Source organism: Ornithodoros turicata, chromosome 6 (genome assembly GCF_037126465.1).
Source record: "Ornithodoros turicata isolate Travis chromosome 6, ASM3712646v1, whole genome shotgun sequence".
Lineage (NCBI taxonomy): Eukaryota > Metazoa > Arthropoda > Arachnida > Ixodida > Argasidae > Ornithodoros > Ornithodoros turicata.
The window spans coordinates 25,189,420-25,477,777 of record NC_088206.1 but is presented as its reverse complement, the minus strand read 5'-3'; the positions used below and the strand labels follow the sequence as shown (position 1 = coordinate 25,477,777).

General features: G+C 46.2%; 5 protein-coding genes across 13 annotated transcripts; 1 reads left to right on the top strand and 4 right to left on the bottom strand.

The window, feature by feature from the left end:
• Window positions 1-147,146: 147,146 nt before the first annotated feature.
• Window positions 147,147-148,283, bottom strand: LOC135398377 (uncharacterized). The gene has a single exon (XM_064629789.1). The coding sequence runs from the start codon at window positions 148,281-148,283 to the stop codon at window positions 147,147-147,149; it is 1,137 nt and encodes a 378-aa protein (XP_064485859.1).
• Window positions 148,284-166,985: 18,702 nt separating this feature from the next.
• On the bottom strand, window positions 166,986-168,331 carry LOC135396460 (beta-1,4-N-acetylgalactosaminyltransferase bre-4-like). Its single transcript, XM_064627445.1, has one exon. The coding sequence runs from the start codon at window positions 168,176-168,178 to the stop codon at window positions 167,135-167,137; it is 1,044 nt and encodes a 347-aa protein (XP_064483515.1). The 5' UTR covers window positions 168,179-168,331; the 3' UTR covers window positions 166,986-167,134.
• A 197-nt stretch (window positions 168,332-168,528) lies between these two features.
• On the top strand, window positions 168,529-174,654 carry LOC135396461 (peroxisomal membrane protein PEX13-like). Its single transcript, XM_064627446.1, has 6 exons — window positions 168,529-168,697; window positions 169,235-169,438; window positions 170,596-170,873; window positions 170,934-171,083; window positions 174,303-174,422; window positions 174,475-174,654. The coding sequence occupies exons 1-6, from the start codon at window positions 168,591-168,593 to the stop codon at window positions 174,594-174,596; spliced, it is 981 nt and encodes a 326-aa protein (XP_064483516.1). The 5' UTR covers window positions 168,529-168,590; the 3' UTR covers window positions 174,597-174,654.
• Window positions 174,651-273,959, bottom strand: LOC135396459 (A disintegrin and metalloproteinase with thrombospondin motifs 9-like). 7 transcript variants are annotated; one of them, XM_064627440.1, is made up of 35 exons: window positions 273,899-273,959; window positions 257,387-257,697; window positions 250,060-250,189; window positions 249,801-249,934; window positions 249,662-249,745; window positions 247,671-247,795; window positions 247,561-247,601; window positions 246,974-247,079; window positions 244,517-244,666; window positions 242,216-242,474; window positions 242,009-242,160; window positions 239,682-239,745; window positions 239,358-239,475; window positions 236,793-236,929; window positions 234,212-234,329; window positions 233,416-233,502; window positions 228,556-228,722; window positions 227,837-228,081; window positions 220,626-220,836; window positions 215,134-215,298; window positions 214,876-215,022; window positions 211,673-211,825; window positions 209,436-209,627; window positions 208,007-208,189; window positions 200,603-200,764; window positions 198,383-198,553; window positions 195,321-195,488; window positions 194,364-194,531; window positions 184,137-184,307; window positions 182,821-183,015; window positions 182,616-182,757; window positions 182,362-182,548; window positions 180,137-180,267; window positions 179,884-180,080; window positions 174,651-175,321 (listed from the first exon to the last, which is right to left on the bottom strand). In XM_064627440.1, the coding sequence occupies exons 1-35, from the start codon at window positions 273,939-273,941 to the stop codon at window positions 175,226-175,228; spliced, it is 5,310 nt and encodes a 1,769-aa protein (XP_064483510.1). In that variant the 5' UTR covers window positions 273,942-273,959; the 3' UTR covers window positions 174,651-175,225. The 7 variants fall into 7 exon arrangements, 6 of the variants coding, with proteins under 6 accessions (XP_064483510.1, XP_064483509.1, XP_064483511.1 ...); XM_064627439.1 differs by having other exon boundaries at window positions 273,748-273,951; XM_064627441.1 differs by lacking the exon at window positions 214,876-215,022 and having other exon boundaries at window positions 273,748-273,951.
• Window positions 273,960-274,289: 330 nt separating this feature from the next.
• Window positions 274,290-282,917, bottom strand: LOC135396458 (ELAV-like protein 1). Of its 3 annotated transcripts, none has more exons than XM_064627435.1 (2): window positions 282,813-282,917; window positions 274,290-275,488 (listed from the first exon to the last, which is right to left on the bottom strand). In XM_064627435.1, exon 2 carries the CDS (start codon window positions 275,389-275,391, stop codon window positions 274,483-274,485), a length of 909 nt encoding a protein of 302 aa, XP_064483505.1. In that variant the 5' UTR covers window positions 275,392-275,488; window positions 282,813-282,917; the 3' UTR covers window positions 274,290-274,482. The 3 variants fall into 3 exon arrangements, with proteins under 3 accessions (XP_064483505.1, XP_064483508.1, XP_064483506.1); XM_064627438.1 differs by having other exon boundaries at window positions 274,290-275,397; window positions 282,813-282,898; XM_064627436.1 differs by having other exon boundaries at window positions 274,290-275,484; window positions 282,813-282,884.
• Between the last annotated feature and the right edge of the window lie 5,441 nt (window positions 282,918-288,358).

Genomic DNA, 288,358 nt, shown 5'->3' with positions numbered 1-288,358 from the left:
ACTTATCGTAAGTCCCCACGTCCTCAGTGTAAGTCTCCATGTCCTTACTGTAATCTTCTAGTCCTTACTATGCCAGTCTGCCAGTAACATCTCTCTAACTAATTTGCCCCAGGTTTCCCACTGTTGAGAGGAGCAGGAGCCCAGAGATTCCCTCTGCAGTGACAACAGTGGACTAATTGCCCTAAATTTTGCCACTGTTGAGAGGAGCAGGAACCCAGAGATTCCCTCTGCAGTGACAACAGTGGACTGATTGCCCTAAATTTCCCACTGTTTAGAGGAGCAGGAACCCAGAGATTCCCTCCGCAGTGACAACAGTGGACTAATTTGCCCTAAATTTCGCACTGTTGAGAGGAGCAGGAACCCAGAGATTCCCTCCGCACTGACAACAGTGGACTAATTTGCCCTAGATTTCCCACTGTTGAGAGGAGCAGGAACCCAGAGATTCCCTCCGCAGTGACAACAGTGAACTAATTGCCCTAAATTTCCCACTGTTGAGAGGAGCAGGAACCCAGAGATTCCCTCCGCAGTGACAACAGTAGACTAATTTGCCCTAGATTTCCCACTGTTGAGAGGAGCAGGAACCCAGAGGTTCCCTCCGCAGTGACAACAGTGGACTAATTTGCCCTAAATTTCCCACTGTTGAGAGGAGCAGGAACCCAGAGATTCCCTCCGCAGGGACAACAGTGGACTAATTTGCCCTAGATTTCCCACTGTTGAGAGGAGCAGGAACCCAGAGATTCCCTCCGCAGTGACAACAGTGGACTAATTTGCCCTAGATTTCCCACTGTTGAGAGGAGCAGGAACCAGAGATTCCCTCCACAGTCGCAAGAGCGCAGTAGCATAGCGGTATGGCACGCAGCTGGTAAGGCATATAGAGTAAGGCACGTAGCTGTGAGACGTGTGGCAGTAAGGCATGCCGCTGTGAGGCATGTAGCTGTAAGACCTTTCTTAAGGCAGTAAGTCTCCATGTCCTCATTGTAAGTCGGCATGTCCTTATCGTAAGTCCCCACGTCCTCAGTGTAAGTCTCCATGTCCTTACTGTAATCTTCTACGTCCTTACTATGCCAGTCTGCCAGTAACATCTCTCTAACTAATTTGCCCCAGGTTTCCCACTGTTGAGAGCAGCAGGAACCCAGAGATTCCCTCCGCAGTGACAACAGTGGACTAATTGCCCTAAATGTCCCACTGTTGAGAGGAGCAGGAACCTAGAGATTCCCTCCGCAGTGACAACAGTGGACTAATTTGCCCTAGATTTCCCACTGTTGAGAGGAGCAGGAACCCAGAGATTCCCTCCACAGTCCCAAGAGCGCAGTAGCATAGCGGTATGGCACGCAGCTGGTAAGGTATATAGAGTAAGGCATGTAGCTGTGAGACGTGTGGCAGTAAGGCATGCCACTGTGAGGCATGTAGCTGTAAGACCTTTCTTAAGGCAGTAAGTCTCCATGTCCTCATTGTAAGTCGCCATGTCCTTATCGTAAGTCCCCACGTCCTCAGTGTAAGTCTCCATGTCCTTACTGTAATCTTCTACGTCCTTACTATGCCAGTCTGCCAGTAACATCTCTCTAACTAATTTGCCCCAGGTTTCCCACTGTTGAGAGGAGCAGGAGCCCAGAGATTCCCTCCGCAGTGACAACACATGAAGATCCAAAACACAGCGCGAGAAGACACGACGGAAGAAGAGAGGACAGGCATGTTACCAAATGTAAGTGTACTCCGCTATTTAGTCAGATTGTCGTGCTATATAGGAGCAGAGATAAGGGTGCGCGGGAGTTATCTGAAGCGTTTTTTATCGGGGATAGAGGCGGTAGGTGTGTGAGCCAAACTTCTGTGTCTTTGTTATCGGGGGAGAGGAGGATGTTGTCGAGGCGGTAGTGATTGTGTCTGTCTGAGCGTCTGCGCTTTTGGACCAAGGTGGGGTGACTGGGTTGGCGGCTGTGCGCCTGTGTACTGGTTTTTGTGTTATTAAACTGTTCGTTGGAGTCAGCGCCTGTCCTGTCCTCTCTTCTTCCGTCGTGTCTTCTCGCGCTGTGTTTTGGATCTTCATGTATAGTCACCAACGTGCCCAACAGCGAGTCCTCTTGCAGTGACAACAGTGGACTAATTGCCCTAAATTTCCCACTGTTGAGAGGAGCAGGAACCCAGAGATTCCCTCCGCAGTGACAACAGTGGACTAATTTGCTCTAGATTTCCCACTGTTGAGAGGAGCAGGAACCCAGAGATTCCCTCCGCAGTGACAACAGTGGACTAATTGCCCTAAATTTCCCATTGTTGAGAGGAGCAGGAACCCAGAGATTCCCTCCGCAGTCGCAAGAGCGCTGTAGCATAGCGGTATGGCACGCAGCTGGTAAGGCATATACAGTAAGGCATGTAGCTGTGAGACGTGTGGCAGTAAGGCATGCCGCTGTGAGCCATGTAGCTGTAAGACCTTTCTTAAGGCAGTAAGTCTCCATGCCCTCACTGTAAGTCGGTATGTTCTTATCGTAAGTCCCCACGTCCTCAGTGTAAGTCTCCATGTCCTTACTGTAATCTTCTACGTCCTTACATGCCAGTCTGCCACTAACATCTCCCTAACTAATTTGCCCTAGATTTCCCACTGTTGAGAGGAGCAGGAACCCAGAGATTCCCTCCGCAGTGACAACAGTGGACTAATTGCCCTAAATTTCCCACTGTTGAGAGGAGCAGGAACCCAGAGATTTCGTCCGCAGTGACAACAGTGGACTAATTGCCCTAAATTTTCCACTGTTGAGAGGAGCAGGAACCCAGAGATTCCCTCTGCACTGACAACAGTGGACTGATTGCCTTAAATTTCCCACTGTTGAGAGGAGCAGGAACCCAGAGATTCCCTCCGCAGTGACAACAGTGGACTAATTTGCCCTAGATTTCCCACTGTTGAGAGCAGCAGGAACCCAGAGATTCCCTCCGCAGTGACAACAGTGGACTAATTTGCCCTAGATTTCCCACTGTTGAGAGGAGCAGGAACCCAGAGATTCACTCCGCAGTGACAACAGTCGACTAATTTGCCCTAGATTTCCCACTGTTGAGAGGAGCAGGAACCCAGAGATTCCCTCCGCAGTGACAACAGTGGACTAATTGCCCTAAATTTTCCATTGTTGAGAGGAGCAGGAACCCAGAGATTCCCTCCGCAGTCGCAAGAGCGCAGTAGCATAGCGGTATGGCACGCAGCTGGTAAGGCATATACAGTAAGGCATGTAGCTGTGAGACATGTGGCAGTAAGGCATGCCGCTGTGAGGCATGTAGCTGTAAGACCTTTCTTAAGGCAGTAAGTCTCCATGTCCTCATTGTAAGTCGGCATGTTTTATCGTAAGTACCCACGTCCTCAGTGTAAGTCTCCATGTCCTTACTGTAATCTTCTACGTGCTTACTATGCCAGTCTGCCACTAACATCTCCCTAACTAATTTGCCCTAGGTTTCCCACTGTTGAGAGGAGCAGGAACCCAGAGATTCCCTCCGCAGTGACAACAGTGGACTAATTGCCCTAAATTTCCCACTGTTGAGAGGAGCAGGAACCCAGAGATTCCCTCCGCAGTGACAACAGTGGACTAATTTGCCCTAGATTTCGCACTGTTGAGAGGAGCAGGAACCCAGAGATTCCCTCCGCAGTGACAACAGTGGACTAATTTGCCCTAGATTTCCCACTGTTGAGAGGAGCAGGAACCCAGAGATTCCCTCCGCAGTGACAACAGTGGACTAATTGCCCTAAATTTCCCATTGTTGAGACGAGCAGGAACCCAGAGATTCCCCCCGCAGTTGCAAGAGCGCAGTAGCATAGCGGTATGGCACGCAGCCCGAAAGGCATATACAGTAAGGCATGTAACTGTGAGACGTGGCAGTAAGGCATGCCGCTGTGAGGCATGTAGCTGTAAGACCTTTCTTAAGGCAGTAAGTCTCCATGCCCTCATTGTAAGTCGGTATGTTCTAATCGTAAGTCCCCACGTCCTCAGTGTAAGTCTCCATGTCCTTACTGCAATCTTCTACGTCCTTACATGCCAGTCTGCCACTAACATCTCCCTAACTAATTTGCCCTAGATTTCCCACTGTTGAGAGGAGCAGGAACCCAGAGATTCCCTCCGCAGTGACAACAGTGGACTAATTGCCCTAAATTTCCCACTGTTGAGAGGAGCAGGAACCCAGAGATTCCCGCCGCAGTGACAACAGTGGACTAATTGCCCTAATTTCCCACTGTTGAGAGGAGCAGGAACCCAGAGATTTCCTCCGCAGTGACAACAGTGGACTAATTGCCCTAAATTTCCCACTGTTGAGAGGAGCAGGAACCCAGAGATTCCCTCTGCAGTGACAACAGTGGACTAATTGCCCTAAATTTCCCACTGTTGAGAGGAGCAGGAACCCAGAGATTCCCTCCGCAGTGACAACAGTGGACTAATTTGCCCTAGATTTCCCACTGTTGAGAGGAGCAGGAACCCAGAGATTCCCTCCGCAGTGACAACAGTGGACTAATTTGCCCTAGATTTCCCACTGTTGAGAGGAGCAGGAACCCAGAGATTCCCTCCGCAGTGACAACCGTGGACTAATTTGCCCTAAATTTCCCACTGTTGAGAGGAGCAGGAACCCAGAGATTCCCTCCGCAGTGACAACAGTGGACTAATTGCCCTAATTTCCCACTGTTGAGAGGAGCAGGAACCCAGAGATTTCCTCCGCAGTGACAACAGTGGACTAATTGCCCTAAATTTCCCACTGTTGAGAGGAGCAGGAACCCAGAGATTCCCTCTGCAGTGACAACAGTGGACTAATTGCCCTAAATTTCCCACTGTTGAGAGGAGCAGGAACCCAGAGATTCCCTCCGCAGTGACAACAGTGGACTAATTTGCCCTAGATTTCCCACTGTTGAGAGGAGCAGGAACCCAGAGATTCCCTCCGCAGTGACAACAGTGGACTAATTGCCCTAAATTTCCCATTGTTGAGAGGAGCAGGAACCAGAGATTCCCTCCACAGTCGCAAGAGCGCAGTAGCATAGCGGTATGGCACGCAGCTGGTAAGGCATATAGAGTAAGGCATGTAGCTGTGAGACGTGTGGCAGTAAGGCATGCCGCTGTGAGGCATGTAGCTGTAAGACCTTTCTTAAGGCAGTAAGTCTCCATGTCCTCATTGCAAGTCGCCATGTACTTATCGTAAGTCCCCACGTCCTCAGTGTAAGTCTCCATGTCCTTACTGTAATCTGCTAGTCCTTACTATGCCAGTCTGCCAGTAACATCTCTCTAACTAATTTGCCCCAGGTTTCCCACTGTTGAGAGGAGCAGGAGCCCAGAGATTCCCTCTGCAGTGACAACAGTGGACTAATTGCCCTAAATTTTGCCACTGTTGAGAGGAGCAGGAACCCAGAGATTCCCTCCGCAGTGACAACAGTGGACTGATTGCCCTAAATTTCCCACTGTTTAGAGGAGCAGGAACCCAGAGATTCCCTCCGCAGTGACAACAGTGGACTAATTTGCCCTAAATTTCGCACTGTTGAGAGGAGCAGGAACCCAGAGATTCCCTCCGCACTGACAACAGTGGACTAATTTGCCCTAGATTTCCCACTGTTGAGAGGAGCAGGAACCCAGAGATTCCCTCCGCAGTGACAACAGTGAACTAATTGCCCTAAATTTCCCACTGTTGAGAGGAGCAGGAACCCAGAGATTCCCTCCGCAGTGACAACAGTGGACTAATTTGCCCTAGATTTCCCACTGTTGAGAGGAGCAGGAACCCAGAGGTTCCCTCCGCAGTGACAACAGTGGACTAATTTGCCCTAGATTTCCCACTGTTGAGAGCAGCAGGAACCCAGAGATTCCCTCCGCAGTGACAACAGTGGACTAATTGCCCTAATTTCCCACTGTTGAGAGGAGCAGGAACCCAGAGATTTCCTCCGCAGTGACAACAGTGGACTAATTGCCCTAAATTTCCCACTGTTGAGAGGAGCAGGAACCCAGAGATTCCCTCTGCAGTGACAACAGTGGACTAATTGCCCTAAATTTCCCACTGTTGAGAGGAGCAGGAACCCAGAGATTCCCTCCGCAGTGACAACAGTGGACTAATTTGCCCTAGATTTCCCACTGTTGAGAGGAGCAGGAACCAGAGATTCCCTCCACAGTCGCAAGAGCGCAGTAGCATAGCGGTATGGCACGCAGCTGGTAAGGCATATAGAGTAAGGCACGTAGCTGTGAGACGTGTGGCAGTAAGGCATGCCGCTGTGAGGCATGTAGCTGTAAGACCTTTCTTAAGGCAGTAAGTCTCCATGTCCTCATTGTAAGTCGGCATGTCCTTATCGTAAGTCCCCACGTCCTCAGTGTAAGTCTCCATGTCCTTACTGTAATCTTCTACGTCCTTACTATGCCAGTCTGCCAGTAACATCTCTCTAACTAATTTGCCCCAGGTTTCCCACTGTTGAGAGCAGCAGGAACCCAGAGATTCCCTCCGCAGTGACAACAGTGGACTAATTGCCCTAAATGTCCCACTGTTGAGAGGAGCAGGAACCTAGAGATTCCCTCCGCAGTGACAACAGTGGACTAATTTGCCCTAGATTTCCCACTGTTGAGAGGAGCAGGAACCCAGAGATTCCCTCCGCAGTGACAACAGTGGACTAATTTGCCCTAGATTTCCCACTGTTGAGAGGAGCAGGAACCCAGAGATTCCCTCCGCAGTGACAACCGTGGACTAATTTGCACTAAATTTCCCACTGTTGAGAGGAGCAGGAACCCAGAGATTCCCTCTGCAGTGACAACAGTGGACTGATTGCCTTAAATTTCCCACTGTTGAGAGGAGCAGGAACCCAGAGATTCCCTCCGCAGTGACAACAGTGGACTAATTTGCCCTAGATTTCCCACTGTTGAGAGCAGCAGGAACCCAGAGATTCCCTCCGCAGTGACAACAGTGGACTAATTGCCCTAATTTCCCACTGTTGAGAGGAGCAGGAACCCAGAGATTTCCTCCGCAGTGACAACAGTGGACTAATTGCCCTAAATTTCCCACTGTTGAGAGGAGCAGGAACCCAGAGATTCCCTCTGCAGTGACAACAGTGGACTAATTGCCCTAAATTTCCCACTGTTGAGAGGAGCAGGAACCCAGAGATTCCCTCCGCAGTGACAACAGTGGACTAATTTGCCCTAGATTTCCCACTGTTGAGAGGAGCAGGAACACAGAGATTCCCTCCGCAGTGACAACAGTGGACTAATTTGCCCTAGATTTCCCACTGTTGAGAGGAGCAGGAACCCAGAGATTCCCTCCGCAGTGACAACCGTGGACTAATTTGCCCTAGATTTCCCACTGTTGAGAGGAGCAGGAACCCAGAGATTCCCTCTGCAGTGACAACAGTGGACTGATTGCCTTAAATTTCCCACTGTTGAGAGGAGCAGGAACCCAGAGATTCCCTCCGCAGTGACAACAGTGGACTAATTTGCCCTAGATTTCCCACTGTTGAGAGGAGCAGGAACCCAGAGGTTCCCTCCGCAGTGACAACAGTGGACTAATTTGCCCTAAATTTCCCACTGTTGAGAGGAGCAGGAACCTAGAGATTCCCTCCGCAGTGACAACAGTGGACTAATTTGCCCTAGATTTCCCACTGTTGAGAGGAGCAGGAACCCAGAGATTCCCTCCGCAGTGACAACAGTGGACTAATTGCCCTAAATTTCCCATTGTTGAGAGGAGCAGGAACCAGAGATTCCCTCCACAGTCGCAAGAGCGCAGTAGCATAGCGGTATGGCACGCAGCTGGTAAGGCATATAGAGTAAGGCATGTAGCTGTGAGACGTGTGGCAGTAAGGCATGCCGCTGTGAGGCATGTAGCTGTAAGACCTTTCTTAAGGCAGTAAGTCTCCATGTCCTCATTGCAAGTCGCCATGTACTTATCGTAAGTCCCCACGTCCTCAGTGTAAGTCTCCATGTCCTTACTGTAATCTTCTAGTCCTTACTATGCCAGTCTGCCAGTAACATCTCTCTAACTAATTTGCCCCAGGTTTCCCACTGTTGAGAGGAGCAGGAGCCCAGAGATTCCCTCTGCAGTGACAACAGTGGACTAATTGCCCTAAATTTTGCCACTGTTGAGAGGAGCAGGAACCCAGAGATTCCCTCCGCAGTGACAACAGTGGACTGATTGCCCTAAATTTCCCACTGTTTAGAGGAGCAGGAACCCAGAGATTCCCTCCGCAGTGACAACAGTGGACTAATTTGCCCTAAATTTCGCACTGTTGAGAGGAGCAGGAACCCAGAGATTCCCTCCGCACTGACAACAGTGGACTAATTTGCCCTAGATTTCCCACTGTTGAGAGGAGCAGGAACCCAGAGATTCCCTCCGCAGTGACAACAGTGAACTAATTGCCCTAAATTTCCCACTGTTGAGAGGAGCAGGAACCCAGAGATTCCCTCCGCAGTGACAACAGTGGACTAATTTGCCCTAGATTTCCCACTGTTGAGAGGAGCAGGAACCCAGAGGTTCCCTCCGCAGTGACAACAGTGGACTAATTTGCCCTAAATTTCCCACTGTTGAGAGGAGCAGGAACCCAGAGATTCCCTCCGCAGGGACAACAGTGGACTAATTTGCCCTAGATTTCCCACTGTTGAGAGGAGCAGGAACCCAGAGATTCCCTCCGCAGTGACAACAGTGGACTAATTTGCCCTAGATTTCCCACTGTTGAGAGGAGCAGGAACCAGAGATTCCCTCCACAGTCGCAAGAGCGCAGTAGCATAGCGGTATGGCACGCAGCTGGTAAGGCATATAGAGTAAGGCACGTAGCTGTGAGACGTGTGGCAGTAAGGCATGCCGCTGTGAGGCATGTAGCTGTAAGACCTTTCTTAAGGCAGTAAGTCTCCATGTCCTCATTGTAAGTCGGCATGTCCTTATCGTAAGTCCCCACGTCCTCAGTGTAAGTCTCCATGTCCTTACTGTAATCTTCTACGTCCTTACTATGCCAGTCTGCCAGTAACATCTCTCTAACTAATTTGCCCCAGGTTTCCCACTGTTGAGAGCAGCAGGAACCCAGAGATTCCCTCCGCAGTGACAACAGTGGACTAATTGCCCTAAATGTCCCACTGTTGAGAGGAGCAGGAACCTAGAGATTCCCTCCGCAGTGACAACAGTGGACTAATTTGCCCTAGATTTCCCACTGTTGAGAGGAGCAGGAACCCAGAGATTCCCTCCACAGTCCCAAGAGCGCAGTAGCATAGCGGTATGGCACGCAGCTGGTAAGGTATATAGAGTAAGGCATGTAGCTGTGAGACGTGTGGCAGTAAGGCATGCCACTGTGAGGCATGTAGCTGTAAGACCTTTCTTAAGGCAGTAAGTCTCCATGTCCTCATTGTAAGTCGCCATGTCCTTATCGTAAGTCCCCACGTCCTCAGTGTAAGTCTCCATGTCCTTACTGTAATCTTCTACGTCCTTACTATGCCAGTCTGCCAGTAACATCTCTCTAACTAATTTGCCCCAGGTTTCCCACTGTTGAGAGGAGCAGGAGCCCAGAGATTCCCTCCGCAGTGACAACACATGAAGATCCAAAACACAGCGCGAGAAGACACGACGGAAGAAGAGAGGACAGGCATGTTACCAAATGTAAGTGTACTCCGCTATTTAGTCAGATTGTCGTGCTATATAGGAGCAGAGATAAGGGTGCGCGGGAGTTATCTGAAGCGTTTTTTATCGGGGATAGAGGCGGTAGGTGTGTGAGCCAAACTTCTGTGTCTTTGTTATCGGGGGAGAGGAGGATGTTGTCGAGGCGGTAGTGATTGTGTCTGTCTGAGCGTCTGCGCTTTTGGACCAAGGTGGGGTGACTGGGTTGGCGGCTGTGCGCCTGTGTACTGGTTTTTGTGTTATTAAACTGTTCGTTGGAGTCAGCGCCTGTCCTGCCCTCTCTTCTTCCGTCGTGTCTTCTCGCGCTGTGTTTTGGATCTTCATGTATAGTCACCAACGTGCCCAACAGCGAGTCCTCTTGCAGTGACAACAGTGGACTAATTGCCCTAAATTTCCCACTGTTGAGAGGAGCAGGAACCCAGAGATTCCCTCCGCAGTGACAACAGTGGACTAATTTGCTCTAGATTTCCCACTGTTGAGAGGAGCAGGAACCCAGAGATTCCCTCCGCAGTGACAACAGTGGACTAATTGCCCTAAATTTCCCATTGTTGAGAGGAGCAGGAACCCAGAGATTCCCTCCGCAGTCGCAAGAGCGCTGTAGCATAGCGGTATGGCACGCAGCTGGTAAGGCATATACAGTAAGGCATGTAGCTGTGAGACGTGTGGCAGTAAGGCATGCCGCTGTGAGCCATGTAGCTGTAAGACCTTTCTTAAGGCAGTAAGTCTCCATGCCCTCACTGTAAGTCGGTATGTTCTTATCGTAAGTCCCCACGTCCTCAGTGTAAGTCTCCATGTCCTTACTGTAATCTTCTACGTCCTTACATGCCAGTCTGCCACTAACATCTCCCTAACTAATTTGCCCTAGATTTCCCACTGTTGAGAGGAGCAGGAACCCAGAGATTCCCTCCGCAGTGACAACAGTGGACTAATTGCCCTAAATTTCCCACTGTTGAGAGGAGCAGGAACCCAGAGATTTCGTCCGCAGTGACAACAGTGGACTAATTGCCCTAAATTTTCCACTGTTGAGAGGAGCAGGAACCCAGAGATTCCCTCTGCAGTGACAACAGTGGACTGATTGCCTTAAATTTCCCACTGTTGAGAGGAGCAGGAACCCAGAGATTCCCTCCGCAGTGACAACAGTGGACTAATTTGCCCTAGATTTCCCACTGTTGAGAGCAGCAGGAACCCAGAGATTCCCTCCGCAGTGACAACAGTGGACTAATTTGCCCTAGATTTCCCACTGTTGAGAGGAGCAGGAACCCAGAGATTCCCTCCGCAGTGACAACAGTCGACTAATTTGCCCTAGATTTCCCACTGTTGAGAGGAGCAGGAACCCAGAGATTCCCTCCGCAGTGACAACAGTGGACTAATTGCCCTAAATTTTCCATTGTTGAGAGGAGCAGGAACCCAGAGATTCCCTCCGCAGTCGCAAGAGCGCAGTAGCATAGCGGTATGGCACGCAGCTGGTAAGGCATATACAGTAAGGCATGTAGCTGTGAGACATGTGGCAGTAAGGCATGCCGCTGTGAGGCATGTAGCTGTAAGACCTTTCTTAAGGCAGTAAGTCTCCATGTCCTCATTGTAAGTCGGCATGTTTTATCGTAAGTACCCACGTCCTCAGTGTAAGTCTCCATGTCCTTACTGTAATCTTCTACGTGCTTACTATGCCAGTCTGCCACTAACATCTCCCTAACTAATTTGCCCTAGGTTTCCCACTGTTGAGAGGAGCAGGAACCCAGAGATTCCCTCCGCAGTGACAACAGTGGACTAATTGCCCTAAATTTCCCACTGTTGAGAGGAGCAGGAACCCAGAGATTCCCTCCGCAGTGACAACAGTGGACTAATTTGCCCTAGATTTCGCACTGTTGAGAGGAGCAGGAACCCAGAGATTCCCTCCGCAGTGACAACAGTGGACTAATTTGCCCTAGATTTCCCACTGTTGAGAGGAGCAGGAACCCAGAGATTCCCTCCGCAGTGACAACAGTGGACTAATTGCCCTAAATTTCCCATTGTTGAGACGAGCAGGAACCCAGAGATTCCCCCCGCAGTTGCAAGAGCGCAGTAGCATAGCGGTATGGCACGCAGCCCGAAAGGCATATACAGTAAGGCATGTAGCTGTGAGACGTGGCAGTAAGGCATGCCGCTGTGAGGCATGTAGCTGTAAGACCTTTCTTAAGGCAGTAAGTCTCCATGCCCTCATTGTAAGTCGGTATGTTCTAATCGTAAGTCCCCACGTCCTCAGTGTAAGTCTCCATGTCCTTACTGCAATCTTCTACGTCCTTACATGCCAGTCTGCCACTAACATCTCCCTAACTAATTTGCCCTAGATTTCCCACTGTTGAGAGGAGCAGGAACCCAGAGATTCCCTCCGCAGTGACAACAGTGGACTAATTGCCCTAAATTTCCCACTGTTGAGAGGAGCAGGAACCCAGAGATTCCCGCCGCAGTGACAACAGTGGACTAATTGCCCTAATTTCCCACTGTTGAGAGGAGCAGGAACCCAGAGATTTCCTCCGCAGTGACAACAGTGGACTAATTGCCCTAAATTTCCCACTGTTGAGAGGAGCAGGAACCCAGAGATTCCCTCTGCAGTGACAACAGTGGACTAATTGCCCTAAATTTCCCACTGTTGAGAGGAGCAGGAACCCAGAGATTCCCTCCGCAGTGACAACAGTGGACTAATTTGCCCTAGATTTCCCACTGTTGAGAGGAGCAGGAACCCAGTGATTCCCTGCGCAGTGACAACAGTGGACTAATTTGCCCTAGATTTCCCACTGTTGAGAGGAGCAGGAACCCAGAGATTCCCTCCGCAGTGACAACCGTGGACTAATTTGCCCTAAATTTCCCACTGTTGAGAGGAGCAGGAACCCAGAGATTCCCTCCGCAGTGACAACAGTGGACTAATTGCCCTAATTTCCCACTGTTGAGAGGAGCAGGAACCCAGAGATTTCCTCCGCAGTGACAACAGTGGACTAATTGCCCTAAATTTCCCACTGTTGAGAGGAGCAGGAACCCAGAGATTCCCTCTGCAGTGACAACAGTGGACTAATTGCCCTAAATTTCCCACTGTTGAGAGGAGCAGGAACCCAGAGATTCCCTCCGCAGTGACAACAGTGGACTAATTTGCCCTAGATTTCCCACTGTTGAGAGGAGCAGGAACCCAGAGATTCCCTCCGCAGTGACAACAGTGGACTAATTGCCCTAAATATCCCATTGTTGAGAGGAGCAGGAACCAGAGATTCCCTCCACAGTCGCAAGAGCGCAGTAGCATAGCGGTATGGCACGCAGCTGGTAAGGCATATAGAGTAAGGCATGTAGCTGTGAGACGTGTGGCAGTAAGGCGTGCCGCTGTGAGGCATGTAGCTGTAAGACCTTTCTTAAGGCAGTAAGTCTCCATGTCCTCATTGCAAGTCGCCATGTACTTATCGTAAGTCCCCACGTCCTCAGTGTAAGTCTCCATGTCCTTACTGTAATCTGCTAGTCCTTACTATGCCAGTCTGCCAGTAACATCTCTCTAACTAATTTGCCCCAGGTTTCCCACTGTTGAGAGGAGCAGGAGCCCAGAGATTCCCTCTGCAGTGACAACAGTGGACTAATTGCCCTAAATTTTGCCACTGTTGAGAGGAGCAGGAACCCAGAGATTCCCTCCGCAGTGACAACAGTGGACTGATTGCCCTAAATTTCCCACTGTTTAGAGGAGCAGGAACCCAGAGATTCCCTCCGCAGTGACAACAGTGGACTAATTTGCCCTAAATTTCGCACTGTTGAGAGGAGCAGGAACCCAGAGATTCCCTCCGCACTGACAACAGTGGACTAATTTGCCCTAGATTTCCCACTGTTGAGAGGAGCAGGAACCCAGAGATTCCCTCCGCAGTGACAACAGTGAACTAATTGCCCTAAATTTCCCACTGTTGAGAGGAGCAGGAACCCAGAGATTCCCTCCGCAGTGACAACAGTGGATTAATTTGCCCTAGATTTCCCACTGTTGAGAGGAGCAGGAACCCAGAGGTTCCCTCCGCAGTGACAACAGTGGACTAATTTGCCCTAAATTTCCCACTGTTGAGAGGAGCAGGAACCCAGAGATTCCCTCCGCAGGGACAACAGTGGACTAATTTGCCCTAGATTTCCCACTGTTGAGAGGAGCAGGAACCCAGAGATTCCCTCCGCAGTGACAACAGTGGACTAATTTGCCCTAGATTTCCCACTGTTGAGAGGAGCAGGAACCAGAGATTCCCTCCACAGTCGCAAGAGCGCAGTAGCATAGCGGTATGGCACGCAGCTGGTAAGGCATATAGAGTAAGGCACGTAGCTGTGAGACGTGTGGCAGTAAGGCATGCCGCTGTGAGGCATGTAGCTGTAAGACCTTTCTTAAGGCAGTAAGTCTCCATGTCCTCATTGTAAGTCGGCATGTCCTTATCGTAAGTCCCCACGTCCTCAGTGTAAGTCTCCATGTCCTTACTGTAATCTTCTACGTCCTTACTATGCCAGTCTGCCAGTAACATCTCTCTAACTAATTTGCCCCAGGTTTCCCACTGTTGAGAGCAGCAGGAACCCAGAGAATCCCTCCGCAGTGACAACAGTGGACTAATTGCCCTAAATGTCCCACTGTTGAGAGGAGCAGGAACCTAGAGATTCCCTCCGCAGTGACAACAGTGGACTAATTTGCCCTAGATTTCCCACTGTTGAGAGGAGCAGGAACCCAGAGATTCCCTCCACAGTCCCAAGAGCGCAGTAGCATAGCGGTATGGCACGCAGCTGGTAAGGTATATAGAGTAAGGCATGTAGCTGTGAGACGTGTGGCAGTAAGGCATGCCGCTGTGAGGCATGTAGCTGTAAGACCTTTCTTAAGGCAGTAAGTCTCCATGTCCTCATTGTAAGTCGGCATGTCCTTATCGTAAGTCCCCACGTCCTCAGTGTAAGTCTCCATGTCCTTACTGTAATCTTCTACGTCCTTACTATGCCAGTCTGCCAGTAACATCTCTCTAACTAATTTGCCCCAGGTTTCCCACTGTTGAGAGCAGCAGGAACCCAGAGATTCCCTCCGCAGTGACAACAGTGGACTAATTGCCCTAAATGTCCCACTGTTGAGAGGAGCAGGAACCTAGAGATTCCCTCCGCAGTGACAACAGTGGACTAATTTGCCCTAGATTTCCCACTGTTGAGAGGAGCAGGAACCCAGAGATTCCCTCCGCAGTGACAACAGTGGACTAATTTGCCCTAGATTTCCCACTGTTGAGAGGAGCAGGAACCCAGAGATTCCCTCCGCAGTGACAACCGTGGACTAATTTGCACTAAATTTCCCACTGTTGAGAGGAGCAGGAACCCAGAGATTCCCTCTGCAGTGACAACAGTGGACTGATTGCCTTAAATTTCCCACTGTTGAGAGGAGCAGGAACCCAGAGATTCCCTCCGCAGTGACAACAGTGGACTAATTTGCCCTAGATTTCCCACTGTTGAGAGCAGCAGGAACCCAGAGATTCCCTCCGCAGTGACAACAGTGGACTAATTGCCCTAATTTCCCACTGTTGAGAGGAGCAGGAACCCAGAGATTTCCTCCGCAGTGACAACAGTGGACTAATTGCCCTAAATTTCCCACTGCTGAGAGGAGCAGGAACCCAGAGATTCCCTCTGCAGTGACAACAGTGGACTAATTGCCCTAAATTTCCCACTGTTGAGAGGAGCAGGAACCCAGAGATTCCCTCCGCAGTGACAACAGTGGACTAATTTGCCCTAGATTTCCCACTGTTGAGAGGAGCAGGAACACAGAGATTCCCTCCGCAGTGACAACAGTGGACTAATTTGCCCTAGATTTCCCACTGTTGAGAGGAGCAGGAACCCAGAGATTCCCTCCGCAGTGACAACCGTGGACTAATTTGCCCTAGATTTCCCACTGTTGAGAGGAGCAGGAACCAAGAGATTCCCTCTGCAGTGACAACAGTGGACTGATTGCCTTAAATTTCCCACTGTTGAGAGGAGCAGGAACCCAGAGATTCCCTCCGCAGTGACAACAGTGGACTAATTTGCCCTAGATTTCCCACTGTTGAGAGGAGCAGGAACCCAGAGGTTCCCTCCGCAGTGACAACAGTGGACTAATTTGCCCTAAATTTCCCACTGTTGAGAGGAGCAGGAACCTAGAGATTCCCTCCGCAGTGACAACAGTGGACTAATTTGCCCTAGATTTCCCACTGTTGAGAGGAGCAGGAACCCAGAGATTCCCTCCGCAGTGACAACAGTGGACTAATTGCCCTAAATTTCCCATTGTTGAGAGGAGCAGGAACCAGAGATTCCCTCCACAGTCGCAAGAGCGCAGTAGCATAGCGGTATGGCACGCAGCTGGTAAGGCATATAGAGTAAGGCATGTAGCTGTGAGACGTGTGGCAGTAAGGCATGCCGCTGTGAGGCATGTAGCTGTAAGACCTTTCTTAAGGCAGTAAGTCTCCATGTCCTCATTGCAAGTCGCCATGTACTTATCGTAAGTCCCCACGTCCTCAGTGTAAGTCTCCATGTCCTTACTGTAATCTTCTAGTCCTTACTATGCCAGTCTGCCAGTAACATCTCTCTAACTAATTTGCCCCAGGTTTCCCACTGTTGAGAGGAGCAGGAGCCCAGAGATTCCCTCTGCAGTGACAACAGTGGACTAATTGCCCTAAATTTTGCCACTGTTGAGAGGAGCAGGAACCCAGAGATTCCCTCCGCAGTGACAACAGTGGACTGATTGCCCTAAATTTCCCACTGTTTAGAGGAGCAGGAACCCAGAGATTCCCTCCGCAGTGACAACAGTGGACTAATTTGCCCTAAATTTCGCACTGTTGAGAGGAGCAGGAACCCAGAGATTCCCTCCGCACTGACAACAGTGGACTAATTTGCCCTAGATTTCCCACTGTTGAGAGGAGCAGGAACCCAGAGATTCCCTCCGCAGTGACAACAGTGAACTAATTGCCCTAAATTTCCCACTGTTGAGAGGAGCAGGAACCCAGAGATTCCCTCCGCAGTGACAACAGTGGACTAATTTGCCCTAGATTTCCCACTGTTGAGAGGAGCAGGAACCCAGAGGTTCCCTCCGCAGTGACAACAGTGGACTAATTTGCCCTAAATTTCCCACTGTTGAGAGGAGCAGGAACCCAGAGATTCCCTCCGCAGGGACAACAGTGGACTAATTTGCCCTAGATTTCCCACTGTTGAGAGGAGCAGGAACCCAGAGATTCCCTCCGCAGTGACAACAGTGGACTAATTTGCCCTAGATTTCCCACTGTTGAGAGGAGCAGGAACCAGAGATTCCCTCCACAGTCGCAAGAGCGCAGTAGCATAGCGGTATGGCACGCAGCTGGTAAGGCATATAGAGTAAGGCACGTAGCTGTGAGACGTGTGGCAGTAAGGCATGCCGCTGTGAGGCATGTAGCTGTAAGACCTTTCTTAAGGCAGTAAGTCTCCATGTCCTCATTGTAAGTCGGCATGTCCTTATCGTAAGTCCCCACGTCCTCAGTGTAAGTCTCCATGTCCTTACTGTAATCTTCTACGTCCTTACTATGCCAGTCTGCCAGTAACATCTCTCTAACTAATTTGCCCCAGGTTTCCCACTGTTGAGAGCAGCAGGAACCCAGAGATTCCCTCCGCAGTGACAACAGTGGACTAATTGCCCTAAATGTCCCACTGTTGAGAGGAGCAGGAACCTAGAGATTCCCTCCGCAGTGACAACAGTGGACTAATTTGCCCTAGATTTCCCACTGTTGAGAGGAGCAGGAACCCAGAGATTCCCTCCACAGTCCCAAGAGCGCAGTAGCATAGCGGTATGGCACGCAGCTGGTAAGGTATATAGAGTAAGGCATGTAGCTGTGAGACGTGTGGCAGTAAGGCATGCCACTGTGAGGCATGTAGCTGTAAGACCTTTCTTAAGGCAGTAAGTCTCCATGTCCTCATTGTAAGTCGCCATGTCCTTATCGTAAGTCCCCACGTCCTCAGTGTAAGTCTCCATGTCCTTACTGTAATCTTCTACGTCCTTACTATGCCAGTCTGCCAGTAACATCTCTCTAACTAATTTGCCCCAGGTTTCCCACTGTTGAGAGGAGCAGGAGCCCAGAGATTCCCTCCGCAGTGACAACACATGAAGATCCAAAACACAGCGCGAGAAGACACGACGGAAGAAGAGAGGACAGGCATGTTACCAAATGTAAGTGTACTCCGCTATTTAGTCAGATTGTCGTGCTATATAGGAGCAGAGATAAGGGTGCGCGGGAGTTATCTGAAGCGTTTTTTATCGGGGATAGAGGCGGTAGGTGTGTGAGCCAAACTTCTGTGTCTTTGTTATCGGGGGAGAGGAGGATGTTGTCGAGGCGGTAGTGATTGTGTCTGTCTGAGCGTCTGCGCTTTTGGACCAAGGTGGGGTGACTGGGTTGGCGGCTGTGCGCCTGTGTACTGGTTTTTGTGTTATTAAACTGTTCGTTGGAGTCAGCGCCTGTCCTGCCCTCTCTTCTTCCGTCGTGTCTTCTCGCGCTGTGTTTTGGATCTTCATGTATAGTCACCAACGTGCCCAACAGCGAGTCCTCTTGCAGTGACAACAGTGGACTAATTGCCCTAAATTTCCCACTGTTGAGAGGAGCAGGAACCCAGAGATTCCCTCCGCAGTGACAACAGTGGACTAATTTGCTCTAGATTTCCCACTGTTGAGAGGAGCAGGAACCCAGAGATTCCCTCCGCAGTGACAACAGTGGACTAATTGCCCTAAATTTCCCATTGTTGAGAGGAGCAGGAACCCAGAGATTCCCTCCGCAGTCGCAAGAGCGCTGTAGCATAGCGGTATGGCACGCAGCTGGTAAGGCATATACAGTAAGGCATGTAGCTGTGAGACGTGTGGCAGTAAGGCATGCCGCTGTGAGCCATGTAGCTGTAAGACCTTTCTTAAGGCAGTAAGTCTCCATGCCCTCACTGTAAGTCGGTATGTTCTTATCGTAAGTCCCCACGTCCTCAGTGTAAGTCTCCATGTCCTTACTGTAATCTTCTACGTCCTTACATGCCAGTCTGCCACTAACATCTCCCTAACTAATTTGCCCTAGATTTCCCACTGTTGAGAGGAGCAGGAACCCAGAGATTCCCTCCGCAGTGACAACAGTGGACTAATTGCCCTAAATTTCCCACTGTTGAGAGGAGCAGGAACCCAGAGATTTCGTCCGCAGTGACAACAGTGGACTAATTGCCCTAAATTTTCCACTGTTGAGAGGAGCAGGAACCCAGAGATTCCCTCTGCAGTGACAACAGTGGACTGATTGCCTTAAATTTCCCACTGTTGAGAGGAGCAGGAACCCAGAGATTCCCTCCGCAGTGACAACAGTGGACTAATTTGCCCTAGATTTCCCACTGTTGAGAGCAGCAGGAACCCAGAGATTCCCTCCGCAGTGACAACAGTGGACTAATTTGCCCTAGATTTCCCACTGTTGAGAGGAGCAGGAACCCAGAGATTCCCTCCGCAGTGACAACAGTCGACTAATTTGCCCTAGATTTCCCACTGTTGAGAGGAGCAGGAACCCAGAGATTCCCTCCGCAGTGACAACAGTGGACTAATTGCCCTAAATTTTCCATTGTTGAGAGGAGCAGGAACCCAGAGATTCCCTCCGCAGTCGCAAGAGCGCAGTAGCATAGCGGTATGGCACGCAGCTGGTAAGGCATATACAGTAAGGCATGTAGCTGTGAGACATGTGGCAGTAAGGCATGCCGCTGTGAGGCATGTAGCTGTAAGACCTTTCTTAAGGCAGTAAGTCTCCATGTCCTCATTGTAAGTCGGCATGTTTTATCGTAAGTACCCACGTCCTCAGTGTAAGTCTCCATGTCCTTACTGTAATCTTCTACGTGCTTACTATGCCAGTCTGCCACTAACATCTCCCTAACTAATTTGCCCTAGGTTTCCCACTGTTGAGAGGAGCAGGAACCCAGAGATTCCCTCCGCAGTGACAACAGTGGACTAATTGCCCTAAATTTCCCACTGTTGAGAGGAGCAGGAACCCAGAGATTCCCTCCGCAGTGACAACAGTGGACTAATTTGCCCTAGATTTCGCACTGTTGAGAGGAGCAGGAACCCAGAGATTCCCTCCGCAGTGACAACAGTGGACTAATTTGCCCTAGATTTCCCACTGTTGAGAGGAGCAGGAACCCAGAGATTCCCTCCGCAGTGACAACAGTGGACTAATTGCCCTAAATTTCCCATTGTTGAGACGAGCAGGAACCCAGAGATTCCCCCCGCAGTTGCAAGAGCGCAGTAGCATAGCGGTATGGCACGCAGCCCGAAAGGCATATACAGTAAGGCATGTAGCTGTGAGACGTGGCAGTAAGGCATGCCGCTGTGAGGCATGTAGCTGTAAGACCTTTCTTAAGGCAGTAAGTCTCCATGCCCTCATTGTAAGTCGGTATGTTCTAATCGTAAGTCCCCACGTCCTCAGTGTAAGTCTCCATGTCCTTACTGCAATCTTCTACGTCCTTACATGCCAGTCTGCCACTAACATCTCCCTAACTAATTTGCCCTAGATTTCCCACTGTTGAGAGGAGCAGGAACCCAGAGATTCCCTCCGCAGTGACAACAGTGGACTAATTGCCCTAAATTTCCCACTGTTGAGAGGAGCAGGAACCCAGAGATTCCCGCCGCAGTGACAACAGTGGACTAATTGCCCTAATTTCCCACTGTTGAGAGGAGCAGGAACCCAGAGATTTCCTCCGCAGTGACAACAGTGGACTAATTGCCCTAAATTTCCCACTGTTGAGAGGAGCAGGAACCCAGAGATTCCCTCTGCAGTGACAACAGTGGACTAATTGCCCTAAATTTCCCACTGTTGAGAGGAGCAGGAACCCAGAGATTCCCTCCGCAGTGACAACAGTGGACTAATTTGCCCTAGATTTCCCACTGTTGAGAGGAGCAGGAACCCAGAGATTCCCTCCGCAGTGACAACAGTGGACTAATTTGCCCTAGATTTCCCACTGTTGAGAGGAGCAGGAACCCAGAGATTCCCTCCGCAGTGACAACCGTGGACTAATTTGCCCTAAATTTCCCACTGTTGAGAGGAGCAGGAACCCAGAGATTCCCTCCGCAGTGACAACAGTGGACTAATTGCCCTAATCTCCCACTGTTGAGAGGAGCAGGAACCCAGAGATTTCCTCCGCAGTGACAACAGTGGACTAATTGCCCTAAATTTCCCACTGTTGAGAGGAGCAGGAACCCAGAGATTCCCTCTGCAGTGACAACAGTGGACTAATTGCCCTAAATTTCCCACTGTTGAGAGGAGCAGGAACCCAGAGATTCCCTCCGCAGTGACAACAGTGGACTAATTTGCCCTAGATTTCCCACTGTTGAGAGGAGCAGGAACCCAGAGATTCCCTCCGCAGTGACAACAGTGGACTAATTGCCCTAAATTTCCCATTGTTGAGAGGAGCAGGAACCAGAGATTCCCTCCACAGTCGCAAGAGCGCAGTAGCATAGCGGTATGGCACGCAGCTGGTAAGGCATATAGAGTAAGGCATGTAGCTGTGAGACGTGTGGCAGTAAGGCATGCCACTGTGAGGCATGTAGCTGTAAGACCTTTCTTAAGGCAGTAAGTCTCCATGTCCTCATTGCAAGTCGCCATGTACTTATCGTAAGTCCCCACGTCCTCAGTGTAAGTCTCCATGTCCTTACTGTAATCTGCTAGTCCTTACTATGCCAGTCTGCCAGTAACATCTCTCTAACTAATTTGCCCCAGGTTTCCCACTGTTGAGAGGAGCAGGAGCCCAGAGATTCCCTCTGCAGTGACAACAGTGGACTAATTGCCCTAAATTTTGCCACTGTTGAGAGGAGCAGGAACCCAGAGATTCCCTCCGCAGTGACAACAGTGGACTGATTGCCCTAAATTTCCCACTGTTTAGAGGAGCAGGAACCCAGAGATTCCCTCCGCAGTGACAACAGTGGACTAATTTGCCCTAAATTTCGCACTGTTGAGAGGAGCAGGAACCCAGAGATTCCCTCCGCACTGACAACAGTGGACTAATTTGCCCTAGATTTCCCACTGTTGAGAGGAGCAGGAACCCAGAGATTCCCTCCGCAGTGACAACAGTGAACTAATTGCCCTAAATTTCCCACTGTTGAGAGGAGCAGGAACCCAGAGATTCCCTCCGCAGTGACAACAGTGGACTAATTTGCCCTAGATTTCCCACTGTTGAGAGGAGCAGGAACCCAGAGGTTCCCTCCGCAGTGACAACAGTGGACTAATTTGCCCTAGATTTCCCACTGTTGAGAGCAGCAGGAACCCAGAGATTCCCTCCGCAGTGACAACAGTGGACTAATTGCCCTAATTTCCCACTGTTGAGAGGAGCAGGAACCCAGAGATTTCCTCCGCAGTGACAACAGTGGACTAATTGCCCTAAATTTCCCACTGTTGAGAGGAGCAGGAACCCAGAGATTCCCTCTGCAGTGACAACAGTGGACTAATTGCCCTAAATTTCCCACTGTTGAGAGGAGCAGGAACCCAGAGATTCCCTCCGCAGTGACAACAGTGGACTAATTTGCCCTAGATTTCCCACTGTTGAGAGGAGCAGGAACCAGAGATTCCCTCCACAGTCGCAAGAGCGCAGTAGCATAGCGGTATGGCACGCAGCTGGTAAGGCATATAGAGTAAGGCACGTAGCTGTGAGACGTGTGGCAGTAAGGCATGCCGCTGTGAGGCATGTAGCTGTAAGACCTTTCTTAAGGCAGTAAGTCTCCATGTCCTCATTGTAAGTCGGCATGTCCTTATCGTAAGTCCCCACGTCCTCAGTGTAAGTCTCCATGTCCTTACTGTAATCTTCTACGTCCTTACTATGCCAGTCTGCCAGTAACATCTCTCTAACTAATTTGCCCCAGGTTTCCCACTGTTGAGAGCAGCAGGAACCCAGAGATTCCCTCCGCAGTGACAACAGTGGACTAATTGCCCTAAATGTCCCACTGTTGAGAGGAGCAGGAACCTAGAGATTCCCTCCGCAGTGACAACAGTGGACTAATTTGCCCTAGATTTCCCACTGTTGAGAGGAGCAGGAACCCAGAGATTCCCTCCGCAGTGACAACAGTGGACTAATTTGCCCTAGATTTCCCACTGTTGAGAGGAGCAGGAACCCAGAGATTCCCTCCGCAGTGACAACCGTGGACTAATTTGCACTAAATTTCCCACTGTTGAGAGGAGCAGGAACCCAGAGATTCCCTCTGCAGTGACAACAGTGGACTGATTGCCTTAAATTTCCCACTGTTGAGAGGAGCAGGAACCCAGAGATTCCCTCCGCAGTGACAACAGTGGACTAATTTGCCCTAGATTTCCCACTGTTGAGAGCAGCAGGAACCCAGAGATTCCCTCCGCAGTGACAACAGTGGACTAATTGCCCTAATTTCCCACTGTTGAGAGGAGCAGGAACCCAGAGATTTCCTCCGCAGTGACAACAGTGGACTAATTGCCCTAAATTTCCCACTGTTGAGAGGAGCAGGAACCCAGAGATTCCCTCTGCAGTGACAACAGTGGACTAATTGCCCTAAATTTCCCACTGTTGAGAGGAGCAGGAACCCAGAGATTCCCTCCGCAGTGACAACAGTGGACTAATTTGCCCTAGATTTCCCACTGTTGAGAGGAGCAGGAACACAGAGATTCCCTCCGCAGTGACAACAGTGGACTAATTTGCCCTAGATTTCCCACTGTTGAGAGGAGCAGGAACCCAGAGATTCCCTCCGCAGTGACAACCGTGGACTAATTTGCCCTAGATTTCCCACTGTTGAGAGGAGCAGGAACCCAGAGATTCCCTCTGCAGTGACAACAGTGGACTGATTGCCTTAAATTTCCCACTGTTGAGAGGAGCAGGAACCCAGAGATTCCCTCCGCAGTGACAACAGTGGACTAATTTGCCCTAGATTTCCCACTGTTGAGAGGAGCAGGAACCCAGAGGTTCCCTCCGCAGTGACAACAGTGGACTAATTTGCCCTAAATTTCCCACTGTTGAGAGGAGCAGGAACCTAGAGATTCCCTCCGCAGTGACAACAGTGGACTAATTTGCCCTAGATTTCCCACTGTTGAGAGGAGCAGGAACCCAGAGATTCCCTCCGCAGTGACAACAGTGGACTAATTGCCCTAAATTTCCCATTGTTGAGAGGAGCAGGAACCAGAGATTCCCTCCACAGTCGCAAGAGCGCAGTAGCATAGCGGTATGGCACGCAGCTGGTAAGGCATATAGAGTAAGGCATGTAGCTGTGAGACGTGTGGCAGTAAGGCATGCCGCTGTGAGGCATGTAGCTGTAAGACCTTTCTTAAGGCAGTAAGTCTCCATGTCCTCATTGCAAGTCGCCATGTACTTATCGTAAGTCCCCACGTCCTCAGTGTAAGTCTCCATGTCCTTACTGTAATCTTCTAGTCCTTACTATGCCAGTCTGCCAGTAACATCTCTCTAACTAATTTGCCCCAGGTTTCCCACTGTTGAGAGGAGCAGGAGCCCAGAGATTCCCTCTGCAGTGACAACAGTGGACTAATTGCCCTAAATTTTGCCACTGTTGAGAGGAGCAGGAACCCAGAGATTCCCTCCGCAGTGACAACAGTGGACTGATTGCCCTAAATTTCCCACTGTTTAGAGGAGCAGGAACCCAGAGATTCCCTCCGCAGTGACAACAGTGGACTAATTTGCCCTAAATTTCGCACTGTTGAGAGGAGCAGGAACCCAGAGATTCCCTCCGCACTGACAACAGTGGACTAATTTGCCCTAGATTTCCCACTGTTGAGAGGAGCAGGAACCCAGAGATTCCCTCCGCAGTGACAACAGTGAACTAATTGCCCTAAATTTCCCACTGTTGAGAGGAGCAGGAACCCAGAGATTCCCTCCGCAGTGACAACAGTGGACTAATTTGCCCTAGATTTCCCACTGTTGAGAGGAGCAGGAACCCAGAGGTTCCCTCCGCAGTGACAACAGTGGACTAATTTGCCCTAAATTTCCCACTGTTGAGAGGAGCAGGAACCCAGAGATTCCCTCCGCAGGGACAACAGTGGACTAATTTGCCCTAGATTTCCCACTGTTGAGAGGAGCAGGAACCCAGAGATTCCCTCCGCAGTGACAACAGTGGACTAATTTGCCCTAGATTTCCCACTGTTGAGAGGAGCAGGAACCAGAGATTCCCTCCACAGTCGCAAGAGCGCAGTAGCATAGCGGTATGGCACGCAGCTGGTAAGGCATATAGAGTAAGGCACGTAGCTGTGAGACGTGTGGCAGTAAGGCATGCCGCTGTGAGGCATGTAGCTGTAAGACCTTTCTTAAGGCAGTAAGTCTCCATGTCCTCATTGTAAGTCGGCATGTCCTTATCGTAAGTCCCCACGTCCTCAGTGTAAGTCTCCATGTCCTTACTGTAATCTTCTACGTCCTTACTATGCCAGTCTGCCAGTAACATCTCTCTAACTAATTTGCCCCAGGTTTCCCACTGTTGAGAGCAGCAGGAACCCAGAGATTCCCTCCGCAGTGACAACAGTGGACTAATTGCCCTAAATGTCCCACTGTTGAGAGGAGCAGGAACCTAGAGATTCCCTCCGCAGTGACAACAGTGGACTAATTTGCCCTAGATTTCCCACTGTTGAGAGGAGCAGGAACCCAGAGATTCCCTCCACAGTCCCAAGAGCGCAGTAGCATAGCGGTATGGCACGCAGCTGGTAAGGTATATAGAGTAAGGCATGTAGCTGTGAGACGTGTGGCAGTAAGGCATGCCACTGTGAGGCATGTAGCTGTAAGACCTTTCTTAAGGCAGTAAGTCTCCATGTCCTCATTGTAAGTCGCCATGTCCTTATCGTAAGTCCCCACGTCCTCAGTGTAAGTCTCCATGTCCTTACTGTAATCTTCTACGTCCTTACTATGCCAGTCTGCCAGTAACATCTCTCTAACTAATTTGCCCCAGGTTTCCCACTGTTGAGAGGAGCAGGAGCCCAGAGATTCCCTCCGCAGTGACAACACATGAAGATCCAAAACACAGCGCGAGAAGACACGACGGAAGAAGAGAGGACAGGCATGTTACCAAATGTAAGTGTACTCCGCTATTTAGTCAGATTGTCGTGCTATATAGGAGCAGAGATAAGGGTGCGCGGGAGTTATCTGAAGCGTTTTTTATCGGGGATAGAGGCGGTAGGTGTGTGAGCCAAACTTCTGTGTCTTTGTTATCGGGGGAGAGGAGGATGTTGTCGAGGCGGTAGTGATTGTGTCTGTCTGAGCGTCTGCGCTTTTGGACCAAGGTGGGGTGACTGGGTTGGTGGCTGTGCGCCTGTGTACTGGTTTTTGTGTTATTAAACTGTTCGTTGGAGTCAGCGCCTGTCCTGCCCTCTCTTCTTCCGTCGTGTCTTCTCGCGCTGTGTTTTGGATCTTCATGTATAGTCACCAACGTGCCCAACAGCGAGTCCTCTTGCAGTGACAACAGTGGACTAATTGCCCTAAATTTCCCACTGTTGAGAGGAGCAGGAACCCAGAGATTCCCTCCGCAGTGACAACAGTGGACTAATTTCTCTAGATTTCCCACTGTTGAGTGGAGCAGGAACCCAGAGATTCCCTCCGCAGTGACAACAGTGGACTAATTGCCCTAAATTTCCCATTGTTGAGAGGAGCAGGAACCCAGAGATTCCCTCCGCAGTCGCAAGAGCGCTGTAGCATAGCGGTATGGCACGCAGCTGGTAAGGCATATACAGTAAGGCATGTAGCTGTGAGACGTGTGGCAGTAAGGCATGCCGCTGTGAGCCATGTAGCTGTAAGACCTTTCTTAAGGCAGTAAGTCTCCATGCCCTCACTGTAAGTCGGTATGTTCTTATCGTAAGTCCCCACGTCCTCAGTGTAAGTCTCCATGTCCTTACTGTAATCTTCTACGTCCTTACATGCCAGTCTGCCACTAACATCTCCCTAACTAATTTGCCCTAGATTTCCCACTGTTGAGAGGAGCAGGAACCCAGAGATTCCCTCCGCAGTGACAACAGTGGACTAATTGCCCTAAATTTCCCACTGTTGAGAGGAGCAGGAACCCAGAGATTTCGTCCGCAGTGACAACAGTGGACTAATTGCCCTAAATTTTCCACTGTTGAGAGGAGCAGGAACCCAGAGATTCCCTCTGCAGTGACAACAGTGGACTGATTGCCTTAAATTTCCCACTGTTGAGAGGAGCAGGAACCCAGAGATTCCCTCCGCAGTGACAACAGTGGACTAATTTGCCCTAGATTTCCCACTGTTGAGAGCAGCAGGAACCCAGAGATTCCCTCCGCAGTGACAACAGTGGACTAATTTGCCCTAGATTTCCCACTGTTGAGAGGAGCAGGAACCCAGAGATTCCCTCCGCAGTGACAACAGTCGACTAATTTGCCCTAGATTTCCCACTGTTGAGAGGAGCAGGAACCCAGAGATTCCCTCCGCAGTGACAACAGTGGACTAATTGCCCTAAATTTTCCATTGTTGAGAGGAGCAGGAACCCAGAGATTCCCTCCGCAGTCGCAAGAGCGCAGTAGCATAGCGGTATGGCACGCAGCTGGTAAGGCATATACAGTAAGGCATGTAGCTGTGAGACATGTGGCAGTAAGGCATGCCGCTGTGAGGCATGTAGCTGTAAGACCTTTCTTAAGGCAGTAAGTCTCCATGTCCTCATTGTAAGTCGGCATGTTTTATCGTAAGTACCCACGTCCTCAGTGTAAGTCTCCATGTCCTTACTGTAATCTTCTACGTGCTTACTATGCCAGTCTGCCACTAACATCTCCCTAACTAATTTGCCCTAGGTTTCCCACTGTTGAGAGGAGCAGGAACCCAGAGATTCCCTCCGCAGTGACAACAGTGGACTAATTGCCCTAAATTTCCCACTGTTGAGAGGAGCAGGAACCCAGAGATTCCCTCCGCAGTGACAACAGTGGACTAATTTGCCCTAGATTTCGCACTGTTGAGAGGAGCAGGAACCCAGAGATTCCCTCCGCAGTGACAACAGTGGACTAATTTGCCCTAGATTTCCCACTGTTGAGAGGAGCAGGAACCCAGAGATTCCCTCCGCAGTGACAACAGTGGACTAATTGCCCTAAATTTCCCATTGTTGAGACGAGCAGGAACCCAGAGATTCCCCCCGCAGTTGCAAGAGCGCAGTAGCATAGCGGTATGGCACGCAGCCCGAAAGGCATATACAGTAAGGCATGTAGCTGTGAGACGTGGCAGTAAGGCATGCCGCTGTGAGGCATGTAGCTGTAAGACCTTTCTTAAGGCAGTAAGTCTCCATGCCCTCATTGTAAGTCGGTATGTTCTAATCGTAAGTCCCCACGTCCTCAGTGTAAGTCTCCATGTCCTTACTGCAATCTTCTACGTCCTTACATGCCAGTCTGCCACTAACATCTCCCTAACTAATTTGCCCTAGATTTCCCACTGTTGAGAGGAGCAGGAACCCAGAGATTCCCTCCGCAGTGACAACAGTGGACTAATTGCCCTAAATTTCCCACTGTTGAGAGGAGCAGGAACCCAGAGATTCCCGCCGCAGTGACAACAGTGGACTAATTGCCCTAATTTCCCACTGTTGAGAGGAGCAGGAACCCAGAGATTTCCTCCGCAGTGACAACAGTGGACTAATTGCCCTAAATTTCCCACTGTTGAGAGGAGCAGGAACCCAGAGATTCCCTCTGCAGTGACAACAGTGGACTAATTGCCCTAAATTTCCCACTGTTGAGAGGAGCAGGAACCCAGAGATTCCCTCCGCAGTGACAACAGTGGACTAATTTGCCCTAGATTTCCCACTGTTGAGAGGAGCAGGAACCCAGAGATTCCCTCCGCAGTGACAACAGTGGACTAATTTGCCCTAGATTTCCCACTGTTGAGAGGAGCAGGAACCCAGAGATTCCCTCCGCAGTGACAACAGTGGACTAATTGCCCTAAATTTCCCACTGTTGAGAGGAGCAGGAACCCAGAGATTCCCTCTGCAGTGACAACAGTGGACTAATTGCCCTAAATTTCCCACTGTTGAGAGGAGCAGGAACCCAGAGATTCCCTCCGCAGTGACAACAGTGGACTAATTTGCCCTAGATTTCCCACTGTTGAGAGGAGCAGGAACACAGAGATTCCCTCCGCAGTGACAACAGTGGACTAATTTGCCCTAGATTTCCCACTGTTGAGAGGAGCAGGAACCCAGAGATTCCCTCCGCAGTGACAACCGTGGACTAATTTGCCCTAGATTTCCCACTGTTGAGAGGAGCAGGAACCCAGAGATTCCCTCCGCAGTGACAACAGTCGACTAATTTGCCCTAGATTTCCCACTGTTGAGAGGAGCAGGAACCCAGAGATTCCCTCCGCAGTGACAACAGTGGACTAATTGCCCTAAATTTTCCATTGTTGAGAGGAGCAGGAACCCAGAGATTCCCTCCGCAGTCGCAAGAGCGCAGTAGCATAGCGGTATGGCACGCAGCTGGTAAGGCATATACAGTAAGGCATGTAGCTGTGAGACATGTGGCAGTAAGGCATGCCGCTGTGAGGCATGTAGCTGTAAGACCTTTCTTAAGGCAGTAAGTCTCCATGTCCTCATTGTAAGTCGGCATGTTTTATCGTAAGTACCCACGTCCTCAGTGTAAGTCTCCATGTCCTTACTGTAATCTTCTACGTGCTTACTATGCCAGTCTGCCACTAACATCTCCCTAACTAATTTGCCCTAGGTTTCCCACTGTTGAGAGGAGCAGGAACCCAGAGATTCCCTCCGCAGTGACAACAGTGGACTAATTGCCCTAAATTTCCCACTGTTGAGAGGAGCAGGAACCCAGAGATTCCCTCCGCAGTGACAACAGTGGACTAATTTGCCCTAGATTTCGCACTGTTGAGAGGAGCAGGAACCCAGAGATTCCCTCCGCAGTGACAACAGTGGACTAATTTGCCCTAGATTTCCCACTGTTGAGAGGAGCAGGAACCCAGAGATTCCCTCCGCAGTGACAACAGTGGACTAATTGCCCTAAATTTCCCATTGTTGAGACGAGCAGGAACCCAGAGATTCCCCCCGCAGTTGCAAGAGCGCAGTAGCATAGCGGTATGGCACGCAGCCCGAAAGGCATATACAGTAAGGCATGTAGCTGTGAGACGTGGCAGTAAGGCATGCCGCTGTGAGGCATGTAGCTGTAAGACCTTTCTTAAGGCAGTAAGTCTCCATGCCCTCATTGTAAGTCGGTATGTTCTAATCGTAAGTCCCCACGTCCTCAGTGTAAGTCTCCATGTCCTTACTGCAATCTTCTACGTCCTTACATGCCAGTCTGCCACTAACATCTCCCTAACTAATTTGCCCTAGATTTCCCACTGTTGAGAGGAGCAGGAACCCAGAGATTCCCTCCGCAGTGACAACAGTGGACTAATTGCCCTAAATTTCCCACTGTTGAGAGGAGCAGGAACCCAGAGATTCCCGCCGCAGTGACAACAGTGGACTAATTGCCCTAATTTCCCACTGTTGAGAGGAGCAGGAACCCAGAGATTTCCTCCGCAGTGACAACAGTGGACTAATTGCCCTAAATTTCCCACTGTTGAGAGGAGCAGGAACCCAGAGATTCCCTCTGCAGTGACAACAGTGGACTAATTGCCCTAAATTTCCCACTGTTGAGAGGAGCAGGAACCCAGAGATTCCCTCCGCAGTGACAACAGTGGACTAATTTGCCCTAGATTTCCCACTGTTGAGAGGAGCAGGAACCCAGAGATTCCCTCCGCAGTGACAACAGTGGACTAATTTGCCCTAGATTTCCCACTGTTGAGAGGAGCAGGAACCCAGAGATTCCCTCCGCAGTGACAACAGTGGACTAATTGCCCTAAATTTCCCACTGTTGAGAGGAGCAGGAACCCAGAGATTCCCTCTGCAGTGACAACAGTGGACTAATTGCCCTAAATTTCCCACTGTTGAGAGGAGCAGGAACCCAGAGATTCCCTCCGCAGTGACAACAGTGGACTAATTTGCCCTAGATTTCCCACTGTTGAGAGGAGCAGGAACACAGAGATTCCCTCCGCAGTGACAACAGTGGACTAATTTGCCCTAGATTTCCCACTGTTGAGAGGAGCAGGAACCCAGAGATTCCCTCCGCAGTGACAACCGTGGACTAATTTGCCCTAGATTTCCCACTGTTGAGAGGAGCAGGAACCCAGAGATTCCCTCCGCAGTGACAACAGTCGACTAATTTGCCCTAGATTTCCCACTGTTGAGAGGAGCAGGAACCCAGAGATTCCCTCCGCAGTGACAACAGTGGACTAATTGCCCTAAATTTTCCATTGTTGAGAGGAGCAGGAACCCAGAGATTCCCTCCGCAGTCGCAAGAGCGCAGTAGCATAGCGGTATGGCACGCAGCTGGTAAGGCATATACAGTAAGGCATGTAGCTGTGAGACATGTGGCAGTAAGGCATGCCGCTGTGAGGCATGTAGCTGTAAGACCTTTCTTAAGGCAGTAAGTCTCCATGTCCTCATTGTAAGTCGGCATGTTTTATCGTAAGTACCCACGTCCTCAGTGTAAGTCTCCATGTCCTTACTGTAATCTTCTACGTGCTTACTATGCCAGTCTGCCACTAACATCTCCCTAACTAATTTGCCCTAGGTTTCCCACTGTTGAGAGGAGCAGGAACCCAGAGATTCCCTCCGCAGTGACAACAGTGGACTAATTGCCCTAAATTTCCCACTGTTGAGAGGAGCAGGAACCCAGAGATTCCCTCCGCAGTGACAACAGTGGACTAATTTGCCCTAGATTTCGCACTGTTGAGAGGAGCAGGAACCCAGAGATTCCCTCCGCAGTGACAACAGTGGACTAATTTGCCCTAGATTTCCCACTGTTGAGAGGAGCAGGAACCCAGAGATTCCCTCCGCAGTGACAACAGTGGACTAATTGCCCTAAATTTCCCATTGTTGAGACGAGCAGGAACCCAGAGATTCCCCCGCAGTTGCAAGAGCGCAGTAGCATAGCGGTATGGCACGCAGCCCGAAAGGCATATACAGTAAGGCATGTAGCTGTGAGACGTGGCAGTAAGGCATGCCGCTGTGAGGCATGTAGCTGTAAGACCTTTCTTAAGGCAGTAAGTCTCCATGCCCTCATTGTAAGTCGGTATGTTCTAATCGTAAGTCCCCACGTCCTCAGTGTAAGTCTCCATGTCCTTACTGCAATCTTCTACGTCCTTACATGCCAGTCTGCCACTAACATCTCCCTAACTAATTTGCCCTAGATTTCCCACTGTTGAGAGGAGCAGGAACCCAGAGATTCCCTCCGCAGTGACAACAGTGGACTAATTGCCCTAAATTTCCCACTGTTGAGAGGAGCAGGAACCCAGAGATTCCCGCCGCAGTGACAACAGTGGACTAATTGCCCTAATTTCCCACTGTTGAGAGGAGCAGGAACCCAGAGATTTCCTCCGCAGTGACAACAGTGGACTAATTGCCCTAAATTTCCCACTGTTGAGAGGAGCAGGAACCCAGAGATTCCCTCTGCAGTGACAACAGTGGACTAATTGCCCTAAATTTCCCACTGTTGAGAGGAGCAGGAACCCAGAGATTCCCTCCGCAGTGACAACAGTGGACTAATTTGCCCTAGATTTCCCACTGTTGAGAGGAGCAGGAACCCAGAGATTCCCTCCGCAGTGACAACAGTGGACTAATTTGCCCTAGATTTCCCACTGTTGAGAGGAGCAGGAACCCAGAGATTCCCTCCGCAGTGACAACCGTGGACTAATTTGCCCTAAATTTCCCACTGTTGAGAGGAGCAGGAACCCAGAGATTCCCTCCGCAGTGACAACAGTGGACTAATTGCCCTAATTTCCCACTGTTGAGAGGAGCAGGAACCCAGAGATTTCCTCCGCAGTGACAACAGTGGACTAATTGCCCTAAATTTCCCACTGTTGAGAGGAGCAGGAACCCAGAGATTCCCTCTGCAGTGACAACAGTGGACTAATTGCCCTAAATTTCCCACTGTTGAGAGGAGCAGGAACCCAGAGATTCCCTCCGCAGTGACAACAGTGGACTAATTTGCCCTAGATTTCCCACTGTTGAGAGGAGCAGGAACCCAGAGATTCCCTCCGCAGTGACAACAGTGGACTAATTGCCCTAAATATCCCATTGTTGAGAGGAGCAGGAACCAGAGATTCCCTCCACAGTCGCAAGAGCGCAGTAGCATAGCGGTATGGCACGCAGCTAGTAAGGCATATAGAGTAAGGCATGTAGCTGTGAGACGTGTGGCAGTAAGGCATGCCGCTGTGAGGCATGTAGCTGTAAGACCTTTCTTAAGGCAGTAAGTCTCCATGTCCTCATTGCAAGTCGCCATGTACTTATCGTAAGTCCCCACGTCCTCAGTGTAAGTCTCCATGTCCTTACTGTAATCTGCTAGTCCTTACTATGCCAGTCTGCCAGTAACATCTCTCTAACTAATTTGCCCCAGGTTTCCCACTGTTGAGAGGAGCAGGAGCCCAGAGATTCCCTCTGCAGTGACAACAGTGGACTAATTGCCCTAAATTTTGCCACTGTTGAGAGGAGCAGGAACCCAGAGATTCCCTCCGCAGTGACAACAGTGGACTGATTGCCCTAAATTTCCCACTGTTTAGAGGAGCAGGAACCCAGAGATTCCCTCCGCAGTGACAACAGTGGACTAATTTGCCCTAAATTTCGCACTGTTGAGAGGAGCAGGAACCCAGAGATTCCCTCCGCACTGACAACAGTGGACTAATTTGCCCTAGATTTCCCACTGTTGAGAGGAGCAGGAACCCAGAGATTCCCTCCGCAGTGACAACAGTGAACTAATTGCCCTAAATTTCCCACTGTTGAGAGGAGCAGGAACCCAGAGATTCCCTCCGCAGTGACAACAGTGGACTAATTTGCCCTAGATTTCCCACTGTTGAGAGGAGCAGGAACCCAGAGGTTCCCTCCGCAGTGACAACAGTGGACTAATTTGCCCTAAATTTCCCACTGTTGAGAGGAGCAGGAACCCAGAGATTCCCTCCGCAGGGACAACAGTGGACTAATTTGCCCTAGATTTCCCACTGTTGAGAGGAGCAGGAACCCAGAGATTCCCTCCGCAGTGACAACAGTGGACTAATTTGCCCTAGATTTCCCACTGTTGAGAGGAGCAGGAACCAGAGATTCCCTCCACAGTCGCAAGAGCGCAGTAGCATAGCGGTATGGCACGCAGCTGGTAAGGCATATAGAGTAAGGCACGTAGCTGTGAGACGTGTGGCAGTAAGGCATGCCGCTGTGAGGCATGTAGCTGTAAGACCTTTCTTAAGGCAGTAAGTCTCCATGTCCTCATTGTAAGTCGGCATGTCCTTATCGTAAGTCCCCACGTCCTCAGTGTAAGTCTCCATGTCCTTACTGTAATCTTCTACGTCCTTACTATGCCAGTCTGCCAGTAACATCTCTCTAACTAATTTGCCCCAGGTTTCCCACTGTTGAGAGCAGCAGGAACCCAGGGATTCCCTCCGCAGTGACAACAGTGGACTAATTGCCCTAAATGTCCCACTGTTGAGAGGAGCAGGAACCTAGAGATTCCCTCCGCAGTGACAACAGTGGACTAATTTGCCCTAGATTTCCCACTGTTGAGAGGAGCAGGAACCCAGAGATTCCCTCCACAGTCCCAAGAGCGCAGTAGCATAGCGGTATGGCACGCAGCTGGTAAGGTATATAGAGTAAGGCATGTAGCTGTGAGACGTGTGGCAGTAAGGCATGCCACTGTGAGGCATGTAGCTGTAAGACCTTTCTTAAGGCAGTAAGTCTCCATGTCCTCATTGTAAGTCGCCATGTCCTTATCGTAAGTCCCCACGTCCTCAGTGTAAGTCTCCATGTCCTTACTGTAATCTTCTACGTCCTTACTATGCCAGTCTGCCAGTAACATCTCTCTAACTAATTTGCCCCAGGTTTCCCACTGTTGAGAGGAGCAGGAGCCCAGAGATTCCCTCCGCAGTGACAACACATGAAGATCCAAAACACAGCGCGAGAAGACACGACGGAAGAAGAGAGGACAGGCATGTTACCAAATGTAAGTGTACTCCGCTATTTAGTCAGATTGTCGTGCTATATAGGAGCAGAGATAAGGGTGCGCGGGAGTTATCTGAAGCGTTTTTTATCGGGGATAGAGGCGGTAGGTGTGTGAGCCAAACTTCTGTGTCTTTGTTATCGGGGGAGAGGAGGATGTTGTCGAGGCGGTAGTGATTGTGTCTGTCTGAGCGTCTGCGCTTTTGGACCAAGGTGGGGTGACTGGGTTGGCGGCTGTGCGCCTGTGTACTGGTTTTTGTGTTATTAAACTGTTCGTTGGAGTCAGCGCCTGTCCTGTCCTCTCTTCTTCCGTCGTGTCTTCTCGCGCTGTGTTTTGGATCTTCATGTATAGTCACCAACGTGCCCAACAGCGAGTCCTCTTGCAGTGACAACAGTGGACTAATTGCCCTAAATTTCCCACTGTTGAGAGGAGCAGGAACCCAGAGATTCCCTCCGCAGTGACAACAGTGGACTAATTTGCTCTAGATTTCCCACTGTTGAGAGGAGCAGGAACCCAGAGATTCCCTCCGCAGTGACAACAGTGGACTAATTGCCCTAAATTTCCCATTGTTGAGAGGAGCAGGAACCCAGAGATTCCCTCCGCAGTCGCAAGAGCGCTGTAGCATAGCGGTATGGCACGCAGCTGGTAAGGCATATACAGTAAGGCATGTAGCTGTGAGACGTGTGGCAGTAAGGCATGCCGCTGTGAGCCATGTAGCTGTAAGACCTTTCTTAAGGCAGTAAGTCTCCATGCCCTCACTGTAAGTCGGTATGTTCTTATCGTAAGTCCCCACGTCCTCAGTGTAAGTCTCCATGTCCTTACTGTAATCTTCTACGTCCTTACATGCCAGTCTGCCACTAACATCTCCCTAACTAATTTGCCCTAGATTTCCCACTGTTGAGAGGAGCAGGAACCCAGAGATTCCCTCCGCAGTGACAACAGTGGACTAATTGCCCTAAATTTCCCACTGTTGAGAGGAGCAGGAACCCAGAGATTTCGTCCGCAGTGACAACAGTGGACTAATTGCCCTAAATTTTCCACTGTTGAGAGGAGCAGGAACCCAGAGATTCCCTCTGCAGTGACAACAGTGGACTGATTGCCTTAAATTTCCCACTGTTGAGAGGAGCAGGAACCCAGAGATTCCCTCCGCAGTGACAACAGTGGACTAATTTGCCCTAGATTTCCCACTGTTGAGAGCAGCAGGAACCCAGAGATTCCCTCCGCAGTGACAACAGTGGACTAATTTGCCCTAGATTTCCCACTGTTGAGAGGAGCAGGAACCCAGAGATTCCCTCCGCAGTGACAACAGTCGACTAATTTGCCCTAGATTTCCCACTGTTGAGAGGAGCAGGAACCCAGAGATTCCCTCCGCAGTGACAACAGTGGACTAATTGCCCTAAATTTTCCATTGTTGAGAGGAGCAGGAACCCAGAGATTCCCTCCGCAGTCGCAAGAGCGCAGTAGCATAGCGGTATGGCACGCAGCTGGTAAGGCATATACAGTAAGGCATGTAGCTGTGAGACATGTGGCAGTAAGGCATGCCGCTGTGAGGCATGTAGCTGTAAGACCTTTCTTAAGGCAGTAAGTCTCCATGTCCTCATTGTAAGTCGGCATGTTTTATCGTAAGTACCCACGTCCTCAGTGTAAGTCTCCATGTCCTTACTGTAATCTTCTACGTGCTTACTATGCCAGTCTGCCACTAACATCTCCCTAACTAATTTGCCCTAGGTTTCCCACTGTTGAGAGGAGCAGGAACCCAGAGATTCCCTCCGCAGTGACAACAGTGGACTAATTGCCCTAAATTTCCCACTGTTGAGAGGAGCAGGAACCCAGAGATTCCCTCCGCAGTGACAACAGTGGACTAATTTGCCCTAGATTTCGCACTGTTGAGAGGAGCAGGAACCCAGAGATTCCCTCCGCAGTGACAACAGTGGACTAATTTGCCCTAGATTTCCCACTGTTGAGAGGAGCAGGAACCCAGAGATTCCCTCCGCAGTGACAACAGTGGACTAATTGCCCTAAATTTCCCATTGTTGAGACGAGCAGGAACCCAGAGATTCCCCCCGCAGTTGCAAGAGCGCAGTAGCATAGCGGTATGGCACGCAGCCCGAAAGGCATATACAGTAAGGCATGTAGCTGTGAGACGTGGCAGTAAGGCATGCCGCTGTGAGGCATGTAGCTGTAAGACCTTTCTTAAGGCAGTAAGTCTCCATGCCCTCATTGTAAGTCGGTATGTTCTAATCGTAAGTCCCCACGTCCTCAGTGTAAGTCTCCATGTCCTTACTGCAATCTTCTACGTCCTTACATGCCAGTCTGCCACTAACATCTCCCTAACTAATTTGCCCTAGATTTCCCACTGTTGAGAGGAGCAGGAACCCAGAGATTCCCTCCGCAGTGACAACAGTGGACTAATTGCCCTAAATTTCCCACTGTTGAGAGGAGCAGGAACCCAGAGATTCCCGCCGCAGTGACAACAGTGGACTAATTGCCCTAATTTCCCACTGTTGAGAGGAGCAGGAACCCAGAGATTTCCTCCGCAGTGACAACAGTGGACTAATTGCCCTAAATTTCCCACTGTTGAGAGGAGCAAGAACCCAGAGATTCCCTCTGCAGTGACAACAGTGGACTAATTGCCCTAAATTTCCCACTGTTGAGAGGAGCAGGAACCCAGAGATTCCCTCCGCAGTGACAACAGTGGACTAATTTGCCCTAGATTTCCCACTGTTGACAGGAGCAGGAACCCAGAGATTCCCTCCGCAGTGACAACAGTGGACTAATTTGCCCTAGATTTCCCACTGTTGAGAGGAGCAGGAACCCAGAGATTCCCTCCGCAGTGACAACCGTGGACTAATTTGCCCTAAATTTCCCACTGTTGAGAGGAGCAGGAACCCAGAGATTCCCTCCGCAGTGACAACAGTGGACTAATTGCCCTAATTTCCCACTGTTGAGAGGAGCAGGAACCCAGAGATTTCCTCCGCAGTGACAACAGTGGACTAATTGCCCTAAATTTCCCACTGTTGAGAGGAGCAGGAACCCAGAGATTCCCTCTGCAGTGACAACAGTGGACTAATTGCCCTAAATTTCCCACTGTTGAGAGGAGCAGGAACCCAGAGATTCCCTCCGCAGTGACAACAGTGGACTAATTTGCCCTAGATTTCCCACTGTTGAGAGGAGCAGGAACCCAGAGATTCCCTCCGCAGTGACAACAGTGGACTAATTGCCCTAAATATCCCATTGTTGAGAGGAGCAGGAACCAGAGATTCCCTCCACAGTCGCAAGAGCGCAGTAGCATAGCGGTATGGCACGCAGCTGGTAAGGCATATAGAGTAAGGCATGTAGCTGTGAGACGTGTGGCAGTAAGGCATGCCGCTGTGAGGCATGTAGCTGTAAGACCTTTCTTAAGGCAGTAAGTCTCCATGTCCTCATTGCAAGTCGCCATGTACTTATCGTAAGTCCCCACGTCCTCAGTGTAAGTCTCCATGTCCTTACTGTAATCTGCTAGTCCTTACTATGCCAGTCTGCCAGTAACATCTCTCTAACTAATTTGCCCCAGGTTTCCCACTGTTGAGAGGAGCAGGAGCCCAGAGATTCCCTCTGCAGTGACAACAGTGGACTAATTGCCCTAAATTTTGCCACTGTTGAGAGGAGCAGGAACCCAGAGATTCCCTCCGCAGTGACAACAGTGGACTGATTGCCCTAAATTTCCCACTGTTTAGAGGAGCAGGAACCCAGAGATTCCCTCCGCAGTGACAACAGTGGACTAATTTGCCCTAAATTTCGCACTGTTGAGAGGAGCAGGAACCCAGAGATTCCCTCCGCACTGACAACAGTGGACTAATTTGCCCTAGATTTCCCACTGTTGAGAGGAGCAGGAACCCAGAGATTCCCTCCGCAGTGACAACAGTGAACTAATTGCCCTAAATTTCCCACTGTTGAGAGGAGCAGGAACCCAGAGATTCCCTCCGCAGTGACAACAGTGGACTAATTTGCCCTAGATTTCCCACTGTTGAGAGGAGCAGGAACCCAGAGGTTCCCTCCGCAGTGACAACAGTGGACTAATTTGCCCTAAATTTCCCACTGTTGAGAGGAGCAGGAACCCAGAGATTCCCTCCGCAGGGACAACAGTGGACTAATTTGCCCTAGATTTCCCACTGTTGAGAGGAGCAGGAACCCAGAGATTCCCTCCGCAGTGACAACAGTGGACTAATTTGCCCTAGATTTCCCACTGTTGAGAGGAGCAGGAACCAGAGATTCCCTCCACAGTCGCAAGAGCGCAGTAGCATAGCGGTATGGCACGCAGCTGGTAAGGCATATAGAGTAAGGCACGTAGCTGTGAGACGTGTGGCAGTAAGGCATGCCGCTGTGAGGCATGTAGCTGTAAGACCTTTCTTAAGGCAGTAAGTCTCCATGTCCTCATTGTAAGTCGGCATGTCCTTATCGTAAGTCCCCACGTCCTCAGTGTAAGTCTCCATGTCCTTACTGTAATCTTCTACGTCCTTACTATGCCAGTCTGCCAGTAACATCTCTCTAACTAATTTGCCCCAGGTTTCCCACTGTTGAGAGCAGCAGGAACCCAGAGATTCCCTCCGCAGTGACAACAGTGGACTAATTGCCCTAAATGTCCCACTGTTGAGAGGAGCAGGAACCTAGAGATTCCCTCCGCAGTGACAACAGTGGACTAATTTGCCCTAGATTTCCCACTGTTGAGAGGAGCAGGAACCCAGAGATTCCCTCCACAGTCCCAAGAGCGCAGTAGCATAGCGGTATGGCACGCAGCTGGTAAGGTATATAGAGTAAGGCATGTAGCTGTGAGACGTGTGGCAGTAAGGCATGCCACTGTGAGGCATGTAGCTGTAAGACCTTTCTTAAGGCAGTAAGTCTCCATGTCCTCATTGTAAGTCGCCATGTCCTTATCGTAAGTCCCCACGTCCTCAGTGTAAGTCTCCATGTCCTTACTGTAATCTTCTACGTCCTTACTATGCCAGTCTGCCAGTAACATCTCTCTAACTAATTTGCCCCAGGTTTCCCACTGTTGAGAGGAGCAGGAGCCCAGAGATTCCCTCCGCAGTGACAACACATGAAGATCCAAAACACAGCGCGAGAAGACACGACGGAAGAAGAGAGGACAGGCATGTTACCAAATGTAAGTGTACTCCGCTATTTAGTCAGATTGTCGTGCTATATAGGAGCAGAGATAAGGGTGCGCGGGAGTTATCTGAAGCGTTTTTTATCGGGGATAGAGGCGGTAGGTGTGTGAGCCAAACTTCTGTGTCTTTGTTATCGGGGGAGAGGAGGATGTTGTCGAGGCGGTAGTGATTGTGTCTGTCTGAGCGTCTGCGCTTTTGGACCAAGGTGGGGTGACTGGGTTGGCGGCTGTGCGCCTGTGTACTGGTTTTTGTGTTATTAAACTGTTCGTTGGAGTCAGCGCCTGTCCTGTCCTCTCTTCTTCCGTCGTGTCTTCTCGCGCTGTGTTTTGGATCTTCATGTATAGTCACCAACGTGCCCAACAGCGAGTCCTCTTGCAGTGACAACAGTGGACTAATTGCCCTAAATTTCCCACTGTTGAGAGGAGCAGGAACCCAGAGATTCCCTCCGCAGTGACAACAGTGGACTAATTTGCTCTAGATTTCCCACTGTTGAGAGGAGCAGGAACCCAGAGATTCCCTCCGCAGTGACAACAGTGGACTAATTGCCCTAAATTTCCCATTGTTGAGAGGAGCAGGAACCCAGAGATTCCCTCCGCAGTCGCAAGAGCGCTGTAGCATAGCGGTATGGCACGCAGCTGGTGAGGCATATACAGTAAGGCATGTAGCTGTGAGACGTGTGGCTGTAAGGCATGCCGCTGTGAGCCATGTAGCTGTAAGACCTTTCTTAAGGCAGTAAGTCTCCATGCCCTCACTGTAAGTCGGTATGTTCTTATCGTAAGTCCCCACGTCCTCAGTGTAAGTCTCCATGTCCTTACTGTAATCTTCTACGTCCTTACATGCCAGTCTGCCACTAACATCTCCCTAACTAATTTGCCCTAGATTTCCCACTGTTGAGAGGAGCAGGAACCCAGAGATTCCCTCCGCAGTGACAACAGTGGACTAATTGCCCTAAATTTCCCACTGTTGAGAGGAGCAGGAACCCAGAGATTTCGTCCGCAGTGACAACAGTGGACTAATTGCCCTAAATTTTCCACTGTTGAGAGGAGCAGGAACCCAGAGATTCCCTCTGCAGTGACAACAGTGGACTGATTGCCTTAAATTTCCCACTGTTGAGAGGAGCAGGAACCCAGAGATTCCCTCCGCAGTGACAACAGTGGACTAATTTGCCCTAGATTTCCCACTGTTGAGAGCAGCAGGAACCCAGAGATTCCCTCCGCAGTGACAACAGTGGACTAATTTGCCCTAGATTTCCCACTGTTGAGAGGAGCAGGAACCCAGAGATTCCCTCCGCAGTGACAACAGTCGACTAATTTGCCCTAGATTTCCCACTGTTGAGAGGAGCAGGAACCCAGAGATTCCCTCCGCAGTGACAACAGTGGACTAATTGCCCTAAATTTTCCATTGTTGAGAGGAGCAGGAACCCAGAGATTCCCTCCGCAGTCGCAAGAGCGCAGTAGCATAGCGGTATGGCACGCAGCTGGTAAGGCATATACAGTAAGGCATGTAGCTGTGAGACATGTGGCAGTAAGGCATGCCGCTGTGAGGCATGTAGCTGTAAGACCTTTCTTAAGGCAGTAAGTCTCCATGTCCTCATTGTAAGTCGGCATGTTTTATCGTAAGTACCCACGTCCTCAGTGTAAGTCTCCATGTCCTTACTGTAATCTTCTACGTGCTTACTATGCCAGTCTGCCACTAACATCTCCCTAACTAATTTGCCCTAGGTTTCCCACTGTTGAGAGGAGCAGGAACCCAGAGATTCCCTCCGCAGTGACAACAGTGGACTAATTGCCCTAAATTTCCCACTGTTGAGAGGAGCAGGAACCCAGAGATTCCCTCCGCAGTGACAACAGTGGACTAATTTGCCCTAGATTTCGCACTGTTGAGAGGAGCAGGAACCCAGAGATTCCCTCCGCAGTGACAACAGTGGACTAATTTGCCCTAGATTTCCCACTGTTGAGAGGAGCAGGAACCCAGAGATTCCCTCCGCAGTGACAACAGTGGACTAATTGCCCTAAATTTCCCATTGTTGAGACGAGCAGGAACCCAGAGATTCCCCCCGCAGTTGCAAGAGCGCAGTAGCATAGCGGTATGGCACGCAGCCCGAAAGGCATATACAGTAAGGCATGTAGCTGTGAGACGTGGCAGTAAGGCATGCCGCTGTGAGGCATGTAGCTGTAAGACCTTTCTTAAGGCAGTAAGTCTCCATGCCCTCATTGTAAGTCGGTATGTTCTAATCGTAAGTCCCCACGTCCTCAGTGTAAGTCTCCATGTCCTTACTGCAATCTTCTACGTCCTTACATGCCAGTCTGCCACTAACATCTCCCTAACTAATTTGCCCTAGATTTCCCACTGTTGAGAGGAGCAGGAACCCAGAGATTCCCTCCGCAGTGACAACAGTGGACTAATTGCCCTAAATTTCCCACTGTTGAGAGGAGCAGGAACCCAGAGATTCCCGCCGCAGTGACAACAGTGGACTAATTGCCCTAATTTCCCACTGTTGAGAGGAGCAGGAACCCAGAGATTTCCTCCGCAGTGACAACAGTGGACTAATTGCCCTAAATTTCCCACTGTTGAGAGGAGCAGGAACCCAGAGATTCCCTCTGCAGTGACAACAGTGGACTAATTGCCCTAAATTTCCCACTGTTGAGAGGAGCAGGAACCCAGAGATTCCCTCCGCAGTGACAACAGTGGACTAATTTGCCCTAGATTTCCCACTGTTGAGAGGAGCAGGAACCCAGAGATTCCCTCCGCAGTGACAACAGTGGACTAATTTGCCCTAGATTTCCCACTGTTGAGAGGAGCAGGAACCCAGAGATTCCCTCCGCAGTGACAACCGTGGACTAATTTGCCCTAAATTTCCCACTGTTGAGAGGAGCAGGAACCCAGAGATTCCCTCCGCAGTGACAACAGTGGACTAATTGCCCTAATTTCCCACTGTTGAGAGGAGCAGGAACCCAGAGATTTCCTCCGCAGTGACAACAGTGGACTAATTGCCCTAAATTTCCCACTGTTGAGAGGAGCAGGAACCCAGAGATTCCCTCTGCAGTGACAACAGTGGACTAATTGCCCTAAATTTCCCACTGTTGAGAGGAGCAGGAACCCAGAGATTCCCTCCGCAGTGACAACAGTGGACTAATTTGCCCTAGATTTCCCACTGTTGAGAGGAGCAGGAACCCAGAGATTCCCTCCGCAGTGACAACAGTGGACTAATTGCCCTAAATTTCCCATTGTTGAGAGGAGCAGGAACCAGAGATTCCCTCCACAGTCGCAAGAGCGCAGTAGCATAGCGGTATGGCACGCAGCTGGTAAGGCATATAGAGTAAGGCATGTAGCTGTGAGACGTGTGGCAGTAAGGCATGCCGCTGTGAGGCATGTAGCTGTAAGACCTTTCTTAAGGCAGTAAGTCTCCATGTCCTCATTGCAAGTCGCCATGTACTTATCGTAAGTCCCCACGTCCTCAGTGTAAGTCTCCATGTCCTTACTGTAATCTGCTAGTCCTTACTATGCCAGTCTGCCAGTAACATCTCTCTAACTAATTTGCCCCAGGTTTCCCACTGTTGAGAGGAGCAGGAGCCCAGAGATTCCCTCTGCAGTGACAACAGTGGACTAATTGCCCTAAATTTTGCCACTGTTGAGAGGAGCAGGAACCCAGAGATTCCCTCCGCAGTGACAACAGTGGACTGATTGCCCTAAATTTCCCACTGTTTAGAGGAGCAGGAACCCAGAGATTCCCTCCGCAGTGACAACAGTGGACTAATTTGCCCTAAATTTCGCACTGTTGAGAGGAGCAGGAACCCAGAGATTCCCTCCGCACTGACAACAGTGGACTAATTTGCCCTAGATTTCCCACTGTTGAGAGGAGCAGGAACCCAGAGATTCCCTCCGCAGTGACAACAGTGAACTAATTGCCCTAAATTTCCCACTGTTGAGAGGAGCAGGAACCCAGAGATTCCCTCCGCAGTGACAACAGTGGACTAATTTGCCCTAGATTTCCCACTGTTGAGAGGAGCAGGAACCCAGAGGTTCCCTCCGCAGTGACAACAGTGGACTAATTTGCCCTAGATTTCCCACTGTTGAGAGCAGCAGGAACCCAGAGATTCCCTCCGCAGTGACAACAGTGGACTAATTGCCCTAATTTCCCACTGTTGAGAGGAGCAGGAACCCAGAGATTTCCTCCGCAGTGACAACAGTGGACTAATTGCCCTAAATTTCCCACTGTTGAGAGGAGCAGGAACCCAGAGATTCCCTCTGCAGTGACAACAGTGGACTAATTGCCCTAAATTTCCCACTGTTGAGAGGAGCAGGAACCCAGAGATTCCCTCCGCAGTGACAACAGTGGACTAATTTGCCCTAGATTTCCCACTGTTGAGAGGAGCAGGAACACAGAGATTCCCTCCGCAGTGACAACAGTGGACTAATTTGCCCTAGATTTCCCACTGTTGAGAGGAGCAGGAACCCAGAGATTCCCTCCGCAGTGACAACCGTGGACTAATTTGCCCTAGATTTCCCACTGTTGAGAGGAGCAGGAACCCAGAGATTCCCTCTGCAGTGACAACAGTGGACTGATTGCCTTAAATTTCCCACTGTTGAGAGGAGCAGGAACCCAGAGATTCCCTCCGCAGTGACAACAGTGGACTAATTTGCCCTAGATTTCCCACTGTTGAGAGGAGCAGGAGCCCAGAGATTCCCTCTGCAGTGACAACAGTGGACTAATTGCCCTAAATTTTGCCACTGTTGAGAGGAGCAGGAACCCAGAGATTCCCTCCGCAGTGACAACAGTGGACTGATTGCCCTAAATTTCCCACTGTTTAGAGGAGCAGGAACCCAGAGATTCCCTCCGCAGTGACAACAGTGGACTAATTTGCCCTAAATTTCGCACTGTTGAGAGGAGCAGGAACCCAGAGATTCCCTCCGCACTGACAACAGTGGACTAATTTGCCCTAGATTTCCCACTGTTGAGAGGAGCAGGAACCCAGAGATTCCCTCCGCAGTGACAACAGTGAACTAATTGCCCTAAATTTCCCACTGTTGAGAGGAGCAGGAACCCAGAGATTCCCTCCGCAGTGACAACAGTGGACTAATTTGCCCTAGATTTCCCACTGTTGAGAGGAGCAGGAACCCAGAGGTTCCCTCCGCAGTGACAACAGTGGACTAATTTGCCCTAGATTTCCCACTGTTGAGAGCAGCAGGAACCCAGAGATTCCCTCCGCAGTGACAACAGTGGACTAATTGCCCTAATTTCCCACTGTTGAGAGGAGCAGGAACCCAGAGATTTCCTCCGCAGTGACAACAGTGGACTAATTGCCCTAAATTTCCCACTGTTGAGAGGAGCAGGAACCCAGAGATTCCCTCTGCAGTGACAACAGTGGACTAATTGCCCTAAATTTCCCACTGTTGAGAGGAGCAGGAACCCAGAGATTCCCTCCGCAGTGACAACAGTGGACTAATTTGCCCTAGATTTCCCACTGTTGAGAGGAGCAGGAACACAGAGATTCCCTCCGCAGTGACAACAGTGGACTAATTTGCCCTAGATTTCCCACTGTTGAGAGGAGCAGGAACCCAGAGATTCCCTCCGCAGTGACAACCGTGGACTAATTTGCCCTAGATTTCCCACTGTTGAGAGGAGCAGGAACCCAGAGATTCCCTCTGCAGTGACAACAGTGGACTGATTGCCTTAAATTTCCCACTGTTGAGAGGAGCAGGAACCCAGAGATTCCCTCCGCAGTGACAACAGTGGACTAATTTGCCCTAGATTTCCCACTGTTGAGAGGAGCAGGAACCCAGAGGTTCCCTCCGCAGTGACAACAGTGGACTAATTTGCCCTAAATTTCCCACTGTTGAGAGGAGCAGGAACCTAGAGATTCCCTCCGCAGTGACAACAGTGGACTAATTTGCCCTAGATTTCCCACTGTTGAGAGGAGCAGGAACCCAGAGATTCCCTCCGCAGTGACAACAGTGGACTAATTGCCCTAAATTTCCCATTGTTGAGAGGAGCAGGAACCAGAGATTCCCTCCACAGTCGCAAGAGCGCAGTAGCATAGCGGTATGGCACGCAGCTGGTAAGGCATATAGAGTAAGGCATGTAGCTGTGAGACGTGTGGCAGTAAGGCATGCCGCTGTGAGGCATGTAGCTGTAAGACCTTTCTTAAGGCAGTAAGTCTCCATGTCCTCATTGCAAGTCGCCATGTACTTATCGTAAGTCCCCACGTCCTCAGTGTAAGTCTCCATGTCCTTACTGTAATCTTCTAGTCCTTACTATGCCAGTCTGCCAGTAACATCTCTCTAACTAATTTGCCCCAGGTTTCCCACTGTTGAGAGGAGCAGGAGCCCAGAGATTCCCTCTGCAGTGACAACAGTGGACTAATTGCCCTAAATTTTGCCACTGTTGAGAGGAGCAGGAACCCAGAGATTCCCTCCGCAGTGACAACAGTGGACTGATTGCCCTAAATTTCCCACTGTTTAGAGGAGCAGGAACCCAGAGATTCCCTCCGCAGTGACAACAGTGGACTAATTTGCCCTAAATTTCGCACTGTTGAGAGGAGCAGGAACCCAGAGATTCCCTCCGCACTGACAACAGTGGACTAATTTGCCCTAGATTTCCCACTGTTGAGAGGAGCAGGAACCCAGAGATTCCCTCCGCAGTGACAACAGTGAACTAATTGCCCTAAATTTCCCACTGTTGAGAGGAGCAGGAACCCAGAGATTCCCTCCGCAGTGACAACAGTGAACTAATTGCCCTAAATTTCCCACTGTTGAGAGGAGCAGGAACCCAGAGATTCCCTCCGCAGTGACAACAGTGGACTAATTTGCCCTAGATTTCCCACTGTTGAGAGGAGCAGGAACCCAGAGGTTCCCTCCGCAGTGACAACAGTGGACTAATTTGCCCTAAATTTCCCACTGTTGAGAGGAGCAGGAACCCAGAGATTCCCTCCGCAGGGACAACAGTGGACTAATTTGCCCTAGATTTCCCACTGTTGAGAGGAGCAGGAACCCAGAGATTCCCTCCGCAGTGACAACAGTGGACTAATTTGCCCTAGATTTCCCACTGTTGAGAGGAGCAGGAACCAGAGATTCCCTCCACAGTCGCAAGAGCGCAGTAGCATAGCGGTATGGCACGCAGCTGGTAAGGCATATAGAGTAAGGCACGTAGCTGTGAGACGTGTGGCAGTAAGGCATGCCGCTGTGAGGCATGTAGCTGTAAGACCTTTCTTAAGGCAGTAAGTCTCCATGTCCTCATTGTAAGTCGGCATGTCCTTATCGTAAGTCCCCACGTCCTCAGTGTAAGTCTCCATGTCCTTACTGTAATCTTCTACGTCCTTACTATGCCAGTCTGCCAGTAACATCTCTCTAACTAATTTGCCCCAGGTTTCCCACTGTTGAGAGCAGCAGGAACCCAGAGATTCCCTCCGCAGTGACAACAGTGGACTAATTGCCCTAAATGTCCCACTGTTGAGAGGAGCAGGAACCTAGAGATTCCCTCCGCAGTGACAACAGTGGACTAATTTGCCCTAGATTTCCCACTGTTGAGAGGAGCAGGAACCCAGAGATTCCCTCCACAGTCCCAAGAGCGCAGTAGCATAGCGGTATGGCACGCAGCTGGTAAGGTATATAGAGTAAGGCATGTAGCTGTGAGACGTGTGGCAGTAAGGCATGCCACTGTGAGGCATGTAGCTGTAAGACCTTTCTTAAGGCAGTAAGTCTCCATGTCCTCATTGTAAGTCGCCATGTCCTTATCGTAAGTCCCCACGTCCTCAGTGTAAGTCTCCATGTCCTTACTGTAATCTTCTACGTCCTTACTATGCCAGTCTGCCAGTAACATCTCTCTAACTAATTTGCCCCAGGTTTCCCACTGTTGAGAGGAGCAGGAGCCCAGAGATTCCCTCCGCAGTGACAACACATGAAGATCCAAAACACAGCGCGAGAAGACACGACGGAAGAAGAGAGGACAGGCATGTTACCAAATGTAAGTGTACTCCGCTATTTAGTCAGATTGTCGTGCTATATAGGAGCAGAGATAAGGGTGCGCGGGAGTTATCTGAAGCGTTTTTTATCGGGGATAGAGGCGGTAGGTGTGTGAGCCAAACTTCTGTGTCTTTGTTATCGGGGGAGAGGAGGATGTTGTCGAGGCGGTAGTGATTGTGTCTGTCTGAGCGTCTGCGCTTTTGGACCAAGGTGGGGTGACTGGGTTGGCGGCTGTGCGCCTGTGTACTGGTTTTTGTGTTATTAAACTGTTCGTTGGAGTCAGCGCCTGTCCTGTCCTCTCTTCTTCCGTCGTGTCTTCTCGCGCTGTGTTTTGGATCTTCATGTATAGTCACCAACGTGCCCAACAGCGAGTCCTCTTGCAGTGACAACAGTGGACTAATTGCCCTAAATTTCCCACTGTTGAGAGGAGCAGGAACCCAGAGATTCCCTCCGCAGTGACAACAGTGGACTAATTTGCTCTAGATTTCCCACTGTTGAGAGGAGCAGGAACCCAGAGATTCCCTCCGCAGTGACAACAGTGGACTAATTGCCCTAAATTTCCCATTGTTGAGAGGAGCAGGAACCCAGAGATTCCCTCCGCAGTCGCAAGAGCGCTGTAGCATAGCGGTATGGCACGCAGCTGGTAAGGCATATACAGTAAGGCATGTAGCTGTGAGACGTGTGGCAGTAAGGCATGCCGCTGTGAGCCATGTAGCTGTAAGACCTTTCTTAAGGCAGTAAGTCTCCATGCCCTCACTGTAAGTCGGTATGTTCTTATCGTAAGTCCCCACGTCCTCAGTGTAAGTCTCCATGTCCTTACTGTAATCTTCTACGTCCTTACATGCCAGTCTGCCACTAACATCTCCCTAACTAATTTGCCCTAGATTTCCCACTGTTGAGAGGAGCAGGAACCCAGAGATTCCCTCCGCAGTGACAACAGTGGACTAATTGCCCTAAATTTCCCACTGTTGAGAGGAGCAGGAACCCAGAGATTTCGTCCGCAGTGACAACAGTGGACTAATTGCCCTAAATTTTCCACTGTTGAGAGGAGCAGGAACCCAGAGATTCCCTCTGCAGTGACAACAGTGGACTAATTGCCCTAAATTTCCCACTGTTGAGAGGAGCAGGAACCCAGAGATTCCCTCCGCAGTGACAACAGTGGACTAATTGCCCTAAATTTCCCATTGTTGAGAGGAGCAGGAACCAGAGATTCCCTCCACAGTCGCAAGAGCGCAGTAGCATAGCGGTATGGCACGCAGCTGGTAAGGCATATAGAGTAAGGCATGTAGCTGTGAGACGTGTGGCAGTAAGGCATGCCGCTGTGAGGCATGTAGCTGTAAGACCTTTCTTAAGGCAGTAAGTCTCCATGTCCTCATTGCAAGTCGCCATGTACTTATCGTAAGTCCCCACGTCCTCAGTGTAAGTCTCCATGTCCTTACTGTAATCTTCTAGTCCTTACTATGCCAGTCTGCCAGTAACATCTCTCTAACTAATTTGCCCCAGGTTTCCCACTGTTGAGAGGAGCAGGAGCCCAGAGATTCCCTCTGCAGTGACAACAGTGGACTAATTGCCCTAAATTTCCCACTGTTGAGAGGAGCAGGAACCCAGAGATTCCCTCTGCAGTGACAACAGTGGACTAATTGCCCTAAATTTCCCACTGTTGAGAGGAGCAGGAACCCAGAGATTCCCTCCGCAGTGACAACAGTGGACTAATTTGCCCTAGATTTCCCACTGTTGAGAGGAGCAGGAACCCAGAGATTCCCTCCGCAGTGACAACAGTGGACTAATTTGCCCTAGATTTCCCACTGTTGAGAGGAGCAGGAACCCAGAGATTCCCTCCGCAGTGACAACCGTGGACTAATTTGCACTAAATTTCCCACTGTTGAGAGGAGCAGGAACCCAGAGATTCCCTCTGCAGTGACAACAGTGGACTGATTGCCTTAAATTTCCCACTGTTGAGAGGAGCAGGAACCCAGAGATTCCCTCCGCAGTGACAACAGTGGACTAATTTGCCCTAGATTTCCCACTGTTGAGAGCAGCAGGAACCCAGAGATTCCCTCCGCAGTGACAACAGTGGACTAATTGCCCTAATTTCCCACTGTTGAGAGGAGCAGGAACCCAGAGATTTCCTCCGCAGTGACAACAGTGGACTAATTGCCCTAAATTTCCCACTGTTGAGAGGAGCAGGAACCCAGAGATTCCCTCTGCAGTGACAACAGTGGACTAATTGCCCTAAATTTCCCACTGTTGAGAGGAGCAGGAACCCAGAGATTCCCTCCGCAGTGACAACAGTGGACTAATTTGCCCTAGATTTCCCACTGTTGAGAGGAGCAGGAACACAGAGATTCCCTCCGCAGTGACAACAGTGGACTAATTTGCCCTAGATTTCCCACTGTTGAGAGGAGCAGGAACCCAGAGATTCCCTCCGCAGTGACAACCGTGGACTAATTTGCCCTAGATTTCCCACTGTTGAGAGGAGCAGGAACCCAGAGATTCCCTCTGCAGTGACAACAGTGGACTGATTGCCTTAAATTTCCCACTGTTGAGAGGAGCAGGAACCCAGAGATTCCCTCCGCAGTGACAACAGTGGACTAATTTGCCCTAGATTTCCCACTGTTGAGAGGAGCAGGAACCCAGAGGTTCCCTCCGCAGTGACAACAGTGGACTAATTTGCCCTAAATTTCCCACTGTTGAGAGGAGCAGGAACCTAGAGATTCCCTCCGCAGTGACAACAGTGGACTAATTTGCCCTAGATTTCCCACTGTTGAGAGGAGCAGGAACCCAGAGATTCCCTCCGCAGTGACAACAGTGGACTAATTGCCCTAAATTTCCCATTGTTGAGAGGAGCAGGAACCAGAGATTCCCTCCACAGTCGCAAGAGCGCAGTAGCATAGCGGTATGGCACGCAGCTGGTAAGGCATATAGAGTAAGGCATGTAGCTGTGAGACGTGTGGCAGTAAGGCATGCCGCTGTGAGGCATGTAGCTGTAAGACCTTTCTTAAGGCAGTAAGTCTCCATGTCCTCATTGCAAGTCGCCATGTACTTATCGTAAGTCCCCACGTCCTCAGTGTAAGTCTCCATGTCCTTACTGTAATCTTCTAGTCCTTACTATGCCAGTCTGCCAGTAACATCTCTCTAACTAATTTGCCCCAGGTTTCCCACTGTTGAGAGGAGCAGGAGCCCAGAGATTCCCTCTGCAGTGACAACAGTGGACTAATTGCCCTAAATTTTGCCACTGTTGAGAGGAGCAGGAACCCAGAGATTCCCTCCGCAGTGACAACAGTGGACTGATTGCCCTAAATTTCCCACTGTTTAGAGGAGCAGGAACCCAGAGATTCCCTCCGCAGTGACAACAGTGGACTAATTTGCCCTAAATTTCGCACTGTTGAGAGGAGCAGGAACCCAGAGATTCCCTCCGCACTGACAACAGTGGACTAATTTGCCCTAGATTTCCCACTGTTGAGAGGAGCAGGAACCCAGAGATTCCCTCCGCAGTGACAACAGTGAACTAATTGCCCTAAATTTCCCACTGTTGAGAGGAGCAGGAACCCAGAGATTCCCTCCGCAGTGACAACAGTGGACTAATTTGCCCTAGATTTCCCACTGTTGAGAGGAGCAGGAACCCAGAGGTTCCCTCCGCAGTGACAACAGTGGACTAATTTGCCCTAAATTTCCCACTGTTGAGAGGAGCAGGAACCCAGAGATTCCCTCCGCAGGGACAACAGTGGACTAATTTGCCCTAGATTTCCCACTGTTGAGAGGAGCAGGAACCCAGAGATTCCCTCCGCAGTGACAACAGTGGACTAATTTGCCCTAGATTTCCCACTGTTGAGAGGAGCAGGAACCAGAGATTCCCTCCACAGTCGCAAGAGCGCAGTAGCATAGCGGTATGGCACGCAGCTGGTAAGGCATATAGAGTAAGGCACGTAGCTGTGAGACGTGTGGCAGTAAGGCATGCCGCTGTGAGGCATGTAGCTGTAAGACCTTTCTTAAGGCAGTAAGTCTCCATGTCCTCATTGTAAGTCGGCATGTCCTTATCGTAAGTCCCCACGTCCTCAGTGTAAGTCTCCATGTCCTTACTGTAATCTTCTACGTCCTTACTATGCCAGTCTGCCAGTAACATCTCTCTAACTAATTTGCCCCAGGTTTCCCACTGTTGAGAGCAGCAGGAACCCAGAGATTCCCTCCGCAGTGACAACAGTGGACTAATTGCCCTAAATGTCCCACTGTTGAGAGGAGCAGGAACCTAGAGATTCCCTCCGCAGTGACAACAGTGGACTAATTTGCCCTAGATTTCCCACTGTTGAGAGGAGCAGGAACCCAGAGATTCCCTCCACAGTCCCAAGAGCGCAGTAGCATAGCGGTATGGCACGCAGCTGGTAAGGTATATAGAGTAAGGCATGTAGCTGTGAGACGTGTGGCAGTAAGGCATGCCACTGTGAGGCATGTAGCTGTAAGACCTTTCTTAAGGCAGTAAGTCTCCATGTCCTCATTGTAAGTCGCCATGTCCTTATCGTAAGTCCCCACGTCCTCAGTGTAAGTCTCCATGTCCTTACTGTAATCTTCTACGTCCTTACTATGCCAGTCTGCCAGTAACATCTCTCTAACTAATTTGCCCCAGGTTTCCCACTGTTGAGAGGAGCAGGAGCCCAGAGATTCCCTCCGCAGTGACAACACATGAAGATCCAAAACACAGCGCGAGAAGACACGACGGAAGAAGAGAGGACAGGCATGTTACCAAATGTAAGTGTACTCCGCTATTTAGTCAGATTGTCGTGCTATATAGGAGCAGAGATAAGGGTGCGCGGGAGTTATCTGAAGCGTTTTTTATCGGGGATAGAGGCGGTAGGTGTGTGAGCCAAACTTCTGTGTCTTTGTTATCGGGGGAGAGGAGGATGTTGTCGAGGCGGTAGTGATTGTGTCTGTCTGAGCGTCTGCGCTTTTGGACCAAGGTGGGGTGACTGGGTTGGCGGCTGTGCGCCTGTGTACTGGTTTTTGTGTTATTAAACTGTTCGTTGGAGTCAGCGCCTGTCCTGTCCTCTCTTCTTCCGTCGTGTCTTCTCGCGCTGTGTTTTGGATCTTCATGTATAGTCACCAACGTGCCCAACAGCGAGTCCTCTTGCAGTGACAACAGTGGACTAATTGCCCTAAATTTCCCACTGTTGAGAGGAGCAGGAACCCAGAGATTCCCTCCGCAGTGACAACAGTGGACTAATTTGCTCTAGATTTCCCACTGTTGAGAGGAGCAGGAACCCAGAGATTCCCTCCGCAGTGACAACAGTGGACTAATTGCCCTAAATTTCCCATTGTTGAGAGGAGCAGGAACCCAGAGATTCCCTCCGCAGTCGCAAGAGCGCTGTAGCATAGCGGTATGGCACGCAGCTGGTAAGGCATATACAGTAAGGCATGTAGCTGTGAGACGTGTGGCAGTAAGGCATGCCGCTGTGAGCCATGTAGCTGTAAGACCTTACTTAAGGCAGTAAGTCTCCATGCCCTCACTGTAAGTCGGTATGTTCTTATCGTAAGTCCCCACGTCCTCAGTGTAAGTCTCCATGTCCTTACTGTAATCTTCTACGTCCTTACATGCCAGTCTGCCACTAACATCTCCCTAACTAATTTGCCCTAGATTTCCCACTGTTGAGAGGAGCAGGAACCCAGAGATTCCCTCCGCAGTGACAACAGTGGACTAATTGCCCTAAATTTCCCACTGTTGAGAGGAGCAGGAACCCAGAGATTTCGTCCGCAGTGACAACAGTGGACTAATTGCCCTAAATTTTCCACTGTTGAGAGGAGCAGGAACCCAGAGATTCCCTCTGCAGTGACAACAGTGGACTGATTGCCTTAAATTTCCCACTGTTGAGAGGAGCAGGAACCCAGAGATTCCCTCCGCAGTGACAACAGTGGACTAATTTGCCCTAGATTTCCCACTGTTGAGAGCAGCAGGAACCCAGAGATTCCCTCCGCAGTGACAACAGTGGACTAATTTGCCCTAGATTTCCCACTGTTGAGAGGAGCAGGAACCCAGAGATTCCCTCCGCAGTGACAACAGTCGACTAATTTGCCCTAGATTTCCCACTGTTGAGAGGAGCAGGAACCCAGAGATTCCCTCCGCAGTGACAACAGTGGACTAATTGCCCTAAATTTTCCATTGTTGAGAGGAGCAGGAACCCAGAGATTCCCTCCGCAGTCGCAAGAGCGCAGTAGCATAGCGGTATGGCACGCAGCTGGTAAGGCATATACAGTAAGGCATGTAGCTGTGAGACATGTGGCAGTAAGGCATGCCGCTGTGAGGCATGTAGCTGTAAGACCTTTCTTAAGGCAGTAAGTCTCCATGTCCTCATTGTAAGTCGGCATGTTTTATCGTAAGTACCCACGTCCTCAGTGTAAGTCTCCATGTCCTTACTGTAATCTTCTACGTGCTTACTATGCCAGTCTGCCACTAACATCTCCCTAACTAATTTGCCCTAGGTTTCCCACTGTTGAGAGGAGCAGGAACCCAGAGATTCCCTCCGCAGTGACAACAGTGGACTAATTGCCCTAAATTTCCCACTGTTGAGAGGAGCAGGAACCCAGAGATTCCCTCCGCAGTGACAACAGTGGACTAATTTGCCCTAGATTTCGCACTGTTGAGAGGAGCAGGAACCCAGAGATTCCCTCCGCAGTGACAACAGTGGACTAATTTGCCCTAGATTTCCCACTGTTGAGAGGAGCAGGAACCCAGAGATTCCCTCCGCAGTGACAACAGTGGACTAATTGCCCTAAATTTCCCATTGTTGAGACGAGCAGGAACCCAGAGATTCCCCCCGCAGTTGCAAGAGCGCAGTAGCATAGCGGTATGGCACGCAGCCCGAAAGGCATATACAGTAAGGCATGTAGCTGTGAGACGTGGCAGTAAGGCATGCCGCTGTGAGGCATGTAGCTGTAAGACCTTTCTTAAGGCAGTAAGTCTCCATGCCCTCATTGTAAGTCGGTATGTTCTAATCGTAAGTCCCCACGTCCTCAGTGTAAGTCTCCATGTCCTTACTGCAATCTTCTACGTCCTTACATGCCAGTCTGCCACTAACATCTCCCTAACTAATTTGCCCTAGATTTCCCACTGTTGAGAGGAGCAGGAACCCAGAGATTCCCTCCGCAGTGACAACAGTGGACTAATTGCCCTAAATTTCCCACTGTTGAGAGGAGCAGGAACCCAGAGATTCCCGCCGCAGTGACAACAGTGGACTAATTGCCCTAATTTCCCACTGTTGAGAGGAGCAGGAACCCAGAGATTTCCTCCGCAGTGACAACAGTGGACTAATTGCCCTAAATTTCCCACTGTTGAGAGGAGCAGGAACCCAGAGATTCCCTCTGCAGTGACAACAGTGGACTAATTGCCCTAGATTTCCCACTGTTGAGAGCAGCAGGAACCCAGAGATTCCCTCCGCAGTGACAACAGTGGACTAATTTGCCCTAGATTTCCCACTGTTGAGAGGAGCAGGAACCCAGAGATTCCCTCTGCAGTGACAACAGTGGACTGATTGCCTTAAATTTCCCACTGTTGAGAGGAGCAGGAACCCAGAGATTCCCTCCGCAGTGACAACAGTGGACTAATTTGCCCTAGATTTCCCACTGTTGAGAGCAGCAGGAACCCAGAGATTCCCTCCGCAGTGACAACAGTGGACTAATTTGCCCTAGATTTCCCACTGTTGAGAGGAGCAGGAACCCAGAGATTCCCTCCGCAGTGACAACAGTCGACTAATTTGCCCTAGATTTCCCACTGTTGAGAGGAGCAGGAACCCAGAGATTCCCTCCGCAGTGACAACAGTGGACTAATTGCCCTAAATTTTCCATTGTTGAGAGGAGCAGGAACCCAGAGATTCCCTCCGCAGTCGCAAGAGCGCAGTAGCATAGCGGTATGGCACGCAGCTGGTAAGGCATATACAGTAAGGCATGTAGCTGTGAGACATGTGGCAGTAAGGCATGCCGCTGTGAGGCATGTAGCTGTAAGACCTTTCTTAAGGCAGTAAGTCTCCATGTCCTCATTGTAAGTCGGCATGTTTTATCGTAAGTACCCACGTCCTCAGTGTAAGTCTCCATGTCCTTACTGTAATCTTCTACGTGCTTACTATGCCAGTCTGCCACTAACATCTCCCTAACTAATTTGCCCTAGGTTTCCCACTGTTGAGAGGAGCAGGAACCCAGAGATTCCCTCCGCAGTGACAACAGTGGACTAATTGCCCTAAATTTCCCACTGTTGAGAGGAGCAGGAACCCAGAGATTCCCTCCGCAGTGACAACAGTGGACTAATTTGCCCTAGATTTCGCACTGTTGAGAGGAGCAGGAACCCAGAGATTCCCTCCGCAGTGACAACAGTGGACTAATTTGCCCTAGATTTCCCACTGTTGAGAGGAGCAGGAACCCAGAGATTCCCTCCGCAGTGACAACAGTGGACTAATTGCCCTAAATTTCCCATTGTTGAGACGAGCAGGAACCCAGAGATTCCCCCCGCAGTTGCAAGAGCGCAGTAGCATAGCGGTATGGCACGCAGCCCGAAAGGCATATACAGTAAGGCATGTAGCTGTGAGACGTGGCAGTAAGGCATGCCGCTGTGAGGCATGTAGCTGTAAGACCTTTCTTAAGGCAGTAAGTCTCCATGCCCTCATTGTAAGTCGGTATGTTCTAATCGTAAGTCCCCACGTCCTCAGTGTAAGTCTCCATGTCCTTACTGCAATCTTCTACGTCCTTACATGCCAGTCTGCCACTAACATCTCCCTAACTAATTTGCCCTAGATTTCCCACTGTTGAGAGGAGCAGGAACCCAGAGATTCCCTCCGCAGTGACAACAGTGGACTAATTGCCCTAAATTTCCCACTGTTGAGAGGAGCAGGAACCCAGAGATTCCCGCCGCAGTGACAACAGTGGACTAATTGCCCTAATTTCCCACTGTTGAGAGGAGCAGGAACCCAGAGATTTCCTCCGCAGTGACAACAGTGGACTAATTGCCCTAAATTTCCCACTGTTGAGAGGAGCAGGAACCCAGAGATTCCCTCTGCAGTGACAACAGTGGACTAATTGCCCTAGATTTCCCACTGTTGAGAGCAGCAGGAACCCAGAGATTCCCTCCGCAGTGACAACAGTGGACTAATTTGCCCTAGATTTCCCACTGTTGAGAGGAGCAGGAACCCAGAGATTCCCTCCGCAGTGACAACAGTCGACTAATTTGCCCTAGATTTCCCACTGTTGAGAGGAGCAGGAACCCAGAGATTCCCTCCGCAGTGACAACAGTGGACTAATTGCCCTAAATTTTCCATTGTTGAGAGGAGCAGGAACCCAGAGATTCCCTCCGCAGTCGCAAGAGCGCAGTAGCATAGCGGTATGGCACGCAGCTGGTAAGGCATATACAGTAAGGCATGTAGCTGTGAGACATGTGGCAGTAAGGCATGCCGCTGTGAGGCATGTAGCTGTAAGACCTTTCTTAAGGCAGTAAGTCTCCATGTCCTCATTGTAAGTCGGCATGTTTTATCGTAAGTACCCACGTCCTCAGTGTAAGTCTCCATGTCCTTACTGTAATCTTCTACGTGCTTACTATGCCAGTCTGCCACTAACATCTCCCTAACTAATTTGCCCTAGGTTTCCCACTGTTGAGAGGAGCAGGAACCCAGAGATTCCCTCCGCAGTGACAACAGTGGACTAATTGCCCTAAATTTCCCACTGTTGAGAGGAGCAGGAACCCAGAGATTCCCTCCGCAGTGACAACAGTGGACTAATTTGCCCTAGATTTCGCACTGTTGAGAGGAGCAGGAACCCAGAGATTCCCTCCGCAGTGACAACAGTGGACTAATTTGCCCTAGATTTCCCACTGTTGAGAGGAGCAGGAACCCAGAGATTCCCTCCGCAGTGACAACAGTGGACTAATTGCCCTAAATTTCCCATTGTTGAGACGAGCAGGAACCCAGAGATTCCCCCCGCAGTTGCAAGAGCGCAGTAGCATAGCGGTATGGCACGCAGCCCGAAAGGCATATACAGTAAGGCATGTAGCTGTGAGACGTGGCAGTAAGGCATGCCGCTGTGAGGCATGTAGCTGTAAGACCTTTCTTAAGGCAGTAAGTCTCCATGCCCTCATTGTAAGTCGGTATGTTCTAATCGTAAGTCCCCACGTCCTCAGTGTAAGTCTCCATGTCCTTACTGCAATCTTCTACGTCCTTACATGCCAGTCTGCCACTAACATCTCCCTAACTAATTTGCCCTAGATTTCCCACTGTTGAGAGGAGCAGGAACCCAGAGATTCCCTCCGCAGTGACAACAGTGGACTAATTGCCCTAAATTTCCCACTGTTGAGAGGAGCAGGAACCCAGAGATTCCCGCCGCAGTGACAACAGTGGACTAATTGCCCTAATTTCCCACTGTTGAGAGGAGCAGGAACCCAGAGATTTCCTCCGCAGTGACAACAGTGGACTAATTGCCCTAAATTTCCCACTGTTGAGAGGAGCAGGAACCCAGAGATTCCCTCTGCAGTGACAACAGTGGACTAATTGCCCTAAATTTCCCACTGTTGAGAGGAGCAGGAACCCAGAGATTCCCTCCGCAGTGACAACAGTGGACTAATTTGCCCTAGATTTCCCACTGTTGAGAGGAGCAGGAACCCAGAGATTCCCTCCGCAGTGACAACAGTGGACTAATTTGCCCTAGATTTCCCACTGTTGAGAGGAGCAGGAACCCAGAGATTCCCTCCGCAGTGACAACCGTGGACTAATTTGCCCTAAATTTCCCACTGTTGAGAGGAGCAGGAACCCAGAGATTCCCTCCGCAGTGACAACAGTGGACTAATTGCCCTAATTTCCCACTGTTGAGAGGAGCAGGAACCCAGAGATTTCCTCCGCAGTGACAACAGTGGACTAATTGCCCTAAATTTCCCACTGTTGAGAGGAGCAGGAACCCAGAGATTCCCTCTGCAGTGACAACAGTGGACTAATTGCCCTAAATTTCCCACTGTTGAGAGGAGCAGGAACCCAGAGATTCCCTCCGCAGTGACAACAGTGGACTAATTTGCCCTAGATTTCCCACTGTTGAGAGGAGCAGGAACCCAGAGATTCCCTCCGCAGTGACAACAGTGGACTAATTGCCCTAAATTTCCCATTGTTGAGAGGAGCAGCAACCAGAGATTCCCTCCACAGTCGCAAGAGCGCAGTAGCATAGCGGTATGGCACGCAGCTGGTAAGGCATATAGAGTAAGGCATGTAGCTGTGAGACGTGTGGCAGTAAGGCATGCCGCTGTGAGGCATGTAGCTGTAAGACCTTTCTTAAGGCAGTAAGTCTCCATGTCCTCATTGCAAGTCGCCATGTACTTATCGTAAGTCCCCACGTCCTCAGTGTAAGTCTCCATGTCCTTACTGTAATCTGCTAGTCCTTACTATGCCAGTCTGCCAGTAACATCTCTCTAACTAATTTGCCCCAGGTTTCCCACTGTTGAGAGGAGCAGGAGCCCAGAGATTCCCTCTGCAGTGACAACAGTGGACTAATTGCCCTAAATTTTGCCACTGTTGAGAGGAGCAGGAACCCAGAGATTCCCTCCGCAGTGACAACAGTGGACTGATTGCCCTAAATTTCCCACTGTTTAGAGGAGCAGGAACCCAGAGATTCCCTCCGCAGTGACAACAGTGGACTAATTTGCCCTAGATTTCCCACTGTTGAGAGGAGCAGGAACCCAGAGATTCCCTCCGCAGTGACAACCGTGGACTAATTTGCCCTAAATTTCCCACTGTTGAGAGGAGCAGGAACCCAGAGATTCCCTCCGCAGTGACAACAGTGGACTAATTGCCCTAATTTCCCACTGTTGAGAGGAGCAGGAACCCAGAGATTTCCTCCGCAGTGACAACAGTGGACTAATTGCCCTAAATTTCCCACTGTTGAGAGGAGCAGGAACCCAGAGATTCCCTCTGCAGTGACAACAGTGGACTAATTGCCCTAAATTTCCCACTGTTGAGAGGAGCAGGAACCCAGAGATTCCCTCCGCAGTGACAACAGTGGACTAATTTGCCCTAGATTTCCCACTGTTGAGAGGAGCAGGAACCCAGAGATTCCCTCCGCAGTGACAACAGTGGACTAATTGCCCTAAATTTCCCATTGTTGAGAGGAGCAGCAACCAGAGATTCCCTCCACAGTCGCAAGAGCGCAGTAGCATAGCGGTATGGCACGCAGCTGGTAAGGCATATAGAGTAAGGCATGTAGCTGTGAGACGTGTGGCAGTAAGGCATGCCGCTGTGAGGCATGTAGCTGTAAGACCTTTCTTAAGGCAGTAAGTCTCCATGTCCTCATTGCAAGTCGCCATGTACTTATCGTAAGTCCCCACGTCCTCAGTGTAAGTCTCCATGTCCTTACTGTAATCTGCTAGTCCTTACTATGCCAGTCTGCCAGTAACATCTCTCTAACTAATTTGCCCCAGGTTTCCCACTGTTGAGAGGAGCAGGAGCCCAGAGATTCCCTCTGCAGTGACAACAGTGGACTAATTGCCCTAAATTTTGCCACTGTTGAGAGGAGCAGGAACCCAGAGATTCCCTCCGCAGTGACAACAGTGGACTGATTGCCCTAAATTTCCCACTGTTTAGAGGAGCAGGAACCCAGAGATTCCTTCCGCAGTGACAACAGTGGACTAATTTGCCCTAAATTTCGCACTGTTGAGAGGAGCAGGAACCCAGAGATTCCCTCCGCACTGACAACAGTGGACTAATTTGCCCTAGATTTCCCACTGTTGAGAGGAGCAGGAACCCAGAGATTCCCTCCGCAGTGACAACAGTGAACTAATTGCCCTAAATTTCCCACTGTTGAGAGGAGCAGGAACCCAGAGATTCCCTCCGCAGTGACAACAGTGGACTAATTTGCCCTAGATTTCCCACTGTTGAGAGGAGCAGGAACCCAGAGGTTCCCTCCGCAGTGACAACAGTGGACTAATTTGCCCTAAATTTCCCACTGTTGAGAGGAGCAGGAACCCAGAGATTCCCTCCGCAGGGACAACAGTGGACTAATTTGCCCTAGATTTCCCACTGTTGAGAGGAGCAGGAACCCAGAGATTCCCTCCGCAGTGACAACAGTGGACTAATTTGCCCTAGATTTCCCACTGTTGAGAGGAGCAGGAACCAGAGATTCCCTCCACAGTCGCAAGAGCGCAGTAGCATAGCGGTATGGCACGCAGCTGGTAAGGCATATAGAGTAAGGCACGTAGCTGTGAGACGTGTGGCAGTAAGGCATGCCGCTGTGAGGCATGTAGCTGTAAGACCTTTCTTAAGGCAGTAAGTCTCCATGTCCTCATTGTAAGTCGGCATGTCCTTATCGTAAGTCCCCACGTCCTCAGTGTAAGTCTCCATGTCCTTACTGTAATCTTCTACGTCCTTACTATGCCAGTCTGCCAGTAACATCTCTCTAACTAATTTGCCCCAGGTTTCCCACTGTTGAGAGCAGCAGGAACCCAGAGATTCCCTCCGCAGTGACAACAGTGGACTAATTGCCCTAAATGTCCCACTGTTGAGAGGAGCAGGAACCTAGAGATTCCCTCCGCAGTGACAACAGTGGACTAATTTGCCCTAGATTTCCCACTGTTGAGAGGAGCAGGAACCCAGAGATTCCCTCCACAGTCCCAAGAGCGCAGTAGCATAGCGGTATGGCACGCAGCTGGTAAGGTATATAGAGTAAGGCATGTAGCTGTGAGACGTGTGGCAGTAAGGCATGCCGCTGTGAGGCATGTAGCTGTAAGACCTTTCTTAAGGCAGTAAGTCTCCATGTCCTCATTGTAAGTCGCCATGTCCTTATCGTAAGTCCCCACGTCCTCAGTGTAAGTCTCCATGTCCTTACTGTAATCTTCTACGTCCTTACTATGCCAGTCTGCCAGTAACATCTCTCTAACTAATTTGCCCCAGGTTTCCCACTGTTGAGAGGAGCAGGAGCCCAGAGATTCCCTCCGCAGTGACAACACATGAAGATCCAAAACACAGCGCGAGAAGACACGACGGAAGAAGAGAGGACAGGCATGTTACCAAATGTAAGTGTACTCCGCTATTTAGTCAGATTGTCGTGCTATCTAGGAGCAGAGATAAGGGTGCGCGGGAGTTATCTGAAGCGTTTTTTATCGGGGATAGAGGCGGTAGGTGTGTGAGCCAAACTTCTGTGTCTTTGTTATCGGGGGAGAGGAGGATGTTGTCGAGGCGGTAGTGATTGTGTCTGTCTGAGCGTCTGCGCTTTTGGACCAAGGTGGGGTGACTGGGTTGGCGGCTGTGCGCCTGTGTACTGGTTTTTGTGTTATTAAACTGTTCGTTGGAGTCAGCGCCTGTCCTGTCCTCTCTTCTTCCGTCGTGTCTTCTCGCGCTGTGTTTTGGATCTTCATGTATAGTCACCAACGTGCCCAACAGCGAGTCCTCTTGCAGTGACAACAGTGGACTAATTTGCTCTAGATTTCCCACTGTTGAGAGGAGCAGGAACCCAGAGATTCCCTCCGCAGTGACAACAGTGGACTAATTGCCCTAAATTTCCCATTGTTGAGAGGAGCAGGAACCCAGAGATTCCCTCCGCAGTCGCAAGAGCGCTGTAGCATAGCGGTATGGCACGCAGCTGGTAAGGCATATACAGTAAGGCATGTAGCTGTGAAACGTGTGGCAGTAAGGCATGCCGCTGTGAGCCATGTAGCTGTAAGACCTTTCTTAAGGCAGTAAGTCTCCATGCCCTCACTGTAAGTCGGTATGTTCTTATCGTAAGTCCCCACGTCCTCAGTGTAAGTCTCCATGTCCTTACTGTAATCTTCTACGTCTTTACATGCCAGTCTGCCACTAACATCTCCCTAACTAATTTGCCCTAGATTTCCCACTGTTGAGAGGAGCAGGAACCCAGAGATTCCCTCCGCAGTGACAACAGTGGACTAATTGCCCTAAATTTCCCACTGTTGAGAGGAGCAGGAACCCAGAGATTTCGTCCGCAGTGACAACAGTGGACTAATTGCCCTAAATTTTCCACTGTTGAGAGGAGCAGGAACCCAGAGATTCCCTCTGCAGTGACAACAGTGGACTAATTGCCTTAAATTTCCCACTGTTGAGAGGAGCAGGAACCCAGAGATTCCCTCCGCAGTGACAACAGTGGACTAATTTGCCCTAGATTTCCCACTGTTGAGAGCAGCAGGAACCCAGAGATTCCCTCCGCAGTGACAACAGTGGACTAATTTGCCCTAGATTTCCCACTGTTGAGAGGAGCAGGAACCCAGAGATTCCCTCCGCAGTGACAACAGTCGACTAATTTGCCGTAGATTTCCCACTGTTGAGAGGAGCAGGAACCCAGAGATTCCCTCCGCAGTGACAACAGTGGACTAATTGCCCTAAATTTTCCATTGTTGAGAGGAGCAGGAACCCAGAGATTCCCTCCGCAGTCGCAAGAGCGCAGTAGCATAGCGGTATGGCACGCAGCTGGTAAGGCATATACAGTAAGGCATGTAGCTGTGAGACATGTGGCAGTAAGGCATGCCGCTGTGAGGCATGTAGCTGTAAGACCTTTCTTAAGGCAGTAAGTCTCCATGTCCTCATTGTAAGTCGGCATGTCCTTATCGTAAGTCCCCACGTCCTCAGTGTAAGTCTCCATGTCCTTACTGTAATATTCTACGTCCTTACTATGCCAGTCTGCCACTAACATCTCCCTAACTAATTTGCCCTAGACTTCCCACTGTTTAGAGGAGCAGGAACCCAGTGATTCCCTCCGCATTGACAACAGTGGACTAATTTGCCCTAGATTTCCCACTGTTGAGAGGAGCAGGAACCCAGAGATTCCCTCCGCCGTGACAACAAACGACACATACTTTGGGCCACCGGCTTTATTTTATTTCACGAAAGTCCGCAACAAGTGATCTGATGCGTTGCTGCAGCTACAATGGTATTACAATTCTTTATTTTGGTTCTACAAACTGTGCGTCTACTGCGTCTACAACATGTGCGATGGCAGAAGCATACGACTTCCCACAATCCGTCGTTGGTCGAAACATGGAGTGACGCACGACTTCCTGGGATCAATTCCGGAAGTCTCTTTCTATCAATGAGAGCCCTCCGAAAACTGCTACTGCTCGTAGCCACGATCCACTGTAGAACACTTGACTTAGCGCACTCGTCGAAGTGTTCCTTCAAGCCACTTAACTGCAACCCTAAACCTATTGTTCGTGCAAGCGGGCCCAGGCGTACTGGCTAATGGCGTACTGGCTAATTTTCGCCTCAGAGTTATGACGTCATTTCAGCTAATCTGGCTATTTTTCGCCGGCTGAGAGTAACTCGGAGTTGCCAGAGTTGAATAAGAAAACGCAACCTTCGTCTTCTGTGGCATGCTGCTACAGCCCCCTCCCCGCTAGGGACAGTTGAGAGCTGTACGACCAGGTGACGTGCTTTCCGGTGCTAGGTCGTTGGGGCTTGGTTTTGGGGGGGGGAGTGACAATGGATGGTGAGCCCACGTTATGAAGCTCCGTGTCGATATAGCGTTCAATGAAGGGGTTTTCGATGAAAGCTGGTTTAAGACGATCAGCGCTTACTGTGTCCTGTTTATCCTTGATCACGACGCGGAAGGTCTTGTCGGACAGCTGCAGCACCGGGTGCGGACCGGAGTAAGGTGGACAGAGGGCCTTTTTGACGCTGTCTGTTCGCAGGAATACATGAGTTGCCGTGCTGAGATCCGGCTTGCGGAAAGTGGCGGGGGTGGGGACCGGTCGAAGGCTCTCGAAGGAACGGTGCAGACGGTTCAGTAGCTACGAAGGGCGGGGAGTGTGGGCAAGAGGAACTCAGCTGGGAGACGAAGAGCACAGCCGTAAACTAGATCGGCTGCGCTGCGCCCCAAGTCAGGTTTGAGGGCTGCGCGGATACCGAGGAGGACAACAGGGAGACGATCTGTCCAGTGGTTGCGGTTCTGGGGCGCAGTTAGGGCGGCTTTGAGATGACGATGCAGTCGCTTAATGAGGCCATTAGACGCAGGACGGTACGACGTCATTCTTAACCGAGAAGCTCCAAGGATGGGTGCAACCGCGTAGATAAGGCGGCTCTCGAACTGCGCGTCCCGGTCTGTGGAGATCTGCGACGGCACGCCGAAGTGAACGACCCAGAGCGCAAGGGACGTGGCAGCGACCGTATCTGGGGTAGAATCCATCCCGGGGGCAGCCTCAGGCCAGCGGGTGTACCTATCAACAGCCGTTAGGACATAGCAGTAGCGGGACGAGGGAGGAAGAGGTCCGACAATGTCCAGATGGACGACATCGAAATGAGCATCGGGTGTGTTGCACTTGCCGAGCGGGGTTATAGTGTGACGATGAATTTTTGAACGCTCGCAGCTATGCAGTTCTTCGCCCATTTGCGGGCATCGGTGTTCAGTGAAGACCAAACATAACGGTCCGCAACCAGCTTCTGTGTAGCCCAAATGCCAGGATGGGGCCAGGTTATGCAGGGCAGAGAAAACGTTGCGTCGGCACACCAACGAGACGAAGCGTCTGGGGTGCCCGGTAGACATGTCGCAACAGATCGTGAGAGGGGTCTTTAGACAGGAACTGGGAGATACTCCAAGCTGAGTCAGGATGGCGGGCGCTCACGAAAGCGCTTGAGGTCGTCGTCACAGGCTTGAGCAGGGACGAGCAGGGTGTCGAACCGAAACGTTTTTCGTTCCGGTTTTCGTTCCGGTTACATCATAAAGGATCCGGTACCGGTTCTGCTCCGGAGCAAAAAAATAACGGTTCATACCGGTTTTTAACCGGTTCCGCTTTTGCTGGGAATATTCATCCCCACAACAAAAATCAATGTTACAAAATGTAAACCCGCTTATTCCAGATACATGGTATTTAATATTAATAAACAGCTGTGAAATTGGTAGCTCCTGGTTCCTGTAGGTTACTGTCTGTTCAAATGGGCTTTCTCCTTTCTTGAAGCACATGCTACAAGAGAGAGAGAGATTATGGGTTTAATGGCACAAAGGCAACAAAGGCCATAGAGCGCCAAAACTGCGGTGAGTGCTACAAACGGACTTGTTTGTCGTGATGTCATACGTAAAGTACAAATCGAGGAACACCTTCACTCACAAACGCGCTCGACGACTCCGTTTTATTTTCTTCGTGTCCCGTCCACAAAAGAGTTGCCACTTCGCACGGGCTTGCCCTCGCGTATACGTAAATGTATTCAACTTAGCTGCTCTCAAACAAGGGACGCGTTGCGCGACATTACCGATAAAGCCGTTCTGCAGCCCCCTTGGGTCGCTGTTTAGTTGAGGAGAGTTTGCGGGGATCAAATTAAAACGAACACTACGGCTCATTGCTAGAGAGTCACATGTACCTCTAAGTCTGTGTGCGTGCGCGAACGATAAACCATTACAAAGGGAGCCTAAGGGTCATAGTATACCGACATACATTCCACAGTAACCTGCGCTGGGCCAGGTGGCGCTGCAAACCTTGTGTGTCAGCGCCGCTAGTGGCGACATTTTCAACACACGGCCGCTTCCTAGTAGACGACTCTACGCTGGCTAACTTGGTGTGGCGTTATCATTTATAATCTGTTTTAGGGATAGAAAAAAGTAAAAAAGATCGACAAAGTTCTTTCAAAAAAGTTGCTGAAACACGTGTACGATGTGCGGCACGATGTACATATGCAGAATGTGTGTATGTCGCGAATGACGCTGTTTGTTAGGGTGTTTAGTGTGCTTCTCTGGTTCACTGGTGGTGCCACAGTATAAATTTCATTCTGAGAAAAATCAGGCTTAACGAGAACGAGGCAAAGATTAATTCGCAGGGTGCTTATCGAATTCAATGGGGACTTAACGAAACGTTCGTCGTTAGAATTGATGACAGTTGAGCAATAATAACCGGACATCTAAAAGAAACGCAAACTGTTTTATGGTTCAACACACAAATAGTTGCTCTTTCCTGGAACCTTTGGTTGTGTTCTCCGCGTGCCGAATGTTCACGGGGCTACCATGAACACAGAATAAACAGCCATTGGGCAACGCAGTACCGATGATTTCGAAGCATTTTAGGGAACAGCCATGCAGCGTGAGCGAACTTCTCGACTACTTATATTTGGAATCAGCTTGTCCACCTCGTTCAAACAGACGTCTATAACTTTTTCTTAAATATACGTACGGAACCAAAGGTTGTGCACGTATACATGCACGAGGCTTTATTGTATATATATATGGAGTTTCTGGTGACGATGACCCAGTGAAAGAATTGCCAAAAACAAGTGAGCTGGTGAGTGTAATTCATGACAGTAAGACCCGAGACGAGGGACGACGAAAACAGACACATACAGATGTCTTCAAACTCTGTCTGTGTGTGTCTGTTTTCGTCGTCCCTACACAGTAAATTCAAAAACACCCTTTCTGGGTTAAATAAGGTGTTTTTAAGCAAATACACCTTTTTTAATTCCACAAAGATAAGCAAAGGCCGCAAAAATGGTGCTAAAAAAGGTGTATGAGAAAATACACTCTTTATTACACCAAGGGCTCTATCAAAAAGGGTGTTTTTATGCGTTTACACCTGTCTTTACACCCTTCAAGTAACACTGGTGTCGAAAAAGGTGTTTACGTTATATACACCCTTTCTACACTGGTGTTGAAAACGGTGTTTTCATTGGTGAGAGAAAAATTACATTGGCTTGACAGCTCCGCTCATTAGGTAATCACATTATAGACGATAGCTTGAGTTGAAAACACAATATTTGACAGGGAGGGATGTCAGGAAGCTCGCTGATATCTTGACTCGTTACAGGCGTACGTGTTAATTGCAAAGGCACATGTTCGTCACCGTTACAGACGAGTTTTACCGCACTAAGCTTAGCGAATATACTCCAACGAACTGCATTTCAGTATATGATCAATCTGGTACGCCAATTTAGGCTACCGAGAGTGCTCGGGCTGATTACAGGCATCGCCTGAAGATGGCAGCATCGTAACGCCGCTCATTTCACGAGCACGGACGGCGTTACGATGTTGCGTTTTTCACCTCTTCCCTTACATATGTCCAACTGTTTTGTTTTCATTTTATTTGAATTGTTCTTTTTTTTTGCTCACTCACAGTGTTGCTAGGACGATGAGGGTTGCCAGTGACGCACTGCGCTCCAGTTTATGTTTTGCTGTGGAACCACGGCTGGAACTGTGCCGTCGCTAGGGTGGTTGTTACCATACAAGCAAAAACGTCGGACTGCATGGCTCAGCATGCTGCCGCGGGAGCTTACACCCTTTCGAAAGGGTATAAGAGTGTTAAACACCCTCCTAAAAGGGTGTTTAAACAGGTGTTTTTTGCACAATACACCTGTTTGAAAGGGTGTTACAGTTGATGTGGTGTAAAAAAGGGTGCCAGCCATAGGACAAAAAGGTTTAAGCGGTTTATACCCAAAAGGGTGTTTTTGAATTTACTGTGTAGACTCGGGATGTTACTGTCACACAGCGACAATTATCCGAGGCATCGGCTGCACAGTCGACTTTTAGTATAAAAAGCGGGAAAATGCAAAGCAAATACAAGAAAGCGAAAAGTATATCTGGTAAAAGTTTTTGTGTTCTATTTCATTAGAACGGATGCCGATATTTGTCTACTGCAATAATTATAATTGGATATTACATAGCCGCAATGCAAGTCTATGACTGAAAACTGTAAACTGCGGCCGTAGTCAGGAATAATTATTTCAGGGCTTCATATTTCAGGAATTTGCTAGCTCTGGAGTACAACAAAAATACCGCCGCCTACATATCGCCGGCAACCGGAATAACGCTGCCAGTCGGGGACATTTCTTTCGGGGACACCTTTTCCGGGTGCTTTTCTTGGGCGGGCAAGTCATTGCCGTAGCCATCTTCTTGCTGCTATGCGTACGCAACACTAGCTTGCGATTTTTAGTAGAGTTCTGTTCCATTCGAGCAGAGTTCGATTTCGAAAAAAAAAAAAACTGCGAACTCTGACGCGTCCTACCCGTTGCTATCACTAACGCATACGAGGCGGGAGCGGCCGCGTGTCGTAGCATTCCGACGGTAGGGGTCAGAGTGGCGCTCCAGTCGCTCTTCTCAAACTTTAGCGCAACAGCCCTATAGTATCCATGACATGACTTCAGAGCACACGACGTCTGTTTCATTCGCCTATCCGTATTCCAAACTGGCGAAGTTTTTTCTTGGACCGAAAACCGTTAAATATATTTTTCGATTTCCCTCCTGAGCGAAAAAAACGTATACGGTTTCGATTCCGTTCCGGTTCGCACCAAAATAGCGTTTTTTTTTCGGTTTTCGGTTCCGGTTTTCGGTTCGTTCCGACACCCTGGGGACGAGCATCACATGGGAAACGGAGGGGATAAGGGCAGACAATGCCGTGACGCGAATTAAGGCGTCAGCAGGACCGCTTTCAGTTCCGTTGACGTGCTGAACGTCCGTGGAAAACCCGGCCAGGTAGGACAGCTGTCGTATTTCCCGGTGTGAATAGCAGACCTGCTGGCGGAACGGAAGGCGTAAGTGAGCGGCTTGTGGTCCGTGAGGATAGTTAAGGCCCGACCTTTTTGAAAATGGCGAAAGAGCCGAACCGCAAGATAGGCTACCAATAGTTCGCGGCCGAAAGTTCTATACTTTGTTTCGGCGGGCTTGAGGGCTGTGGAGAAAAATGCAATGGGATGCCACGTCCGGTCGAACTGCTGTTGCAGGACTGCTCCGACGGCCGCGTTTGAGGCATCGACCATAAGAATGGTAGGAACTCCGTGTTTCAGATGGTAGAGGAGCATTTGAGCTGCGAGGTCCGCTTTGATCTTGGCAGACGAGGACCGCCTCGGCATTCCATCACAAGCTCTTTGAACGTGGTGTATCCCTCCCAAGTAAAGCTTCCAGAGGTCGAAGCGTGGAGGCGCAGCGAGTGATAAAACGTTGGTAGCACTTGATTAGTCCGAGGAAACGCCGGAGCTGCTGGAGAGATTGAGGCTGTGGGCAATTAGTGACAGCCTCAACTTTGCTGGCGAGGGGGGCAATGCCGAAGCTGTTGAGTTGGTGGCCCAAGAATTCTGTTGAATCCACGCCGAATTCGCATTTTTACATATTGACAACGATGCCATGTTGAGCCAGTCGTGTGAAGAAGAGACGGAGGTGTTGAACGTGCTCTTCGGGACTAGAGCGGGCCACGAGCAAGTTGTCAATGTAGGCGAACACGAAAGGAAGACCTCGCATGACACAATCAATAAACCGCTGGAATGTGAGCCGCGTTCCGGAGTCCAAAAGGCATTCGCTGGAACTCAAACAATCCAAACAGCGTCGTTATAGCTGTGCTCTTGACGTCTTCTCGAGCGAAGGGGGGGTTGGGTGATATGCTTCCATGAGGTTTATCTTGCGGAGAGGGTGGTGCCGTGTAAGTTAACAGTGAAATCTTGTAGCCGAGGCAGCGGGTATTGATCAGGGACAGTTACCAGGTTACGTGCGCAGCAGTCACCGCAAGGATGTCAGTCTCCGGTTGTTGTTTTTTTTTTGGGGGGGGGGGTACCATATGCAGAGCTGAGTACCTTATGCTAGAAAAAGTTTGACTTACAAACATATGCTATACGTGCAGCCAAATAGCTCCTGCTAATTTTTTCCCCCTTATACACTTAACTGGCTTTGCACTGGGCTTTCAGAGGTGTCTTATGACCAGAGGTGGGCGTTTGTCCTCACTAGCCTCGCCCTCACCTCAATTTTCTGGGAGAAAATTTTTCCTCACCTCAATTTTGTATTGAAAACTTTTCCTCACCTCACCTCACCTCAAAAATGTTTTTCGAAATTTTCCTCACCTCACCTCACCTCAAAAAGTTTTTGATAAATTTTCTTCACCTCACTTCACCTCAAATTTTTTTGAAAAATTTTCCTCACCACACCTCACCTCAAAATTTTTTGAAAATGTTTCCTGACGTCACCTCTCCTCAATTTTTTATTGAAAAATTTTCCTCACCTCACCTCACCTGAAAGGAATTTTTTACTTTTCCTCACCTCACTTCCCCTCAAAAAATTTTTGTCGAAATTTTCCTCACCTCACCTCAAATTTTTTTCGAAATTTTCCTCACATCACCTCAACTTTTTAAAGCTATTTGTGCATTCGATGTGAAGAATGTGTATTCGATGCGCGTTGGCTTTGAGTGACTGCCAACGTAAATGCATATACCTCAAGCGTGAATACAACAGGGTGTGCCACGAAACGTGTCACTTGACCATTATAAGAAAACGCCTTAACGAAAAAATATGGGGTAAACAACTTCCTTCTGGGCATTTAGTTTGTCACCAAATACAAACAGTTTCATCAATTTGCCATTGAAATACATTTTCGAAATTGAACTCATGAAATTGCTTAGTCAATGTAACGTTAATCTTTTTTTTTCTTGCTGGAGGATTTGGCCTAGTCAATCACAGAAAACGCTTCGTGGAACGATCGTTATACCCTAAAAGTTGCGCAGAAATTGAGGTTCACTTGCGGGTATGCGAATGACGCGCAAAGTCGGGCGTCAGGTCAGCGGCCAGAGGGGAGGCCAGTCCCCGCCCAGATGACACAGAGACAGAAGCTGCGGAAAGAAAGATATCCCGAGTAGGCACGGGAAAAGTTTTCATAAAGTGCGCGTTCATGAATGTTTCCTAGCCTCACCTCAAAAATTTTCCAATAGTTTTCCTCACCTCACCTCAAAAATTGTTTTTGAGATTTTCCTCACCTCACCTCCAAAATTTTTTTGCAAAATTTCCTCACCTCACCTCACCTCAGACATCACCAGAAAAATTGGCCCTCATGCACCTCACCTCAAATATCGTGAGGTGAGGGTGAGGAAACCCTCACCATCGCACGCCCTCGTGAGGGTGCCCACTTCTGGCCACCACAGACACCTCAGACTTTGGTCATCCGCGGGGCCGCTCGCGGTGCTACAATGATAGTATTCCCACGACTTACTGTGTATGACAATCGCATATGGGCAGGGCCGGAGAGAGAAACTACGGGCCCCGAGGCTGAATCATACTCGGAACCACTTCTCACGTCTCGCTGAAACAGTCCAAGTAATCTTGTCTGTATGATTACGATAGGGCTTTGGTCCCGCGGGGCCCTGAAGTGTCTCGGTCCCCGAGGCGCCATCCCTGCCTGCCCCACCCGCATTTTGCAAGCAACGACACTCACTCTTTCCCGCCAGTCACAAAGCTGCATCCGCGGGTAACCGCGGGTGTTCTTCAACCCGCGCTTACCTCAAATCAAAACATCGACAGGCACCAACAAGCACGTGAACTATGTAAAAGTGTTTATTTCTTGGCACCCCGTCCATAAAACAGTAACAATTGTGAATTGTATGTTTCTTTTTTGCTTCGTTCAGTATTGATCGTCCGACCAAGTATCCATGTCACTCGATGCAGCACCACGGCGTTCCCTATCCACCGGAACAGCTGTCTTCTCCCCTTCCTCTTTAGCATCGACATTTGGAAGCAACAAATTCTTCCTCCTAGGAATCCCCCCAAGCACTCTAGTGTAGGGAAGTGCTTCCAGAACAACTAGTAGGTGACACGTCGAAGAGCAGTACTAACTGTTTCATCACAGCCGGAGGCTCCGAAAGGGGCGCAATGTAATTCGACCGAAGGATAACGCGTGCAATGCGCGCTAGGCCGCTTTCTATGCGTTTTATCTCACTATGCTGATCCGGATAGCTGGGTTTCTCAATATATTTGCTTCCATCACTGATGCTTAAATACGGAAAGAGCGCTTGAAAAGCCGCGTGATAAGTGTCCTTTTTCTTTGCGTCGTAGACTACTCTGCGTACCTTTTCTGGCGAATAATAGAAGCTGGCATATATGTCACTAAAATGTCTGCCATAGCGCGATAACATCAACACCTCCTAGTAGATCCACCAATGGTGCCGAGGCGGAGGCGTATCTGCGCCAATTTTGAGGTTGTGCAGGCACGAATGGGGAAGAAGCATTCTGATGGCCTCACTCTCACCGTATTGGAGCGCTAGTTCCAGTGGCGTACGTCCAGTTTTATCTATAATATTCGTCCGTGATCTGAGAAGTAGCAGCCTTACTAGATCGATTTTCGGTTGTCTGCATATACTCAAGAACAGGGGTGTCCTCCCCACATCGTCATAGACGTCCACTGGCAGGTGAAGAAAAGGAAGCTCGACTGCCTCGAAGGCAGACGTCCCCCTCTCGCACGTTATTGTACTTTCTGCAAAAAGTGAGTCTGAAAGTACGTGATGCAGTGCTGTTTTGCCGAACACATCAAAAACTCTAGGGTCGCAATAAGAGAGGAGAAGCTGCAGGGTGCCAGACGAGTTTGCATGGAATAGGAGGGTCCCGCCAGAGTTATCTCTGATAGTATCCAGGTCTACGAGACCTGTTCTGTCACCACGTTCACCGCGATTCCTGCAAAAGTTCCAGAGGAGCACACCCATCAGGGAGCAAAGTTTACCCTGCAGCGCAGACTTACGAAGGACTGTTTCTCCCGTAAGATTTTTTACTGCAGGGGGAATTTCTGCAGCCCATACGACCATGTCATCTGAGTCCCGACAGCAGAATACATCCAGTCTGTCCCACGCTTGGAGCTTATCCGCACACATCAAGGGTGTCATACCAAAAATGTCTTTGGCTCTCACCGCAGAATTCACTGGTAGGGCCTTCAGTACATCTGGCTCTACGTGTAGCGCAGCCAAGTGCAGTGGTGTTCGACTAAATTCATCCAAGTGGTGCATGTCCTGTTCTGTGAAGTGGGTGGGGGTTTGAGGATATACAGGGTTCGCCAAGATAAACTTCGGGGTTTGTAACGAAGATAAAACAAATTAGAACAGTGTCGGAAAGCCAAAGTAGATGTTAGAAGACGTATTATGCCCCAAAATTTTATGTCGACAATGCCGCTTTGTCCGTTCCTCTGTGGATAAGTCGTGAAAATTAAAAACCCGCCACTGCCTAAACGGCTATACCCGTGTTTCAGCTTCTTCCGTCAGATGGCAAAACGGTCGAACGCGGCGTTGTAGGGTACGATTCTGCATTCAGTTCCACTTGTTCAGATTTCGATGTCGTCTGCAACGCCGCGTTCGACCGTTTCGCCATCTGACGGAAAGGAGCTGAAACACAGGTATAGCCGACTAGGCAGCGGCGGTTTTCTAATTTTCACGATTTATCCGCAGAGGAACGGACCAAATGCCAGTATCGACATAAAATTTTGGGGCATAATACATCCTCTAACACCTACTTGAGCTTTCCGACACTGTTCTTATTTGTTTTATCTCCGTTGGAAACCCCGAAGTTTATCTTGGCGAACCCTGTACTTGCACCGATAAGGGAAGCATGGGAGGGTGAGGAGGATGCTGCGAAACTGTCGAGGAAAGTAGTAATCATTCAACCCAAGTTTTACACAGAAAATCCACGACAAGTATTGCACTTTTTACTTTGAATTATTTTAAAAAACTTTAAATTTAAATTTTAAAAATTTTTAAATTGGAAAACCTGACTCAGTGCAATACTTGTCGTGGATTTTCAATGTGAAACCCGGGTTGTAGGAAATAAAAAATAGATAGAAAGGAAGCAGACAGTGGGAAATAATTTATTTGAAAATCAACAACGCCATCTTGAAGAAATCATGCCGGTGCGGGCGACTGGAGCACGACGGTTGCATAGGCAGGTGGCACGCTAGTTCCAAGGCATCACACGAGATGGCGCCAGCATCGTAGCTCTATACGAGAAAGACAGAGAACAAGAAAGTACTAGCGACACGTAAAAATGGCAACACTGCTCGACAAGTCTAAGCATGCCAGAGCGCGGGGAAAAGGCCTAAACGCTACTGCTAAACAGCATGGAGAAAACACTACACATCGGGGGAAAAGGCTTAAGGCAATCGACTAGGCCTAACCACAGCGTCACAACACTACGCGGCTAACACAAGGCGGGAACCACTAGCCACACGATGGTAAACGTGCGTCAACAGGCTTGGACACCGCTAAACAAGTCTAAACATTCGCGTACGGCGAGAAAAGGCTTAACACGAGCACGGTAAAACAACGTGCAAACATCGGTAAATCACTCACCTTTCTCCCCGCTGTGATGGAGCGTCCACTCTCGTCGACAACCAGGGATCAAGTGACGACGGAGCGACCGACTGCACGCCTTCTCCCTACGAGAGCCAGAGCTGGACTGACGTAAGCGCCACTTTTTAGGGGTGCTACGCATGCGCGTGCGCTCCTAGCGCCCTCTGCGCGCTCGTACCGCCACCTGCGGCGACCACCTGCGAGAGGCTAAGAGAGAAGAGCATTCCTGCGCCCTCTTCTTGCGTTGCTCATTGGTCGTGACGTCATCCCATTGTCCCAAGGCTACCCTACTTTTTTTTCACACAGTCAACACAACTGGACAAGGTCAATCTGCAATGAAGCCATGGCATGACGTCATCATGCACCTGCGTGGCTCAAGGACGCGTACACTCTAGACAGGGGACTTATTATTTATTGAATCACTATCCCAAGATTATTTCCTTTATTCTTCTATAACGATTGAAGAGGAAACTATTGCAGAAGAGCACCATGCATGAAAGCTGATCGTAGGAATTCCAAAGTCTTACTAAATGAGACTTGCAAAAGAACAAAATATCCTAACACGTAACTCCATCAATAGCTAATGGGAGAACTAGGCACTCAACAAATCAACACAGAGTACGGGTAACAAGGAGCGCAGAACGATGCGTCTACTCTATCCGACAGCCAGGCATGGAACTGAGTCGTAATGCTTTTTCTCCTCTATAAAGTCATGCATCTGTCCCTCTTGCGGGTGATTTCTGAACTAATTTAATCGCGAAATTATTAAGAATAGCACTATTCCCATTCAGGGCAGCACTCTCGACATCGTCAAGACAAGAATGTTCCTTGTCAAAAAAGCAAAAATACAAATACGCATGCACGCACAGAGGACAACGCATTAAACACACGGAGCGCTCAGGAATAATCGTAGCGTTACCGCACATCGCTACGAAGCTCAACGTCTAACACAAGACGACAGCCAACAAGATATTAGCGAAAGGAAAAATTGCAACACTACTGAACAAGTCCAGACATGCGACATCGCATACAAAAGACTGCTCATCGGGAAAAAGGCTTAAGCCTGCGGCGGATCATCATAGGGTTAGGCCCCATATCCTCCAAATGCCCATTACTACCGACGTCCCAAATCAATCAAAAGCTCATTTCATCCGAAGAAATATTTGGAGGTTCCCGGCTTTTGGTTGATCTGGGCACGGGGGTGGCAGTGACCCATATCCCCCAAATGCTCTTTTTATCCGAGCGCCCAGAACCACCGAAAGCGGGATACTTGAAAGAACACGCTTCCCACAGTTTGTCAGAGAGAGGAGGAAGGGTGAGCGGTTCTTGGGTGTGCGGGAATCCAATGTACTTCCTGCAACTGACTCAGTTGTGAAGTTTGCCAAGGAAAGATATTATTGATGTCGATCGCGTTCAAGAAGTGATCCGATCCGAATAGAGAGATATTTTCCATATGAGTGACTGGAGTCCAGGCACTGTGTAGGTCATAATAGTGCACGAGGAATAGTAACAAAGCGCCCACAGCACAAGTCCCGAAGGTTACAAAAAGGACCTCCTCCTTCAGAAAACACTCTATTAACGGGTTGAAACAACCCCTAGAAAAAGCTTGCAAGCAGTATGAACAAGGTATATTTAAACAGGTAGCGCAACTCCCATAGGCCCCTGTGTCTTCAGAATGACGCCATGATAGAGACGGTCAGCGCCATCCATCCGTTGCGCGGACTACTACGATTGTAAATAAATGACGTCAGAGACGACGTCACTAGTATGAATAATAAGTAGTGCATAATTAGCCATGCACGTGTATACTGGCCCACTTCGCTTGCCTTGTATTCCCTTTTCCGCGCCCAGTCAACAATACCAGACGAGAACACAGAAAAATAAAGCATATCATATTTAATGAATCATATCAATTCCAAATACATAGTTATCACAGATTTTGACAACTCCAAACAGAAAGGCGTCGTGATGACCACAAAGAAATTAGAAAGGCTCACATAAGGCCCATTTCTCACCTAGAGCTATACGTACATCTAGTGATTAGACGTTTGCATTTATTCAATGAGTGGCCGTTATAGGTCCATTGCAACAAAACACAACATCGTTGGTACACAGTTGGTTCCTGCTAACACTCACACCATCATGGCCGCTCGTCCCATGACGAAATCTTTTTTTCGCGGGCCCAGCAACAGGAGATGCATTGTTGCATTCATCTGTTCACACCTGTTAATCTTGGTCTACAGCACGGAGATGTGAAGGTCGCTTCCTGTTTAACCCAAAGAGTGTACGAACTCCGTATTACAACGCACGGACACACGGTACGAATACAGAGACGCACGGATAAACAGACCCAACTGTGACACATGCGCAAAGGAGCAGGATACGGAAATGTACTGGAGTGGTAGATGATCTCGTATATGTGCACGAGCGGGGCAACAGAAAGCTTTTTCTACATTTAAATTAAGAATAACCTATTAGTACACACACAAGCCAGGCCCATGTTGTAAAGTTTTTCTGTTTACAACCGTACTTCTACTGTCAACACCCAGGATCGCTCGCGCCTCATGCTGGTGGCCTTGCCGATGGGTCTGATTTGGTATTTTCGCTAGTTTTCGCTACCAGTTTAGATATACCTTGGTATGAATGCATGAAACCGACATATCGTCTGAACTCTCAATCTCCTCAGAAGGCGCTTAAGGTTTGTGTGTTTTCTGCCGTCCCGCTAAATGTTCCAGCCACAGGACATACCGTTCCCATCATGTTCTTTTTCCGTACATCATGACGCGGACCTCCATAAGCTTCCGAAGATAGGATTCTCCCGTGAGCAACGTGCATAGATGGCCAGTAGTTAGCTACATGTAGTTAAACGACTAGTTAAACTACCTGATCGTAGTTAAAAAGTAGTTATCAACTACTTGCGAAATGTAGTGGCAACTACTAGTTAAACTACTATTTTGAGTAGTTAACTACAGTAGTTAGGTTACTGGCAGGCGCCAACTACTTCCGATTTCGCCGCAAGCTTTACTTGTCTAGGGAAACCTCATTTGCTGCGAAATAATTCTGCAACTTCGTTTATCGAGCAGGCACAGAAAAAAATTCAATCCACTGTTTGTCTTTATTTCGCGTAAGAGCCGCTAGGGTCGCTCTCTCCCCGACATTAGCTCCGCTAGACGAAGTGGCGTTCCAGTTAACCCTGCTTCGAGCTGTACATTGGATACCCGCACACTTAGAATCCGCTCACCCTTCCTCCTTTAGCTGTTAAACGGGGGAAGCGTGTCCTTTCAAGTATCCCGCTTTCGGTGGTTCTGGGCGATGGGATGAAAAGAGCATTTGGGGGATATGGGTCACTGCCACCCGCGTGCCCAGATCAACCGAAAGCCCAGAAGCTCCGAATATTTTTTCGGAGGAAATGAGCTTTTGGTTGATTTGGGACGTCGGAGGAAATGGGCGTTTGGAGGATAGGAGCTGCTACCCATCATAGAGCATACACAACTTCATTTTTCTATTTCGCGTAAACTAAACGCGGTCTGCTTGGAAAACGACGTACAAATTTTCGGTTAGGCCTCATATCCTCCAAATGCCCATTTCCACCGACGTCCCAAATCAACCAAAAGCTCATTTCATCCGAAAAAATGTTCGGAGGTTCTGGGCTCTCGGTTGATCTGCGCACGCGGGTGGCAGTGACCCATATCCCCCAAATGCTCTTTTCATCCGAGCGCCCAGAACCACCGAAAGCGGGATACTTGAAAGGACACGCTTCCCCTGTTTGTCAGGGAGAGGAGGAAGGCTGAGCGGTTTTTGGGTGTGCGGGAATCCAATCCTGCAACTGAGTCAGAAGTGAAGTTTGCAAAGGAAAGACTATTGATATCGATCGCGTTCAAGAAATGATCCGATCCGAACGGAGAGATACTTTCCATGTGAGTGACCGGGCTCCAGGCACTATGTAGGTCATCATTGTGGAAAGCAAATAGTAACAAAGCGCCCACTTCACAGGTCTCGAAGAAGGTTACAAAAAGGACCTCCTTTACTTTTCTTTTACGCGTTCTGTTAATACAGTTCAGACGTTCAGAAAACATGCTATTAACCGGCTGAAATAACCCCTAGAAAAAGCTTGCAAACAGTATGAATGCATGAAACCAACATATCGTCTGAACTGTCGATCTCCTCTGAAGGCGCTTGAGGTTTGTGTGTTTTCCGCCGTCCCGCTAAATGTTCCAGCCACAGAACATACCACTCCCACCATACCCTTTTTCCGTGAATCATGACGCGGACTTCCATGACCTTCCGAAGATAGTGCTTCTCCCGTCAGCAACGTGCATACCAATAAAATTCATTTTCGGGATACCTCCCCGTTCAGATCACTTCTTGAACGCGATCTCATTTGTACACACCGAGTGTCGTGTCATTTCTATCCAACTACGCTCAAACTTCTTTAATATAGATCTCGTGCATCAGCTCTCATATTTATATAAGTCATATATGTTACATCTCTAAGGAGAATTATTAGTAAGCAAGGGAACCAAGGAAGCCGTACAAATTAACGGACCGCATACCTTACAACACCGCCTGGCGCTCGGAAATTGCTAGGTCGGCTCCAGAGCTGGATCATGTGACAGTTGCCACCCGAACATGAGTGCCAGGGATCTGACGGTTAGGATCAGGATCAGGCTCGCCTCATCCCTTTTGAATCAGGGCAGAGTTCATACACTTGGATCACGCTAGGGCCATCCTGGTCGCCTGTCTTCGGGTTCCGTCGTCTGCTAAATCACATGAACTTCGACGTGCGGTCCAATGAGAGCACTCACCACCGTTGCAGTGCGGATTTGACAACACCGGATATAGTTGGGCAACAAGCTGCTTGATCATTTCGAGACCGGACGAAAAAAGTAATACATGGGAAATTCCGGGCGCACGGAAAGTGCCACGCGAACATGCAAGATTGCTTGACTGCTCGGGATCTGTAAAAAAAAAAAAAAAAGAAAAGAAAAGTTGCCACCAAATGACCACCACTCGCCATGATGCTGCGAGGGTGTCCGCCTTGGCATGAGTTGTTGCATAATGTAAAAAAAAAACCCGAGACTAGGGAAGACGAAGGGACAGACACAACACGAAGCCATTTTTTCATGAGTTGTTGACTCGGCATTACTCTCAACGGTGGTTATCATCGCGATGTTTGTTTGGGTTTGAGACGATTATGTAAAGGTGCCCAAGCAGCACAATGTACTGAAAGTCGCGTGCAGTAGGGCTGGACCGGCAGGTAGAAGGCCTTGAACAGACTCGTGAAACTAAAGAACATTGATAAGACACATACCGCCCACCCCTATTGCACTCGACTTTCAGTACATTGTGCTGCTTGGGTGTATGCTGGCCGATATCACGCGGATACGATGCTGTTATCTCATTGATACGCGCAAAGGTGGACAGCAACTCCAATAATTTTTCCACTAGACCCCATGCATCTTCATTTGTTTTATCACAAATCTGAAAATGCCCCACTGAGCGAACGCGACCACTTTCGCGTGTATCAATGAGATAAAGGCATTGTATCCGTGCGATATCAGCCGGCATACACCTTCACATAGTCGCCGCAAACACAAACAAACATCGCGACGATAACCACAGCTAAGGGCAATGCCGAGTCAATAGCTCACAGCAAGGCTTACAGCAACAGTGGGACAGTCGGAACACTATTTGCCTTTATTTCTCGTAAGAGCCGCTAGGGTTGCTCTCTCCCCGAGTTTAGCTCCGCCAGTCGAAGTGGCGTTCCAGCTAACTCTGCCTCGAGCTGTACATTGCATTCCCGCATAATTGGGAACCGCTCACCCTTCCTCCTCTCCCTGTTAAACGGTGGACGCGTGTCCTTCGAAGTATCCCGCTTTCGGTGGTTCTGGGCGCTCGGATGAAAAGATCATTTGGGGGATATAGGTCACTGCCATTCGCATGCCCAGATCAACCGAAAGCCCAGAACATCCGAATATTTTTTTGGAGGAAATGAGCTTTTGGTTGAATTGGGACGTCGGTGGAAATGGGCGTTTGGAGGATATGATCTGCTACCAAATTTTCTTAGGGAGCAGAGAAATATAGAAATTTCTACTCCGTGCTCAGATACCAGTATTTCTGCTCAAAAACCTGCAAAATTAAGCACTGCTTACTTCGTCAAGATATCGAACACCCATCAAAATCAAACAAACAACCCCACTTCCACTGATAGAACACTATTCAGCTTTTACGCAGGAGGCTTTCTTCTACATAAAAGTAGAGAAAATAAGAAAAGAGCAGCGAAAAATTACACGCACTTTTGCTCGCATAGCTATAAGAGAGAAAAAAAATAAAAAAATAACGACGCACACGTTAATAACTGTGACAAAGACACCCATTTCTGCTATCAGATAATTATTGCATAATGCTAAATATTAATTTGCATTGTCCCTGCGTAAAGAAAGCACAGGACAGGGATACACAATTTATCTTAAGCGAGCAGGGAAAGTCACTTCTACTCGAACAGCTTAATACCATAAAGTCTGAATTTTTGCAAAGAAAATAAAGCTTGAACAGCGCTACGGACGTGACAGACACAAACAAACAAACAAACAAACAAACAAACAAACAAACAAACAAACAAACAAACACTTCTATTCATTTCTATTGATAAAGGCGTAAACCACACTACAAGAACAAAGCACACTGCTTCAGGAAAGCGTATCAAATGCAACGCAACAGGACCGGCTCTCATAAAATAGCCTGCCCAAAACAAAGACTTCACCAGGTTCGCGAGGCAATTCCACTAAAAACGCTCTCGGTCTATCCTACAGATAGCAATGCAAGCGCTGCTACCCTTATTTTTTAAACCACTATTCCACGCAATAGTACATAAATGTATCACGCGTGTCACATGAAAAGGCACACACAAAGAACTTACTTGTCAAGTGAGATCCCTGGTTCAGAAAAGCGCGCGCACCCGCGCGCACACACAGACACACACTCACATTTTCACACTCACAAACACAAAGTCTATTCTCACAACCACATAAATCCATATTATTCCTCAGGTCAATAATTATCTTACCATCGTCAAAAGATGGCTCACTCTTGTATGCGATCGCAAAGCGATAGGTCCTCCTTCCGGATGTAATAGGATATCGCCACTCGACCGACGCGAACCAAAAAAGAAAGAAAGGAATGCACGTTCGCTATACCTCCACGAACAAAACGGTGCCGTGCTTCTACGCAGCGATCATCATACAGGAGTGAATTGGTTTCTTCGTTTTCCTTTTATTTTCTTGCACCCACATATTTTGCAAGAATACTATAGAGACCCAACAGAGCAGTGCGCTCCCATCAACACGCCTTGGGCTGACCTTACACACCCGAAGCCTTTTCTGAATACATTCTGCTGGCGCTGGAATAAAAAGATTTATCGCCAGGGTACAACAATGTCAGCTCTGCTTCCGTTTAAGTGATAAAACAGTGCGCCTGCTCGGGGAAACGGTAACGGATCGCGCGCGTCGCGCGTCCAAACCGCGAGAACGGGCCCGCGTGCGGCTCGCGTGGGGCGCGGTTCGGGCGCTTTCGCGGTTCGCGCTTTTCTGAACCAGGGATCCCACTTGACAAGTAAGTTCTTTGTGTGTGCCTTTTCATGTGACACGAGTGATACATTTATGTACTATTGCGTGGAGTAGTGGTTTAAAAAATAAGGGTAGCAGCGCTTGCATTGCTATCTGTAGGACCGATAGACCGAGAGCGTTTTTAATGGAATTGCCTCGCGAACCTGGTGAAGTCTTTGTTTTGGGCCGGTCCCGTTGCGTTGCAGTCCCGGTCCTGAAGCAGTGTGCTTTGTTCTTGTAGTGTGGTTTACGCCTTTATCAATAGAAATGAATAGAAGTGTTTGTTTGTTTGTTTGTTTGTTTGTTTGTTTGTTTGTTAGTATGTGTCTGTCACGTCCGTAGCGCTGTTCAAGCTTTATTTCCTTTGCAAAAATTCAGACTTTATGGTATTAAGCTGTTCGAGTAGAAGTGACTTTACCTGCTCGCTTAAGATAAATTGTGCATCCCTGTCCTGTGCTTTCTTTACGCAGGGGCAATGCAAATGAGTATTTAGCATTATGCAATAATTATCTGATAGCAGAAATGGGTGTCTTTGTCACAGTTTATTAGCGTGTGCGTATTTATTTTATTTTATTTTTCTCTCTTATAGCTATGCGAGCAAAAGTGCTTGTAATTTTTTGCTGCTCTCTTCTTATTTTCTCTACTTTTATGTAGAAAAAAGCCTCCTGCGTAAAAGCTGAATAGTGTTCTATCAGTGGAAGTGGGGTTGTTTGTTTGATTTTGATGGGTGTTCGATACCTTGACGAAGTAAGCAGTGCTTAATTTTGCAGGTTTTTGAGCAGAAATGCTTGTATCTGAGCACGGAGTAGAAATTTCTATATTTCTCTGCTCCCTAAGAAAATTTGTACGTCGTTTTCTAAGCAGACCGCGTTTAGTTTAGACCGTTTTAGTTTCTAAGCAGACCGCGAAATAGAAAAATGAAGTTGTGTATGCTCTATGATGATCCGCCGCAGGCTTAGGCCTTTTCCCCGATGAGCAATGTTTTGTATGCGATGTCGCATGTCTGGACTTGTTCAGTAGTGTTGCAATTTTTACCCTTCGCTAATATCTTGGTGCTGTCGTGTGTCGTCTTGTGTTAGACGTTGAGCTTCGTAGCGATGTGAGGTAACGCTATTATTATTGCTACTATTATACCTGAGCGCTCCGTGTGTTTAATGCGTTGTCCTCTGTGCGCGCATGCGTGTGCTTTTTTGCTGATTTGTGACCTCATCATGGCATGTCTGGACTTGTTTAGCAGTGTTGCAGTTCTTCCCGCTGCTAGTATCTTGTTAGTGCCATGTTGCGCTAGCCGCGTGGCGATGTGTGGTGACCTGAGGTCTCAAGCCTTTTCCCTGCTCACCTAAAGAAATTTGTGTATCCCTGTCTTGTGCTTTCTTTACGCAAGGGCAACGCGTCTGTGTATGTGGCACTATCAGATACCAGACATGAGTGTCTTTTTCTTAGTTTATTACCATATGCTTCAGGTTTTTTAAGCCAAGCACAAGTGCGCGCAATTTTTCGCTGCTCTCTTCCTCAAATCACCGATTTTACGCAGAAGAAAGTCGCATGATACAGCTGAGAAGAGGGTTTCTCTGATTGTTTGTTAGATGTTGTTAGGAGCTCGGTATGTTGAGGAAGTCAGCTGTTAAAAGTATCCGTGAAGAAATGCTTGCGTCTGAGCGCAGGATAGGAATTCCTGAAGCACGGCACCCTCACTGTAAATTAATTATTTTGGATGTGAGTCAGCTTCACTGCATGACAAGGCTGAAATGGGAAGAGAGAAAAAATTGGAGCGCTTCATTAATAGCGATCCAAGTAACAGGGCAATTATAGTTTCCATAGAAAGTAGAATTTTAATGGGCTCCTAAAATTATAGTTTTGTAGTAGTTTTTCTAAACTGCAATGCAATAATCATTAATATGGTGGGAATGCCATCATGTTCCCGTAAAGGCGTTCTGTCTAGTGCTCCGTCGAGCGCGAACGGAACTTTGCCCCTTTCGCTTTCGCGCCTTGTTGCTCGCAGGTGTAGCCTCAGACAATGAGTATACGAGCATAGAAAGGGTCGTTTTAATACATAAGCCTGGTGATGATGTTGAGTGGACTCACTTATCATTTTAAAAGAGCAGTGGTAGTTTACTGCTGTGCTTTTTTGTTGAATTTTAATGTAAGAATGAATATCACTAAGAGTAGGACAAAGGAAATAATCTTGCGATTCAATAAATAATAGGAGTCTGTCTTTGCCGCTGTCTTCTTCAGGCAGGATGTGATGACGTCACGCAGTCTGTAGCAATGCATTGACCATTACTGGAAAAAAGTGTAGCAATAGAAAAATGGTATGTATCGTCCTGGACGGATTTATGATGAGCACTGTTTTTGAATAAGAGGAGTGCGTGTGCTTAGAAATAGTTTGGTGTTGGTTTTTTGCTTTGTTAAAGTGTTTCTCTTTGCTTTTTCCCCTTGTTGTTTGACAAACATGCGCTGACATGCCCTGGCCTGTTCTGTCATGTTTTCCTTCTACATGTAGTTTTTTTTTTCTTTTTGACAATGAACATTCTTGACGATAGTGCTGCCTTGAATGGGAGTAGTGCTATTCTTAATAATTTTGTGATTCATTTAGTTCAGAGAGTAGCCGCAAGGGGGACAGGTGCATGGCTCTATCCAGTCGAGGAACAAAGTGACATTATTCAGTTAGCTGCCAGGCTCTCGGAAGGAATGGACATGTCTCGATTAGTTCGTTGTATGTAGGCATTGAAGGTGTTAGGATATTTTGTTCTTTTGAAAGTCTAATTTAGTAAGACTTTGGGAATGAAATGCTTAATTCCGACAATCTCCTCTCATGTATGGTGCTCTTCTGCAATAGTTCCCTATGCAATCATTATAGTAGAATAAAGGAAATAATCTTGGGATAGTGATTCAATAAGTAACAGGTCCCCTGTCTAGAGCGTAAGCGTCCTTGAGCCACGCACCTGCATGATGACGTCATACCGCGATACTATTGTTTCAGGTTGACCTTGTCTAGAGGAGCATTAGTGGAAAAAAACAGTGCAGCCCTGAGACAATAGGATGACGTCACGACCAATGAGAATGGCCTGCAGGGGGCGCAAGGACTCACTTCTCTCTTGGACAATGGCGGGTGTAGACACGTTAATTCTGATCCTAGCAATTGCGTTGATCGTCAGTGGAAGAGCGTAGCTTAGGTGGGGTTCTGTCTGCCTCTGATGGGGTGCGGATGTGTGGTTCGTCACTGGTGAATGGTGTTCGATGATGCAGGTGGATTATGTGACGAGAGGATTTACAGTGAGGGAATGTAGTGTAGGTGTCCGATGATAGTGAGTGTCTTTTCACTCTGTTCAAGTGTTTGTTTTCCTCTGTTGCCCAACAGTCGTGCGATTTGTCCTGACGTGTTCTGACATGCCCCAATATGCATGCTTTTCTTTGTTGACGCTTTGTATTTTTTCTTTTTTGACAAGGAACATTCTTGTCTTGACGATGTCGACAGTGCTGCCCTGAATGGGAATAGTGCTATTCTTAATAATTTCGCGATTAAATTAGTTCAGAAATCAACCGCAAGAGGGACAGATGCATGACTTTATAAAGGAGAAAAAGCATTACGCGGTCGGATAGAGTAGACGCATCGTTCTGCGTTCCTTGTTACCCGTACTCTGTGTTGATTTGTTGAGTGCCTAGTCCTCTTATTAGCCATAGATGGAGTTACGTGTTAGGATATTTTGTTCTTTTGCAAGTCTCATTTAGTAAGACTTTGGAATTCCTACAATCAGCTTTCATGCATGGTGCTCTTCTGCAATAGTTTCCTTTTCAATCGTTATAGAAGAATAAAGGAAATAATCTTGGGATAGTGATTCAATAAATAATAAGTCCCCTGTCTAGAGTGTACGCGTCCTTGAGCCACGCAGGTGCATGATGACGTCATGCCATGACTTCATTGCAGATTGACCTTGTCCAGTTGTGTCGACTGTGTGAAAAAAAAGGCAGGGTAGCCTTGGGACAATGGGATGACGTCACGACCAATGAGCAACGCAAGGAGAGGGCGCAGGAATGCTCTTCTCTCTTAGCCTCTTGCAGGTGGCGGTAGGAGCGCACGCGCATGCGTAGCACCCGTAAAGTGGCGCTTACGTCAGTCCAGCTCTGGCTCTCGTAGGGAGAAGACGTGCGGTCGGTCGCTCCGTCGTCACTTGATCCCTGGCTGTCGACGAGATCGGTCGCTCCATCGCAGCGGGGAAAAAGGTAAGTGATTTACCGATGTTTGTGCGTTGTTTTACCGTGCTCGTGTTAAGCCTTATCTCGCCGTACGCGAATGTTTAGACTTGTTTAGCGGTGTCCAAGCCTGTTGACGCACGTTTACCATCGTGTGGCTAGTGGTTCCCGCCTTGTGTTAGCCGCGTAGTGTTGTGACGCTGTGGTTAGGCCTAGTCGATTGCCTTAAGCCTTTTCCCCCGATGTGTAGTGTTTTCTCTATGCTGTTTAGCAGTAGCGTTTAGGCCTTTTCCCCGCGCTCTGGCATGCTTAGACTTGTCGAGCAGTGTTGTCATTTTTACGTGTCGCTAGTGCTTTCTTGCTCTCTGTCTTTCTCGTATAGAGCTACGATGCTGGCGCCATCTGGTGTGATGCCTTGGCACTAGCGTGCCCCCTGCCTCTGCAACCGTCGTGCTCCAGTCGCCCGCACCGGCGTGATTTCTTCAAGATGGCGTCGTTGATTTTCAAATAAATTATTTCTCACTGTCTGCTTCCTTTCTATCTAGTTTTTTTTATTTATTTATTTTATTTCCGTTTCCATCAAGAGATGGCGGTGGTCCCAGACAAAAAGCTGCCATGATGCAGCTTGAAAACGCCTGGGGACCGCGACGTCAATAGCAGTGCTAACACATACCAAACAAAGGAAAATAACTGGCATTCACATACGCGACACTTCAGCAACAACCAAATAAGCACATCTGGTATGATTACGTGCATCAATAAATTAATTGGTAAACACTCTTACAAAAAGCACCACAATAACACAGACAGTAACAGCTTTGCTGTAATTACACACACTCATGTCTCTCCCATCATCAATAATGGTTTGAACTCGCAACAAAAAACACAGCTACTTGATGATCGATCAGAAAAAACGGAAGAACGCAGAAAATGCCCTCGTAATAATCCAAAAGCGAAAAGGAGTAATAAAAAAATTCTAATGTGATTGAAGGATATTTAGGTAGTGTGCACGGAGAGCTTTTTTCGAGACCTTTTTGAAGTCAGGATGTTCGAACAGGTAACAGTATTTGTTTAATAACGTTGGTAACTCATAGCGTATCATTTGTGTTCCGTATGTGGTTCGGCATCGCGGAGTCAGCCAAACTTCCCTAGCCCGTGTACGAGCAACAGTGTCATTCTTTGTTAAGTGTGACAAAGTGTGCATTTCGTGAATAACGGCACGACCAAATTTTAACATTGCTAAGACTCTGTATTCATATAAATATGTGACTGAAATTATGCCCAACTTAAGGAAAATTGGCTTGGTATGTGCAATGAAGTGTTCATTACAAATAGCACGAGCTGCTCGTTTTTGGATTAATGTCAGTTTATTGAAGTTCGCCTTTGTGGTCGTTCCCCAAATCAAGTGTCCGTAACAAAGGAGAGAAGAGAAGAGCGCGTTATAAAGGCGTAGCTTAACTTGCGTAGGTAGTATTGCCTTGCACTTCCACAAAGTACCAGACACCTGCGACAGTTTACTAGATAATTTATCGACGTGTAAGTCCCAGCTCAAGTCATAGGAAAAAAAGACACAGAGTATCTTGACATTATTCACTAGCTCTATTTCATCACCAGATATAGTCAAAGGAATATTTGTTATGACACGTTTGTTCTTTGGTCTGAACAAAACGCCCTTTGTCTTTGTTGTATTAATCTGTAGGCAGTTATTGCGTGACCACTCATCTAGTGTCTTGAGTGTCATATTTGCAGTGCGGGATATTTCATCTGCATCAATGCCAGAAAAGAAAAGACTGGGGTCATCTGCGTAAATTACAAAATGTGCACGAGGGCAAATGTTTACAATATCGTTAATGTAAATATTAAATAACAATGGCCCCAATATACTCCCCTGAGGCACGCCGGAAGTGATCTCAAGAACGGAAGATAAGTGGCCATTAATTTCAACCGACTGTCTTCGGCTGCCAAGATACGACTCTATTAGAGTGAGTGGGATACCACGTACACCATAAGAGTGCAATTTTTTTAACAATACACTGTGATTTAAAGAATCGAAAGCTTTTTTGAAATCTACATATACGCCTAATGTTAACCGCTTATTTTCAAAGTCAGTTAAAATAATTTCTTTTTGCCTTAGTAAGGCGAGCTCTGTATCGACCTTTGCGAAAGCCATACTGTGAATCAACTATAACCGAATGTTTTATGAAGAAGGAATCCAACTGAATAAATATCAGCTTTTCCACTAGTTTGGAGAAAACTGGTAAAAGCGATATAGGCCGATAATTTGCTAATAGCTGCCTTTCTCCACCCTTGTGAATGGCTATCACCTTCGCTATTTGCATCCTTTGTGGAAAGACAGCACTCGAGAAGCATTTATTAACGATATCCGCCAGCACAGGCGCGACTATATCGCCAACGTATTTAACTGGTCTTATCTGAATGCCAAAAATGTCACAATTCTTACTATTGCGTAATTGAGACAGTGCAGATAAGACATTGGTTGCATTTACTGGGCAGAGAAAAAAAGAATCTTTCACTCGTTCAACTGTCCGTGAGCAGAGAGGCTGTCTCGCCGTTCTACTAGATACAGCGTTCACGAAATAATCATTGAAATGATCTGCTAGGGCTGAACCAGACACATTCTTCCCGTTAATACAAAGGTCTGTTATCTGTGGTGTGTTCTTTTTACGGTGCAGCACCATGTCTATCCTCTTCCACAGGGTATGACTGTTGCTAAGGCAAGAAGTGTCAAACATGTTGCTATAGTAAGTTTGCCTGGCCCGCCGCAGCTCGAGATTTAACATGTTACGGTATCTCTTGAAGTCACGCAGCTTCTCGGGATCACGCGTTTTCAAGAATTTTTTGTACATGCGACCTTTCTTTCGTATCATCTGAAGGTGTGAACTAGTGACCCATGGTTTCCGTATGTGTCTAGATGCTTTGAGCACCTTGTAAACGAAATGCCGCTTATAAATAGAAATAAACGTGTCTAGAAACATATTATATGCATCTTCAGGATCATCTTCAGCATAAACAAAGTTCCAAATGACTTTAGAAATTTCTTTGCGGAAACTGTTCAGCGCGTGATCACTAACACATTGGTACGTCAATATCTCATTAGTGAAAACAATGGGGTGGTCATTTTCCGCAAGTAGAAATACAGGCAAGTGATCGCTGTAGTCAGCTACTAGAGTATCAGCACGATAAATGGACTGAGGTTCATTCGTAATAAACAAATCTATTAGCGCTACAGAATCAGTGGTAATACGAGTCGGATTCTGAATAACATTTTGAAACCCTAAAGAATTAATCAAATTCTGAAACATTAAACTAACTCCACTACTTTCTAGCAAATTGCAAATTGCAAATCGCCTCCCAAATATAATCTATAACCATTTTCGGTACAAAATTGAAAGAGTCGTTCAAGATAGCTCACGAAGTGATTAATATTTCCACTGGGTGGCCGGTAAATCACAGCGTAAACACACAAGTTTGACTGTACACATAACACTTCATAATCATTCAGACATACAGTGAGCGAAGCAACTTTTTCGCACTTCATAGACGTTTTTGTGAGTATCGCAACTCCACCGCCTCTTCTATCGCGTCGACACAGACAAAAATTACTATAATTTGGCAGTACAAACATGTCATCATCACGCTGTAGCCATGTTTCGGAAAACATGATTACATCAAAAGATATTCTGGTACAAGTAAGTAGGGTAAAGATATCATCTTCCTTGTTTCGAACAGATCTTACATTGTGGTGAAGGATCGATAACAAGTTATTTGTTTGCGCATCGTGTACAATCTTCAAAAGTTCGCTAGGGGCAACAGGCATTTTTATCTACATAAAAATACTATCTACACACAGGAAATCTTAGCTTATCACAGAAAGGTCGTCATAACCAGCGATCTGATGGACCGGTGTACCCTCTGATTTACGCGCGAACAGCCTTCCATTTTTTGCCCATACATACTTCCAACCAAATTCGCGTTTACGTGCAATGGCAGCGCCAAGTATTTGTTTAAGTGCAGGGCAAAGGTGTTCGTTGATAAAAACTGGAGCCGTAGGAGTAATACACAGATCAGCAGTAGTCATACGCTTTTTCTTAGCTTTATCTAGAATTGCATCTCTTTTGGAGCGATGCACAAATTGCACTATTATATTTGCCATGTCTCTGCCACCAGCAGCAGGAACTCTGTGACATATTTCGATATCATTAGTGCTCAAGCTCTCCCCCACTATTTCGCTGACCTTCGTGACAATATCGGCCACATTTTCATTTGTTTGAATAGGTACCCCCTTGATTTCGAGGTTGCGATTCCTACTGTACTGCTCAAGCTGCACTATCCTTAATTCATTTTATTTCCCACAACCCGAGTTTTACATTGAAAATCCACGACAAGTATTGCACTGAGTCAGGTTTTCCACAATTTAAAAAATTATTAATTTAATTTTTTTTTATTTTAAAGTAATTTTAAAATAATTTAAAGTAAAAAGTGCAATACTTGTCGTGAATTTTCTGCGTAAAACTTGGGTTGAATGATTTCTACTGAGGAAAACATAACTCCTCGAAGCTCGGTCGCTATATACATCTCTAAAACTGTGGCTCTTAGGGCGAGACTCTTAGCTCGCTTTACCTTGTTGAACAGAAACTGTGCTGCAAAAAATTCGGCGAAGGTCGTGTTTGTGAAAACAGGAACAACGTTTCGAACTCCATCTAACAGACCGTCCCCGAGGAGGCTCTCAGCCATAGGTCGGCATTTTCCTAAGAATTCATTCAACATCACACCATGGTCAGTTTTCTGCAAAGCCCATCACATCACCGTCATAAACCATCACTTCACGAGCCCGTAACTCAACTTCAGAATTAATCACTTCATAACCCATCATTCAACTTGAGAATTCATCACATCATAACCCATCATTCAACTTCAGAACCCATCACATCATTCAACTTCAGAATCCATCACATCATAACCCATCATTCAACTTCAGAACCCATCATCGACTTCAACTTCAGAAACCATCACCGACTTCAGAGCCCATCATCTGAATTCAACTTCAGATCCCATCGCGGTTTTGAAGTTGAATTCCTATGATGGGTTCTGAAATTGGTGATGGATTTTGAAGTTGAAGTTTGTGATGGGGCTTTGAAGTTGAATTCCTATGATGGGTGCTGAAGTCGGTGATGGATTTTGAAGTTGAAATTTGTGATGTGGTTTTGAAGTTGAATGCCTATGATGGGTACTGAAGTCGGTGATAGATTTTGAAGTTGAAGTTTGTGATGTGGTTTTGAAGTTGAATTCCTATGATGGGTGCTGAAGTCGGTGATGGATTTTGAAGTTGAAGTTTGTGATGTGGTTTTGAAGTTGAATTCCTATGATGGGTGCTGAAGTCGGTGATGAATTTTGAAGTTGAATTCCTATGATGGGTACTGAAGTCGGTGATGGATTTTGAAGTTGAAGGGTATTAGCTTCGGCGTCTGAATACATCGTGGCCTGTCACTCAGTATTACATGAGTTCTTGTAACATGATGCTAACTGACACTGGAAATAGCCGTCATGAACGAATTCAGCAACCTGTGATCACCTTCGCTGGACATGTGTTTTTACTGTAATTCTTTCATTCAATACACCACTGCAGTGGTTTATCCTGAATCGCAAGCAGGGGGCGTGGTCATTATTACAGCTACATGATAACAGCTTTACACGTATAATTACCGACATGTCATTACAGCTGAAACAGCAAGCCCCCTTTTTGGCAGGGGGTGTCGCCAAACTTTTTTCTTTGGGGTGGGGGGTGTCACAGGGATGTAGGAGGGTCTGGATAAATCACTGACGCCAAAAACTGAGAATATGTCATCGGAAAAGTGTAACCCTTTGTATTCTTTTTCCTCCGAGGAGGGTATATACGGACGAACACTAAGTGAATTCTTAACGACCGAGGTATTTGGACACATGTAACACATACAGGATGTAAGGCGCAAATTGAAGTGAAGACTGCAAGGAGCCCGGAAGACCACCAATTTACAGTCCGTGAAACAGTTTCTTTTCCTCTCTCACAATCTGTGAACAAATACGTGTCGACACAGTTTATAACAATTCCCACTCTTACCTGTTTTTATTTGATGTTTGAAACAACCTCTCATCATAATCACTTGACTGTAATGTTAGTCACTTTTAGAGGTAACTTCGCAAAAGTATCATTAGCAAAGTTAGAAATTTCTATTTCGCTTCACTTCCAAGCAAGCAGAACGCACAACGCGGGCTCCTTTCTTTTTATTTTGCTGCTGAAAAATCCGACGACAGTGACCCCGCCTCTTGCACGTGCGCGGCGCCGCGCCAACAGGCTGTCTGCTCCGCCTTGTTGCTACCACAATTCCGACGTGCTTCTGGGTTAGGTTGCAGCAGAGCGTTCGTTTGGAATTCGTGGAGTGCATTTTTTAACGGGGAAGGTGATAAGGCCACTGGGAAGGTTCTATGAAATGCGCGCGGAAAATGGGAACTCGCAGAACTTGGAATTCTCACTTTGTGCCCAACTGACAAGGTATATTCGGAACTCCGCTCCCAACTTAATTTCGGCATGGTAGCAAGAACTTCCATTTCTCACTTAATTTCATTTTGAGAACTTGAAGGTTGTAACTTCATTACATATTTAGCTTAATGACGTAACTCGTAACTAGCAACTTTTGGGTGGTAATTAACTTCCCCACCTCTGCTGAAATGTACTTTATTGGCGATGAATATCTAAGATATAGCAGCTGCGTGCTCTGATGGAACACTTGTGCCCGATGGATGCTACATGCATGCGAAACACATAATTCCCCGAAACATGACCTATGCACCTGAGATAAATAAGAGACCTATAGTGACCTCTGTGTACACATGCCACCGGAAACAATGCCAGCCGGATCTTGTCCTATTTGGATCCCAATCACACAAAGGAAAAATAAGCAATCTAAGAAGACACAAAATAAGCCTAATAAAACACACTTCGTCAGCACGACAGTAATCTACTGTCGTCCAGTAAAACGCGCGTACGCGACCGAAGACGGAGGCTCAAATCCAAACCCATGCAATATACATATATACGCACATTATAGCTGTAGCCGAGCAAATGAGTCAAACAGAACAACCGCAACGTGCAGACCGCGCGACCGCAGAACGCCAAATCGCCTCTCGATCTAATCTACCGCTTACATTCGCACATACAGTTGCCTCCGGCTACATGACATTGCCCTCCGCGCCCCACTACGCGAGAGAGTAACAAGTTCCAAACACTTTCCCTCCCTGCGACCGCCGATACACAACGATGGGGGGGGGGGGGGGGGGGGAGTCCGCCAGGCATCTGCAGTGTCAGGCCCATACGCCCACACCAGACACGAAACGCGAAGCGTTTATGTTCGTTCGGTGCACTCCAATACACATTTGCCTTTGACAGAATGGCGTAAATGCAGGCTAGCTGGTGGAAAAAATTTTTAGCCTTCGTGTTTGTGTTTGTTTACGTGTCTTGCCCATCGCTCAGGCTTGCCTATCATGACATTTGCCCTTCACTCTGCACGCGTTCGCACAAGTAACAGTCATGACACGTGAACGTCAGACATCGACTAAACATTGTCGGCTTCAAAACCTATTATGAGGACTTCGGAACCTATCCGTCATCTTCAAAATCCATCGCGCAGACTTCAACTTCAAAACCCACACACGCTGACTTCAACTTCAAAACCCATCACACTGACTTCAACTTCAAAACCCATCACGCGGACTTCAACTTCAAGTCCCATCACGCGGTCTTCAACTTCAAATCCCATCACACAGACTTCAACTTCAAAACCCATCACGCAGACTTCAACTTCAAAACCCATCACGCGGACTTCAACTTCAAATCCCATCATAGACCTTCATTCAACTTCAACTTCACATCACATCATAGCCCTTCATCCAACTTCAACTTCACTTCACATCATGCCGTTCATTCAACTTCAACTTCACATCACATCATGTCCTTCATTCAACATCACATCATTCTCTATGAGGTGATGGTGAATGAATTCGCCGACCTATGCTCTCAGCCGCTTCTTTCATGAGCTCCCCATCTGGCTCCATGTCCTCTTGCTCATCCGGTGTTACAATCTTATCTTGCCACTTAGTTCTAAAAATGACACCTGCCGCTAGGAGGCTCAACTTCCGCTGGGATTCTTTCTTTGCCTGCTTTAGTCTATGTACTAAATCTCGCGTACTGGCTCCAGGGTCCAAGTTCATTTTCTCCTTAGCCTGTATATCTTGCTTGTAGTCCACGAACTTCTTGTAAATATCGAATTTGGTTCTGTTTTCTTCAGAACTCTGCATGCCTCCTTTCGGCTCCCGACCGAGGAGGTGATCTGTCTCTAATTCACCGACTATCCGAATTAGAAGTGGATTGTCTAAAGGCTTCATACTCTTCCCCATCATCGCCCCATATTTATTGAGCGTCTGCGTAGCGATCGTGTCTAATCTTTCGTCGCCGATATTATTTGCGCCGTTTTCCTTCCAGAATTTTTTTAAAAACTCCGGAAGCTCATTGGGTGGAAATGGAAGCAGCCCTAACGACACTGTCCGAACGGAGTCTTCAATCGATGTCCTAAACACATTGCGGCTCAGAAGAAATATTTGTGCGATTCCCATAGAACGTAGGTGCTGTACAAGCTGGAGTGTGTACTGGCGATCGTCTTCGTCGATCTCGTCGAAACCGTCGAAAATGACGACTACCTCAAAGGGTCTTCCATGGTGCAGACTGTGCTGAAAAAAGCGAACTCCAGTCGTTCAACTCTTACGCCGAACAGGAGGGCCAACTGCTAGACATCTTCTACATTGCTTTTTGATTCAACGCATAGGATGTTCTGAGCAAGGTCGATTTAGAACACCCAGCTGTTCTTTTTCTCTTTCTCTATGGCTCTCAGAATGTGGCAGGCCAATGCACTCTTTCCGATTCCGGGTTCACCACAAATGACGACTACCTTCTCTTGTGACTCCAACAGGTAATCCTCACGGTAGCTCTCTGCTCCCACCCACGGAAGGTGACTTAAAGAGCCATTTGAACAGATCCACAAGAAAGAATTTCGAAGCCTATCATATTTTAACAGGTGAACAGTTTTCCAACGAAAATGCATTCTGTTTCTGAGGATTTCGTAAGCGTCCCTGTTTTCAAGAACCACGAACTTTTCAAAGCCATTCAAATCCTTCACGTCGTACACTTTTACACCCCTTGCAACAAAAGTGGAAACCGTAGCTCGAGAACATTCATAAAAGGCGAAGGCCTCGTCTTCAGAGTCTAAACTAATCCTGGCGACGTCGACTTCAACCTTCCTCTCCAGTCTTCGGTCCATATAGCAAGCACTAACGTACCGTTCCAGTTTAGAAACCGACGACCCAATTTCGATCAGCTTCGATTCGCATAGTTTCAGGAATGTTGCTGTGCTCAGCAAATCTGCAAAGGTACCTAAATCTATAATGGCTTCCAAGGGTACTCTATGATCTCGGCCTTGAAACTGTATGCAGATTCCTTTTCGTACTTGGTCAATGCATACTCGTGAGATGTTGCTGAAACTAACTTCGGGGACATCGGCAACGTGATGTTTCTTCTCAAAGAAGGCGTCCCGTTGTGCTTCTGTGACGTAGAAGTATCTGTCTACGTCAGAGACAATGAGGAGGACTCTTGTGCCGTCACGTCACAAACCTGGCTGAGAAGACTGAGTGCCTTGGAAGTTTTTCTTCTATCGTCGCAAGTTAGAATCACAAAGCTGCATTTGTTTTCTATCAACACGTCTTGAAGCTTGAAGTCCCACTGAGAGGCTTCAAAGAATAAATATGGCTGTCCCGTAGACTTGACGGCATCGTTTGCGAGTATCGATGCAGCGACAGTTCTGGACCCGCGAGAATGAGAAGTGGGGCATCCTTGAAGTCCCGGTGTCTCTTTGGTTTATCGAAGTTTACTCCGAGCTCCTCTACCTTATCCGCTTTTTGGAGTTTCGTATTTTGGATGTTAATGTTTTCTGCGTCTTTAGCCGACCCGGGTCAGGCGTTCTTGATGTATTTGTTCATATCTGGTAGGACAAGTCCTCTGTAGAATTCGAGGAGCTCCGGTGCCTGACCTTCCAGGATGGCGTGTCCTTCTCCTGGACTGCCATGCTGAGCAAGGATGTGCGGCACCCGTACGATGAGCTCCTGCTCAGTGGCGTAATCGAACGCGAGCCCAATTATTTCGTCTAAGTTTCCTTTTCTCTCAATGCGATCAAGGACATTTTCGTAGCGCTGTTCCCGTCGAGGTCAGGGGAACAGTAGGGCTTTCCCGTGTTCCTGTACACCAGGTGAAGTGCAAAGAGACAAAGCTCGTGCGCTAGTGTTCCCAGCGCTTCGGAGCTTTCTTCGGGAGTCGCGTCGGTTGATTCTTTCATCTTGGCTGCGACGAAAATTTCTTCTTTGTCATAGTCTGTTATTCCAAGAACGCTCGTTCCACTATATCCCACCATGGGCTGGACGTCGCCCCTGTCGAAGTCGAAGCGGATCCTTACATTATGCGCTGTCGCGGCTACTTGCAGAATAGGTCGGATCAACTCAATGTTGTCGAGTGCGTCATACATGAGGTCCACACTTGTTTCGAAGTCGACACGCTTCGTTTGACAATCTGTTCCGTTTTTCAGGTATTCTACGTAAGAGCCCTCGTATTTCGTAACGAAGAACCGTTGTCGTTGAAGCTCTGATCGCTGAAGCGGATTCAAATCATCTAAGCATCGCTTCTCTCGTTTACTTCTGAACATTCACGCGTGCGAAAGAAGCAAAACATAAATGTAGAAAGCGTTATTCTTATTCTCCACTGCTCTGTGCATGGCCGATTCGTTGCTATCGGGATGCAGCCATTTCTTCAGGTGTGGTGCCGTCTCAAGGCAGCGACGCACTTGAAGGTCGTTTCTTTCATCTATTGCCTGGTGCATTTATCTTCGTGTGAGCTCCCATCGTGGTGACTTCTCTTCCTGCATACTAGTTTGAATCGACGCATCCATGCTTGCGACGAAGTGCCTCCTGCAACGAAGTGAGAGTCAAATGAAGCAGGCACGGTGTAAAGGCGGGGCCCCATAGCCTCGATTTGAGCAGCAGCAGCAGAGCTGCAGCGGCACGAGCGGTCCCATAGCACTGGCCGAGAGCAGCAGCGCTACCGAGCTGCAGAAATTCCCTGCTGCTCTCGTATCCGAATTTTTGGTTGCTGTGGCTGTGCTGCCCTGTTTTGCAGATTTGAGTTAAATAACTTCGTTGCCGTTGTCGTTCGTAAGTAGAGGAGGACGATGTGGGCTCTCGGGGACCTTAAATAGCGTGTGAGCCAATGATTGGGTAATATTTTTTGTTTGTTATGTTGCTGTTGTTGAATGGAGCGAAGCGCTCCGACCAGTTCCATAAAGAAGTTTGAAGTGTTGGAAAAGTCGTGGGTCCATTCTTGAATACCCTGTTGCTCTGCAGCCTGAGCAGCCGGTCTCGAAAGCCAATCAGGAGGCTGGTTGGTATTGTTTTCGTTCGACGGTGTTTAGGGTTAGCAGGGCGGGGAGCGACGGCCGGTTTGTGTGTGGTTGTTCTGTGATTTGTTTCTGAAGACGCTTGTGATTCCCAGTAGTTTGGAGCGAGTGTTCAATCATCTGGACTGCGTGAAGTGCGCTTTCAGGACATAATTCAGTTCATAAAGTTCAATAAAGTGTTCGACCGAACCTACGTGTTGTAGCTACATGTTCGCTTGTTTTCTCGAAAGTACTTCAAAACCCGTGACCTGATAACGTACAAGCAAATTACTTTCACGTCCATGCCATGTGAAAACCATACCGACCTCATTCCTTGTGGCCGGTCTTCCAAGACCTTGCTAGGGGTTGTAAATGAAACACCCTTGAAAAGGGTTAGATGGAGATAGACAACGTTCACACAACAAAAAAGTGTTCGATAGAGATAGATAATGAACCCATTCCTTGTGAAAACAGGCAGAACGCAGTGAATACTAGCAGAAGGGGCCTTTGTTTTCGTTAGACAATTTTATTTCACTTAGAGCAACGGACGCATTTGACAGTCACCGTAAATCAAAATATCGAATACTATAGTAACGAGGCAATATTTATACGACAAAATCCCGTAGAAGAACCTCCACACAACACAGCAAGGACTGTTCTGCACAGCAGTAGAACGAACCTACGTTGAATATCACGAAACTGACTACACATCAACGAAGAGCCGATCAGGTAATACGAGGCTCAGACCACCACCACACTCATCTCAAAGTTCATTTATGAGCTCCAAATCCACAATATATCTCTCACACAAACGCCTTTCACCTAGGATTGCGTTCCTATAGGCGTGTGTGCTAAAAGGCTTAGCCGCTGCGTACGCCTTCGGAATGTGCGAAATGTAAACAATGCCACAGTTCCCAACACGTTTTGTGTTTCCTAAGCCGCTGCTGCCGCTAATTCAAAACGAAGCTATGGGACGCCTCCAGCAGCAGAGCAGCGGCAGCAGAAAGCTGCTCTGCTGCCATGTTGCCGTGTTGCTGCTTTGCTGCTGCTGCTCGCATAAAGCTATGGGACCCGGCCTAACGTTGCGCGGGAGATCCCAAAATGCAACCATGCCCATGATTCCGCGACACACCTTCTGAAAAACTGCATAGGCTGACAGAGGAAGACGACGCAAGGAACACAACTTTACAGAGTGATTCGTAACCCACGTGACGAGCGAAAAAATTTGAGCTGAGAGAGGAGGACATATACCTGAAGGCGAAGACCGCGAAGAGACTCCCTTCTCGCGGTGTGCCGTGATAGCAACACTGCGTAGTAACGGGCACGAGAAGTTGGACAAAAGTGAATGAGCACACTCACACACACTTACATTCAATGATGATGAGGTGGGCGTTTCAAAGAAGAAGAAAACATATCTAACCGCGAAACTGAGCAACAGCTACAAAGCTTCTCCAGGGTATATATAGACAGGTAGCGAAACTCCCATAGGTCCCCGCGCCTTCAGATGACGCCGTGATAGAGACCGTCAGCGCCATCCATCCTCTGCGCGGACTACCACTTTTGTAAATAAATGATGCCAGATATTGACGTCAGCAGCATGAATAATAAGCAGTGCATAATTAGACATGGTGCGTCATCACCCAGAGCAGCACTACCAGACAAGAACAGACAAAAATAAATCATATCAGGTTTATTGAAAGATATCAGTTTGAAAGACATAGAGTTATCACATGTGAAAACTTCGTCAAAACCTGCAGGTTTTGACGAAGGGTGCGTGTTAACCACAAATAAACAGAAAGTTTCACTTAATCCTAAGCTAGACTTGAACGTACACGTAGTGATTAGTTGCTTGTGTTTCTTCAATGAGTGGCCATAATGGGTCCGTTGTAGAAAACATGGTATAGTTGCTTAAAACATTCACGCAATCATAACCGGTCTTGCCATGACGAAATCTTTTTCTTTTTTTCCTTTTTTCTCGGGGGCAGCAACGCGGGATGAATAGTACTCATCTGTTCACACGTGTTAATCTTGGTCTACAGCTTCGAGATGTGAACGTGCTTCCTGTTTATTCCAAAAAGTGCACGAACTCTTACACACACACAGCACTTACGTAGTCACTCATTGAAAAATGTGCACATGCGGTTCTAACAAAACCAGGTGGATGCATTGCTTCAATGGAGGACAGCGACTACGCAGGTAAACCCGACTTAAAGAGAGGGTAAACAACGGGAAGTATGAGACGGGCTACAATAGAGAGTGAGTAGCAACGTACTAGCACTGTTTGAGATGTTAATGACAGTGTATCTTGTAAGAGGTGTTGCCAACGTTTTATTTGGCAACAAGACGAACAAGAAAGACAAACAATGGACAAACGAGACGAACAAGACTCACTCCCTGGTTGAAACCAGACCTGTACGTAACGCGTTACAAGTAATTGCGTTAATTGTAATCAGTTAATTCTTGAGTAATTTTTTCGAGTAATCAATAACATTTTTGAATAAGTAATTGTTGAGGTAATTCGATTACAATTTTGAGTAATCAATTACTTTTGAAGTAGAGTCTGACTCAAAATAACAATGATCTGTGACAAATTTCCTGTGTCTTTGTCGGGCTATTGTACTGTAGTAAGCGGAGAAAATATTCCACTTCTCACGTGCGAGTGTTTCGCGCTATTTCAGCTGTCCCAATCACTTGGGAGTTTTTTTGTTTCTTTTTGCCTTCGAAGCACACAGGGGCGGTTATTTTTGCATGAATTGAAAGTAACGGCACGAGTAACGCGTTAATTTAACGATTTAACGATTTCAGATATTGCCCTTGTGCTCCGCACGGGGGCCCTCAGTCGCCCAAGTCAGCGCCACTGATCTCTATGTATAAAGGCTGGATCGCGCATGGGAGAGGGGCTCGTGGGGGAGAGGCGTGCCTTCGGGCCGCCATGTTGGTGGGCCCTAAAGTGCTGTGTGTGCCCATAGAAAACAATGGGAGGCAACAGAGATTGTGAGTATTTATTGCGCTGCTAGCATTGATCGTTGTTTGTCATCACACAATTTTGTAAGGTGCCAGTATACTGATGTATCCTAACAGTGTTTCACAGGTGTCCTGCCGTTCGATTCTTAATTACGTTATGTTTTGCATTCCGAAACTAGACCGTCACTGCAGTGCAGCGCTGGGGATTGTACTACAGCACGTTTCCCAGCCAATATTTCAATAAGAAACGACTTGAGGTTAACAACAACAATGTATATAATATCCCGTACTGCGTTCTGGACAAAAATTGTTCCATAAAGAACGGTCCAGGAAAAGATATACTTGCATGGCAGAAAGAGATCGTTCTGTAGAATCACAGCCGTTGTTTTAGCCGCGTATGCGTTTAGTATGATTTATGTCAAGCATCGCCTTAGAAAGAGTCTTTTAGTAAACGACAGCAGTGCTTTGCCTCGCAAATATGGACACACCGAAGCAGCCAAAATAATTACTTCACGCAGTTAGATCACACTCGTTAGGACAGTTATAATCAGGTAGTGATGTAAGCTTAATCAATTTAGTTACTTAGAAAGTGGTAACACCTCCTCGAGACACAGGACTTATCTCTTTTCGAAGTACAGCCCCTCTATGTTTGTTTGCTTCTTCCTTTATTTGTTCTGATTATTTGCAGGCGCGGTTGTGCCAAACTGAATGTCCTTCTCCAGCACTCACATGCTTTTGTTGAATACAACTACAGCGTGAGAAAAGCTGCTTGGGGACGGGGTCCTGCTATCCAGTGCTGACTTTGTCATGCTTGTTATGTGGAGCATGTTCCAAAAATGCAGCTCCACGTATGGTCTTCAAATCGCAACAGGACTATTTGGAGCTTGAAACAGTTGTGATTTTGTCATTTTGGCCCTCATGTACCCAGTCTGTGAAACGCAAACAAAAAGTCTAACACGATATGCTTTTGTAATGAAGATCACTGATTATGAGTAAAGAGAATATACGAGTTCTAGTTTATTCAATATTTTATATCATTCATTATATTCCGCACCAACAAGCTAACTATTAATAATAATAAAAACTGAATTCATTCTCTTCCATAGCCCTCAGAGGAAACTACCGCTGATGCCAACTTTAACGCTAAATGGTAGCTCTCTTTTACCTACTGGCAAGGTAACGTTCCTGGGAGTAACGTTAGATACCCATTTAAAGTTCACAGCACACATCTCAAACATATGTCGGCGTGCGGCTTACGGCCTTCATGCGTTATCCAAGGTCAAATATGTTTTTCCACTCCATACACTTGTGTCATTATATTACGCTCTCATACATTCCCACCTCTCTTACTGCATCAGATCATGGGGATCCACATATATCTCTCGTCCCTAAACAGCTTACAAAGAAGAGCAATTCGCATCATTACATTCACTCCCACAGTATGCAGCAGTTGCCACCTCTTCATATCACTGCGTATTTTGCCACTCATGCAGCTGTTGCATTTGTCAACAGCTTTGTCAGCTCATGCATTTGTCAGGTGTCTTCAACAATCAGTGTCTTGCAGTAGTCGTTCCATCTAGATCACCTCGCTCCGGTAATTTTCTCCTGCCACGCACAACAACCAACTATGGGAAGCAAACATTCACCTTCGTTGCTGCCAAACTATGGAACGCCTTGCCCGATAACCTAAAGTCAGTACATTCTTTCCATCGTTTTCGGATCATTTTAAGGAACCATTTCATGAAATAGTTACGCATATTCATACACATTCTTTTCATGCACGCTTTTTCAACTATCTGTCTTCTTTCACCCACGGGCTTTTTCGCCTACGCTGTTCACCTTCATACACGTCACATTTTTGCTCAATCTCAGTTATTTTTATTTCTTATATTTATTTAATTTGTTTGTTCTTTTACTTTTGTGCGTATTGTGCTTTGTCCCATACTGTGACAGTACATCGTTATATTGGATACCTTGTTCTGATGTTTTCGCCACATATATGATATTCAGATTGTTTCCGGGAGGCCCCACCTCTAGCTTCTGCTACGGGGCCCCCACTGTGTACTATGTATTGCAAATACTACTAATAAAATTGAAATTGAATTGAAATTATTCAATATTTTATGTCAACTTTATACAACATCAAGTTTATTCAAGTTCAAGATTTATTTCTTGCACTTACGCGTTTCAGGATACAACGAACGTGCAGGGAGGTCGCAAAACATTTATAGTTTTGTGACCTTGCTACAATGGCAATATATATTTTAGGACTGACAATGGTCAGGTACGCTCTCTAAATTTGTAGCACTCAATTTTAGGTTGGAATGAGCAATGAATAGCAACTTCCCTCCTGATATTTTCTCATATATGCTAAATTTTAAATTTAATGTGATCGAATATGTGATAATATAATAATAATATATAAGAATATAATATGTGATAAATGAATGTGATCAACAGTAGATGTAAACAACATGAGTAGCCAGAGAAGTGCATTTTCAATAAATAATTTTCTTCTTATAGCATATATGTGCATGCCTATTAACTGAAACAATTATCACAGTTCCCTGACAAGTTTTAATTTCTGAGAGTGTACTGTAGAGGCGCTACAACAGTTCATACAAGGTATTATATACTGTGAATGCCTTTAAAAATCCCATGTGACACATATGCCTTTACTTTCTGGGGGTGCTGTGGTAGTCAACGTTTGTGGGCATTATGCAGGTTCTGCACCCATTTCTTGAGTATGTCGAGGCAGCCGTGAAGTAACCTGCATTGATGATGATTATTCCAATTTTTATGGTGCATCAACAACAAAGGAAATAATACATCAGAACATTGGTTTGGGTGCAACAGTTAAAAATGAATATGTTGTTTAATAAATGCATTGGACAAATGTTAAAACATCAGTTTAAAACATGGTTTACAATCCCTGTATCTTCTAAAAATTAAAAAGATTAAAAACTATTCTAAAAAGAATATGGGGAACTCTTCTAAAAAGAATTATAATCTCTAATTATTATATTGCTGGGTGAAGGAGCCTAAAGTGTAAGGTCTGTTTCTGATGTGAACATGTAAGAAAATATGCAAAACTGAGAGAGGCTAACCACAGTGCGTGCACTGAGGTTGTTCCTTCCTGTAAAGTAGAGACCAGTGGATGAGGAACGTGATACTTACCTGTACACCCAGCCGTATCACACTGCACAGATTATTCACTGGGTAGCCCTCATGACGAAACCTGTATTGAGAGACCACTTTTGCCTTAAAAACTGCTACAAATAGCGCGACACGCTACAAATTATTACTATCGTAACAAGCTGACGATACAGCTCAGACACAAAGGCGTTATTCAAGTCGTGCTACACGCCGTTACGTAGGATTCTTTGTCACAAATCAAACCAAGGCACAAAACAATACCAATACATGAAAAAGGGTGACAATCTTGGTCTCATTATGACGTAATACCGAACTTGTGCGCGAAGGTAATTCAAAGAAATGAATGTGCACTTGCTTCCGTAGAGAGCACCGTGTACCATGCTAGCAATGCATGCAGAAAAGCTCTCGAGTGTTCGCACATATATTGATGACAGCACTACCAGTGTAGTGTAACATGTTCTCTCTAGCATATTATGCACTCAAACTGTATTTGCCGCCGGGTAAAATGCAAGTGTGTTCGATTGAACCTCGGAAGAGCGATCAAACAACTTGCACCCAGTGCTGGTTTTGGGCAAAGAAACACTTCATAATTGTCAAATAAATGTACAGAATGGACGCCTATGTATTCCTTGATAAAGAATGACTCACCTGTAGAAATTTCGGCTCTGTATCCTTGCCGGTACGGCTGGTACGACCGTAATTGCAAGAAGTTGCCATGATCGCTGCGGCGACTGTTGTGGGTACAGTAAGATGGCGGCCGGTTTCTTCACGCTCGCGCTCCCTATCCGCGATCCAGCCTTTTACAATCGAGATCAGTGGTCAGCGCATCGCGCAATGCGTCGTGGGAAATGGTTTACATTCGTGCTCGTCTGCCTGTTGCTCGAATGTGTGGGAGGTGAAGGAGAGAGAAAACCGAAGCCGTTTGCGCTCTTCTTTTCTCTGACTCATGAAAATTAACAGTTTTAACGAACGGTACTTACCTGAAGTTAAAGCAGGAATTATACGAAGTATATGGAAGCACTTACTATCATGGTTAACAATAGCATTTCCTCGTAGTATTCCGCCAAAATCAGCCAACTTCAAAGTCGCTCCTAGAGCTTTAGTTTCTAAAAATGGGACCAGGTGGCGCTCTCAACTCACCTTCCGAGATGGCGACGCGCAGAAAGTATGGCACAGACAGGGTTGCATAGGGTGTTTCCCATTTCTATGCAACTATCCTGCTGTGCTAATTAATCATACTCGGTCCACGTGTCCTCGCGAGTGGAGCGAAACTTGCCCACCGGACAAGGGAGAATAGGGAAAAACACCAACACATAGAGACGATTCCACAATTTATTGTGAACTGTTTTTCTTTTTTTTTTCAAGTGTTATTCAGACTGCCTATGTCTGGTCTGAGTTATTGTGAAAAGCCTCCTCGACCCGGGAACCGGTTGATACCTGTAACGAGTAAAAGCTCGAAGGTTGAATGGGGAGCGTCTGGGCGGGAGTTACATGATAGTGTTTCCATATACTTCGTATAATTCCTGCTTTAACTTCAGGTAAGTACCGTTCGTTAAAACTGTTAATTATACTTCAGTAATTCCAGCACTTACTATCATGGTTAACAATAGCATGTTCAAAGCTCAGCTTAGGACCTGCATGGCAAAGGCGAGTGCAGTTGCAGGACGGTAATAGAAACGGTTAAAGGTAGATTCGGACGACCAGTCACCCACCTTGAGAATGTCAGACAACGATACCCCTCTTGTTGCTGCAGCTGTCGTAGCTGCCGCCCTCGTGGAGTGTGCTGTAAATTTAGTTACATCTATCCCGGCTGAGGCCAGGGTACGTTTTATCCAGTGACTGATCGTATCCCGTGAGGCACCCGTGAAGGGTCTGCGTGTGGTAAGGAAAAGCTGGTCTGTGTTGCCACGGAGTGGGGCAGTACGTACAAGGTACTCTTCCAAGCACCGAAGCGGGCAAAGGTCGTCCCCATGGGGGAAGCGGGGAACCAGCAGCGAGCTGGGGCAGTGCCCCGGACGGGACGTTTTCCTATGTCCTAGCAATAGTAAGTTCCAACCATCTGGGGTCTTGGAGACTGCCTGGGTTGAAAGTAGGGAAAGGTCTGCCGTACGTCCTGCTGTAACCAGAGCCAGAAGTATGCAGAGTTTGTAGGTCAAGGAGGTCAGCGACAAGGAAGCATTGGGTCCCAGGGTGCCTAGGTACGCGGTCACTTGCCTCACGTCCCACAGTGGGGTTGATCGCGATTTTGGAGGTGAAGAATTGAAAATCCCTTTAAGGAGGCGAGAAGTAAGTGGATGTTCCCCCAAGTTTGTGTTCTGAAAAGGTGGAACCGACTGAGAGATGGCCGATCGATAGCATCCAATAGTACGATAGGAAAGCCCTTGTAGGTGAAGCCACCCTAAGAAGTTAAGAAAGTCTGTCAAAGCGGGGTGAAGTGGATTAATTTGCTGTTCAAGACACCAGCGAGACCATTTGCGCCAGCACGAACTATAAACTGCTCTTGTTCCTTGACGCCATGCTGCCTTGATGAGATTGGCAGAGTGAGATGAAAGTGACTGCGAAGATTCTGGTCGCTGGACACCTTCCAGGCTGCTAGACGGAGTCCACCGCTCAAAATTAAGGGGTGACCAAGTTGGGCATTGTTCAGTAGCAGATGTGGAGGGATCAGCCTGGGCAAGTCTACGAGTGCATGCAATAGAACTGGGTACCAGGTTTGGGCTGGCCATACTAGTGCTATCAAAACTAGGGTCGAGATGGTTTGTTGGAGTTTCTGGGGGCATTTCCCTACCAGACAAAAGGGAGGAAATGCATAGTTGATGCCTATACTCCAGTCCTTGGTGAAAGCGTCCACCCCGTGGGAAAGTGGATCTGGTCTCCAACTGAAGAAATGTGGAATCTGGAAATTCGTAAAGCCTGCAAAAAGGTCTGTCAGGAAGGGACCCCAAAGACAAACTAACTTGTTGAACTGATTGGGGTCTAGTTTCCAACTGCTGCTGTCGAGATCTACTCTTGATGCCCAGTCTGCCTGCACAGTCAATTTCCTTGGGATGTGTTCTGCCTTCACTGTCAGCCCCCTTTGGAAGCACCAGGTCCACAGCTGGCGAGCTACAGTTGAAAGAGTGATCGAGCGAGCGCTGCCTAATTTGTTGATTGCTGCTACAGCTGCCATGTTGTTCAGCTGAAGCAGTACACACCCCTCCCGCAACTCTTTTGCAAAAGTTTGAAGGGCTAGGAAAGCTGCTTTCAGTTCCAATTCGTTGATGTGTAGTTTGCAATCCTGCTGGGACCAAAGGTTTCCTATGTGACGTCCCGTACATACAGCTCCCCAACGAAGTCGTGAGCTGTCGGACTGGATCACTAACAAGATCTTGTCGTCGTGGACTGGTCGACCGTTCCAAAGGATTAAGTTTTGTTCCCACCACAGAAGCTCTTGAGTGGCTGCTGGAGTCCAAGAGACTATTGCCTCGTATGTACCAGCTCGCAATGCTACTCTGTGCAGTTGCTGCAGAGCTCTGTAATGTAGTGGAGCTGGAAAAATTGCCAAAACAGTGGAGTTGAGCTTGCCGAGAATTTGAGATAATTCCCGTAACTGTATCCGTGGCCTGCTGAGAAGGGATCGGATCTGGCGTAGAATTTGTACTTTTTTCTCTAGGGGGAGCTGAATATGCATTGTCTGTGTGTTGATTATGAAGCCCAGAAACTTCAGAGATTGGCAGGGAACAGTCTGAGACTTTTGTGTATTTATGTGGAAACCCAGGGCCTCCAACATTTGAGTTACTTGCTGAGTTTGCAGCGATAGCATTTGCGCATCCTGATGCATTAGAAGTATATCGTCTAAGCATATCACCAAACGGAAGCCTTGGGAACGAAAAGAGGCCACTACGGGCTTGAGGAGTTTGGTGAAGACCCGTGGTGCTGATGCAAGACCGAAGGGGAGGACTTCCCATCGAAATCGCTGGTCTAGCCAGTCGAAGCAGAGGAAATCCTTGTGCTCTGGATGAATGGGAACCGAGAGATACGCATCCTGTAGGTCTATGCGTGTCAGAAAGTCCCTGTCGAGAATCAACGATCGCACTGTGTGCCACCCTTCCATTTTGAAGTGTTCGTAACGGAGGAACACATTCAAGGGTCGAAGATTGAGGACAGGTCGGAAGCCTCCGTCCTTTTTGGGAACTAGGAACAGGGAGGAGGTGAACTGGGCCTGGGACGGTTTGATACGAGTGATGGCTCCCTTGGCGAGCAAGGAACTGATTTCTAGACTGACCAGTGCTCTCTGAGCTGCTGAAAGTGTAGGAGGACGGGGCTGACTGGATTGAAAAAGAGTCGTCAGAAGATCGAGGATATAACCCTGTACGGACTGAATGATCCAGGGGTCGTCTGTCAGCGTCCTCCAAATGTCTACACAGTGTGTTAATTGACCCGCCTGCTGAAGTGGTTTGACACAGAGGAATGGACTTACCTCTGCCCCTGTATGTTGTGCCCCTCCCCCGGGAACCACTGGCCAGAGGTAGGGCTGGCCGAAAGGGCCGCGGTTGAGGCTCGCCTCTGTCCCCCGCTGTGCTGCGAGGCCTCTTGGTGGGCGCTTGCGAGCTGGCCCCTTGTGCCGGGCGTTTGGAGGCCTCCATGGCGGTGTCTAGGGACCTCCAAACCTGCATTTTTGCTTGGAGCCTGGAGGTGAAGGCACCCCCGAAGAGCTTCCCAGCATCTTCCCCCGACGGGTCTGGCAGGTTTTCCACCAGGGCTTTTAAAGACGGTGGGAAGCTGTGCAAGGCTGCCTCCCGCCGGTCAGTCAGGGCTTGCGCATTTGCCTGGGCCAGCAAGGAAATTGCCGCCCCCACGTGCCTGGCTACAGCCGCCTTCGAAGGCGGTGCCTGGATGGATTCTGCCAGCAGTGCGGCCAGAGGTCGCACTACTGACAGTATCCCCGCCTGTAGAAATCGGAAGTTCCGGTCCCTTGCCATGTTGATTGGTAGGGACCGGCGCACACCGAAGTCTTTTATCTCCGGGTCAAAAGTGGGAGCCTGAAGGGAGGCGATCCCTAGCTCAGGGAACGTGTCCTTGGCCGCCTTGGATCGTTCGAGGCGACCATCCTCCCTCCAGAGCTCCTCCACAAAACTAATCACCGCTGGCGGGTAGCGCTGCACTGGAGGTCGCGTGGGGGCCTGTAGAAAGGCGATCTCTGGGTCCTCTGTGGACCCGTCAGTAATGCTTGTGGTCTCCTCGCCCCAGGGTGCATTACTCTGCTGTTTAGGGCACTCCTCCTCCTCTAGCACCTCCTCGATCACGTCGCCTGGGCCCGTCTTTGAGGGCCCAGACACCGGGGGGGCTAGATCATTCTGCAGGGGCGCCTGCAGCTGGGACCTGGTCTTCTCCGCCAGGAGCTCCTGGAGAAACGCTGAAATATTGCTGATGTCCACCTGCATGGACTTGACCGTCCCACCCATGGTTTGCACTGTCCCTTCAAGGGCGGTCAGCCGGGAAGGGCTACGTTCTGCCATGCTGCAAGGGAAAGCGGACTTCGTTATCAGGTGTGTCGACCAGAAAGATCAGGGTTCGAGAACCACATCTCTGCTCAATCCTCGCCGCAAATCGCCGGAAGCAGAGGGTTGGAAGTTGCTGTTAATCAACAAAGTCAACCTTCTTGTGGACAGATTAGTTCCTCTTTTGGGTTGCAGGTAAGCCCCAAACTGCAAACTTGAAGGTGAAAAGCTTCCCCTCGTAGCTGGGTCTCAGGCATTGCCGTTTTCCATTGACCTAGTTACTGTGTGGGTTTGCCCTCAGCATGTCCACAGAAGGGGCAGGGGGGAAGGCAGAAGTCTCTTGAAAATGCCCTATGTCTATCTCCTTGGAGTGACCCTATGAGGGTTCCAGAGTGCTTTCCTTAAGAAGGCATCTACCCCACAACCGTAAGGAATCTCTATGAGGGTGCGTTACTCTGTCCTGCACACTTCTGCCTCTTGCGTGCCTGTTGTTTGTGTGGTATAACGCTAGTGAGATCTGAAACGGGTTGTCAACTGTGCTGAACACATTACCGTCTCTTGTGTGTTCGTTTAAAGGAACCACTTGTTCCACAGACTGCAAGGCACGTGTAACGTCAGTGTGAATGTAAGCAATCGCTTCTGTAATCTGCACTGGACCGCTACTTGCGTGTCCGCTTACGGGAAACACCTGCTCCCACGAACCGCAAGGAAGGTGTAAAGTTAGTGTAAATGTAAGCAAATCGCTTCTGTGCTCTGCACGCGACCGCTACTTGCGTGTCCGCTTACGGGAAACACCTGCTCCCATGGACCGCAAGCAAGGTGTAAAGTTAGTGTAAATGTAAGCGAATCGCTTCTGTGCTCTGCACACGACCGCTACTTGCGTGTCCGCTTAAGGGAAACACCTGCTCCCACGAACCGCAAGGAAAGTGTGAAGTTAGTGTAAATGTAAGCGAATCGCTTCTGTGTTCTGCACGCGACCGCTTCTTGCGTGTCCGCTTAAGGGAAACACCTGCTCCCACGAACCGCAAGGAAAGTGTGAAGTTAGTGTAAATGTAAGCGAATCGCTTCTGTGCTCTGCACGCGACCGCTACTTGCGTGTCCGCTTAGGGGAAACACCTGCTCCCACGAACCGGAAGGAAGGTGTAAAGTTAGTGTAAATGTAAGCGAATCGCTTCTGTGCTCTGCACGCGACCGCTACTTGCGTGTCCGCTTACGGGAAACACCTGCTCCCACGGACCGCAAGCAAGGTGTAAAGTTAGTGTAAATGTAAGCAAATCGCTTCTGTGCTCTGCACGCGACCGCTACTTGCGTGTCCGCTTACGGGAAACACCTGCTCCCATGGACCGCAAGCAAGGTGTAAAGTTAGTGTAAATGTAAGCGAATCGCTTCTGTGCTCTGCACACGACCGCTACTTGCGTGTCCGCTTAAGGGAAACACCTGCTCCCACGAACCGCAAGGAAAGTGTGAAGTTAGTGTAAATGTAAGCGAATCGCTTCTGTGTTCTGCACGCGACCGCTTCTTGCGTGTCCGCTTAAGGGAAACACCTGCTCCCACGAACCGCAAGGAAAGTGTGAAGTTAGTGTAAATGTAAGCGAATCGCTTCTGTGCTCTGCACGCGACCGCTACTTGCGTGTCCGCTTAGGGGAAACACCTGCTCCCACGAACCGGAAGGAAGGTGTAAAGTTAGTGTAAATGTAAGCGAATCGCTTCTGTGCTCTGCACGCGACCGCTACTTGCGTGTCCGCTTACGGGAAACACCTGCTCCCACGGACCGCAAGCAAGGTGTAAAGTTAGTGTAAATGTAAGCGAATCGCTTCTGTGCTCTGCACACGACCGCTACTTGCGTGTCCGCTTAAGGGAAACACCTCCTCCCACGAACCGCAAGGAAAGTGTGAAGTTAGTGTAAATGTAAGCGAATCGCTTCTGTGCTCTGCACGCGACCGCTACTTGCGTGTCCGCTTAGGGGAAACACCTGCTCCCACGAACCGGAAGGAAGGTGTAAAGTTAGTGTAAATGTAAGCGAATCGCTTCTGTGCTCTGCACGCGACCGCTACTTGCGTGTCCGCTTAAGGGAGACACCTGCTCCCACGAACCGCAAGGAAAGTGTGAAGTTAGTGTAAATGTAAGCGAATCGCTTCTGTGCTCTGCACGCGACCGCTACTTGCGTGTCCGCTTAGGGGAAACACCTGCTCCCACGAACCGGAAGGAAGGTGTAAAGTTAGTGTAAATGTAAGCGAATCGCTTCTGTGCTCTGCACGCGACCGCTACTTGCGTGTCCGCTTAAGGGAGACACCTGCTCCCACGAACCGCAAGGAAAGTGTGAAGTTAGTGTAAATGTAAGCGAATCGCTTCTGTGCTCTGCACGCGACCGCTACTTGCGTGTCCGCTTAGGGGAAACACCTGCTCCCACGAACCGGAAGGAAGGTGTAAAGTTAGTGTAAATGTAAGCGAATCGCTTCTGTGCTCTGCACGCGACCGCTACTTGCGTGTCCGCTTAAGGGAGACACCTGCTCCCACGAACCGCAAGGAAAGTGTGAAGTTAGTGTAAATGTAAGCGAATCGCTTCTGTGCTCTGCACGCGACCGCTACTTGCGTGTCCGCTTAGGGGAAACACCTGCTCCCACGAACCGGAAGGAAGGTGTAAAGTTAGTGTAAATGTAAGCGAATCGCTTCTGTGCTCTGCACGCGACCGCTACTTGCGTGTCCGCTTACGGGAAACACCTGCTCCCACGGACCGCAAGCAAGGTGTAAAGTTAGTGTAAATGTAAGCGAATCGCTTCTGTGCTCTGCACACGACCGCTACTTGCGTGTCCGCTTAAGGGAAACACCTCCTCCCACGAACCGCAAGGAAAGTGTGAAGTTAGTGTAAATGTAAGCGAATCGCTTCTGTGTTCTGCACGCGACCGCTACTTGCGTGTCCGCTTAAGGGAAACACCTGCTCCCACGAACCGCAAGGAAAGTGTGAAGTTAGTGTAAATGTAAGCGAATCGCTTCTGTGCTCTGCACGCGACCGCTACTTGCGTGTCCGCTTAGGGGAAACACCTGCTCCCACGAACCGGAAGGAAGGTGTAAAGTTAGTGTAAATGTAAGCGAATCGCTTCTGTGCTCTGCACGCGACCGCTACTTGCGTGTCCGCTTAAGGGAGACACCTGCTCCCACGAACCGCAAGGAAAGTGTGAAGTTAGTGTAAATGTAAGCGAATCGCTTCTGTGCTCTGCACGCGACCGCTACTTGCGTGTCCGCTTAGGGGAAACACCTGCTCCCACGAACCGGAAGGAAGGTGTAAAGTTAGTGTAAATGTAAGCGAATCGCTTCTGTGCTCTGCACGCGACCGCTACTTGCGTGTCCGCTTAAGGGAGACACCTGCTCCCACGAACCGCAAGGAAAGTGTGAAGTTAGTGTAAATGTAAGCGAATCGCTTCTGTGTTCTGCACGCGACCGCTACTTGCGTGTCCGCTTAAGGGAGACACCTGCTCCCACGAACCGCAAGGAAAGTGTGAAGTTAGTGTAAATGTAAGCGAATCGCTTCTGTGCTCTGCACGCGACCGCTACTTGCGTGTCCGCTTAAGGGAGACACCTGCTCCCACGAACCGCAAGGAAAGTGTGAAGTTAGTGTAAATGTAAGCGAATCGCTTCTGTGTTCTGCACGCGACCGCTACTTGCGTGTCCGCTTAAGGGAGACACCTGCTCCCACGAACCGCAAGGAAAGTGTGAAGTTAGTGTAAATGTAAGCGAATCGCTTCTGTGCTCTGCACGCGACCGCTACTTGCGTGTCCGCTTAGGGGAAACACGTGCTCCCACGAACCGGAAGGAAGGTGTAAAGTTAGTGTAAATGTAAGCGAATCGCTTCTGTGCTCTGCACGCGACCGCTACTTGCGTGTCCGCTTAAGGGAGACACCTGCTCCCACGAACCGCAAGGAAAGTGTGAAGTTAGTGTAAATGTAAGCGAATCGCTTCTGTGCTCTGCACGCGACCGCTACTTGCGTGTCCGCTTAGGGGAAACACCTGCTCCCACGAACCGGAAGGAAGGTGTAAAGTTAGTGTAAATGTAAGCGAATCGCTTCTGTGCTCTGCACGCGACCGCTACTTGCGTGTCCGCTTAAGGGAGACACCTGCTCCCACGAACCGCAAGGAAAGTGTGAAGTTAGTGTAAATGTAAGCGAATCGCTTCTGTGCTCTGCACGCGACCGCTACTTGCGTGTCCGCTTAGGGGAAACACCTGCTCCCACGAACCGGAAGGAAGGTGTAAAGTTAGTGTAAATGTAAGCGAATCGCTTCTGTGCTCTGCACGCGACCGCTACTTGCGTGTCCGCTTAAGGGAGACACCTGCTCCCACGAACCGCAAGGAAAGTGTGAAGTTAGTGTAAATGTAAGCGAATCGCTTCTGTGTTCTGCACGCGACCGCTACTTGCGTGTCCGCTTAAGGGAGACACCTGCTCCCACGAACCGCAAGGAAAGTGTGAAGTTAGTGTAAATGTAAGCGAATCGCTTCTGTGCTCTGCACGCGACCGCTACTTGCGTGTCCGCTTAAGGGAGACACCTGCTCCCACGAACCGCAAGGAAAGTGTGAAGTTAGTGTAAATGTAAGCGAATCGCTTCTGTGTTCTGCACGCGACCGCTACTTGCGTGTCCGCTTAAGGGAGACACCTGCTCCCACGAACCGCAAGGAAAGTGTGAAGTTAGTGTAAATGTAAGCGAATCGCTTCTGTGCTCTGCACGCGACCGCTACTTGCGTGTCCGCTTAGGGGAAACACCTGCTCCCACGAACCGGAAGGAAGGTGTAAAGTTAGTGTAAATGTAAGCGAATCGCTTCTGTGCTCTGCACGCGACCGCTACTTGCGTGTCCGCTTAAGGGAGACACCTGCTCCCACGAACCGCAAGGAAAGTGTGAAGTTAGTGTAAATGTAAGCGAATCGCTTCTGTGCTCTGCACGCGACCGCTACTTGCGTGTCCGCTTAGGGGAAACACCTGCTCCCACGAACCGGAAGGAAGGTGTAAAGTTAGTGTAAATGTAAGCGAATCGCTTCTGTGCTCTGCACGCGACCGCTACTTGCGTGTCCGCTTAAGGGAGACACCTGCTCCCACGAACCGCAAGGAAAGTGTGAAGTTAGTGTAAATGTAAGCGAATCGCTTCTGTGCTCTGCACGCGACCGCTACTTGCGTGTCCGCTTAGGGGAAACACCTGCTCCCACGAACCGGAAGGAAGGTGTAAAGTTAGTGTAAATGTAAGCGAATCGCTTCTGTGCTCTGCACGCGACCGCTACTTGCGTGTCCGCTTAGGGGAAACACCTGCTCCCACGAACCGGAAGGAAGGTGTAAAGTTAGTGTAAATGTAAGCGAATCGCTTCTGTGCTCTGCACGCGACCGCTACTTGCGTGTCCGCTTAAGGGAGACACCTGCTCCCACGAACCGCAAGGAAAGTGTGAAGTTAGTGTAAATGTAAGCGAATCGCTTCTGTGCTCTGCACGCGACCGCTACTTGCGTGTCCGCTTAGGGGAAACACCTGCTCCCACGAACCGGAAGGAAGGTGTAAAGTTAGTGTAAATGTAAGCGAATCGCTTCTGTGCTCTGCACGCGACCGCTACTTGCGTGTCCGCTTAGGGGAAACACCTGCTCCCACGAACCGGAAGGAAGGTGTAAAGTTAGTGTAAATGTAAGCGAATCGCTTCTGTGCTCTGCACGCGACCGCTACTTGCGTGTCCGCTTAGGGGAAACACCTGCTCCCACGAACCGGAAGGAAGGTGTAAAGTTAGTGTAAATGTAAGCGAATCGCTTCTGTGCTCTGCACGCGACCGCTACTTGCGTGTCCGCTTAAGGGAGACACCTGCTCCCACGAACCGCAAGGAAAGTGTGAAGTTAGTGTAAATGTATGCGAATCGCTTCTGTGCTCTGCACGCGACCGCTACTTGCGTGTCCGCTTAGGGGAAACACCTGCTCCCACGAACCGGAAGGAAGGTGTAAAGTTAGTGTAAATGTAAGCGAATCGCTTCTGTGCTCTGCACGCGACCGCTACTTGCGTGTCCGCTTAAGGGAGACACCTGCTCCCACGAACCGCAAGGAAAGTGTGAAGTTAGTGTAAATGTAAGCGAATCGCTTCTGTGCTCTGCACACGACCGCTACTTGCGTGTCCGCTTAAGGGAAACACCTGCTCCCACGAACCGCAAGGAAGGTGTAAAGTTAGTGTAAATGTAAGCGAATCGCTTCTGTGCTCTGCACGCGACCGCTACTTGCGTGTCCGCTTAAGGGAGACACCTGCTCCCACGAACCGCAAGGAAAGTGTGAAGTTAGTGTAAATGTAAGCGAATCGCTTCTGTGCTCTGCACACGACCGCTACTTGCGTGTCCGCTTAAGGGAAACACCTGCTCCCACGAACCGCAAGGAAAGGGTGAAGTTAGTGTAAATGTAAGCGAATCCTTCTGTGCTCTGCACGCGACCGCTACTTGCGTATTCGCTTCAGGGAAACACTTATTCCCGGTAATCACAAGGTATTTGAATGTGTGTGAAAACAGTGCGTGTAAGTAACAATGTGTTCGTGGACACAAGTGTAAGTGTGCAAGGTCTAACCGGCCGTAACTACGTGAGCTATGTGTGCTCGTTGCGCGCCGGAAACCGAGAGTAGCTAGGCCTAGCGGGTTAGGAGACAGGTCTGTTCACCGAAAGGTTAAAAAAAAACTGTCCCCTTATTTGCCTAACCAGAATCCGGATGAACTGCTTACCTGTCTGATGTGAAAATAGATGAAAAACAAAGAAATAAACAACTCAAATCGAAAAACAGTGAGGAGTGCTTTTCCCCGTGCGCTAGTCTTGGCGGAGCCAATGAGGAAAGGCATGAGGAAAGGTGAGTTGAGAGCGCCACCTGGTCCCATTTTTAGAAACTAAAGCTCTAGGAGCGACTTTGAAGTTGGCTGATTTTGGCGGAATACTACGAGGAAATGCTATTGTTAACCATGATAGTAAGTGCTGGAATTACTGAAGTATAACTTAATCCCAAGGTGCAGAGGGGCTTTCGCAACACGGCGCTCTCTGGTGGGCCATCTATGCAATTTCTGAAATCGTCTAATAGAATGTTCGTCTAATGAATCGAGTAATTCGTAACGGTAATCAATTACTTTTGCTACAAGAGTAACGACAACAGTAATCAATTATTAATTACTTTTTTGCAGTAACGTGCACAAGTCTGGTTGAAACATCCCAAATCGTACCTTCAGTAGTGTATTTGGGAGAAGAGAGCGAAACCTCGCCAAAACCACTCCCAAAAATACCTTTTGGCTACGCCACTAAGCGCAGCCGTACTCCTCAGATAGCCCCCTACTATTGCAATTTGAGGGTAGTAATGTAATGGCAACGTATGCTAGCGCATGCGCAAGAAAGCCGAGCAAAGTTTGTTTTGAATGGCAGGTCCGTTCTTCGAGGCGTTCGACTCCAAAAAGAAAATATTTTCGCGCATACACTGGCGGAATGTTTCGTTCGATCATAGAAACGTGGTGCGCATTTTGAAAACACTCTGTTTTCACGAATCTTTAGTGATGCTTACCTTTAAAATTGGACGTTTGTGTTGGCTTACTGGGCGAAATCTCTAGAGACAGCACTGATTCGTGCCTTCAAACATTCAGATGACGATGTGTCGACAAAAATACAGCGATGATGTTGCTCGATGGAGATGGTTCGCGAAGAGGCTCGAGCCTAAATACGGGTACATACAGAGAAAAGAAAACTTGAAGATGTATTCCTAATGCTTGAATAAAAACTTGAGTGCAAAAAAAAGCCAGGAAGAAAACACAAAGAGCACTTTTAAGTGTCTTACAACAAGCAAAGGACTTGGCAAAGGACTGCAAAGGACTTGGAGAACACAAGAAGACAACCCAGCTCCAGCAATGCCCCTGGCAATGAAACTCCGCAATCAGCACCATCAAATAGAATTGTTCTTCTGGTTTAGTCGAGCAAGATTGGCGATTTCACCTTGTGGATGTTTACAACCACAAGTATCAGCCGCTGATATTCGCCTAGCACTGAGTGCTTGAGGTCGGCTTTATTTGAAAAAAAAAAAAAAAACATTGGGCGCGTTAAGTAGCGGCCCCAGAACGTAGTGAGCGCGATCCGTTTTACTGAACTGTGTCACTCCTTTTCCGCAGCGCGCCGCTCTTGACAAATTCTCCCGCTCCAGATTGCAGGTCGAAGAGTCTAAAAGCTGGTTTAAGTTAGGGAGCCTCCATGGGTTGCTGCGGGTTCTCCGCATGGAGGCTCCCTAGTTTAAGTCTGGTTTAGAGTCCGACGGAGCGGGGCGTAACGACGCGCAGTGGACCGCCGCGCATCGCAAGCCGCCGCAGGTGAGTTCATAGTCCGACGACACTTGTCGAAGCGCGGCTTGGCGGCAACGCGCGCGATACTTCAGCCGCCGTCGGGGGAATATAGCAATGCTCTACATGTGGCGGTGGCCAGCGAGCTGCGCACGGCGTGGGCTCCGATGGACTCGAATTTCCCAACTGGGCGTCGCTTTTGATCGAAGCTGCTAAGGAACATGCGTGCATATATAATCCACGACGGATGAACTATAATGAAAAAAAAAAAAGATGGAGAACAGCTGGGAAGACCCCCTGTGACTTTCTTCTTCACTCTACCTCTTTCCTGTTTGTTTTTCTCTTTTTTCTTGCTCTACTTTTCCAACCGCAAACGCGTTTTGGAGTAGCCAGTCCTAACTGGGTTGGGACTAACATTTCCATATTTTTCATTCATTTCCAATTCCAATTCTTCTTCAATTCCGTGTTCATGTTTAGGGGTACCAACCGTGTTACAGTATAGTACAACCATACGCTGGGAACACGGATTGTCTTCAGTCGGATTCCAGCACGCGGGTACAGTTCCCTCTCTGCTTTCCCACTATGAAATGCGAAAATCTCCGGAAGATATCTCTGGTCGCGCTGTGCCGAATCCCGTCCGACTATGATCCCGGTAGGATGAGGAAGCGTGGCGTGGCGTGGTGAAGAGGCTGGCCGTCGGCGCGGGCGGCGATGGGCGAAGACTACGTCGGACGATTGTTATTATAAAGCCGGGGCGATTGTTATAATAATAATAATAATAATAATTTTACTCAAGAAAGCAAACTACAAATATAATAAAACAGGGCCGTCTAAGCCGAAAGGCTTGTGGCACTGGGCCTGAAGCAGTCAGCGGTATACAGTTTGACAGTACATGAACATATAAAGGTACTACATCCTATGATAAGGTTGCCGCAGCGATTTTTTGTTTGTACTTCGATTCCAAAGAAAAACTGTCGAAGGGGACCTCATTAAAGATACAAGGTACATAGCATTGCCTGCGACAAAGTCCATATTTTTATTTTGTGTGTGAGAAATGCACAACAGGGCAGCATTCGCTAACCGGGGTCCTATATGAGGGGTCCCAAAAATGTTTTTACAACATGCAAGTTACCTTGATAATAACTCTATTATTCATGCAAAAATGACGTTTTGATATGTATATTTCTGGCAGAGATGGGCATAAATACACTTCGGGTATTTAAATATAAATACAAAATACTACATGTTTTCATGTATTTAAATACTGCCTATAAATACTTTATGATGAAAGTAATTAAATACAAAATATAAATACATTAAGACAGTATTTAAATACTGTAACTACTTCCGTAAATACTTTGAGCCATCCAGGCACATTTTAAATTAGTGTATAAATGGATCCACCTGTGGATGCATGTCTGCTGCACACAATGCCCACATATTTCTTTATTTTTCCGTGATGCAGCGTGATGATTTCAGCATCTTGCGTGGACCGACTTTCCATTGAACGGAAACGTCTCCTTGAGTCTTGGGAGCAGCGAGAGGGGTACTAGACAGGACGGACACGGGACAAGAACCGACGATGACTCAAAACCAACTAACGAACACATTATCGCTTCTTCCATTTACTCTATGTTGAATAAAGTGCTCATTTGTTCATTTGCTGGTTTCGATTCTTGTCCCCTGTCTGTCCTGTCCAGCCCCCCCCCCCCGCTGCTCCTCGGACTCAAGGAGATGTTTCCGTTCAATCGTATACACCAGCTTGCTTGCCTCCTCTACTTATGTTCGTTGACTTTCCATCTTCAGCGACGACAGTGAAAAACTCCGCGTTAAAAACTGTCTGGTGCGCTGCAGTCATTGTCCCGAGTTCCCAATGAATGACTGAGTAGAATTGCCGCTAAAGGGGCACGGTATGACTACATCCAACGAGTCATCACATCCACGGACACAGAATACTCGGTCAATGTTCTCGTCGCTGTTCTGTGCTTGTTACGCAGTGCCTTCCATCGACCATCTCAAAAGCGGTTCATTCCAACATCGCTGTTCTGTACTTTTTTGTCGCACCTACGTCAGTGGCCAGTAAGTCTTGAGGTCGTTAATTCCTTAGTTGTTTTTGGAACTTAGGAAACTTAGTTGTTTTGAAACTGAGTGGTCCCCGTGCGAATGTCGCGGTTCTGCGCTTTATTGCAAATGATCTCCTTCACCTATGGGATAGCGTCCTGGGTGTGAATCACGTGGTGTGAATACCAGATAGGGTTGGGAAGGTGCACACACCTGGTCACCTGAATCCGGGAAAAACCACGGGTTGACCCACAAACGGGTTATTTTTGCTGCCTGAACGATTCCACGAAGAAGAATTCCTCCGATACAGAGACTCCACCCCGGACAGCGAAATGATCGTCTTGTGCGGAGATAGTGACTTGGAAGCGCTTTTGTCGGCCGAGTAAAATTCATGAATCCCGTTGCACACCCTTCATGTGTCGATACGAGGAGAGTGTCACCCTGTGGTGTTTGCTCTCACCAGGCGACGTGACACAGCCGCCCATGAATAAACCCATGGTGTAATTAGTGACACACTCCTACACCGTTTCAGCCACTTGGGAACACTACAAAGCTCAGGTTACTGGATGTTTCACTTCGAAGTTGCAGCTATGAATGCAGCAGTGACAGTGTTCAGCGCTGTACGTGTGAATCAGCCGATAAAAATAGGTGCCTGCGCCTTTCATTATGCGATGGCGATAAATGAAAAGCGGGACTAGCTTTGCTTGAGAGCCGTCTGCAGAACAATGAAGAAGTACGAGAGTGGTTCAGGGCGGTAAGGCACCTGCCCTTCCTCCCAGAACATTTCCGTCTCCCGTTCAGCGAGGATTTTATTTCCTGAATCCGGGAAAAACCACGGGTTGACCCAGAAACGGGGGGGGGGGGGTATATATAAGTTTAATAAACAGGAGGTGGCGTCCACGCAAGGAGAGGTCAGCCAGACCTATGTCGGCTTGCTACGACCTGGTGGAGCAAAAAAAAAAAAAAAAACAACCGGCCGGTTTCTTTGCAGTGGGGGCGAGTGCCCAGGGCCGCGGTTCTCAGTTCACAACGTAACACTCAGTTGGGTGTCCTGTAGGTATTGCAGGAGAGCCCTTGTAACGGCTCCCTGCTGTTGGCGTGCGACGGGGCCGAGAAGCACGGCCAGTGAGGGCGAGCCGTGTCCCAGGCGTTGGAGGCGATTGGCGAGGACAGCGCGGGCTGCAGAGTACTCCGAGCAGGTTAGTAGGAGGTGCTCAACGTCTGGAAGCGCTTTTGTCGGCCGAGTAAGTGTTTTGGGACGGAAACTTTAAGCATAACCCACCAGAATTCATGAATCCCGTTGCACACCCTTCATGTGTCGATACGAGGGGATGACGCCGAAATAAATCATGTAAAAATAAAACAACAACAACAACAAATAAGTTAATGATAATGAATGGGGAAATTCGCCACTTAAGGTGCGGCCCACTACCCCAAGGCACAATGGGGCAGGATGTGATGTGTCCTGATGATGAGGTGATGAACGATGCTAAATAGGGATAGTCAGTGGAGTCAGTATGACATCAGACCGGTAGGCAAAACCACAGCACACAAAAATACACACACAGCACACAGGTCCGCAGGCAGATTATAGGGTAGAGAGGAGACCAGTGTCCCGGAGAAAAATTTTGAAATACTCAAGAACTTGACGATGGTCAGTCTGGTTAGACCCAGGGCCGAGAATGGTTGCCAATGTGAGTGGTGCGGCCGTGATCGACTGCAGGCGACACTGTAGAGCTGCTCTTTGGGAGGTGTATAGATGGCAGTCGAGGAGCACATGCTTGGTGTCCGCCAAAACAGCACAGCGAGAGCAGAGCATCGAGTCAGAGCGGCCGATCAGATGCTTGAAATGGGGGGTGAATGCAACCCCAAGACGAAGCCTGTGTATCAGCGACGCAAAATGGCGAGGCACACGAGCAGCCATGGTGAAGCCAAAGTCAGGGTCCACTTCACGCATCAGAACTCTTGATGGAACGTCTCGAGACCATTGCGCATGTGCGAGAGGCCTCACCACATCATTTAGGAAGGTTCGCCTGTCGCCTTTGGGGAGGGTAATCCGCACGCTTGATCGGGAATGATACGCAGCTGCTGCAGCCTCGTCAGCCTCTTCATTGCCGCGGATGCCGCAGTGGGCAGGAACCCACTGGAAGTAGATAGAGTGCCCGCTGATCTCAAGACGGCTTAGTTCCTCCAGTATGTCCACCACCACAGGCGCAAGTGATCCACGAATACCCATGTTCGCTATACACTGGAGAGCTGCCTTGGAGTCGCAGTATATCACCCAGCTGCTGATAGCGGCTGATGCAATGTGCTTGAGGAAGAACAAAATGGCATGCAATTCTGCAGACGTAGATGAGGTGCGGTGCGAGAGACGGTATGCGTGGCACGACGACATAGTCGGGATTGTAAAGACAGCAGTGGAGCCGTGTAAGTTGGTCGACCCATCTGTGAATACTGCAGTGTGCGAAGGGTAACGGCACTGCATCATGCAAGTTGTTTCAACACGGGTGCTGCAACGTGATCCCTCTTGCTCTTGAGGCCAGGAATGGTAGTGGAGATCGAAGGTATCGAAAAGACCCACGGAGGGGACCTGGGGATGACTGAGCTTCCAACAAAAGCCGGTAGCAAGGGCTTTACAGCAGCGATGCAGTGAGAAATGTTGCTCTGCCTCCGCCTGTTGAGCTTCGAAACCAAGGGGTGACGACGGTGTTCCGCGACGAGACGTAGATAATGGCGCACAGTTTCTCTGAGACGTAAGACCTCTACTGGCAGCTCGCGGGCCTCTGCCACCACCATGCGCGTTTCAGCGGCGCGGGGTACACCGAGGCAGATCGTCAAGCTTCTGGCCAACATACACCGAAGTCTCTGTTCAGATGTTCTTGAGATGCCATGTAAGACCGGGAGGCTGTAGAGAATGGTTCCCCGAACCAATGCCCCATGAATCGATAGGAGCTCTTCCTGATCAATCCCCCATGCAGCGCCAGCGAAGTGAGAAATGACATTGGTCCAGCGTTGAACTTTCGCTTCCAGGTACCTGATATGGGCGCTCCACGAGAGATTGGCATCCAAGATAACACCCAGGAATTTGTGGCACTTCACTTGGCTGAGTGTATTATTGCCTAGCGAAAGAGGGAAGGCGCGCATGCGTTTCCGCGTGAACGGGAGCACAGCAGCCTTGGTGAAGTAATGCTGAACAGCATCCAACGAGTGTTGAAGGCGGCGTTAAATCGCTGGCCTTGATTTACCTGTGGTCCAAACGCACACATCGTCTGCGTATAGACCTGTTGCGCTGGGCCAGGTGGCGCTGCAAACCTTGTGTGTCAGCGCCGCTCGTGGTGACCTTTTCAACACACGGCCGCTCCCTAGCAGACGACACTCAGTCTAAGCTGGCTAAGTTGGTGTGGCATTATCGTTTATCATCTGCTTTACGGATAGAATAAGCCAAAAAATTGACAAATCCTTTAAGTTGCTGAAACACGTGTACAATGTGCAGCCCGATGTACATATGCAGAACGCGTGTATGTCGCGAATGACGCTGTTTGTTAGAGTGTTTAGTGTGCTTCTCTGGTGCACTGGGGGTGCCAAAGTATAAATTTCATTCTTCGAAAAATCAGGCTTAACAAGAACAAGGCAAATATTAATTCGCAGGGTGCTTATCGAATTCAATGGGGACTTAACAAAATGTTCGCCGTTATTAATTGAAGATAGTTGAACAATAATAACAAATGAAACGCAAACTGTTGTATGGTTCAACACCCAAATAGTTGCTCTTTCCTGGGACCTCTGGTTATGTTCTCCGCGTGCGGAATGTTCACGACTCTACCATGAACACAAAATAAACAGCCATTGGGCAACGCAGTACCGATGATTTCGAAGCGTTTTCGGGCACAGCCATGCAGCTTGAGCAAACTTCTTGACTATTTAAATTTGGAATCAGCTATTATATATATACATATACAATACAGCCTCATGTATATGGGCACAAGCTTTGGTTCCGTACGCATATTTAACAAAAAGTCATATATATGGGGTTTCTGGTGACGGTGACCCAATGAAATAATTGCTTAAAACAAGTGAGCTGGTGAATGTAATTCATGACTGTAAGACCCGGAGACTAGGGACGACGAAAACAGACACATACAGATGTGTCCAAACTCTGTCTGTGTGTGTCTGTTGTCGTCGTCCCTAGACTCGGGATGTTACTGTCACACAGCGACAATTATCCGAGGCATCGGCTGCACAGTCAACTTTTAGTATAAAAAGCAGAAAAATGCAAAGCAAATACAAGAACACGAAATGTATATATGGTCAAAGTTTTTGTGTTCTATTTCATTAGAACGGATGCCGATATTTGTCTACTGCAATAATTATACTTGGATATTACACAGCCGCAATGCAAGCCTATGACTGAAAATGGTAAACGACGGCAGTAGTGAGGAATAATTATTTCAGGGCTTCATATTTCAGGAATTAGCTTGCCCTTGAGTACAACAAAAATACTGCCGCCTGCATATCGCCAGCAGCCGGAATAGCGCTGCCAGTCGGGGACATCTTTTCCGGGGGCATTTCTTGGGCGGGCAAGAGCCACCTTCTTGCTGCTATGGCATTGTACGACACAACAGTAGTTAGCATAGTTAGCAATTTTTAATAGAGTTCGATTCAAGTAGAGTAGAGTTCGATTTCGGGAAAAAAAGAAACAGACAAAAACAAAAACGGCGAACTCTTTGACGCGTCTTACCCGTTGCTATCAGTTATGCATACAAGGCGTGGGCGGCCGCGTGTTGTAGCATTCCGACGGTAGGGGGTCAGAGTGGCGCTCCAGTCACCCTCCTCAAACTTTAGCGCAACAGCTCTATACAGAGAGCTGAACTTTGCGATGAACGCAACGCTTGATATCCGCCATAACCAAATTGAAGAGGATGGGGCTTAATACACTTCCTTGAGGAACGCCTTGGGTCAAAACTGTTTTTTGCGTGTCCCCATCCCGAGTGCGGACGAAAATGGTTCTGTTGGACAAGAAGTCAGCCACCCAGACAAAAAGCCTGTGAGACACTCTAGCCCGGAGGAGGGTGTGCAATACATAAGTGTGACTGACCGTATCATAGGCACGTTTGACATCAAGAAAAACAGCCTCGACAATCCTCTTGCAGCTCTTGGCGACTTCAACAGCAGTCACAAGGTCCATAAGGGAGTCAACTGAGCTACGGTGCCGACGGAAGCCCGCCATCTCATCAGGGAAAACGTGATTCCTTTCCAACCACCATTCCAGCCTGTGTATCAAATTTGCAAAATAAACTCTTCAATATAAATCATGAGAAAATCCACGCTGTCGAAATAAACTCCGAAAAATAAACTTTGAAGAATAAACGCTTCGAAATAAATCTTTTAACATCCATCGTCCCTGATTGGTGGACAGCTGACGGCTCTACGTCCGCCGCGGAAAATAGTACCCTCCTCGCGCTTGGGGCTAGCCAGGGCTATAACTGTGAACGAGGATTTCGGTACACCGGAAGTAGGTTGTCTGTCTGTATGTGATCCGTGACAAGTTTTGCCAACTTAATAGGGGGGCGGGGGGCTGATATCATTCGGAATGACGGATGCCCGGCAGCGTATTATTCAGTGAAGTTCTGTTTTAGCAGTGCAAGTAACGCGCGACAACGGTGTAATATAGTCTAATATAGAGCCGACTATCAGGAGAGTTTGGCCATTCTTTGGTATGTTTTCTGATTTTGCATTTCTCTTTTTCGTGTGCGTGCGCGCTTTCTTGGCCTTTCTTTTACCAGTGCGAATGACCGTCGCCGCGCAATCCGTCCACAGCGCTCAGCTGGCTCAAGGATCAAGAGCATACCTGGGTAAATTACTTCTAAAATGTAATTAAATTACATTACTCCAGTTAGAGTTTAATTAAATTACATTACTCATTACTGCAATTGAAACATAATAAAATTACATTACAATTACTACGAAAAAGTAATGACATTACAAAGTCATTACTTTACCATTATTGGCATACATGTTCTCGACTTTGTGGAAGGAACAAGGGACACACAAGTTGACGAAACTTGCCTTCCCCGAAATTCTAGGAAAAAAATGTATGCTTACAATGTATCAACAGTTAGCTTGACTCTTCTATTTGTCTCTTCTACATGTCATGCTAGTGTGCCACGTATGACGTATCGTTCCACAATGTAGAGACGAAGGAGACACAATGTACCACGACAACAGGAAGATTATCAGGAGGATGGGGCCAGCAAACAATGATTCTCCAGGGCTACAAACCGTTGACCTAACAACGTTTGTTTGTGAGTGCCCTGCCTAAGGCAACTGGCTCGTAGAAGGGAATCGACGTTCCACGTGCCGATTGAGTGCGTCACCGTTCATAGTGCCGTTGGAATTCTTTTAACTTTCCAGTCCCCAAACTCTCTTTCTGCCAAGTGCCAACACAGAACACACACTCGATTCTTTTGTAAAAAGTAATGAGTAATGTCATTAAAATTACAGCCCAAGTAATTAAATTACATTACAAATTACCTAATGTCAAAAGTAATGGGTTACATTACAAATTCCTAGAAAAAGTAATTCATTACTGTAATTTCATTACAGTAATGCTATTACTCCTCAGGTATGATCAAGTGTGCGTGTCCTGTATTCATACGCGCGTCGTCGTCATCACTTTTAAGCTGGATATTTCGAAATCCTAAGTTGTTATGTAATTGATAGCAATACAAACATGAGTAAGAAACATCATAATAGCATTTTTCGCCGGAAAGAACATCGTGTCGCCCATACAGCTATCACTACTATGATACGGAGCATTACCTTCCTAAGCCTAACCATGATTTATTTTAACAGCGTTTATTTTGAGGACGTGTATTTTTAAACGGTTTATTTCAGAAAATGGATTTCGAAGGGCGGAATTTTAAGCGTGGATTTTTTATGTTTTATTTTAAAAGATTTATTTTGGCGTACAGCCGATACGAGGAGAGTGTCACCCTGTAGTGTTTGCTCTCACCAGGCGACGTGACACAGCCGCCCATGAATGAACCGATGGTGTAATTCGTGACACACTCCTACACCGTTTTTAGCAAAAAGGAAGAAAGGAAACACACACACAACAACCACCTGCGGGTTGTAGTCGTCTTGAACACAGGCAGGTTACCTGTTCACTCCTGTCATTCCTAATCCGGGCTTCTCCTCCCGTCGACCTTCTTACGTCCCATCGCCCCCATGGTGACCCAGATTTTTTGGCCGTTACGTCCATCGTGCCATTACATCCATCATGCTGTTACGTCCAACACGTCGTTACATTCATACCGTGCTATTACATCCAACGAGCTGTTACATCCATCGTGCCATCACGCCCATCGATGGATGTAACGACACGATGGATGTAACAGCTCATTGGATGTAATGGCCCCGTACCCCCTGTCACTGGGGTTGTCGACTGACATCATTTTTCTGAGCGGGTGTAAGGTGAAAGAAAAAGAAGGGAGGACATGGGGGAAAGGAGCCTTTCAAATATGTTACTGAAGTTTTCGGGTAACAATAAGAAGTCTGTTCTACGACGGAAATTTTGAAAAGTCTTTTGCACGAACGCCTTGTAAATGAATTCAGATATTTGATAATGCTTACTTACCAGAAATCAGGGATGGGCAGTATTTAAATACATTGTATTTAAAATACTATTTAAAATATAAATACGTGTATTTAAAATACGTATTTAAATACAGGCAAGAAAAATGTATTTATATTTAAATACCGTCTTAGGCGTACTTATATTTAAAATACACTGAAATACACATATCTCATCCTCCCGTATTTGCCGGCTTCTCTCGAGTTCTACATTGTTCGCCTCCAGTAATGAAGGGTATCTTCGTTAGTTGGCCCGCTGTACGTATTTGGGACGCCCTCAGGAGTGAGGACGCCATGGCGAGTGAGGGCATGGCCCAGTACGTAATGTACGTGGGGGAGGCTATAGGTCACTCATCCCGTGTGTTCGGGGATTTCTGTCCTTCTAGAAAACAGCACAATGTGCGAATGAGGGCATCACCACCCCCGTTACTTCAGTCTTGGAAGCCAAGAGAGAAATGAGAACACAAATTTGAAAAAAAAAGTGATTTGTGACCCTCTTGCGTCACTTGACAAAGCCTGGTGTCTAAAGGGAACCCTTAAAATGCACCTTTAGCGGCCAACGAGCCGTTGCATCCAATGCGCCGTTACGTCCACCGATGGATGTAACGGCGCGTTGGATGTAACGTCTCGTTGGACGTAGCGTCCCCAGACCGGTTAGAGCCGCGTCCTAGGTTAGTTTCCAGGGTAGGTTAGTTTAGGCTTGTTTTTGACAGTTCACCGTCCACAGTCCATCGCATCTTCCTCATCACAGTATAATTGGATATTCTGAAATCCTAAGCTGTTTGGAGAAGGATCGAAGACCGCTTGGTCGAAAGCCGTTCGATCGAAAGCCGGTTGATCGACGCCGTTTATTCGAAAGACGTTTTTTCGAAGAGGGAGTTCCGGTCTGGGGACGCTACGTCCAACGAGACGTTACATCCATCGGTGGACGTAACGGCGCATTGGATGCAACGGCTCATTGGCTATAACGGCACCGTATGGATGTACCGACACGTTGGATGTAACCGCACGGTGGACTTGGTGATCTTTTGGATGTAAATGCTCGATGGATAAGCGGCTTCAGGATATGTCGGTCGTGAACTAATATGGCATTGATGTAGTTTTAGAATCAGCCACTCCATAACACATATTTCGTGGCATATCCTCGGAATGTTTTTGTTTGTTTATTTTCATGATGTGATGTGATGTGATAAACAAAAAAAATGGGGATGCGAGTTTCGATGACGTCGAACTGGCTACTCCAGTACTCTTACACAAACACATGACGAGATGATGAAAAATAGAGATGATGATTTTTGTTTTCGTGAGAGCCTGTCAAATTACGATGTTTTATGATTTAATATGTTCACAAGTTACAGACAGAGTTGCTGTCGTGAGTGAATAAATTAGGCCAGGTTCTAAATTACGAGGTTGATCCACAAGTTGAAATCCCCAAATCTCAAAACATCCACGAAATAATATAGTATTAGGTAAAAAAGGTAAAAGCGCATTAGGTAAAAAAGCTGCTGGTCGTGTGTGTCATATTCTGCTTGCCGTACGTAGTTGGCCTCGCTGAGGGCGGGCCGCTCGTCACGACCAACGCAACAGCCCGCGTCCTAGGCCGACTTCCAAAGAAACCGTACCGGCCGAACCGAACTGTCCGGAATAGCAAGTCGACGTCCCGTTTGGCTGACCTTTAGCCTGTTTTTTTTTGTCTAATAAATATATCCCCCCTCCCCCATCGCTGTCGTTGGTTGTCGTTGGTTTTCCTTGCTTCGCGAACGTGAATTTGGGTTCCGGAAAATACTGTTGCTCATTGCGTGGGCGGAAATAATTGTGCAGCGGCCGCTTGATCGATTTTTCTTATTGGTTCAAGTGGTGCGTTCATTAAAAACAAAATAAAGAAAATAATAAAGATAAAAATAAAAATAAATCGATCAATAAAAGAAAGAAAGAGAAACAACAAATAAAGCTGCAGTTCTAAGTACCGTTATCCTAAGAAACATTTATCTGTGTGTAATCCGCTTGCTGGCTGTTTCAACAGTACAGACATTACAGGGCAGCCTTGTTGAACGTTACTGGAATGTTTGTGAAGTCGGCCTTGCACTAACGTAAATACGAGACATTCTCGTTAGCCTTATGAGACAGTTGACTGAGTAAGCACAAACCCTAAACGGCAAAATCGAGGAAATTGACGTTTCATGTCAAGCTAATAAACTCATCTCACTTCTCTATAAGCGCACCGAAAAAGAGGAGGTTTATTGGTCTCGGTGGCGGGCCGCGACAATGCTGGCTCGTCTACCCAACGCCCCCCCCCCCCCCCGACAATGCTGACTGACGATAATCCCTTTACGAGCAGCTAAGTAAGCTTTTGTTCTGGTCTCCAAGGCCATGCCCTAAGTCCGCTGTCCATGAAAGAAAAGAGGAGAGAGGGAACACCACAGTGCGCGTGCGCGCCGCATGGTCAGCGGATGAATACGGTCAAAATGTTCCGCCCGGTTTTTCCTGTGCTACGGCTAGAGGGCGACACAGAATGACGCGGTTTACGGGGCTTTGAGACGGTATTTATCCGTACTCACGTTTCATGCTTTTTTCTAAAAACGGAAAGTGGTAGACATATAAATTTGATGTCTATCGATTCCTGAAATATTTCCAGAGAAAGTAAATGGAAAGTTTTTTTCGAAATGTCTATAGAAGTCTAATAAAACCTGTTCAAAGAGGGAGGAGAAAAATTGTGTATTTTTTTTCGCATTCGTGACTTCACCGTAAAATACATACGACATGTATGAGAAATCCTGTAGCGTAAATATCTTCATCTCGTTTTCCTCTTTATGATGAAATCACCCGCGTCAAAATCTGCGCGGTAGTTACCGAGAAAAAGCATAAAGACTGTTCCATAGGAAATACATTGGGACGGAAGCTGGTATGCCCTCTTAAGTATTACACTAAGTTTGTTTCGTGCAAGCGGGCCCAGACCTCCCAGAGTACACTGTAGTGGACAGCGTTTCTTTGTTCTCTGGCTTTCAAGGGGTGAGTTCACTCTTCCTTAAAAGTATGTGCCTGTTTCTGTGTGCCAAATCGCATGTAGTAGAGATGCGTGGCAGAATATCGGAATATCGTTTGCTTTATCTATTTCGGCTTCGTATCACCAATTGAAGCACATTGGAAGTGTGGGTTGACCTGACTGCACTTGCATTCAAAGTAGTGATTAACGTTGTATGTTCGGCAGTACAATGTTTCAGTAAGTGCCTTGGTTCGTCTTGGTGCTAAAACAAATACGGTACCACTAATTAACCATCGAGATTCACGAGTTTTCGATGACTGTTGAAGTCTTGAGTAAACGAAAGTCGACAGTTACGGTTTGCAGGGCGGACACGCCGGAACATAAATGCTGGTTAGTTCATCGTCATGTCAGCCCCAGAGAGTCGAACCGAACCCGAAACCGAACCGAAAGCCGTTATTAACCGTTATTTTTTGGCCGAACCGGAACTGAACCGAACCGAAAGAGTCGACACCATCTTGGAGCTGAACCGGAACTAAACCGGTAAAAAAATACCGGTTTTCGGTTCAAATAACGGTTCACACGAATTAAGTGCGAAACTTTGGATGTTGTGCATGAACACAAAGACTATTTTTCGTATTTTTTCTTCATTTATTAGCTTCGTAGACATCCTCTTGCTTGCCGAAAAAGTCGTGCACTGCAACAATGATTTGGATCTTCTCGAGTCACAAAATAGCAACAGACAGTAGTACGGATTAGGGATCGTGTAATATATAGGAATTAGGGATCAACAGGACATTAGTGACATATGTTATAATAATATACTAATCAGAGTCAGCTATACACAGGGTGTCCACCCTAGCAGCAGAAATGATCACTGGTACATAGCACCGTCAATGGGAAACTGACACTCCCCTATGACGTTTGTGTCAGAAACAGTCGCTGCATTTCAAGAACAGTCCGTTTGTAACACAAATGTGTCAGTTTTTCTTTGACAGCGCTATGTATTCGAGATCATATCTACCGTTATCGCAGGCATCCTGAATATAAATGCGAATACGCATACCAACCGACGTATATGTCGTCGGCTGTGCAACCTTCGGTCTTTCAAATATTCTCTCCTTGGTATTTCTTCTTCTGTTCTCTTCTTCTCTCTCTCTCACTGCAAACTTAATGAAACGGAAAGCCGGTAAGTTCACCTCCTCACCAACCATCATCTTGCGTCGCGTCGTTCTCTCCTGGATTGTTGAAAACAGGGGCGTGCTGAAAAAACGGTGTCATTCGGGACGATGTTTGGTCAGGAGTTGGTGTTACTGTTATTCCGTTTAAAGCATTAAGTTTGCCGCATGCCTAGGGTACTAGAAAGTAAAGCACCGGCCACACTCATGCTGGTCATAATGAAAAGAACATGCCAAGTTGGCGATCTTTGTGGTTTTACAATAAATGAAGCAAAAACGACTATACTGACACAGTATCTAAAAATCGCCAGTGGGTCTAAAATGAGTCAAAATCTCTGTTTGCACTTGCTCTGTCTTTGTTCCACAGACACTTCACTCTAACACTGAGCACGGTGGCAGTCAGTGCTGACACAATAACGTGCCCTTTATACATACAGTCCTCGAGCTCACGATCGCCCCAATCCAACTACATACCATGAAGCGTCGTTGTCTGATTAACGTGTATTCGCGATTCTGACTGGTAACGTATAATTTCAATTACTTCAATGACCTAGGCCGCAGTCTTGGTTGACTGTTATTCCTGGTGACATTCTGCAAACAACCCGGTGGGTGAGTTAACCCACGTGACCTGAGCTACATGCGGGGAAAGTCAACCCAAACCAGTAATTAATGGCTATGCTCCTCATGTAGCCGCTACTAATCTTGTCTTTCATGTCGCACAATCTCTTAAAATCCTGCACGACCACTGACGCCTTCCTGCATACTTCAAGCACTGTAACACACACATGGAAGCTTGTTTTAACCTGCCTGTTGTGCTTCATGCGCACCCGTCGCCCCTGAACCGGTTCGGGAACTGAACCGTTTGGAAAGAACCGGTTTGAACCATTATAATTGCCTTCTGGAGCTGAACCAGAACCGAACCCTTATTCCCGAAACATTTCGCTAAACATTTCGGTTCGACTCTCTGCAATGAAGTGTTCGTCGGCGAGTATATGTCATGCCCTTTGCGCAATCTTGGGGCGAAAGGCGCACGCGGGATTGGCGGGAAAACGGGGCGTGCGGCAGGAAAATCTGCCGGAATGGGGGGTAGAGGTATGTCTCGGGGGGGGCACGCCCCCCTGCTACTGATTACCAGTACAAAGGGTTGTCAAATGTAGACCTCAAACGTCCGCGTAACCTCGAAACCGATTACCTCCCCCCAATGAACATGACAGTCGCCCGCAGGTGGGTCCATAGTGATGTTTTCCACTCAAAGATGGCGGACGCAAGGGCTGGGCATGCGCATACGCGTTGTCCGAAATGGTCCATAGACCATTTCCATATTCGCGTCGCCCCTGGCGGCGGAATGTGGAACGTTGTGTCTTTCCCCCCAATAAACATGGTGACGCTTTTCGGACTGGCACGTTGCGTGGGAAAGTAGCAAGAGAAGATTGGAAGAAGAATGCGGAAAGAGTGAAAGCGCATTGTACTCATTACCAGTACGAAGGGTTGCAAGTGTAGATTTCAAACGTCCGGGTAACCTTGAAACCGATTATCTGCCCCCAATGAACATGACAGACGCCCGCAGGCGGGTCCATAGTGATGTTTTCCACTCAACGATGGCGGACGCAAGGGCTGGGCATGAGCATACGCGTTGTCGGAAATGGTCCATGGACCATTTCCATATTCGCGTCACCCCTGGCGGTGGAATGTGGAACGTTGTGTCGTTCCCCTAATAAACATGGTGACGCTTTTCGGACTGGCACGTTGCGTGGGAAAGTAGCAAGAGAAGATTGGAAGAAGAATGCGGAAAGAGTGAAAGCGCATTGTACTCATTACCAGTACAAAGGGTTGTCAAATATAGACCTCAAACGTCCCCGTAACCTTGAAACCGATTATCTCCCCCCAATGAACATGACAGACGTCCGCAGGTGGGTCCATAGTGATGTTTTCCACTCAAAGACTCAATGTCAATTTGTCTCACTGGGATTCAGTTGACGCTCTATATGCCCACTATGGCGTTGTGCCGATTTTTAACCTCTACGACTACCGACTTTTAGTAATATATCGTAACGCCATAAGAGGAAATCATGACGCTACCCAGCGAACCAGATACATCCAACAAATGTCCGTAAGATATCTCACCCGGGATGTTTGGATATGTCTTTGGAGTTTGCCACAGATCCGTTTTACATCCATGCGATATCCCAGCGACTAGCATTTCTGCCATGTTTGTAGATCCACTGAAAGTCCCTGCGACGTCTGTCACGGATATTTGGATATATACGGGAGGTTACGAATATCGTACATATTTTGCTGTCAACAATTTTGTGCATCAGATATTTAGTGTTTACCAGCGGCATGGCCGAGTGGGCTAAGACGTCCGCTCATTGGTGGTAACCAAGGTCGTGTTGTAGACTGGGAGGTGATGGGTTCGAATCCTACCGCCGGCTGTGCTCTCTGAGGTTTTCCCTGGGATTTCCGAAGACTTTCCAGACGAATGTCGGCACAGTTCCCCCTGAAGTCGGCCCAGGACGCACACTAATCCCCCTGTCCCACACTCCTTCCTGCTGTCATCTCTCCGTCTGTCCACATCTGTACGCCGCTCATAGCCACAGCTGCTTCGCGGCGCTAACACGCAATAAAAAAAAAATTAGTGTTTGTAGACTGCTTAGAGACCACTGCAACTGTGTACCAGCAAATAATATTTATTGTGTGTTTTAACCCATTTGATGCTATTGTTCCCATTTATGGAACAAAACATTGCCTTAGCCTAGCAGGGTTCATCACAGTACAGCAACACTGTGGGACCTGCCAGCATAAATGCCGAACCCTGCCCGCCTTACTTGGATCACTTGAGAAAACCCGCAGTAACCTCTATTTGCGAGCGGGATGGAACATATACTGGAATACATATCGTTACACACACGTTCGTTAGGGGTAGCATGGCGCAAACCATTTGTAACGGTGATGAGGATGTATCTTCGCAGTTCCTGTGTTTCTGCATCAACTCACAGTAAGGCGGCAACCGCATGGAGCACTTTTGCCAACTGAATGGCAGCAGAACTTGAAAGGAACAGTGACCTACTAAGCGAACAATAGACGACGGACCGATGAGCCGGTTTCTGCCAAGGATAGATATTTAGTCTGAGGAGAGGAAGTGACACCACCCGACGGAACCGTGTTCGCCAATGAAAACACGCTTCACAGGAAATGCGACAAGCACGTGACAAAGTCACCTGTAATCATGCCTGTGACCGCTTTTTTTTTTTTTCGGGCTTTGCCGTCTTCGCCCTGCCTCCTAGAAAGACACGCGCGGACTTCGACGTGGATATCGCAGGTTTCAAAGAGGCCACCCCTTTGGAACGTTAAACTTGTTCAGTATAAGGACATCAACTTAAAATATATCCTTTGGCAGCAGGTGGCAAGGTGTGTGCAAGGCGAAGGTGACTAAATGAAACATCAAAATGTTATTTGCGGCACATGCCAAATCGGAAATATGTGAGGAGATAACGGTAACAAAAATGCAGTCTGATATTTATTTAGTGAACATTGCTAGAAACACTCATAAGCCAACATTCTCTTCGTATCCCAAAATTTCTTGTGAACACCTGATTTCTAGATGTTATTAGCACCGTACTTTTTCAAGAACCGCTATAATATCATTTATGTTACTAAACAATGCGTACAGCAGTTTACTACAATAAGCATTGCTACATCGCGTGCAACAAGCGGTGGTAAACGCTAGGCCGACGCATCACCATGACAACCTCAACGTGGACATTCTGCTCCATGCGGTTGCAAGCTTCCATACCGTTCCGTTCACGCTGAGTTGGCGCTCCGTTGGCCCGATTCAGTTGGCAAAAGTTGCTCCATGCGGTTGCCGCCTATACCCAACAACATTTCCGACATCCCTTCCTATCAACTACTGTGTTTTTAATTCAGGTTACCGTCTCTATAAAAACAAACAAATCTTTCCTGGATATCCCACAGATATCCCTAGGATCTGCAGGCTGCCTGTCATGGGACATTCAAACATCCAAAGCGCGATATCCTTCCAACGTACCAGGGACATCTGTTGTTTCCTGAAGTAAGCCCAACACGCATTGAAGTTCTGCGATATCCCATAGATATCCTACGGATGTCGAGATATTCAGGATGTTCGCGACCTTGTAGGGATGTTCCAGGGATATTAATGGTTTGCTGGGAGTCAGCGTTATTTACAACCCAGTAAACCATAAATGTCCTTTAGACGTCCAGAGTATGCATAGGCCTGGATATTTGGTATGTCTAGTAGATAGCCAGATATATCGAAACTGCGTTGAAAGGACGTATTATAGATCATCGAATGCTTGACCAAATCATGTTGCTGGTATGTTGTATAGATGTCCAGGCTGGATTTTGTACCATCTAAAGGGTGTACCTCTGAGCCAAAGGAATCTCCATCGGATGTCCGATGTACCTTTTCGTGTGTCATGCACTTCTGGTGATTTTTTGCTTATAAGCAGCACCAAACAGTGGGAATGAGATCAAAACAGCATGCATTTTATTTAATGCACCGCGGAACAGAGAACAGCGACATAACACATAAATGTGAAAATCCAAGAAGAGAGAACACGGGTGGGTTGCTCATCGGCATATGTTATGGTGTAGGTGGAAAAACTGGCAGACGAACGATGAAAGAGCTAATGAGCAGCTTATTAGTCAGTCTTTGCCTGATGCTTCAAGGAGGAACTGAAAGATAGCTGAAACAAATTTTGTTGGCTTCATTCGGTTCTAATTAAGATTATATCGAGGTGGATTTGCACAAAAGCTGGGCGAAACCAAGTATCTTTGCACATCATTGAAATGCGTAGTATATGACATTGTACCTTTTATTAATGAATGCACCTGGCTAAGTATATTTAATGCATAGATAGTATATTTATTGTTGCAGATGTAGAAATGTTGGCAATTTAGCATGCCCTTAGAAGGCATTACCAGTCTATATAAAGATGACAACAATGTGAGAACACTCTGTCATAAACTTCCCGTTGTACAATTCGAATATGGTTTGGACTGCATAGAAATTGAACATGTTAGTAAGTACATATCTGGTACCATTCGTTCTATCAGACACTTGCAGATGTGTAGTACATGACTTTTTACTTGCTTAATATATTAAGTGCATTAAAATATTTGGCACGGAACACTGTCACGCAGGTACACCTTCCTATTGCAGTCTACTTCTTCGTTTGAGCACTGAATTTCCCGCGTGGTGGGTGCAAGCGTGTATGCTTAGTGACTTGACTACGCTTATGCAAAGCCAATGAATACATAAAGATATTCAATATGCCCAGCTTTAGGTTTGTGGATTTACCATATGGTTTGAAGCATCCGCGTTTTTATTCCCGTGCGGCTCTAAATACTTCAGCCGACGGTTATCTGCCGTGGAAGGAGACAAAATTGCAAGAGTACGAAACCGAAACCACTGGGAAGTAATGTGGAGGATATCGTACAGATACAACACGCAAAAGAAATCGAGATAGATATGTAAAGGGCCAGAAGAATCTATGAAACTACGAATCCGTTTACATACATACATCCATTTACATACATACATCCGTTTACATACATACATCGGTTTACATAAGTGCCCGTGGCCAAGAATTACAGTTATGGCTTCAGTTTGAAGACTCCAAATTTTGTCACATATATTAGACGTTGATAGCACTTAATAATGGATGTACATTTGATATCTACAACTTTAGTATACTGCACGTTCTATGGACCTCCACCTGTTCTAACGTACTCAGTGTACGTATGATGGATATCGACTGGACATTACTTTTGGACTTAGATATTTGGATTTTTCTGGTACGTCGAAAAGATGTTTGTGGTTTACTGGGAAGGTGCCCCGCTTTTTCATTTCTGTCCCAAGCGGGGCACCCAGTGATGCAATTCTTAACATTTTCCTATCTTTATAGGTAACCACAACAGCTCTTTCACGGCGGCATGTCCCGCAGGATCCCAACCAATTTTTTTTGCATGAGCAGATCAACAATGCCAAGGTAGGTAAATTTGTGATAGGATTCCAAATGTGCCCCTGCTTGCAGGGGCTCCATTTCGCATGCCACTGAAGTGTAGTACCACGTGAGGCTTCCGAACTGGGCATGTTTACCTCCTGCGCTGTTTCAGAGCAATCAGTATAAGCTAAATAATGCAATCTATTTATTTTCTGTGTGTATATGCATACTATGTGGACACTGTAAGTACGTACATGTTTTCGCCCCAAGCTGTACCTAAGCGGTATATAAGTAGCACTTTTTTCTTCTTCTTTGTTTTTTAACTGTATTCTCAATAACAAAACATTTTGTATATCGCCTTAAAAAAGTATATGAAGTATATGATCTAAGTATTTAATGACGTCTCGGTTTTGTTTGTTGTCAGGTTACCTCACGAAGATTCCGGTGCCTCAAGCGTCGCTAGCTTAATGAAAGGGAAATGAGAGAGACAACTATGTCGTGGCTGCACCATGCATAGCAAACTCAGGAACGTCACAAACGAGGAGCAGCAGATGGTAGCAACAAAGAGGACATTTAAACTGTGTGTACTCAGATACATAGCTTTTATTTCGGTTACTTAGTTGTTAGTTCAAAACTGCACCTCTCGCCAGGGTCACTTATGAGACAAGCATATGTTGCCTGCGCGTTAGAAAAATTTATTAAAATTGTCTTTGTAGTAACCTGTGTATTTTTATAGGAATAAGCTATATCAGACATCAGCTCTGGATTTATGGTGTAAAAATCTGATACTAACACGGCAAATTTCTTTGAAAATGTAATTTCTCAGCATGAGAAAATTATTAAATTGCTTGTAATTTGTGGCAAAAGTTATAGCGAAATGTGCTGTAGAGGTGGGAGCTATTGTTCCTATCTTTTTTTAGTGTGGAAGCTGACAGGACTTGTGCGTGCAAAAATTATCTACGGATCTTTGTGGCGATCTCAGAAACGGCATTTTATTAATTTGCTTGTATCTGTATGTCGATATATGCATAGTTTGCTACAAGTACTCTTATTTGGACATACCAGTGCCACGCCTTATCTTTTGTCTTCAACTTTTGAATTCAATTCGGCTTGCCTTTTAATATAACCTGTGTCCCGTCTCTGTCTAGTCATTCACTGTGCCGTAATGAGGCTGACTGGGGAACAAATCACTCTCCGTGATGAGCCAAATTGTTCTCTTTACGCAGATGTCATATCATGCTTACGGTGATGCACATGCCATCTTTGTCTGTGCAATGTTCCAAGTAACTGTGATTTGTAGGATTTTGGATTGCGATAGGAACTGTGCAGTGTGATATTTTGTTCCTTTGAAGCTCAGATATATTTGAAACCCATAAACTGAAAGTTTTTGCCAGTATAAAAGCGAATGTGGTTTCCTTATAGCGTACACACTAACAGTATGGAGGACGCAAATACGCGCACCGGATACCGATGACCGCCGACCCTACAGAACAATCACCAGATGAGGCTAGCATCTCTGCAGAGCAAATACGCTATGCTGTGAAGCCTCCTACCAGCGTGGGCGTGAGGTACCGGTGAAGTCCCTAAGAAATATTTTAGAGATCCGGAGGGACGTCTATGGGACCGTCACTGTTACGTACTTCGGAGTTTCATTCAGATCTCCCAGGGACATGTATGGAACCAACCGCGGTCATCTCTGGGATGTCTACAACATCCGCATGGAGGCATACCAGGGACGTCCCTGGTACGCATCTGTGTTGTCTGGGACTGATGGGGATAGTAGTTCATCCGGTCGGCCACCGGAGATGAAATGCTGTGAAGAGCACATCTCCGCATTCATGGCAACAGCTCTGATGTCATACGAGTTCAAGCAGGTTAGAAGACGTCAGGAACACATAGAATGAGTGCAGGCATTGACGGTGCTGCACAGGACCCAAGATTGCTGCAAGGCTGAGCGGTTTGTTATTGATACGGGTCAGTTGGGACCGGAGCATTGCTCTCTCCGAACTGTACAGAGGGCAGTCGATGAGGACGTGTTGAATGCTTGCCACTATGCTGCAGTTGGAACACGAGCTGGTTGAAGCATAACCTAGTCTGTGTCTGAACTGCGAGTTGAAGGCCACATTGAGGCGAAGTCGATGCAGAAGGGAGGTGAGATAGCGGGGCAAACGGCCTTGGAGTGAAAACGACAAAGTTGGATCGACGGCGTGCAACAAGGACCTGTCTGTATAATGTCCCGGCGATATTGTTGGGACGCCATTGGTATAGGATCATCGCCGACAAGAATGCCCTCCTGTCATCACGGGTCAACATATTCGGTATCGTCGCCTGGCATAGTCTGGCAATAGCAGCCACCCTGTCAGCCTCTTCATTTCCGCTTAGTCCACAGTGACCTGGGATCCACTGGAAAGTGATGAAGTGACCTACGTCGCAAAGACGCTGAGCATCGCTAAGGATGTCCGTGACAATTGGAGTCAATGTACCTCGTGCAGCTATGCTCTCTATGCACTGCAGGGCTGCCCTGGAGTCAGTGTATACAACCCACATTCGCGGAGCTTCGTGCAGAGCATACCGCAGGAACGACAAGATGCCGTAAAGCTCTGCAGACGTAGAGGAAGTGCAATGTGCCAGGCGATACCCGTGAGACACCCGGACTGATGGAATAACGAAGGCGGCCGATGAACTTACAGGTGTAGAGGACCCGTCGGTGTAGACGGCAGTGTGCTCAGCGTAGATGCTTAACATCATGTCCAATGACATCTGGCGAAGGAGTGACGGTGGCATTTTATTTTGTTTAACGTTGAGTCCCGGAATGCCGGGGGAGATAGAGGGCAGTGGCAGAGACCACGAGGGAGACGAAGACACTGTTGCTTCCGCAATGATGCTGACACTGAGGCTTTGCTTCCGCAATGATTTTTTAGAGGTTGCTCTGCTTGCGCCAATAAAGTTTTGCTACCAATGGGTGACGGCGGTGATGAGCGATAAGGTGTAAATAGTGACGTACAGTCTCCCTCGTCCTTAAGACTTCAATTGGTAGGTCATGAGCTTCGGCGATGACCATCCGCGTTTCTGCAGCTCTGGGGACGCCAAGACAGATCCTCAGGCTGCGTGCAATGAAGCACCGAAGCCGCCGAACTTGGGTCTCAGAAATGCCGTGAAGAACAGGAAGGCTATACTCGTTCTCAAGAACAAACTACGGTGGCCAGCGTTTATCGTATCGTAATTCAGTTCTACTACATAAATTTCCGGTACTTTGCAGCACCACTATTAAACAAATCCGCCAGCATATATTTTCTAGGTTCATTCTAGGTAATTTTTGTAGCAATATATTTGTATCGTATTTATTATTATAGTTTACCATCTCGTTCCGCATGTTGTACTTGTACTTGGTTCATGTATTCGGTATCAAATAATCCAATCTTTTTCTTTGTACATTTAGTATGTGAACTTTTTTTTTAACATTCGTGTTAGTATGTGAACTGTGCTAGTATTTTCTTTTTTTACTGCCATTGAGGGGCCTGTTGCCTCTTCAAGCTGCATCCAGCAGCTTTTTGCTCCGGTACCCCACACAGGGGTCGAAACCGGAACTGTACCGTAACCGAAAACCGCAAAAAAAACGTTATTTTTTGCCGAACCGAACCCGAACTGATCGTATAACATTTTTTCTCTCCCCTTCAACGAACCGGAACTGAACCGAAAAAATATGATGCGGTAACCGGTTTGCAAGACGGTAGAAACACCTATACCTTCCCACTTGACTGTCGCGCACCAGCTCCCTACATAGCTCGGAATCTTGCCGAATTCATAGGGCGGACAAATTGATAAACCAAGAAGTGGTGAGTCCATGCACCTCCAAAAGGTTCACGACATCCCTGTACATAGGATGAAAGAAGGAAGTCACTGAAAAGGTTAGCCAGCTGTAGGACTCGAACCCACGTCTTCTGGATTACCGGTTCAGGGTTCTTACCAATACTAATCCAGGAGGTGTGGGTTCGAGTCTTACAGCTGGCTAACCTTTTCAGTGACTTCCTTCTTTCATCCTTTATTTCTTAGGCACTTGAGGCTTTGTATGTAGTTGTCCTTTCTATGTGTTCCAGCCTCAGAACATCAATTGCCGTCATCCCTGTACATTTTTGTGACTCGAGGTGTAAAAAAAAAGATGTGCTACACGACACCTACACTTTGCATTGTTGCCTCGGCTGTTTCCTTTCATTCAGCGTCGCAGTTTGAAGGCAACGTAAATTTTAATAGTTCACAGTAACATCCACAATCAACGCAGACCGCTAGCGAACACGAGAAAGAGGTTGGCGTGTGGTCCAGAGCATGGAGGAAGGTAACACAGGAGCGGCCTCTCGACCCCTTTTCAACAGGGAGCAGCGTGCAGGCCTGCGCATGCGACTCTGAGATACCCCTATCTGGCACGTGACCGCTTGCTTCCTTTTTTCTTTAGAAATTGGCTATAGCCTTTTGGAATGGAGTTCAATGGTATGCTGTAAGCCATTTCCCGGCACTTTTCGGTACCGTAAAGAATGGTCTGCTATGGACTGCATGGTTCTTTGTGAGTTTTCTATCGACGGCAGTGGCCCCTCGAGGGGAAACGCGGCGTAATGCCCTGGTACCAGCCAGCAGCGTCTAGCAGTGCTGTGCTAGTTTCGCCGTTCGAAAAGAGCGATTTGAAGCTGCCTGCATAGAAAGTCAAAGGAGAAGACAAAATGGAAACTAATTCTATGTGGTAATCTGCCGCGACAACCAAGTTACTGTGAAAGAGAGGCAACTTGCCGTAAAGTTTTCGTCCTTCTCGCTGTATCGTCCCGCCGATCACGTATTTGAGAGAGCGCTTTCAGGGCAATCCACCCAACGTGCCGCTCAAATCCGTTGTATCAAACTTAGAACTCATTCCTTGCATTTTGTATATTTGTCAATGACCAGTTGAGCGTTACGATGCGGACTTATAGCTCAGTAACTGACGTGAAAAAGTTGCGAAATACACCAATGAATGACCAATGAACATCGTGGAGCTTGGCTAAAATTTGTGTCAGCCATATGTCGTACAGTATTTATCTCTTTTACTCGGACCCTAATTTTGCGGCGTGTCGGCGAAGACTGGATTTTGACGTCGTCTTCCTTCAGTGTAAAGATTGCATGCGAACACGGGGAATTATTTGTCCTCCCCAAGCGGCGTTTCGCAAGCCGTCATCATTTTATGTAGGTGCATTCTGTCCCTATGATCTGCATTCCCATCGTTGCCAAATCTTGTGATCTCGGTTTACAAGTGGTTCTTTGCTCCTTCCTATTCGTCCGCGCGCACACACACACACACAAACACACACAAAAGTAATCATGCGTTTGTCGAACAGCAGCCTCACTGTTTCTTCTTAATTATTGTCACCTTTTTTATTTTTTAGCATAGTTTATGTTTTGTGTTTCTTTTGCGTGATATTTCTGGCTGCTTCTATGTTGCAATTTGCGACAATGTGTCTGATGCGCTATGTTCACCTATACTAAGACCGCTGTGGTCGTTGTTTAGCACTAATAAGACATTATTATCATTACATATCCAGTTTCAAACAAAAACACGCCTTATTTATAACCTGAAACAATTTTGATTGACTGATTGATTTTTATTACTATGACTGTCCATCAAATGCAGGCACTAAGGGCTAAAAGGGAATCCCCCTACTTGAGCGATGCAAGATTGGGAATAATTTGACTAAGGAACTTATCCTCACAGTGCATCATCACGTTAACGGATTATGCATAAGAAAGAAACGAGAACGTTTTTTTCCCCGCTATCTTCGTAATGTATATTCCAATATATTGTGAATTCTTCAATGCGAGATTTCCGTCCTCATAGCGCAGGTACTGGACGTAGCTAGTCTCTGATGTGTAGTCTATAACTGGTAGTCCCTTGCGGATAAATATGCACTTAACTTCACGTAAATACGGGCCACGAATACTACACGCTTGTCTGCGGTACACGCTGTGTCACACATTGTGCATAGACACATAAAAATCCACGTGCAAAAGGCTTCCCCATCGCATACATTTTACGTGACAAACCACTTCCACACAAGTAGTCTCACGGGTTAATGAGTCCAAAGCCCCAAAACCGATATATAAAATTCGGGAAAACACCCGTACGCACCAAAGCAACATACGCGAAGGCGCCGATACGGCGTCAGTACCAGACCGTTACGCGCGAAATCGCCACGGGTGGCGCGGTCGATCAAGCGACTGCAGCGTCCTCTCGCTAGTGCACTTCCCTACGCCGGGCTGACGAGTCCCAAGTAGGACGAAACAGCTGTACTCGGCTGGGAGTGCACGGTCAAACTGTAAACATATGCTCAACGTGCAGCTAAAGAGCCTCGGCTATTTTCCCTTTGTGTATATATATATATATATATATATATAAAAGTGAAATAATAAGACTTGGACTACAGATTACAGGAACGTTAACAAAAACTAATTTATTTAATGGGCATTTTAACACATAGATTAAAAAAAGAATGGTCGACGTTTCGACAGTGGCACTGTCTTCGTCAGGACAAAAGAGGTCCAAGGGTTGCATATTGCTTAAATAGGTTTCCTGGGTGACGTCACAATCGGTGCAAGTATGCCACGTGGCAGTTGTGCATACTTGCACCGATTGTGACGTCACCCAGGAAACCTATTTAAGCAATATGCAACCCTTGGACCTCTTTTGTCCTGACGAAGACAGTGCCACTGTCGAAACGTCGACCATTCTTTTTTTAATCTATGTGTTAAAATGCCCATTAAATAAATTAGTTTTTGTTAGCGTTCCTGTAATCTGTAGTCCAAGTCTTATTATTTCACTTTTATTCAACTTCGTAGCCGTCTGATATATTAACCTATTTGTTCTATATATATATATATATATATATATATATAGAGAGAGAGAGAGAGAGAGAGAGAGATAGATAGATAGATAGATAGATAGATAGATAGATAGATAGATAGATAGATAGATAGATAGGGGAAAAAAGACACCAGAGACTGAAGTAGGGAGTGGGGGAAGTTATTTATTAAGCTGGCATTTAAACGAAGAGTCTGGGGAAGTCTACGTTTCGGCGGAAGCTCCGCCTTCTTCGGGACTAAGACGAAAATCTATGTACAAGGTCTTTTAAAAGGTTACAAAAGTGTCGTCACAGCCGGTACAATTCCACTGCGAGGCAGTCGTCAGTGAGTCATGTTCTGGAATGTTCCGAAAGGTTCCTGGGTCATCGGCCGGGGAGATTACGTGTCAAAGCCTTGGAGTTCCAGAAAGGTCTGGGGTCGCGCTGGTTGAAAACCTCTTGTCCGGGGTGTTCTTAGCGTCATTGTGTCCAGTTGTAAAGAAAAGAAGAAAAGAGGCAGCGGCCACTCCGAGGACACACAGAAAAAAAGTTATCCGGATATGCTTCCTACAGTTGATAGCACTCCTTTATCCTCATTTATTAGAGATTGGAATTTGTAGATCAAGTACGATTCGCGTTGCTCTCTGCAGCGATCGGATGTGAAATTTGACTCTAGAATAAAAAGTGCGACGTTACTAATGGAATGACCGGGTGGACTAAAATGGCGGGAAACCGGGAGGCTACCTTTTTTCGAAACATCCGACCGGTGGTTATTGAATCGAATCCTAAATGAATTTTTACTTTGACCTACATATTGCGCGGAGCATGTTGTACATTGAACGGTGGCGTAGCCAGACCTCCAAGGTACGGGGGGCTCGATATGAAAACTCGCACCCCCCCCCCCCCCCGCTGATCCTGGGTGCGACAACACACACATACTCGTCGCGTCGTAAAAAAAAGCAGAGCGAAAATAAGTGATTTGGACACAATAGGATTACATGTATAGGCTGTCATGTCCAATGAGGTGGTGTCACGAGATTGGAAGGATTTTGAAAAGCTCATACTTCGAAAACAATTCAAGAGTGCTGCTTAGACGCCATGAACTGTAAGAACTTTCGCGATCGTGACACTGTCAAACCCCCCCCCCCCCCGCCCCCATATATTCTCCTACGATTTGCACGATTTCCGTGGGGCGGTCCGCGGCTGGTAGGGGGCCTCGAGCCCCCTAGCCCCCTCGTGGCTCCGCCACTGACATTGAATGATGTAAATAATGTTACTGGAGTTACAGTCAAAGTCGCCATTGATTTTAAGGGAGAAGTCGGAGTTTGTACTCTTGACCGTTGCCGTGCTTTGCATTGATTTGCATATTTGGCATCTTTTACCATTGCATGGATGGCATCCCGCCGTGGGTGCTAATGGTTTGGGAACTTTGGAGTTGACTAGTCTATCTTGAAGGTTGCGGGAACGTCTGTGGGTAACTCGTGGCTCCTCGGCAAATATTTGTCGTGTCCGTTCAGATTGCAGAAGGATGCTATGGTGGCGGTGGAGGATACTGTTAATATTACCCGCGCCTGCACCAAAGGTAAGAACAAGGTATACGCGGTCGCCCATGGGTTCGTCGTTGCGTTTACCGAATACTGTAGAAGTGGTTTTTTTCACGCGGAATTATTTTTCGCGTTTTTCGCGCACACCTCCAAAATCGCGAATTTAAGTTCCCGCGAATAACACTGGCCATATGAGGGCGAAAATCGTTCGGCGTTCGACGCTATACCGCGACTACCTCACCCTTTCTACTCCATGCAGCATAGGCAGTTTAAGCAAGCGCAGAAGATTGTTTTATCCCATCAGGCAAGATGAAAAGAAATGAAAATTCATCATGCTTTTGTTACTCCTATAAACGCTTTGCACTATACATGCAATATACCACTATACCACGAAGCCAGAACATGCATTTACCCGCATTCTCAAAACCAGCTTGAATGATAGTACCACATCTCAACCGAACTGGTCAGTGCCCCGAGTGATAATTAATAAGAACTGCTAAAATAAACTGGCTAACTTGCACACGGCCAGTACTATGGCCTCCTACAGGGTCCCTAAAGGCCATTTGACAGGACCTTTCCTCCTATCTCTGTGAGGAGAAGAAAGGAATAGACCTAGAATGCCGCAATCCACGTGAACAACGGATGTCTTAGTACGTGCCGAAATATGCCCGAGTATTGACGGCGGCACGATGTGCAAGAGCAAAGCACTCCCGGAAACCTGTGTCGCGAATTTAAGTTCTCGCGAATCAATCCTCAAAGCAGCTCTGCTCGAAAACGCGAAAATATTTTCCACGCGGAAAAAACCTCTTCTACAGTAAGTTCCCCCGGTCTGTTTGTCGTGCTTTGGACAGGGCGTCTTTTACTAGACTGGGTGGAAAATTACGATTAGCGAAGGTCTGCTCTAATTCCGCGAGGTTTTTGTTTAGAACATCGTCGTCCGAGCAGATCCTCCTGTATCGGAGTGCCTGGCTATAAGGAATGGACAGTTTAGTATGGCGTGGGTGGCAGCTGTTAAAGGAAAGGTACTGCTGAGCATCAGTTGGCTTTCGGTACTGGTCAGTGGTTCTTCTCGGTTAAGGTTACTTTTACATCTAGGAAATTAACAGTCGTTGCCGAGAAGGAGTGGGTGAACTTGATGGCGGGGTGTACCAGGCCGAAATCGCTAATGAATCCTCTGAGATCTTCTTCGGAATGTGGCCAAACCATGAATATGTCGTCCAGGAAGCGTTTGTATAGACTAGGTTTTTTGTCGCGCACGGCTCGAAATTTGTCCTGTAGTGCACCCATGAAAATATTTGCGTACGTTGGTGCCATCTTAGCTCCCATAGCTGTGCCATTTATTTGTAGATACTGGCGGCCGTCAAATTCGAAGTTATTATTTTTGAGGATCAAGTTGAGTAGCGCTGGTAATACAGATGGGTCAACCGCGCGATCGGAGTACTTCAGATACGCTGCCTCCGCTGCTAGCACGCCATCCTCATGTGGGATGTTAGTGTAAAGGGAGGTCACGTCTTGCGTTACAAGCAAGCTTGCATTGGGTGGTTCACATTTGCTAAGTATTTCGAGGAAATGGTTGGTGTCTTTAATATATGAGGGTAATCGGGGAGGTATATCTTTAAGGAGGTGGTCAACGAAGCTAGAAATTTTCTCCGTTGCGGTGCCGATTGAGGAAACTATAAGTCGCCTTGGGTTTCCTGGTTTATGGATTTTCGGTAGCATGTAGAACCTGCCTGGTTTAGGATTGTGGGGAGCTAGAAATTCATATAGGCAGGAGTCGATTATTTCACGCGCTTTTAGGGATTTTAGGGTTTTTGTGATTTCGGCAGCTATCTTATTTGTTGGATCACTGTCAAGCGGCTCATAGAACGTGTTACAGCCCAGCGGTCGGAAGCCCTCGTTAAGGTAGTCCTCTTTGTTCATCACTACGATTGCACCTCCCTTGTTTGCCCTTTTGATAATGATATCGCCACAGTTCTGTAAGTCGGAGAGGCTGCGCTGCTCAGCTGCTGTTAAATTTGGTTTAGTTTTGCGGTTAGATGAATTGTTGTATGCGTCAAGTACATCCCTTTGAACAGCCTTGATGTACATGTCCAGGGCTTTGTCGCGGTTGGCATCGGGTGTGAAATCAGAAGTTGGTTTAAAGGGATTCGGATTGGAGTTAGGTTTGTCGAAAAAATATTCTTTTAGGCGCATGCGTCTTGCGAAATTGTCTAAGTCAAGATGGAGTTGATATTCATTTAGTTTAGCGTTGTTGGGGCAGAATGACAGACCCCGATTCAGAAGTGAGAATTCTGAGTCGGTGAGGGTGCGGGATGACAAGTTTACAACGTTTTGTGATACAGTTACACGTTGTTGGACGGAAGAGGTCGCACCACCCAATTCACCATCACGGTCACGTGGAAGTTGGGGCAGTAATAATGGAGTAGAGGTGACCGGTTGTTTATTTACCGAGATACTTTCTGGGGGCGTTTCATTATTATCAGCTAAAATAGGTGAGCATACTCCGTCCCTGGCAAGCTTTTTGCGTTTAGTTCCCGATACGAGCTGTTCCCGGGACCTGCAGAATTTTGACAGTTCTTCTTGATGGGCGTCGGATAATGTGGTCGTATCGTTGATGATTTTCGCTTCCCGAGAAAGTTCGTTAATAGAGTCATCTCAATGAGTGATTAGTACATCTATGAGCGCAGCAGAGGCATTTTGAACGATGTTATTCCACTGACGGGAAAGTCTATCATCGAGGGGGAATGTCGGGTTCACTTTAATGGCCAATCCTCTAGGAGTTTTTTCTTGCTCTTTGTAAAGTTTGAGCGCGGCGCGGTGAGAATTGCAGAGTATTTTCTTATCGCATACCTGACGGAGCATAAAGAACGCTTCAGTCTCGGGAGATATGTCGCTGTTTCGTTGGGAAAATGTACGCTCACCGGCGGTTAGTCAGTCGTGCTTCGATGTGGTGCTGCGGCCTCCTTGCCGCTGCCGTTGTTGAAGGAGGGAGTCTGCTTCCTGTGGTGTAGGCCAGTCCAGGGTTGTCCTGTCGTCGTCGTGGTAGTCGTCGGAGGAGCCGTGGGACGAGGTCCTGAAGATGAGCGCTGATCTGTCGGAGGCCGTCGACGTTGGGGTGGAGGCCGTCCGCGGCCAGCACGTGGGGTGGGCGTTGGTGTTGGAAGCCGTGGTCGAGGTAACACAGGTGCGGGGAGCTCCTGCACAACCTTACCAGTCGCCGATTAAATTCGAACGCCCGGGGGTTGCACTGGAACTCCCTGCGCCTGTCAATAAAAGGTCGCCGTCGGTTATAGGATCGAGGTAGGATGATTGTACATACCGCCATTTCAATCCCGCATCGGGCGTAGACTTCCCCAGACCCTTAGTTTAAATGCCAGCTTAATAAATAACTTTCCCCCACTCCCTACTTCAGTCTCTGGTGTCTCTTTTCCCCCTATCTATATACAACATCCTGGTCGGTCGAACCTCCATTTTGTAGCGTATATAGATATATATGTATATATACTCCTGGGAACAGTGAAGCCCACTAGGAAATCCCAGCATGCCGCCGTGTATTGCGGGAAGCCAGCTTGAGGAGCACTGTTCAACAAAAATCTTCGAAACCTCCAAAATTTTACAACAAATTTATCAAAATTTGACGATTATGTGAGAAAACTGGTATTCCACAGGCAACCAGGACTTCCGCAAAATTTCGTGGAGTTTCAGAAAGCTAGGGTCCTAGGCATGGCACTGGCAATTTCATGCTGGCAAAGCATGTCTGAGACACGCCAAAGAGAGAGCCATCACCAAGACTACTGCTGCAACCGCAGACTGTTGACTTCGTTGTTCCCTTGCTGCTCCGTCACACCTTTTTTTTTCCTGTGTTTGATGTGTACAGATCGTACACTGAAGTTGCTGACTGAGAACTGACTCATCTTTTTAATGCCCGTATTTTTTGCATAGCCCCTTTTACCAGTGTCTGTGATATTTTTATATTACGTGATTTATAGCCATGTAAGCAAGAGAGAGCCCAGTGAAAGCATTTGGTCGCACATCCCAGGCTGTACTGCCTGGCCTTTCGCTCAGTAGTTTTGTTTGGAATAATATATACGCAGTGTTCTTTACGTGTTACCTGTAGTGCGATATTTCTTTACATTGCAGAGCTGAATTTTGGAGAAGTATTGTTATTACACATTCCAAGTGTTTGGATTTTTTATTAATGAGAGTTCGTACCTGTTATTCTAAAGCGTTAGCACAATTGCCGTCCTGAGCTATACTGGCTGGGCTCTCCCCTGTTCTGTTTGAATAATATTAGTGTGTTCTTTATCCCCATCACTTGCAGAGTTGAATCTTGAAGAAATGTTGCTCCTAGTCAGTACAGGTGTGTGGGATTTTTATTCATTAATATCTGTGATAGCCTAAACCACAAGTGCAATGGCAGTCTTCCAGCCTGTGGCATGCGAGTGTTATTCTGTATGCTATGTCAAACGAGAATAAACAGTGCCAGCTATTTAGGCACATGTCAGTCATTTTGAGAATGGAGGTAACACACCACACCAGCGGGGGGAGGGGGAAGGGGGCTACAATATGGTCCGGATGGGCACACTTAAAAATGTCCCACAAACGTTCGGGGAAAGCCGTTCCCGTCCTGTTTGGGCATCCGCCGACCATCGTAGGGTGTTGCAAATGCAGTCCCGCGGACTGCCAACTGACCGTCTTTTGAACATTCGCGGATGTCCATACGACATACGAATATCCGGGTCGTGACGTCATATAGACGTCCTCGGGACGCCTCTGTGTTGTCTGGATCAGGTGTGTACTCTGCTCGCGGCCGCTCGACGATGTTTATCAAATGGACACTAGGGCCACTCCGTCGTGTCGTGGCGTTTTACGTTTAGACTGCCGAGCCTGGACTTCAAGAGCGGCGGGAAGTACGTGCGTCTGTCGTGAAGTAGAGCGCGTTCAGGAGGTCAGCTTTGCACACTTTTCACAGGACCATGTGGGTGAGCCCTGCCGATTTCTTATTTTATTTGTGTGAATTAGAGCACTGCACGGGCCCGGGCCCCCGACCCGGCCCGCGGGCCGGGCTGGGCTTGTTATTGGCTGTGTGCTCCGGGCCGGGCCGATCCCGGGCCAACAAAATACGCCAGCACCGCGGGCCGAGCCGGGCCCGGGCCGTTAAAATACGCCACCACCGCGGGCCGGGCCGGGCCCGGGCCGACAAATATGTTCCCGAGAGTCAGGCCCGGCCGGGCCACGCAGCTAATTCCACACATTGGAGATGCATTAGTTCATATCATCATGCGCTTGCGTCATTCCTGTGCATATTTTGCAAAGACAAGCAAAGGGTACTGCATTATGCATGATTCGACCCTCTAGAACATTCTCCAAGCCACTTTACATTGCTCCTCACTCCTCACGTATTTCACAATCACTTTGGCAAAGCTTGGTGAGAGGGATAGGGACTGGGAGAAGCAGTTTGTCGACAGCATGCTCTATCTCCGCAAAATCTTGACAGTGTAACGATAACGCCCCGTGCGTTCTGGATTTAATTTGGTCTCGTGCGGTTACGGTGTTAAACCGCCATCACTTGTATGTTTGTCTTCTCTCCTTATAAATTTACTTATAAATTTGTTTGATAATCGCCAGAAACGCGTACGTCGCGGCTGGAAATACTAGGCCGGGATCACCGGGCCGGGCCGGGCCGGGCTCTATTTGCTTAGACGCCGGGCCCGGCTCTAGTCACTGGGTCACCGGGCCGGGCCGGGCCGCATAAAAATATGAAGGTCCGGGCCCGGATCGGGCCGGGCCATTTTTCGATGCGAGCGGGCCGGGTCGGGCCCGGAAAAGTCGGCCTGTGCAGTGCTCTTGTGTGAATGCCCATCGTTGTTATACAGAGCACAGGTGATGGTTGTACAAGCGCCAGTGGAGAGATGGCACAAACAACATCAACGTATTTTGTCGGTCAGCTACGAGGATGCTGTCAAAACTGCGACTGTTAGGGATACCTGCGGGCTGTAGACGCGTTTGGCTATGCTAAATGCCCCCCTGGCTTGTGTTTGATGTGTTGCCACCCGCCAGCAGACCACGGTCTTGTAGGTGAGTTACCCACATATTGGCGTACACTGTGATTCGTTCTGTTGTCGCGTGTCGCGGTGCAATCTACTCGCTCTCATTCCTTACAGCACTGAGTCAGATGTCTCATTACCAATCAGCCCAATCCTCAACCCTTTTTACTGAGTGTTGTGCACCTCAGTCGGAGGATGAACGACGCCTGCCGTCTTTTTTTTTTTTTTTTTTTTTTGCATGTCCAGCACCTTTGCCCAGCTTTATCGTAAGCCATTGCACAGATGTCCATACTTTTGTCCAGTTCAACTCCAATATGACGGCATCTAAGGTTCCAATCAAACTCTTACGGTAATCAGAGACCATAAATGCATGTCTAGACACCATTTTTAAGAGCTAAAATTGTCGCAGGTGCTCCTTAGGATGCCTTTTGCGTTGCTCCCATAGAGCTCCATGTATTTGCATTTGCAGGCACAAAAAATCGTATAAATTCACCCATACATCAATGCTCAAATAAAAAAGGTGTCATGATGCGCAGTATTCGTCCTACTATCATGAGCTCAGCGTATTGCATCATGACTGGGTAGTTTCATTTTAAATCGAACAACGTATGAAAGTCGAATTTTTTAATTCGCCCAGAAAAAAAATATATGTTAGAGGACAGTTCAAACGACGCAAATCGCGCCATGTGCGATGCTCGTGCGTGTAGTAGTTTCCGCGTAGGAGAGGGGGAAAGCCGGAGGCTACTTGGGCGCGCTTTCTTCTGGACCTACTTTGACGGGATCCAGCACCGCTGACTTTATGCCTAAGAACTGGAGGATTTTTGTGATTATAGGCTGCACCATAGACACTGTCGACAGCCACCCACAGAACTCTGAGAGCCACAGATTTTCTGTTAAAAAATGCCAAACTTGGCGTAAACGTTCAAAAAGGCCAAACTTTGTTACCAATTTTCTTCATGACGGAACGTCTGAGAACATCGAGCTTAGTGCAATTCGATAGGACGTTGAAAGAGCTTTCGTGCTGTACAAAATTCATTTTTCTCATCCCAGTTGTTTCTGCGTAATTAGCTTGAGAATCACACATGGTAGGCGAAAATTGCCAATGCTGCATCTCAATTTTCTCAAAAATGCCATCTTCGATTTCCTTGATTATTTTTCAAAAGGTGGCGTCATGTCTCTACTTTAGACGCCAAGTTAGACAATCTTTTATTTTTGCCTGAGAGACGCGCAACGATTTTTTTTGTCAGGCAGGGTGCACGAGTCTGCGGCCTTGCGCGCCCCACCCACGAGGACGCGACCTTCAACCTCTTCTTTGCTACATGTGTCCCGCTGACGGAGAAATCAATGACCACACTCCGTGAGCTTGTTGTAGTGTCTCCGGAGCATCACTTTACGTTTACCCAATTGTCTCTCAGTTCCGTCAGGCTCATTCAAACCGTGGGAGAGTACATGAGTTGCCTGTGCGCCCTTGACGAGAAGCCCCAGTTCGACAAACATACCGACAAAGCAGTGAGAAGAAACGAAGCGCCTCGTAGAGAGCTTTATCCACTGGTAACATCTTAGCTTTTGTTTCAGGTTGCCGCCAGTCCCTCAGGCAGTGTGAAAGGCACATCCTTTTCATTGGTAAAAGAACGAAAACCGAAAGTTTCGAAAAACGTAAAATGTGCCCATTGCGAGACCCCTGCAGGTAGTGGCTGCCACCATTGGATTAGTATCATCCGATAGCTTTAGACATGACCTTTCACATGATATAAAGTGACTGGGTTCAAGCGCATTCTTTGTCCGCTTAGTATCGCAAAACCACGAGTGGTACGCGAAAATTTAGCATGTTCGATCCTAATTATTTCTAAAAAGCCGGAATATTTTTTCACGGTTTATTCCACAGGGGCAGAATTATGCCGGTACTTTGCGCTGCTGGTAGAGTACCTTTTCTCTTTTTGAGTGAGACGTAGGTCTACCTTTCCGCGGAGCGGTTTTTCCACAGAAAGGCGCTCTTCGTATGTTTACGAGCGCGTTTTGCTTCGTAGTCTTTGCTTTGTAATTTAGTGTCCAGATGTTGCATTATGTACTTATTTTGCACTTATGGTACGTATGTTTATTTTTTCCTTTGGAGACGCAGGGCAATACTTTCGTGGGCGACTTGAACTTGCTATTACGCACTTTCATGGGAGTCGCACGCACGACTTGTGCGTATACGCACGTGCGCATATTCACTATTCTCCCGCACATGTGCTTGAGGCAATGCACGCTATGAGGCTGTCGTGCGAGGTAATATTAAGAAGGCAGAACTACGGCCACAGGGGACAGAAAGTTACAACATCTGAGAATACAAACTTGTGGTCGCGTGGTTGCAGTCGCCTCTTAGCTTGGGCGCAATAAGTGATAGTTCCGAAGGTGTGCATGCTCTCTTTAATTAGTTTTATGCTCCGTAGCGTTATTTCGGAACCACGACGGGTTCCGGGACATTTGATCGAACGCCGTTTGGTCGAAAGCCGTTTGGTCGAACGCAGGACATTTGGTCGAAAGCCACTTGATCGAACGCCGTTTGATCGAAACGGCAGCGGTCGTTTGATCGATTTTTTTAATTGGTTCACTTGGAGCGAAAATGACAAAAAAAGACAAGGAAAAAAAGCTGCAGTTCAAAGTGCAGTTATCCTAAGGAACATTTAACTTTGTGTAATCTGCTTCCCCGTAAACACATTCCTCATGCTAACCCACTTTTTAGTGTCCAAAAAGCAGTACAAGGGTCAGGGTTGTTCACCGTTAACCCGTTGGACAACCGAATAGGTTTTATCCGCTCTGACACATAGTGACTAAACATGCTGTACTTGTTAATCCCCCAACCCTTTGTGAAATAATAATAGATGTCAAGTATTAAACATTTTGGCAAATGAATTAAAAAATAAGTAAATGACACTTTTGATGATTTATTCCCGTCGAATGTGAACAAAGTTTAACAGTGGATTATTGCTTGTAGTCAACTGACCACTGTATAGGAGAAAGAGCAGTTTCAGTTTATTTACTTTTCGCCTACGTGCAAGTGAACCTAAATTTAGTTCTTGCAACAGACATGTAACCGAAGAAGTCCTTCGAAACTTAGACAAGATTATAGGGCAGCAGATCTCTGTACTTTCTCTATTTCTTCGGATATCGTGCATGTGTAGTGATTCGAGGCTGCAGATGCATACTCTAAGGGCGAACTAAGGTTTTACATGCTGTTAATTTAATATCTCTCGTTGTACCATGGCGAAATTTCGTTCTTAGCACCCACAGACGTCGAGTGGCTTTGCACATATGACTATCCCGTTTCAGACCGTTCCCTTTAAATATGTCGCCAGCAATAAGGAGGGCGCCCAGAACAAGGATAGACTATCGGCTCCCCTCAACCTGGGGCAGCTTTCTTCAATATGTGCCCTACTGATTCGTAAATGACAAATGCCTGCAACTAACCAGTGGTCTCCCCTCTTCGGCTGCAAAAAGCAAAAATAAATAAATAAATAAAAAAAGCAGAGGACACTGATTGCCTGCTCCGTATGCTCGAGTCAAAAGTTACAGAAAAAGTGGTGCGGACAACACAGTGCATGCAGCTTTGAATTCCCTTCGAACAAACGTCTTTCGAACAAACGTCATCGATCAACCGGCTTTCGATCAAACGGCTTTCGACCAAGCGGCGTTCGATCAAACGCCTTCGATCAAACGGCGTTCGACCAAATGGGCGGACACCACCACGACGAGTGGTACAAAACCCATAAGACCGCTGTGATGACAGTTGCTGCTCTCAAGTATAACACGTTCGCCCTCACCGAGACGTGTCAATGTCACCGTGGGAATCAAACTTTCCGACAGAACAACGCAGAACTAAAATTCCTCCTTTCCGGTAGCCGTAGGTACCTTAAACCCTCGGTGTGGTCTTCAGTAGTCCTTCTGGCATCCATGCGCTTGAACCCATTCACTTTATATCATGTGAAAGGACATGTGTAAAGCTATCGGATGATGCTAATCCAATGGTGGCAGCTACCACCTGGAGGGGTCTCGCAATGGGCACATTTTACGTTTTTCGAAACTTCCGTTTTTCGATCTTTTACCAATGAAAATGATGTGACTTTCACACTTCCTGGGGGACTGGCGCCAACCTGAAACAAAAGCTAAGATGTTACCAGTGGATAAAGATCTCTACGAAGCGCTTCGTTTCTTCTCACTGCTTTGTCGGAATGTTCGTCGAACTGGGGCTTCTCGTCAAGGGCACACAGGCAACTCATGTACTGTCCCACGGTTTGAATGAGCCTGACGGAACTGGGAGGCCATTGGGTAAACGTAAAGTGATGCTCTGGGGACACTACAACAAGCTCACGCAGTGTGGTCATTGATTTCTCCGTCAGAGGGACACTTGTAGCAAAGAAGAGGTTGAAGGTCGCGTGCTCGTGGGTGGCTGCGCGCAATGCCGCAGCCTTGCCTGACAAAAAAAAAAATCGCTGCGCGTCTCTCAGGCAAAAATAAAAGATTGTCTCACTTGGCGTCTAAAGTAGAGACATGACGCCACCTCTTGAAAAATAATCAAGGAAATCGAAGATGGCATTTTTGAGAAAACTGAGATGCAACACTGGCAATTTTCGCCTACCATGTGTGATTCTCAAGCTAATAACACAGAAACAACTGGCTGAGAAAAATGAGCTCTATACAGCACGAAAGCTCTTTCAATGTCCTATCGAATGGCACTAAGCTCGATGTTCTCAGAGGTTCCGTCATGAAGCAAATTGGTAACAAAGTTTGGCCTTTTTGAACGTTTACGCCAAGTTTGGCATTTTTTAACAGAAAATCTGTGTCTCTCAGAGTTCTGTGGGTAACTGTCGACAGTGTCTATGGTGCAGCCTATAATCACAAAAAACCTCCAGTGCGTAGACGTAAAATTAGCGGTGCTAGATCCCATCAAAGTCGGTCCAGAAGAAAGCGTGCTCAAGCAGCATCAGACTTTCCCCCTCTCCTACGCGGAAACTACTACACGCACGAGCGTCGCACGTGGCGCGATTTGCGTCGTTTGAGCTGTCCTCTAACATATATTTTTTCTGGGCGAATAAAAAAATACGACTTTCACACGTTGTTCGATTTAAAATGAAACTACCCGACTGCAGCGGTTTCAGAGATGAACTGAACAAAGCGTGGCCCATAGAGAATACATCGGGATGACTCCGCCTTAAGGCTTTCCAGCATTTCGGTGGTGTCAGGGGCCCATCAGAGGCCCTTGTAGGTTCCTATGCCACTGTCTTCAATTTCACTAATGATGCTTTTCATTATCAAAGATATAGGTGCAGCTGTTGCATCGGTTCGTCTAATTGCCTTGATGCAATTGCCGATTTCAGAACCAAGATGAAACGCATGAAGCGGCAACAAACGTTCCTTCTTCGGGGGTCGTCCTTCTTTGTTGGCGCTGCAGCCGATGCGAGGTGGGCATTTTCCTGCGGCCTCACTCATCCTCACCTCACGAAGCACGGACTTTATCAGCTTCACTCACCCTCACCAAATTTTCCTCACCAGTAACTTAACCTCAGTCGCCCTCACCCTCACATTACATTTCAAATTTTTCCCTCACGAACCTCACTTCAGGGCATCGGGATCCCGAAAGGCCTCACCATCCTCATCCTCACATGCCTTCACCTCATGAGGCCATTCACGACCCTCATGGCCTCACGTATCTTCACCTCATGAGGGTCCTCATCCTCACTTGTCCTCACCTCAAGAGGGCTCTCATGGCCTCAGGAGTCTTCATCCTCACGTGCCCTCCCATCATGAGGGCCCTCATGTCCTCACGCCGCCTCACGTACATTCGCCTAATGAGGACCCACATGGCCTCACGTGTCCTCGTCCTAACGTGCCCTCAGCTCATGAGGGCCCTCATGGCCTCACGTACCTTCACCTCATGAGAACCCACATGGCCTCATGTGTCTTCAAATCACTAGGAGACACGTACGTGAGCCTCAAAAGAACTTTCCATCATGTTCACATGAGTCGTCGGCGTTTATCTACTGTGTCGGTAGTTGGTACTAATGATACTCCGTGGCATTAAACTGTTTACAGGGTTTCGTGCTGTGCTTGGATAAATGTGCCGACAGTTGTTACTGTCACAGTGAGGCTTAACGTTAGTGTTTGGTACCAGTAAAGTGGAGCCCGAAATACTACAGTGCAGATGTACCGTTACGGAAATGATCGGGTGGTGACGGGGAATAGTGCTTGAAGAGATCCTGTACTCGATTCTCAGAACCGTATGACGCTGCTGCCAGAATCGGAGGATACGCTCACAGCTGAAGTGTTTGGGCACAACGATGGTACTTAATCGCACCTGCAATCAGGTCGTGCCTTTTTATTGTTGTTTTTTCTTCTCCTTCTTTTACATTTCAAAGGCGCCCTACAGTCACGGGGATTCCAGTTTTCCTGGCTTCGTTTTGAGGGGACAAAGAAAGATTTTGAAAATTCTTACAACTCCATGATGAAAAACCCGAGACTGGGGACAAGACGAAAAACAGACGACGCACACAAACTCTCAATTTCAACGTCTGTTTTTCGTCTCTTCCCCAGTCTCAGGTTTTTCATCATAGATCTTTTTTATTGTTATTTGTTTGTTCTGCTTTGTTAGTTCCTTCCTTAGTACTTCCTTCATTATTCCTGTCGCACAGACTTTGGGGAGCCCGGTAAAGGCTGCTTTATATTCAGCTTTATGCTGTTAAGAACAAGAGATGTCAAAATAAAAAGAAAGCCTCGTTACATTCCCAGCAGCGGTAACATTTGTTTAAAAAGAAAATACAAAAACACTGCACATGGCACCTTTGGCACGACACAGCACGCGTGTGTCCAGTTGCAATCATTCGAAATTAGCGGGGGAAAGCAGCTGCACGCGCTTTCGAAAACGCGGTACAGGGCCTCTCCAAACGAGGCTGCTATTCCAGTAAACAGGCAGAAAAACGAATCCACAAGAGGTAGTGTGGCGCTCAAAACACGACTTCGAAATCGTGTTCCCTATTCTCGGGGTTTTATCTTATGCAACAACATAACGTGACCGCCTAAGAGAGTCATGTCATGTAAGGTCACTAATGAAAAAGTCGCATGCCCAAATTCTTCATGGTAGCCTTCATACAGGGTGGTCCACCAACCCTGATAGAAATTCATAGTAAAAAACGTAGGCCCTGGAGAGACATGCGGTGAAGGGATTTTTTTCTGCCAGTAACTTTTGTCACATATTTGTAATATTTTTATTTCATTTTAATTGACGGAAAGTTAATTTCTTGAATTGAACTCCGAAATTTCCCAAGGCAATCAAACGTATTCTTTGCGGAAATGGGTTCCCCGTCGTCGTTTTACTCAGTACAGCGCATAACCCCACTCGTAATGCAATGGCAATTGCCGAAATAAATTCGCCGAAAATCGTGGAAATGAGAGCCCTTGGCACCGCCTCTTTTTTGACGGCTCTAAGTTTGAGCGCAAAGCTGCGAAGAAAGGAGGTTACATTGACACGCCACACGAGGGGGAAAGGGTTACAAACCCAACCCACAGAAGAGTTCCGCTGCCAGGTATCAGCTTTGCCCACGTCAGTTTCAGGGTCGCGCTCTTTTTCCTTTATTCGTGTTTTGCTCAGTGTGTTTGTTTGCTTTTGGGTGCGTACGCGGCAGTTTTCACTATGACTGCTGATAGCGGTCTCATAGTTTTTCTGCACCGCCTTATTGTCATGAACCTGTGTATGTGTGTGTGAGAGAGAGAGTTGTATGCACGAGCGCCTGTCAGCTCTCTTCTTTTTTCAATTCGTTTGTTGCAACATGCTACGGATTTCTTCACATTCAACACACTTCCTGTGTACTTTGATTAGGTTATCATTAGCGTAAAAACGTTCGAATTGTTCGCCATCTGCTGCAATGCACAGGTGGGCTCTCCGAATTGTACCTTCCACGGTCCTTTTTATTTCGGATCTGGAAAGCGACGAGCAGAAAGCAGTGATTTTCCCCTGCTGGTCAGCCGGCGATCGTGGTTCGCTTTTGTATACTTCGTCTTTGATGCGATCCCAGTGGTAAAAGTCCATCGGCGTTAAGTCATGAGACCTGGCGGGCCATGACACTGGACCAAATCGGCCAGCCCACTTCTCCCGGAACATGTGACGGAGCAGCTGTGCTGCGCGCTGTGAGGTGGAGCCCCATCGTGCTGAAACCATACGCGGGTCTGTTCAGCAAGAGGCAGGTCATCAATAAAGCTGAACACGGCATCTAAAATTTCGCTACAGTAGCGGTTGGCATTTAGGGGTCCCGTGAAAAAGATTCGCCCAATAATGGCTCCGTTATAAATCCCGGCCCATATATTCAATCCCCACTCGTACTGATGCTTGCAGTCCCGTAGCCAGTGTGTGGGTTTGTTTGGCTCCAATAATGCGCGTTGTGTCGATTCACTTGAGCGCTATGGCAGAAGTGGGCCTCATCAGCCCAAATGACCCTGTTCACGAAGTTTCTGCTTTCCTGGGTCCGACATCGGATCCAGTTACAGAAATCCAGCCGTTTCTGGGTGTCGCCCGGCTGGAAATGTTGATGAAGGCTCACGTGGTATGGGTGGAGTTTGTGCTTGTGTAGTATCCTTAGCATACTTGACTTTGATGTCTGTACTCACTTTGCCAGGGTGCGCAGACTTTACGTGGAATCATCTCCTACTTCTTTCAGGGCCTGGTCTGTTTGTGTCGACTCACTGGCAGAGATTGGGTGTGACCGGCTCTGGGTACCGGAACGGAAACTTCCTGTTGTGGACAGTCTCGCAAATGCACGCCTTGTGGTACAAGAGCTCACCACCCTAGTTCCTGGAAGCATTTCACTGTATTTGAGGACTGCTCTGTCATAGTCCATACCTGCAGCCCCCAGAGCAATGATCATCCTTGTTTTTTCTTGGTTGGAATACACGGTGCTTGCCATCGCTGCCGTTTACTTGTTCACTGCATTCACTGAGACCGCAGTGCAAAACGGTCCAAAAATGTATTTCCTTCCCTACCTGTCAACACGTCGGGTGACCTCATTTTTGATAAGATAGCTCTGATTCCCCCACTCACCGCAGGTGTTTGTTCCGTGGGTAAGGCTTGTAACCCTTTCCCCCCTCGTGTGGCTTGTCAATGTAACCTTCTTTCTTCGCAGCTTTCCGTTCAAACTTAGAGTCGTCAAAAAAGAGGCGGAGCCAAGGGCTCATCTCCACGAATTTTCGACGAATTTATTTCGGCAATTGCCATTGCATTACGAGTGGGATTATATGCTATACTGAGAAAAATGACCACGGGGAACCCATTTCCGCAAAGAAAACGTCAGATTGCCTTGGAAAATTTCGGAATTCAATTCAAGAAATTAACTTTCCGTCAATTAAAATGAAATAAAAATGTTACCAATATGTGGCAAAAGTCATTGGCAGAAAAAAAATCCCTTGACCGCATGTCCCTCCGGGGCCAACGTCTTTTACTATGAATTTCTATCATGGTTGGTGGACCACCCTGTATATGGAGGAATGAAACCTAAGAACGGAACATGGCGATCCTCGAAGATCTTCGAATTTCCATTGGCCCTTCGCGCAGAGTGATGTCATCTGACGCACACCTTCTCCAAGCGAGGGGATACAGTGGCTTCCCTTCATCCGTGAGGCTCTTCACGAATGGACCCATGACCTCATCCGTGAGGTTCCTCACGAAAGGCCTCACGGCCTCAACCTTGAGGTTCCTCACAAAGGGCCTCACGGCCTCAACCGTGAGGTTCCTCACAAAGGGCCTCACGGCCTCATCGGTGAGGTTCCTCACAAAAGGCCTCACGGCCTCATCGGTGAGGCTCCTCACAAAGGGCCTCACGGCCTCATTTGTGAGGCTCCTCACGGAATACGTTGTACCCTCACGTATTGATGGCCTCCCCTAGTAGCACAAAACGTCGCGGAAACGTCTTTATTTGGTCAAATTAGGGTAGAAGACGATCAGGACGTCAACGCGACGTCTAGAAGCCGTAATTTATAGTATGTTATAAGACGCGCCGATTTAACGTTTATAATACGTCTTCGGCATCTTTGTTGAAGAGATATCCTAAAGGAAGACCTCCCGTAAACGTCTTCCGTTCACGTTTGCAAGAAGTACCGAGTTTCCGTTTATAATACGTCTTCGCCAACTGTGTTCAAGACGTATCTTAGACGAGGACGATTTGTGTGCACTGAATAAGTTTACTTTCGGTGGACCTACTGACTGTCTGAAACCAAAAGCAGTAGGAAACACAGGCGTTGAGTTGACGGTGAGTTAATACTCCCAGAAATTTCCCACTTCAGAGTTGTTTGTGTGCGTAATTGAAATAAACTTAGACACCTCACCCTCCATTTTGACTCAGAGTCGAGCACGGCTATCGAGTTTACGGGAGTTTCTAAGACGAGCAATGTATAGTATCTGTTTTCCCTTTGCAAGGGAATAGACCACCTCTACGCTCTGGTTCCCCTACGTACGTAGGGGAACAGCAGGCTCCCTCCACGGCGTTACACGTGTAAAGCCGTCGAGGGAGCCTGCTGTTCTTGCGGTGGGAGGACCTCTGCTAACGCGGTCCACCTTGGTGAACCGCGCGTCTTCGATTTTGGCCAAAATGCCACGTGGCAGTGCTGCTTGCAGTTCTGCTTGGAGAAACAGAAAATGGAACGTGTGGTGACGGTGACTGAGGTTGAAAAATGAAAAAAGAAGCAGATCTCCGGAAAACTGTACCCGGTGGATATCCACAGGGCTGAAGTTTCTCACATTCAAATTAGTGTTCTAAACATTTTTTGAACGTCTTCAAGACGGCCACAAACACGTCTTCAAGACTCGGGAAAGCGTCAACTTATCCGGGGATAGAAGACGTTATGTAAATCAGATTGAAGACGTCTCCTAGATGAAAATGTGGTTGTGGCTAGACCTTTCCTCGACGTTTACAAAACGTTTTGTGCTACTAGGGTCACGACGACTGGCCTCATAAGGGCCCTCACGGTGGGCCTCATGAGGGACAATGCCTCACGACTGTCCTCATGAGGAACTTTCAGCGTGGTCTAGCCTCACTCACCCTCACCTCATCGTCGTGAGGTGAGGGTGAGGCGTCCTCCTCATGAGGGTCATCATGAGTGAGGCCGCCCAGCTATGATGCGAGCGCAAGAGGAGCACGATGTTGCCATTGGGGGACGAAGGGAGGGCACCTTGCACCGTTGACGGCTACAGAGCTTTTTCGTTTACTCATGCTATGCGGTATACGTGCTGCAATAGGCGGTAATATAAGAGCAAACATTTGACGGATGGCGTAACCGTTAGCCGTTGCCACTTAAAATAAGAGTATGCAAACGAACGGTTCTTGACCCTTACCATCCGTCATCGCCCCAAGCGTAAGGTGATGACACGTAAAATAGCGGTCAAGAATCGAACGTTTTCTTACTTTTACTATCCGTTGCTTTTCCGAGAGTGCAGAGCACACGTACACCGGTTCGAACCGATTAATATCGGTTCAAACCGTTATTTTGGTTGTGCTGAACCCGAACCGAACCGATAACCTTGAACCAGAACTTGAACCAAACCACAAAGAATAACGGTTCCGAGCCCTGATCCCACATTGTACTGCAATGTAAAGAATAAATGAAATGAAATGATATGAAATATCATCATTGTATTAAAAGTTGTTTTTAAAAAAGCGGTGGCTTTGCGTTGGGTTAATGAGTCATGTCCGTTGCGTTCGTTGGTGGTAGCCAAGGTTGTGCTCAAGCCTGGGAGGTGGTGGGTTCGAATCTTACCACCGGCTGTGTTGTCTGAGGTTTCCCTGGGGTTGCGGACATTCGTTAGGAAAGTCTTTTCCTAACGAATGTCCGCACAGTTCCCCCTGAGGTCGCTCGGATCACATACACACTTCTCTCCACATCTGTACGCCGCTCATAGTCAGCGTTGCCTCGCGGCGCTAACACGAAATAAAAAAAATATCTGTAAGTGTGACGCAATCAGGTCACGAGGATGCTGCCCCCTACAGTTGGGGTAATTATTATTTGATGACTAAGTATATCTTTATTCTGAAGTCAGTCGAACAAGTAAACAAGTAAAAAATATTTAACACAGAGAACGCATAAACCAAGAAATTTAATTCAGCTTGTTTTTATTTTCACACTGCAACCAGCACAGTGGGAGCTCATTCTACATCAATGGTAGAAACATCGCCCCCCCCGCCACATACACATGAGATTCCTAGGGAAAGGTACCACATCAAGGGGTGTAGTTTTACAATACAAGACATGAATATTTGTGAGCATCAGATCAAATACATATTTGACGCATGGACAGTCCATCCGTGTTCCTTTCTGTGTATTTCATCGTCCATCACCGGAAATTATACAGGGTGTTTCACCTAAGGTGATAAGAAATTCTAACTGGGGACCCACCGGAGGATTGCAGGACTTTACCTTCTGGAATCTCTTGCAGCCAATTTTTAATTGCGGGAAATTTATTTTTCAATAGAACTTTGAAAATTGCCAAGCGAGCCTCACCTTTTTTTTTTACTGAAGTATAAAGTCCTCCATGGTTAACCGCAGACCCAACAAAAACTATGCACAGTATCGCAACGGAAATAGTCGGAAAAAAATAGTGAAAATTCCGCTTTAGCCCCGCTAGCTGGATATTCGCAAAGGAGCGCACGGGAAATGTGCGTGAAAGAGAGTGTCCCTGCCTTCATTTGTTTTGCCTTCTTTATGATAATACGGTTGTCACCACCATCAAGGTCGAAAAGCGGGGGGAACACTTCCTCCTCTCCCCGCACCTTCCTTGCGCTCTTCTTTCCGACAATCAAGCAGACGGGGCTAAAGCGGAATTTTTACAAATTTTTTCGGCTATATCTGTTGTGATACTGTGCATAGTCTTTGTTGGGACTGTGGTTATCCGTGGAGGACTTCATATCCTTGAACTTGAACCCCCTTATTTGAGAAAAGAACCAATGAGGATGCTCCACAGGCAATAGGAGGAGAAGGAAATTGGGGAGTTGCATAGACAGCATGCATGGCGTGCTCTCAGAGACAACTCAAGTGCTGCAGCCACTAGCAGAGGATGTAGTCCGCACATTTAGAGCGAGGCATATGCGAAGGTGGTAAAATGCCAGGTAGACGGTGAAGCCGATTCACATGTTTTGCTAGCACGAATATATTACGTGTTTGCTGTAAAAGCATGCAAATGTGCGTCGTCTCCCATGGGTGTTTTTGCAACACGATCAGTGTAGAAGCAACAGCTTGAAGCATGCAGGCGCAGTATGTTCAGACGCACACTTTGCAGATATTTCTGCAGCTTCTGTAGTGTTTCTGTAGTAACAGTGCCGTAGTAAAGGGCATGAGGGGTCTTATTACTTCGTACAGCAGCTAGGACAAGACTAACTGTTGACCCACGTGTATTTCTATTGGCAATACCATTTGAAAACCACAAGCCGCTTTGTCGCCCAGATGGGTTGACGTCCCACTAGAAGTGTGGACAACTCTTCCCGATCTGCAAACCACAATGCAATTGGAGACAATGGAAACTGAACTCAAACGCGAGCTTATAGAAATGGATGTAGCCGATGGTCTTCAAGCGGCACTGTCCATAAAAATAAATAATACTTGTCACAGTTCTATGAGCATTCAGGACCCCCCCAGATAGTATTAACTACTGAATTTAAAGTGGAAAACTTTTTCCAAAGGTTGACCACCACGAAGTGTGCCGAGACTGGAAGTAGTAAATAAACAACTATAATGGTGACTGAAATAGTCTGCGTACGCCACCAGTTTTTGGGAAGCACCTCGCGTGATTTCACGCAGCAACAGGCACGAAAATGGTACAACGGCACAAGATACATAATAACATCAAATATTACAAAAATAAATTTGTAGAGATTATTTAATAGTGCACTGTCAATTGCTATTAGGTTTTGGCAGTCTGCATTGTGCGACTCAACCAATGCCTTTCAGGAATATTTTGTTCTGAACAGTGTACTTCAGGAACAGTAATTTTGACCACACATTTAGATTCATTTCACTCCTCACTTAAAACATCTTATACCCCTGTCACACGGCAAATTAAATGCCATTCCCAGCGAATGACATTCGTTCCACATCACACGGTGAAACCAAATGGCATTACATGTGAATGATATTTGCCCAGCAAATGAGTTCAAGGAGCTCATTCGCGTTTTTCTCTTGCACCGACTGCGTCCCCTAATCAGTAAGGAGGTAGCAGAAACAACGATAAACCATTAGGAGAAATTTAACACAAATGAAGAGTTGTACTCCAATATTTTATCGCAAATTTAATAACTTTTGACCTGAAGGAAGGAAGGCTGGAGGGATAGTTCGCTCTCCAAGCATCAATTTGTTGATTTCTGTTGCAGACTGAAGTGTATTTCTAACTTTATCAGGTTCATGGATTAGTTTCCGGCAGCACGAGCAGTATGATTTATTGTACACATCTGAAAGCAACGAGATCCATGCAAGTAGGCTTTCTTACAGAGAGGTACGTGCACACGACGTCAGTCTGAGAACCGTGTGATGGCAAGAATGCGACCCTGTATCCTTGGCAGCAAGATGCGGCTTCCTATCAACAACCCTGTAATGTCACGCAAGCCGATCACAGCCTCCTGTAATATGCTCCTCCCCAGGTGCCCGCCCATGCAGTTTGGCCCTGGTGTAATCATCGACAGTGACATCATTTGCAAATGACGTTCTTTTACTTCGTGTAGCTCGATGCAATACTTGCATTAATTGCAACGAATGACATTTGGTGCAAATGTTGTTTGCTGCGAATGCCATTCAATTTGCCATGTGACAGGTGTATAAGTGTACAATATGAATTTGCAATTGCCAGGCCTGAATGAGACTCTTTATAGTGCTTGCCTGTACATACGGATATGTGCACAAAACCCATAAGCATGGGTGTCCAAGCATTTTGTTGCAGTAATAAATAAAATAAATAGCAAAACTAGCACTTAAAATAACAACACACTAGAGTGGTCACAAATGCATCCTCGTTTCTGTGTTACCTACGTCAACTAGAAGATTGGTATAGAGGGGCCTACGTTCATGTTTCAGAAGGCGATATGAAAGTGATGACAGCCCATCATCAAGATCACGTTCCTGCAACAGGTTGTAACGTGCTGGGTTAGGAGCAGCAGGAACATGACTCAAGGCAGAGTACATGGTCAGCTTAGGTTCCCAGCGGACGATATTAAGACCCACTCGCTTTACGCGTGCAGCCAAATCATCATCCTCGCCTCCCCAACCGAAGAAGCGGTTGGAAAATCCACCGAGGGCCTCAAAGTGTTGGCGATGCATGGCAACTACTCCACCGAACAATTCTGGGTAGGGCAGAACATAGCGAAAAGTATCCAGGGCTGCACACATGTGCCGTGGCTGATGGCCGCAGGCGTACAAGTTGTCACCATTTTCTGGAAGAAGGTCCACGTCATGAAAGACAAAGCAGCAGGCGTCGCCACGGTCTTTCAAAGCTTCCACAAAGCCAATGTTGAAAAGCTTAGCACGGTTAAAGTCATGCTCCGCGCTCTGTTCGACGATATAGATGGAATAGTCGAGTAACTGGGACTGTAGGAAAGGGTGCATGTGCTGTAAGAAGAGGGCAAGATGCATAGCGCGATCGCGGTATGGCACTAAAACCACAAGGCTCTGCTGGGCACGGCAATGCTTGGGACGCCAACGGCCTCCTGGCTCCACTTCACTCGCAATGTGCTCGAGGAGAGTTTGGTTCACTCTTCTTTTCACACCAACGTATCTTGGTAAGCCATTCGGTACAAGCGGGCAAAGCGGCAACGTACTTGGTTCAGACACCGGACAGGCCCACACTTCTTCTTCCATATCTGAGACAGGAACGTAAACGGAGGGCCGCCATGTAGGACAGCGAAGTGCGGATATTGTTAGGAGCAACACCATAAAAGTCATGAGCCATTCCATGGAGAAACGGCCCTCAACACATTTCATACAGCGTGCAAGAGGCTGGCAATGTAAGCACACCATACGGAGTGGCCTTGTAGAAAGTGTCATGATACTTTGCTGTGTGAATTCAGTAACATCCTTAACTCCGACGATCACTCAAAAGCGAAATCACCGTGGGAGGGAGAAACGAACCGAGCGCCAGCAAGCTCAAGACGCCTCAAGACGGCGATTCGCGATTCCAGCGACCCCACAGGTCACAGGGCACCGTTGTCAGCGTGCAGCGTTTCCCATAGTTCACAGTATTAGTGAAATAAATCTGGAAATTCTCAATACACTTACAAACTACAATTATCTTCGACAGGCAAGTGTTAATATTTCCTCTTTTCTTGTTAGCTCACTTTTTCTCTTCAATGTGACCACAAAAAAAAAAAAAAAAAAAGCAACCGGTCGAAGCTACTGAAGCTGTGGCTGGGAAAGCGAAACCAGCGAAACGTCATCAACGTGTATCAGACAGCAGTCTATGGCGTCGCCTCAAAAGCCTTGGGAACAACAAAACTGGGATAAGTCATTTTTTGCCGCCATGCGGCCGTGCGGGGACACTGGTAACCTCAACAGTTCTCAGAATTTGTAAGTGTCTCCTTGTGTTGAACGCTGTTAAGGGCCGTGAAGGACAGTGTTAAGTATTCGCTCAAGTTTACGACTAGTCATCTGACCCAAGAACACAAATTACGAAACAAATTGCTCATTATAGACCGTTCACAGCTTCAGTGAAAATTCTGTTTCTTATAGTTGCGAAATCTACCACTTGTGTGTATGTGTGAGGCAGTTTTACTTTATTTTTGCCTTCCGTTTAATAAGGAAGTAGTCCGCTTGTAAGGTCGACAGACCGCGAATAAGTACTTTCCATTCAAAGACATTTCTTTAGCGTCTCTGTTGAAGGAAACTACTTTATTGTGAGATAGTTTTGAAATAAAGTTTGAACTTCCTCGTACGTGAAAAACACGTAGACTGACAGTTGAAGTTGCTGTGTTATCTTGCTTCTCACCCCTAACTTCGAATGTTTGACGGATCCACCTGTTGCTCTTTGACGCATGATATACATTGTAGGAATACAACAACCGCTCGGTACCATTTACCTTCAGCTATCAATTTTTCACTTCCCAGGTGTGGTGACAGCATTACGGGAGGTCCCGTATCAGCCCCACCTGTACCCCCACGACCAGACACATATGCTTCAAACATCCCCTTTGGAGGCAGTGGCTATGGCATGTATGGGAGTGGCTTCGGCAGCATATATGGAGGCAACTACGGCAGCTGTGGAGGCTATGGTTCATACGGAGGATACGGCGGCTACGGATCTTTCTACCCGTGCGTCCTCATTATAGCCATCCAAGTCTGAAACTGTCCCTCTTTCTGTACATTGTTGTCATGTCTAGGGAGCCACCCCTATGTGCTGTGCCCTCTGTGAGGTAGCTGCTGCAGCACAAGGCAGGAACCAGGGACTTAGGTTTTATTCAAATGCACCAACACATTGTTGTGGTGGCTTTTTTATAATGCACATAGTTTTTCTGTCATTGGTGTCACTTGCAGTCGCGGATCAAGGGGGGGGGGAGATTGCCCCCCAAAAGCGTCAATTTATACATTGAATTTTCCTCTCTCTCCTCCCCCACTACGCGCTCTGACAAAGGAACCCCTCCCCCCGATCCGAGGGTCTGAATCCGCCCCTACCCACTTGTGCTGTAGTGTGATAAATTTGCTGTCATACTAACCACCTGTCACATCTGAATACATTCGCACATTAGCTGCTGCTAACCACTCAGATTGAAAGCACCCAAAGTCCTCGATTTCACTAGTCAATTCAGACATGGTTCCCACTGGTCCTTGAAACCATTGAATACCCTGGAATTTGAAAATGCCATCTTCAAGGTCTGGAAAACCCTGAAATTTTTCACGATCCTTGAATACCCTTGATTTTGCAAATTCTTGTTCCCATGGAGCTGCAGTGCAAATTCTGCTTATCCGGAGTCAGAACTATAGCTTCGAAACTGCAGGAGTTAGAACTCTTTGCAATAGGAATCAACAACAAGAAATTAGCGGTGCCCTCAGTTATACTACTACGCAATCAACTTTCCTTTCTGTCGTATGATCTTTAACATTCAGGAATCGTCAGTCACATTTGTGAATGGATCACTATTTGCAGCTCCCATGTATTCTCTCATGCGATTGATACCTGTAGCTTGTAAATATTTTTGTGAAATATTGAAGCCTGTTCATAATCTGTGTGTTACATCACAGACAAAATAACCGCTGAACTGTAAAAGGTCCTTGAAAGACCCTTGAATTTCTGTTCTAAAAGGGAATGGGGACAGTGGGGGACATTTTCAGAGGGCTGCGTGGCAGTGTTTATGTCCTCCATGTCATTCTCAAACACCTAGTCAGGATCAGGAAAAAGAAAAGCGATGCAAAGCCTTGCCGATCCCCTGAGACGTACAAAGCCATCAGTAACAGCAACAGTGTTGGTGCAGTGGACGGTGGGGTTCATCATCCGAGGGACCTTTGGCTCGTCTGGCGGAACATGGCTCCCGTCCAGCATTCCAATCCGTGGAGGCCCTGGTGCAGGCCTTTGGCTCGGTGGCCATGATGCTAGAGTCCAGCTACCATGCCCTAGTAACATCCTTCAGGGCAGTGGTCGGCGTGGCCGACCAGGCATCTCGGCTCAAGGATTCTTTGGGCAGGATAATTTCAGCCCTGGCTTTAGTACGAGCGCTGCGGTGGATGGTGCGACGTACTCTTGCCATGCTAGGTGACGCAACATTCTTGTGGGTGATTGCTTTATGACCAGTATTGCATTTTTCTTTTTCAGGACTCGTGGAGCAGGCAAAGTTTCAAGACCTGTCTGGCATGCCCTCAAATAACAGCCCGTCCGCATGGCCAGTGATGGTGTTTTTGGGCTTTGTGGTTTGTGCTCCTTGGCTTCTCTGGAAGATGGTATCCTCCGCTACTTCTGCTGCAGGTATGAGGCTTGAGGTCAACAAATTTTTCGGATCTTACAATGTGTCCCCTTAAAGGGATGGGCGCATCCGTTCCAGTTGATTTCAAAATTTTCGGGTCAATTTTATTCCTCGTGAACCACTGACCACAGTATCGAAAATCCCACACGAAATAGTGGTGTAGTTCGAGTGTTATTCGACGGCATGCATGACAAGGACAGGCGCTGGACATTGAGAGCATTCCGGAATTCCCTCTCTGGAAAAACGAGAAAATGTCACTCCCTAAGAACCAATGGGTCCAACCTAGAGAAAAGGAATGCCGCGGCCAAGCGGGCGTCTCATAGAGTTATGGGGCTTCTGGACGTCACCTTTCCTCCTCCGCGCGCCGCCCTCTCACTCCTCTGCTTAGAGTATGATGTCACGCCGCTGGAGCCTCCACAGCTGCGGAAACAGTGCTGATCTTTAAAAATTTGCAATCTAGGCACTTTTCGGACGAAAAAGCTATCCAGGTAGATTGTAGGCTGATGCTGAGCATAGTGGTATCGGTTCCATAGATGGGTTTCTGATGTGACTGTCCCTTTAAAGGGACCATGAAATGATTTTCGCTCACTATTGTAAACACATTAACTTTTAACCATATTCAGTGCACCGGGGGCACGGTTACCACGCAAAAATAGCATGGTGTGACCGCCGGATACATCCCTTCGAAGCGGGCTTACGTCATCAACATCGAGGGCCCTGTGTTTTCGGGTTCTACGTTTTTTGAAAATCTAGGGTAAAAATCGAGATTTCAGGAGCCGTAAAACAGGGTGAAATTGGGCGATATTGGGTGGAAGAGCAGATTTTCGGGTGAAAAAAAAAAAAAAATCAGCTGTGCTAAGTGTCCAATGCTTAGCTTTCTCCAGTGCCCGTATTAGTGGCTGAATTGGCACTTTGCAAGTTTTTTTTTTTGTTATTACCCTAAGTGTTGATGATGCAAAAGGGGGTAAAAATGGGTTTTACCAGGTTTTAGCCAAAGACATAGGGCCCTATCAACATCCAGTCTGCTCGGCCAATTGTGGACGACCGGGAGCACACACCCTGTGGGGCCACGTGGGTGCACGGTTTCAGTTTGGACAACAAACAATGCTGTCAGATATTGTCAAACCATAACCATGTCAAGATGTCAGACCATATTTCTGCTGTAGAAATCAGCAGAAATATGGTGAAACAGAAATCGCCAGCAAAGGAGGAAGAGATTATGTGATGCACACGGCGTCTAGGAATCGTTCTGTACACAGAAGCTCCCAAAAGGCCTCCGACAGAGACATTTTCTGAGGAAGAAGCAGCTATGAGAAAAAAACGTGATCCGGTAACAATGCCAACAATCAACGGCTACATTACACCTCTGGGGAGCTATTCTCGATGAAGTAATGCGTGCATTACTTCGTTTGCAAGCTATCATTGGTCGCCGAGCGAAGAAGGCGTGAAGATACCTCATGCGCACGCAACCAATGCTAAAGCAATTAAGCATGCAGTTGCATTGTTGCACGGGCTACCGCCTCACGAGACCGCCCTTGCATTCCGTTGCCGGAAACGGAAGAGCACAATGCGAAGGAAATATTTGTGGGAACATGTAAGAGTGTAGCAATATGCAACTTAATTGTGACAAGACAATTTGCTCAGACTTGTAAAAGCTAAAGTGAACAAAATATGTGAACGTGAGTGCATTGCATTACGAAGTTGCTGACAGTATGGTGGCGTTCGTGCATGAAATTTTGCTGCAATTTTGAACAAACCTAGTGGCGCGAACAAAATTTGTGCAAGTGCATGGCCGTTGGAGCGATTGCTAGTTCTTGTCTTGTGAACACCGTCGCAGTTGTCACCAAAATTTTCGAGGACATTCCTCTAATTTCCTCGTTTGACAAATACACAATAGTTATTCGCTATGTGCGGGCATTGTGTGCATGGAACATATCATGCAGCCGCATCCTTGCGAGCTCGGGCCATCGACAGTGACCATGCATAGCTCACATTGCAGACGTTTTTTTTTTAAATTTCCCTTGAGAATCAGTGTTTGCCAAGTTCTTGGAATGGGAGGACGTCCGTCCAACACACCCCAATACCCCCAAAATCTGGAAGAGACCCCCCTACAATTTTGTGACACCCCTACAATACTTCGTCAAAAGCGTGTAAAAGTTAATAGAAACAACTGAGTAACATCAGATGATGAACTGTATCTGTGTTGTTCCTTTACTCTTCTGAAGTGTTCATTGGTGAAATGTTTGTTATACGTTATCACATATTTCGTGAGCTGTTTCCTATTCCCGAGTTTCACACACCATACTTTTCGTTGTTTCTTGTCCTTCGGGAAGGCATGAAAGCTCATTCCAAGTTCAGTGCAATATGTATCGCACTAAGGAACGTCCCGTCGCTACGATTGGCTTTTTCGATGTCTCCCATCTTGCTATTTTTATGCTTTGTTGTGTCCGTCCATCCGCGTTCCAACTTCAGAACGGAACACAGCAACAACGTGAAATTTTTCCACAATCGCTTCAACCGCTATGCAGATCTAACACGCCATTAACACCATTAGGAACGCCCGCAACGCCACCCATAGGCCGTTCTCATCGCCAATTCTTAACTGCTACCAATGACAATGAGTGGAGGGAGGAAATCTTTCATTCGCGTCTCGGGAGAAATCTCGAGGAGAGGACTTTGCAAGCCTCTTCTGCAAGGTGTTATTGGGCTGATCGTGCAGTCAACAAATTAATGGTAAACCAAAGAAAACCACAGAAACGTTTGTACGCCAAACATAGTACGGACTTGCACTTGCTGTATGTGGGTAGACTACAATAAGAGCAGTGCTGCATAACATTCGTTGCACTTAATGCAGTGGACTCCCATTAAACGCCTTATGAGACTAGCATTTCGTAAGGTCGTGTCTTGTAGTAGAAAGGCTACGTCAAAAGTGGGAAATGCAGCAAGCCAGTGTAAAGCCAGAGAGTCAACTTGGGAAAGGGTACGAATCCACATCCTACGTGCAATCGGCAAAGCCACATTTTGCAGTCAAGAATGGGATATCGGTGATCGTAAACAAAAAAATTCGCTATCAGCAAAAGTTTCCCCCATTTGAAATCAGTGCATTGGTCTATTATAAACAGCTTTACGTTCCCACTATATTATACTTTTTCCCTGTAGGCTGATCTCATGTCCGTAGTCGACTGCACTACTGCTCTTATTATTGGAGTTTGAATATGCAGGACGATGGGCAAGTGGTCAGGATGAGCACTACGCAGCCGTGGCCACGTTTGATTTTGTGGCTGCAAGCACAGCTGAATTAAGCCTCCACGCGGGACAGGAAATCCGACTGGCACCACGAGGTAAGGTTTCGGGCAAAGCGGTGGGAGCAAATATTAAAGCATTAACTTGCAGAGCTGCAACCTGCAGTAAAGGGGTGGCTGTTGGCCAGCATTGATGGAGAAACAACTGGACTGGTGCCTGCAAATTATGTGCGTGTATTGGGACCACGAAAGGGAGAACTCCCACAGTCATAGTATGGTTCTTCTGCCTCTGTAAATAAAGTATTGTAATATAATAAAACGACAAACTGCAGTATCGTAGTATTTATTGTACAAAAACTTGCGAAGCACTCGTCAGACGAGTTAGGCAGCGTGGTAAAAGAGGCAGTGTCTGCCAATGATTTATGTACAGGTGGCTTGTGCTTTGGCAGTGATGAAGCGAGTGGTTTAAAAAATGGATCGGTGACTGCAGCTGCACCTGTGGAACGCCTTTGTGCGCATCAACGTGTGGTCCTCGTACAACCGTAAGAGGGTTGAGGTAGGTGGGGGGGAAAAAACAGACTGCAAGTAACTTGCCATTGTTGGCACTAACATTGGAGGTTGTAACAAGATGTTGGCTGGACACACAAATGTAAGGTAACAACAGCAGGATAATAAATAGCGCAGAAAAAAAAGGCCACGAGTAAAGAAATGCCAAGTTTAGCTGCCATCATAAGTTGCCACTATGTTGTCAACACATTCCTAGAGCTGCTAGACACGTTTAGCCTTTGAGTGTATGGCACAAAATAACAGCACCATGGAACAACGAGATGTCCTCAGTCAATACTGTATCGGTCTTGCTGTACGACGTAACAGATCTAACTCTTCGTTTAATGAAAAGAACGTCAGGGTGGCCGCACATCCAACAGGAGACCAGTTGTAGCGTCTGGGAAGCACTTCCCACAATATCCACCACAGCGTCCCTGGATCACTTCCCCGCCCTGAAACAACATAACTTATCATACACATACATTCAGTGGTTGAAATACACAGGGTGTCTTTTTTTTTTTTTTCGATACAGATTTTTCATTAAAAAACTAAGGGCTATAGACATCCCGTTTTCACTTCTGTTATCTCTGGGCCGGTGGAGGTTCGTGGCCATCTGTTGCTCAACCGTCAAATGACTAATTACCTAAAAAGGTTAATTAACTTTTTAATTGTAAAAGCTACAAAGTTTTCCCAATGAGAACATCTGTTCCCTTCGGTCACCTGATATCGTAACCATTTTGAGAACAAAAATCCGTTCGATAGGTCGTCCGCAAAAATTCGTGGAGGAGCACCATTTTTTCCTTACTTTGTGGGTGAAAGAGCACACTATCGCCTCTTGCATCCTGGAAAAAAGATTAAAAGAAAACAGAAAATGCCAGATGAGGGCAGTTCCGACAGCGTCACCTGATACATTTGTTTTTGTTTTGTTTCCGCAAGTTCAAGCTCATCTTCCACGCATGAGGCGGCACTGTGCTCCTTCACCCTCTCACATTGGGGGCGAAGGAAAGACGCATCTCTGAAGATGCGCAATGAACAAAAATAAGAAAAAAATGGCGTTGCTTCACGAATTTTTTGCGGACGATCTATCGAACGGATTTTTGTTCTGAAAACGCCTACGATATCAGGTGACCGATGGCAACAGATGTTCTCATTGGGACAACTTCGTAGCTTTTATAGTTAAAAAGTTAATTAAAGATGTTTAGGTAATTAGTCATTCGACGGTTGAGCAACAGATGGCCAAGAATGTTCCGCCGGCCCAGAGATGACAGAAGTGAAAACAGGATGTCTATAGCCCCTACAGTTTCTTAATAAAAAATCTGTATCGAAAAAAAAAAAAAAAAGACACCCTGTACAACAAATCAGCTGTTTCAATGTGCCAGTAGCTGTCTTTGATTCGTTAAAAAGTGCAAGGGGCAGTGTAAAGGAGTGCAAGTGAAGGGAACAACAGGTGCTGCCCCTCGTGCAAATATACTAGAGCCCAGTTGAATAGAAAGCGTAAACCTGCAGCGCACTGCATCACAACATTCTGAGACTCTATGAGCAAACATAGGCCTATCTTGAGAAAGTGCCATTGTAAGCGAGGGTGACAAGACAACAAAGATCAATGCCATTCACAGGGAGACAGTGTAAAAATGTAGCCCAGGCAGTTAAATAAAGTGTTCAATGAGTTGTCTTCCTGCTCAACATGTGACAGCACGGTTTCATGTTATATAGTGGCATTTCCCAAAACAGCTCCGTCCCCTAGAGAAATGTACACAGCACAGATCTAGGTGCAAGATAGTTGATTGTTGAAAATGCTATCTCCCTAAAGTTCATGTGCACTGCTGAATCAACGGACAAAAAGGTGCTGTGCATAATCATGTAAAAAACTTGTGTGGTTACAGCAGCACAAGCTCATTTGAAACCATCTGTTTATTAATCTGCTTGTAACAATTTGAGCAAACACTAGACTGCACTATTCGACCTGCCCTGCCCTGTTACATGGGCACAAAAAATTAGATGAAGTGCTTAATTGGTTAAGCCTTAATATCATTCATGCCGTGCTATAGGGACATATTTAATGGCATTCATCTGAGTGACAGTTTCCGCATAATGTGATCGCCACAACCAAGGATGATATGTATGCTAGCTGGAGTGGTGGCGGCCTATACCTCCCTGTAAGCACTGGTGAACCCAGGGACAGGTCTCTTTCCTTTGCCCTAGAATTCACGATGAATGATTACCAAGGTATGCGCGTTATACCACCTACTCACCTGTTAATTAGTGAGCAGAGATTCAGGGGTTGCCGGTAACTAGCTGAACAGCTCAGGCTCTACGGCGGAGGGAAACATGCATTGTTCCTGACCATTCCTGTGCACTTACAAATGAAAGGCGATTCCTGGGGTTTTGTTTATGCTTCCTGGGGGTGTTTTGTGCATCTGTATGCAATACTCGAGCCAACCATGCTCACAATTCGGCGGCACAGCTCTACGCTTTGCCCCTGGTTCACTAAGGACAGCTTAGTGATGCTAAGCGACAGCGACAGCTTAGCGCCGCTAAGGACAGCTGCCGTGGAGCGACTTGGCCGGTGACGCCGTACAGCGGTCTTGAAAGAGCCAGTCTCACTCAGCCGCTCGTACAGACTGCGGATCGTCCATGCGCTTGGGCAATGTTTACTATCATAGCGCTGAATATAAGGAACTACAGCCGCGTTAAAGTCCATGTCGGCGGTGCCAAGTGCAAACATCATGTTCGTTTTCCCTTTTGCGGAGTAGCGGTCTGACATACCGCTGAGGAACCAGGGAGAAAGCAGGCAGAAACCGTTGTACCTTTTTCCTTGTGAAATGATTTCAACACAACAAGAAATATATTTTACAGATGCCAGTTGTGTATTGGCGAAGACGGCAAGCACTTCGAGCACCGTTTTTAATTTTTGTTTTCATTGAGAATAAAAGGGCACAAAACTGTGGTTGTGTCCAAAGCGCAATCTAACCGTGTGACTCAGTTTATCGGTAATTGATAATAGGATTGCGGTCTGTTTCACTCTTCCTCTTTACCGGTTTTGTTTGCTTCTTTCTTCCTGCTTTCTTCGCAGAGGGAGGGCCCTTGGGCGGAGCTTGTATCCGCCGTGAAGCGAAGGCCGCAAGAGCACTCAACCTGCGATAGGATTGCGGTGCTTTTTGGGTAGCAATTTTTTTCTGAAAAACGTGCGCAAAATCAACAAATTTTGACTGCGATACGCTATTCCAGACATGGCCTTTCCAATTCCGGCAGAAAAACGTGACATTCCCTTGGCATTTTTGAGAAATGAATTAGCAAAATTGCACTAATTAATTATAATTACATTAACAAAAATCATTACAGTAGGTGGCAAAATACTTCAGGAGCCTCATAAAGCAAGTCCCATGTTTTTATCACCCCTTGTTTTTTTAGTGATTTTTTTACACTTTCTCGACGGATACCCTGCTATATAATATATACTGTTGGAGTGGAAGGGGCACCCTCTGAGTGAAGCCAACACGATGCCATCTTACCAGGGGCAAAGTGTAGAGCTGTACCGCCGAATTGTGAGCATGGTTGGCTCGAGTATTGCTACGGATGCACAAAACACCCCCAGGAAGCATAAACAAAACCCCAGGAATCACCTTTCATTTGTAAGTGCACAGGAACGGTCAGGAACAATACATGTTTCTCTCCGCCGTAGAGCCTGAGCTGTTCAGCTAGTTACTGGCAACCCCTGAATCTCTGCTCACTAATTAACAGGTCAGTAGGTGGTGTAACGCGCATACCTTGGTAATCATTCATCGTGAATTCTAGGGCAAAGGAAAGAGACCTGTCCCTGGCTTCACCACTGCTTACAGGGAGGTTTTATTTTGTGATTTTTTGACACTTTCTCGCCGGACACCCTGTATATATGTATCCTCCTTGGACACAGCTCATTCACCCACGAAATGCGTACCCTCGCTCCCAATGTCCGAGTACAAGATCAATTTAAAACTTCCATAAAGCCACTCTGTACTGTGCAATCATTTTATAAATTACACGAAAACAAGCATTACTTTTGGCAAAATGCCCGATGTTGTTAAGGATTTCTTTTTTGCACATGTGCTTTTGAGAAATTGGCTGCCACCTGAGAGGCAAGATGACAACAGTTTTCGGACAAAGTACATGTGCCGCCACGCTTAACTGTAGCGTGGGAGCGCCTGGCCTGTTTGCATGCTAGCACCGCCTTGCGCCGATGCTGGGGTGGAGACTCTAGGGCCATGGTACATGAGCGCCTCCTCTCGATGGGATGAGCTCGGGGGAAGTGGTGTAGTAGGATGGATCACATGCTGTGTAGTGTCACCTAATGCTCTTGACCAACAGGCACACCAACCGTGCATTATCACACTTGGTCTAAATGCAGGATTGCGGAAGGGCGAGCTTCAGGGCCACAATATTATGAAATAATTTTTGAGGTGTATGCAAACACTGTAGGCTCTGGGTTTTTCTGTTCACCATTATATGTGTTATGTATCACAGCAATTTTTGACACATTGCTGAGTCCCCGTCGAGAGGGGGCACTTGTGTATCAGGGCCCCAGTCTCCACTCCAGCTCGTTCCAGCGTCCACACTGGCATGCAAGCAGGCCATGCGCTCCCGCGCTACGGTTAAGCATGGCGACGCCTGTACAGACCGTCAATTATGAAATAAAGCAAATTTTCTCTTTTTGTGGAATATTATGTCCTATCTCTTTGGACACGTTTATACTCTCCGAGTACCGCATCGACATCATCGCACTTAATGTCACTCAAATCTGACGTGTAGCACGACTACCGTACGAAATGGCATACGGGACCGGACTGACATTGCACGCTAATGTCTTTTTTTTGTGACCATGTGGCACGTTTATAAGTCATGTATGCCGCTACTCAATTTCATATTCAAAATCATGTAGCACCAATAATAATAGCAATAAGCAATATGAATAGCCTATTCACATCATGTGGGTGCCCAGCAGAGATCACTTTATTTCTATGATGCAGTGGGGTAGTACCTCAAGTCGTCTAATGGCAATGGTAGCATGAGCACCCTGGGTGATCCACTTGGTTTGTGCGTCAACAGCAAAGCCAGTCCCAGCCAGTGAGACAGAAAACCGTCCCTGGGGACATTGTGTTCTGCTGTAACAGTCCCCAGCTTCTGCGAAGCCCACAGGTCGACCATGCAGAGTGCGGCTGTAGGTCAGGTCTTGCACTACAATAAAAAATAAAGGCTGAAAATTCCTCACTGTTATCTGCACATGCACTTACAGTCCACCTGAAGGCTGGACATGTTGAGGGCAACCTTGGAGAAGGTCGTGAGGCCAGCAGGGTAATCATCCAAACAGTCACAGTAGTCAACTCGGGCTCCACCATATGGACAAGTGTCTGGGTTGGCAAGCCTATGTAACAGATATGGCATGTGTCTGCAGTTCTTTCATCCACTCCAAAAAATCGATCAGAAATATCATGTTGCACATCTACACAAAGTAAAACTGGCATTGTGTTTGTGTGGCACACAGAAAGCATTTATAAGCTATCATGAGAAAACACTAAAGTAGACAAAGTGTAGGAAAGACTAATGACTATAAAGACTAAACATTGTACTGAGACAGCAGCAATTGCAAGCATGCACCTGTCCAGCAATATGATGAAAACCCAGGGATGGGCAGTAATACGCATATTTTGTATTATAATACTAATACATAATACTTCCTAGAAATCGGTATTATAATACAGATACAAATACATTTCAAAAATGAGTATTATAATACGTAATACTAATACTTCTGTGTATTACACGAGTAATACTTGTAATACGCTTGTAATATACTTAACTTGGGAAGAAAAAAAGGAAAAGAACAGAAGAATTACTTAGATATATGCCCATTACTTATCGAGACAATCATTCTCCAATGACGTTTTATTCACGCTTACATTTTTGCACATGGCCTGATCTTTCCAAATAAGATCGGATAGCGCTGATCAATTCGATCGCAGTGAACAACTTGCTCTCACTGTGGCAGAGCCCTGATTTCATCCACACTGGACGATAAAATGTGGGCCGTTCAAAAACCTGTGACTGTCCATAGTGCAACCACGTACAGGGGTGACTGGCTGCACGCACTCTTTCATAAGACAAAGGGCTTGTACTGGTATGACTCATCCTTACGGATTCTGAAGTAGAAGGAATGCGAGGAAACCTCCAGTAACCTCTGGCCCCAAAGTCACTCGCTTTGGGATAATTTGGGGCAGGGGAACACTGTAATAGGAGCCTTGTTCGTGTTCAAATGTTTGTGGGACCCGAAAAATTACTGATAAAGTGCACGGGTGACACTTTGCAGGTCGAACTTACGACCTCTGAGAAAGTATTACACCTTCAGAAGTATTATAATACATGTAATACCTCATTTTGTGTATTATAATACAGATACAAATACATTTCAAAAATGAGTATTATAATACATAATACAAATACTCAAAAGTATTACAGTAATAGTATTATAATACAAAGTATTACTATTACTGCCCATCCCTGTGAAAACCTACCACAGATAAAATTATGACCACACTTTCGATTACCAGACTGCTTCCAGGTTGCACTAAGGCGACCATCACCACATGGTTTACAACCCAGGTGGCCCTGTATTGTATATTTTGCACCCAAGCTAAATGAACTAAGCATATTTCAGATGTGTCCCACGTGTTGACACACAATGGAAGTCATGCAAAACCTAAGAGGCTAACACTTGATTGTTTTAGCATGGCAACTAGCCATTCTGCCCAAGACAGATCTAACCACCAATTCTCTAAAAAGCTACATGTATTTCAAAAACCACCATTCCTAAAAAATGCAATCAGCAAATGGAGATGTGAATCTCAAACTAATTACATAAGGCTACTTAAAGGGTTAATCTACTTAACTACTTAAGCTACTTAACAGGTCATCCAAGGTTTTCCAGAAAAACGTAAAAACTGCCTTTTGCACCGATCTGGACCTACATTGAAAGTTTCACAGTGAAGAGGGTAATAGAAGAGGAGAAAATAGGCACAGCAAGTACCGAAACTGATGTGGCTCCTGACACCACAGCCCTCACTGCCGCCAGTGAGGCAGCGCATGAGACGTCACGTGCTTACGTTTCCCAATGGCAACTCTGAGGCCTCTGACATCTGCACTTGCTTGTGTTCGAGAGCTAGTATCTCGCTAAGTATGGCATGCAGAAGAATAATTCTATTTTCCTCAGTATTCCGGCGTGCAACAGAATGCGTCCATGATGTAATGAACCACATGTATGAAAGTGTCCCGACCTTCTTAAGATAAATTTGTCTTCGATGACAGACACTGCAGTAATGCTTCACCTAACAGATATGGAGCATAGTAACTTCTGAATCTCACATTCAAAGGTTACATAAGACTCGTAAAAATTGCAAACCATATTTTCTTAGCCTACAGGACATTTTTCCATGTGCAGTGATTTGATCATTTGGTTACCCACCTTTTCCCATAGACCTCAGAGTAATTGCTGCTTTCTCCACTGCTGAGAGAGATATATTCTTGGGGGCTTGTAGTGTTCATTCGACCGCAGTACAATGAGACAGCACGGCCCCGTACGTAGATCTCCTGCTCTCCGTCTGTCCGTACACCCATCCGGTCCTGGAACTCCTGACAGCTTAAAGCCCCACCTGCAGCACAGTGCCATGTATGTAGGGCTTATGAACTCTTCACTCACTCACAGGGCAGGGCACTCACAAGGCCTAAGGAAACATTTCCTCTTGCGTCCTAGCTTACGCTTGAGTGCCGCCCTGCACTTGGAGTTATGCACCCGCTTGTTATGACTGTCGTAGCAACGCAGGCGACGTTTCTGCCGTCCGAGACCACAGGAAGCAGAGCACTACAAGAGCATCCTTAGCACAAGCACGTGGGACGCACAGCGACCACTGGATGGCATACTCACAGCAGACCAAGGTCCAGGCTTCCAGAACACATCTTCCTCACAAAGGCCTACCTGGCAGGAACGACTGGACGTGGGGCGTACTTCGGCAGGGCAGGTGCTAGACTCTACTGGGATGGGGTCTAGCCATCCGTATGTGTTGACCCGGTGACATGTCACCCTGCGCACCTGCACTCCCTCACCGCACGTGCGACTGCACTGCACATGACAATACTTCTGTCAGCTTGAACCCACAAAAGCGCCACAATGTTTATTAGGCAACAGATTTTACGAGTAATTAGAGCTGTGCGAATATTGAAAATTTTGAATATGAAACGAATATCTGATGCTACATGTATTTGAATGCTATTCACAACCCATTTTCAGTATTCGATTTTTTCTAATATTTTCCAAATAGTTCTGAAGCGAGGTGTTGCTATCACCATTCTGCAAGTCGGCTTCGTCTCAAGGGAAAGCTCACTTCACGTTACCGCCTTTGTTCTTTTGGTGTGCGGCTCCATTCTGCAAGTCGGCTTGATCTTGTTACACTCGAGCATTAGGCGAACCCCGCTTTACACTGTTCACAATTTTGTGTGACTAAAAATTTTGTGAGTTCATGGTCAACACTGTACTCTGGACATTGCAGGTTCCAGCAAATCTACTCCCAACTTCCAGAGTTATGTTCAGTAACAGATGGAAATATGTGTCGGTTCTAAAAAGAAGTACAGGAAATTCCTAGCGTACGCATAGAAATGAGGAAGTGCACACAAAGCAGGCTACATGGAACATGTTGACTAACTCTCATTGCAGTTCATTCCACTAATGCAGTCTACCATACATAACCTCCTTCCTTCTCTCACGATATGTTATGCTAGGTGAAAAGGCTCACATGTCTGGAGCAGAACATCATTTAGTGAGCACAATACCACAAAATATTCATGAGGTATTCAAAATTATTCAAATTGGGCCTTTTCTGATTATTCAAATTTGATTCACCATCTGAAGAAATTATTCAGATTTGATTCTCCCTGGTAGTGAAATATTCGTAAACTATTCGCAATGGAAATTTTGCTGTTTGCCCAGCTCTACAAGTAATGACTCCTTGTTTCACCCTCTATCCGTTTCTTTAAAAAAAACATGTGATATCCACAGAGCGATATTCATTTCATTTATTTATTTTTATTTATTGCCCATAAACAGCACAAGGCCTTCTAGTATATCATATGCAGCCTGCTCTAAACCACCAGAGATGTCCAAATCCAGACACAGAAAATAATGCTACGGGGATCTGCTACAAACAAAATGGTATTGTGACAAAATTTGCCCATTCTAGAGCTTACCTCTGACCAGTCACCACTTCTCCATGCCAAAGGGCAAGGTTCTGGGGCACAGTGACGCACGACACGTGGCCGCCTCTGGTTACCACACCAACGCTCTGCCACAGGGCGGTTCCCTCGGTCCACACAGCCCACTCTGCGTGTCTGGGATCCTCCTCCACAGGTTGCACTACACTACCAAACAGAGGTACACAGATAAAGGCCAAGTTATCTACATGTACACACCGAAATTGCTTTGCAACTGTGTCTCCCTGCTAGGTGCTAGTGGCAGATGAAACAATGGTCATGGCACGAAACAGTCTCGGCAGCACATCACGAGGGCTACTCGGTACCATAGCATTGCTCAGCACTAACAAGACAAAGACTTGAGAGGGACAAAACACATGCGCTAACTTCCAACACTTTTAATCTGTCACACTAGTGCCCAATAGCGATGCCATATGGTGACCCTCAACGTTTGCCGAGGACAAAGTTGGATTCGGCCCTGGATTGGTGGACAGATATCACATGATATTGAAGTATACTACGTAACGCATTCGAGAAAGCTTACTAATTACCATTAGACTTGTTTTGAAGGACAACAGCAGCTCCTGAGAAGTTCAGTTTAAACTGTTAACGTTTGTAACCTGTGAGCTCTGTGCCTGTGAGAAATAGCTGTGCGATCTGCGCCATCTGTTGGTCTTTCTATCTGTCTGCATCCGTGTGTAGTTTGCTCGCTGTGTCGCAGCTGTTTGCAAAACCTCGCAACCAGGCGATTTACATGAATGTACGGTTTACATTTTTGTGTTCCAGGGTACACAAACCCCTTTGATGATGCAACGTGCACTGCACTCGCGAGAACTGCCATGATCTCACCTAGGTGGCCCGCTTAATTGCTTGCATTTTCAATAGATGGCGCGCAAGTCACCTTAGGGTTGGCGCGTCTGCAGAGTCCACGAGCGTTACTTGGCGCAGCAATCTTTGAAATTCGATTGCCGAAAAAATGCTCAGTATACACCAGAGCTATTATGCGTCTGAAGTGTCCAAGATACAAGCCTTCAGAAAAGTATACAGTTTCTACAGGTTAGCCTTTCACTTTACAGTTCCTTTAAAGTTGAGCCAATGCTCCCGCAACTGATAATTTAAACAGCACCCAGTCTGTCCTACGGATGATTTTCTGCACGAAAGGGGTATTCTGTAAATCACATTCTGCCTGCATTCCACGTAGGTCTCTTGTGTTGTTTTCTAACATCCCTTTAATTCTACAATTAGAAAACAACACCAGAGCCGGAAAGTGGAGTGCAGACAGAACGGTGCTGTTTAAATGATCGGTTGAGGGAGCATTGGTTAAACTTTAAGGATTGCTGGGGTTGGTGGTTCGTGGAACATTGCAGAGAGTGTGGATGTGAACCTGTACTAACTCAGTGTGTGCGCATCGGAAGAAGTCATGACAGGACCACTCGTGAAATTATAGAGGCCCAAAAGATAAAGGAATTGGGTCAAGCCTGTGTGAGTGTTCCATTCATCGCATTGTTCGATAGGGAACTGGCATACACCAACACATGTAGGAGTAGAAGAAATGACCAGTAGGTGGCTCGTGGTGTATAAAACACCAATGTGACAGATTAATAATGTTGAAGGTTAGCGTTATGTGTTGTGTCCCTCTCTTAGGTGTTTGTCTTGTTAGCGCAAAGCAGTACTATGTTCCCATACCAACATGCCCAGATCTTGTCACTCTACAGTACCATAGTTCCAAGATTTTTGCACAGGGTGATACATATGTTCCTATATCACAAACTGGTGCCAATTGCTTTATGCATCATATCAGAAAAACATAACTGAATGTCAACATAATGCGCTATCACACAGTGAAACATAACAATGCTTCTGGGTTTGGGAGTGTTGTCTCAGACAGAATAACGCCGGACAACAACCGTTCTAGTTGATGGCCAGAGCCGAACTGCCTGAGCTGCCGTTTAATATCGCGCGCCGCGATTCCGGGTGCGCTGTCGATGGCGGTAGTGGTGCAGCTACAGCTGCCCCCTTCCTAGGGAGTTGCCGTAAAGCGACGACTGGTGACTAGGCACCTGGACCAGGTTACATGTGGACGGGAAGGGCTTGAAGGGGCTGGCTGGTGGGAAGCGGGGCGGAGGGACCAAGCGATGCGACGGCCGGCAAGGTGGAGGCGTTGATGAAGGCAGGTTTTAGATGGTGGAGGGAAACAGTGTCTTCATTGCAATTGACGAGGAGCGTGAAGTACGCTGGGGTCCTCCGTACGACCGAATAGGGCCGGGAGTAGGGTGGCTGTAACGTTTTTTTTACGGCGTCGCAGCGGACGACTACATGCGAGCAGCGGTCAAGGCCGGAGTGTTGGAACGCGTTGGAGATGGGACTGGAGCAGGAAGGGGTTGGGCAGAGAGCGTCCATGGTGCGCCGGAGCCGGGACAAGTAGTCGGCGGGAGACGGGAGCGGCAGGCTAGGCGAGGCTTCAAGTAGGTTAGCAGGAAGGCGTGGGGTGGCCGAATTATCCTATTTTGTTGGAACAACTCTACTGTCAACAGCCCTGGACATTATGCAGAGAAACACACTTTTCCATTTGCTATAAACCCATGAGAATTGATGGTTTTATGCAGTTCACACGCAGGATTTGATGACAGTACTCTAGAGCACTGCATAGCTACTACAGTAGAATCTCGATGATACGAATCTCACGCTCCGCAAAAAAAATTCGTATCATCCGAAATTCGTATCAAACGAATTAAACCAAAATAAAAATTGAGGCAAGAAAATAAACAGTGACTGTTCATTTTCCGTTACTGTCAATGAAAGAGGTCGGTTGTAACGCTTTTGCGCCTGCGTTTTTGGCCAATGCTGCCCAAATACGCGAGATGATTCAAAAGACGTAGCACGTGCTTTTCACCCGTGGGTCGCGCGACAGTAGTCTAAAGCGAGCTTCTCCTAAAGCAAGCAGGCGTTAGGTGAAGCCGACTTGCGGAATGGTGATGCGTAATGTTGCCACAAGTTGTCCTGATATGTTCCCTCCACGTGTTCAGGGGTTCTGGTCGCTGTTTTCCGCCAGAACGATGTCACACAGCTTCACGGTTTATTGTTGCGAGGGGGGCAAAAAGGAAAAAACAGAGATAGGGTGATAAGGTTCTGGGCCGTTCTATCCCTTTGATCTTATCGCCGCCACCACCACCACCAAGAGGAAAGTCATTGCTTGCATTGCGCTACATGATGTAAGGGAGTTCGTGGTGAGGATCGCCCTCCCTTTTCGGAAGACGCAGCAGCATGACTCGCGCGCTCTCGCGTCACGGGGGAACGACCTCTGTCGCATCCCCGGCTCATTCGTATCATCCGAACTCTAATACGTGGGAAGAATAGGCGTTCCGGCCGGGACCAGAAAAGAATTCGTATCATCCCAAAATTCGTATCATCCATGGTCGTATCATCGAGATTCTACTGTATATATAATGTTATACGCTCCGCAAGTCCGCGAGTTTAGTGCACATGACGTCATGGTGACGTTTCTAGGATGCTCCCGATTGGCCGAAGGAACCATGTGTGCGCTTCAAGAAGGCAAACAAAGGCACATTCGATGCGCGGAGTGCCCCTGGGAGGGCCAAAACAGCTCTGGTTTCTGTATTAGAGGTCCCACTTTTCGTTGGGAATGATCTTGGTTTATCGATGAAAGACAAACGAAAGGTTAACACAATATATTTGCTGAAGTTTCAACTATTCGGCTCTCATTTAAGTTTGCTCGTGCGAGCATCCTGCAAACATTTTCCCCATTTTGTTCAAATTACGGTCTCGCAGAGTTGACAGCTATCTAGGGCGAACAGCGAGTGTCCTCGTAGACATGGTAAATTTAGTCACGTGGCAGCTACAATGGTCTAAACTACCGTGAACGACAGGACGACGACAACTGTGCCTCAGCATGCGTACGAACTTTCATCTTCCACTGTGAAGCAACTGGAGCCTGGTGCAGTTGCACCCGAACGGACAAGATCATGCCCGTTCCTGGTATAGTGCGAGACTCCACTGTTATTAGACGTTAGAACTACTATGAGACCACTCAAAACAGCACTTTAAACTGTGACCTACCGCGGCGTTCTTCGTCACTGCCACGAAAGCAGAGCCTTGGGAGTGCACCGTGTTTGAACACTTTCTGTAGTCAACGTAAAACGCTGCACAACACACACGCACACAAACACTCCCCTGGTCGTAGAATGCCGTTTGAACCCGCCAGCAGCAGCAGCAGTTAATCGCGTTCTCCCACCGTCAGCAAATCCGTGTGCGCTTTGCAAATAAATAAGTGACACTACAGCCAAATGCGACGAAGTACAGTCATAAATGCAGCAGGTGTTTAACACTGTATCACTTAGCAAAGCTGAAAACACACAAAATGTATGGCGGGTTCCCTGCTGTTTACCTTTCTCTGGTTCGCACGTGGAGGCGACAGGGGCCTTGGCAAATGGGAGCGCGGCACGCTGCCACGCACGCCATTTTACACCCTCGCCCTCTTCTGCTGCGCAGAAACGTACTTGCGGAGTCATGATATATGTGTCATGTGTGTATATACCAGTGATGGCCACTAACTACTTCTGCAGTAGTTTAACTATAACTACTAACTACTTTGGGATGAAGTAGTTTAACTAGTAGTTCAACTACTTTTCGCGGGAGTAGTTAAAACTACTTTTTTAACTACTGCAATGTAGTTTAACTATATCTATAACTACTTAACGTTGTCCACCGACACCAATCCCTTGTAGTGTTCTTGGGCACCTAAATATGATTCACAAGCGATAATAAACTTTGGCTCAAGCCATTGCTACGATCGTCAAATACAAAGCTTGCGGCGGGATTCTTTCTGTGCCTACGCGATAAACTAAGTTGCAGAATTATTTCACAGCATATGAGACTTCACTAGACATGCCCTAAAAGTATAGGTGTGGCAATAATCGAAATTTTGAATACGAATCGAATATTTGCGATATTCGATTCGTATTCGAAAATTTAATATTCGAAGTTTTCGAATATTCGATTTCTTTTCGCATATCACAGCAGCTTATTCCGGAGCTGTTGCGGGCTGCGCACTGGAATTTGTACGTTGTGGCGACGAACATGCATAGTAGAACAGCTGCAAAGCTACGCGCGGAGCTTCCGAGGTACGCTTGTTCGCGAATGCGTCGCTATACGTTCGGTAACCGAAACCGAAACTAGTACGCAGTTGTGTGCGGCCGCCATTTTAGAGTCCGCCTCAGCGAAACCCGAGTCCGCGGTACGTGTCATACATCGTCAACACTACTGTGGCTTTAGTGGATTGCTAGCGAACTCTGAACATTCGTATGAGGCCTACAGTTCGGTGAAATTACTGTTAAATATCGAAATTTTGTTGACGTTGAGCTGAACACCGCTGTTCAGCGTCCCATCGGATGCACTGCCAAAACCTCCGTCTCGAATGCGTCTTTTTCGGTTTCGATTTGTGGTTGTCAGCGATATATGATAGAATTGTGGTCGCGTTCGATGACGGCGATAATCGAGGAGTGCGACGTGTTGATATTTCGACATAGTTTCTCGAACTCCGGCGCTCTGCGACCGTATGAAAGCGCCAACTAGGACGACAGTAATGCTGCAGTAATTTGAAACTGCGCTAACTGTTGTTACAGACGTATATATAGCCTTAAGCCCGACCTTCATGGATCGATTTTGCTCGTGACTCACGCGCGTCGCCGCCGGCGCGACAAAGTTTGAGGTCCGCGGAAACAATCACGCGTGATAGAGCCACACAACATCGTTGACGATCGCAGTTTTACCACGCTATAATGCATGAGGCTGTTCCAAACTATGCATTAGCGTCAGTAACGATGGTCTCACGCGTGACGTCACACATGAGAGCACTGAAACCGTGCAGTTTCTCGCCTTCACGACAAACGCGGAAGGCATTGTCAATGCAAGAAGAGACCACTTGCCACCATCATTTTCTTTCTGAGGTGCTCATCACTAAATCATCCCACACTCTGTACATGTCATTGCTCTTTACTTCCATTCTGTCTGTTTCACCAGCACCTTACAATGCAAACACAGGTGTTCACTGTTCATGAAAGATTTTTGAAATGAAAGTTTTTGCTTGCGGTTTTCAGCTTGCCTCATGAGAATAGCACACTGTTTCATTGAAAAAATAATTTTACTGTACATGTGCATATAAACATGTATGCTCTATGCTAAGCTAATACGTTAATACGATAACGATAAACAATGCTTTATTGCAACTTCCAGATAACGAATACAATCAGGGGGAAGCCAAAAAGCAGCACGAGGCTGCTTGACAAGGGCATTACCCCTTTAATATAATCGTCGCGACGGCATCCAGCGAATGAACAAAATCATCTATGTAGTGTGAAATATGGAACGCTATTTTAAAACTAACCTTTAAACTACCTAATCTTTAAACACAACATTTAAAACTAGCACAACCATGACAAAATACTACAATGTGCGCAGTTCGGTATGTACAATACTGCACAATATACACAATTGTGTATAAAGTAACAAGAAATTGAGCTCCTATCCCGAAATATCAAATTAAATAAACAACGATCTTAAAGAAGAAAAGGAGAGGTCATTGATATATACCTTCTGCGTTTGAAAACTATTCAAACCGTAGGGAAGGGTATAAGACAGGGACTGATGGCCGTAGTTGGTCCTAAACCAGGGTATTGTCCATTTGTCACAGTGACGAGTACGTTGTGATAAGTGTCGTAACGCAAACAAGGATAACATATAATTATTATTTTGTCGTGTGGCAACTAGAAAAGACTTGAACATATGATAGTTGTACATACTGGTTATCTTCATTATCTTGAAAGTGGTAAACAAAGGCTGTGTGTGTGCACCGTAAGGTACATCGGCTATTATACGCACTGCCCGTTTATTATTACGATACATATTCCTCATTAGCACTTGGGACATTTTTCTAAGGATCAGCAGAACACAACTGTGAGTGTGTGTTTCCGGGGCTTAATTAACTTAATTAACTCTTAGAAGCCGTTATCCTGTCACGTGATATTCGAAGGACAATTTTGTCGATATTCGTATTCGATTCGTATCCAATATTCGCACACCTCTAATTTAAAGTGAAGATTTAGTACACGTGCACCACACAATTGCCTTGCACCTCCGTTCTCATCAAACAAGTAGCTCAAGGCAAAAGTCGGAAGCACAATGGTGCCGTAAAGCTTGCGGCAAAATCGGAAGTAGTTCACGCCTTCAGTAACTTAACTACTGTAGTTAACTACTTAAAATAGTAGTTTAACTAGTAGTTGCCACTACATTTCTGCAAGTAGTTGATAACTACTTTTTAACTACAATCATGTAGTTTAACTAGTAGTTTAACTACATGTAGTTAACTACTGGCAATCACTGGTATATACAGTCGCCGACCGATTTTTCGGACCCCGATTTTTCGGACATGCTCGATTATTCGGATTCGTTCACGGAACGGCCGCGGGTCCCATAGAGATGATGTATAAGAACGTCCAAAATTTCGGACGTCGTGCAGCTCCGTCGCTCGATATTTCGGACTCTGTTTGCCCAACCCGCGAATTTCTCTCATCGGGTGACGGAAAACATTGGTATCATCTGAAATTCGTATCAAAAGAAATCAACCAACTAGAATATTGAAGAAAAAAAATAGGCAGAGATGATTGTTGATTTTCCATTCCTCTGAGTAGAAGAGGTCTGTCGTAACGCTTTTGCGTCATCGTTTGTGGTTCCGCCCGCGAGTCGCGCTACAGCGCTGTAAAGCGAGCTTGACCTAAAGCACGCATGCGTTAGGTGAAGCCGACTTGCGGACTTGATGACGGCAGTGCCTCTGTCAGTGTACTTACAGTGACGAAATGTCGCTTCAGGAAATAGAAGCTGATGTTATCAGGCAGAGCTGGAAGCGCGTTAGGAAAGCATTGACAAATTTTTCCAGCCTACTAGGCCTTAGTAAAGTTTATTTTGAAGCAAAATTCGTTTTTTCGGACTGCTCGATTATTCGGACTCTTGCGCGATCCCCGCCGAGTCCGAAAAATCGGACGGCGACTGTATGTGTCATGATATATGTCATGTTATGTATGTTATGTTATGAAAACCAAAGTAAGCACTGTACTGACTCTGTGACTCTACCAGCTGCAATATCCTTGTGAACTCGTGGGAAGCTATCAAGGCAATGACTATAGAAAATCGTTCCTGTTCAACTGAATTTGTGAAGAAAACACAGAAGGGAGTACCAGTGATGACTTTATCAACGACGATGATGTGGCGGTTGACCTGGCCATCATTGAAGAGCTCCGAAACTCGGGCGTGGAGGTCTCCGATAGTGTAACATCCCATATCTATGCAGACATGGATGACAATGCCCAATTTTTTCCCAGAACTGTCTGATCACAACATAGCCGGCAGTGTTCTTGATCTACCGCCGGAAGTTTCAGATGACAGTGGCAGTGACAAAGAGATTGCAGTTGCACCCCCGTCAACCGCGGCGATCTTTACGGCCGCTACTACGCTCATGGAAGTGTATCAGAGCAAGGCTACGCTAGCAAAAATTTGCCGCAAACTGTTATCCCGTGTTCGTGCAGCGAAGCAAACTCGTTTTTACAGCTATTTCAAGCCGGTGTGAGTGCTCAAAATAAAATTTTGTTGAAACATTGCAGATTTAACTGCTTGTTTAAAAATTTGGACTGCTGGACAAGTCTGACTGATTTTGTGGCTCCTTCAAGTCCGAAAAATCAGTCGGCGACCGTAACAAAACTCGCTATTATCTCTGTCCACCTTAAGTAAGCTACATCTAATTTGCATAGCCTTCCTTAATGATGGTCTGCCATGCCATGACCACAGTCAGTCACCACACATGCATGTTATATTTGTAGTTGTTCTTGTGTTATCGTGTTAGTGCAGTTAAGTTAGATGCCTTATCTACTGCATCGGAAAATTTAAGGGGGGACGTGGCAATTAAAGCTAACTTCTTTATTTATAGTTCAAACTTAACCAAATTTTGTGTGCTTATGTATTTCAGCACCAGTATCTCAATGCAACAATCAGTTTCTGAATATCTCTTTTACCTATTGAGTTATAGGCATAAGCATGCTGTCTAACGAGCCTCTTGATTGATTGATTAATTGTCTTGAAATTTCATGATATTTTTATGTCAAAACATTACTAAGGGCCTGCCCTGTGCAATAAAGCTGTTAGTTTTTCTCCCCATCTCATTTATTACTAGCCAAAGTTTAAATACCCCTTGTCCTGTTTTTCTACAGATATACTGCTTGACAAAAAGGGCTTTACAAAATTTTCTGTATGAGATAAATAATAACTAATAGCTTTATTGCACTCCTTAATGTGTCTGGAACTCCATGCAACAGACAAAAAGCCTCTATCTTCAATCGTACAGATATGGTGAAGCTCGCCGTGATGACAATCAGATGCAAATGAAAAGCTGGGAAAACCAGCTCCGATGTTTCTTTTGCTCTATTTGTCACAAATTGCTACAGCAGCTCTTCAAAACCCACCAGGACAGTAGCCTTTCTAGTCACGCAGCTTTTTCAGAGCCTAGTATTACGTAAAATCAATGTCATCGTGCTTTACAAACTCCCCGGAACAGCCGACGCGGCATGGAACATCGAGGAAAGCGCGCATTTTTAACGTGGCGCACTGCCTCCGCCAATAGGAGGGCCACGCGCTGGCCACGTGACTCTCGGGAGCCAATCACTTTCTGAGTTTTGCTTTCATCGATCGCGTCCTGCTCCCTTATTTGCTGTCGGAGAAGTGCGAAACTACGGCCATCGGGGAGCTGGATTTCTCCTCTTTCAAATGATACCAAGATGGCGCCGATCGGTGGGAAAGTTATCGCGCAATTGGCAAAACAGAAAGAGCCTTCCGAGCGTAATTTCTACTAACTTTTTTGCGAGTGCGGGTTACAAAAATAAGTATTTAATCAATTTCTAGTCTGAAATTGACTGAAGTACTTCGTGACATGATAAGTGAAGGCGCGAGGAGCCCAAAAATGCACACTTTGAAAAACCGACTTTTTGGACAAAATTCGACATTTTAATTGCCGCATCTCCCCTTAAGTGCACAAGCTTGTCACTGTCAGCTTCCCGTGGCTGTCATATTTTCTGTTATCCCAGTGCCAATTTAAATGTGCTCGGTGATAGCGCCACAATGATAAAATTAGAGTAAAGCCCATAATCAGTGGTTTGCACTCACGGGTGTCCAGCGGGTTTTCTTCCAGCGGTAGTGACAGGGTCGCAGGAAGCAGGGCCGCACCTGACTGCCTGGTCGGGGTCCAGAGCAGCTCTCTGCAGATACTTCTCGGCCTCGCTTCATGCAACGAGCCACTCTCTTGTGAGTACCGTTGCCGCAAGGTGCCGAACACTGCATGGATGTATGATTTGTTTAGTATCTTCATACATTATGGCATCGGTTCAGGTCAGTATGAGCTGTGAAGTAAAACACAGAAACAAATACAGTTGAACCTCTCAACAACGAATGTCGATTTAACGAAATCCTCTGTTTTACGAAGAATTTCTGTCGCTTGTACGCGTCCCCATAGATGCCAATGTACTTTCGCACTCGATTTAACGAAATACATTCGTTTGATCGGCTCTATTTAATGAAGTCTTTGGGCAATGAAAGCCGACGAAAGCCTTCTGCACGTGTCTTTCCCTTTCACCACGAAGAAGAGGAAGAGAAACCCTTCCCTTCTCCGTTGTTCTCACACGAGTTTTCGTTGGTTACTGCCGGGGCGACACTCTACCCCATTGGTGATATGGGGAATGAAATAATGAGCCCCTTCACAGTAAGGATCGAAGTCCTATGGTGTCCAAATAGGTCAGAAGAGCTTTGAGGGCAGAGCACTGGTGGGCTGGATTTGGCCATGAACCAATTTTGATAGAAAGAGGGGGTGAGAATACAGCTGATTAAGAGTCCCGGAATGTGTAGCTCGGGAAGGTTGGTAGTGTGGGCAATGAAGAAGAATGTGCTCTAGATCTTCTAGATCACTGCTGTGACGACATCTGGGAGAGCCAACTTGTCTCAAGCGGTAACGCCACTGAGCTGTGAAAGCCCCATAGAGTCGCATCCGACGAATTAATGCAGCAGTAATGATGCTAGGTATGCTTTTTACATTCTTGAAGCCCGAAACAGAATGAGAATAACACTGACCGGTGACCATGGAGACATCTGCCAGCGAGGGCAAGCAGCCAGACGACAGTCACGCTTGTCTGGAGGAGCTGCTTCCTCTTTGCAGTGAACATAGGGCACAGGCCTATGGCCTCCGTCCAAGCATTCCACGCTGCGATGCATCACCCCATCACCGCAAGTTGCAGAACACTGGCAAGACAATAAATTTATATTTCAGTTTTGCATCCATTATACAGGAAGCTTGAACACCATAAATATAGTACATTCGAGCCTGTTGGATAGCTGCATGCTAGTATAACAATACCGATCGGAATATGAAATCCTATCATAGAGTATCATCATAACAATACTCCATGTATCGCTATGATGATATCCACTCTATACGCACAAACGTTTACAAAACTGCCAGTCACGATCACACGAATGAAGTAGAACAGTACAGGTAGAATGCCACTCCACATGCACATGTTTTAAAAGTATAAAAACATTTTACATATTTAACTCTAGGTTGACACGGGCCTTAGCCACGTAACTGAGAGGAAAATAAGCGTGTTCCACGCATCTCATGTTGGCAACGCTGGTTAAGCTCACATCCATCCTGTCTTTACTGTTTTGCTCTCATCAGCGATATCTGATCTAGTGCGTTTCTCAGGGTGGAACATGTGATGGCTAAACGTTCCCACTTGGGAAAGCAAGGGTGGAAAGTTTACTAACGTAGAGAAACAGGGTAGTTGGTAAGCCATACTTAAATTTCTTTTGCAGCAGAGAGACAAGGACAGAAGAAACGCAGCCTTCCTGTCTGTTTCTTCTGTCCTTGTCTCTCTGCTGCAAAAGAAATTTAAGTGGAAAGTTCAGTATCGTACTGAAGAATTCTACGAAAGCGCCCGATTGTTTTTCTGCCTTTAGTGTTAACTATGTTATGCTAGTGTTAAAACGGCACAAAGTACCATGTGATGCTTAGCTACAACTGTATTTTGGATTTGTAGGTGCTTTATTTCTATGTTATGCAAGTTAAAAAAATAATTTGTATTCATAAGTATCTCCATCAGCGCGAGCACTTGCCGAGCAGAATTGCATAATTTCTTATTCCCTGCCGCTGCATTTGAGATTAGCCGCAGCAGAAAAACCAGGGCCTTATACCATTGCCCATCATCCAGTGTTGTAACCATCAACATTTTCACTAGCAGAACTGTGCTGCCCATTACAACACACCTCGTCCAAGTGGCAATGCACAACCCTCTCCTAACTCACGTTTTGGAAAGCACTGTACTTAGCAAGGAGGTTTTGCATCTCGTTAGCAATCTCCGTTACATCTCGCAAGCGTCTTCGAAGTCCTACGTTCTGTAATGTGCGTCTAATCCTTATCGGTTATGCGCAGTTATATGCACTGTGCTCTCACTCTAATGCTCTAGTTCTTGAAAGTGCCTCCTTCCTTTGTTTTCAATAAAAAAATTGAATCTTGCTGTTTGATTTGCACACGTTTTACTGGCGGAAGAGAAAATTTGGGGAGAATTTTGTTCTCTATACGTGAGCAGGCACTTTCAAGACGATAGCTATGTCTAAGTATTGTTTACGTACATGGTGAGCTGACGGGAACCAGCAATTTGATCCTAATATAGGAGTTATCGTTACATTGAAGATGGGCTAAAAAATGGGCTGAACTGTACATAGATCATGATGATGGCAGAGGGAAAAAGGTCCAACATCAACCAACAACTTGGGAAAACAAGGCATCTGTGCTGGCAAACACTACAAAGGTGGTGTACCGTATTTTCTCAAATCTGAGATGACTTTTTTTTTCTTCAAAAATCCCGCGTCCTAAAGTCGGGGGTCGTCTTAGATTCGCATATACATGCCACGACGACATCAGGCGAGAGGCGGGAGCGGGCAACGAGATCGGGACAATAGCGCAGTGTGAAAGACACCACATGTTGCAGTTGTCAGCGCCAGTCAGCGCGAAAGGTGCAAAACAACGAAGCAACACAAATACGAGCAGAATGGGAACTGCGTTCATTCTCTGTCATGGCGTCGTCGCTGTGCTGAGCATTTGAGCGAGAAGTTATCGCTTTCGCCACTGAATGCGGCAACAATTTAGCTGCGGCAAGACGGTTTCAAGTATCTGAAGCAAATAGCTGATGCAACAGGGTGAGATGTGCCTGGCGATGTTGTCATGCATGCTTTTAGAAAGTGTGGTTTGTCTAACGCTTTAGGCGAAACGGAGGGCAGTGAGCTGTGGGCAGATAGCGACATAAAAAACAGTGTCGAAAAAAGGGGTGAGGAATAAATAGTACTGTGCATCGTTTCCAAATGTTATACTGCCTCCCAACCTCTGTTTGCTTTTTTCCCAAATTCATTTATCCTGAACTTAGGGCCAGTCTTAGATTCGAGAAAACACGAAAAGTGCTAGAGAATGTCTGATGTGTGATGCGCGCCAAAATGCTGAGCTGAAACCAAAGAGCACCAGAAGAACAACCACTATGTGGGAAGGTGGCATACCTGGGATGCCTACAAACAACTACTAACAACTTGGCGGACCAAATAAGCAGCCTCCCTTAGATAGGGGGTTGCCCTTCCAGTGCACTTTCACACTAGGTTGCGATTTCGAGTGAATTTCATTCCAAAATTAATTACCAAGTTCAATAATGAATTTTAAGTAATTTTAACCACCATTTTGTTTCACCATATTCCCATTTTAGCACAATAATGCAGACATTTCAATTTTTTATATGTGTACCACCAAACTACACTTTTGTGTTACACATCCGTGGGCTGCATATTGGCTTTTTGACAGCAACCAGTGTCATGACACACACTCTACATCTCTGGGATTTCAGTTGTTTGGTTTTCCGTTCACAGAAGGATCATATCCACACTGAAGCTCTTTATAAAAAAAAAATTTAAAAAATAGAGAGAAAAAATGGAAGAAATAGAGAAACTTTGCAAAATAAATTAATAATGAAATTCACAGGGGCAGAAGTTTTCATTGTCCTGCGTCTGTCTTTCGCAACTTAGGAAGCACAGATCAACATGCTAATGTTCTCTCACGTGGCATATTTTTTTGACACTGGGAGTACTAAGGTTACCTGGGACCATGCTCCAGATTGCCAACGGTACGGTGGTTGCGCACAATCCCGCGAGTCGCAAGGTCTCACTTCCTGTGGCTTTGGCTTGGAACAGCGAGAGTCAGACTGCGAAACACCTGCCCAGTCCTGGCACACCACACGACGTCTCTGCTCTCCACAATCTGTGTTGCACTGCAATGGCACAGCAGTATCAGCACCCTTTCTCCAAAATGCACCACAAGTCATTCCTAACAAGGACATCGTTCTCATAAGAAATGGATGAACTGAGAGGAGATAGCAGCGATTAATATATCATTAGTACAAAGAGCAGAAGGATATGCAGCACCGCCGGCTGCTGTTCAATCGCGACACCTCTGCTAGACCAACATCACCTAGAGACAAAACCTGATCACTTGAGCGACTTGACTTAACAAATTAAGGGCCCACCAATCACACCGTTGCTTTCAGTGGCCGTAGCTATAGGAATGAGCCACCATCAGTCGCATGGGAACCCACTGGTAGCTACAGAAAGCCGGTGTTTCAAAATCGTTTGCAGCAATTGGCTGACATCTTGGCTGGCTGGCGCGATTGGCGGGCTTTATATGTCTACATGCAAAGGGTTGAGGAGGCATTGAGCAGGCCTTCTCTATTGAGGCGGCGTTGGCTAGACAGGTCATAAAGGGGCATTAAAGTGCAAAAATTTCTCTTCGCGATATGAAAGATTCTGTCATCATGACAATAAAGTAAAAGGAATAAGATTCACCCAACGCACAGTTTGTAATTAAAACGTGAATACAGTAGAACCTTGTCATAGTACGAGGGGCGTTCAAGTCAAACCGGGCCTTTCTGTCTCCTAAGTGTACAAATGGCTTGCGCTACTTCTTTTTCGTCATTTTCACACGCGACAGGCCTCCGCATTCACCACGTGGTGGTTCAAAGTTTGTGCAAAACAAAAGGCATGTGCTGGACAAGATGGCAGACAACGAGGTGAGCACGCACATCGAACGGTGAATTGTTATGAAGTTTCTCGTGAATGAAGGCATAAAGTCATCTGAAATTCACAGAAGACTTCAGGCTCAGTATGGCCATGATACACTTAGCCGCAGCAAAGCGTTCCGAGTGGTGCAAACGGTTCCGAGACGGCCGTACATCAGTGCAGGATGACCCTGCCCGGGGCGGCTCAGAGGCCAGTGTCAGAGTTCCTGAGAACATCCAACTTGTGGAGCGCCTGATCCTCAGGGACCGGCGGATAACATGTATCGATATCAATAGTGCATATTGCTGCCAGGTTCTCAGGGATGTGCATAAGGCGCTGAAGCAAAAGCTGCTGGGCCTCATCACCAAAGGAGTCCTCCTCCTACAGGACCATGCACTTTCGCACACCTCGCATCTCACGACACGCACCTCACAGGAACTTGGCTGGGAGTCGCTGCCACATCCCCCTTACAGCCCAGACCTCGCCCCCAGAGATTTCCATCTCTTCGGGTCACTGAAGGCGTTCCTTGGGGGCCGCCACTTCAGCTACGACGATGAGGTCAATAATGCAAATCCGATCATGGCTACTTCACTCCGGTAAGGATTTCTAAGTTTCCCAGTTCTCAATTTGGTGACGTGACGTGTGTCTTCTTTGTTTGTGTGTGTGTGTGACGTGAAGTTTGGGAAATGGCGGACTGTGGTAGAAAACGCAAAGTGCTGACACTGCTTCAAAAGATGATGTTGCAGCAACTGGTGGCCAGGAACGAACTGACGCATATGCAAATCACCGACAAATTTGCCATTCTGCAATCGACAGTTTCTGTTTTGGTGAAGAATACGGCATTTTTCTAACACTGCAAAGTCCCTATTTGTACATAGTAGTATAATAAATCTCTGACTTGTCCTGCTTTATTTATGACTCTTAAAGCTACATCTGATATAGTAAAGTTATCCACAAGTCCCTGCCAGTTTACTATAAACAGGTTCTACTGTAAAGGTGCCAATTTGGAGGTTCCTCTTTTCTTCCTCCGAATCTGCACAAAACGTCAAGGGCATGTCACCCCCAGCACATCCAATTGCAAAAGGAAATATATTGCGGGAACTGCCCCTTCCAAACAAAAAAATTCAAAGCAATTTGAAATGAACTTTTTGAAGGTGTTTCTGCACCACTTTAGGTGCTAGTGAACACGTTATATATTGCATGAACTGATTACTCTGGCATATTCTGCTGTCATGGCAGTCGACTCCCAAATATTAGTGCCTTACCTGGGACCAGGTTCCCAGAGCCCACTTTGGGCAATCCTCAACGTGGCATGCTCGACTCTCGGGAGGCCTTCCCTTTAAGGGACACGACGAGCTCTTGCTTTCCATGTCGTCAACACAGATCACCTGTCTTCGTTGGTGTCCACCACCACAGCTTCGGGAGCACTGAAACACAGATGTACCACTTAGCACACTGTAATGCATACTAGAGTACTGAGTAAGAAATAATTATTTTTCGAACACTTCATACTCGGCGAGTTATGTACCCTCGAACAACACACGTACTCGTCAGCTCTGACATCAGAGCTCCGGTCGTTCCCATTGGTAGTTGTAAGCATGAGACCTCTCGCTCGCTTCCTCACTGGAGGAGACGCCTGCCGTGATGTCAGAGCCGCATCATAAGTTTCTGTATTCACGGTGCTGGTTTTCTACGAGTCTATTACCCCCTTCTAAGGTTCGGAATCCCGAGCAGTTTTTACAATCCTGGGATTTCGGGATTTCGAAATGTAGATCCCGGGATCCCGGGACAGGATCGGGACTTTTTTTGCAACTATACCCAGGATGTCATATAGGACTGTATCCACTTGCACAACCATGCTATCACAAACTGCGATATAGTTCGTGTCTTCTGACATACCCACGGAACATTCTAGAAAAAAAAAAAGCGCAAAAAAGAAAAAGAACTGCTTACGGGGCAAAACCTACGTATTACATTGAGCATTCGCACCGTGCCAGAATGTCAACTGAAATGCCGCAATGAAATGAGTCTCTTCTTGTCGTCTGTTACTGAACATCTTCTGGATGTGCCCCAGGATATTTCCTGAGTTAGTAGTGCACGAGAAGATACATACTTATGACGTACAGCAATTCTACTTACGCAGCCGCTAAAGCCAATGACGTATTTCGCATGATCCGCTGGAGTATTCTGGGGAATGTCACTTGTGTGAATACATGGAATAATGCAGTTTGCTCTTCTTGCCTTTTGTTCATCCACAGTGACTGTTGTGTTCTAGTCTGCAGCAGCCGAGTCTATGATTTACTGAAAAGGCTGTCTCCATGTTCTCTTTTGACTTTCAAATATATACTATATATATATATATATATATACAAAGGAAAAATAGCCGAAGCTCTGTAGCTGCACGTTGAGCACATGTTTACAATTTGATCGTGCCCTCCCAGCCAAGGACAGCTGTTTCGGTCTACTTGGACCTCATCAGCTTGGCGCAGGGAAGTGACACGATCTTGGATCGGCGCAACAGTGCGTCTCGGCGAGACGTCAATGTTCCACGGTGACAGCGTCACCTGTGGAGGCCGCAGTGCAAGCCAGCAAGTACATATACAAAGGAAAAATAGCCGAAGCTCTGTAGCTGCACGTTGAGCACATGTTTACAATTTGATCGTGCCCTCCCAGCCAAGGACAGCTGTTTCGGTCTACTTGGACCTCATCAGCTTGGCGCAGGGAAGTGACACGATCTTGGATCGGCGCAACAGTGCGTCTCGGCGAGACGTCAATGTTCCACGGTGACAGCGTCACCTGTGGAGGCCGCAGTGCAAGCCAGCAAGTACATATACAAAGGAAAAATAGCCGAAGCTCTGTAGCTGCACGTTGAGCACATGTTTACAATTTGATCGTGCCCTCCCAGCCAAGGACAGCTGTTTCGGTCTACTTGGACCTCATCAGCTTGGCGCAGGGAAGTGACACGATCTTGGATCGGCGCAACAGTGCGTCTCGGCGAGACGTCAATGTTCCACGGTGACAGCGTCACCTGTGGAGGCCGCAGTGCAAGCCAGCAAGTACATATACAAAGGAAAAATAGCCGAAGCTCTGTAGCTGCACGTTGAGCACATGTTTACAATTTGATCGTGCCCTCCCAGCCAAGGACAGCTGTTTCGGTCTACTTGGACCTCATCAGCTTGGCGCAGGGAAGTGACACGATCTTGGATCGGCGCAACAGTGCGTCTCGGCGAGACGTCAATGTTCCACGGTGACAGCGTCACCTGTGGAGGCCGCAGTGCAAGCCAGCAAGTACATATACAAAGGAAAAATAGCCGAAGCTCTGTAGCTGCACGTTGAGCACATGTTTACAATTTGATCGTGCCCTCCCAGCCAAGGACAGCTGTTTCGGTCTACTTGGACCTCATCAGCTTGGCGCAGGGAAGTGACACGATCTTGGATCGGCGCAACAGTGCGTCTCGGCGAGACGTCAATGTTCCACGGTGACAGCGTCACCTGTGGAGGCCGCAGTGCAAGCCAGCAAGTACATATACAAAGGAAAAATAGCCGAAGCTCTGTAGCTGCACGTTGAGCACATGTTTACAATTTGATCGTGCCCTCCCAGCCAAGGACAGCTGTTTCGGTCTACTTGGACCTCATCAGCTTGGCGCAGGGAAGTGACACGATCTTGGATCGGCGCAACAGTGCGTCTCGGCGAGACGTCAATGTTCCACGGTGACAGCGTCACCTGTGGAGGCCGCAGTGCAAGCCAGCAAGTACATATACAAAGGAAAAATAGCCGAAGCTCTGTAGCTGCACGTTGAGCACATGTTTACAATTTGATCGTGCCCTCCCAGCCAAGGACAGCTGTTTCGGTCTACTTGGACCTCATCAGCTTGGCGCAGGGAAGTGACACGATCTTGGATCGGCGCAACAGTGCGTCTCGGCGAGACGTCAATGTTCCACGGTGACAGCGTCACCTGTGGAGGCCGCAGTGCAAGCCAGCAAGTACATATACAAAGGAAAAATAGCCGAAGCTCTGTAGCTGCACGTTGAGCACATGTTTACAATTTGATCGTGCCCTCCCAGCCAAGGACAGCTGTTTCGGTCTACTTGGACCTCATCAGCTTGGCGCAGGGAAGTGACACGATCTTGGATCGGCGCAACAGTGCGTCTCGGCGAGACGTCAATGTTCCACGGTGACAGCGTCACCTGTGGAGGCCGCAGTGCAAGCCAGCAAGTACATATACAAAGGAAAAATAGCCGAAGCTCTGTAGCTGCACGTTGAGCACATGTTTACAATTTGATCGTGCCCTCCCAGCCAAGGACAGCTGTTTCGGTCTACTTGGACCTCATCAGCTTGGCGCAGGGAAGTGACACGATCTTGGATCGGCGCAACAGTGCGTCTCGGCGAGACGTCAATGTTCCACGGTGACAGCGTCACCTGTGGAGGCCGCAGTGCAAGCCAGCAAGTACATATACAAAGGAAAAATAGCCGAAGCTCTGTAGCTGCACGTTGAGCACATGTTTACAATTTGATCGTGCCCTCCCAGCCAAGGACAGCTGTTTCGGTCTACTTGGACCTCATCAGCTTGGCGCAGGGAAGTGACACGATCTTGGATCGGCGCAACAGTGCGTCTCGGCGAGACGTCAATGTTCCACGGTGACAGCGTCACCTGTGGAGGCCGCAGTGCAAGCCAGCAAGTACATATACAAAGGAAAAATAGCCGAAGCTCTGTAGCTGCACGTTGAGCACATGTTTACAATTTGATCGTGCCCTCCCAGCCAAGGACAGCTGTTTCGGTCTACTTGGACCTCATCAGCTTGGCGCAGGGAAGTGACACGATCTTGGATCGGCGCAACAGTGCGTCTCGGCGAGACGTCAATGTTCCACGGTGACAGCGTCACCTGTGGAGGCCGCAGTGCAAGCCAGCAAGTACATATACAAACGAAAAATAGCCGAAGCTCTGTAGCTGCACGTTGAGCACATGTTTACAATTTGATCGTGCCCTCCCAGCCAAGGACAGCTGTTTCGGTCTACTTGGACCTCATCAGCTTGGCGCAGGGAAGTGACACGATCTTGGATCGGCGCAACAGTGCGTCTCGGCGAGACGTCAATGTTCCACGGTGACAGCGTCACCTGTGGAGGCCGCAGTGCAAGCCAGCAAGTACATATACAAAGGAAAAATAGCCGAAGCTCTGTAGCTGCACGTTGAGCACATGTTTACAATTTGATCGTGCCCTCCCAGCCAAGGACAGCTGTTTCGGTCTACTTGGACCTCATCAGCTTGGCGCAGGGAAGTGACACGATCTTGGATCGGCGCAACAGTGCGTCTCGGCGAGACGTCAATGTTCCACGGTGACAGCGTCACCTGTGGAGGCCGCAGTGCAAGCCAGCAAGTACATATACAAAGGAAAAATAGCCGAAGCTCTGTAGCTGCACGTTGAGCACATGTTTACAATTTGATCGTGCCCTTTGCACTGCGGCCTCCACAGGTGACGCTGTCACCGTGGAACATTGACGTCTCGCCGAGACGCACTGTTGCGCCGATCCAAGATCGTGTCACTTCCCTGCGCCAAGCTGATGAGGTCCAAGTAGACCGAAACAGCTGTCCTTGGCTGGGAGGGCACGATCAAATTGTAAACATATATATATATATATATATATATATATATATTGATGTTTCAAATATACGTATTAGTGAGGATCAAAAGAACAAAAAGAGATTCTGCACAGGGAGAGAGGGAGAGATTCTACAATATTTCTTGTTGTATAGGATTGGAAGACTTCTTCTGATTTCATGGAAGTTTTATGCTACTTGAGGGCTGTTCTCTGCTATGGCTTGCGTAGTTCACATGAGTCAGCAGCTAACGTCGTTGTAATGTGTCGCGGACGACAAGGTTAGTTCAGTTTTGGATTGCAAATGACATTTTTCGGGAAAGGGATGCTTGAAACAAAAAATCAATTGGACATCCTTCTTTCCCTTTCACTCGTACCACAGAGCATTTGTTGTCAAAAAAGCCTAAATTTATAATCTCGAAATCCCGGGATCTGGCCTTGCGAAATCCCGGGATTTCGGGACATTAAATTATGCTGAAATCCCGGGATTTCGGGCTCTGAACCCTACCCTCTTAGCTGTAAAACTGCAGGGTCACATTGAGTCGAATAACTGCATTTTACATCTATCCAGAATAACTTGATGTGAAATGTCGCGACCCCTTTAACAGTGGGCGAAGCATCCATGTAACGCTCGTGAACTCCCTCTTTGCCTAGAGTCAGTTCGACATTGGAGCACTCACCCCATTTAGTGAGTAGTTCCTAGTCACCTTAGGGAGGGTATTACGTAATGAGTCAGACCGACCGAAGCTCCAGGTGACCAACACCAACAAGCTTTAATTCACAAGTGCCCCGAATCCCAACCCGAGCCAGGAGCCGCGCGCTAATCGCAATCGCATGCACCTAGTCGCCCATCGTCCTCCTTTAAGTTATGCAACAGAGGGTACCCTATTTAGTGACTCTACTTGACATGAGGACATTCTGAGGTCATTTTTGCCATTTCCAAGATCAATTTAGAAAACTTCCAGAGGACAGTGTTTTCCATTTTCTGTGCGTCGTGCTCCCCTTGCTCCTCAAAGTGGAGAGGGAGCACAGATGACAAACAAATTGTAAACAACAAGAATTCGCCGAGGCAGGCCACAAATATGGACGACACAAACACGTAAGCCTCAAACGCCTAGAAATTAACGAATCGACTCAGGAAAACGGTGCTGACGCCAGGAACCGAACCTGAATCAGTAACGGCAACATATCTGACTGGAAATCAGAAGACCCAGGTTTGACTACTCGCGTTCGCACCTTTTCCGGATTGCTTGAAAACAAACTCTCTTCTTAAAAGGGCAGTGAATAAGATGGGATACACCTAAAAGGACACTTTTACAGCTAGCCAGTGCACTGAGAGGGAGTGAACACTGCACATAGGGAGACGGCTATGCCTAATGTGAAACTCTGCTGAGCAGACAAGGGTTTTGCGTTTTTCCACATTTCATACTGAACCACATCTCCACATTGGAAACCTCAGAGCTCCAACCAGAGACAAATGCAAGTGCCAAACCATGAACTTGATGAGGTACAACAGAAACATTGTAGACAGCAGAGTGCACGACCCGCACAGCGTACTTGCCTGTTCGTATAAACCATTGCCCTGACAGCGCTGTTATCACAATCTGTGTTTGAGTGGCCCAGTTGCAGGGCACAAGACACAAGCAAGACTTACTCGTCAGCATGTATACAATTATTTTAGCCACACAGAATTGATTTGGGAATGTCATTATCTCATCAGTGAAATGTGCACTACTTTTCATTTGTGATGCTTGCAAACAATTCCGAACGATTACAAACTGAATTATGTAGTGTACGTTACTCTTCTAATCACTGCTGCAGGGGTGTGAATTTTGTTGCTGCTTCAATGACTGTTGATACTGCTCGGTCATTGTTTATACATGCATATACCCCATGACAGGGCTGGGCAGTAATAGTAATACTTTGTATTATAATACTGTTACTGTAATACTTTGAGTATCTGTATTATGTATTATAATACTGATTCTAAAAATGTATTTGTATCTGTATTATAATACCCAAAATTGAGGTATTCCGTGTATTATATTACTTGTGAAGTCGTAATACTTTTTGTGGAGCTTTTGGTCCTAACAAAAGCGCCACATGTGCGGATGATCGGTAATCTTCCTTCCAAGAAGCCCATCTCCCATTGGTGACAAACAAAAGCGCCTGTTGTGCGGCCACGTGGACCGTAAGTTCACAATAAGACCCCTATCCCAGATTACACGGGACTGGATCAATGAGTTCAGAGTTGAGAACACTCGTTTCCGGGCGTTCCTTTGGGACAACGACGACATCCTCTCATGTTTAGTCACCACACGTGCAATGTCTTCGTAGAAGGGTGCTTGTAGCCGTGACCCATTAACAACGTGCCAGGTCAGAACTGCACAATTTTGGCGTCAAATTTGCGTCGGAACTGCACAATTCTGGACGGCCGTTTTTTGTGGTTAAGCACATGAAGACTGTGCCACACTTAAGGCAAAATGTGTATTCTGTTCGGAAGTGATCAGCGCATCGAAGCAGTCAACCTCGAACTTGAAGGTATCTCAGAGTGAATCTCTGTTGTTTTTATTTATGTTGTGTGAAAAAGTGAGGACATAACCAACATCACCCTAATAATGATGACGCGTAATTCTTCTACAGCTTAAACTGACCGCGCATGTGAACGGGATCCGTAGAACGTTCCTGCACCACATCCGTATTTCTTTCCTTTTTTTTTTTTTTTCATTTCAGAGGGTCAATCCTTCTGCACACCTGAGTTTGAAGAAATCATGAAGGAGAACCCTTTACTATACGAAAACGGGCTCACAATCAATCCAGTGAATTGTATTACTAGTATTACTCAAGTAATACATAGATGTATTATTATTATGTATTATAATACCTTGGCGCAAGAGTATTATGTATTTGTATTATAATACCCATTGCCGTCACGTATTATGTATTTGTATTATAATACAAAATATCAGTATTACTGCCCAGCCCTGCCCCATGATCTACCCCAATGATACCCCAACGCAATTTCACGTACCCATTAATAATACAAGTATTTCTACAAGCAGGCTATACATACCACTCCCCAAGTGCCAACTTTCCATCGTCTGTGGCCCTCCACGTAGTTGCCTACAGAGAGGTCACACGGTTCCTGTTGACACACACGCTCACCAGGAGGACGCTCATCCTGTGAACATTCTGCACCCTCGACACTGCAACGAACCCACCTCGTTGCGACACCTCGTCCACAAGTCACGGAACACTACAGTCAATGGAAATAGTCATGTCCCAATTGAAAAACCAATACAAAAACACATGTTCAAAATTTAAAACAAAGTATCAGCATGTATGAATATATTAGAAATCACATGATCCCATAATAGAGAGTGTTAGTAGGCCGTTGACAATGTGGCTTCCAAAGTACCGTATCTACCACACCCAATCAATAGGCAAGATTCTTTGTCATGCATGATGCCATTTGTTCTGGTATGTATGATGACATTATCAAAGGACTACTAATGCTCTCTAATGTTCTGAAACACTGACTAGCTGAGAAAAAAAAAACAAGCTGGAACAATTAATCACTTAAGATCTTTCATTTCAGGGTGTTTTTCCTTTTGCAGACGACCCCCTTTTATCCAGGATTCGCCGAGCAGGATCCCACACCACTCAGACAAGAAATATGGGGCCATATTTCAGTCTATGCAATTTGCCTTCATTTATCCAGACTTCAGTTTCTGGATCTTGAGAGAAATTTCCAGGCAACCCCTTGAGTAGTCTCGAGTAGAGTCCGAGATAATGTGTGGCCAGGGGCGTAGCGAGAGAGGGGGGGCTTAAGGTATGGTGCCATTTTTTCACAGTGGCTCACACTGATTCTCTAAAGCACTCAAGAAATGTGACCATCACTGGCTGGCAATCACCATTTTGCCTCGTAAATGTGGGAGCAAAGATATATAGTAAATTCTTTTTGGTGCCACCCCTGGGGCATATTTTCTAGGTAAACAAAACATGCATTACTATATGTGGTCAGATATGTTATGTTTCACATAGAAGTAAAATGCAAGCGAGCTGGTGTATACTTGACGTTGGCAACATGTCCCTGAGCTTGGGGGAAGGACAAAAGACAAAACACAAAAACGAACAGCACAAGACAAGGCTGAAAGGCTCAAGAGAGAGCCTTGTCTTATCTTGTCTTAATAGTAACCACTGAGTCTCAATTACTGACCATATGGTAGGCAACCTGTACGAGGAGGTCCTTATAACTAACTGGCACAATTTGCATAAAGGATAACTTTTTAGTGGCAAAAGAGGCAACGGACACTACGTCCACCGTTGCAAGACATATCGGGTTGGTTGGTACATGAGCTGTATGTTGTGATGGAGAAGAATAAGGACAAACACAATGAAGTTACACCACGTCATGTAACGTCAAGCCATGCGTCACACCTTCAGAGGAAAACTAAACCTGGAAGCATAAGGTAACATTAGGAAAGTGATAGCAAACTTACTGGACCCCATTCTCCATGCTGCCAAGCAAGGGAAGGTCCATCCTGCTGATGACAGGGCTGTAGAGTGCAGTGCTCCAGTGCCTTGGGCTTTTGGTCCTGGACACACTCATCATCTGTGGTGGGTGTGCCAGCAGTCTGGTTCACACAAATGACTCTGCGCTTGCGTACACCATGGCCACATGTCACCGAGCACTGGACAACACAATTCACATTGCTTGTTGTATACCAGATAAACAAGGGACAGATCAGAACTTTCTTCTGGCGAGGTTCCCATACATGCAAAATGCTAAGCAGTGTAATTGAAGCATGTTTAAGTAATGCAGGCATCAGAGAACCATAAACTGTGAATATCAGGTAATTTTCCTCAATTACCCTTAATGACATAGCAAACTCCTAACAAATAAGATATTTGTGAGAATGTAAAAATAGTAGTAAGGATCACGCATGAATGGTTACTCATATCTAGGGCCAGAAGTTTTCGGGTTTAACCATATTTCTTCCCGTTTGTACCCCCCCGAATGCAATTATCAGACTTCGGGTTAAACCCGATATTTGCGCCTTGACGATGTCAGTAAAACCCGAGAAACCGGCCAAACGTAGAACATGGAGGAGGGCGCAAGCTAACCGGCCAGTCTCAATCCGTGTCGAGCCGAGCCACGAGTCAATCCAATTCAAAATCTGATTTGCGCATGCGCACCAAGCGGCGGGCTTTCTGCGTTCTCCCCGGTTGTGGATGCGTCATGCGTCCATGTCGGACGCTTTCGGTCACACTTATCACACAAACTTTGTTCAGTTTTGCAACGTGCACCTTTGTGTGATGCCTATTCTTGGGATCAAAGCCTGCTGTCCTGATGGGCAGACCAGAGAAGACAGCCCACAACTGGGCTAGGGAGTATTCAGATCTTGAGGTTAAGAAGAACGCGCGCCTGGACGCTTTTCAGGACTCCGGTGAAACACCTGCAGAATTCGCGTTGGTCTGCAAGTACTGCTGCCTGGAGGTTTCGCCAGATCCAGCAAAAAAGCCTTATGATCGCATCAGAGAGCACGTGGCGTCGGCACGGCATGGTAAATTGAAAGCGGACTTTTGCAGAGCTCTGACTGACACATGGAATGCCACATGCATGAGGAACCTAACAGAACTTGAAAGGGGCCAAGTGACGCAGAACGAAACATGAAAGCAATCCTTGATCTTCAACCCCCATCAGAAGCATGCTGCTAGCCAAGAGTTCGAATCATACCAGAGCTTCTTTTCACATGTAACTGACCCTGCATCTGTGCAAGAAGAATTTTGTCAGTACTTAAAGGAAGACATATCAACAAATGATGGCCTGGGCATCATGGAATACTGAGTGAAGAACACAAAGTACCCTAATCTGAGATCAGCAGCTCTGAGCTTACTGGGTATCCCCAATGGAAGTTGTGACGTTGAGCGCACCTTCAGCCAGCTGCGTTACGTTCAGAGGCCCGACCGCTCGTCAATGGGTACAGAGACATTGAGGATGGCAATGATGCTGTATGTTAACAAAGGATGGTAACTACAGATGACATCATATTAACAATTGTACCTTCATTCCTTTGAATTTTTAAAACATTTTGAGAGAGTACACATGTATTACCATGTCATAGCTGTGTTGTAAGGTTTTGCTGTTGTATTAGAAGCATTGAAGTGATGCATTTAAGGAAGAATTCCTTTTCTGGTTGCGCACTACATATTAATAGTATAGGAATCCTGCCACTGTACCGATATAAACTAAAGCTTTTGGACTGGAAAATGCATCCTGCTGTCAGTCACCTGAATTTGCATGAATTTGGCCATCCAATATGTAGCACCCGATTTTTACACCCCGAATCGAGAAAAAAGTATTTCCCAAAACCTTTTCGTCCTAATATAAGACCCGATTTCTCTCTGCGCCACAATGCACTAGCACAGTGCAAATAATTTAACTCGATATTTGCAGGAATTTAGGGTATAAACGTATTTCCCCGATTTTTACTCCCTGAATCTGAAGAAGAGTAAAACCTGAAAACTTCTGGCCCTACTCATATCCCTTTTCTCACAGAGATTTCAACATGTGTGACCCACATCACAAAATGTTACTTTCTTCTCCAACACCTTTCAATTATCGACGACAAATGTGTGACAGAAGATTTCCCTAGAGCATCATCCTGTCACCCTCAGGGCACTTTTTATGATGACAACATTTTCAAGAAATATACGAGTGGATAAAAGAAGTCACCTGAGACCAAGGTGCCGTTTGCCAGATGGTTCGTGGGCACTGGCTGCACTCTGGAGGAGATACACACGTTGCCTCGGGCAGGTGGCAGGTCACGTTCTGTAAACACCATGCCGGGCATTTGGCTGTCATTACAGTTGTGCCGAGCTCTGACTCCTGAAACAAGGCGCAATCCGTTGACCACTGGTGATGGGTACAGATTCACAGCATTGAGGTAGAACAGATAATCCATCAGAGTGCGATTGCAACCTACTCTAGATCTGAACTGGGAGAAAGTTTTCCCATATGCTAGAACAAATATTGTTATATATATAATGTTATGGTAAATGTTATATATAAATATATATATTGTTATAAATAATGTTATATATATATTGTGTCTATATCTCGCAACATCCAATAAATGAAGTTCTGTCATATCAACATGATCATCACAAGTGCAGTACGTGCGCCCTGTAGTATTCAACATGTTGTTACTGTTGAGAGGTCGAGGACAGAATGCATCATCTTTTCTGCAGCGTACTGTGAAAAACAGGAGGGAACTCCAGGCATGGATGTCATGTGGAAAAAAAACCTAATCCTATCTTGTTTAATTCAAAAATGCAAAAAGCATAAGACAAAAATATCAAGCTAAATGAGAGCAGCGTTGTTATGTCCAATTAACGGAATAGACTAAAAGGAACCATGCTTACGAAGAATATAACCCTCAAATTCCCAACGTTCAGGTGTTACCCATTTTACTGTATTCTTATCAAAACAGCTTGTACACGTCACCCGGCACAAAACGTTAAATGTGAAGTCTGCATTTTAAACATATCCAAAACCACTGATACAAATAAACGTTTTCTATCTCGCTCTAAAACGGGAACAAAAACATGATGATGACATTTTGATGACAACATTTTTGAAAAGTGTTTAAATTTCAGACAAACAAAAATTCATATTTCTTTTTTTCCACAAAATTTGTCAAACAATTTGTTGGAGAAGCCAATACATGCAATTGTGAGACCGACTCTTTATTGTGCACTAAGGGCGTCTGTTTACTTGCTCAGACGCGCTCAGAGCGGATATGATGTCACAGAGGCATATGAAAATTTGCTCAGATCTGCCCACTCTTATGTTTGGATATTCGCTCGGGGACACAGCCAAGGCAGCTCGCTCCTGTGGGAGTTTGAAGTGTGAGCTCGCAGATCTTTCCCACAACTCCTCAGCTAGAAGATGGCAACCATTTTGAAATTTTGAACTTGTTTTTGTGTATACCACCTTACCACACGAATCAGATTGTGCAATTAGTCAGAAGTGCTTAAATTTTGCCCCTAACGCAAAAAGAAAAAGAAAAAAGAAACATAAAAAATCACAAGGAACGAAACACATCGCAATAACTTTGATGTGGCACAGACTTTCAAGCAGATCTGCACTTCTTCAAACAACATGTGTACAACATGGAATATGTACATTCATCCTAGTGAGAAGAGTAATGGACAAAAGAAAAAAAGAATAAACACAAAATGAGAAAAAATGTTAAGTTGCACAGAAGTGAAACCTTCCAGCAAGTAACATGTGGGAAGAGACAGCAAACGGATAAATAAGGAAAAGAGGCGCAGAATAGAATTTCGGGTAGGTTATTATAATAGAGAAAAACATGTTCAGTGCAAGAATCTGCGTGCCCGACCACGGGACGCATGGAGTCTGGACCTTTTGTTATAAAGTGACAAACAGTGCCCTGTAACATGCGCTAAGTGGAAGCAGACGTCATATCAATAGATACTGCGCAAGCGCAAGGTCATTCTCGCTCGGACACACATGGAATTTTCTTTTCTCCTTGGTTTCCCCCGACCAATCGACTTCCGGTTGGATGACACACTTCCGCTCAGCTTGGGCTCTGCTTCGTGCGAATAAACATAACAGCCCTTAACGTACGGTCACACTTCGATAACAAAATTCGTGAGGATTGCAATTTCTTTCCTTGTATCGAATATTTTGTTGTACCAAAACTTATTAAATTTGGAGAGGTTTACGCCGCAAATTAGTATGAAGAGGCAAGCAACAGAATCGTGTATATGTAGTAGAATCGTAATTATATGATCCTGAACTTTTTTCTAACCTCCCCATTGGAATGCCTTATACGTAGGGTCTGACTCTTTTGGGTTAAACCGGATTTGTCCGTCCCAAATCATTTTTGGGACCAGTTCCGGTTAAACCTGAATTTGAATTACTGGGGCCCGGAAGTTCATGCAAAATGCATATTTTTAGAACCCGTTCTAATGAATATCTTAATGTTTCTCTTCACGTTACCAATCAGAACAACAGAAATTTACAGTGCTTCGTGTGTAATAAATTGCATACTTCAGCATATTTCTTCCTGACTGTCATATAATATGACGGTTACATATTATGCCATGTTTGCGAGTCTTTTTTTTCTCTTTTTAATAAACATATTGCTCCCCAATCTGAATTATTTTTAACACTTGCTGTCACTCTTTTTGTTGTTGTCGCCACTCCTCACTACAGTGTTTTAAAAAGGAGGTCATGGGCCCAAAACCTGTGTTCCAGTTAAACATCTAAGCTAGAACACTGCTTTTAGGTTATTTCATGGTACGCAATCAGTGGGTTTGGCTGGCAGAACGCCCAGAACTGGTTCAAACAGAATGTATGACAAGTAGTCAGCGAGCTAAAAAAAAAGAAAGATACCGCAAGCATCTATGTGCCCCTTCGCAGACCTTGATGAGGAAAATTACTTTGCGGCCAGTCATTCTAATTTCTTCCTACTTGCATCAAAAGCTGGAGTCTGGAAATCTATAACCTATGGAAGCCTAACCTGGGAAGAATATTGGGGGTCAGAAAAAGCTGCATTATAAGCGGTCCCGCACTGTAAGCAGTTACGTTATAAGTGGTCTCCACTGTATATTCATGATGGAGTAGCACCGCTACAGTATACATGGTAAACAAAAGCCGCCATAAAACATCTTGTAGATGAGAAAAATCAGGTCCATTTATATTTTCCTATATAGCTATGAATACTTGACCTGCAGTCCCGTCACCACACTTTGTAACCAAGAGCATCTACCCACTGAAACCTCAGCACAGTTACCACATCACCACCACATTACTGGCCACAGTTACCACATGACCACATTACTGGCCAGCTCAGTAATGTGGTCATGCATGTGGCTTGCAAAGACAGCACATAAGCAAGCTACACTCACGGGATGAGGGTGGCAGGGCGGACCCCTGCAGGGCTCAGAGTCGGCAGGCTTGGTTGCCAGGGGGCAGAAGGAGCCTGCAACCTTGTATTGTTCATGTTGACACCACAGGGGTCGCCTACGGATCCCTTCGCCACACGTCACCGAGCACTACAACACAATCCCCATAGTTGCTGTTCTTTGACTAAACAATCCTCCGGGACAGGTATGTGGAGGCAATCACAGAGCACACACAATCACAAAACACATTTTGGTGCTTACCTGAGTCCAGGGTCCCACTTGCCAGCGTGGGCAATCAGCCACGTTGCATGGACGTCGGTCCTCACGCACTGCCTGGTCACAACGTGCGTCTGGATAGGCAACCTCATCATCACCTACACACACTGCTGTTCTTATCTGTTCCCCACTGCCACACGTCTTGCTGCACTGCACATTAAACCCACAGGAGAAGAGTTAGCACACCAATTGGCATAACGTTCATCTAACGGCACTCTTATACCCATCCGTGTGAAGCCACTGATTCCGGACAAACTTTGAGTATTACATTTCAACATGTATTTCGAAACAGTTCTCCATAACCTTTATCTTGGTCAGACGCGCCTGCGACGTCTGCTAAGGTCCTCATGCTTACGTCAGCGTGCAACTGAAACCACACGTGAATGTGCAGTTTGTTTTTCTTATTTATCTAAAATAACAACAATGCTCTGCTGGAACAAATTCCTTTGTTTTCCACATGCTCGAAGCATTTACAAAACTTGAGCACCCACAAACATCACACGTGCAATGTTGACATCAGAAATTACGGATGAACACTGACCTTTATTGCAGACACTTTCTTCTATACTAAAAAAACAATATGCAAATGTTCCTCACAGAGATCATCCCCTTAAGTGATTGGTGCTTCAAACACAACCTATCATTTTTGTCAATAATGCATGTTCCTGGAAATGACCTTTTTAGGACAAATTCCACTCAACTATGCTAGGTGATTAATTACCTAAAACTCATTAATGAACTCTTTATTTAGGGGCTTTCGAGCAAAGGTGACAGTAGCAGAATGGTAGACAAATGTTGTTAAAAGCAATTCTGTATGTGTATATAGATATATTTCATGAAACAAGCCTGCATGCTTAAATAATATCACAGTTTTGCTATATATAAGTATCCATCCACTGTCCATCATACTGGGTCGGAAGGTGTGATGTGTAAATCATTTGAAAAGACAAACTAGCGATGCATTTTGATAGTTCCAGTTCATTGTTCCTCAAGGGTTTGATGAGGCATCGAGAATCATGCATGCTTCGCACTGTTTGGCCTCTTTCACAGCTCCATGGTGCTGCACAGTCATTATAAATACGAGTAATAATTCCCAAGCAAATGAAGTGCTCTGCTCAACTAGGAACCTGCAGCTGCGGGAACAGCACCAAGACCCTAAACTTTTTGGACTTTTAAAGGCTTTTAAAAAACTTTTTTAGGCAAGCGACGATGTCACATGCTTTATCATGCTCAGAGTCACAGCAAAAAATATTTCAATTAAATTTGCTCCCAATTATATATAATAAATTTTTTTTGCCAGCACTTTTGCTGCCGTGACATCAAAGCCTTAAGTAAATTCAGGTTTTTGCTCTGCAGCTGCAACCAAGCCACCCTCTCCACGTGAAACTCGCCAATCAACGACTTCAGAAAACCTCAGAGTGCTTAGTGCTGCTTTGAACTGTGGGAGCCATGGTGGGAGCTCACTAATACGAAAGAAACAGGTGGCCTCTAAGCTGTTTCGATTTCTCCCCTGACGGTCCATTGTCCACGACATGTCAAGGTCAGTGAAAGCAAAATGTGGAAGGTTATATTCTGCGTTCCCCCACTCAGTAAGTGCCCGGGATGCAATGCATGCGCAAAGACCATTGGGATTTTCTGAAGTCATCTATTGCATTTTATAATATCTAGACACAGGCCTCGGACCACCACGGACAACCTTGTACCAAAGTGCAGTAGCTCATGCTTACGTTGCCATAAGTGAAACCAGCTGTGAACATGCCATTAATTTTTCTTATATACAGTTGAACCTCTCAATAACGAACGTCGATTTAACGAAATCCTCTGTCTAACGAAGAATTTCCGTTGGACATGCACGTCCCATAGACGCCAATGTATTTTTGCGCTCGATTTAAAGAAGTACATTCGTTTGGTCACCTCTATTTAACGAAGTCTCTGGGCGACAAAAGCCTTCTGCATGTTCCTTCACCACAAAGAAGAAAAATAAGAAGAAGAGGAGGAGGCGGAGGAGGAGGGGGGAGGAGGAGAAACCTTCCTCTCCCCGTTGTCCTCACGCGAGTCTTTGGTGATTACTTCGGTTGTCACGTGCTGTAGGCACAAGCGAGTAGACATGTGCGTCATCGCCGCCGGTAATTTTTGGTGCGCCACCGCCGTTTCAAAACCGGCGCGAGGGTCGCAGAGGATGAGGGCCGAGAGCCTCTTTGCACCCGTTTTCGGACAAGAAAACACGCATTGCTGGCCTCTTGCGAAGTCCAACTTGCTTTTGTTGATGCAGATGATAGTAGGTTGCGGATTTGCGCCATTTTTCTACTTGTTTTTGTTCGCGTGACGCTGATGGTGGTAAAATTGGTATGATGCCACCGCCGTTCAAAGTTTTATCGGCGCAGACACCTACGTGATATGTACCCATTTCTTGTTCTTTTCGGTATTCAACGGCGCTGTGCTCTCGTTCTCCCTGGACGTCATGAGCACAAGTGAACCAATTAAGACACGTCAATACGCGAGCGTGCACGAGAAAGCAGTAGAGGTCATTCGGAGTTACGAAAGAGCGTTACGCTCAGAGCGATATTGTGTACAAATTATGAATTACTTAGCGTTATGTGATGAATAAAGCTTGATATTTTGTGCCCTTCTAAGCATGGTACCTGTTTTATGATAAATAGCATTTTGCGGTACACGCAGCGCAGGTAGTGGTGGCGGCCATCTTTGTTTTGCTTGGCATGTTTCATTTAACGAATTTCTTTATTTAACGAAACAGAGAGCCAGCATTTACAAATTCGTTATATAGATGTTCAACTGTATATCCAAAACTACGACACCCCAGTGAATGCCATTTTGCATCTGGCATCCACATACAACTCAGAATGGAACACAACTCTAATTTCTACATGAGTCGACAGCTCTGGACTCTACCTTTAAAGTAATTTCCAGACTGAAGCCCAGAATAAGTGTCGCAATTACAGTCGAGCCCGTTTATAACCATATTGACGGGAACGCGAAATCTGATCGTTATATCAGAGTATCGTAAAAGACGAGCTTTCGAGAAATTGCCGCTCAGGTTCGCGTAAACTAAGTAGATCGCCACAAGTAGAACGCCGCTGAACATGCGCGTCTGTTGTGAGCGCAGAAGCATTTTATCTAGCTCTAAAATGACGCAGCTGCGTGTCGAAAGCTTTTGATAACTTAACCGCCGATATCGCGTGGGGCTCCGCACATTTTTGAGATGGACGACCTCGTCCATTGCTCGTCATCCAATGCCGTAGTCATCACAGTTCTCACGATCGGGAGTGCGTGGTTCATCAGAATGCACCTCCGCCACGGGTAATCAGTCGACGCGTGTCTGGACGGCGACACGCAACTGTCTGCCAATACACGTTTTCGAAGCCGTGGTACTTCACAACGCGGTTTTGCACCAGTACGAAGCCCGTAGAGCGCATGCAACTTCGGGTCGAGCCACCGTCTTTCCTCGTCAAAAGGCGACTCGGGAACGCGGACACCATCGTAGCAAGCACGCAGCAAAACAAGAAAAAAAGCTTGAAAGTGAGAGAATGATGTGGAGAGGGAACAACGTTCTCTACTTCGCGCGAGCCCCTTCCGCCCTTTCGAAGTTGCGTGCCTTGCAATGCACACATCTAATCCGCGGCAGTCATGCGCGGATAAACGCACTGCGTTCTCACTTTAGCGCGCACGGAGGCGAAGGCTCTTGAAAATGCCAATGTAATTTGTTTTCAGTGAAATGGTGCAATCTTCTTTCCAATTGTCACGCGTTTTAACCGGTCGCCGGAAGAATTACGATCGCTATATCCGAGCAAGCGCTTTTGCGGCGATCGTTATATCGATGTTTCGTTTACATGTAGTTCAATGGGAGAGCCGACGGGAAACAGCAATTCGATCGCAATATCGGAGTTATCGTTCTATCGAAGATCGCAATAAACGGGCTTGACTGTACAGCATAGGTGGGGAGTAACGCGTTACAAAGTAGTGCGTTACCGGTAACGCGTTACATTCGAGTAGTGAAATATGGTAACGCATTACATTTTGGAGAAAAGTAATGAGTAACGTAACGTCATTACATTTTTAACAACTAACGCGTAACCGCGTTATGCGTTACTGCGGGTTCGTGAACTTGAAAGCTTGAGCGAGGACCGTGCCTGCAGAATCCGGGAAAATCCCCGATTTTTTCTATTAATCTTCAACAATGACAAGAAGGTCACATCGACACCCACGAAGAACACAAAAGAAGGGTTGTTGACCTACCCTGGTTGAGGTGTCACCTTTGTTTACCACCTCTGTTTTTCACTCTCTCTTTCACTTCACGAATGGGGCAAAAGCGGCAGAAAAATAGCCTAGCTACTCTCTGAACAAGTAACAAAGTACCAAGGAATTGGCTGTTTGGATTTGTACTGTATGAGATAAAAGGTCACCATGTCTATCAACCTTGACAAGGAGCACTCACTGGTCATTAGGCGTCCTCTCAGCCCAACGGGCGAAGCTCACCGATAAAAATTTTGAACATCAACTACTACTTTGAATATAAGTTGTGTTCATGCGTGACCTTTGTTTGTGCCCAACATTGCTTGTATTGATTTGCGGAATGCACTTATGTGACTCAACCAAAAATGGTACATATTATAAGGACAACTGGTGAAGTAATGCAAAAGTAACGGCATTACTTATCAGAAGTAACGGCGTTAGTAACGCGTTACCTACTACCGCAACAGTAACGAATAACATAACGCGTTACTTTTCGAAAAAGTAGTGAGTAACGATAGTGCACTACAAAATAAAAGTAACTTCCCCACCTATGCTGTACAGTATTTTCCCAAATTTAAGGAGCCTCTGATTCTAAGTACCCTCCCACACATTCAACAACCTGGTTTTGAAAAAGTTTGCACACAAATATGGAGACCCACTCCCACTCTGCTCGCATGAAGGGGTGTCAGATGACCACGAACTTCTGATAAGGAAAATTGCTACGATGAACTCAAAGATGGCGTCATGCTCGCACCCTTCAAACAAAAGGTGATACTCTATGTGGAATCGCGATTGATGATAGACTAGTTGAAAACTGTATGGTTGCAGAAGTGTGGAGTGCATTTTCATATTCATCAATGTTGGCATGAAAGCTTTCCCTGGCCACATGACTGAAGAAGTAAAAGGCATACTCTGTAAAAGGCTTAACAGTGGCTTGGTGCTTATCATTGGGGGACTGACAGCGGCGCTGCAGCCTCTCGAGCCTTTTAAGTCAAACCTGCGCTTAATGTACGAATAATGGATCTGGACCAGCAGCCAAGGGTGGACATTGAGTGCAAAGGTATGCAAGGGATCACTGGGGGCCTTGCTTCAACAGTGTTCCTTAGCTCCCCGTACTTGAATGTAAGGGCCTCCCCCATTTTGAAAAGAAAAAGAAAAGGGGGCCCTTAGAATAGAGGAAATGTGGAATATAGAAGTGCTATGTGAAGAGGTTGATGGGCACTTACGGTCTGCCAGTCGTCATATTCCCAGTGGAAGATTCGACAGGGATGGTTGCATTTCTCCTGCTCCGGAGGACGAGGCCCCAAATGTTGGCAATGGCTCTCTGCAACGGCTGTCTCCTGGCCATCCTCAAACACCTGCATGCACTGCACAGTGCGAGTCCTTGTGCCTGGGCCACAGCGTGCAGAGCACTCGGATGCAGCACTTATTTTCCATCTGGCAAAAGGGTTTTACTAAGATTTTATTCTCTGGCAAACAAAAGTACGCGCTGCTCAGATAAATTAGTGACTGGAACCTTCCTTTCCCTATGCCAAAATCAGACACACAGCTTACATTATCTTCCTATGCTCAATAACAGACGAAGCAAGCACCTAAGTAAAAAGACACTTGGACTAAAGCACAAAGTTTGGGCATGGGGCATGAAGGTTTCAGTGCTGCTTGTGGCAAAAATCATCAAATACACATCAAATCAAATACAATATCAAATGGCATCAAATACACAACTGGGCACTCCCATCTGTCACATTTGAACTTTGATGTATCCGCTGAATTATGTGCGAACTCAGGTTTACACCAACATACTCCCTTGTATTAATTTTGCTCACTGTTACTTCACATGAACATATTCAATGGTGCTGTCACTTCCCATCTGATACAGGACACATTACAAACCTAATTTTTGTTATTCACTGAGAGAAAGATTCTGCATTCCTACTTCCTAGTTAACTGAATGACATAAGTGGAAGCTGTCTAACATTATGTGTCATTCTATCCCCGTTTTTCTCTCTGCAGAACCTTTTCATTGCACCAATCATTCAAGGTTCATCTCACACACCCTGTGGTGAGGGACTTCTGACACCCTTACTTGAGAGTGTTCAGGACTCAACTAAGATTAGTGGATAGAAAGGCATCGTATGTGTGTCACCTGACTGACATCCTCCTTCTCTTCAAGATTAGTGTGCCCCTTTTTACACAGTGAGACACTGTCAGAGGGACCATTTCGTAGTGTGTACCAAACAGGGCTGCCAGATGTGGCTATAAGTAGTCCTCTCTGGCTACTTATGTTTTCAGCTGGCATCTCAGTGTCGGAGTTTGCTATTCGCCTATTTCTGGCTACCTTCCAAGGTCCTGCTGAAGGAGTGCCACAAAACAAAGAAAAGAGAGGGGCATGTTTTTTCAAACAGGTCTTCATTTGTCTCTCAGCTATGCTCGCAATGACACGCCGTATGGAGAAAGAGAAGGTAGGAACGGCCCGTGACATTGATGATAAGGACACATAAAGTGTCTCGTCCTTCTATGCTTCAGCATTGTAGCATGCATAATCTTTTTCTGCACGTGTCATGGTGTGCATATGTAATATTGGGGAACAAAATTTCTTCCTTCAATGAATAACACACATATCCCATCAGGCCCAACACCAAACCAACAATAAGTGTAAAATCTTTTCCCTCTCTATATGATCGTAATTTCCACATTATTCATGCTGCACTCCCCTTTTACAATGCCTTTATTGGTGCTGTGCAGTATGCAATAATAAATAACAATTTCATTTTGATGACAACGATTGGTTCCTGTCAGGAATTAGGTGAATAATTGCCTAAAAGCAGTGGTCACCAGGCACTTGATCAGTACACAGTACTAATCATTTTTGCCTTTGTGTATCATTGAGCAAAATTTTTAGGGGTTGGCAAGTAAAGCTGCTTGTGGAAGGGGATTAAGGCATCATGGCTAGCCTTTTGGCAATGGAGAGCTTTGCATAGTCGCTACATTTTAGTTACAAGATTCAAGATACAAGATAGGGTTCAAGATTGGCTACATGCAGCTTTTGCTATCTGGCAACCCTGGTGCCAAGTGGCACCATTTGTGGGAGCCCATTGCAGGAACCATGAGAGATGTCACGCTGGTGTCATCTCTGTCTGTTGCCTCAAAATCACCAATCAGGGCACAACGGTCAGTGTATCCAGTTTTGCATAGCAGCCCCACAAGTGATACTCACACTATCTAACACTGACACAAGGATGAACCATGTCTTGTCTGTCTGTTTGTGCATGTCTGACACTTTTCCTCATGTTCAAGGTACATTTTTCAGTTGTAGCACCAATATCTTGCCTTGAGATTATCTGCTAATCCTAGAGCTTGTCACTATGCTGTGCCCTGAGTTTGCATTTTCATCAAGTTTTTTTTTTTGTGTGTGTGTGTGTGTGTGTGCATGTGTGTGTGTGCGTGCGTGTGTGTGTGTGTGCGTGCGTTTTCTCTTTTTTGAGCTGCACCAAATTTTTTAATAAAGAAAGCTATGACCGCAGCATGGATGCTGTTTTTGTAGTTTAGTTGTACAGACAGTCAGACATCTTCTTGAAGAGAGTAACTACTAGATGACTAATTGTAATTATCTAAAATTCATTAATTAACTCTTTAATCAGTGGCTTTTGGTCAGAAGAGAGATAGCAGAATGGGCGACAGTCCTCGTTCAAAGCCATTCTGGTTTTTAAAAACCCTGAAACGAGCATGTACGTTGAAGTATCCACTGCTGAATTTTGCTATGCAAATGTGCTGAAACTGAAAAGTGGGGATCGAAAGTGCACGAGAGTGCCCTGTTCCACGTCAGAGGGTCACATGCTTTGGAACGATCGAGAAGTAGGTGCTGGTCAGACCGCTTTGCGGCCCAAATAAGCTTCGACGGTGAAGGTCAAGCAGTACTGAGTTGCATGCTTTCGGTTCCGGCCGGAAGCAAGCAGCAGCGTGCGACCAGACAAAGGCAATTTCGGAGAGCAAAAAACGTTGCATTGCGACACCTAGCATTTTCACGTAGAAACATATGGGAAAACCAACACTTTTTTAGCTTTACGGCAGCGTACCATGCTTCACAGATAGAAACCTTTTAAGAAATACAGTTGAACCTCTCAATAACGAACGTCGATTTAACAAAATCCTCTGTTTAACGAAAAATTTCCGTTGCACGAGCGCGTCCCCATAGACACCAATGTATTTTTGAGCTCGATTTAACGAAATACGTTCGTTTGGTCACCTCTATTTAACAAAGTCTCTGGGCTCTTCTGCGCGTGTCTTTCCGCTTCACGACGAAGAAAAGGAGGAAAAACTTTCCCTCTCCGTTGTCCTTACGCGAGTTTTCGTTGGTTCCTTCGGTTGTCACGTGCTGGAGGCACGAACGTGCCGACATGTGCGTCGCCTCCGCCGGTAATCGGTGCGCAGACGCTGTTTCAAAACCGGCGCGAGGGTCTCTTCGCACCCGTTTTCGGACAAGAAAACACGCATCGCTGACATTTTTTGCTGACATCTCGCAAAGTCTAATCTGCTTGTGTTGATGACGACGACAGTACGTTGCGGTTTTGTGCCTTTTCATTACTTGTTTTTCTTCACGCCGCTAATGCTGACGGTGGTAAAATGGGCATGATGTCGCTGTCGTTCAAGGTTCCATTGGTGCAGACGTCTACGTGACATGTACCCATTTCTTGTTTTTTTCGGTGGTGTACTATTGTTCTTTCTGGACATCATGGGTGCAAGTGAACCAACCAAGAAACTTCGATACGCGAGCGCGTAGGGGAAAGCAGTCGAGGTTCATCTGGAGTTACGATGGTTATGAATGCTCAGAGCGACATTTTGCACAAATTACACGTTACCTAGCATTATGTAATGAATAAAGCTCGACATTTTGTGCCCTTCTTACCTTAGTACCTGTTTCATGACAAATGATGTTTTGCGGAACGCGCGTCGCTGGCAGTGCGGCGGCCATCTTTGTTTAACTTGGCGTGTTCCATTTAACGAATATCCCGATTTAATGAAACAAAGAGTCAGCATTTACAAATTCGTTATATAGAGGTTCAACTGTAGTACGATGGTTGTATTTAAACACATATCCAGGTGTGAGCTGCACTGTGCGCTTTGTTTTCCACTCTCAACGAGAAGCAAGACCTTTCTCCCTGCTGAGATGAACAGACGACGCGGCACTGAGACACTTAGGTATTCAGAGTAGGGAAACGGTGGGTGAGAACGGAGAACAGATGAAACAGCCAATGGCCGCCAAGCCGCAGCATCACGTGACAACAATAGGTTGCCATTCCACTCTACAGATGGCGCAGTACTCAGGTTGTCCTGCCCTGACTTTATCTGGTCGCGCGCGAGAGGGAAGCTTTATCTCCTGCTTTTCCTACTCCATAGTTCCAGCTCCTTTGCATAGCGAAATTCAGCGATGGATATTTCAACGCATGTGCCCGTTCCAGGATTTTTCAAAAATAGAATAGCTTTCAACGAGGACTGTCTCGCATTCTACTATCTCACTCTTGCTCGAAAGCCCCTGATTAAAGGGACCATGAAATAATTCCCGCAAACACCGAACACTCTGACAGAAATGGTTCTTACAATCCTTCACTATCATAAAGACATAGACTTTTATCCATATTCAGTGCACTGGGGGTGCAGTTAACGTGCAAAAATAGCGGGGCGCAACCGCCGGAACCATCCCTTCAAAGCGGGCTTACGGCATCAACATCCAGTCCTTTCGGCCAATTGTGGATGCCAGGGAGCACACACCCCGCGGGACCACATGGTGCATGGTATTGGTTTGGACAACAAACCACGCTGTCACACATTTGTCCTCGAAATCAGCAGAAATATGCCAAAACACAAATTTCTGGGAATCGTTCCGTACGCAACAGCTCCCAAAAGGCCACCAACAGAGACATTTTCTGACAAAGAAGACGCTCATAGAGGAATACGTGCTCCTATAACCATGCACAATAAACGACTACATTACACTTCCAATAGACACTTTTAAAAAATGAGCGCCACCTGTTGCGCTTTCGTCGAACTGAGCTGCGCCGGCCATGTTGCGGGAGAAGCCGACGCAGCAGCAGACTAAATCAACCTATGAGCTGTTGTGAATTTATCTTTCCTTTTCTTTTCGTTGAAATGTGTAAATTAATTATGTAAAAAAGTACACATTTGAAGCTTTCTTTTCAAGTGTTTATTTGTTTTGTACTTGACAATTAGAAAATATAGGCAACAGTGTTTGAAAATCAAAATGTGTCAGCTTAGGCTACATAACAAAATCGACCCACGTGTCCCTGAAATTGCCATTTGCCCGATAACTTGGTTGTTGTTCTCGTGATTTCTGTTTAGTGATACAGCGATAAAACTTGGGCGGGTTGGTAGAACACAATAAAAAAGTTAAAAACCCCAGTGCTGGAGGTTCAGGGTTGTGGACAGTGATGGGAAGTAGTTAACTACGTGTAGTTAAACAACTAGTGAAACTACTGCATAGTAGTTAAAAAATTGTTAGAAGTTATCTCTGGGAATGTAATTATAACGTTAAACTACATTTTTCTGTAGTTAACTACTTAGCGACGACCCGAGGTGTAAATTAGAAATCTGTAGAGCGTGCCGAGAAGCAGCAAGTGCAACCCTTCATTTACCCTACATTTTTCTGTAGTTAACTACAGAAAAATGTAGAGTAAATGAAGGGTTGCACTTGCTGTTTTGTTTCCAATTTACACCTCACGTCGTCACTAAAAAAGCTTGAAAACGTAATCATACATAAAACATAATCAACGTAATCATACGTAAAAAAACGTAATCATATGAGGCAATATAAATTAATTAAGCAAAAAAGCGAATAAAAATCGAAAATCAAAAAAGTCGAAAAACCTGAATAATTACGCAAAAAGGCGATTAAAACACAGGGCATCGAATACTCCAACAGTTCTGCTTGATGTAGAGCGCATCGTCCTGTTTAAACGTTCGGTGTACTTTAGGCTGGACAGCTGACACCCTGTATAGCAACACGCACGCCGAGGTAGTTAAAAATGTAGCTAAACAGCGTCGGCAGTAGTTACAAAGTAGTTTTAGCTATTGGTGCAATGATGTAGTTACACTAGTAGTTAAACTACAAAAAGTAGTTGCCGCCCTGTAGTAAAGATGCGCTTCTGTGAAGCAACTATGCCACAGCAGACCAAAGGCACACACGCCATCACGAACAGTGCGCCTGAGCCAAACAGATCAGCGACACGTAGGGGTAATTTCCTTTTTTGTCCTTTTTCTTACCTTCATAGCACGATGCCTTGATGTACATACCTTGCCTGTATATAATAATGTTTCTTTGTTTGTTTGTAAGGAAAAACGAACGAACGAACAAATTAACTCACTGTTCATAGTGTTAAGCATCCCAAATATGCTCCTGTCAAAATCTGAATTCTCCGAAATGTGAACACGCATACTGCGAGCCAACTACTATCTTCACTCCCCTTGTGTACAAACTGCTCAATGTAAAAGTTGTAACTTGTGAAATTTCGCTGTGACAAGCCAAACCATGCCATGCTTTCTTCCGAAAGTTTTGGCAACTTAGATTGATCAGTCACCCATCCAGCCACGAGGAACATTTCCACAAACATGACGAAAAAGAAAAAAAACAAAAAAACAGGCACGTATATCATGCTGCGAGCATTAAATCGCGTACACCGTTCTTGCCGCCCGTAGGCGCGCGTGTGTCTGATGCGCTCCGTCTCCCGTAACATGGCGGCCGCAGCTGCCCACGGCCGCTAGGTGGCAGTATTTCGAAACAGGTCTATAGGTCAACAATTAAATACAATCTTAGCTCCAGGTCAAATTAAAACATATTTTATAACAAAGTTTGCAAGCTTGCTTGCAAATTTTGCAATTTGCTCGCAAAAGACTGTCCTCCAATCGGCAACATCACCTGTGCTCGACGTCATGGCCAATTTGCCTCTCAGCCGGGCTGTAGTAGCTGCCATTCACGGCCGTGGTTATCATTGAATGTTTTTGGTATTTGAACAATTTTCAATTTCATATTTCACAGGGTGAATGCTTTAGCAACAGAGGAACAAATTGAAAATGGTCATAGGCTTGTCAAATATCTTTTCATTGTTCCATAAATGAGATAATGGATTGTGGGAAATTACCTAGCAGAGACATACTCTCTTGGAGAGGATGCCCGTCTGGCCGTAAAATTGAACAGCAAAAACAACATCTAGGTTGCTCTCATAGATTTTTTAAATAAAAAAACACTCTGCATATTGAAAAAAAAGAAAAGAAAAGCTTCCAAAAGTTATGAGAAATGCTTTATATGTGCAATAAATAGTAAATATGGTTGCAGTTTAACTACAATGGATGGAGATGAATGCGAGGTATAACACTGGCACCCAAAACGAACACAAACATTGATCACAATGACAAGCTAACTTACCTGAGGGTACAATGGCCATTGCAGGCCTCAGCCAGAGCAGGGGGATGTTGGTGACATTTTGTTTCATCGACGACACCATCTGTGATGTGCCTGCATGTGCCTGCTCTCACCCTGCGCCCCTGACAGATATGGCTGCACTGAGACCACTGGTCGTCCACTTCCCATGTGTACTCCTGCTTTGCTTGTACCGATACTGTATACTCGTATCGAATGTCAGGTGACACCACGTTTCCTACAGTAAGGACCTGCAAGGAACTATCACTCATATCACATACGTCACATAGAACACGGCAATCAAGCGATACCTGAGAAAGAATGTTAATTTATTTTGTAATGTTTATTTTTGCAATGTTTGACTATGCTATATTAGTAGAGCCTGGAGTTTTTGGGAAATATTTTTTTCTAAATTCGGGGTGTGAAAATCGGGTAAATAAACATGCGCACTAAATTCGTGTGAATTCAGGTGGAAAAACTTCCAGTATGTTAAATTTGGGGAGAAATCGGGCTCAGTTACTCAAATTAACCGTTTTGGTACAAACCCCTACCCCTAAACCCCATGAAACCTTTTAGAAGATGACCTTTTGATAGAAGGGTGTTCACCTGACCTTAAAAATATTCTATTGCACACCCAAATGTTATCAACCATAATTTTACTAACAAAACTTATTTAATGCAACTGCTATGAATTTTGCTGACAAGTACAAACTGTAATCACTTACCATGACTTGCAATTCACTTTCTAACTGTTTGGTGGCATTGATACGCTCCACTGAGGCATTCGATCCACTGTATTCAATTAAGGTTCCCCCATAATGGAGTGTCTTCCTAAACACGCTCACGGTGAAGTTTCCATTGAGGAGGTACTCTTCCTGACTGTCCCGCAGGGCTGTTTGAAACATACAGAATGTGAATGATACAGAGCTTTTCAACACACAATGGAACCTCCATGTGCAATAACAGGCTGCATTCGGCATAGAGGGCTTAGCACATCATCTGTATCACTTGAAAAGTAACGCTTAAGAAAAAATTATTATTTTAAATTGATTTTAATAACAACAAAATGACCTAGGAAAAAAATGTGTTTCTCGATTAGAAAAAGTAAATAGCATTACTCTGCATACCACAGTGTAACAGCATTCCAGTTGAACTCTTATTTTCCAATGCAGTACAAATTTGTAATGTGCACGTACACTTAAACTGCAGAATACAGATAAGTCACCAACAAACAAGAGCTAAACGTACACACAGTACAAGATGAGGGTTTAACCCATTTCTACTCCGAACTTGCACCCCGAATTGAAGGTTGCATCTTTAGGGTGAAACCCCATCTTTATCCGGCAAATCGCCCTCACTGAAACATCTGTAGGAATGCACACCAGCTTGTTTGGCAGCAAATGCAAATTACATCACCGTTTGTACCAAAGCAGTACAGTTTGTTTGAGTAATAGAGCCCAATTTCTCCCCTAATTTAGCACACTGGAACTTTTTCCACCCGAATTCACATCAATTTAGAGCAGATTTTTTTCAATTTTTATCCCCTGAATTGGGGGAAAAAAACTTCCCGAAAACTTCCCTATGAAGGCTCTATCATATATGGTGTTGTCACCTTTGCTATGCACATGACATGTTATGCTTTACAGTCATACCAACACCCTGTTCTACAAGCTATCATTGAATGCTGGGAGACTTGAAATATTTTAGACTCAGAAAATGTAATGGTGTGGGCAGTTCCATTATACAAATAATTTTTTAATGACTCGTGTTCACAGTGTGGCCCACACCTGCTTTGTTGTTATGCTTGATGTCGTGTCCGGGAGTATTTAAAGGATCAGTAAAATGTTAATTCTCAATAAAGCTTTTTTTTTTATTGGGCACTGACTGTGATATTCCAGAATATCTTATGCAAAGCAAGCATGCAGAATAAGATAAGAAAATGCAGGCAGTATGACTACAGTTGTAACTTACTGCGAGTGCCGTGTGGCTATGCACACAAAAACAGTGTTCCATAAAGTAACTTGATGCATTGTAGTACATAAAAACCTATCGACATGTGTATCCTCAGCTAAAAAATTGTGACGCTTGAACGCCCTCATTTTATGAACCTCCCCCTGGCATCCTGGGACAGGAACCCCCCCCTCATATTTTCCACTCCATTTATGAACTGTGGACTTCCGAACAGCAAACGCACGTTTGCAGAACAAATCTAGGAGGCTCGACCCTTTTTACCTTGATTTATGAACATGGTAACTACAGTCGTCCAGGTCAACAGAGGTTCACAAAGCATAAACATAGAGCACCCTGTTTCCCATTGCCAAAGGGAATATAAGAAAAGCCAATTCATCGATTTACCATCAAGTATTATTCATCTTTTGGAATTGCATGGATGAGCAAAGAGCTGCCGGTGTAGAGCTGAACTTTGAAATGGACGCATTGCACCTGGCAAAGTGGAGGCGATCGACCCTGACAGCTGGGGACAAATGGGATATCAGCTGTTGGAAGCGAGGCCACCCTTAGGGAACTATGAACGCAATGTTGTCGTGGACTTGCAACTTGATATGGACTAGACATTTCAAAGTTAACACTGACTACTGTCTTGAAAGGTTCCAATGTGTGGCCTCTTGTATCATCTGCAGGTTCATCATCAATAGAGCCTGAAGTTTTCGGGAAATATTTTTTTCTAAATTCGGGGGGTGAAAATCGGGTAAATAAACATGTGCACTAAATTCATGCGAATTCGGGTGAAAACACTCCCGGTATGCTAAATTCGGGGAGAAATCGGGCTCAGTTGCTCAAACTAACTGTAATGGTTTGGTACAAACGGTGATATAACTGCATTTACTGCCAAACAAGTAAGTTAATGCATTCCTACAGACATCCCAGTGAGGGGAATTAGCCGGGTAAAAATCGGGTTTCACCCTAAAGGGTGAACCTTCAATTCGGGGTGCAAATTCGGGGAAGAATCGGGTAATACAGTTGAACCTCTCAATAACGAACGTCCATTTAACGAAATCCTCCGTTTAACGAAAAATTTCCGTTGCACGAGCGCGTCCCCATAGACGCCAATGTATTTTTGAGCTCGATTTAACGAAATACGTTCGTTTGGTCACCTCTATTTAACGAAGTCCCCGGGCTCTCCTGCGTGTGTCTTTACCCCTTAGCCACAAAGTAAAGGAGGAGAAACTTTCCTTCTCCGTTGGCTTTACGCGAGTTTTCGCTGGTTACTTCGGTTGTCACGTGCTGGGGGCGCGAACGTGCCGACGTGTGCTTCGCCTCTGCCGGTAATCGGTGCGCCGATGCTGTGCGTCGCGCCGCCGCGAGGCTCTCTTCGCACCCGTTTTCGGACAAGAAAACACGCATTGCTGACATTTTTTGCTCACGCCTCGCGAAGTCTTATCTGCTTGTGTTGATGACGACGACAGTACGTTGTGGTTTTGTGCCTTTTTATTACTTTTTTTTTGTTCGCGACGCTAATGCTGACGGTGGTAAAATGGGCATGATGCCGCTGCCGTTCAAGGTTCCATCGGCGCAGGCGTCTACGCGACATGTACCGATTTCTCGTTCTTTTCGGCGGCGTACTATTGTTCTTTCCGGACGTCATGAGTGAAAGTGAACCAAAGAAACTTCGATACACGAGCGCGTAGGAAAAAGCAGTCGAGGTTCATCCGGAGTTACGAAGGTAATGAGCGCTCAGAGCGACACTGTGCACAAATTACATGTTACCTAGCATTATGTAATGAATAAAGCTTAATATTTTGTGCCCTTCTTACCTTAGTACCTGTTTCATGACAAATGACGTTTTGCGGAACGCGCGGCGCTGGTAGTGCGGCGGCCATCTTCGTTTAACTTGGCATGTTCCATTTAACGAATATCTCGATTTAACGAAACAAAGAGTCAGCATTTACAAATTCGTTATATAGAGGTTCAACTGTACCCTAAAACTTCAGGCTCTAATCATCAATGAATGAATGTCTTTGCTGTGGTCAATAAAGAGGCCATCGCCATAGCAGAGCCACAAGGGTAGCTATGTATCTTAGACTCATTGCTTCCAGGGTGTCGAACCGCAAAAAATACGGGTTCGGTTCGGGTTCGGGTTGTTTTGATTTCGTTCCGGTTCAGTTCCGGTTCGGCCAGGCCAGAAATCGAACCGGTTCGCAAACCGGTTCGCAGCCCCGAACCGGTTCGCGAACCGGTTCAACGCTTCCGTTCTATATGTTCCATAAAACTGCTTTTATCAGGAAATGCGTGGCTAATAGCTTACTGCTGTTGTCTGCATTAACGTCTCTAGCGGTGAGGTAGCCCTTTAGTGAGAGAAATGAGAAATGGATGAACACTTATTGCAACTAGAGTTCACGCTGTTGAAGCGGTGTAGTCCTGCTACTTTCTGTTCCCAAAATATTTTTTCACACGCACAGTGCCAGCAAGATACACTTAAAGGAAGCCTAATAAGATGGACAGCGTAACATAGACGACAGTACTTGCCGGCACACTGCATTCGCAGCGTGAATCGATCTGAAACCGTACTGAAGCATGTCGAAAATAAGCCTGCAAGCCTTACTCTGTCCGAGCTCACAGCAGTGTACTTGTTAATCCACAACACAACGGCAATGTGTCACGACGACACAACTGCGCTACCAATAAGCAGAACCACATTTACTTTTCAAAGCACGACCAATCAAACAGGCACCGTCCTGCGTACGCTCCTTCTCCACTTCTCATGTTTCTGACTTGTTTAATTTGTGCTGCTCACGTGTAAAGGGAAATCTTGGGCGCTTATTTGATCACATATTCGTCCTGTAGAGCTATATAACAGGCCTACTCCATTCGTGTTTCATTCGTCCGCGTGGCACCTGGTCTCTGAAGAGTAGACGCCGCACCGCGTGCGTGGGGCGCTAGCCGCGGCACTCACAAGGACAACTGCGCTTCAACACGTTAAAAAGACGCTGAAAGTATACTTACTATACGTCGTCGTCTGACTGCTAGGTGAACATTTCTGAAATTTATGATATAGGCGCGTGATGATGATACCAATGTGTCTTCGTTCGGGGATAGAGAGGAACTCTTATGCTGACTTCTTTTATGTCCAAACCGTTTTGTTGCGAACCGGTTACCGCTATTATTTTTTACGGTTCTGCTCCGGTTCAGGTTCAACAGTGTCATGAAAATTTCGGTTCGGGTTCAGGTTCGGTTCCGGCAAAAATAACGGTTCGGGTACGGTTCGACACCCTGATTGCTTCCATTGCCAGCTGCAGTGGAGTACATTTGCGGAGTACTGCGGTGGAGTATAGTAAAGACGTTTCTGAGCAACTAACTGATATTGCCCTCGTGTAACAGCCAACGGTTTGTACCGAGAGCTAAAGTAGTGACGATAGCACTCTTCAAAATGTTCATGAAGTATACGTCATGGCTGAACCTGCATAAAATCAAATCCAGGGTGCAACACAGTACTTCGAAAACAGGATCCAAGAGTCAAGTCCGCCACTAGTCTGCACTAGCACCAAACAGGCATGAGCTTGTGTGATTTTTGCCGGGTCCTGTTCTTGCACACAGAGATCACAACACATTTCACTGAATTAGCTCACCTAAATAGTTGTCATCTTTTTCTGCTCCGTACTGCCTGATATCCATATAACTGGCCCCTGATGGGATCTTCACCACAAGATTGTACCCTGCAATATCATTATCCATCACACGAGGAAATCTCCTTTCAAAGTCTGTTCTGTTCCTATTCAAGCAAAACAATGCCATTATCTGTAGCATTTGAATCATTTTTATATCATGCCAATGCCAACTATGTGGCACACAACAATGCAAACAAAACTCATCAATGCTGAAGGTTGCTATGTTGTACCACCTAGCAATTATGGACTTAAAGTGAAGAAGGTAAAACAGATGATAGAACTAATTGCCTAAATAGGCCAAGATATAACTTACTAGACTTTAAAGACTTTAAAAGACATAAAAAAATTATGATAAAACTGAAAATAATATGATAATAGTCTTAAAATATTAGCAAACAAAGTTCATGTCAGGTAAGACTATGTTTAGAGGCACTCTGTGAATAACAAATAAAATAACCCTCTTATACAATCAATTTCACTCAGAGTGAACTGCCATGACCCCTTTACCACCACCAATCATATTGCTACGAAGAGGGACCTCTTCACGTGTCAATATTTGTGTCACAAGGTTGTTTAAATTCAGTCCCTGAGCAGCAGAATTACAGAAAATAAAAATTAAATGTTGCATACCACATGCTATATGTCACATACAGTTATGTTGATAATCCTCTTACAGTTGCAGAGCATGTACAGATATTTTAAATAAGCTACCCATATGTTCTCTGTACGCAAGGTCAGGTTTGGAATGAACACTTGCCAAATTGGGCTCGAGAGTAGTGACCCTTTATAGTCTTGCACGTAGAATTGTCTCCAGCACAGACGCCACACATGTCAGGCTTGGCTGTGGAGTTCAGACGATGGTCGCACCCAGCTGGCTGCAACACAAAGACAAAAAGCTTAAATACTCAGGAAGTATACTGTTGTGACATGAGTCACAACTTGCTACAGTTACATGTTGCATACCTTCCTTTAGCTTTGTTAACCTCAACATTCAACTTCAACATTTCCTTTAATAGTCGCAATGTAAACCAATAACAGTGGGCAATATAAACGTTCCAAAAGGCAAGCATTAGATGCCAAACTCAGAATGAAAAATACCCAGAAAATATAAAACAGGCATTTTGAACTACTGGAACAAAAATAACAAAAAATGTTTATCAACATATTTCTAAGCAGAACATGCAATACTGCAAGTGACAAGTAGGTAACATTGACTAAACATGATCTTTCAGGACACCACGAGACATGGACAGATAACAGACTAACCATAAAATCATAATTTTCATTTGATGAAAATGAAAAGGTTTTGTATGCTCCATCAACAAACCTTATTACAGCAAGTTTCGCTTGGATTTCCATGACTCCCATTAACCCCTTAACAGATTGACCCACCTAAATGGTTGCCCCACGAGGCTTCTTCTACCATCATTACCTAAACAGTGTTCCAGCAACCATGTCGAAAAAAATAAAAAATAATAATATATTAATAAAAGAAGCACTCTGCGGAAAAGTAAGTGATCAACGAGATTTATCTGTATGGAAATTTTGCCAATTAATACAAGTAGTTTTATGAAGTTTCAATTGAATAAAATTTCATTTCTTGAATAGAATTCCCGAATTTCCACAATCAACGTAACATTTTTTTGCCAGAAACAGGAGGTGCACGTCAGATTTACCCCATTCTATTCCAAAAAGCGTTCCCTACATACAACACTAATAGCTTAAAAAAGCAAAATCTGTCATTTTGAAACGCTGTGCTAAGTTCTTCGTGAAGTTAAAGGGGCATTAAAGAGCAAAAATTTATCCTTGCTGAATGAAGATGTCGTTACTTCAACACCAACACAAAAGGAACAGTATTCATGCGTTGCACCATTCGTGATTTATGGGCGAGAGAACCTGCAAATTATGCTTCCGTTTCCTTCTCAAGAAGGCTGACAATGCAGAGCACGCTCACACTGGTCTTCGATTTGTCCAACCACTGCCAGAGATCGTTCGAGAAGACCAACCAGAGATATCTCCACACAACCGAGCTTCTGGAGAAGGAGGGGAAGCGTAGATTGTGTTTTCTTTCACTCATAAATAATGAATGACGCAACAGAGGCATGTTGTGTAGGTGTCAAGGCAACAGCATCTTCCATTATGCGAGAAGAAATTTTTGCACTTTAGGGCCCATTCTGAGATACAGCGCTTTGCTTCAGAGCGCTGGAAACCAAGCGATATTTTCTACCATAGTGTGTACTCACTCGCAAGGCAGAACGTGACAATGCTCTGCAGCTTAAGTCTCGCAAAACCTCATTGGCGATGTGACGCAGCGCCATTTTGTCTTAAGTTTATCTTTGATTCTCATAAGCTATGCGGATGCAAAAGCTCAATTAGCTGGGCAAATGAGAAATTCGACCCCTCCATGTCTAGTTCTCCATAACACTAATACACAATGCCGCGAAACCATCCCACAGCTTCCGCGATGTCATGATTAAAACAGCCTCTTGATTGGCCATCACAAACGAGCGCTAAAAATGAGAGCTGAAAAAGCTGACAGGAGCTCAACTCTGACAACGCTGTGGGGCAAAGTGCTGTATGTGAGAACAGGTCCTAAGTGCCTCTTTAATGCAAAAAGCATCCGAGTTAAATGGTGACCTTCCTCTTCCTGTTTCCTTCTCACTCTGGTTTCAGATAGCTGCAGAAGAGTTGTAACCTTGCTGCCACTATCAGCAGAAGCAGCGAAAAGGGAACTGAGGAGTCAGGTTCATGTCCTGCTTGCGTCACTTCTTGATGCAGAACTAAGGGCGACCGACAATTTGTGCATCTCGAAATGACAGTTTGAGCATCTTTTCAGATGCTGCCATTGTAGTAGGGAATGCATTTTGTAATGGTATGGGGTAAATCTGACTTTCTAGTTTCCTGGCAAAAAACCATTGCATTGACCTTGCAAATTTCGGAGTTCAATGAAGAAATTAAATTTATCTCGAACAAAATTTGATGAAAATACTTTAGTATGTGGCAAAACGTTCTCTACAGATAAATGTAGTTAATTACATACGTATTTTTCCGTAGTCCGTTTTGACCACAGACCAATAGACTCCCATTTTATGTTCTGTCTTGGCTACAGATGGAGCAGTGAACTTGAAAGGTTGTATACTGTTTATCAAAAACAATCATTGTTCCAAAATTGCTACCGTATACATGGATCTTCTATCACCTCTAAAATGTTTTTATAGGACATGGCGTCACCTACTTTTGCCTTTCCACAGTAGGCAAAAGATAATGCGCTAGAATGATTTAAAAATGGAAAACAGTTATCCCTATATTTAGCTGAAAGGTTTCTATTTTGGTACTACCTTGCAGAAGCCATTTATGCAGACGTCAAATGTCTCTAAATTGCACCGGGTGCCGTCCACCACTTTTTCCTTGAGCACATAGTAAGCCCCTCTACCCACAACCCGGCAGTACAACTTGCACCAGTCTGCCCGAGCAACTGCAGAGAAGGGAAACACAAAGAGAGTATTGGTACAAACACATATAACAGATGTAAGCTACAAATGCTGAATACACAAAGGCAAGCCTCGTGATTTATGAGATTGTAGTAAATCAGCTCCATGTGAATTTTCTTTGCTGCTTTCCTTTCATGAGGTCAAAGGAGCCCAGAAAGCCATCTCAAAGTCTTTTTCAGCTTTTGATGCATTATGAAAGTACAGTAGAGACCACTTATAATGTAACCGCTTACAGTGCAAGACCACTTATAATGCCACTTTTTCCAACCCCCAATATTTTTCTAATAGAACATAATGTATAGGAATACTGCTTATAATGGTCCATCCTGATGCGGGATACCAGTTATAGTGCGGTCACCGACATCCTCCTCTAAGTAGGTGAAGCACAGAGCGCATTTGTCAGCAAATTCCAAAGCGTGAATCACCCATCGGGAAGGACGCTTCTGTGATCTCCTCGTGACGAGGCGGGCCATCCTTTGCATTATGTCACCCATCTTAGTGATGCCATCTGGGACACGATCAACGCGCAAGACTTGTGGAACTATCTCGTAGAGCACAACTTTGCTTCTTAGGCGAACACTTTTGGTGGACACAGATGCTGCGTCTGCGAATGAATAGCCACTGATGAAGTGATAGTGCGAGCCGTCCGGGACCGTGAGGCGTGCGTGCCGGAAAACGACTTGGATGATGGTCGGGACTTTGCAGCAGCTGAGATGTTAAGCAAAGAGACGGTAGGGTGCGTGCACAAACTAAGGGACCTCTCTACCCAGAATAGACTGAGAGACAAGGCATTCAGTGTCCGCGCCGTTGATGAGGACGCAAAAGCGCAAGACACGGTCAGAAATCTATGCCAAACAAAAATCACTGTGTTTTTCCAGGCTCCCTGAGAATGTTGAATAAATTGTTTGCTCTGCAAGAAATCTCCGTGCTGTTCAGTGTGGTTCACAACATGGTATAACAGAAAGGTGGGTGCTCAATCTCGGGCATGTATTGGCCTAAAAATGTGATATTTGGTTATAGTGCGGTACCGCTTATAGTGCGGATTTTTGGCGGTCCCGCGACCTACATTATAAGTGGTCTCCACTGTATGTGACTTGACCCGACACCTAAAACACAAAAAACTTGCTGTATGCAATATTATGCATTCTCAGAAAAAAACGCATCCGAAGATCGACCCATGGGTTCCTGCTCAACTCGCTCAGCAGGGCGAAACAAGGAGGAGGAATAATGTCATAGTTTTGCTACAGTAAAACCTCATTTAATTTGACTCCCATTAATTCGAAAATTTTGGACTACTCACGCGGTCCCAACAGATGCCTATATTAGTCTATGGTACGGAACATTCGTTAGTTTGGAAGCAATCGTGTGCTCACCGCATAATTTGGACAGTACAACACCGCGATGAACCTTTGCAAACAGCGTGTGCCCGAAGGATCCGGTGGACAAAGAAGGCGAAGAAGAGCTGACACGATCGCATCGCTATGGTTATCAGTGCTGTAACGTCGTCTCTCTCTACCTTCAAGCAGCCACGAAGCAATCACATGTCTCAGTCTCTTTGTTTCTGCCTGTGGAAGTAATCACGAAGCGTTTTCGCCGTTGCGATTTTACGTGATCAGAGAACTTTGCACTGGAAGACAGGACCGCCGATGCAGAGGGCGACATTCATTTCTGTGGTCTGTTGCTGGCACTTTGACTGAAGATGAAATTGTTTGATGTCCTTGCAACTGCTGAGAAGTCACTGCCACAGCGCACTGTCACAGAAGCAGCAGACACACTTGCTGTTTTGGACTATTTCTGCTTGATTGCTCTCAGTGGTGCAGTAGAGCACCTCTCTGTGCTCCGAACCTTGCATCACGCGCATCTAATCCCCGACAGTCATGCACAGATAAAGGCACTGAGTTCTCACTTTAATGCTCACGGAGGCTAAGGCTCTTGAAAATGTCACCATAATTGGTTTTCAATGAAAAGGCAGAATCTTGCTTTTTGATTTTCACGCGTTTTACTGGCCGCCAGAAGAATTCTGATTGCTACACGCGAGCAAACGCTTTTGCGTTGATCGATATATTGTCGTCTCGTTTACATGTACTTCAACGGATGAGCTGACGGGAACCAGCAATCTGATCGTACTGTCGGAGTTATCGTTATATCAAGGATCGTAATAAACGGGCTTGACTGTACTCTGAATAAAAGTGTCTTGATAATGGCAAGCACACCTTTTCTTTGTGGTCCATTCGATAATTTGACATTTGGATAATTTGGTCATCTTCGTGGGTCCCGTGAGATCCGAATTAACGGGGCTTTACTGTATTGTGTTCAGCTTTTTGGACACGTGTAGAAAGTGCTTGCCTGCTCTACTGCATCATGAAGTGTTGTGGTTGCAGCCAAAGTGTATAGACAGAAAACATTGCTCACTGTCGGAATACTGGGCCGTCCACTTGCTACCAGCAGGCACATCTGGAAGGCCAGCTGTCATACCATTGAAGGCCTGGCACTGTTCTTCACGGAAATCTTGGGATCCCACTGGACATGGCTAAAACATATTTTCTCATGCAGTGAAACCACATAATGTCCAGTGATATCTTTTTGTGTTAGACACCCGTGGTCTAAATGCTGTTCTCAATTATTACTGTTTGTGTGTGTGTATGTGTGCATGTGTCTTAGTAAAATTAGCAGCGAATGTAGCACTACGCTTGCCATTTGTGTGACATGTTGTGCCTCCCTTTAAGTCAGACTTACCTGGGTATTACAGGATCTATAGCGGACACGCTCTCCAAGGCAATAACGTCCTCCAAAAGCGGGCCTGGAAGAGAAAGATAATCTGTAAAGGTTTGGGATATTGGTATATCAAAGGAGCAGGGACACGACATTTAAGGTGGATTGTAAATGCGTTTCATTCTTCGAGCTGTCCATCGGGAGACACCATGCAAAGTATTCTTGCCCGTGGTGTATTGTCACAGTTCAATCGAATTTCCAAGAGGAGGTGTCTCCAAATAGATGGCCTGGCCTGAATTCCTCGCATGATGTCAGCAGCTTCCAATGTTCTTCCTCTCAGCTACACACAGTTAGACCCATTTTTCACAGCGCTGGTCTATGTCACAAGACACGTTATTACCCTGTTGCGGGATTGCCGATGTCACGAAGTACCCTCCACCTTCCCTTGTCCCCATACATGCTCTTTGAAAGAGTGGAGGGTTTCTGAAAGGTGTACAGAACAGAAGCCTGGCATATGCACTGCAGGTAACCTGCGCTTCTTGTTCTTTTGCAGGAGCTCATTTTAAGTGTTGCGGAGCATGTTGTGGCAAAAGAAGAAGAAGAAGAAGAAGAAGAAGTGGGGGCACCTCACTGTTCCTTTTAGAATGTTTTGTGTACAGAACACAGTCGCCGACCGATAACTTGAACTTTCCAACTTTCCAACTGCCGACACTGCCACAAACCCCACAGTCCCTATGTATTTCTGCGTCCAATAGTTGGGACCATTCCACAAAAGATGTGCTTGATTGTTTGTGCTCATTTCGCTTCAAACCTGCATGGTTTTTGGGACTTACCGTCTCCCGAGCGTCTGAAATAAGCAGAACAATGCGCTCCCGCGACCTTATACATTGTACTGCGTTATGAAACAAAGGTTATTCCCGGCATGATGCATGGGCAGAATCGCAGCGTGCGCATGCGAGAAGGTGGACCATATTTGCGCGCGGCCAAAACTGAAAGCTCCGCATTGCGACAGCTAATCTTTCAGTACGCGTGTCTTAGAGAATGAGTACGAGTATCCTTGGGTATTTAAAATACTGAAATGTCGTTCTGAACTCAAAGTGAGGATGTTGATGACATTACTGCGATGGACATGTTTAGTAGAGCCCAAGACACTAATCCACCGACGATCGAGACCAACGTGATGTCGCCATTTGATGCTTGAGCAGCGTTAGCATCAACGTCGTCTTCGCCTCTGACAACATAAAAAAAGGTAAAAATGATGGCAGCAACAAGGATGTCACTGATGCACCCCCACTCACAGCACCAATCCTTGCTGCAGTGACTACACTGACGAATGCATACAAGGATAGTATTATGCTTGCCAAAATTTGCCTCGATACGTTGTCGAATGTTTGTGCTGCAAAGCAGACATGAACGGATACTTTTTATAAAGACACTTTGCATGTTTGCAGTGAAAGCTTTTGAAATAAAGTGGGTTTATGCGATTGATTAAAAATTCGGGCCGGTTTTGTGGCTCCAAGAAGTCCAAAAAATCGACCGGAGACTGTGAAAAGGAAGATGTAATAGAGGGACACACGCTACACATAACATAGGATAAACCCTAAATATTCTAAACGGCTTCCACTTATGGCATTTGGCTTATTGGACAAAGGCTACAGGCTTTCTCTATGTAAAATACCGAAATAGACAGGCATCTTTAAGAGGGCACTAAAGTGAAAAAAAGAAAACTTATTGTGGAATGAAATATGCCATTACCATGACAACAATAAAAAGGGAGCAGGATACATCTTTTCATGATTCAAGCACAAAGGAAGCTGCAATTTATGATTTAGCTCTTCTCTCCATCTCAAGAGGCCCAACACGGCAGTGCGCCTCCCATTGGTCCTCGCAAAACATTTTTCAAGAGGGAAGGGGAAAGCGTAAAATGCTGTTTCCTTCGTGCACAAGTCACGAATGATGTAGGAGAAAAATTTTGTTCCTTTTTTGTAGCACTGTCAAAGCAATGGTATCTTTCAATCCACAAGGATAGTTTTTTGCACCTTAGTGCCCTTTTATCTTTGGAATGTCTTGGGTCAGAGGAGTAGTGACAGGTACAGGAGAATATGCTCATATGAAGCAGCAGGGTTTCCTTACCACTTAAAAAGGATGCCTGCTGTAAGTAAAATAAGTACGTGTAAATGTGCAAATCCCTTAAAAATCGGCCTCAAGACCAAACACTAAACTCTATGCATGAACGGATGAGGGAGGGGGGGAGCCCCCACAGCATGAGTGGCACATTTGTTGCACACAATACATACTGACAGCTGAAACAGTGGCACAAAAACTCACAGAAGGGTACCAAAGAAACAGACCTGGGGTTGTCACATTCCCGAGAAGAGCTCTGGATACCGCCACCACACGTGCGGCTGCACCGACCGTAGTCCTGCCAGAGACCCCATTCGCCATCCACCGCTTGTCGAGTTATTTCATTCGTTATTGGGATGCAAAGTCCTTTCTGGCACCACTGCATGCAGAAAAGTACATCTATTGCACTCCATGTGAGCAACTGAGAAAGCTACCTTCTGTGGATTGTGCAGACTGCATGGAGTCCCATTTGCCCAAGGCATGTGCTGCGTACGGCAGCCGCCTTCTAGGTTCCCCCGAACGGTGCACCACAGTCGTCCGCAGACAGGCATGTAGGGGCAAACCCTGGCACCTGGCCCAAACACCAGTTCACATTGCTCGTCCATGTTGAATAATTCACCTGGCTGTGTGCCAACACGTCCAGCCACCAGGTCTTTGGAGGGGGCATCACGAAGGCACTCGCCATATCCAGCACTAATCAATAATAGAAAATAAATGTATCATTAGGCACCCCCATATGTATGTATCAAGCTCCTAAGCCCAATGCAAGGCACTTGCTCAATTTCCAGAGCAACTACTATTTGCCACTGCAGGACAATGTGTGCCACAAGGGTAATCACATATTGGCTATAGTCGCAGAAACACCTGTTCAATTTTATCCAATTTGTACTGTTAAGGCTGAACCGCACGCACGAAAAGCTAGCCGAATTCTGCCCGAACCGAAATCAGGATCGAACTTCTTTTCGTGCATCACCGCACAGTGGTTTATCCAGAATTTTGTCCTCCACAAGGGGGTGTATTTACATGCTTTTGACGAAATATTGTGGGCAATCTCACAAAATTTTAGGGAGCGTCTCCTTCATATTTTGGAGGGTGTTAGGGGGTGTAGGGGAGGGGGGTTGGATAGATCACTGTCAAACTGGAAGCCGAAGTTCAGCCGAAGACTTCCGACCTAGGGTCACATCACCTTTCAGCCATCCTGCTCAATGAGATAGCCCCTGCACTCATAGGAGAAATCGCAGAGGCGGCAACCAGGCGACCCGTTTGACATGTCACTGTTGCTATGGTTCTCCTTCCGGCTGAATAGCCATTGGATGCTTGCTACTTCTTCGGTTTGCGACACTTCAGACTTCGGAACAGAAATCTGGCCTCACCTGATCAGACCAAATTTAGCAGGAAACTCCAGATGCCAAAAAAAGTTTGGTCCCGATTTCAGTTTGGAAATAATTCAGCCAGTTTTCGTGTCATGCGGTTCATGTTTAACCGTGCTGGCTTATAATTTTTAATAATAAAAGCAAGCAATCATGAATATTTTTATTTTCATTATTCTTGCTAAGTGGAGCCTCAACAAGAAAGCTTAGTGAAGGGTTCTTACTAACTCTTTGTGTAAAACAGTTTTCACTTCTTTAAGTGACAGAACTCTATAAACTGTTTTCCTGTGGATGGCGCCACATTGAAAGCGCAGCGCCGTCTAGCCGGTGGAACATGTTGAAGACTGTTTACTGCCCGCGCCAGACAGAAGGAAAGCACACGTGTCAGGTGCTTCGTCCCTGGTATCGCTTTCCCCCTTTCTTGCTTGTGCGGTAAACAGAGACTGCAAAAGCGCTGTGTGCGAGGCTGGCTGGAAAACGGTGTATGGAGGCCTGGAGCTTTGTTGATTTGGCTACCACTGTCTGCTATTTCCAGGGAAATTACTGCTGGCTGTTAGCCTGACACGTTGGCGCCGTAGTTTGTGCCGCTGCTCCTATAACGCTGAACACATTAGCAACAAGAAGCTGCTGTGTATTTATGCACTTCAGTGTATTTAGAGTCTATTTCGATCAAGTATTTGTCAATTACTATAAACTCTGCAGATGCTGAAATATCTTTCAGCAGGTATAAAATGATTGTAGCTGACAAGAGCATTCGCTGTCAGAGGAGATCACAAGGTATCATGTAATGCTGAAGTTTATAAAATACTTTTTGCACCCACATCATCCAAGAAAATAGTGTTTCCCGCTTCAAGCAGCCATTGACTCCTTGCCGCGGAAAATCGCGGAATTTACAAGTCAGTGCCGCAGAATTTTGAATTTGCCGCAGCAGGGGCCTTAAAAAGAATACAATACAGAAACAACTGCAAAGCCACCAGTTTTGTCACTATTTGACTGCGGGAGTCAACGCAGTGGGAAAGGAGAAAATAGTGATAAAATTGGTGGCTTTGCAGTTGTTTCTGTATTGTATTTTTTTTTCGGTGTGTACCCTCCCCCCCTCCCACTTTTTGTCAAGTCTGTTCCCATGATGCATACTGTAAACTCTATATATACTTGTATATGCGGACTTCATACCATGTATCTGATGAAGCGTGGTCCCCCACGCGAAAGCTTGTATTTATTAAATTAAGGAAGCTGCAGTGTTGCTTTTTTGATTGTGCTACATTTCATATCGGACTTGACTTCCCCTGTTTCACAGAGATTCTGCTAGGTCATGCTCTATGAGAGTGTCCTCCTTGAAAGTAAAGTTGCACATAAGTGTCTCACTCAAGGAAGGCGGTGAGGAAGTGACGGCTGCAGGATGACCATGACCAGGGGTGACTGTTATAATCCAGCATGCGTGCCATCACGTGAAGTGGCCGGCTGCCCGAGTGGTGACGGAGGCATTTTTCATCGTCGTCATGTGGGATGTTGAGTCTGGATATCAATAGAAGCAATCTTTAGGGCTCAGTGAAATTTGTCATATGTACGCTGTCAACACCACAACTAATGGTGAATTTAAGTTACCGTTCTGGAATAACTTTGGTGTAGCAAAGGATTAGCAGTGACGTCAGTGCATATAGAAGTATAGTTTGTGTGATGCCCCTGGTGCGGGTCATACTTTGCTACATTTTTGGCAGGTGTACAAAGGTCACCTGGGAACATTCATTCGCTAGCCAGTAGGAAGACAGGAAGAGGATGTTATAAAACACAACACCTACTTTATCCGCAGCAAGACTGGACGTTGTCACATTTTCAAACAAAAACAATTGTGAGCAAAAACAAAACTTGTTTGTTTTGCAGTAAATAATCATTATGACATGTGGAACAGGGTCATGAAAAATGCAGAGAAAAGAAAAAAAAATTGCATAATTCTCACACCCACATTTTCGCGCATGGCTATCTGACCCAGTGCTTTTTAGCGACTGCAGCAATTGATGTCTGCTTACCACATGGTTTTCACCACATCATCAATGCTACCAGAATTATTGCTGCGCACTTGTTTAGTTTGCACTCTGTGTTCGGACAATGTTCCACTGATGCGATGAACGATACTGCCACTCGGACAACAAATCAAGCATGGAAAGAAGCGCTGGATGAACACGCTATGAACCTACAACACAACATGACAAAGTTGGGGAAAATAGATTGCTTTCGATTGTCAGTGCGTTTAGCAGCGATGCAACGTCTCAACGTATTTCACCAGCAAGAAGGGCAGTAGCGGGCCCTGTACAGGTACTTTGCCTCCCGAGCTTGCAGACCGTCGTCCAGGATCAATGTTGCAGGTAACTAATTACAAGTAACTCGTTACTGTTACTAAGCAACTTTTTTCGCTAACTTTTAACTCAACTTGTTGCTTTTGAGCTCCAGTAACTTCTTGAGAACTCATTCCTATTTTAGGTAACTTTGTCGAAGCAATTTGGGGTAAGTTCCAAGTTCCTTTCGCTCGATTCTGGTCTACAAACATAACAAGCTGCATCCTCCTTCTCTAATGAGACAAAAGCCATGTGTACACCAGTCGTACGTGCACAGTGGGCCTAGCTCCGCGTCCTTGTCGTTGCGCAGTGAACGCTACAAATTCTGTCTTGGCTCTCTATAAGGAGTCTCAGGTGACATTAATCATAGTGTGTAACAGCGTATCTGTAATGACAGCGGACACTAGGTAGCAAGATTAAAACTTGGCGCGGTTCTACGAAATGTCCGTAGAGGACAACTCATGGAACTCAAAATTTCAATGCCTGCTTTTGTGCTCCGTTGAAGGATCTTACTACGAGATGAAACTAATCAAATGTCTCCCCAAAGAAGCACATAAAATTTGGCTATCATATATCCCTCAGAACTATATCTAAAAAATATATCAAAACTAGATCAAAATTTATAGTTTTTGTACATCAAAACTATTATAAAACGTCTTGCATCACCCATTGTGAGGTCAAGATCTTAATTAATCGTAAGGACGTCAAGAACCAAAAAGTATACGTATTAGGTAACACGTAACTTTAAAGTAATTCGTTACTTTAGGAAAGTAGCTTAGGAACTTCAAGTTTGCTTACATCTGTAACTAAATTAGTAATTCAGTTACAGTTTTTGAACTGTAACTCATCCAGTAAGGAGTTTCTTTTGTTGAGTATCTTCCTCATCCCCACCCGGGATGTGCAGTAGGCTGGTACTTCTTCCACGATTGTGCAATGCAATGATAATGTCAATACCAGCTCTACCGGTAGCCTACATGACCGGTATACTAAAATTTGGGAGTATCGCGTCATTTGAATGTCTTTACGAATGTTCTCACGCGATTTGTGCACCCTTAACTTTCCAGACTTTTGGGGGGGAGAAGTAGTGTGCAAATTAAGTGAAGAAATATGGTACTTCTCCCCATAGCTGACAAACATCTAGGTTACAGCTCATGTAAGAGATACTGCTCATGCCACAGAAATGGGTGGAGCAGAGAAGGTGCAGGAACAGCAGCCGATGGCACAACACACCACTTGTGTTGGCTATGAAGTGCAGCTTGCAAGCGAAGCAGTTGATTGTTGCTGAGCACTTTGGAATGAGCTATCTACTGAACTATCTACAGTGAGCTCAGTCATTGTAGTTAGCACCAGTGAACAACAGGCTAAGCAGATCTAGTTGAAAGCTATGTCCACGGCCAATGGCCCATAAAATGCTTTTTCACACACGTATATACACGACAGCCTTCAATCAAGAAAGTGGTGCGGTTGTACCCACCACAGTTGAACTCACACGTGTCCCAGCTCGTGGGCGATGGTGAAGGCAGCACTCAACCCGTTGTCCTCAACAATGGAGCAACTGCTGTAGGGGTCGCATATCATGCCAGACTGTGCAAGACCTAAACATACACATGAACATTAAGAAGCAATAGATCAGTCCTGGGAAGCAACACAATACGCTACCACAGTTTGCCCCTGTGCAGGGGAGAGAGTAAGGTACGGAGAAACCACGTGACGCGATGAAGTGTCTGTCCACTCACAAGGCAGCAATAATGGCGTATTTGTAGACTGGCATGGGTCCACAAAAGGAACTAAGTTTTCTAAACTAAGGAAAAAGATTTCTACGTGGTACAGTACTGGAAGCATGTCATCTGTAGAAGCAACGTTGTGTGTGGAGTGGTGCTGTGCTAGTAAAATCCTCGTTTAAGAGAGAGTGAAAGCCACTGAGAAAAAGTTAATTTTTGGAGCTCCTAGCAAGCAATTTAGTAAGAATACTTGTATTCTTGCTTTCAGATCCTTAGAAAAGAAGAGCTGGATGATTCATTCTGCATGCATACTTAAAAACAAACAATGCTTCTAAAATTATGTAAAAGCACTCACCGAGAGTATCGCATGTTTTTGGCAGTCTGCATAAGTCTTCTCTTGAGAAGAATGCAAAGTAAAAGTGTCAGACAAGGCTAAGAATGAGAAGAGGAAGTGAGAGCGCATACCTAGTGAGCAAAATCGCAGTGTCATGGTGGTAAGGGTGGGTGTCGTCCAGGTGGTTGTGGTCCTGCTGCCAACGGCAAAACTTCTTCAGCGTGTCAGAGGCGCTCTGTGAAATGATTTCTCGATCCTAGTGAAACAGAGAGAGGAAAGTAATTGCATCTTCAGCCAAAACATTTCAGGGCTAAGCTTTAGCTATAAAGGCCTTTTTGCAATTTTTTAAACAAAAGCTTGGAAATACAAGGGTTTGATGAAAAGTTTTGTGCGCAATGCAGTTGGCCAATAAAGCAATTAGACACATTTCTCCTATCTGTAATCAAGCTTCACCAACCCGTCAAAAAAAAAAAAAAAGAAAAAAAAAAGTCCTTCTTCAGAGTCGTACCACTCATCCACAGCAGCCATGACTACATTGTATGTTGGAAAATGCTTTCCTTTCAGGCATTTTTTCATGGTGGGGAACAAGTGAAAGTCTGATGGTGCGGTCTGGCGAAGGGGGGGGGTGCGGTAGCAGTTGGAAGCCACAGGCGTCGATTGCTTTCAGGGAACGGCGTGCTGTGTGGCAGGGAAAGTTGTCCTGGAAGAAGGTGATGCCGCACTCCAACTTTCCCGGATGTTTCGTCCCAGTGGTGGTTTTCAACTTTTCCAAAAGGTCTCTGCATTGACTGTCTTGCCTTTGTTGAGGTAATCGACCATCAGGATTCCCTCAGAGTCTCAGAAGATGGATGCCATGACTTTTCCCGTGGATGCCTGCCCTCTTTTTGGACTTTTGGACTTTTATTGGAGCTGGAGAGTTTGAATGTTCTTTTGCTTCTGGGTCGAAATGGTGGATCCGAGTTTCATCTGAGTGGCCACCTGGTATTGGAAAGCCTCTGGGTCGGTGCAGAGACACTTCAAATGAGCAGCAGAAATCACCACCCTAGTTCCGCTGTCAGATTATGGGGCACCCATCTTACAGAAATCTTCCACATGTGCAACTTGGAGTGGATAATGTCATGCCCATACTTATGCGAAAACACAATTGGTTCAGCAAACCATCACAAAGTCACTTGATGGTCCTGCATGATGAGGCCATGCACACGTGTCAGGTTGTCTTCAGTTGCCGTGCTTCTCGAACGACCAGAACATAGTTCATCTGTGATAAGCTATGAAAGGGGCCAGTTGGTACATGACTGAAGACATGACGAAGGAGGAACAAGAGGACAGATACCGGTGAACATCGTACTTTTAACCTTGATTACAAGTAATGGCCAAAGAAGGAAGATCATCATAGTAGTTCATCTGTGATGGCCTGCCACCCCCCTTCCAACTCGACCACCCACATCTTCACTCGGCATTAATCCCTTCCGAAACAGGTAACCAATCACAGCGGTGCTCTCTGCTGGAGCTTGCCATTTTGACTGATGCTCACGGCCACTGTCAGGGGGCAGCACCTCACATTTATATAAAACTTGGCTGGTAGTATGAAAAAGAGTTGCCCTCTTGCAGAAAAAAAAAAAAAAAAAAATCCGTAATTCCACACTGGCACCTTCCATACTAAGGCACAAAACTTCTCATCCAACCCTCATATATCACACAATACACAAACCTCATAAGGCAACTACACACTCTACAGTATAACACAATGTACTATACTTTTTCATACACTACTGTGAAGTGCAGACATTATTTTCAAATTTCTGAAGTTGGGATTTTTTGCTAAAGAAACACAAAGTCCCAGAATGTTGGCTTGTTTATTTTACCATGAGATACAGGAAAAGAAGAAAAAAAAGCCTTTGACGGGGTTGGAAAAACAATACTGTCACTGACTTGATGAAACCCATTATATATCATGCAAAAGAAGGCACCCTCTAAAGAAACAGAAGGTTTTCATTCGCCTGTTATGCTACTAATTTTATGCTCAACACCAATCAAATTAGGTATGGCCCAGTAAGCACACATGAACCATGTGGAAGTGCCAGAAATATGAACCCACAACTGCTGTAAAGGATAGGCTTACCTCCTCCTCTTGCATGATGACCAATTTGACAAGAGCAATGTTGAGGAGATTGCCAATGCTAGGGTCCCTGTAGATGTGTGCTACCTGGGTGATAACCAAGTGAGAACAGTGCATGGCGTACGTAGCAGTCCACACTCACTGCTGCCATTAGAGTGAGAATATAATGTTTCAAGTTCTTCCCGTGGTAGCGAGCCATTTTGCTGTCTGCAGCCACCAGAACTTCCAAGTGCTGCTCCACTGAGTAGGACCTTTTGTTCCGCCGTGGTTTTGGTGCTGAAATAAGATGTTTTGAAATTGAGCATAGTGGTGGCCTACAGAGACATTTTGGCATATAAAACAAAAAAAGAACAAACAGGTATTACATAATAAAATAAAGTATGAAACTTGGACGCACTTACACTGTGTCTCATTCCTAGGAGGCAGAAGCCTGCGAAGAATGTGTGGTGGATGTGCAACATCGTTAAGTGCGCTTTCGTCTTGTGGCTCAATAGTGAGCAATCCTTCCGAGGAGCTCTCGATATACCCCAGCTAAAATTGAAAACACTTTCTCTGCATTTTTTCCCACCATGGGACAACAAAGCACATCACCATGATAATCACTAGCAAACAAAATACTAAACCGCAGTGTCGTTGCGATAAACCTGACACAAAGATGGGGACGCATTCTGTCTTTAAGCTGATGGGATATGCACCCTGTTACCCCCACCCCCACAAATGAAACACACATTACAGGCCAACATATTATGAAGTGCTATGGTTTAAGGTTTGAAGGTATGCTTACTGGACTCAAACCTAGACGTCTGCATTGTTTTCTCTTTTTTTGCCTTTTTCTGGTACACATTTGTTATCAAACAACACTGCCTAGTGCATCTCACCTAAAGACCAATGTTTCAAACAGAAATCCACACAACCACATACACTAAAATCCTACAAATCATGCAGGAAGAAGGGATGCATCACAACACGGCCTCAAGCATCACTGCAGTACCTGCACAAGTGACATGAACAAGCACTGTGGCGATTATCCATCATATGCTTGCTCTGCTGCATGTTTTCATGAAAGCACAACAGAGACTGTCATGAGACTACAATGCACTGATCACCTAGTTACCCACAAAAGCTATTCCTTATGTCACATTAACATATCATAGCAGTTGTATGCACATGGTAACTAGTGGTTTTCCCACTCATTTTAACCAACTGGTCACTCAATTTTATCAAAGTGCTACCCAATTCAATCCAAGCAACAATATTCATAATGCAGTGTGTTAAACTAAAAGTTTTGTTCAAATTTTTAGCATTCTTTCATGACTGCACATTCAGTAACTATTGCTACCTTCAATATTTTATACAAATATTCATGACTACTGCTTGTCATTATGACATTTCATGACCACTTTTTAGATACAGGTCCTAACCCACCTTTGTGCGTGTACAGCTGGTTGAAACAGTGTCCTAGAGTGATTTTTAAGCATGACTTCTCTTTCTACCTCCCTTTATTCATCTCACTCAGTTTCAGTGGGCTATACACCATGTTTCCTTCGATGAATATTAGGTTCCATTTTGTCTGCGATACATGTTATATTGTACTCAAGTAGATAACAAATTCAGTCTGTATGTGCAGCCAAGATACTGTTTACATTAGCTGTCTCCAAATGGGCTGCACTTCGTGGACCAGTGCAAACGGTGAAAGTTCCAGCATTCGATTCAGCGGAGGTGCAGCTTTTGCACTATGCTTGACCATTCAATTGGAAAAGCGCCGCAGGAGTGCAGCACGAGTTCACGAAAATGCTGCACCTTCTCCGACGTCCATTTCGTGCACCGTTAAGGAGAGAATAGGGCAGCTGTGGTTGTTGGCAATGTTTTATCATCGACCTGGAGCATACTGGAAACCAGTTTTGTTAAGATGGGCCTGTTAAGATGGGCCTGTTAAGATGGGCCTGGGCCTGACAGTCCTCAAGACAATTTACACAATAATTGCTCAGAAAATAGTGATGCAGTGCAGACGTCTGTGACAGACTATCTCAGGCATACACTTTTCATTCGATTGAGATCAGTGTACTTTGCACAAGACCAGCACCTGTTGTGCACTTCGTTTGTGCTCCTTTCCACTGTCCCTTCCACTTTTTCACAAATTGAAGACAGCTTTTATTACATTAGGAACCAACAGTTACTACAAAAAATATGGTAATACTGCTAAAAATTTGTGAAGTTGTGTTATAGGAATGAAGAGATTTAGAAACAAAAGTGAGTCCGTTACACTTTTCCTTAGATTAATTCCTACACGTCAGCACCTTGGAAATCTTGCTCAATATGGCTGAAGTGATTTCTGCCATATGATGCACAACCAACATGATGGATGTGCTTCACAGTGTGCCGTGCTTTGTGGAGCAAGATAGCATGGCTGTGCTCCCGAATCATTATACCACTTGGGTGTCCTAAAACTTTGCCTCCTTTTCCGTCAGGAAAGCAGAGCTTTAAGCTAAATTTTGAGAAAATCTACTCAACAGGATTGAAAAAGGGCCTGTACAGTGGTAGAAATTTTACCCGCTGTCACTCAGAGAGCATTGCTTGATGTGCTCGCTTCTGTGCAGGGGCATTACCCACTATTAATACGACATCTTGGCCCTGCTCAGAGGCCGCGATGGAGCGTGACAAGTCCTCCAGAAATTCATTAAAGGTCAGGTGTGTTACCCTGATTAGTGTCCTCCAGAGCTGGAGGCAGTTTCCTGACACGCATGCCACTAAGTTTTTGTTGGGGTCTCTGCTGCTCATCTTTATTAAATCACTTCAGCCATATCAGGCAAGCTTTCCAAGGCACTGACATGTAGGAATTAATATAAGGAAAAGTGTAACACACTCACTTTCTCTATAACACAACATCAACAATTTTTTGCAGTATTATCATATTTTCTGTAGTTGCACTGTTGGTTCCTGATGTAATAAAGTTTACCGTAACTTGGCTGCACTTACAGATTGAATTTCTTATCTACTTGAGTACAGTACTACAAGATATATCACAGACAAAATGGAACCCAATCTTGATAGAAGAAACATGGCGAAAAGACCTACTGAAATTCAACGAGATGAATAAATGGAGGTAGAAAGAGAAGGCATGCTTAAAAATCACTGCAGGACAACTTTTCAACCAGCTGTAGCCACACGAAGTGGAGTTATGACCCGTATCTCAAAAGTAGTCATGAGATGTCACAATGACAAGCAGTAATCATAAATCATCACATGACACAGTTTGAACCAGCTGTAGTCACACAAAGTCAAGTTATGACCCATATCTCCAAAATAGTCATGAATGTCATAATGGCAAACAGTAGTCATCACATTACACTGTTTGAACAACCTGTAGTTGTGCAACCGTGTCTGAACCGTATCTGCAAAGTAGTCATAAAATGTCATAATGACAAGGAGTAGTCATAAATCATCACATGACACTGTTTGAACCAGCCACAGTTGCACAAAGCTGATTTATGCCCTGTATCTGCAAAATAGTCATGAAGTGTCATAATGACAAGCAGTAGTCATGAATCATTGCATGACACTGTTTGAACCAGCCGTAGTCATGCAACGCCAAGTTATGACCCCTATCTCCAAAATTGTCTTGAGATGTCATAATGACAAGCAGTAGTCATAAACAGGGTTCCTGGTTTTCGGTACTTAATTTTTCAGACATTCGGCAGAAAAAAATCGGTGGCTATTTCATCCACAATGAATTGGAGGCTTTCGGTGGTAATATTTTGAAATGTGAAGACACGCCGCAGAAACCAGGTAGAAACGATACTGGAGTTTCCCATGCACTTGAACCAACACTTTATTTCCATTTCTTTTTCATTAAAACAACAACTATTAAAACCGGAACTGTTATAAAAAAATTGTGAGGCACATGTTAAGTGATGCAGGTGACATAGCACACCACTCTTTACGCTGCAGGAACGTTTAATTCGAAAACACTCACTATAGACGAAATATTTTGTCTTTCAAGAATGACCTCATGGGCCCTGTCCCTTGCCAAGCAGTTCAGCACCAAGGAACAGCAAATGATATCAATACATTTATATCTTCATTTTGACGACTATCGGTGAATAATTATTTCCACCGAACGTGTAAAAAATTTACCGACATACATTTGCCGGTGCTTTCCGGTAAATACCGAAAACCAGGAACCCTAGTCATAAACCATCACATGACACTGCTTGAAATACCTGTACTCTCACAAAGTTGAGTTATGGCCCATGCTCCAAGATAGTCACGAAATATCATAGTGAGAAGCAGTAGCCATGAATACCATATAAGTAGTTATATTCGTGATGACTTAATTTTTGCGAATTTCGTGCAAGCTACCCTTGCGTGAAATTAAAGTCCCGCGAGGTAAGTGACACCCTGTGGTGCAGGATCAACGTACAGCGAAATCAAGGTACCGTGAAATATTACCCAAACATGCCTATCCATCCCAATTTGTGATTAAGACTGTGAAATTAGCCACTTATACAGTACAGTTGCCGTCTGATTTTTCTGAGTCTGCAGGGATTGCGTTAAACTCTGAATAACGGAGCAGTCCGAAAAAACGAATTCTGCCTTCAAAAGTAAACTTTAATAAGTACTAGTAGGCCTTGACGGGCAGTTTTCCATCTCTGCTTGATAACATCTGCTTCTACTTCCATCTACATCTACATCCTACAGCTGTGCTACATCCCGAAGCGATATTGTATACGGGTAAAAGTGCCGCAGTCGCTTTCATTAGTTCAGAGTTCGACGGATGCGCTGGGAGACGGCAAGTCGTCAATGTCCCGAACACGTGGAGGGAACATATTAGGACAACTTCTGGCAACATTAGGTATCACCATTCCGCAAGTCGGCTTCACTGAACGCCTGCGTGCTTTAGATGAAGCGCGCTTTTCTTCACGCGCATACAGCACGTGCTCGGCTTACTCCACGACAGGACTCTTTCACTCACAGTATTGGAAAATGAACAGTTACTACCTATTTCCTTGCCTCAATTTTTATATTCAGCTTCCTTGACCTTTGCAGTGTGTCATGTGCACGTGGTGAGCTGGCGACCACTCGGGACGCTTGTGGGCTGGGAGCTGTACGGTGTCCGAAATTTTGGACGTTGTTATACATTAACTCTATGGGGCCCATGGCCGTTCCGCGAATGCGTCCGAATAATCCAGCATGTCCGAAAAGTCAGTCGGCAACTGCATTCGGAAAAATATTGAAGGTAGCAATAGTCACTGAATTTGTAGTCATAAGAATGCCACAAACTTTTATGAAAATTTCAGTTTGACACACTGTACTATGAATACTGTTGCTTGGATTAAATTGGGTAGTGCCTGAATTAAATTGGTTGGTGTTTTAGATTAAATTGAGTTGTGCTTGGATTAAATTGAGTGACCAATGGATTAAATTGGGCTGCACTTGGGTTAGATTGAGTGACCAATGGATTAAATTGGGTTGTGCTTGGGTTAAATTGAGTGACCAATGATTAAGTTGTGTTGTGCTTGGGTTAAATTGGGTGACCAATGGATTAAATTGGGTTGGGCTTGGGTTAAATGAGTAACAAATTGATTAAATTGGGTTAGGCTTGGGTTAAACTGAGTGACCAATGGACTAAATTGGGTAGTGCTTTGGTTAAATTTGGTGACAAATGGATTAAATTGGGTTGTGCTTGTGTTACACTGAGTGACCAGGATTAAATTAGGTTGTGCTTGAGTTAAATTGAGTGACAAATGGATTAAAATGAGTGGCAAAACCTGTGGTATTCAATTGAGTATGGCCAGACAATCTGCAGTCCAGTAATGTATTACCATACTTTCTGGTGCAGAACACGCATCGATGTACAATGCGCGCTCCCTAAAATGAACAGCATTTGGAAAATATTCCACGTTTCTTTTTAGCACTGCAAAGCAAACCTGCATTGCACCAAACCGCACTGCACCATGTTAGCACTGCAAAGCCTAATTTCCTAAATTAACTCTGGGTCACTGACATGTCGTAGCCGTCATCCTATCCTATCATACATTTTTTCCATATTTCCCGAACGTGCCACGTCAATGAATGATTTATGCCTATGTCAATCAGGTCGTCCAAGGGTCAAGGCAAGAGAGGTTGCATGGCATCTTCTTAGGAATGGCTGTTCAAAGAGAAACTCCAATGTATAACATGCACTGCCCCTTTTGGACACATTTTTACAATGTCTATAACGTGCATACCACACCGGAAAATACGGTAATCCGCTCCTTGTAACACCCAGGTGGAGCCAGCATTGTGACTCTAAGACTAATGGAGCAGCACAAGAAGCTATCAAATGCAGGATGTGCCTTTGTCGATAGAGAAGTTACACTAATACGTAATAGTAATAGTTATTGGAATTCCTGATATACAAGACACGCATTCTAAACCTAAAGCAAGATGCAGAGACGTTGATGACTGAAACAGTGAAGACAAGGCTACAGACTGAAGAGAGAGACAAGTTATGCCATGATGAAGAGCACGTAGATCAAATTTGAGAATCGGACTAAAGCTTTGGCGCAACAAAAATCATCCTGAGAAGGACGGAAGAAAAACTCACCAAAGTCAGTACTATCAATAAACCAATATACTGTCTGCAGCATAATGTGGAGAAAGCATCACTGCAGTTGTCATGTTGCATGTGGGCATAGATTATGATGGCACAGCAGTTTTGACTACTGCAATGTCAACGTGCCTCATTTTGCAGTCACACCAACACTGTGTTCAGTGTGTTACCGCTGCATTCAACTGTATCAATGTAGTCTTCGGTTGCATAAACAAAACATAAAATAGCCACGTACCAAACTATGCCACAGTATGGTAAAAAGGCAGGCAGAAGAGCATTGGTGTTGAAGGAAAACTTCTCCAGCAACAACAGAGATCCTTGCTATGGTAAGCATGCCTATCACATGCACATCAGTAATGTGCTACACGCATAGAAATTTTACACAAACATTGTCTCACACTCATTCTGCAAGGTAGACAGCCTTTTGAAACGACTTTTTTCCTTTCCTTCAGATATTATATTTCCTTTATATTAAAAATTGCACTGCTTTATAATTCTGACAGATTTTATCGGTACTACAAGTCTGAAGTATCAGTCAGTGCATACTTATGGTATCAGTAAAGTGAATCCTATGGGCCGTAACTTTTTCTATAACTGTTGTCACGTAAAACATTCTCTTTCTTAATGTACTCATCCCACATCAGATGACCCCTTGCTCTGTCTAGTGTGTTTAAAAGAGAACAGTTGTTGAATGCACAATCATGCATTTTATCAATAAAATAGGAACATGCACATGAAGACCATATGGAAACACAGTTGGCATCACCAATGTCCAAAAGGAAGAGCAGCACTATTTGGAGCATAGATGGGGGGTCAATATCCATTTTGCTAGCCACGTGTTCCATTGTAACATAAGTGGCAATTCTGCACTCCCTGATATCAGGCAAGGAATTCTCTTTAGATCCAAGCAAATATAGTCCAGTCACACTCTCAATGACAAATACTACTTGGTACAGGGCAGCAGCAATCCACATGTATTTGTAGCAGCAGCATTCTGCATCATAAGTGTGTAGGTGCATGTGTGTGTGTGCCTATGAATTTTATGTGCATCGAATTTTCTGTTGCAGATTCTTCTTAGTGTGCCTAATATATTCCTATGTGAAGACATCACTTATTGTGCATTGTATGATATTCACCATGCCACGGCAGAGGCTGACCACGACCCGAGACTGAGGATCCCCATTCACTGCACCCACATAGTGGCAGGCCGTATTGCTGCCAGTGTCTGACCACAGTTCAGTTTCATTAGGCAGCTTCGATGCCCGATAGTGCAGCACGAGCAGCCCATCATAGCCAGTGTCAAGAAGGAGGCTGACTGTAAGCTTTTCGTCCAGTCGCAGTTCTACTTGGGGCTCTGGAAGCCCACGGAATGGGTATGCGTCCCACCGTTTTCCACGCACACGCTCTGGAAATACTGTCCGCACTATGGGAGGATCCACGGCAACCACTGTAAACATTGAAAATTCTTAGATCAGCGACTTAAGAAAAATAACTAGTAGAACATCAAGAATCTGCATCAAACCTCACATGCTATCAGACTATTCACACCATTTACACAGCAGTGTTTCTCCACCACCTACTTCTCTTTGTTCTTTTTACTTATAGACCTCTACCAGAGAAACGTCATCATGACGTTGGTAGACAGACTGAAACCGAAACAAATCGGAAGTGGAGGGCTGGGTTCCATGAGTGGACACTTGTTCGCTGCCTCCTATTTAAAGAAAAGCAGGACCGAAGGTCGCGTCCCTTTCAATGACCATCGTAATCCCCTCAAGACTGTGACTTTCAGGCACAACCTTGTTCGCCCCTAGCTTCGAGTGCAGTTCAACACTACCAAATTGGTGGCACTGGCGAACACTATGACGTTATTTGTTTACAAACAGGGAGAGGTCTATTAGCAGCATATTGCGATGTAAGCACAGCTATAGGCAACGTAGATGGTGGTGAGCAATTCACAAAAAATAGCTTTTGACCTCACACTCGTAATACCGTCATGCTGCACCAATATGCGCAGTTAGACCACAATCTCAGATCCGCCTGCCTTTACAATACAGCATAACAGACCAATGCTCAAGCACAACACTGCAGACAAAACTGAAGAACATTATGAAAATCTGAAGGAGTTGAAAAATGCAGTTCAAGAACATGTAACATAATTACAAAATCATAATTTGAATAGATTCGCACAGATGTAAGTGCAATAGTTTGTAGCACACTACAAACAGCAGTTGAGGAGGTTGAAGTGTCACGTCTGTCTTTCTGTGTTTCTATTACGTCAAAGTACAGCGTGTTTTAGGTGCATGGTTCAATATGTATATCCATTTCTTTCATGTGCAGCAACACAGAGTACCAATATATCAACGCAGCAGACTTTCGAAATGCACTTGCCCACTGTAGCTGGTAAGCTGATAAGCTGATGATAATGATAAACTTCATGGTAGATGTCCAGTATATTGAGAGTGAAAACCCTTTTAAAATTGATGAGATAGTTCCCTCCACAAGCTCCCGCTCTGCTTTTTGTTCCTGTGGGCACTGCATTTCCTAATTTACTGAATCACTGCTTCCCTTTTCACAGACCTGAGTGGAATTAATTTATTATTATAATCATAATTGGCAATCCACATGATTTGAAATTTCTGCACTGGGCAATGCATGCGTGAAGTCAATGTGACGACAAGAGGATGTTTCTACAATGACATGCCTGCAGTTGCAATTGCAATTGCATTGGTGCAATTTTCACGTAACACGTGGTCAGTGTGGTAAACGTCATGGGAATGCCACGCAGGCTGATGATGAGATTTTCATCCTTGTTCCTCAATGTGGGTTCATGCCTGCTGTTGGCTGGCACAGCCAAATACGGATAACACTGGAAATCAGTGCTGTTCTGATGGTGGGGCAAGAGGAGCTGCACCAGAGGGTGTGGGGGTCGCCACTGATATGACCGCGCCGTTGTCTTGGAGGGGACGAGTTGTCTCTCTCACGAGGGACTATATATGTTCATACTGAAGAGGGCATGAGGCTCTTGGGCTCCTGGTCTTTTACCAGAGTTGTTCGCTACGAGAAGTGGGGAGTAATCGGGAAGTACTGACTGTTACTGGTGGCCTCTTTGGTCTTCGTACTCATTTAAGGAATAAATAAATGCTTTCTTTATTGCTAATTGACGTGTTCTTGCTCTCTGGGCTGCGGCTGGGGAGTTTGACGGGTCGGCTAGGGATCCCCGGTGGGGTTACTGGAAGTGAATCCCACAAGGGGATGCCGGACAGCAGGTTCCGGGAGCTAGGTTGGACAATAAAACGAGAATCAAGATAATTTTGTGTTCAGAACTGCATGCGAGCTTTTTCTTCTTTTTTTGTTTACTGAGCATGCAGTTGGGGTGGGGGGGAAAGCTCGCCTTTGGACAGCACTACTAGAAATATGTCACTCACGAGTAAAAGGCAATGCAGGACAGCTGTTTGGAGTCAAATGTTCCTGCCAGATATATTATAAAGAAGTGTGAGGCAATGACCAACAGAGGGCCTAGTAGGTCCTGACTCACTCGAACAAAAGTGGACGTTGCAAAGACAATAGTGACACAGTTACGCCAGCTACATCTTCCTCACAAATTTATTTGAATTTTGGTTGGGAGAGAATTTTTTCTTTGACCATTCACTAGTTACGTAGCTGGTACCAAAGTCATGAAAGTGTGGAACTTATTGTAGTTCTGCTTGGCCCATAACTGTGGTAGCAAAAATTTCTGAAACTGAGTGCAGATCCCAGTTTAAGATGTGCACTGAGGCCTCACACGGGTGGGTTAGTCCAGCATTAGCGGCATCTCATTACGAAATTCACGACGACTTATGAAATTAAAGCTGTGTCCAACTGTAGGGTGCATTCAAACGCTGTCCGCAAAATTTTATTGAGCAACGCCTTATAGATTCGACACAACAAATAAACGAGAAAAGTTAACTTTTGGAACAATGTAAACGCTAGCAGGTGCAACATAATCAACTTCATTTTTATTGAACCTGGAGTTCCCATGCTTATATTAAACTACAGCAGCCAACAACAGGACACTTGGAGCAGCAACTGCTGTAACCACAACCTGCCAGTCTAAACAGCTTACCCAACTCAGAACCTCCTGCCGATGACAGAAACAAACCCTCAAGCTGTGCATGATGTAAGTGCCGCCTCAATAAGCAAATTCCCATATGGTCCCTGAACTTGGCCTCAACCTCTAAAAAGGATCCTTAAAGGTAACTGCTAATTTTTACTTGCTTTCTGATACAGGGTACCCATGTGTATCACATTTTAGGACTCTTATGGTTGGCAGCCTGCCAATACAATTCAACTGAGACTGTCCAATGCCTTTTTCGTTTTCATGTTACAAAGTAGTTTTGCAACTCTCAGGTTCGTAGACCCCTTGAAGTTCAAGAAAAGAAAACACACGATGCCCCATCTGGCATAAAGAAATCTGTTAAAAAAACAATTACAGTCAGCCCTCGATTTACAAATTCCTTTGCTTTATGAACGGTGCCGTCTGGGACAAGACAATTCCCCTTTCTCATTACAAACCTCCATTTATGGGTCCCTCGATTCATGATTCATTTTTTAGGAACCCTAACCGTTCATAAATTGAGGGCTGATTGTAGTTTAAGTGGCATGACAGTAGTGAACACTGTATTCAGAAGCTCAACAAATTATCCCAGTTTTGTTGTAATATTAACCAGATAAAAATTGTTGAGAACAAGCAACTAGTTACAGCCTATCATGTTGACAAACCCTCTGAGGCTAGTATATGCACATACTGTAGACAAGGCTGCTAGCAATCAGCAATCATCAAGTGAGTGAACATATAACACAGGACGAGGTTTTTTTTACTCAGTGACTTTGACTCGGCCTGTGTTGTATGTATGTGTGTGTGTGTGTTTGCATGCATGACAAAACTTGTAAGAGAGAATGTGAAGAGAGTGGGTACATGTCCTGTTCACTGTAACGAGGCCCCTATGGCAAGCTGTCGTCAGGCCGTGCCAGTATAGCACATTAGCATACTTGAGTGGTAAACAAGAGGGGTGGGTTTGATTCCTACCACTGTCTTGCTTTCACAATGGCAACCCTATTTCAAAATTTTCAATTGTGACTGATATTTATAAATATAATAATTATTATTATTATATAACTGTGATTTATAAATTTCAACATCTTAAATGTTAATCGCTGCCCTTGGTTCACCACTGACAGACTGCAGTCCAACATAGAAGTCTAGAAGGTGCTGCAAACATGTTTCACAACGTATGGATGATGATGATGGTGACAATGACATGAGTTCTTTCAGCACAAACAAAAAAAAAAGAAATAGAAAATAGAAAGAACGCTGCCTGTTATATGCCAGACGGTGGCAAATGGGAGAGTGAACGTAAAATGAACGAAAAAGAGAAAAGGTACATGGAGTATACTAATGCAAAAAAAAAAACTGATCGTGCACCTGTTAGAAAATTACAAATCCAATATCACTCAAATTTGTTTCACGCTTACAAAAGGTTTAAGATGCCCTTCATGCAGTAGTCGGGATGGGTACAGTGGCGAGCATTGGCAATAAAAACCAATGAAGTGTTGCTTACGACAGCGTTCACATAGTAGACACGTAATAAAGTTGACAAGTTTTATGACAGAAGATATTTTTACTAGGTGTTGCAAAAGCTTGATCTATCTACTTTGCACGGACAAAATATTCAGTTTCACACAGTTTTCTTGTTTAAAATTGTAAACGGGCAGACGGAATGCCCAGACCTCCTTTCAACAGCACAGTATCGCATACCACTCCAGAGTTGTGTGTGTGTGGGGGGGGGGTGGGGGGTGGGTGACATGTTTGTTTTAGGGGGTGTTCTGGATGTTCAAACACCCTCCAAAGTGGAACCTTTGGTAGTGCGTCTCGGAGAGTGATATGAGGGGGAAATCCTCCTCTCTGATGTAAAGTCCCGATAGAACCCCTCCCAAAATATTTTTTCCTTGCTACACTGCTGACCTGACCTGTAATATTTTGTGACCTTCGGTTGTGCAACATATTTTCATTGTGTAGAGAGCAGCACTTACCAGACATTGGCTTGTTGGTGGGCACTCCTTAATAAATAATCAAATAAATAAATGAACACATTCGTCTCACCCTATCATTACTGTGTGTCTTTTTTTCACCTGTCACAACAGAACATCACGCAGTTGACTTTGCTGACAACGTCACCAAACTGATCCATGAGACTTATTGTGAATTTATTTCGTGACAATTTTGTGACTGCTTTTTATAACGCTGTCCGCACATTTTACATAGAATTCTAACACGGTGACATTATTCGAAACACTCGCAGCAGTATGGCCCGTCAGTGTACTGTTGCAACAACACATATCAGGAATGGAAAACATTAATGGAACTACAGAGCTTTGCATGCCTCGCTGTCGACCCTTCATGTAATTAAATGTGGTTAAAAGTGACTGTAGTGTAGTGCACAGTCAGGCAGTGAAAAGCATATATTTCCTCGTGACTTATGATTATATACACAATGATGGTATGATACAAATGATGACAAGTATGAGTAGATGTGTCGTGTAGCGACACCACATACCTCCCACCATGACATTGCCCCCGTCAATTTGATCACAGGCGCTCATAGTGGCAGGAGGGGGGGGATCCTCAGTAAAATTCTCTGAATAAAGAAAAAGCAACGTTTGCTTTGGGTTTCAAAGAAATCTATTGAGTTTTTCTCAGTGGGAGTCAATATTTATCTTTTTTTTTATTCTGTGGAGATGGAGAGAGGACAGGGAGGACGGGTGACAGGGGGATTAGTATGCGCCCTAGGCTGCCATCCACCTAGAAAGTCTGCGAGAAAACCAGGGAAAATCTCTGACAGCACAGTCAGTGGTAGGATTCAAACCCATCACCTCTCAGACAACCTTAGAGTAAACCCCAACGAGCGGATGCTTTCATCCTCATAGCCATGCCGCTGCTGTCAAAGCCAACATTTTATCGATGCAGCAATTAGGGGCCGAATGGGTTTTGTAAGGTCACGGTGGCCTAGCTTGTTCAATGTGTTAGGTGAGTTTCACAAGATGGATAGCAAAGATAGAGACTTTTTCAACGAAGGTTCGAACGACCCATCAAATAAAAGGAGAAGAAAGTACCATTCCCAATCTAAAAGCATCTCCATTCACCACTGACGGAAGGAAGGGGGGACACCCCCATCAAGGCCGCTGGTCTGGTCAACGGCTGAGCTCGCGCAGTATGGTAAACACTGAGCCAAAATGAGTAACTCCCCCCCTCTCCCACCCCTAAAAAAAAAAGAGGAAAGCCCTGTAAACAAACTGCCATCTGGAGAAGATTGTTTGGCTCAAAAAGCCACTGCCACTAGCTTCCAGGGATACTTGGCTTTGTTTAAGCGAATTGTCTGGAAGCCTTCACCAAAGGCCAAAGACTTCGTGGGAGCTCCACATTTATTGACACCAACCTGACTTTTGTTTCACGCACTTTAAGGATGCTTTTTTGGAGGTTACACTGAGCAGTTTATCTTGAGTTGTTAGTGCAGATGCAGTCATGCAGCAAATGTTCACTACTGTGGCTCAAGAAATTCGGTAAAGAAAAAGCGATACAAGTGGAAAAGATGGAGGATTGACTGCGAGTATCACGTTCAAATTATTGCATTTCCTATAGCTTTTGTAGCCAAAGTAGTCCTACATGTACTTCCCAAGCAGTATACTTGTATTTGAACCATGTGGTCATATTCTGGGTACCCTTCCAAGGAAGTGTAAGCTCCATCCACAAAGTAAGAAGGCATGCATACTGACCTCAAGTGAGGGTGGGGGTGGCATATTTGTTGAAATTTGAGCCAAAACAGAAAAACGTTGAAGTTTTAGTCGGCGCTCCTACTGTTTGGTGCATCTTATATCGAAATGGAGAGATATTTTGCATGGGTTCTATGCAATTTTACGAGCTGAATTCAAAATTTTCTTTCAAAACTAATAGACTATAAAAGAGATCAAGAATGGGAATTCTGGAGTCTCAAAAACTGTTTTTGCATGACAGGTGTTAATTTTGACAAAACAATTCATCCCTCCAAACTGACCAGAAGGAGTCACAGGCTATGGTACACCTGTGTGACAAAATTGTAAGGCTGTGATCTTGGTTAGTAAGGTCCAACTTTTTATGGGTATGCAACAATTGATGTTCTGAGGCTGGAACACATGGAAAGGACAAATACATACAAAGCCTCAAGTGCCTAAGAAATTAATGATGAAAGAGGGAAGTCACTACAGCTGGCTAACCTTTTCAGTGACTTCAATCTTTCATCATTTTATGGGTAAAACACGATTCCACTAGATATTCAGCCTTCAATCAGTTATCATGTGGGTCAGATTTTTCCCCAAACTATCTTCAGCCTTCACAACTCCAGTATGCAAAAAGGTTGCAGAAACTACATGGCCAACAGCATACGTGCTGAGCTCTCTTCATAGTGGTCCCCATTTCTACTGAAACAGTTCTTTAAGTGCTTTTTAGCGCTTTTAAAGAATGCATCCAGGCATACGTGCAACGTGCATGGACCTGCTACATTTGACACAAATCCAATTTAGAGCTTAAATCTGGGTCCCGGTAGGCTGACCACTCCCAGCATGTATTTAACGAACAACTATTGCTGCCTAACATAACAGTTTAATTGGATCCACATACAAAATGCACAATTTTGTCCTGTGCACATAAGGTAAGTGTGGTTTGGTGCAATGCTTGCCATCGAACCAATGCATGCACCAATGCTTCAAAAATTTCCCTTCATTCAAAGCCAGTAATGCCTGCAAGTGTAGGTAGCCTGAATTAAGTTTAAGAAAATGTCACCCAGTTTTAATAATAACAATAATTGACAATAATTTGTGGCTTTACTCTACAAACAACTGTGCCCAATTTTAATGCACAAGGTTTGCAAAATATATTTAGCTCAAAAGAGACATACCCTGCCAATGTGCCCCTCATATCTTATATAGCAAAATTCGGCTATGGATATTTCAATGCACGTGCTCCTTTCAGGATTTTTAAAAACATGAGTGGATTTCGACAAGGATTGTCTCCCATTCTGCAATATCACATTTACCCAAAAAACCCTAATTAAAGAGATAATTAATTAATTTTAGGTAATTAGCTAACTTGTAGTTATACAAGGTTGACATAATGCACCACTATAGACCAGGGACAAACACAGTGTGTTTGTCCCTGGTCGATAGTGCTGCATTATGTCAACCTTGTCAAGATACAAACTACCCCAAGCCTCTACCTTGTTGTAGTTATATACTCTCTCTTCGGTAGGATGTCTGCCTAACTGCATAGCTCAACTGCAAAAATGGCATCCATACTGCTCTCGTAGCTTTTTTTAAAATCTGCAGGGGATAAAAAAGCACCCTGCATATCTTCATTTATCGCTTTAGTTAAAGGAAGTTGAGGCAAAACAGCCCAGTTGCCTTAACTTCCCAGAGCACACGGAATTATGAATGGAAGTACATCTCTAGTGCAATGATAGTACTAAAAAGAGTTGTAGGCCTTACAAAATATACAATATGTAAGGGATGTGCAATTAGTATATGCCATCATGAAAATAACACTTACCATGTCTAAAGTGCGTCATTAACAAATGCTGGTGGCACTGCCAGCCATTTCGCACCACTTATACTTTCCGGTAATTTGGAGGTCAATTAAGAGAGGGGTGTATTAGCAGTGGTGCATTGCCGACAAGCCCAAAAGGATGCTTTAGTGCATTAACTCGGTCAGCCAGTGGTTGAATATGACTCCAGTATCATCAGCATAAAATGTAATGTAATCTATTTCCCACCGCAAATGTGGTGGAAGCAAAAGTCAAAAAGCCATGAAAGGCTGGACTAGCTTCAGCCACCATATATGAAAAACAGACACACAACAGACACATAAGAAAACGGTGGAAAAGATGGAAGTCACTGAAAAGTTTAGCCATCTGTAGTGACTTCCATCTTTCATCATTAATTTCTTAGGCACTTGAGGCTTTGTATGTATTTGTCCTTTCCATGTGTTCCAGCTTCAGAACATCAATTGGAACTGAACAACACAACTGGAACTGAAATAGCGACACAATTGAACGAGAGAATGACCAAACAAGACAGAAAAGTAACAAAAAAAAAAAAAAAACTGCAACATGCACTATTTTTTACATGTGTAAATAACTATTGTAAAACCAAAGTGAATACGAAGCAAACAGATACGTAACCGAAGCGAAGATTAAGTGAAGTCGTATAACTGGACCAGATATACATGCAGCATGTCCACGGATATAAACATGTGTACAGCATTATGATGTAGCGCCCACGTTGTCTTCTGCCCTCTCATGCGGTTTTCGGCCTTCAGTGTGCAGCGTTGGAACTATTCGAATATATTCAGTTTGGAAGAAACATAGATTCGATTCAAAATCCGAATATAGAATTCCATACTTGATTACAAATTCCAATCAAATATACTACTATTCGCTTCATTATTTGAAAAATTCGAATTTTGAGCATGCCTACACTATTTACGTTAGTCACGAAGGCTGTGCCAGATGTACGAATAATGAGACATGCTACTCATAAAACAAAAACAATTCTTTCAGCCTAGATAACTTTATATTGTTAATATTGCTACATGCAATATCATTTAATAAATTGGAAAGCTGATAAGGGACAGTGATATCCAAAGTTTATCCTGCATTGTGGTCAAAACAACGGAGTTGCTGTCCTAAGAGTGCAGATCGCAAGACGTTCTTGCAATGAAGAAAGGAACAAGAAATCGGCAAGGTGAAGAGGTGCCTATTTTCTTGCCTCAAATGTAAAAACGAAGTATGCAATATCTGTATAATGTGGTAGGTTTAAGAACATTACATTCCTAGTATAAGGGAGTAATATGGCCCTTATTAGGCATACTAAATATGCTTCAGGACTCGTTAATACGACCACTGCTGTTCCCGTGGATTATGATCAGAAAACGAATTGTCATACTAAGGAGTAGACTTGTACCAGTTACTCGAAAAAAGTAGCTGATTACCGTTACTGTTAATTCTACAGAAAAAGTAATTGATTACTGTTTCCAATTACTCGACTCCGAATGCAACTGAGTAACGAGTAGAAAAGTAAAGTGTTACTCCGGTCGTTACTCTGCATTCACGCAAATTATACCAGTCTTTGTGTGCCTCATTAACAAACACAAAAAAAGTTCAACAGCGGAACAGCTGAAATAACACGAAAAACAAAAGTGTACAAGTACATCTGTATGTCTGCTGTATTTATCGCCCGGGAAGACGTTGACCCGATCACGGAAGAGCATTGCCTGGACTGCCCCATGACTCACTAAACCTCCAAAGCTTCAGGTACCGCCACATTGGTGTAGGAAGAGATTAGGTAGAGAGAACCTGAAGTTCCAGAACGTTATCCCAATGACCTCTGCCTGCTATAGTTAGAATGGGTGAAAAAAAGGGGGTAACTGGTGTACCGAAAAGGGGAGCAAAGAAAAGGGGGGGAGGGGGGGAAACGTTTCGAGCGAAAGCTCTTCTTCAGACTAGAGGGACAGAATAGGAACCCACTTTCCATCCCTCTAGTCTGAAGAAGAAACTTTCGCTCGAAACGTCACCCCCCCTCCCTTTCTTTGCTCCCCTCTTCGGTACACCAGTCCCCCCTTTTTTCTCCCTGTGTATGTGTACCTGGCAGCCCTTTTGGATTTTCGTCTTCTATAGTTAGAATGGCCCAACAAAAGCTGACATCATGAGGGGCTTGACTTGGGGCAGAACATCTGAAGGATAAGTTAACCTCTGCCGGAAAAGTAATCAATTACTGAGTAATCGATTATCCAGAAAAGTAAATCCTTACTCAAAAAATTACTTTGACAGTAAAGTAACTGATCACTCAAAAAATTACTAAAACAAGTAATTATTTACAAGTAAAGCAAGTACTAGTAACGCGTTATGCACAAGTCTGCTAACTAGAAACGCACCCTCTGGACAGACCACTACACAGAACAAAAGCCTACGTAGTTATGATGATTTATTTCCTGAAAAAGTCTGTTACCAATGTCTACTCGGAACAATTATCGGTAATTATCAGTTTTCTAAAAGGACAATAGCACCATCAATTGTGAGCTCGTTATAAATGTCCTGATGTCCTTCTATTGCTCAAAGAATAACAGTGCAACCTTTAGTGCTTCTCTTGTCTCTTTCGCAGTGACATGCGGAGGTCCACTCAGCTCACCATCAGGCACCCCATCAGCACTTTGCACTTCAGCACTTTGGCAATTCGAGAAGCGTTATGCGAAATCTTGAGGTTAACAACATCAGAAATCATCCAAAACCTCGTAGGCCTACTTTAACACGTGTCGCCCTCTGCCGGAGGTACAGGTAGCCGCTCCTGGGGCTAGTCTGAGGGTCAAGTGCCGTGGTCAAAATAACGAGAGGATAATACGCATGTTTGGCCCTACTCATGGCACAAATCTCGGTCATTGTCGGATAAGCGAATTGTCGTACTAACGAGGTGGACTTACGTGGTGGCGAAACGGTTCCCCAGAAAACCGGTCGTAAAGCGAGCATGACAGATTATCGGGGGTAATACTAACGAGGGTTCACTGTACTTGTATTTTTTGTCGATTTCTTTGGGACGTTGTACTCCGCACTACTGTGCCGTGCCAAAGGAGGGGATAAATATGCTACCGTACAGCATAATTTTTATATGTACTGGTAAAATACACCTATACCTGTTGAATATCTCTGTCTTCTCTAAATCTGCCCCCACAATCACTGCTCAAGCCTCTCCATCTAATCTTAGCCTCTCGAGCATTGTTATTGATGAACAGGAGGTTTCTCGTGCCATCTCTTCATTAAAATCAACCTTGTCATCTGGCATTGATAATGTCCCTAATTTCATTGTCAAGGGTTGTGCCAATGTCCTCGTGCCTGTGCTGACTTCCCTTTTTAACCGCTCCTTACAAAGCGCTCAGTTTCCTGAGGTCTGGAAAAAATCTCTCATAGTTCCTATACACAAAGGTGGTTCACGAGTTGAAGTCTCAAACTACAGGCCCATATCCTTGTTACCCTGTTTCTCGAAAGTATTTGAAAAGGTTATGTTTTCGCGACTATCTTTCTACTGTAAACATTTTCTTACATTTACACAACATGGCTTCCTATCTGGCAGATCTGTCGAAACCAATCTTGTTAGTAATTCGGTTTACTTCGATATATCGAAAGCGTTCGATTCTGTGAGTCATCAATTACTTGTTGATAAATTATCCATCTATGGATTTTCATCAAACTTATGCAACTGGTTCACTTCTTATTTAAGTAACCGCAACAACGTGGTTATAAGTAACGAGAAGCCCTAAGAATAAGTAAGTAGATGTTTTATTTAGACATATTTGCTTTTAGGTCTAAAAATTACAGCTTTTGTTTTGTTCGCATTTATAAGCGAGGGCTCCATAGAGTACATAACATAACCAAATTTTTTCGAGTATGGCATTACCTCTAGAAATTATGCCACATTCTAGATGCCCACGTAGAAGGATCGTCGTCGTCAGCATATATAGGGTGTTTTTCAATTCGTTATAGAAATTTTATTTAAAAAACTAGAAGAGCAAAATAGATGCCGTTTTAGCAGGTGGGTTATACGGCCAGGCAAACATCCTGTAGGGTGGAGTATGCAGCTACTGGACGACCAATTAGCTAAAATTCATTAATTAACGTATTAATTAGACGTTTCCTAGGAAATGCGAGATATCAGAACTGGAGTCAGTCATTATCCAAATCCACAGTCCATATTAAATGCCCTGTGAAGCAAACATACTTTGAGATAAATTGTCAAATTGCGCTATGCAAATGAGCCGAAACCAGAACTTTTCGAGCAGAAACAATGCGACCTTCGCCTTATATAAGCCTATAGCCAGTGCTTGATTGAATCCATTAGTTTTCACGCACCACTGAGGTTTTTCAGTCAGTGTCGTGTTTTTAATGTTCCAAGATTTTGCCCATTGAGTCCCCTGGCCAGTGTGCAGCGTCCTTATAATAATCAAATTTGTGCCATTCACAGTTTTGATTGTACAATATTGAACGAATTAATTTTCCACTGTTTTGTACGTACCAACAACAACAACTTTATTTTCAGAAGGAGAGTGGGGAGGTTCATCGCCAGAGGCGATACTCTACCCCATTGCTGGTGGGGATGTGGGGTATAAAATACAGAGCCCCCTCACAATAACGATTGGAGTCCGATGGTGTCCAAAGTTTCAGCGCTCAAAGCCCTTTTGACCATTGTACCATATTACCACTGTACCAAGGATTATTGCTGTTGCTGGGCGCTAAGAAATAAATAAATATTAGAAGGCCATCACGCTGTTTATGGACAAGTCAATAAAACTGACTGATAAACTTATCTGAGACAGATAGCAGTCTATCTGGCCAAGAGGTAAGCGCCTACTCCAATCAGCTCCATCGCTCCAAAGCACGTGGCCATCTCACATGGATTACATGTCGCTCTTTCTGCGCTCAAGTGCGTAGTTCTGGTCTCGGCTCATTTGCATAGCAAAATTTGGCAATTTATATCTCGAGCTACATTTGCTTCTCAGGGTGTTTAATAAGGACGATGGATTTGAATAATGACTGGCTCCAATTCTGCTATCGTGCATTTCCCAGAAAACATCTAATTAATAAGTTAACTAACGAATTTTAGCTAATTCGTCATTCAGTAGTTGCATACGCTGTCCTACAAGTAGTTCGGCTGGCTGTATAACTCACCTGCTAAAGCGGCATCTATTTTGCTCTGGTAGCTTTTTTAATAAAAATTCTGTAACGATTAAAAAACACCCTGTATAATGAATACAGCTTCTCCATGCAAATGAACAATGTTGTGTACAAAGCGATTAAAAAGAAGCAGTTAAAATATGCTCCCTTGTGGAACGCATGCTGTCAGGGGTAAGGTGGATGACGTTCCTTATTTTAAGAAAACAAATTGTGCTCTCTTGGAAAGATAAGATTTGATAAGCTGCTGGGGGATACCACAGCAGACTCCATAGGAGTTCAATTTTGATAAATGAATATTACTATTTGTACAATTAAATGCCTTGCTCAGGTACAGAAAAATGCAGAGTGAGCTGCTTGGTGTTTGCCTTTTACCCCACAGTGCGTGCCCAAGCTCGGCTTCAACTTCAACCGGATACTGGGTGCAAGAAGCCTACCTTCAAAGCTATCTAAGATATATATTCCTTTTGGAGCAAAAATATAGGAAGCAATCGGGTAAGCCATCTATATTGGCAAATAATAGCTTCATCTGAAAAGCGGTTCAATATTAGACCTCCCATATTCATTGACAAAAAGAAAGAGTGCATAAATCGTGGGATGGCCCTGCTAGAACCCATACTTGTGTTTGCATAGTGTTATCAAGTTCCTGTAATATGCAGAGACATGGGTATATCAGGCATATCTTGGTGCAAATGCAGCTCTGGTAACTTGACATCTTTGCATGATATGGAACTTGTTTCTTTAATGTCAGAGATGGCCTTTAAGATCTTTGTATATTAACACTGTACATCTCCCGTATATCTCCTGCTACTTATGATAAGCGACCTAACGAAGCTTTCCACAGAAGGTACTCGCATCATAAAAGGCACGTGCTCCAAAAATTGAGAAATACATATTCTCATGTACTACAAAATATTATCTCAGTGCTGCATGTCAGACACTCCCTACTCTTACAGCTTCAAGTTATGAGGCTCTTGCTTATCACTGCTACCTTGTGGGGAGGTACTCCTACAGTTTCAGCTTTCATTTAATCTCCTAGAAATGCATTCAAGAATTCACAAAGCCAAATTTTTCAACAGAACATGAGTAGTAGTAACTCCATTTATTCTAAGAGTACTGTGTTTTCGTTGCTTTGTCTGACAATGCATTATAATGCAAGTGCTGTGAAAGGAGATAACAATGGCAAAGAAAAGAAAAACAGAAAAAAGAGCAAAAAACGATGTGCTGCAGTTCTCTCATCCTTTTTCTGGCTCTGCATCATACGATGCTCACACTGGAGTGACGCACGATTTGCAGAGCAACATTCAGCCGAAAACAAGGAAATGTTGGGTTCTACTTATTTTTTGCAATGGCAGAGTCAATCAAAATGCAACAGCAGAGTCAACCAAAATGCTGCACAATGGGAAACTGACCAAAAGTTCTTGTCGATGACGCAGACCAAGCTTTTTGGAGAACAGGCTCTCAAATTCCTGTACATTATTAACTCAGTTCCCAAAACTGATCAACGGAAAGGCAATATTTTGTCATTGTTGTCACCTCACAGGGCTGCAAAAGCAAGTGTAGTTGTTGCATCGCTGATGCAGCAACATGGATAACATCTAACTTTTTTTTAATTATAAGTTCCTTCAACCGTGTGAAATGAATCAGGTGCATAGGAAGAAAACAAAGCTCTGTCTGAACATGGCTACTCCACACTTGAATCATTTTATAATGTTAGCTCGAGCAAAGAGGGCAATGTCAAAGATTAATGTCAAAGAAATAATACTTTTATAAATTAACAAACAGTCGTGAGGGCACTATGCTTGCCGCTCCCTGCTAATGCAGCCATCAACGGGAGATCCTAGTCAATTTCATGTCAGTAGAATTTACAATCAGGTGGTGTAGTAGTAGTGATGACAACACTAACAAGTGGAATAAGTTACGTGTTACAAGTACGAAAGTTAGAGGAATCAGGCGACGAGTATCAACACACCAGTTATGAAGCAAACAAATACATTTCGATGAATTTCAAGATTCATGCCAGTGGAGTGGCAATTAAAGGATCGATTTTCTAGAGGACGTACACTCGTCGGCAAGAAAAGGAATTGCAGGTGAACCATCGTGCAGTCCATAAAAGTAGAAACATAATTTACTTGTAGTCCTTACTCCTTTGACAAAAATGCTAAGCGAAACTGTTGCAACCCATCCGCGTGACAACTTCTCAATAAACTTGATGCTGTCACTTTAGTGACAGCAGTTATACAGCCGATATTGTTTTCTTTTTCTTCTTCGGTGTTAAGCACGTGCGTCGCCCAGGATAGCCAGTCACTATTTTAGGCACCACTATATCGAAGCATGACATTTGCTTCTTCAAAAACTTGACAAACTGGAGGACACGATGCCAAGCAATAACTGCTACAAAACAGCGTCGTCGTTTTGAGGTCAAGGCTCAAGTGTGCGGAGAAAAAGGAAACCTCGAGGAATACACTTTTCGAGACAGGCACAAATGCATCTGCACATTTCGTGAAGGCCAGCTTCCTTTGGGTTTCTTCTCTCCTTTTTTGGAAGTGTCTAAACTTTAAACAGCCCGGATACAACTTCGGATCGCTTTTTATGCACATGGGACAATAATGTTCCTCATATTTCTGTTGCAAAAAACTTTTTTTCCTGCGTGATTTTGAAGCCCTCTTAGTTTTTGTAAACACTATTCAGTTACAGGGTGCTGCCCTTCAACTCACCTGGCCTGATGTGTAGACTTTGACATAGTAAAGCGGCGTACAAAAACGTGAACGCTGAACAGACGAAGAGACCAGCGATGCGCATAGTCCTCCCAATCTATGGGTTCACATAGACTCAGAGGTCGCCGCACCTACATCCATGCACACATACCTCCACGATGCGGAGAATACGTCGTCAGACAGACATCGCCCATCGCCGTTCGCGGCGCTGCCGTCTGCAACTCCAATGACCGACAGATTGGGCGTAGCCCGCCAGCGCAGTCTTGACACGCGTCACCCGCGCCGTAAGCTTCGCTAAATGGAGCTCAGGCTCCCTTCAAGAACTATAAGATGCTGCTCGCTATGCACATGCTCGTGTGTTTCAGTTCGTGAATTTCCCACTGTGGCACGAAATTTCATGACCCTCGCCCGCGACTACAGCAGCCATGCCACAGAACTCCACAAAATGGGGTAAAGATTTCTGAACACGTTTATCTTATATGGTAGCAGAGAAAGTTTTTTTTTTCCTCGCTACCTTCTTCAAGAGGAACAACCAACAAAAATCATGTGGCATGTTTTTATTATGCAGAGCATTGTAATGCATGATGGGGCACTTCTCGATGTACACATTTGATACAACAAAACAACACAACATCCCCCACAATGTCCCCCGGGAAAAAGCCCTGATCTGAGCCCCTGCTAGCGCGCGCTGCGGGCAGGGCATGCCCTAGCCTCGCGCCATGAGAAACCCCCGTCCTACTTGGGCTGCTTGAACGACACCTGCAAAGGACGCCCAGCATAACGAAATCCATTGAGTGCCTCAATGGCCCACACGCAGTCCTGGTAGTTGGCCATGGTAACAAAACCGAAGCCCTTACTTAGCCCTGTGGCCGTGTCACGAATGATGTTCACCTTGGTCACAGACCCGTATTGGGCGAAGAGCTGCCAGAGCGATTTCTCGTCCGTGTCCGCCCCAATGTTGTAGACGAACAGCACGTGACCTCCCTCCGGAGCTCCTCCTGCCATCGGGTAGCTGTATGAACCCGTTAGTGGATTATAACGGTACCGCCCCTGAGCCCCCCTCATCGGTCCTCCCCCTGCCACAGGAGCACGCAGTGGGGGACGCAGCTTCTTGGCGTTGTCTTCCGCAAACTTCACCAGGAGGGGCTCCGTCGCACCTGGGAGGGTCTGACCAGTCAGCGTAGCCATGGCGGCCTCTGCATTTTCACGCAAGTCGTACAGCGCAAACGCCACCCCCTTGTTGGTACCCGTCTCGTCGCGAAGGACACGGAACTGGATTAGTTTGCCGAAATCCGCAAAGAGTTTTTCTGCCTGCTCTGCAGGATAATGCTTGGGAATGCCCCGTATGTAGAGATTGGCATGCTTGATCGTCTCGCCTCCTGGCCGGGCGTATGCCACCTTGATCTTCTTATTCTGAAGCTGGAGGCCGTTGAGAGTCTCCACGGCCCGTGCTGCATCTGCGATGGTCTGGTAGTCGACAAAGCCAAAGCCGTAGCTGTATCCAGTTGCCTTGTGTCGCACGATCTTGCTCGACTTCACAGGGCCTATGCTGACAAACAGGTTGCGGAACTCTTCATCTGTCAGCGTCTGGGGCAGGTAGTTGATAATGAGGTTCGTCTGGCTGTTGTCTGTAGCGTTCTCCATGGCTCGCTGTCGGTGCCACCACGAAAAATGGGGAAGAAAAAAACGAAAGAAAAAATTACGATAAAAAAATTTAAGAAAAAAAAAAAGAAGGCACTGGCTGGAAAAGAGAGCAAAGTGAAGAGTTCAGTAACCACTAAGCAATTACCAGCGGTGTCACACAATTTTGTCAGTCCTCAAATGGTCACACCAATGACGGGGCATTTTAAATGGCACACACACGCTGACCATGACCTTCAGTTACCGAGAGTGTCCTCAGAAGAGCACTACATTACACACAGTCCGAGACGAGTTGGAGGAAGTGTGCTTTGCTCGGCATAACTGTCGCAGAATGGCCTAACACGAGCTATGCCATTTTAAAGGCTATGAAAGACTTTGTAAAGAACCATGCTCGGGAAAGAGCGAGCATTGTGAGCACACCACGTAAGGCTACTTTGGGGTTTCTCAAGGGAAAACTTGCAGCGAGGTTGGCTCCACTTAGGCCTCTGTGTATTATACCGGGCCTGAAACCTCCCAAGAAAAGTGACACATAGTTCGCTTTCCTGCCACATTGGCGCTGTCAACATGACACAAAAAGCTGTCAGGTCGACAGTGATCCGCTACGAGAAGTTGTTACAGTGTAACTCACTCCACTGTGGCAGTTGCAGCTTCCCCCCAATATGGTTTCAAGCATTCTATGCATCACTCATGTGTATTCCATTGTGTCTTCAAGTAAGCATTACATCTGTTGCACTTTGAGGTAGAATACTAATCTCAAGTAATTTAAAATGCTAGCCAGCACGTCCTGCGCCAGCACATGATCATAGCAGACGATGTTAACTGTTGTCATCACTCTCTATTATATGCGCGTATTAGAAATCAGATATTCAAGCACTAACTGCTGGAATCGAGTTCTTCAAAATGTACAAAAGAGATGCCCTTTTATTACTTTTACTTATTATTATACTTACTTTTATTACTTATTATTACTTTTATTATCACACCATGACTTTCTGCCATCCAACCACATCGCCACCACTACGGTAAGTAAGTAAACTAAGTTCGGCACAAGGTTTCAGGCCTGGTGTAGTAATATATGGAGATCTAGGTTCCAGCTGAGATGCTTGAACCATTTCAGTGTGAACAGACCCCGCTGTTTAAAATATGGAGACAAATTTTAGCAAGTCACAACACCTGTACGAAACAACTCCACTAGTACCCTAGTTATTCTTGTGTGACTCACTGTCGATGCTGGTATGAAATGAAATCGACGTTGACAGAGGTTGCCAGTTGGTAATGAAAATCAGTAAGCCATACCAGTCAGATTCTTTCTAAAAAGCTATGAAACTACACAGATGCCATTTTTGCAGGTGGGCTCTATGGCCAGGTGAAACATGCTCCTGGAGAGAGTATAACTCTTAGATGACTAATTCCCCAAAATTCGTTAACCCTAATTAGGCAAATTCGTGCAAAAGCCAGACAGCAGAATAGAAGACAATCCTCGTTGAAAGCCATTCTATCTTTCAAAAATCATGAAGTGAGCGCATGCCGTGAAATACCCATCGCCGAAACATGCTATGCAAATGAGGCGAAACCAAAACAGCAAGCCGCAGGAGCACGTGACCTTCACCGGCGGAGGTTTGTCTGGGCTGCAGTGTGGTGGATCTGGCCAGCACATCAGAACCTCCTCCAAGCATCTATCGCTCCAAAGCCCTCTGACGTGGAATGAGCACTCTCCTCCACAACAGGCGCAGTTTCGGCTCATTTGCATATCAAAATTTGGCGATGGATATTTCAAAGCACGTTTAGGGATTTTAAATGGAGTGGCTTTCAACGAGGACTGTCTCCCATTCTGCTATCTTGCTTTTCCCAAAATTCCTTAATTGTGTTGTAGTCATCTGGCCGTATAACAGTTGCAAAAACAGCATTACGCTGCCCTCGTAGCTTTTTTATTTAAAAAATCTCACGAATAGAAATACATCTAACCTGACAAAAAATCTACTCGAAAGAGTCTTGAATCTATAGAATCTATTTGCCTGAAAAGTACGGGGTTAATGGTGTTTATCTTCCACAAACTTTTGTCATGACTCAGGAGCACTTTGATCAATTTTCAGTCCCAAGAAAATGAATTTTCTGAATTAAACTCCAAATTTTCCCAAGCCAACGTCACTTTTTTTGTTGCCAGAAACAGAAGACGCATGTCGGATTTAGCCGATTATATCACAAAATGGATTCCTTACTAAATTTTTTTTTTAAATTCCGTGTTAGCGCCGCGAAGCAACTGTGGCTATGAGCAGCGTACAGACGTGGACAGATGGAGAGAGGACAGCAAGAAGGAGTGGGGGACAGGGGGGTTAGTATGCGTCCTGGGCCGACTTCCCCTACTAAAGTGGTAACAGCTTAAAAAAATAATGTGAAAACCATTGTTTCGTGTGGCACAAACTGTTAGCCGTTCTCAATTCACCGTCAGGTTAATGCAATAAGGCAGGAAAAAAAAAAAAAAAAAGAAAGAAAGACCCTCCTCTTCCTGTTTCCTCCTCACTGTTTTTCTCACATAACTGCAGTTATCAGCAGGAGCATGGAAAAGGAAACTGAAGGGGCAGGGATCACCATTTTCTTCCACCGCTTCTTACATTAATTGAACCTCTGTATGCAATAAGGGGATAAGTCTAATTATCCCCTTTGTAGTATTTTTGTTGCAATAAGATCTACATACCAGTATGTACCTGTCAAGAAAATTTAGGACCGTACTGCAATTTATTGACTCACTACAGGAGGATAAGAAACGGGAAATACATGCCTGTCAATGGGACAGTCAGATCAGGCCCCTTTTCTACACATGCATACCAACGGTGTAGCTTAAATTTTGCTACGATGCGGAAACGAATTCTGACTTCCGCTCGAAAAACATGTTCTTCCTACCTCCCATGACCGTGTCAGCAGTGCTACTGAGACTTGTAATCGGAAAAACGTGTGCACTATGCTAATATGTCATATTTTGCTGGCCATACAGAACATTATTTTCAAGATTGTGCTCGTTTAGCAGCACGATAATCAATATCTAGGCTGCTCCACTGCACAAAGGTAGCTCGCCCGTCCTGGAGTGACCATGAAAGTCGGACTCGTGAAAACTGTTTTTTCCTGCACGGAAACCCTGTGCGCGCGGTGTTACATAGAAAAAGGGGATATGTCATGCTCCTGGGTTTTGTTCAATTTCTGCTAAGTCACACATCCAGAAACGATGCTAACGGGACATGCATGTAGAGTAGACACATGCATATATGTTACACATTTTGCATTTACGTTATTCGAGGAAACTCATCTGAAAATTACTTTACCAAATATTCACTTGCAGTTTTCTCGGTTTGGGATTTTTTTTTACTTATCCCCATATTGCATACAGAGGCTCAATTGGACTGAAAGCTCAGCGAGGCCGACGATTTGTGCATCTTGAAACAACGGCTTTCGTATTTTTTTCTTCCTTCGGCTATTACCACTTTAGTAGGGAATTTATTTTTTGATGGAACGGGGTAAATCTGACATGCGCTTTCTGTTTCTGGGGAAAGAAATGTGACACTGCCCTGGCAAATTTCAGAGTTGAATTCAGAAAATTCAATATCTCACGACTGAAAATTGATCAAATCACTCCTATGTAATGGCCAAAGTTTCCAAAGTTCCAAAGATAAACACCGTTGGACAGAGGTGAAACACCCTGTACACAGGCTGTCCCAGAAAATGTGACATTAAATTATAATGAAAAAAAAAAAAAAAAACTATACCACCTAGAATTACACGATCAACGGCGTTTGTTCTTAATAGGTTTTTGCTCCTCCTGATGTGAATGTCATCTAACTCAAGTTTTATTGTGGCAGTTTTTAAGAACTAAACTCTGAAATTTGCAAAGTAAAGGTTGCTTTTTTATCGTACCAATGTGAAGCATGTGCAGAGTTTACTCGAGTTCATAATAATTAATACGGATATTGAGGAACTATTTCATTGGAAAGAATAGCCGAAGACCATGTGTTACGGTGCGCTCGACCCCTCTCGAGCACTCCCATTCTGACGAAAGGAGGTTGCTAAACCTAGCCCACACAGGGATAGTAGAAAAAAGAAAGAGTTATTGAAATGGGGAAAGGGAATGCATGATCTCAGTGGGAGCTGGATGCAAAAAGCCACACCTTGCCTTATTGTTTTCTACTGTCCTTGCGTGGGCTAGACTTCACAACCTCCTTTCATCGGAGTGAGGGCGCACAAAAAGTGGTTGACACTGTGGTGAGTGCTCTGAAACGCATCATGTTTGGCTATTTTTTCTGAAGGAATAGCTCCTCAATATTCGTGTCAATTATCGTGAACCCGAGTAAATCTGGCATGCGCGTCACACTGTTGGGGTAAAAAAAGCGACCTTCACTTGGCAAATTTCTGAGTTCAGTTAGTAAAAGCTGACACAAACTTAAATGATATTAACATCAGGAGGTGGCAAAAACCTAGTAAGAACAAATGCTGTTGATCGCGTGATTCTAGGTGGCATAGTTTTTTTTTTTCAATTATAATTTAATGACACATTTTCTGGGACTACCTGTATACAGGAAGTATGTAATTTTTATCATTTAAAAATTGGTTTTAAATAGCTGTGGGAGCAGCACTCATGCCATTTTTACAGGACTGGACGACTAACTACCTAAAATTCATTAACTTTTTAATTACATGTTTTTTTGCAAAACTGAGACAGCAGAATTGGAGCCCGTCATTGTTTAAATCCACCCTTGTTTTTTTTACATATACTGAAATATACTTGAGATATAAGTCACCAAAGTTTGGTATGCAAATGAGCTGAAACTAGAAATACGCTCCTCTAGAGTGCGGGAACTACATTGCTTCGGCTTATCTGGGCCGGAAAGCGGTCTACCTGGCCAGCAGATCAGCGTTTATTTCAATCAGTTAGATCCCTACAAAACACGTAGGGCTCTGACACGAACGCCCTTTCCCTCGTTTTGTACTTGAGAAGTGTGTTGTTTCAATTTCAGCTCATTTCCATAGCAACATTTGGTGTTTATATCTCAAAGAACATGCCCATTTCAGGAAAAAACAGGATGAATTTAAATAATGACGGGTCCCAATTCTGCTGTCTTGCATCTCCCCAAAAACATCCAATTAATTAATGAACTATAGGTAATTAGTCGCTCAGGATTTACATGCTCCGTACCACAGGATGTCCGCATAACCCACCTGTGAAAACCGCATGTTTATGTAGCCTTCACAGCTTCATTAATAAAATTCTGGAGAGGATTAAACCAAAACCCCCTGTGTATGCTACTAGCATTGTGTGAAAGCTGGCGTTGTATAGAACGTTTAGGGACTGTATCGAAAGCCAATGGTAGGCTAGGTTAGTTGAGTGAAGTTAGACCAAGTCAAGTGTCTCTATGGCCCGAAGGGTGGGACTCCCCACACGCCCGCTGTAGGAGGTGTCAGCAGCAAACTGTGCCACAGAAGTGTTTTGTGTACTTCACCTAATCAGGTTTGGATAATTACATACTGCCCAGAGACTGCATAGAATGCCTAGGGAAAGTGTTGCATAATTTCCAAAACAAAAATTTCATGTTTTGTCCAAAATAGCCAGGCATTCTATACAATGCCAGGATTTCACACTTCACCGGAAGCATATATAGAGGGTGTTTGCTCTAACATGTCCAAAAATTTTGTTCAAAGCGAGCGTTAAAGGGAAACGAGCACTATTTTTCAGCTACTTGACTAAGGTGCTACTAGTGAAGCAGTACCTGTTTCTTACTCAAGTAGCAGAAAAGTACCACTTGCTTTTCTTTTATCGCTCTATTTAAACAATTTCTGGACACGTTAGAGCAAACACCCTGTATATGAGAGCAAAATGCAAGCCTAAAAGAAATAAAACAATATAAAGAAAAGGGGATCCAGCAAGTTCCTAGGAAGTCTGGCCATCACATGTCATGTACGAGTCTACCTCCCAACACGTTTAAGTGGCAGCAAATACAAGCCAATCAACACAATAAAAAAGTAATTGGGCTTTCACTAATGCACAATACGAAGCTGATAGCTCTGAAGTGCTGGAGTGTCATTCTTGGACTCCTTACGTATAGGGTTTATTCACATGACATCATCCGCAGGAGACCGCCACTGTCGTTAGCAGGCAGATGTGCTGCATTCGACCATCATATTGTAGGTCCCATCCGGGTCATTGCCCATATCGTACTCACTGTATAATTGGTGTTTCAATGTTATTGTGCTGTGTCATTTGTAGCATATCCAAGCGATTTCCATGTTTCCGACATCAATAGTCATCCAAAAAGCATATGGCAGCGAACGAAGGCGGGAACATAACTTAGAGGGACTTACAGCATGGCAGCAAGGTCACGTCAGTGAATAAACCCTATAGTTATATGACTTACAAAATGGAAAATTTCTCAGCTTCCATCAAAAGACAAGGAAAACCGAGTGTTCCAAGAGGGGACTTGAATCTATTTCAACTTGTGTGCAAAACAAACGTACATATAATTGTGAGTGTCAATATGTACGTTAACTATCATACAAAATATATGCCAGCAAGCAGTGCTTCCATGAAGTATGAATAGATATTCTCTATTATATGAAAAATAATTTGTGCAAGAGCACTTTGTGTGGCATTTCATGTCTCGTCAAATTGAGGCAAATGGGGTTTGTACAAGCCGAGTCGTTTATCATTTGTTGTTTACCAGCAAAATAAGATGGCGGGAACACACAGGCTCTCGCCAGAGGCCAGAAGTACGTACAAACGGAAAATGAAGGTCGTTTTGGTAATTCTCTATTGCAGGTCACTCTCTACTAAATGCAGATCTGCTTCACTGAAGTTGGACACAGTAACGCTATTATTCAAAGATAATTTGTAACCTTAGTAGTGAAAATGGGTACCCGGTACACACAAACACACGCACGCGGCTGCTTGACGTTCCTTGTTCTCCCAGAAATCAGAATCAAACTGTTGGAGTGAATGGCGCTCAAATGACACAAACTACCATAGAATCTCCAAAGATGCCTTCAAATGAACGTGCCGAACCACGTGTGCACAGTACCGTAGTGCGGTAAAACAGGCCTTCGAGTATACGTCAGCGACGACGTGCTAGAATAGTGAAAAACAAATGGTTACGGACACTGTTCCAAGCTGAATATACAAAAGAGACATAAAATCAAAAAAAGCTATGGCACCATCTGTAGAACGACGTCGACACGTTCTCGTGGCCGAAGCAACAATTGTTCACCCGGCGACGCGCCAACGCCATCATCGCTAAGCCTAGCGTTAAAATCCTAATACGCTTTCTCGCGCAACTAGTAAGCTTCTGCTGTTCTTGTGAGGCTCCGTAGAGAGTAATAGCTTCGTTTCAATTAATATGCTATCATATTAGTGGAATACCACAATGCGTGGTACGAAAAATACTTACGAAGGTGGAAATTCACGTCATAAAAGCTCCTACACAATGCTGAAAAAGACGACAAGAATCCCCCTGGCGGTCGCTGCTTCAAATCGCAGTGAGCGTTACAAATTAGGAACACTCATGTTTAATTGTGTATTTGTACAAACCTTCTGTGCTATTCCGCCTTATTTTCAAAATTATTTGAAAGAAGAAAAAATGAAACATCATCACTCACGGCTACGCCCCCTTTTATGGGCACGATATGGGCAGGTTGCAGTAAAGTTTCGCCCGCGACCGCATCTCCAACTCCCTCGTCATGAGGGTTATAGAAATGATGTGGGTGGTCGTGTCCGGCGTGTTCCCTTGCCTTACCGCTGTACCGGGAACGTCATCTCTTTTGTGGAAATCATTGCGCCACGATTTTTCAGAGCCGCAGTGTAGGCGATACATGCCCGTGTACGGAGAAACCTCCGGAGCGCCCCCAAATCCAAACGTTGTGCAACAGGCCCATCCACCACAGACATCCCGTGGTCTCTCAGCATTGTTTTTTTCTCTCTCTCGCTCTTTTTTTTTTTTTTTTAGTGATGCCTGGCTGCCCAAAGTGCGATGACTTCGTGATCGCTAGGTTACTGACAGAATAAGCATACATAGGCAGGCAGACAAACCTACCATTACGGCATTGCTATTAATGGAATTATCTGATGAGCTCTGCTGTCAATTTCAATGTGTCAGCTGTTATGGAATAGCACGACGCTTCTTGCTGGACGACTGGTCGTCCCGTCGTACCCCCTCGGTATGCTATGGCAGTGGCGCTGCCAGAGAAGGGGGCTTGGGGTGTTCAACGCCCCCAGCCCCAAATCGTACTTTATGTAGTACATCTGGGAGAGTGAAAACGAGGGTGAAATCATCTCACCCATATGTAAAGTTCCCGTAGAACCCCTCCAGAAATATTTTTCTAGCTACGCTACTGTGCTATGGTCTGCACCAGGGATTTTCCCAGCAGCCCCCGCACCCTCTAATGCCCCCAAATTCCAAAAGCAGCAGATATGGGCGTCACCCCCCCCCCCTACAAGACCCCCCTCCCCCCATGAATATCGTGGGAATGTCCCTGGGCTGTACTATCTATACTACAGCAGTAGTTCTCAACGTGCCCGGGGGAGCCCGTGATGCGCCGGCAAGGCTTCGAGGTAGCCATGCACGGGCACGGGCCCCCGACCCGGCCCGCGGGCCGGCCCGGGCTTGTTATTGGCTGTGTGCTCCGGACCGGGCCGAACCCGAGCCGACAAAATACGTCACCACCGCGGGCCGGGCCGGGCCGACAAATATGTTTCCGAGAGTCAGGCCCGGCCGGGCCACGCAGCTAATTCCACACAATGGAGATGCATTAGTTCATATCATCATGCGCTTGCGTCATTCCTGTGCATATTTTGCAAGACAAGCAAGGAATACTGTATTAGGCATATGATTCGACCCTCTAAAACATTCTGAAAGCCACATTACATTGCTCGTCACTCCTCACGTATTTCACAATCACTTGGCAAAGCTTGGTGAGAGGGGTATGGACTGGGAGAAGGAGTTTGTCGACAGCATCCTCTACCTCCGCAAAATCTTGACAGTGTAACGATAACGCACATGCCCGCATACGTTCTGGATTTAATTTGGTCTGGTACGGTTATGGTGTTAAACCGCCATCACTTGTATGTTTGTCTTCTCCCCTTATAAATTTACTGATAACTTTGTTTGATAATCGCCAGAAACGCGTACGTCGCGGCTGGAAATACTATGCCGGGATCTACTCGCCGGGTCACCGGGCCTGGCGGGGCCTGGCGGGGCCTGGCCGGGCTCTATTTGCTTAGATTCCGGGCCGGGCCGGGCTCTAGTCACTGGGTCACCGGGCCGGCCGGGTCGGGCCGCATAAAAATATGGAGGTCCGGGCCCGGGTCGGGTCGGGCCGGGCCATTTTTCGATGCGCCCGGGCCGGGTCGGTCCCGGAAAAGTCGGCTCGTGCAGGGCTCTACTTCGAGGCACCTGCTGTACACAGACGCAGCTGTGTAGAAGTGGGTCAGGCGAACTAGGTGTCGTGCAAGTAGCGAATTATTGATTTCGATGTATTTAGTATTGTATTGTTTCATCATTTATTTTGACATTGGGTTGTCGGTTGAGCCAACCGGTGATGGCGATAGCTCTTATAGCCCTACTCTCTACGACGAGCGTCAGCCGCGGCGTCGTGTGGTGTTGATGCCATGGATGAGATGTTGGGGACTGTATCGGATACCAAGGCCTGCCAAAGGCAAGTCTTGGTACACGTTCAAGATTTACTTACTGGAGCACGAGCTCCTGAGGTTCACGAAAGCCCGGTTGAGGACCACTGTCCTTTAATATAGGTTCTGCACCTGCGTCCGTTGTTCACCCCTGCACTTCGAACACACTGTCTTTCACCAGCAGCTCCTTATTCTTCTATACCAGCTTCTTCGTGGTTTGGACTGATTGTGCACTACCGCACATTTCCACAGGTACCCCAGCAAATGCTAATGTGTTACTATTCTTTTAGGAGGTGCTGCGGAAAGTCAAACCTTGTAGGCACAGCATCATTTGCCCTGTACGATCGAAACAGGTCTCCTCAAAGTGTCTGCTGCAAAGCACCGAAGATTTTGATGGGGCCCCTATTTTCGCGACACAGGTTCTGCACCCGTTTCTTCGGCACAGCTGAGCGACTGTGAGGGAACCTGTATAGCACAAGCGCATTGTTTATAGAAAATACATGGTTTTGGGTTTATAAGAGCAGCCAAACATAATTTATTAGTACTTAATGGCACCAGCGAAGTAGCAGTGCAAGCAAGTCCGAGTTATCAGATGCATGCTATACGAATAACCACGATTTTTCCTCAAAATCAAGAGCTTACCTATGAAAAGTTAGCCCCCTTTCTCTGTGCGTGAAGTGCACCCAACACTGCAACAAGCTGGCATGCCCTCTGATTTAAAGGAAATAATAAAAAAAACGCGGGAAGACTCGCTTGAATTAAATGCAGACGACAGGATGCGGTGGGCCCACCAATATGGCGGCCAGTGACCACGCTCTGGCGCACCCTATGCGCGATCCAGCCATATACTATAGAGGTCAGTGCTGGGAACTGGGAAGCATGCTGTCGCCTGCCCGCTGCTGTCTGAGCAGGCAAGGACGCGGGAGTTCGTGCTGGCATTCAGCCAATGCAGACATCGCGGCCTAAGAAGCAAAAATAGGAAACTGTACACAATAATTTTTGTCAATTTAAACTGAAAAATATTGTATCGGGCACGTGCCTGGTATCGTGCATATCTAATTCCACTGAAGTGACACTCACCCCACATTACGTCCAGAGCAGAATGTCAAAATACAATCCTCAGGATGTCATGCAATTGACAGCCTTTGCTACACTACCTATGGATGTCCTATTGATGTTTAAAGGTACTGTAAAGCAGTAGAGAAGCAAGATATGTTGGCGACGTGTCTTGAGACTCTGTTGCCTGTAAATCCCATATGCGGAACCATAGGACCGACAACGCTCTCTAAATATTTTTAATTTGTCATGAAAAATCCAGTGTAATACAGCGGCGCGACGCCTGGTGTCGAACAACCCCCTTTGCAACGGGCAACACTGTCCAATATGTATTATGTATGCAACATTATTTTGTCACGATTTTGTTCTTTTGGTGGCTATATTATTTCGTATCATATTTCCGTAGGAGTGCAGAAACCCCTGTTTAGTGTGTTTTTGCGAAATAAAATGAAAAAGAAACGCAGCGCTGTTCGACGGAAGCGCCACCTGAACCAAAGTGGCGAGAAATCACAGAATGATTGACATAAGGGAAAGCAATGAAAAAATGTCTAGGAAGCAAGCGAGCTGGTGAAGATGATGCATGATGTAAAACCCCGAGACTAGGGAACACGAAGGGACAGACACAAACACGAAGTCTCAAACCCCAGCTCAAAGCAATGGTTCTGAGGATGACGCACACAGTGCACAAACAAATCCCGACACTGTCTGGCCTTTTTAACGACTTCCACATTTCAACTGTTCAGTATTTGTAAAACCCCGAGACTAGGGAACATGAAGGGACAGACACAACACGAAATTTGTTTATCCTCAGATGTGGCTCGTTGTGTGGATTGCAGGGGCGGATTCTGTGGTGGATTGTTTGGTCGGGCCCAGTGTTATACGCATGCAATGTGGTTGCCGCCGTACTCGGCAGAGAGTACGGATCCTATTACGGAATACTATTATAGTGTTGCCCGTAATCTATTCTAATTCTAATCTAATTTTCTAATTAACTGCACCGCCTATTGGAATGAAATTTGCGCCGTTTTCATACTGATGAGTTGGACTATCGAGTAGCCACGCTAAATTAAATTGGACCTCTGCTGCTTTACAGTACCTTTAAATTGGACGAGGACGTCTGGACCAGCCTTGTTGTCCATGGGCTTTTTATGGTTTATTGGGCAGGTGCACGCGAAGGGGGAGGAAAGGGGAATTCGTCACAAGAAACAGCATCCCGATATGACCGCTGCAGGCCAAGACACGGGAACCCATCGAGCAACACCGCGATGTCGCTCTGATGGGGTTAAGAGGCCATAACAGTCGGGGAGCAACTCCGATTCACGATTTTTCAGATTCTAGATGGAGCCACACTCGCCGTCCTTATCGCGCCGTTCGCCTCCGACTACCGAAAGGATCCCCATTGTGCATGGTTGACCTCGCGAGTTTAAGGCGGCTCGCGCCCTAAGCGCTGTTTGTCGAGAGGGAAAGTGTCGAACTTCCCACGAAAGGTCCGCAGTTCGATTCGAGACATTCACGTCATTTTTCATTGTCTCCTATTGCTATATGAGTACTTTATTTTTATTTTGTTGTCATATATTTATCCTACAATTATTGTTTTCACAAGTCACTGGCGCCTATACTGACTGATTATGGAATTTTTAGTTGCTCTTCGTATTGTTTTACTAGTGCATACTTACTGTATGCCGATGTACAAGTGTGATCGGATAGTACGGATGCCGGTATCTCCGAGGCTCTCAACTGGATCTACCAGCGGCTGTAAATTAGGCTATAAAATTGCCTACACACAGCGCTTACAATTGCAGTCTGGAAAATCTAGTGCTCGAAACGGTATTCCTTTTTTTTTTTTCTGCACTCGCTTACATGCAGTTTACATGGATAATAACTCTTTATTCATGCAAAAATGACATTTTGATGTGTATATTTCTGGTAAATAAGCAATGTCAAATATCTGAATTCATTTACAAGGCGTTGGTGCAAGACTTTTCAAAATTTCCCTCGTGGAACAGACCTCTTAATTATTATTACCCGGAAACTTCAGTAACGTATTTGAAAGGCCCATTTCCCCCTTGTTGTTCCTTCTTTTTCTTTCACATTACACCCGCTCAGAAAAATGATGTCAGTCGACAACCCCAGTGACAGGGGACTCCCCTTCTTCTGGTGTGCCAGTTTGCAAAATCGTACATAACAGGTGAAGGGCGATAAAGGCTTCGGGTCGACACATGGAAACCAACCGAGTGGCAATCATAAGTCCGAAAC

Bases quoted from the DNA above. Each gene is read 5' to 3' on its own strand.
- LOC135396459 (XM_064627439.1), bottom strand. From the start codon at position 273,832: ATGCGCATCGCTGGTCTCTTCGTCTGTTCAGCGTTCACGTTTTTGTAC. The intron at 247,080-247,560 runs GTGAGTGCTTTT...GTGTATGTTTAG, and splicing joins AAAAACATGCGATACTCTCG to GTCTTGCACAGTCTGGCATG. The intron at 211,826-214,875 runs GTGAGTGTAGCT...GCCTTGTTTCAG, and splicing joins CGCCCTGCCACCCTCATCCC to GAGTCAGAGCTCGGCACAAC.
- LOC135396458 (XM_064627435.1), bottom strand. From the start codon at position 275,391: ATGGAGAACGCTACAGACAACAGCCAGACGAACCTCATTATCAACTAC.
- LOC135396461 (XM_064627446.1), top strand. From the start codon at position 168,591: ATGGCGTCGCCTCAAAAGCCTTGGGAACAACAAAACTGGGATAAGTCA. The intron at 170,874-170,933 runs GTGACGCAACAT...TTTCTTTTTCAG, and splicing joins ACGTACTCTTGCCATGCTAG to GACTCGTGGAGCAGGCAAAG. The intron at 171,084-174,302 runs GTATGAGGCTTG...TTGAATATGCAG, and splicing joins CTCCGCTACTTCTGCTGCAG to GACGATGGGCAAGTGGTCAG.
- LOC135396460 (XM_064627445.1), bottom strand. From the start codon at position 168,178: ATGACACTTTCTACAAGGCCACTCCGTATGGTGTGCTTACATTGCCAG.
- LOC135398377 (XM_064629789.1), bottom strand. From the start codon at position 148,283: ATGCGCCTAAAAGAATATTTTTTCGACAAACCTAACTCCAATCCGAAT.